Source organism: Zootoca vivipara, chromosome 11 (genome assembly GCF_963506605.1).
Source record: "Zootoca vivipara chromosome 11, rZooViv1.1, whole genome shotgun sequence".
NCBI classification, from domain to species: Eukaryota; Metazoa; Chordata; class Lepidosauria; order Squamata; family Lacertidae; genus Zootoca; species Zootoca vivipara.
This window is the reverse complement of record NC_083286.1, coordinates 5,435,275-5,723,632: the sequence shown is the minus strand read 5'-3', so window position 1 is coordinate 5,723,632 and position 288,358 is coordinate 5,435,275. Positions and strand designations below refer to the sequence as shown.

The 288,358-nt window shown below is 42.9% G+C and overlaps 1 protein-coding gene across 8 annotated transcripts; it reads right to left on the bottom strand.

Moving 5' to 3' along the window:
• Positions 1-138,279: 138,279 nt before the first annotated feature.
• Positions 138,280-271,998, bottom strand: LOC118076889 (transducin-like enhancer protein 4). Of its 8 annotated transcripts, none has more exons than XM_035100057.2 (20): positions 271,859-271,998; positions 270,784-270,881; positions 269,427-269,490; positions 267,943-267,987; positions 232,933-232,995; positions 212,414-212,488; positions 196,220-196,424; positions 194,024-194,040; positions 158,617-158,736; positions 157,870-157,923; positions 157,527-157,679; positions 155,373-155,505; positions 148,288-148,481; positions 147,812-147,888; positions 146,096-146,345; positions 143,096-143,343; positions 140,709-140,856; positions 140,103-140,253; positions 139,791-139,867; positions 138,280-138,721 (listed from the first exon to the last, which is right to left on the bottom strand). In XM_035100057.2, exons 1-20 carry the CDS (start codon positions 271,901-271,903, stop codon positions 138,614-138,616), a joined length of 2,325 nt encoding a protein of 774 aa, XP_034955948.1. In that variant the 5' UTR covers positions 271,904-271,998; the 3' UTR covers positions 138,280-138,613. The 8 variants fall into 8 exon arrangements, with proteins under 8 accessions (XP_034955948.1, XP_060136050.1, XP_060136054.1 ...); XM_060280067.1 differs by having other exon boundaries at positions 196,220-196,421; XM_060280071.1 differs by lacking the exon at positions 212,414-212,488.
• Positions 271,999-288,358: the final 16,360 nt, after the last annotated feature.

Here is a 288,358-nt window from a genome sequence, read left to right as displayed (position 1 = left end):
TTTCTTTTTTTCTTTTTTTACTGGCTACTGAAGTACAGCTGATAGTCTAAAAACTTGCTCCTCTTCTTCTTCAACGTTCTGGTATTTCGACACCCAAGAAAGTGCTGAAGCAACAGGATGAATGTCTAGCTCAATAGTACCGATCATAATGGGGTTTAGATGACCACCCCCAAGTATTAAATTTGCATGTTGCAGTGGGTGTGGCAGAATCATGCGGACTAGTCCTTCCTCCACTGGTATTCTGTTCAGCAGCCAGGACCAATCTTGCTTAATAATGATCAGATCCATCACAACTAACCTACCTCACTGGATTCTTGGGGAAATAAAATGGAAGAGGAAGGAACCATAAACTCTTGAACTCTCTGGAGAAAATGTGGGCCACAAATGCAGTAATTAAACATAATAAATGGAGAGGTCAGTACCAGAACTGGAATCATCTTGATTTGGTTAGCAGCTTCATTATTAACACTTTTTATAGGACATTTGTTATCCCTCTTCCTGCACCGAGAACATGACAAAGGTTGTCCTCACTTGGCGGCAGGCCAGGTGGGATCCTGAAGGGCATTCTTCAACATCCTTTGGGTCTTTCTTAACTCTGTGAATTGAGCTATGAGCACCTGCCTTGTTAGAAGTGAGAGGGTCTGGGGGCTAGAAGTCACCTTGTCATATATTCTGGTGTTCCGAATGACATTTTCAGGAATTATTTAGTTCAGTTTATTATTTCATTTTGACGCAGTCAATTGAATTTCTGCCATAAACTTGAGCTCTGTGAATCACACAAGCAGCCCAACTAATCTAAGTTATTGGGTATAATAATAGATTACAAAAGAACATGCTTTCAGCACATTGATTTGGGCTCGGAACGTGATTTCAGCATGGAATTGAAGTCTATCCCAATCATACTAAGGAATGGGAGAGTGAACTAATGTCAGTGAAGTCTTCTAAATAGAAATCACTTCTTTTTATTATGTCCAGTTTGAAAGGTGTTTCCCTTAGTAAAAAATGGATCTTTGTTACTTGAAGATAACACTGGTATTTCTGGATTGCTACTCTTTTCAGATGTTTTAGACATGTACTGAAGAGTGAAGGTAAAGTGATGGCCATGGAGCTAATCACTTCCTCATTCCTCCTCTTTCTGCGTTCCATTATAAATCATCTTTAGTAATTTCAAAATCTTACATAATCTCTAAATTTTACTTAATATAAACTTATTTCTATACCTTTTAATTCTTGATACCTTACATTATTTTAGTAAGATGAAGAGCATTATGTGGAAAGAGTTCCCTGTGATAGTCCATTATAGAATGTTGGAAGAGTGATAGGCAGTGTAATGTTTAGGGTCATAAAATTAATGTTAGTGACAAAAATAAAATATGTAAACAGACATCAACAGCTGCTTAAGAACATGTGGGTACCACCAGAATTGAACAGAAGCTCAAGAACTAAAATACCTTGCTCAAAACTTATCCTTCTCATGGCCATAGTGAGGGGGGGGGAAATCCATTTATTTATTAGGATCCTAGGGAGGCATATACAGCAAAGGTTAAAACTGGACACCAGCAGTACATTAAAACATATTCAAAGACCATAACAAGCATAACATTGGTTCAATAGCTGTCAATGAAAGTAAGCCCAAATTGATGTTCCTCTCCTGAATGCCAACACAAAGAGATGCATTTTTAGTTGGTGGAAATGAGTCAGTGAGAGGGGCAACTGTATTTCCAAGGTTCCATAGCCTTGGATCCACCACAAAGAAGGTTCCATCTTCAGTCACCAAACAACAGGCTGCACCTGCTTATTGGAAACCCGGTCAGGCCTCCCCTGAATAATTGGTTAGGATATAATTCAAACATTATGGGGATACTTTTTGAGCTCATTTGTCATGAAGCTTAAAACAAAGAAGTTTGCCTTTATACCTTTCTTCCTATCTGGGTTGATTCTCACAGTTGGCCCAATTCATATATATTGAGGTAAGATATGGTCCAGCTCTTTATCATCAAAAGCAGCCAGCTGGTCAGCAAGCCTGGCACAAACAGCTCTGAAGCCCCATAAAGCCCAAGCAGATTTTGCTGAATGCAAGGGAAGGAATTTCCCAGCTGCAAAGGTCTAAAGGGGTGTGATGCCTTGAAATGCTCAGTGACTGAAAACATTTCATCTTTTATTTTCAAATGTCAGAACCTCTCCAAGTCCCATGGAAGAGGTGTAGGAGCTGGCATATTTGAAAATATCTTTAATTAAACCTTGCATCAGCACACAAGTTTGGGGAGCTTAAGGGCTTTTCCTGGTGTTTAAATATTTTATTGTTTTTCAAATAGACACACAAGATAATATCATAAATACACAATATGGAAATTGCATAGCAAACAAGGCATAAGAGTCTGCTTGCCAAGTAGCATTTTCCAATCTCTCGCAGCTTTGTATAGCAATGCTGGATAAACCAATTAATGTGAGTGCAAGGTCCGCATGTTTAAAATAAATAAATAAAATAAAATACAGCATTTTTAGCTAACTTGAGTAGAATTAGCAAAGTGTTTCTATCAGACATGGGAAAAAAATGCCCCAAGGTTCTTCCTAGACAAACCTTTATTTATTTGCATCAAATCAAATTGCCTAGATTGTTTCCTTTGGAACACTTAGTATTGCAGAGGGTTGTGCAGCTGAATCGGGTTTATGTGTGCATAATCACACAGAAAAACAGACAGAGCATGTTCCACCCGCCTTTCTTACCACCACCACCACCTCTAAAACTCGTTGCAAAATGTCACTAAGAGCTCCAGTTTGGCATTAAAGCTGCCCCAAGGAAGTGATGTAGAAGAGAAAACCCCAGGGCACCCTTTGCCAACCTGGTGCCCCCCAAGTGTGTTGGACTACAACTGCCATCAGCACAGCAGTGCTGGCTGCAGCTCATGGGAACAATGGTCCAAAGCTTCTGGGGGCACCAGACTGTGGAAGGCTGGGGTAGGAAAAGAATCCTTTTGGAAGGGAAGCATAATAGTGACCTGTAGCATCGGAGGTCAGTTGTAGGCTGCCATTGAGCAGGAGCCAGGATTTATACCAGGGTTCAGACTCTGGAGGGGAGAGTCAGAACAAACCCAGTAAAGACTACCATGGCCTTGGGGAAGCCTTTATAGCCAATGACCGGCATGGGTGGGCAGCAGGGCCGGATTTAGGTTTGATGTGGCCCTCAGCTACTGAAGGTAATGGGGCCCTTTATATGTCCAGCTCTCCTTTGCCAACAACAAATTGTCACTGTTTCTTGTGTTGAATATATGCTATGATTTATGGACCTAGTAGGTATCCAAAGCCATTTGGATACCTATTAGGTCCATATTTGGATACCTATTAGGTCCAATGTATTTTATCACATTGGTTTTAATTTATTTGTTTTTTTTATCTTATATTTTGGAAATGTACATCCAGTGGTTTTTTTCCCTTTATGTTTTTTGTAAAGTGGGTCCCTAAGCTATAGCTTGTTTAGCTTATATGTAAATCCGGCACTGGTGGGCAGAGAGCAGACCCACTAGAGTCCATTGCCCAGAGTGATGCCCATTGGGCTTCAATGCTTTGATATATGTGTGTGTAGATGGTGGATGGATGGATGGATAGATGGTAGATGATAGAGAGATAGATATAGATCAGGCACGTCCAACAGGTAGATCGTGATCTACCGGTAGATCACTGGACGTCTGTGATAGATCACTGGCTCCCCTCAAAGAAGCTCAACAACTTTGACTCCCCTAAAAAAGCTCAACAACTTTGACCTGAACCCCTAAAAATGGGCTTTCCTCCCTTAAAAAAATCTCAACAACCTGAACCCCCCAAAATGGGTAGATCACTGCTTGTTTTTAACTCAGTGAGTAGATTGCAGTCTCTTGGGAGTTGGCCATCCCTGATATAGATGATAGCATACCCTCCAACATTCCTCAGAAAAAAATAGGGACGTTTCTCAGTTTCCCCCAACTGACCCTCCTCAACCCCCCCCCCATTTTACCTTCCCCCCCCCAGCATTTCCTATCGGAAGAAGGGCAAAATGCCACCACCAACAGGACACAGCACACAACCCCTCCACCGCCCCGAGAGAAAACCGCTTTTATTTTGTTCTTTGGTAGATTTACAAAAAGAAAAACATGCACCAATTAATAAATTTTAGAAAGAGGAAAAATTAGAATCATAGAGTTGGAAGAGCCCACAAGGGCCATCCAGTCCAACCCCCTGCCAAGCAGGAAACACCATCAAAGCATTCCGGACAGATGGCTGTCAAGCCTCCGCATGGATGCACACAGCGTTTTAATTTCTTTTTTCTAAAAAACAACCAAGCCTCCTTGTGCTCATCTCCCTCTTTCTTCCTGCCCGGGGCAGCCCTGCCCTCTGCCTGCCCCTCAGAGCCGGTGTGCCACACTTCGCGGTGGCAGCCTCTCTTCCTCCTCACCCGCTCTCCAGCAGCTGCTATGAGCTGCCCAAGGGAGGAGGCTAGCAGAGGCAGCCATGGAAAGGCCATGGAGAGGCAGCAGGATGCTCCCTTGCCACCACAGTCGCTTGGGACAAGCCCTGGCTCATCCTCCTCCCTGAGCGCATCACTGGCAGGGGAAATAGGGACATTCTGGGATCAATTCAGAAACCGAGATGGCTTTCATAATTCCAGGACTGCCCCTGGAAAATCAGTTCACTTGGAGGGGATAGATGATAGATAGATAGATGATAGATAGATGATAGATAGATGATAGATAGATGATAGATAGATGATAGATAGATAGATATTGCCAGCCAGCCATTTGTGTTGAGTGGGAGGGGGAATGAGTAATGTTGAATCCTGTCAACAGCTTCTGATTCAGACACCTCTGGTTCTGAGCAGAAGTCCCTTTGCGGTCACATGGGCCCAGCTTCAAGCCTGCACGAGAAGAGGGATCTTTGATTTTAAATCCTATCAGCAAAAGTCACCTCTGGCAGATTGGATTACAGCACAAGGGATAGCTCCAGATTTCACAGCCTTGTCGTTCGTACTGCTTATATGAAAAGGCTGAACTTGAGAGAGGAGGGTTTGGATAGAGCCCCTGTTAAAAAGGCTCACAATCTTGGAAATGGTTTCCACAGAATTTGCACACTCTCATACACACTCCCACATCAAACTCTTCCTGGGTATAATTTTCTTCTTCTTAAATACAAAGCATTAAGGAGACAAAAAACCCAAAAACCAATAAAAGCCCTGCTCCTGAAAGATAAAAGGGACCAGGAGAATTCCTCGCCTTGATGCCCATCTCTGTGCATTCCAATAAATTCTGGGCCTAGGACAGAGCAAAAGGCCTGAATGTGATCAGTGGTATTAAAGAACTGCTGGCTGTCGTTTTGGGTAGGGAAGGAGTTGGGATTTGGCTCCTCTTCTTGCCATCTGTTCCTTGTCCAGGGGAATGTGTCTCTCTGATCGGTTGTTTTGGAGGGCTAGTTATAAATTGTTGCCTGTGGCATGTTTTTAGACATGGAGGACATCGCTCCTCTGCTAAGCCGTCCTTTGGCCTGCTTCATGGCAAATCTACGATACTCAGCGCCAGGAATTGTTGGCTACAAGCACAGCCTTTGACAAGCAGCATTTTGGCACCGCTATTCTCCTGACTTAAGTTATCGAGTGCATGGGGGCAGGGAGGGAAGAAGGGGGAGAGAACGACTTAAACTGGCCGAGGAAAAGCATTGGATTGCAATTGAGTTTTGTACAAGCAGAGGTGAAGCAACTGCAGCCACAAGGGATGTCAGTTTGAAGACAAAACATCCTATTATGGGGGAATAATACATCACGTTTTCGTGTGTCCCAGGGCTAGGAACCCAGTAAGGCTCACACAGACCTTTGTGTGAGAGGTGCTGGCAGCTGCCTAAAATGTGACTTTGTGCTTGGAAAAGGTCACATGACGTTGCTTATGATAAATATATTTATTAAACTGAAAGTTTTATTGGTGGCTAGAGTTGGACTCATATGGGTAAGAATGCAGCAAGTTAAGAGGGGCCCCCGCCTGTACTGGGAACAGGGGGTGGGGTGCAGAGGGAGCCCACAGTCTTACCTTCCAAGTCCCGGACTGCAGAATCTGGGACCGGCAGCCGTGTGCAGTGCCGCCCCCCCCAAAGTGCCGCCCCCCCAAAAGTGCCACTGGCTGGTCCCAGCTACTGAGAAATAAGACCTTTTAAGTTTGCGGAACATAAATGATTGTATTGTTATTTTAAAGCAATGCCCTTTGGGTATCTTTTAAGTGGAAGAGTGGATAATGAGCAAACTAAATTGAATAAATGTTTTGCTTTGTACCCTCTGAGGATCTGAAAAAAAGTAAGAGTACTTATCTCTCTTTCACAACGTAAGATACTAATTTCATAATTGGTAGAAGAGGAGCTGGGACAGCAGTTCCTCCAGACTTTCAGGATTTCACCCAGGGGTCAAGTGTAATATTCATCCTCCCAGCACACCCAAAATGCATTTCCCCAAATGCTCTGGACAGCTGTCTTTTCTATCATCCGGTTTAATTTGACATTTTGTTTTTAAAGTAGAAATTTCAAAGGTTTTCCTTTCTGAGCCAAATTGGATTTAAGCAGAAGATACATGTAAGTCACTCAACTTAATAAAGGGAAAACTTAGAGGCAGATACAGGAGACTATGGCTTTTATGGAAGTAGCAGAGCCAAAACTGTTTCTCTCCCTGTCACCATTAAAATAGTCTTCATGCTGCTTTTGAACCCACAGAGAAAAGATGCAGATACTAGTATATTTTCCCCTACGGCTGTGCAGTTTAGGGAGAAGGGACAGGTGATAAATTAATTTTGGTTCACATTTTCATAGACTCATAGAATCATAGAGTTGGAAGAGACCACAAGGGCCATCCATTCCCACCTCCCGCCAAGCAGGAAACACCACCAAAGCATTCCTGACAGATGGCTGTCAAGCCTCTGCTTAAAGACCTCCAAAGAAGGAGACTCCACCACACTCCTTGGCAGCAAATTCCACTGCAGAACAGCTCTTACTGTCAGGAAGTTCTTCCTAATGTTTAGGTGGAATCTTTAATGAGAACCTTCTCTGTATTTTGCAATGCAGTTCTCTAATAAATTAATGTGTACAAGAATGTGTATGTATGGGGGCAGTGTTCGTAGAATTTATTATATTCATGAATATAACATAGTGTTTTTTTATTAGGAAAGATTGCTTGCAAAAATGTGTATATTATACAAAATACCATTAAAATGTGCATATTTATGAGAAATGTGCACTTAACTCCTGATGGGTTTTCATAAGGACTTACAACTGAATGCAACTAATGCGAACTGAATTTAAGACTTGAGAAAAGAAGAAACAGAGAAAAGCTGAAGATGATAAATTCATCCCCTTGACGAGAGGTGGATTAGAAGCACCTGATACATCTCATCTCCCAATCAAATTTCCAGTGTCCTGTAGCTGCAGGAGGAGGAGGAGGTGGAGGAGAGGAAGAGGAAGAGGAAGAGGAAGAAGAGGAAGAAGAGGAAGAAGAGGAAGAAGAGGAAGAAGAGGAAGAAGAGGAAGAGGAAGAGGAAGAGGAAGAAGAAGAAGAAGAAGAAGAAGAAGAAGAAGAAGAAGAAGAAGTCCTAAACTATAGAAATGAGAAACCTTGTTCAGCCCATGGAGCTTATTTCCTTGTGGACAGATCAGGGCTGGATCAAGACACGTCAAAGAAGCGATTTAGTTAAATGCTTTGTAAACTCATACAGGGAAGTCCAGTAGGGAAAGGCAGGACTCAACCGCGCCATCTGGTGTCACAGTGTTATATCACATACCGGTATATAATGTACAGTGGTACCTTGGCTGTCTAATGCCTTAGTTGTCGAACAAATCGGCTCCTGAACGTTGCAAACCTGGAAGTCAGTGTTCTGGTTTGCGAATGTTTTTTGGAAGCTGAACGTCCAACACAGCTTCTGCGGCTTCCGATTGAGTGCAGGAAGCTCCTGCAGCCAATTTATAAAAAACCAAGCTGCGCCTTGGTTTTCGAACTGTTCCAGGAGTCGAACGGACTCCCAGAACGGATTAAATTCAAGCACCAAGGTACCACTGTATATAAAACGCTTTTTCTTTATCAGGCTAGCTGAGTCACAGGAGTGGTTAGGACCAGGGGCAGAAGTGAGTGAAGCAAAGCATCTCTTACCTTTGTACAATAGACTTCATTCCAGTAACACGAACCCTGTGCTTTCTATACCCACACACCACATATGCACTGAGGCAAGCATGCACTTTTACCACAGTTTTACACACCTGAGCCAGGCAAAAGCACTTGCGGAGAATGTGCCCATAGCCTAGGGAGGAGGGGTAGCCTGGGGAGAGTAATGAGCGCTGGACAGGAGTCTCCTGTAATGTCTAGTTGGGTCCCCCTCTTTTCTTAGGAAAATACATGCAGACACAGTGTTTTCTCAGCCTCGTGCTTTGTACCTGAAAGCTGTCTTCTTCTCATTTCCCCACTAGCACATGATCAACGCAACTCACCGAATTACCATAACCCAACCAACAAACACCCAAATCTATTCATAGCCTTGCATATGTTGCTAGAGATACTGATAAATATAGACATAGAAATATACACATACTTTGAGAAAATATGCCTCTAGACAGAAACATATTGTGCATATGCAAATAGCTAAGTGTCTGCCACTGAAGTTTTGCTCTTTAGCATTTGCTTAACTATATCTCTTTTCTACTTCTGTGCTTCCATCTGTTTACTCCCATCTAAAAAAAAAGAGCCTTTCACTTATGAATATATCACTGCTCAATTTTTTTTTATAAAAAAGGTGCAAAAATACAACTGGCAGGTGTAACATATGATATTGCTTCTGGGGAAGAAGAAAAAATAAAGACACAAAGGAGGCTATATCCACAATTTCTTACAAAGGTTACAGGAAATAGGTTTTATTCATTTCGTCTGAACTATGTTCACTCCTGGTTAGATTTCAGGACTGGTTGCTATACTTTAAAGAAATTGTATAATCCAGGCCTTGTCATCAGCTTTCTTAATTTATTTCCCTGAAATGACAGACCTGGCAAAGGCGGGCTAGCCTCTCAGATTTCTGGATTACACTGTAGCTATGGAAACAGGTGTTAAAGTGCTATGAATTTCAAGTTATACCAATACTCTGCACATCACATTCTGTACTGATGGTATGTTGTTATTTTACACACTGACCAGTGTGGCAGCTTCGATTTGGCTTGACTTAAGAGAGGTGACAATCACGTGTAAGTTATTCTTCATGATGAACTTTGTGAGTTCCTCTTCAGAGATGGAGTTGGGCGTGCACGCTGAAAGGAGATTTGATACTCAGGTCAAAGAAATGAGAGCTTTTCGAAGAGAGGCAACTAAGGCCACAGTCACACCGTACATTTAAAGCACAATGGTATCACTTTAAACAGTTGTGGCTTCCCCTAAAAGCATTCTGGGAGCTGTAGCTTGTTCAGGGTGTGGCTAGGAGACCCCTATTCACACCTCACAGAGTTTTAGTTCCAAGAATCCCCTGTGAAGAATTGCAGCATCTCCTCACAACTCTAGGACCCTTAACAAACGACAGCTCCCAGAAAGGAATGCCTGTTTAAAGGGGTGCTAAGGTAAAGGTAAAGGGACCCCTGACCATTAGGTCCAGTCATGACTGACTCTGGGGTTGCGGCACTCATCTCGCTTTATTGGCCGAGGGAGCCGGCGTACAGCTTCCAGGTCATGTGGCCAGCATGACTAAGCCGCTTCTGGCGAACCAGAGCAGCACACGGAAACACCGTTTACCTTCCTGCCGCAGTGGTACCTATTTATCTACTTGCACTTTGACGTGCTTCCGGACTGCTAGGTGGGCAGGAGCTGGGATGGAGCAACAGGAGCTCACCCCGTCGTGGGGATTCAAACCGCCGAACTTCTGATCGGCAAGTCCTAGGCTCTGTGGTTTAACCCACAGCACCAACACTATAACTAGCAGGCAGTTCCCCAAATTCAGGAAATGGCAACCAAATTTCTTGGAAACTGTGCCACATGCAGTGGCGTAGCAAGAGGGTTGATGGGGGTGGGCCACCCCGAGTGCCACCCTGGAGGGCGGTGACACTCGGCGCCCCCCACTGGGGAACATTTTTTTAAAAAAATTCTGTTGCATGAAATTTTTCAACTGTTCTTATATGTTCTTTCAATGCTGATTTCATATCAGAAGTTGGTTTTGTTCTGTAAGCTCTAGGGTTTTTTTGCAATTCGTTTTTCACTTTTCACCAGAGCCTGAGCCGCGTGGAGGGGGGGTGACCAAAAAAAATCTGCACCAGGTACCACCTGGGCTTGCTACGCCTCTAGCCAGATGACCTGTCCCGTGCCCCACTCTCTCCTATATTCTGATGTGCTCCAACAGTAACAGAGAGAGGGAAAGAGGGGGGCTGATACTCAGCAGGGCTGGCTCCACCATTAGGCAAAATGAGGCAGCCACTTCAGGTGGCAGCTGCTGAGTGATGTAGGCCAAAACCAGAAGTTCTGTCCTGTGGCCCCTAAGCTAGCCTGCTGCCACCAAGTGCGGTGAAGGAGTCTGTCTCATTTCTGCTGTTAACAATCAACTACCAGTTTGGGTTTTGGGGGGAGGGGGGTTGTATGTGGAATTGGTGGGGTGGCACACTGTCCCTCACACCAGGCAACAAAACGTTGTGGCCTAGCCTTGATACTCAATCTTTCCCCCTACATTCTTTGTGTTCCTGCCAGTTGATGAGTAACAGTTTGCTGTTGTATTTGAACTTACAAAACTGTAGTTTGCACCAGGATCAAGGATAGGGGAGGGCTGCAGCACCTGACTCCTGGAAGAAGTTTACCTGTCAGCAGGACAGTGCAGGGACCGATGTGTGTGTGTGGCAAGCATAGCTGCCAAGTCTCCCGTTTCCCCCAGGAAATCCCCATTTTCCCAGCTGTTCCTAGCTGAAAAAAACGGATTTTTTTTCCCCCGGTTTATTCTGGCGCGGTGGCCATTTTGGAACTGGGCGGAGCATGCTCAGAAGCGACTTTTGATGCTGCTCTGCCCAGTTCCAAAATGGCTGCAGTGCGACTTCTGGCGCGGTGGCCATTTTGGAACTGGGCAAAGCAGCATCAAAAGTCACTTCTGAGCATGCTCCGCCCAGTTCCAAAATGGCGGCAGCGCTACTTCCGGTCTGCTATTTCCAGCCCGGTCCCTTATTTCTCTGACAGCAACTTGGCAGGTATGGTGGCAAGGTCAGAGCCACATGGATGCAGCCATAGGAGTGCTGTATTGGCTCTGCTGGTGTCCCCACACTACCCTGACCTCAGCATTGCCCTGCCCCATCCCTGCCCCTTTCCAGGAAGTGGCAGTCACCCCACTGCTGAGAGGCTAGCTCTTCAGCACCACCCTGCCCCTCCACCCCCCCCCCCGGTGCAAACCATAATGGTTTGCAAAAAATTCTACAAACTGGAATTGCAAACAGGCGCTCGCGGATGGTGTAGTTTGCCATGTTAGATGTAATAGCAATTTATGGCCTGTCAAATACATTTATATCAAACTGAGCACAGAAGAGGGGGAAAGAGCACACAACACTGGACCCTAGTCATCTGACCCCTTGATTTGGAGAATCAAAAACATTACATCTGGTCCAATACAAAGCATAAGTAAAAAGTGCTCTTATTAGAGTACGAGAGTGTGAAGATCCATGGGGCAGAGGCCCAGGGATTTGGGTTTACCCAGGGTTTGGGTTATCCAGGGGTGACAGAGAAAGGTCTTTCCATAATTAAAGACAATATTTTAGAGCATGGTGCTGATAACAACATGGTTGCAAGTTCGATCCCTGCATGGGGCAGCTGCATATTCAGGGTCTATTCCAACTCTCCAATTCTGTGATTCTATTTTTATTAATATTACTTCAAATGCACCATTTCTCAATCCTGCCAATGAACACAACATTCTGAGGCTTACTCAGAGTAAGCCCTTCATCGATACATATGAAGATATTTTCATGGAGATTATGAATTTGAAAACATAACTCCCAAGTGGTTCTCTTTTAAGCAACATCCTTATCAGATCCGAAAAGGTAGGAGAATTCATCTATCCCCAGAATTCATCTCTATCCTATTGCCAAATTGCTTTATCACTCATTATGTCTGGCTAGCACACTCTAATCTGAGGCAAAACTACAGGGGGAAAAGTGAGAGGGGGTTAGCAGAAAGAGATTTTCAATAAAAAGTGTGGCTTCGGGAACACAGCCTTCCTGATATTTTGAAGCAACTAAATTCAAGAAGTATGTCTTCCTTCATTTAAATTTATATAGTCTCCAGATACTGACATTGAAAAAATCTAACAACGGTCCCCAAAATGTCATTTGGGATAGAGACACTTTTCAACAGCGAACAAGATTGAGACCAGAACCGAGCAATTTGACCAGCCATTAGAAGCGAAAGACTTTCTAGCACGGGTGACCTTTTGCAGGTTTCATCCTGGAGGTCAAAGGCTCAGTACCTCATCAGCCCTCCAATACCATTTAAAAAGGTAAGGAGACCTAATTTCCTTTCTCAGCTTTGGAAAACGTGTGCTGAGAAATCACAATGAACAGTAGAAGAAGAAAAAATTATAATCTGTCACCAAGCATCAAGAGGTATGAAAGTCTAGTGAAAAGCAAGTCAAGAGAAATATAACCTAATCCGTCTGTCCCAGGTATGCTGCATCAGACAAATAAGGCGGCGGCAGCAGCAGCAGCAGAGGTAGTGGCAGAATACCAACCATATTCAGCCATGCATTTACAGAGGGAGTGAAACCGTTGGAAGAAATCTTGTTTATTTTACCACCATTGCTTTTAAACGAGTGTAATCTCCCACATATACTAAATTGGCATGCACTTTTAGCATAGCAGAGACCATAACATAGGGCTTTATTATTGGATTAACTGAAAATGAGGTACTGTAAAATGAATTTTTGAAAAATAAAAATAAAAAAATAAACCCTACAGCTTTATCATCAGATGACATCTGTGAATTCCCTAGGCTAATGATACTGTTTCTTTCTAGCTTTCCAGATTAAAATGTATTACTCACATGACACAGCAGGGCCTGCTGATTCCAGCAGGAATATAGCCTGCAAAAAGCTAGAAGGGGGGTGGGAGCTGAGGGGGGGGGGGGCGTCGGATTTCCAGGCATTAAGAACTGATGCCTAGCAATTGTTGTGAACAGACAGAATACCTCAGAGCTGCTGCCTCGCTGCCAAGCAAATGCTTTAAAAATCATGTCTTTGCTCCAGAACTCATATGAATGGCCTATTATCTTCCATTTGCGTGTCAGCCCAGACCCTCCCTAGAGGCAAACGTGATTCTGTTAGGTCCAGTTAAAAATATCCCCAGCCACATAACACATAGTTTGCTCCACTAATTCCCCATTACTCTAGCCTGCGCTGCTTTCAGGCTAGAAGTCCCACAGGCTAAAAGGATGGATCATTAAATCCACTGCTCAATCAATCCCCCTTGCCTGCGTCGTCGACTACATCACTGATTTAAGCAAGCCTGCTTAAGGGCAAAGGATGGGAGGTTCAGAAGACGCTGCACACAAATAATTTGTTCTTTTCATATCCTCTCTTGCAAGTCTTTGGCAAAGAGATAAAGGAATCAAAGAGGAGGGAAGTGAATAATTTTAGAGACTGCCTCATAAACAGGCTTAACTTTAAAGTGAGAGTGACAGCGGTTACCTGAGACCCCTCAGAAAGTTGCAGCTATCCCGTTCGGGAAATTTAAGATGCCCCCTGAACTGTCATACGCAACATGTTAAGTGTCAGGGGCTCTTCCCCATAAAATGTCACCATCTCCACCTCGTGGGCGGCCTCTTTAAATAGCTTGCTTTATTTACGGGGCGCATAGTGTTAATGTCCTTCGGTTGCTCTATTTTCAAGGATGGAAAAGCAGTTGCTAAGCATTTCTAAATGACAGCCCCCGGGTTCATTAAAAATATGGCAAACATTTGCTAAGCTCATTAAGTGCAATTTTTTGTGTGTGTATCAGATTCCTTCTCTGCATGTTCTGCATGACCAAACATCTATTAACCCTAATCCCATTGATGAGGCTGATATATTCAAACCAGCAATTAGACAAAACAAAAGGCTTATTTATTGAGAGATTCATAAATGGGCTTTTCATATTGGTCTAAGCTGTTCCCTTCCGCTAATCCCCACCTAGTAGAGTACTCCCTTTGTTTGATTATAGGTTGTCAGATTTAGGGATTCTGACTGAATCAAAATTTGAAGTAAACCAGAAATACACAGTAATTACCCTAGCCAGGCACTCTTGCCTACTCTATATAAGCAAAATAAACGCTGCACAAATGAGAAATCTCCAAGAGGCTTATGGAAATTGCTACTCAGAAAAGTACACTGTTTACCAGAATGTTCCATTTCTGGCTTCTACTTTTTCCAAATTTGGTTGTCATTACCCCCCAAACCTCCTAGCCATAGCTCATCCTTTGCCCTGTAAGCTACCACTGTTGAGTTCATTTCCAAAGACTGAACTATGATGATTCAACCAAAATCACCATTACTGAAGATGTGAGGGAACCTAAGTCACTTTCAGATTCCTTTTAATTAAAAAAAGAAGTTTGCAAAGGTAAGGTGACATCAGCTATTGAATGAGCAGCCATACTTGGCCAATAAATTATTCTATTCTATTCTATTCTATTCTATTCTATTCTATTCTATTCTGTTCTGTTCTGTTCTGTTCTGTTCTGTTCTGTTCTGTTCTGTTCTGTTCTATTCTGTTTTGTTTGCAAGATGGTTACACAATATTGTGTCAAAGACTGTAATTCCACACTTTCCAGTGCATTTTCTGTCACTTTCCTTGTTACAAAAAGTTCGGCTTGGTGGTGGTTGGGAGTGTGTTTGTTGTTCAAGAGTGCCAAATCAATTTTAATTGTGCAACCTGCATTTCTCAATAGGTGATTGAATCCCACCCCAAACTGCTGACATTCTGGAAGAGGTTCCTTGTGACAAATCTAGGTGGTAGCATCTTGCCCTTCCAGAGCATGCCACCGGGAGTGCAAGGGAACAGCCACTACTCATTTACAGAGTATATGTTCAGTCCGTCTTGTTTCCATATTAGTGAAATTAGGAAGGCGTTCCAAAGTTGCTTCAGAATTTCTCTGAATCTCTTCAGAATATTGGTGATTTGGGTGCTGAGCTTTATCGCTGTGAGGTTGCAATGGGCAGTGTATATGTTTTGCTTTCCAGTAAACATTTCTGTAGCACTGTGCAGCCTCCCAGGCTGCCAGATATGGGGGGGGGGACTTAATGGGAGGAGTTACCTCAGACACCTTCCCCTGAGCTTTAATTCAGGCACAGAAAGTCAAGGAGGTTGACTATTGAATGGCTGAGTTTGGGGCACTCGCTGATTTTGTTCTCAAGGGAAGTGCTTTCTTTTGGCTTTAGGAGAGAAAAATATTTCCACATTGATTTCTTCAAAAGTAAAATGATTTTGCTCAAAGTCATAAAATACTAACGATGAAGAGCTGTCAGCTTCACAATAAGCAACCTCTCCACTTTCTGTGCTTATAGGAAAGCCCAACTGAAGATGTCATGGGATTTCAGGAAAAGTGAACACCTAGGAAGGCTGCAGAGTCCATAGCACTGGAGAGATGAACCGTGGAATGAAAGGACTTTCACAAACACCCCTTGGCCACTTGAAATTAAAGGAAGCAGGAGAAAACTCTGCACTCCATCCACGAGAATTTCAGGTACTTGTAATCTCCCTTTTTGATAATTTTCATATGAAATTTCTTTTCCCATTAAATAGTGGGGAGTGGAAGTAAAAATAAAATGGAGAAGAAATTTTCAGCACAGCACTAGGCAGTGCTGAGCTAGAGGCATTCTGGTCAACTGAAAGCTAATCAGTCCAGGAGGCAGGGGGGAATAAATGAAAAATAAAAAGGATATGTTTGCTACTTTATGGGAGGGATGACATATGAATCTGTTAATGCCTTTTTGCGTGCAGGTTTGACATGCAAAAAAGCATGTGGTGTGTTTTTAAAGCTATATTTGCTAACAGCCATAAAAGATCTAGGAGTTATTTGGATGCCTCAGGTGCCATTATAAACAACCCCACACAATGTGATAAAACACACAGCCTCTCTCTCACACAAAATTTCTCTCACACACAAAAATTTTCCTCAACATGTCCCTCTTCTCATTTACACTCATATTCAACAGCCTAAGCTTTGTTAACACTACCTTCCTTCAAACTGTTCAGGGCCTAATTAACAGAGCATCACTAGCTCTTCCAGTCTAGTTGTCAGGGAAAAGACCTCAGGATGGTTCAGTGTGAATTCTTTGGCCTACTGCTCAGAGAATGGCTCCCAGGGAACAAGGCAGCAAAACTGTACCACCCCACATGTCTAATTCCTAAGATGATGATAACAACAACAACACACTAATAAAAAAATTCCTTCCAGCAGCATCTACTTCTAGCTCATACCAAAATAAAAAACTTAGTTGGTCTTTAAGGTGCTGCTGTAAGGAATTTTGTTTTATTTTGTTTCGACTACTTCAGACCAACACGGCTGCCTACCTGTAACAACAACACACATTCAACATAGATGATTGCATGCATTTCCTTATTTTTATTTATTAAATTTATATCCCACCCTTCCTCACAAAGGAACCCAGGGTGACAAAGAGTTCATTAACAAAAATACAATTAAAATCATATTTATAACATTTAAAAGCTGTAAAAAAAATCTAAAGCACAATAAAACACCTGGACCAAATTTAAGAACAGATACAGTGGTACCTCTACTTACGAATTTAATGTGTTCCGAACGCACATTCGTAAGTAGAAAAAAATTGTAAGTCAAATCCCATAGGAATGCCTTGGGAGAAAAAATTCGTAAGTCGAAGCAACCCTATCTAAAAATTTGTAAGTAGAAAAAATCCTATCTAAACCGCATCCAAGATGGCAGACGGAGCTCCGTTCGTAAGTAGAAACATTCATAAGTAGAGTTATTCGTATGTAGAGGTACCACTGTACAACCAAATCATGTATTTGAAGAGACTGAAACAGAAAAGTTTTCAGCAGGCCTCTAAAGGAGTACAATGATGACTCCTCATAAGCATGAAGTTCCAAAGGAATGACTCCTCACAAACACAGAATGGACGCTGTGTGGTCAGTTCTGCAGATCAACTGCTCCTCTACGAAAGATGCAAAACCTTTAAATGACAGTAGAGAAACAGCATCAGTGGACCTTGCTGCTGCTGCTGCTGCTGCTGCTGCAAGGTAAGCTCAGGAATTACACCTTGTTCTCTGAAGGTGGACCTCTCTCTCTCCCTCTCTCTCTCAACTTGCAGAGAGGCAGATTTGCACAATCCTACAGTATATCACAAAACATAAACAGAATCAACATGGAAGTCACCATCATCAGCATGCACTAGTGGCTGAAAAATATTTGCTTGTTCCTGCAGAGCATTATGCCTCAGAATGCCCGTCGTTGGGAATCCCAATCAGGCAGAGGACTGTTGTGCTCCTGTCCAGCTTGCAGGCTTCCCCCAGGCATCTGGTTGGCCACAGTGAGAACAGGACGCTGAATTAGATAGGCCATTGGCTTGATCCAGCAGGCTCATCCTATGCTACTATGAAAGTAGTTTTAAAGAGCCAAATATTGAAGCCATTAGTAAATTAGAGAATTCTCAAATAATTTCACCTGTTTGGTCATAAATGCTCCATCATACTAATCTAACTCTACTTGAAAGAGGGGCTTACATCTTCGTCACAGGAGGGGGAAAGCCTACATACTCCAAAGAGCTCAGTTATGAATTATCCAAATCCTTCTCTGCCAGATAGAAATTAATTCAGAACATAATAATAATCTATATGTGTGAGTCCACACATACCAGATTTTGAGGCTGACTTGGATATTCTTCAGCTTCTGTCATAGGAAACTTGAAACAGGAAAGAGAATTAACAATGTGCTTAGCTCTGAAAAAGCACTGTATTTTTAAACTGGAATACTTCAGAACAGCTGTGTCTCATGCATGAGGAAGTCTGAATTCTCTGTCTCATAGAAGGGAACCTCGGCATTCACTGTTCAATCCTATGCACTTTCACTTGGTCGTAAGTTCCATCATGTTCCATGGGGTTTCCTCCCAAGTAAGTGGGCATAGGTATGCAACATAAATTCTACATCATATTATGAACAACATGAATTATTAAAATCAAGTTACAGGTAGGTAGCCGTGTTGGTCTGACGTAGTCGGGGGGGGGGGATCCTTCCAGCTCATACCAAAAATAAAGCTCATGCCAAAATAAAAACTTAGTTGGTCTTTAAGGTGCTGCTGGAAGGAATTTTTTTATTCTGTATTAAAATCAAGAAACATGTTAAAAAGATAAGTTGGACAATAGATGACCCTATTCAGTGCTTTTTTCTGGGGGGGGGGCACAGGGGTACACATACCCCTAAACATTTTGTGAATCTTTGTACTTTTGTCCATTTACTGTATTTATTTTATCCGATTTGAACTATAAAATGGTGGTTTTCTTGAGTCAAAAGGAGAGTACCCCTAAACATATTTTTTTAATAGAAAAAAAACATTGACCTTATTTATATTTTGTTTTTCTATTTTGAAATACTTCAGGTTTGTTTTTCAGAATTAATACCGGGGTGGAGGTGGTTAGACTATCAAACAAGCATGTAGTGATAGTCGCAAACTGTATAGCTGTTGATGGTTAATACAAAGAAGCATATCAAGTAACACACATCCACACTGACCCATAAAGTCCCTTGCTGCTTCTTTGCTAGCCAAGGGAAGAGTGTTGCAGAATCTGAAATGAAAAGCAAATTCCACGCCTGCCTTTGCCTCGAGGGTGTCCTTGCCACACAAGACCTTACAATCTCAATTGCCTGATCTACCGGAGCATATGAAGCAGAATAACACTCAGGGTCACTTCAATCATTCATTCACCTTCAGGACATAATAAATAACAAATTGGCCTAAACTCACCTAGAGCTTTCTTTAAGATTAATCCAAATGGGGTGAGGCAGAGAGCAGAGGAAGGGGAACCACATGTATTCAAAAACAGTGAGCAGGAGATGAATGGAATGTCTCCCTAGGCTTCCTTCTGTTTTGACTATATACAAGAAAAATGGCTCTTGGTACCTGAGACACTGACAGTCCTTGTATGCAAGGGCTCAAGAACATGCTGCTTCCTGATTGAGGTACTTCGCCTAAGAGTCAGGCTAGAATTTTATCAAAAGAAATGAGTCAATGGAAATGAATAATCATGCTTTTCAACTTCACAAATCAAATTTGAGGGCTCATTTCCTTTGCGGAGACTTGGATCGGAATGCATGCCATGTGGATCTGTTAATTAGTTGCTTTCAAATTTGATCATCTATGATAAACCCTCGTAATTGCTTCTTCTGTCATCCCATTCCACCCACCCACCCTCATCAAGTATCCTTCTTGACGTGTGTGGCAGTGGGGCATGGAATTGCAGCATCGAGAGAGCTCAGGCCTGAACCTAGGGCTTCCTTGCATGCTTCTTTGTCAGAGTGAAAGCACATGCTTTCAAGGAAAATCCTGCAATTGCTTCAAGTGAAATCATTTCCCAGTTTCCTCCTTCCTCATTGTTCTCTTGCGGTCCTATGATGCTATATAACAGCAATGCATGCTTTTCACAGGATCTCTCAAAATGTGCTTTCTGTTTGAAGAGTACAGAACTTATAGGGCCAATTTATGCAACCTGTCAACGAGGACCACAAAATGTGGTCATTCTGTGCACATTCTGATAACAGACTTGCAACCTGCTTAGAATTGGGTAGAGGGAGCAACTGTATGAGCCAATACCTCCATAAGCCTAGGTAGATAAGGAAGCTGCCGTATAACATCAGACCACTGAAGCATCTAGTGCAATATTGTCCACACAGATGGGCAGCAGCTGTCTATCTACAATCACTTGTTAAACAACTCTGAAGAGAGTCCTATTGAATCTAATGGGGCTACCTCCCAGGTAAGCAGGGCCACAATTGCAGTCTGTGTCATATAGGAACCTATTCTATTCAGTATGGTGGGCTTTTTGTCTATGAAGCATTACCATGAAGACATGAGTGAACATGTGAACAGGGCCGGCTCTAGGTAGACCCCCGGTGGCGCTGTGTGCCAGGGCGCCGGGCCAGTAGGCCGGGCGCCGCGCGGCAAAGCCATGCGGAAACCATGCTGCACCCTGCAAGGGCAGGGGCGCTGGAGCGATCTCCGCCCCTCAGCACCAGGGCGCACGATCTGCTCGAGACTGCCCTGCATGTGAAGAAGGCAGGAAGGAAATGAACTAGCTCTGCCCCCCCAACACCCCCCTTGCATTCCTGTGGAGGGTGACTACTGTGGGGTGCCTCCTGTTTTTATGAAAGCTGCATGTGCATTTCAGAGCCCTGGAAATGTTAAAACATGCAGGGAGCATCTACAAGTACAGAAGGCTGCCACCTTCAGAAGGTGAGTGGAAGGGTGGCAGGAATGGTGGTGGTGGGGTAGAGCTGCCCCCCTTTCCTCTCATGTCATCTGTTCACTGAACACTTCATCATAACACATGATTAGAACGTATATATCTACTTCTTTGTCAAATGCACCCTCCTTTTATCAGTTCCCATTCATTTCTAAGAGGCTGTGTCTAGCAACCAATGAGCGAGCCTTTACTGTAACATAAATATTTGAGGGTTTTCCTTGACAGTAATCTAATCTTAGTTGTACTTGTGGAATGCCTTCCATCCATCCCCAATGCATTTGACAGTTTACTTACAGTTTCAACAAACCATGCATTCATTTTGCTCTCTAACTCCTTTTTCTAAACAGCAGTTTAACTGTTTCAAGCATTTGTTTGCAGAGGGGGGAGTGTAACATGTTTGCAGCTTTTTAATCCAAGGGTTTATCTTCACACCCTGTGCAAGCTCCAGGTTTTGGAGGGTATTCATGACCTGCTGCTGCTGCTCTTCCTCCTCGTTCTGACTACCTGCTTTTTTGGCGGGCAAAGAACCGATCAGCAAACAGACAAAATACCCTCCACTTTTCCTCAGATGTAAATAGGGACATTCTATGCTACATCAGTATCGCTGCTTGAGCATTTCCTCCTGGTCAAGTACAAAAGTTATTAAAGGAAACGCACAAATTGAATGAAAAGGTGGAGAAACATTTGAGTTTTGTTTTTGTTTTGTTTTTAGTGGGGGGGGGGGAGGAAAGGCTTGCAACTGGGAATTCAGCACTCTGCATGACAAAGTGAGAAACCGTGATGGTTTAAGGGTTTTCGTGAAGGTCCCAGCATTTTTATGGCAATTGGAGACTATGAGACAGTGGCGTCTGTTGTTCCTCAACCTGACCATCGCAGTAGTCTGGATCAAAGTGAGAGGCAGGTGAAGAAGCTGGCAAGTTGCAATGGGTGAATGGAAGGAGCAGATCCAGAGGGATCTTGTCAGTGAACCCCATGATGGGGTGTGGGCCCTCAGGAAATGGCTGGCCATGCTGAGCATTAGGGCAGACCCACAGCATGCATTTAAAGCACATCCAATGCACAGTTAAGGCACATGAACTCCCCCTGGGAGCTGTAGTTTGCTATGGGTACTCTGGCCTTAGAGAGATAGCTATATTCATTCTCCCCAATTTTGATTCCCGGGGATAGGCGTTCAGAGACATGCTGCACTAAATTACGGTATATGGAAAGCTACTTTAAAAATTGAAGCACAAAAATTAAACACCCAGGGCACCATCCAGCCAATGTTAAGTGCCCAAGTTGAGTTCCAGTGATTTCCATGAGAGAGATTAAATGCTGTGCTTAACTCTCCCTTGAAACCAATGAGACAGCAAAGTGTAGAAAATTGACTAAATTATATTGAAGTATTATTGTAAGAGCCAAATTACACTAAAAACCCTGATTTTTATTTATTATTAGAGATTACACACACACAAAGAGATTCCCAAAACACAACATTAAGACAGATGTCATTGAAGCAATGCTAAGCTTAAACCAAAAATTTGGAAATAACATCTTGGTTTGATCATATGTCTGGAAATAATAGGCTAGACAAGGGAAAAAAGAGAAAAATAACAGGATTTATATGATAAGTTTTGCCAGATATGAATCTAGCCTGTTAAAGCCCAACAAGTCAAGGAGGCTCCTGTGACCCAAGAAATCCTATGCAAATACAGTTGTCCTTTGATTTGCTGTGTCTTCTCATTTAAATGCACAAGTTTCTAGATCTTTGCCATGCTGGCATTTTGCTCCTCAGAAAGACAGAACAAAATGGCCCACAAAGGTCTCATTCATGTTAAATGAGTCTCTGCTGAAATCGCAAGTGACCTGTTAGGGGCTGAAGACACAGCAGGGGTGTTGCCACTCAACTGGTTTAGCTTTCCACCAGTTCGAGCCTGAATTATTAGTAGATAACATAGCCAGCTTTAAGAAATTTCAGTGGTTAAAAACAAAAGAAACAAAAATCGAAAAGGCGAGCCATAAAATAATTCAGAACCCATAACAATCACATCCCGAATACCAGTAGAATCATAATTCAGCTTAGAAAACAGGCACTGATGCCAAGGTTTCCCCCTCCGTCTCTTCAAAGCAAGTTCATGGGGAGTTACACATTAACAACCAGCCCCTGTTGTTGCTAATGGGATTTGTGCACCCTGCTTTGAAAACGTAGCCCTTTAGGCTGCGATACAGTTAGCATACCAAACAGCGGCTTCCAACAGCCAGTGGCGGGGGGGCGTAGAAGAGGAGGAGGAAGAGTGAACACACAATTAAAATGCCATGTCTTCTGAATCAATAAGAATTGATTCAAAAATAAACACCCAGGCTTAATCTATTAAGGTCAGAGAAAATCAACCCTTTTGTTAAAGACCACTGAGAAAATCATGCTGACCTCTTTTTGTTTCCTGTCACACAGATAAGCGTTTTCTACAAAGTTGCAGCCTGCAAAACCTCACAGCTATAAAGTGTGTAACGGATGCCTTGTTGTTTTAAAATGACATCCGCTGCCGCAGAATCTCTGGTCATCTGGCCTTTTGGGTCATCTGTGGACAAACTCACTCCACATTGGTCCATTAATTTTAGTAAGTAAGACAAAAAAACCTCACACTTTCCTCCCCATGGATTCTCAGGTAAAGAAAGCTTGTGGGCCTTGTTAGTTAGGCTCCTCAGAATCTGGAAAAGTGTCTGTCTCCCTCCCTCTCAGCATGTGCTCTGCAGGCACTTTTGCCCCTGGTCCCACCCACCACTGGAATGGGTCCCCCATAGATTTTCCCAGAAGGAAATGCAGCTCCCAAGCTAAAAAAGAAAAGAAAAAAGGTCTCCCTCCCCTGTCCAGAAATTACCCCTCACCAAAGGTACCGAGCATCCCAAAGCAGGGTTAGGCCCCATCCACCCCCATTGTTCTGCCCGGACACTGAGGTCCAGCGCCGAGGGCCTTCTGGCGGTTCCCTCACTGTGAGAAGCAAAGCTACAAGGGAACCAGGCAGAGGGCCTTCTCGGTGGTGGCGCCCGCCCTGTGAAACGCCCTCCCATCAGAGGTCAGAGAGATAAACCTAACATTTAGAAAATACCTAAAGGCAGCCTTGTTTAGGGAAGCTTTTAATCTGTGATATTTGATGTATTTTAATGTTTGTTGGAAGCCGCCCAGAGTGGCAGGGGAAGCCCAGCCAGATGGGTGGGGTATAAATAAATAAATAAATTATTATTATTATTATTATTATTATTATTATTATTATTATTATTATCTCCACCCAATATCAGGATTATTGGACAAAGTATGTAGGTGGAATACAGAATTCACACAAAGCACACCTGTTAAGAGTGGCTTGACACCACAAGCATATGCACCCCCCTATTATGCCTTAGCTCTGAACACAAACAGTTATATGCATGTAATACCACAAGCCCTGATACACTGCCCCCCCCCACTCTCATTTCACATTTCTAAAGGCCCTTTGCTGCCCAATGCATGTTCTCTTGTCTGGATCAGCAGTCACTTTAACCTTAAAACATTTGTGATTCTGTAATGAACCCCAACACTTCCTCCTCCTCCTCCTCCTCCTCCTCCTCCTCCTCCTCCTCCTCCTCTCTTGAGAGTTTTCAGCTGCTTCCACCACCCAGCCATCCTTTCCCTGTTTCACAGACGCAAACTCTGCCTGCCACTGAGGCAGAGTGAAAAAGCCACACCAGGCATCCAATTTGGGATGCGACGAAAGGGCAGGGAATTGTTGAGTTATTTAATTCATTGTTGTATCTTTACTACCAGGGAGAGGAAAAGGTGCTTGTGGGATTTGGCTGGCCTTGAATGGGGGGTGGCATTTGCTTCTCTGTGTCAGGCAGAAAATGAATTGGGCCAGCCCAGGCTCACTCTGTACTAATAATTTGACAAAACCATTATCCACCCAACTCACTGGTTTGCCAGAAAGTTCACAAAGTAAGAGCCAAAAGGTGGCATTTATTCCACCACCCAGTTTACCGTGAACTTCAGAGAACCATTTCTCTGGCACTCTGTGATAAAATGAAAAATATAAGTCTAGCCTCTACATGTTGCAAGTTGGAGAGATTCTCACTGTGAATTCATTTTGTTAAGGTTGGATAAGAGACTTCAAGCCAAGTAGAAAACTAATGGCATTTTGATTGTACTCTAATTTTTCAAATGTGCATTATTTAGCCGGTAGCCCACGATGGCTCCTTCAGCTGCTTTACTTCTCAAACCTGTTTGAACAAAGAGACCTTTAAAAACCACAATGAATGGATATTAACAAGGGTACAGATTTATTATGGAGCCATAATAGTGAATAAATGAGCAGAAAAATAATATGCAGTGAAAAGGATAACTATGCATGATGAGCTATTGCTTTTCAAACATTGTTAAGGGGTGTTCATTTATTTCTGTTAATCACAGACAGACCTAGATCACATTATAGCCTTACAGCCATCAGGCTTTCAAGTTTAAAATCAAGCTCCCCCCCTCTTTTTTGACATTCTCAAGGAGTAAAAATGCACCTGTACACTCAAATCAATCAAGGCTCATTTGTATAGCCTCATGCTGGAAAACACACTGAATTACAGAGCTATATAGGGGTGTGTGTGTGTTTTTTTGGGGGGGAGAACTATGCCCTACAAATAATAGACAAATGTATGAAAACAGATCTCACAGAAGCAATTTGTTAACAGCCACAGAACATTAAACCGCAGAGACCAACAGTTTCTTTACCCTTGAATAAAGGCATTGCAAATTGGCCTCAGCTCATTCCATACTCGTAAACTCCAGTTGTAAACAACCACAAGGCTTGTATATTCTCTATGTAAATGTCAGCACAGAGAACAGTGCTCAGGACCAGCAGATGGTCAGATGGTTTGCACTGGACAGACTAAAGGTGTGTCCACATTAGCAGCTTGAATGTCATTAAAAAGTCATCCCCCCCCCATTGCGTCACATTTGCAGTTTTGCTGACATCAGAGAGGGGGCAGGGGTGTATTCACCCGTTTGTTTGTTTGTTTGTTTGTTTGTTTTCCACCTTTTCCCTTGGCAGGGGCTTATGTGCACCATGCCCCTGAAACACCTCCCCACACTCTGGTAATTCCTATTCATGAAGTTGTTCTTGGCGCATGCACAGCAGCGCATACCATGCTGAACCACAAAGTGATGGTGCCTTCAATTTTCTAATCTGATTGAAGCTGGATTGAGGGAAAGCACATCAAACAAGCAGTATTTGCCAATAAACTGCAGCCATTTATTTATTTATATGCCACCATTTATATGCCACCCTTCATTTTTTAAAAAAAACTACCCAAAGCAGTTTGCAATACACACACAAACACACAAACGCACAGAATAAAAAAAATGTTAAAAGTCAAACAATATGGAAAGTAATTAATGTGCGAATGTGGTCTCAACAACTCATAGTGAGAGATTGCTGGGTGCAGAGTAAGCAGTAATGTGAACACAGCCTCGGTCTAAGGGTACAAATTGTATAATTATGATTATTATTTATTTATTAAAAACTGCCCTTCATCCGTAAATCTCAGGGTGGTTCACAGCATAAAAACACAAGATAAAACACAAAATACGGTACATAATAAGAACAAGAACAAAGCAATAGCCCCTCACTCACCCAGTTCCCACAAACACCTTTAAAAGGTTTTAGGATTTTAATCAGCCAAAGGGCTGGTGGAAGACAAACGTTTTTGCCTGGTGCTTAAAGATATTGAATGTGGAGAGCATTCCTCAAATGGGGAGCCACTGCGGAAATGCCCATTCTCATGTTGCCACCCTCTGGACCTCTCAGGGAGAGGGCACACAATGTTGTACTACTGATTTATGGTGTCTATGTATTTGTTGTTGGGTTTCCTTTTATCAGGCTGAACACTCAAGTAGATGGAGTTTATTAGTATGGATATATTGCTGGTTTGAAGAACATGGCCTCCCCCCGTGCTGAATCGTATTCAGGAAATAAATCTGCACCAGTCACCATAAGAAAGGGAGCATACCACCTCTAAACGTAAAGGTATGAAACTAGACCTATCTTCTATGAATTTCTTTATTCCAAGACAGTGCATTCCATGAACTGCCCATTGTAGTATATGCAGCTTCTTTTCTGTCCTGAATCTTCTTCCTCAAAAGGTGGGGCACTTTCCTTAGTGCCTAGATGACCATTTAGGAGGAACTTTCCAACTCTGATGTTGTTGTTGTTTAGTCGTTTAGTCGTGTCCGACTAAACGTGTCCGACTAAACGCCAGGTACTCCTGTCTTCCACTGCCTCCCGCAGTTTGGTCAAACTCATGTTTGTAGCTTTGAGAACACTGTCCAACCATCTCGTCCTCTGTCGTCCCCTTCTCCTAGTGCCCTCCATCTTTCCCAACATCAGGGTCTTTTCCAGGGAGTCTTCTCTTCTCTTCTCATGAGGTGGCCAAAGTATTGGAGCCTCAGCTTCATGATCTGTCCTTCCAGTGAGCACTCAGGGCTGATTTCCTTAAGAATGGATAGGTTTGATCTTCTTGCAGTCCATGGGACTCTATGGTTCTGTAAGTCCAAGACTATCTACATATCCAGCGAAGGAGAAACAATACATGTGTGAAAGGGGCTCAAATAAATGAAAACAAGATACCTACCATATTTACAGGAGCCATGACCTGCCATTTACACAATGGGTTTGCACAGAACGACAGTCCTGAGCTACTGGTTTCATAATATTTTCAAAATATGCAGATTTGGGGGCTCTGACCATCTCCAACAGGCTCTGGAAGAACCAAGCAGTTTATGGGACCCTGCCAAAGTCCCAACAATTTTGTATTTCCTTTTCTTCAATCTGTTTCCTGTGTAGTGGCTTTAAGCTTTCCAGCCAGGTCTCTACCATTGCACATTGCACATTCAGAGCTGCCCTAGCCATTCTCCTGAATCTAAGAGAATTAGGAAGGCCTGCATTTGACCTGCACCAGAACCAGGGGCGACCCCCAAACCAACCAGGGAGAGAGCTTTCTATAGTTCATAGCATGTCTCAGGTAGTGAATGTGGTTGTTGTCAAACTGGCATCTATTCAGGGCTGCCCCGAGTTGCCTGGCAACATACTGTAACAACTTCAGGGTGAGTTCCGGCACCTATTTTTCTTGAAAAGAGCACTGTCCCTTAGCATGGGGATTGTAGCATTACATGGTTGTAAGTCTTAATTCTGACTTGCTTTGCAGTAAGATGGATCACTGGCCAATGTTGTGTTAATTCAACGAAGAACAACTGGCTTGCATTCCAGTATTCTAAAGTCAGTTTTAGAACCGATACATTTAATGAATCCAAATTTCAAAGTGAACCATGTCAAAATTTCAGTATGAGGTTTAGAGAGCAATGTGACAATTTAATCAGGCTTAGCAGAGGAAACTAGCAACACACAGCAGTGGAACAATACTTCAGCTCTGGGCTATTGATGCTTCCTCTTTTATTTTAAACGTAAGCCAGAAATTAATTTGGCTTGTTTATTTCCACAGTAAATAGGCAAACATATGTATTTAAAAATAATGAACATATGTGTTTAGAATGAAATGGGAGTGGGCGGATCAAGCAAGAGTATATAAAACGGCAGTGAGAGATCTACCTCACTCTGTTTGCCAACCTTCCAAGTCTGGGAGAGTTTCCCATTCCTACACCCACTGGATATACTCCAAAACAGTCTATCTGAGCACAAAAACTCACCAGAGAATGGCAAAATGCTCCAAACTAGGAGCAGGGGATTGTGTGCCTTGGAGGGGGGGGGGGAGGTGTTTGTTACATGAATATGATTATCAGCTGCAAGCCACAACACAATACCCATGTATCACTGCTAATAAATCAGATCAGAATCAAGGCTCCCCTTCTTCACTGCTTCACAAAGCATATCTGATTATGCACAGAGGGCTTGTAAGCCAGCAAGGCGATGCTAGATTGCAAAAATATGATGTCTAAACATGACATGTAATTTCATTGCACTTTCCTGTATCTCTTCCCTCCAACTCTGATGTCAGGTGCATTTTCATCTACAACAAAGGAGGACAGTGGAGGTGAAAGTAAAAATAATAAGAATAAAGGTAGCATTTTTAAAGCCACCATTCATATGCATATGTGCTGCTCATTTGTTAAAACTTAATCGTTTAAGAAGAAGGCATCTCTGGAAAGATGATGGTGATACAGTATAAAGAAGAAGAAGAAGAAGAAGAAGAAGAAGAAGAAGAAGAAGAAGAAGAAGAAGAAGAAGAAGAAGAAGAAGAAGAAGAAGAAGCATATGTAAAAGAAAAGGGTGCCCGGTTGGTTTTCTGCCATTGTGTAGTGATTGCATGCTTAATTAAAGGTAAAGGTAAAGGGACCCCTGACCATTAGGTCCAGTTGTGACCAACTCTGGGGTTGCGTGCTCATCTCGCATTATTGGCCGAGGGAGCCGGCGTATAGCTTCCAGGTCATGTGGCCAGCATGACAAAGCCACTTCTGGCAAACCAGAGCAGCACATGGAAACGCCGCTTACCTTCCCGCTGTAGCGGTTCCTATTTATCTACTTGCATTTTGACGTGCTTTCGAACTGCTAGGTTGGCAGGAGCTGGGACCAAGCAGTGGGAGCTCACCCCGTCACAGGGATTCAAACCGCCGACCTTCTGATCAGCAAGCCCTAGGCTCAGTGGTTTAACCACAGCACCACCTGGGTCCCTGCATGCTTAATTAGCCATGTCTAAAGTGCTGGAATGGTGGATTCTGCTTATTTGTGATTCTTTAAGCTTGCTACTGGTGTGCAACGTAGTGTATATGAAGAGTATGGACCACTGAGTACCTACTGAAAGCTCAGCCTGGAAATACCTGAAGGACACATTGAGCTCTTCAGAAATCCATGTCATGATACTTCATGTGTTAACAGAATGTGTGGGCACACAGAGGCATAGCAAAGTCTCCGCCTGGGGTGGGCATCTAAAGTGTTCTGCTTCACTGCTGAATGCCAGAGTGAAGCGCTGTAATTTTATTCCAATTATACTCTTAGTGCCATGATGTCACAGCATAAATTTGTACTTGTGCATGCAGCTCATGCTGGTGTGATGACAGCTCTTAAAATATTGAGTGATTGTGGGCCCGTCAGCATAAAATTATTCTAACATGGTGCCTTTATTAGTGCTTCAATAAATGCCATTCGTTTTGTGTTCCAAGGTGGCATTTGCAAATGAGCTAATTTCTCCACAGTAAAATAATTATGTTGCACTTATTTTGCAGGAATGTGGAAGGGAAGCAGGGGGTGGGGGGAGGGGAAAGTGCTATTACATAAAAGAGGCTATTTTGCCATCAAAACTACATTCACTGTAGTTAAGCATGTTGGAAAAAAGAGCATGCTAGCTAAATGACTGTACAATTATTCAAATGAGTTTATAAAGACATAGAGGGGAATCAACAAACAGATTTTTTTTAAAAAAAATAGGAAAAAATCCAAATAAAAGTGGCAGACCTCTCTTAGGAAAGCAGGCCCTGAAATTCAAACAGAAACTGTTTGATGATTGATGACATATATTTTGATGATCAGAATTCATCTCTTTAAGCACAGTGCTAAATTCTAATCTGATGGAGCAAATTAAGCCAAGGGTGAAAACATTTATTTCACTTTTGCATGCTGTGTTAATTTTTTGTGTTGCATATTACTCCTATGACAAAAGAATGTGAAATTTTAAAAGGTTAATTTAATGACTACAACATCAACACAAAGCTTATCCCAAGACACACAAACAGGGGCGTGCACATACACACACACACATAGGGCTGGATTTAGGTTTGATGAGGCCCTAAGCTACTGAAGGTAATGGGGCCCTTTATATGTCCAGCTGTCCTTTGTCAACAACAAATTGTCACTATATGGTAATATATGGAGCTAATAGGTATCTAAAGTCATTTGCACACAACAAAATATGTATTTTATCAAAGAACTTCTACACCACATTAACAGTCATGCCTTGCCACAAATGATCCTAGGAACTGTGGTTTGTTAAGGGTGCTGAGGGAATCCAGTCCCCCTCACAGAGCTACAGTCCCCAGACTTCCCTGGGAAAGATTTGTTGTTAAACTACTCGGAGAATTGTAGCTCAGTGAGTGGAATTTGGTTCTCCTAACAACTCTCAGCACCCTTAATAAGCTACAGCTCCCAGGATTCTGTGGAGGAAGCCATGACTATTCAAGTGGCATAATAATGCGGTGCAGTTGTGGCCTAAGTGCTTTAATATATAACAGGAATGAGAAACCTGGAGATCCCCAGATGTTCTTGAACTCCAGCTCCCATCAGACCAAACCAGCATGTCCCAGGCATGCTGGGAGTTGGCTGGAGTCCAACAATGTTTGGAGGGCCACAAGTTACCTGTTCCTGACATAGATTATCAAGATGTCCACCTCCATGACAGAAGAGGGATCTAATTCAATGTTCAATCAAAAGTTTATTGCATTAGCCATATAGCCATAGCACATATAAAAGATCAAACAGGCAACTGTCGCACAACAACATAGAATACAACAAATACGATGATAACATTAAATATAAAATCCAGCTGAGTGCGGCTGGTGAGGTAAAAGACAAAGTGAGGCGTGTCGACTGTGAGTATAACAGGAATTTATATAGGACTAGGGCTGGGCAAGTTAGCTGAAAAGGTGGCCCTGAGTTTCAGGGCCTGTAAGATGTAGATGGCCACATCACGTGAAACCAAGGGGTTGGCGTCCACCAATAAGTACTTCATGCGGTCGATGTTGTTCCACTGCAGCAGCCTAGAGCTACTCCTGTCATGTTTGGGAGGCTTAAACAGCACCTCCACATGCAGCTGCTGGGTGACCTTGGGCTAGTCACACTTCTCTGAAGTCTCTCAGCCCCACTCAGCTCACAGAGTGTTTGTTGTGGGGGAGGAAGGGAAAGGAGAATGTTAGCCGCTTTGAGACTCCATAGGGTAGTGATAAAGTGGAATATCAAATCCAAACTCTTCTTCTACTCTTCTTCTCCCTCCTGAATTGTCATTTGCCCCACTTGGATTCCCCTTCCCTTGATTTTGGAAATGGAAAGGAGGATGTTAGAACACCAAGTCGCTCCTCTGAGTTAGCCTTATCTTCTACCAGTGGAACCAAGATGCATTGCCAAAAAAGGAGATAAAATGTGTAATCTAAAAATAGAGTGCACAGCTTTGCACAAAATTTGCATATACGTATAAATGCAAATTTAGAAATAATTGGTATAATTTAAATAGCAATGCAACACATTTAATAACAGTAGGGAAGAGTGTGATCTGTGTGTCTACTCTATCTCGATGCTAACTATTTATGGACAACTTCAAGGTCCCTAACTCCCTTTTTATGGTGCTTTTATGTTTGACTGAACAATGTATTTCCCGTATTACAAAAGCCCATTGTTATCTCAAGGAGATATGGGTGATGTTCAAGAGTCAGCTCTACTCCTTTTATTAAGTATTAGTTTCTCACAGTCAGTAATACCGGTATATCGATAGGGCACCATGTGGGGATTTTTATTTTTAAGATAAGGCTCCAGGACCAGCAGGCATCTGAAGTAGGGTGTATTGGTTATCCTTGAGAGTTATTGATGTTGACTTCTTACCAAGTATTAGTTAGCCTTTCACTGATGTGTCACCCAAACACACTGCTGTGGCAAATGTAGTTCATTTTGCCACTTTCTGGCATCTCTGTAGGATTGCACAGCTCTTTAACAGAATTGTGTGTATACGTATTTCTCTCACTACCTGAGATGGCAGGACAGAAATGTTGTGGATTGGAGGGGGAACCTTGTCCCAAGCCAGGACATAATTCCACAGCTTCACAGCATCAGTGGGATGTTCCTCTGGGTTCTCAGCAGGTTTACAATGCAATGGTGTGAGGTTGGTCATGATATGCAAACTAGAAATCTTTGTTACTTCCTACTCAAAGTGATCCTGCAAAGATGCCCCAAAACCTAAAGGCAGCCACTGCAGTTGCCTCAGTGCTGCTGTTATAATACTTGCTTTGGCCATCTCTGGACAAACAACCACTTTGCAGCATTCTTGATCAGCTATAGCACCCAGACAGTTATCAAGGCAGCTCTAAAAATACAATATGGAATGGTGACGGCATTAGGTGCAAAATTGTCATGAAGGACTGGGTGGGGTGGGGAGGGGAGGGGGAGCTCCCCTGCATGAATGCCGGCAGAGCATGCCTTAATGCTTTCTGGTACATGGGATCCACACAATGCAGTTCAGTATAGGGCTCATATCTATTTTTCCATTGACTTTTTTTGCAATCCATGAGCCATTTTAGCACAATCAATTCGCACACATCTCCAGTAACGCAAAAGCTGGATCCATGTGATTACTTCACATGCTATTGTTGTGTTGCTTGCAAAGATAGTATATGAACTGAGGCACAGGCTGGGATCCGATCACATAAGTCAGAGAAGCACATTTATTTAAAATGAGTCCCATAGATTAAACATTAAAATGTTGCACCTTTGGCTAATGCCATGAAAGGAAGCAGGAATATTACTGGTGGGCACACAGGGAGAGCAGGCTGCTTCACTGTCCCACTGACCTCTGTTTTTCTTGTATTTCCTTGATCACTGGATTATTACTATCTGTATACTGTATCTTTCTTTCTTTCTTTCTGTATACTGTCTTTCATCCAAATATGAAAGGATACAACATGAGGACACAAAATACACTATAAAACAAGAACAAAAACCAACCAACCCTTCCATATGAGCTTCTTGCCATTTGTCGCCTATTCCAGTGGCTCCTAAAGATTTTCCCCATGCACCACTTGCAAATTGCTAAAGGTCTTGGTGGACCACATAATGATTTTTCTGCCTGGTGTAACGTGCTGTCTTACACATCACTGGGGAAGACAGGCAGACTAATATCAGTGTACTGGATGAAGCAAAGATCACCAGTGTTGAAGCAATGATTCTTCGATCAGAGAGCCAGTGTAGTGTAGAGCGGTAGACTCGTAATCTGGTGAACCAGGTTCGCGTCTCTGCTCCTCCACATGCAGCTGCTGGGTGACCTTGGGCTAGTCACACTTCTTTGAAGTCTCTCAGCCCCCCTCACCTCACAGAGTGTTTGTTGTGGGGGAGGAAGGGAAAGGAGAATGTTAGCTGCTTTGAGACTCCTTAGGGTAGTGATAAAGCAGGATATCAAATCCAAACTCCTCCTCCTCCTCCTCCTCCTCCTCCTCTTCTTCTTCAACATCAACTTCGTTGGACTGGTCATGTTGTGCGGATGCCTGATTATCGTCTTCCAAAGCAACTACTCTATTCCAAACTTAAAAATGGAAAGTGTATTGCTGGTGGTCAACAAAAGAGGTTTAAAGACTGTCTCAAGGCAAATCTTAAAAAATGTAGTATAAACACCAACTACTCAGAAACACTGGCCTGCGAGCGCTCCAGTTGGAGAACAGCCATTACCAAAGGTGTCATTGACTCTGAAAACACGCAAACTCAGAACGCAAGGGAGAAACGTGCTAAGAGGAAGGCACGCTTGGCAAATCCACACCATGATCAACTCCCACCCGAGAACCAATGTTCCCACTGTGGAAGGATGTGTGGGTCCAGAATTGGCCTCCACAGTCACTTACAGACTCATTGTTAAAACCATGTTTATGGAAGACAATCTTACTCGGCTATGAGTGATCGCCAAAGAAGAAGCTAGATGCTGTATGATTTTTAACTGTTTTTTATTGCTTCTTTTATTATATACAGACTGTTGTTGTATTGCTATTTGAATTCCACAGAATGTGAATTTGCAACATTCACCTCCAAAGGTGAACTGGTTGGACTTTCTCTCCCATCCCTAACCAGAGCCCACTCAGTCCCACATATCTGAGCCCAGATGGCTCTCCAGCATCTTAATTTCATGCCAATAAAATACTGATAGTTTCTCCACCTAACAGTTTTTTTAAAAAAACAAAGCAAGATACATGATTTGCACATTTATGAGGCCACCTTGACTCAAGAGATAATTCACTTGCATTGCAACACATGCCAGAAATCTAGGCACATGCAGACACCCAAAAATGAACACGCCCAGCTCAGTTCTCAACAAGCTGCCTTTGTGCTTGATGGATTTCAGTACACATGTAAGTGTTTGGTGTATTTTGATTCAGAGGGAGGTACCCTTTTCAGCCGAAGGGCAGCACTCTCCCAGAAATAACCTTCTGGGGGCCACATACCAGTGGAGGGCAGGGACAGAGGCAAAGTGGGTGGAGTGACAGGTGTGACTTGTACCTATGTACAGTCAACTGCACTATGTGCAGGTTTCTACACCAACACACCTCTCCATCCCTTGCCCACCCAAGCTAGAAGCATCATTATAATTCAGGGACACACCCCAGCCAAGCAAAAGTATGAAGAGTACTCAGAGAAAGACCAGTGAGGAGAGTGGTCTGGGGAGAATCCTAAGGTCCAGGCAGAGAGCCCAAAAGGGCTACATCCTGCCCCCAGGCCTGAGGTTTCCAACCCCTGTTTTAGAACTCAAAACTTACAAAATACATTTGAATAACTTTTGTTCAATATAATAATAATAATAATAATAATAATAATAATAATAATAATAATAATAATTTCTTCAGGAAATCAGCCCTGAGTGCTCACTGGAAGGACAGATCGTGAAGCTGAGGCTCCAATTCTTTGGCCACCTCATGAGAAGAGAGGAGAAGAATCCTTGGAAAATACCCTGATGTTGGGAAAGATTGAGGGGACTAGGAGAAGGGGACGACAGAGGACGAGATGGTTGGACAGTGTTCTCGAAACTACGAACATGAGTTTTACCAAACTGCGGGAGGTAGTGCTATGGTAGTGCTATGGTCCATGGGGTCATGAAGAGTTGGACATGACTAAATGACTAAACAACAACAACAAATAATAATAATTTATTATTTATACCCCGCCCATCTGGCTGGGTTTCCCCAGCCACTCTGGGCGGCTTCCAACAGAAAACTAAAACACAGTAATCTATTAAACATTAAAAGCCTCCCTGAACTGGGCTGCCTTCAGATGTCTTCTAAAAGTCTGGTAGTTGTTTTCCTCTTTGACATCTGTTGGGAGGGCGTTCCACAGGGCAGGTGCCACCACCGAGAAGGCCCTCTTGCAACGAGGGAACCGCCAGAAGGCTCTCGGTGCTGGACCTCAGTGTCCGGGCAGAATGATGGAGGTGGAGACGCTCCTTCAGGTATACTGGACCGAGGCCATTTAGGGCTTTAAAGGTCAGCACCAACACTTTGAATTGTGCTTGGAAACGTACTGGGAGCCAATGTAGATCTTTCAAGACCGGTGTTGTGTGGTCTCGGCGGCCGCTCCCAGTCACCAGTCTAGCTGCCGTATTCTGGATTAAAAGACATATTGGTGTTCCCCTAGGCATCAGTAGAGTTGAGGACCTTTGTAACTTTCTTGGCTCCAGCAGGCCACTAGGAGTGTAAACAGTAGGATTGTCACTTAGGCCGCAATCCAGCTGAAAATACCCAGCAGCTCTTGAGCTGGGAAAGCTGTGGACAGCCATGCAAGCTGAGCTAAGTAAAGGACAGAACGACCTGTCAAAGAAGCCAAAATGAAATGGAGATGATCCACTTTCTGCAGCTGTGAAGTGTGAAGGTGCCAGAGGAAAAGCAAGGGAAAGAGAGGTCACACAGGGGGGAAAGTTGTGTGCCTTTCCTCCTGAAGACGAGTCCAGCCAGCTATCCAATGCACCAATCAAACTGCAGGCTGTTAGTTCACATGAAAGACATAAGATAAGCCCATCTTGTCCAATAATTTGTCTCTAAGAGTTATGCAAGCTTCAGAAAGTTCTACATGCTTGAGGACAAACGATTGTTGCAGTGTGTGGAAAATACAGGAAAATCCCACCTTGCACCATCATGAGCTGCCTTCATTTTTATTTTCTATTTTTTCGCACACCACAGCAAACCATTCTAGATGTGCTGAACTGGGAGTGAATTTATTCCACGTGACACATGCAGAACCAACTGGAAATCGGCGCAGGCTAAGCCCTTTCCCACACTTTCCACACACTGAAACAGTTAAGGAAATTGGCATCTTTTCCTGAGTCCCTGACAGCTTAGTGCTGTTCTCACTTCTTGGGTTGACAACTATGAGTGGATTGCTTTTTAATGTGGGCACTTTCATGTGTATATTTTATTTGCTTATTTCTCACCTGAAAAAAGTCTTGTGTGTAATGACCCTGAACCTGTGGAGTGCGGTTAAATGAATTAACTGGCAAACCACTCTCTTGCCAACAATGTCGTATTTCGAAGGGAAAAAAGAGGACACAAACACACCAAGCGCCCCCTTTATTTACTCGTTACTTCCTGCCCCTCCTCATTGTCAGTGGCTATTATGCTTCACAACCTTTCAGCACCCCACCCACCCACTCACGGGGGGGGGGGGGGGTTGAGACTGTGTTATTGTACATTGTGACCCAGTGTCCACCCTCTGTCACAATTCGGTCTTGCAAGTTAAAAGCAGACAGAAATTTTAACCCTGAAAAGGAGAAAATGTCTGGGGGAAACCAAACGTATGGCAAGCCTAATATTGGTTCCACTGCGTGTTAACATGCAAGGGGCTGCTGTATGAAGGGTCCTGCTTTTATGGCAACAAGAAGGCCTCCTAAATCCCACCCCCCCCCCCACACACACCCCAGTCTTACAAAGAGTATATCATTTAATTAGAAGTACTGAAACAAGAGAAAATTTATGAAAATCTTCCAGAGGCAAGATGCTGCTGGACTCATTTTGTACATTGGCATCTGTTACTGTCACAGAAATGCATTCCACGAACAAAAATATGCCTGCTCACCATCATTCGGCAGCATGAATTATGACTGCATAATTTTACAGCTGGGGAGAAATCCATCCCCATTTTTATTTGCATGTTGAACAATATCAGAATAAGAGGTTAGGAAGAAACCAAGAGAGTTAAATGCATCCTCCCCCTTTTTTCAACTCCAGCCTCACCAAAATATGCACATTTTGTGTCTCATTGAAAGTCACTGTAGCCTAATGACTTGCAATCAAGGTTTCTGCTTGAAGACGTGGAAGTTGCTCCATGTGCAACAAACTATTCTGGTGAAGAAGTTGCCCATGTGGTTCTAGCCATGTTGACCATACTATCACAAGCCCTTTGAGATTTGGGAACCCACAGTAAAATATAAACTGGAACCACATGTGGAGCTAAACACATGCATTCACATTTCCAGGTGCATAGGAATACAGAACATAGAATCATAGAGTTGGAAGAGACCACAAGGGCCATCCAGTCCAACCCCCTGCCAAGCAGGAAACGCCATCAAAGCATTCTTGACATATGCCTGTCAAGCCTCTGCTTAAAGACCTCCAAAGAAGGAGACCTCACCACACTCCTTGGTAGCAAATTCCACTGCCAAACAGCTCTTACTGTCAGGAAGTTCTTCCTAATGTTTAGGTGGAATCACATGAAGCTATTGTGTGCCTTATCAGAACATGGGTCCATTTAGCTCAGTATTTTCTGTACTGAGTGGCAACAGCTCTCCAGGCTTTCAGACAAGGAGTTTTCCAGCTCTTCCTAGAGATGTCAGGAATTTGGGCCCTTCTGCATGCAAAGCACTGAACTACAGGCAATACCCTTTAGCCATAGGTGACTATCATACCCATGGCTGAATGTGGTGTAGTGTATGACTTGAACCTGAAGAGTTCTGGACTCAGAGCACATCTCTACACTGATTCAGAGGCAGGTACCCTTTTCAGCCAAAGGGCAGCACTCTCCCAGAAACAACCTTCTGGGGGCCACATTACCAGTGGAGGGCAGGGACAGAGGCAAAGTGGGTGGAGTGACAGGTGTGACTTGTACCTATGTACAGTCAACTGCACTTTGTGCAGGTTTCTACACCAACACACCTCTCCATCCTTGCCCATCCAAGCTAGAAGCATCTTTATAATTCAGCCACCGTCATCCGCACATAGTGCTTCCCTCTTTGAGGGAGGACACGATTTGGAAGCAACTAGGGAAAAAGAAATTTCCTGTAGCTGTCATATAGGAAGCTATGTCGCTGGCCTTAATCTCATATGTTTTCTTTTTTATTCCTTCTTACTCTGCTAATAGCCTACCCTTTGGAGTAATCAAGTATCTGCCAATTGAGCTGTTTGCATTACACAGATGTATATGCTTAGAGGAATTGTGGGATCATGGAGGTTTTGTCTCTGAAACAGAACACACGCACACAAAAAGTTAAAGCAGTTTTATTCACAGTAGGATTGTAAAAACTCTCTTGCCTAAAGACCATGCTGATAATTTAGGCTAAGGAAGGCAAGAACAGTGACTCCAACCTGTAATCAATTGATTGGCAGTGCTAAGAGTTCTATATCAGGCCAGATCTGAAAAACAAAAAGGCAAGAGAGAAATATATGGAAAGGAGAGAGAGAATGAGGTTTATTATTCCCGTGCAGGCTATGGATTTATACACAAAAATCTATACAAGTCTAATGGAAATGCCAATAGGAACAACACAATGAAGGGAATGGCAAAGCACTAAGACAAAATGAAAAGGGAAAAGAGGATTAATTGTAATCTGTAGTGTGGACAAATATATATTTAATATCTCTCATTTTGCATTTCTGCTTCTAAACACTGTGGGATTTCCTACTATTTCTAAGTTGGATCCTCCTAACAGAGGGTCCATGTTGTGCACGGCCCTGGAACTCTTCCCCAACTGGATTGTGGGCAGGGCTTTGCCCCACTCCAGCCGGTGGTGCCACAATTATGTCAGGAGGTTCTTGAGATTGAGACCCCCTGGAGTTGGTCCACTCTTCATTCATCAAGATGGTTCCGCATTAACTAGGCAGCAAGTTACCCGTGTTTTGAGGAAGGCCATTTTGGCCTGTGGGTTGCCTGCAATGGAGTTTGCTGCCCATTCATTTAGAATAGGGGCAACCACAACAGCTGTTCATTGGGGTCTGTCTGTGCATAGAATAAAGAATTTCGGGCATTGGAACGTTGTGTCTGACCCCTTTTTGTTCATTTCCCTTATTCTTAGGTTCCTTGGTTTTAAAGGTTTGGATTATTGGTCACAGCATCATCCACTGGGACAGTTGAATCAGGTCTGGGTCGCCAAATGAGTATGCTGGAGAATGTCAGCCTTACCTGGGTCTCCAGACACAGGATGCGATGGGACGCCTTACTTCCGTTGGTCAAGGCTAAGGCAGTGGCTTGGGGACGGCCTTCTGCACTTGTGATCCAGTTGGGTGAGAAGGACCTGCCTTCTTTAAAAGGTGTGGCCCTGAAGTATCGCATAATCAAAGGCATGGATGAGCTGTTGGCTAATTTTACCCAATTTTACCCAATTGACTGTTATTTGGTCGCAAGTACTCATGCGATGTTGTTGGCGAGATAGTCACCACAAATAGGACCAGGAAGTTGGTGGACCATGCGGTGGCCAAAAAAGTGTTGGCGCTGGGTTGTGGGGTGATATGCCACCCAGGCATTTCTTATCACAGGAATGTTCTATTTAGAGCAGATGGTCAATAGACCTGGGACTTGAGTCCTATGTCCAACCTGAAGTCTTTAGCAACAGCTACCTTAATCTTCAATATACAACACTGAGTAACTGATTCAAAGGTAGAAAAGTGGAAACCGTGGGACCAAGACTTCTAAAAGCAGAGGGTAACTCACTTATTTTACTTTAAATACCAACAACGTGAATTATAAATGCCAAATCCATAATGCACTCTGAAGACAAGAGAGACAATAAATAATGCTAAAACAGTTAGCAGAAAAAACTATATATCCTGAAATCTTTGACTCAGTGTTTTCAGAGAATGGCCGCTGGCCACTATCCCAAGTTCAAATTGAGGTGTGGATAAAGTTGAGGCAAGTTGAGGTGTGGATAAAGGTCAACTGCTCGTGACCAGGGTAACCGCACCCCATGATATTGTTGGACTAAGTCCAAGCATGGGCAGTTATCAAGGATGATGGGAGTTGCAGTTTAACAACTGCTTTTTAAACATCTAAAGGGCCACGGGTTCCCCAACTGCTTTTTAAACAAATGCAAGTGAAGCATTTATGAACCTTCCCACAAGAGTGGGAAGAACATTCTTGGAGCTGCGGGCAGGAAACTAACCACATATTTTCTCTTAACATCCACAGGAGTTATGGAAGGCTTAGCAATTTGTTATCAGTTCTTACACCAGATTCTTCTGCAGCATCTATTTCCCTATTCAGGAGACCACAGGATAAACCAGTTCCTTTTAAAATATACCCAGCTGGGAGCACAGATGTCTTTTGACCTTTTTCATGTGGGAAGCCTCTTGCATTAAGTTGTTCAAAGGTGATGTTTTCTCTGCCTTGCACTTTTTCCCTCAAATGAGAAGAATTAAATCAGTATAACCTCTTACATGGCCTAGAAACCACAGTTTGAAACTGACTTTTCAACATTAATCCATCCTAGAGCAGGTTCAGCAACTGTACATCCTCTTAACCACATAAATTTAAGATTAGCTAATATGTTTTTGAAAGTGAGTTACACTCATGTTGGCACATTCACAGGGAGAAAATGTAGGCCTTGATTCTTATGACTGATGAAAATCCTCTGCAATCCCATTCAGCAAATTTTGCCTGGTGACCTATCACAGAGAGGTGTACGCTTTGATCTAACATATGCTGTGGCGAGGGAAAGCAAATGGAAAGACATGTGTGCGTGTCTGTTTGCATACTTTTCTATCTTCAGTAGAAAAATTCTAGGTAACAGCAAGAAGAAAAAAGTACCTTACATACAAACAAAAGAGTGTCCTGGCCAGAGGTGAAAGCCAGTCAGGCCCGGCTCTAGGTGTAGGCCCGGTGGCGCCGGGCGCTGCACGACGAAGCCACGCAGAAACCATGCTGCGTGTTGCGAGGGCGGGGGCGCCGGAGCGATCTCCGCGCCTCAGCGCCAGGGCGCCCGACCTGCTTGAGATGGCCCTGAAGCCAGTAGTGACTAACTCCTGATGTTGCATGAAGAAGCTACCAGAAATCCCCCTTAAATAACACACAACACACACGTTATTTTAGGTTTGGGTTTTTTGGCATTATTTTGGCCACAACTTTATTTAAAAACAATTTAATTTTGAGTGTTGGCTTAGGCTTTTGGTTAATCCATCTGTCCCCTTCTTGGGACAGGACCATTTCCATCTGTCCCGCTTGGGACAGGACCAGCTCTGACTTCCCTATGCGTATAGGGAAGTCAAGTAAACACCCCATGGGAGAGGAGGTAGCTGTGCCCAGGCATTCCCCCCCTCGACAAGGAATGTTCCCCAAGACTTGTGCTCTGTAATGGCCCCTCAGCCCTGCCTATGGTGAGAATGTATGGACTAGAGCCCCTGAGCCCCAGGATTCCTTTAACGGAATACTTCCCTATGAGGAGCAATATTAAGTAAGGGGAGCACCTCAATGCCATACCCCTCCTCCAACCAAATTTATTAACCAAAGCCTAACAGCCAACCTAACAAGTTGTGACGATTTGCTAAGCAGTAGGCAAAAACCAAATGGCAACAGGCAATCAGCCAAATGGCAAAATTCCTACTGGGCCCCTGAATACAGGCGACCCCATGGAAGGCAAAGCAATGTCAGGCTAAAACCTTCAGAAACCGCAGCGGGTGGGAGGGAGATTCAAACACTTGCAAGAGTGAGGCAAAACCGGAAGACACTGAATAGATAAAGGGGCCAACCTGTCAATCAAATGATGCAACATGCTTTTCTGCCCGACAACAACCACGCCCCCTATCATTCAGCTCTGGCTTAGCCAACCCCCACCCAAACCCTTATGAATTTCTTCCTAGCCCTTCCGCAATCCTCATTATCTCTTATTAGATAACGAGCTTTATCACAAATCCTATATTCTAACAGAAAGTAAGGATGGGGCTGAGCTAAAATCGGGACATGCAGGCGCTGCCAGTTATCAACAAAATCCTGTGCATAGTAGTGCTGTGCAGGACTCTCCGAAAGCACCAAAATCAGCTGATCACTAGCGCTTGCAGCGCTGTGTGTGACTCTTTGAAGCTCTGTCAGCTGATCATTGGCGCATCAAAGAGCCACATGCCACACAAGGTAAAAACAGGTCACATGTGATGTCAGGTGTCCCAGCCAACATGATGGTCAGGGAGATGGAAGCTGTAGTTAGACAGCTGGAGGAGTACTGGTTATATACTCCTGATCTATGGCCATCTTTTTATTTAAAATTTCCAAACCCATACGCAAAGTTTGGACTCAAAGAACTAGAAGCTAATAATTAAGAAGGGAGAATAATGTAGAGACCCAGGTTATGATGGAATGAGAAATGGTAGGTAAATCTCAGCAGGAAGCTCCCTAGCCAAAGCCTGGTGGTTGTCTGCATCAGCGAAGGCAAACACCAATCCGGCTTGATCCTCAATCTAGACATAACTACCACATTTAAACTACATTGGGCTTTTCCGTTTTTTAACAGGAAGGTTGTTGTGGACCCACCAAAGTCCAGGGGGAGGGGTGTCTGAATAATATATATTAACTGATTCCAGGGGACTTTTAAATGACTGATTTGATGACTGATTATGAGAGGAGGAGATGGCTAAATTGCCAAGATCAGCATTTGAATCTGTGCCAAATGGTTTGGGTTATCTTTGATTTGATTATCAATAATCGTGCCAGGTCTACTCCTACGTACCTCCCCTGACTTGATCCTCTACACCTTGATAGCTGACAGAGAAGATACCTAAACACACTTTTTATCTCAAATAGCCCTTTAGCAGAAAACTGTTTTGCCCCTTTTATTGAACAAAGAATTGACCTTTAACCAACAGATGCAACACCATTTGCTTTTGTTCCAAAAGTATTTCCGCTGATGCTGGAACAAAAGCTCGGTTAATAATTCATAAGATCAGACATCCTGATTCTTGTAATTTCTTCTGACTCATCATGCTAAAAGAACTCATGCATATACATCTGGTGCGACACAACAAGCGTATTGATATCAGACAGAGTATAAAAGTTATGCCTCAGAGATTCACAGCTATAGGCTTTCACAGTTGTTTGCACCCATTGGCTTTTAACAAGCATGAAAAGCAAGTTAATGCAAGTGTCAAATAGGGGCCCAAGTCTGCTGCAATTACAGTAAGCTGGGTGCAAAGCTCCTTAAAGGAGCAAAGTAGAAGAAAATGGGGGGTTTGTTGATAGTTCCCCTCATTGTTCCTGCAAATATTTTACAATTTCCATTAATTTATGGATGGGTTTCAAAAGAACACCAACTATTTCCGAGGCTTACATAATGATCCTATAATTCCGTAATTCTAATTCATACTTATAGAATATTGACATTTCCTCTTCAACATGATATGAATTTCTCCATCCAGACTTTCGTAACACCGAGCAAGCTTTGCTGTTGCATAAGCAACATATTATTTGCTTGTTCTGAAGCATCATTTGCATTATCTTCTTAGATTGTGTCTCAGAATCCAGGAAATAAGGCAGGCAGGGTGTCTTTTTAGGGAGTCTAATAAGAAAGAGTAAGGGAGAACTCCTCTTTAAATGCAATAGCAGATACTGTAGTAGAACTTCCAGTCTCCTCAAATCTTCTGATAGCATAATTTAAATTCCAGTTATCTCATTCCACATCCTATGTAACTCTTGGTCAATGTCATCGTGATGATTTTGACTGGCAAAGTGTGTGTTAAGTAAATGCATTACAGTCGTACCTTGGCTCTTGGACAGCTTGGCTCCCGAACAAATTGGCTCCCAAACGTTTGAAACCCAGAAGTGACTGTTCCGGTTTTCTAATGGTTTTGGAAGCCAAACGTCCAATGGGGCTCCCTGCAGCCAAATAGAACCCGCGCTTCAGTTTTTGAATGTTTTGGAAGTCGAACAGACTTCCGGAATGGATTCCATTCGACTTCCAAGGTACAACTGTATTACATTTAATGTAAATGACTTTTTAAGCTAAAATAGCAAAGAGCTTTGACTCTCTCCTACCTGCTCCAGCCAGATGAAAACGACATCCTCAAAGCTGCTACTTGCATTGGAAGAAAAGCTCTCATTGATGCTAATGGGAATTAATAATAATAATCAACTTTTATTGGCATCAAACAAACACACAAACAAAACAATATCAGATTAATACTATCACTGTGGCAGACGCTGTGCTAAGAGAGAGAAGGGAGTATTCCGCTATCCGCTTTCACGACACTGGGGCTTCTAATAATTCAGACGACTGCAGAATATAACGGCGAGAAAATAGCAAATGAAGATAATGAGCCACCGTCTTGGTGAGCACCTGGTCCTTCCCCAACAATAGGAATTGTAAGATTTCCCGCTCTGGTCCCCTACTGGGGATGCAGAGCCGGTCCAGGAATTGCTGACGAAGGTCGTCGTAAAGTTTGCAATGAAGAACCATATGTAGAAGGCTTTCCTCCTGGGGGACATGACACGGACAGATCCTCTCACCCTCCGCCCTGCCGGAGAACCTTCCCCATAGGAGATTCGATGGGTTTGCGTTGAACCTGGCCAACGAAAATGCCCTTCTTTAATGGGAGTTTCATGCCCAATATAATAGCAGCTGTGAGTGAGGATGGGTTTTCACTGAGTTGATTTTGTTAAAATTATTGCTAGAGATTGTATATCATCCTTCACCCAAAGATGGTGTGGTTCACAACATAAAATCCATAATAAAAAAGAGCAAAAACAAAACAACCAGTACAACCCTACACACAAACACATTTTAAAGGAAATAAAATGTTAATCAATCAAAGGCTAAAGGTTAAAGAGAAACGTTTTCGATCGGCACCTAAAGATATGTAATGAAGGTGCCAGGCAAGCCTCCTTGGGGAGAACATTCCACAAATGGAGAAATACTGCAGAAAAGGCCCGTTCTTGTGTTGCACCCTCCAGTCCTCGTGTGGAGGAGGCACACAAAGAAGGGCTTCAGAATATGATCTCGGGGTTCTGCATTCTTAGCAGGAAGGAAACAGTACCTTCGTCCCTGCTTGCAATGATTCTCATCCATTGCCCCACATCTGGCTTTTTAAAAAGTTTCACTTAACTACAACAATCCATTTAACATAATGGATTGGCTCTGAGTTTGTTTGTCTGCCATTTTATGGTGCTCAAACTCAATTCTGAGAGAAACCAAAGTTGATAAAGTTTAGTCAACCCTACTGGGTTTATCTATGCCTGTTACTTAGCAATGCAGCCAAATATAACTAGCTTTTGAATAGTTTTTCACAATCATCTCTCTGTTTTTATGGCTAGTATGATATTGCTTGGTTCCCATCACAGAGGGTTAATTATCCTTGCATTGCATTTATATCCCAGCTTTTTTGCATCATAGAATCCAAGACAGTGAAGACGTGGTTTCCCAGGCAGTCATCTGTCAGCGTTACCAATCCCAAAAGCTTTAAGTTTTAAAAAGAGATGGGACCTTGGGATATTCTCTAGCTATCATTTGCATACCACTCATTCCAATGTTGAAATGCATCAGCCAGAAGCTGTTCCCATCTGCCCATAGCATTTACGTGCATGGATTGGAAAGAAGACTGTGTCTTTTGCCCCTGGATGTCCCCAGGTGTCTGTGCATTGATGTGGAGATTTGCAAAGGGGGTTTCTCCCTGCCTTTGTGGTTGTCAACATAAACAAGTGGCCACCAAGAGAGTACAGGGAATTAGGTGCGATGTCAAGAGTGGTTTGAATCCCTGCGATGGGGTGATCTCCCATTCCTCCATCCAGCTTGCCAATCCAGCAGTTTGAAAGCATATCAGTGCAAGTAGATTAATAAGTACCATGTGGTGGGAAAGGTAAATGGCGCTTCCATGTGCTCTGGCACTCGTCACAGTGTCCCGTTGCACCAAGAAGCAGTTTAGTCCTGCTGGCCACATGACCCAGAAAGCTGTCTGCAGACAAACACTGATTCCCTTGGCCACACCAAGATGAGCGCCACATCCAGGGGTCCTTTACCTTTTACCTTTACGTGAATTTGGTCCTACACATGAATGGAGGGCTTAAGTGATTAATAGTTTTACTTGGCATATGCCAAGTACCTCAACAACCGAAGGTTTCAACTTCCGAAGGTTTCGACTTCCGAAGTCGACAACCCTGGAAGTCTTTTTGCCGTGCGCGCCCTGCGCACGCATTCTGTGCCTGCGCAAAGCGGTCGCGCGGTCAGCGCAAGCGCAGAAGCGCAAAATTGCGCATGTGCACAAGCGACGCTTCGACAACCAAAGACTTCAACTTACGAAGACGGTCGCGGAACGGATTGTCTTCGTAAGTCGAGGTACCACTGTATATTAGTGAAAATAACAAAAAAAATGCATTCTATTAGGGGATGCTGTTTGGAAAAAATGTGTGCATTAACAAAAATGTGCACTAAAATGCACATTTTTGTGAGGATTCACCCACCCCACCCCCAAAGAACTGCAAAGTGATGCAATAATATGGTGAATGGAATTCAAGTTAGGGAAAATGTGAAGGTGAGAGAAACCAAAACTGGCAGATTCATCCATTCCTATTGTAAGCCAGGGGACTATGAAACGTCAACAGAAGTCTGGAGTAACACTGATGTACCTGTAACAACACAGGACTTAGACCACGCATAGACTTCTGCACTAAAACAGACATGCAATGCTGTAAGCATTATCTGACATCATGGTTTTCTCTCCCCTGCTTCCTTATACTGGAAATAGTTGATTTTTAAATGTTTTTCATACTGACTGCATTCTCTGGATTGAGGTGGAAGGAACAGAAAAACAGAGAGAGAGAGAGAGAGAGAGAGAGAGAGAGAGAGAGAGAGAGAGAGAGAGAGAGAGAGAGAGAGAGAGAGAGAGAGAGAGAGGAGGGGTGATATGGTTGTGCCTCTCCTTGAATGAGTAGAAATGCAGCAATGAAGAATATTTGCTTTGAAGCTGCAGAGTGAATGGGTTAGCCCCACACTATCATTTCCTCAAGTAGTATGTGCTCTGCTGGAGTACTTCTCTAAACCTTCTTAATTACTAAAGCTTGCATTTTGATCCTTCATAAATACCACCTAAAATCAATTCGTTGTCAGGCAACAGCTGCAGCATTCACCATGGCTCATTCCCTAGAAAATGGTTAATTCTAAGATATGCTAATAGCCTCAGCTTTTCAATGGAAAGATTTAATAATCAACATTTTAATTTGCCATATAGATAGATATATATTTGACTATATAATACGCCTGCGTTTAAGACAGGTTAGCCTGACAAGGGCATCACTTTTGATCCAGCTGAAGGAGCCAAGAAGATTGTATATCCTCGTTAATTCCATAATTGGCATCTGGAATCTGTTCAAAAATTCCGATTTACTTTGTAACAGAGGATTAGGGTTGCATTTGGAGTTCTTTATGGTCCACAGAAGCTTGTGAAATTCAAATGTAAAAACTGTCAGTTAAACATTGTCAAGAAAAGTCCTACCTTATGCTAATCCACAGAAACAGGAGCAAGTGCTAGAGGGTATGAATATCCCACGATGTGTTTTGGTAGCTAACAACTTATGAGAGCATTAACATTCTCAGGCAGGGGTGATTGGTGAGCTTCTGAAGTAACTTAGGAGCTATCAGGCTTCAGTTTTCAACAGACTTCCAATACAGGGTTTTTTTTTTATTTAAAAAAAATCAGAAGCCTCTAGTATTTATGAATTATTAATGCTGCCTTTCTGGGTTTTTCTTTTCTATTTTTTCTTTCTTTTTTTTTAGGTTTGGCTTTTGTGCGTGTGCTCAGCTGAGTAATTCAATAGAATGATAGAGACATGAATAGATATGCTAACTAGCGTGAGGGCTAACCTTTAAAGTTTGTTAAAGCTGCCAGAGAGCTTTCACTGAAATATTTGTAATTTTTATCTGAGCTGGAATATATAAATATTTTTTGAATGCTTGGCAAGGGAGGGACGAAGCCCCCAAGGAATCAGCGTTTTAAGATTTGAAAACAAGAAGAAGATGAAGCAGGAAAGGATAGGTTTAGGAAGGGTGTCAATTTTACAGTCTTGCGTTTACAGGCCTTGTCACCACAATATATTCATGTTGTTGCCAGTTAGCACTCTCGGTTTTCATTACAATCATTGTCATCCAAACACGGTGACGAAATTTGAATATCTCCTACACGCTCTCTATGCAATATAGTGTGATTGGAAAGCAAATAAATCTGTAGGTGGGAGGGGTGGAAATGTGGCAGCAGTGTGTGGGCCACTGATAGCACAAGAGTTATGTTCAGGCTAAAGATGGAACTTAAAGATAGCAAATGCAGTTTTGACCTATTGCAAACAGGGGAAGCACAAGTAATCACTTTTAGATCTCCTTCAAAGTTTATGCTTATGTTAACTGAAAAAAGATGATAGTATGACAGCTGGAGTCCATCCCCTCCGACATTTCTTCAATGAAAATTGGGACGTCCCATTCCATAATGGTAATTTTACTATTTATACCCCACACATCTTATTGGGTTGCTCCAACCACTCTGGGCAGCTTCCAACATATATAAAAACATAATAAAACATTATACATCTTTTTAAAAAACCTTCTCTATACAGGATTGCCTTCAGGTGGCTCAGGAGTCGGATAACTCTATACCCTCCAACGAAAATAGGGACATCATAAGGAAAAGTGGGACATTCCGGGATCAAATCGGAAACTTGGGTGGCTTCTCTAAATCAGGGATGTCCCTGGAAAATAGGGACACTTGGAGGGTCAGGGAGTCCTGTCTATATTTGATATTCCCACCCAAAACATATAGGAACATGACTTGTGCCTAAAAGAAGCCTTCTAAATGGAGATCTTTATCCGAGTTGGTATTGAATTTGAATTGATTTTTGTATGTGTTGTTGTTGTTGTTGTTTTGAACTGTGAGTGGATATGTATGTTTGTGTGCATGTCCATGCTTTTAATTATTTTGATATACACAACTGCTAGTTTTTATATAAGTAACTGTTTATATATATATATTTATTATAAAATAAAACAAAGTAATAAGAACAATAATAATGCATTCTGTTTAATACAAAATCAATGAGAGTTAGATGGAAAGTAAAGCAGCAAACATAAGTTTTATCTCTGTGCAGTAAGCTAGTTTCTCACACAACCCTATCTTCTATCCATACAATCAAAGGGCGCTATCAGAGTTTAAGGTATTAGCAGACCTTGCAGCTTGATTGAATTGAATTGAATTGAAAGGATTGCTTACAGTTGTGGCAGTTCAAAGGCTTTATTCATGCAAGATTTTTTAAAGTATGAGTGGAAATAGAAGGAGAGAAATAACAGATACTTGCTTAGAGAAAATAGCAAACAAAAATGGCTCTGCTTTTTAGTGGTGGAGTTAACTTAGGGAAGTTACAAGCAAGTGCTGTCTAGATTGCGACCAAAGCAGCGCCCTCAGGTGATTTAAAGCAACACACACATTAACTAGAAGCTTAAGTGAAGGAAATGTATTTACTTTCCTGCAAAAAAGGACACATTCCAGCCCACAAAAGGAACCACCCAAAAAGGGTATGAAGTAGATGTGGGGTGTGGCCTGCAGAGGATCCCAAGAGCTGGATCACCAAGTGAAGGTTCCCCACCACCTAAATAGGCCAAGAACAGTATGACATAGGCTCTTAAAAATATCTCCAAGAGATTCGGTTAGAGTTAGACCTAAGGCAAGTTAGAAATCTATATTCCTCATTAGCCAAGCTGGCTCCTGGTTAGGTTGAATTATTTGGGGAACTTCTTCAGATAGTAGGTAGCTTTTAGATTCGGTCAAACACTTCCAAGGATGTGTTAGTCTCAATTTTTGGATGGTCCAACCTTTTCTCCCACATTTGTTTTTGTCGGCACTGATTTCATGATCCACCAGGTGAAGCTTGGTATGGAACCAGGGTAGTTGTCTACCTCAGTATTCAACATTCTGGTGTTTCATTTATAATTGTGGAAAGCATATAATGACTGAATGTTTCATCTTCCTGATTTGGAGAATGGAATATGTTCCTCTATGAGTAAGCACTAGCACTAGCTTACTCAATTTTTTCCTGTATGAGTAAGACAATCTTCACACACACACACACACACACACACACACACACGAAAGTAACTATTATTTCATTCAGATTTGTTACATTTGTAGCAGAAGATACTTAGGTATTGCATTGTATTGTATTGTATTTCTGTTTGTTTTATGTGTATATGTCCCACTCTTCCTCCCAAAGGAGCCCAGGCACAGAAATGTACATGTGCACACATGTACACACTCATAGATACTCACACGTATACATATATTCAGGCATTCTGTACAAGTCCACAAATCAGAAGAAAATACTTTAAGAAATTAGCATCAGTTAATGTTGTATATTATCTGTTATAAGAAACACAATGGGTTCAACAACAGACACTGCCTTCTATGATGGCAATTTCTGTTAAAGAGCCATGGTAGAAGAAAACATCTCAGTAATTTATACAATTTTCAATTTCTATATTAGCTTTTTCACACTCACTTTGCATAAGGCAACAGGGAATTGAAAGTACAGAGATTAATTTAGGTAACAATTACCACAATTCACAATTGCATTAGCACCTATTAAGCTTCATTGTTCTGTGGAAATTTTAATGATATATCCCTGAGTGAATAAAAGCAGAAGATGATTAGAAGTAAAATTGTTTCTATGTATGCTGACAGGACCGCTGAGCATAATAATACATTTCTGAGACAACCTGTTTGGAGTTTACTCCATAATTTTATGTAAATTCCAAATAACTTCATTTTTTCCAGGTTAAATGCTAATGTGTTATTTTAACACATGGGGAGTACTAATGGACATGTATTGCCATTGATGGAGCTAGTGTCACATCAGAGTCCTGAATATCTCAAAATGACAGATATTTTGCTCCGTCGTTGATTTCCCCCTTTGCTCAATGTTTCAGTCTTGAGCCAGCTACAATGTTTACAGTTTTAAATAGCTGGAATCTAAAAACGGAACCAAGCCTATCTGAGACTAAAAAGCTACTCAAGATTTCACTTTTTTAAAAAAATTAATAATAAAAAAATTGAAATCCAGCACATTTAGACATGCTTAAATCTATGGATTTAAATGGAGTTAAGCATGTCTAACTCTGTGATATGTTTTGGTCTAAGATTGCACAATGGTTTACAACAGTTTGGTGTGTTTATTTTATTTATTATTAGTGATGTGCTGACATTCCTTCTGTATTTTTCCTTGAGCATTCTGTATCCAATAATGAAGACGAAGGTCGCTTTCAAAATTTATGAAAAGGAAGAGAAAAATTTGGTGACAATCTGATGGGTGGTGTCCAGGGTTCTTCTTGTGGTTACCTTGAGCAGTGGATAGCAGGATCAAGCAGTCGCATCTACCTGACCTCCTAGCCGCAGAGTCACTGCTGCTTACCAGGAGGGAGAGTGGGAGAGACAAAGTGATGGGGTTGCTGCTGCTGTGCAAACACAGTGGTGGAGCTAATACAGCGTCCCTGCTGGCACTTTTGCACAATGCTGATAATATAAATTTTAAAAAATGCTCCTTTTCCCTTATGGGGTACCCAAGAGCCCATATAGAGTCCTTTTGCAGGTTCTCTATCGGTAGGAGAAAATAACAGAGACCAACCAGAGAATATTCAGAAGCAAAGCAGCTAGTAAGCCTGATCTTTATTAAACTGTTGCAACAGGGTGCTCCCCACATGCAGGAGAAAGGAGGAGGACCCTGAGCCATGCGTGCAAGCCCTTATATAGACATTTTAAATTGCCTGCCCTGGAGTCCAAGACCACTCCCAGAAACATCATACATACATCACAGAAGGGGTGAAGCCCAAGACCACCCCCCAGATACATCATACCGATACCTACATCACAGAAAAGGAGGTCTACAACAGAAATCTGAGTGAGTTGTTTATCTCCTGTCTGGCAAGTTGCCTGATTGCATTATCTGGGTTTTGGCTACTCTTTTGTTAATATAATATAACTTAATAATATAATATAATACAACTTAATTCCTGAATCTAGGTCACAGGTCACAGGCTCACACCCTCTTCATATCTTGAATGTGCCCTTAAGACAGGATTTGTGAGGAAAGAGACAATGGGGAGGTTTCCCAGACCCAGTTTGACCTTAAAATTCTTATAACATTGATATCCCTGCCCCCTTGTCCTTCTCATTCTTCCTCCCAGTAAGCTGCAGTGACCAGGGCTAGCCTAATGCATTTTGGTACCTGAGGCAAACCACAAAATGCTGCCCATCCCCTGCCAGGTTAGAAGGGGTGTGAGTGAAGATCTACATTGGGAACAAGCAGTGGGAACATGCAGAGGGTGCTGCATACTTTGGAAGACGGGTATGCTACCCCTGTGGATCTCTCCTTGCCTCATGGATGCGCTGGCCCTGGCAGCGACTCTGCTGACGGGAGGTCAGGTAAATTCTACCTGTCCTATCAGAGACACCAAAGGAAGATAAAATTATCCTCCTGGGTGATTTTAATGCAAGAGCTGGGCGAGATTTCGATCTGTGGCCTGGGACTATTGGGAAAGAAGGGGTTGGCAACAGCAACCAGAACAGAATCTTACTTTTGACGATATGCGCAGAATACAACCTTGTTACTACCAACACACACTTTCAATAGAAAAATACATTTAAAACTTCATGGAGGCATCCTCGGTCAAACCACTGGCACCTCTTAGACTATGTTATTGTCCATGCTAAAGATTGCCGTGATGTGCTCCTTACCAGAGCTATGATGAGTGCTGACGACTGCTGGACAGATCACCGACTAATACACTCCACGGTGGCTATCAAGATTATACCTCAACGCAGGGTTCAAGGAAGGAAACCATGGCGCAAAACGAACACTCAAGCCCTTCAAGATCCCATTAAGTGGAATAGCTTCCTGTAAGGGTGACTCCCTAACGTCCACCTGGCCAAGTCATGTCCTGCTGTGGAGAATGGAGATTTAATGCTCTAACCAGAGGCTGGAGCCCATTGCTTGCAGAAGACATTGGAAATTAGGGCCATATGTGGTGTACTATAATCTTCTCCTCGCTGGACACAAGACCACAAAAAATAGGCCACTAGCAACCTGGGGTGGAACAAGCTCATGTATGTATGGCCAGGGGTTTTTTCAGCCAGAACTCACCAGAATTGTATTGCAGCACCTCTCAGCTGGGCCCCTGAAGTGGGGGAAGAGACCCTCCCCAAGGGATATCCTCTATGGACTCCAGAGAGGCATAGGCGAGCTGGAGGTGCAGCAGGGCCTTTGCTGAGGCTCTTTAGCCTCCCAGCTAACAGCTGATGTGCGAAAAAGATGCGCCTCAGCTGAGCAAGCCACCACAATGCTCTGGATCATGGGCGGGGGGGGGGAGGCAGAGCTCATTAAGTGTTACACTGAGGCATTGGTTGTCTCAGTTCTGTTGTTTGAACAAAACTTCACCTTCCTGGAATCCTCCATGTGTGGTTCTGTGCCCCTGAAATGTGCAATGTATGCATCATTCTGATCATCAGATGGTCAGGGTATATAATTTTTTTTTTTTCAGCTCAGCATTATTCCATTTTCTCCCCATCAGAGACATCTCCCACATTAAAATACACAGAAGCAGATAAATGGGATGATTCTTTTCAGCAAATAGACAAAAGATTCCTGTCCTGCTTTACCTCTCCCAGCACCCCATTTTATTCTAGAAGTTTAGATGTAGCACAAATATATAAGAAAGTGCAGGAAAATAAGTTATGAAATTAAAATAAAAGGACCTCCTTGTGATTTCAAAAATGATCTCTGAGCTAAGTACGATAAAGAAGAAGGCAGATGCTGCTGAAATGGTAGAAACCACAAATAACATTTTTGAATTATTTCCCAAATAGGTCATCACAGCAAGAAAACAGCAGCACAATTGGAGATGCATAAATTGATCACCACATGTCTAAAACCCAGTGAATTTCTCTTATTTTTCCTGTTGATCCCACTTTAGAGAGCAGTTCAGCAAATTGCTGAGCCTGAGTCCTCGTGATTTTCTTTCTCTCCAAGGTATCCCTTTCTACCAGACCTCATTTGTAAGCTTCAAATGGTCTGAAGCAGGAGTTAGTGGGCCTGAGTTAGTAAAATGTGATCAAACTTGAAATAGTCAAGCCTATTCTGTGGAAAGGCCTGAATTACAGTACACTTTCAAGTTCAATGCTGTAGACATATTTTTAACCAGAGTATCATGTTCATTATAAAAGGAATAAGACATTTGGCCCTATTTGACAGAACACAAAAAATTGTAGTCTATCATAGAATCACATAATCTTAAGAGTTGGAAGGGACCCCAAGGGTCATCAAGTTCACCCCCTGCAATGCAGGGATCTCAACTAAAGCATCCATGGCAGATGGCCACCCAACCTCTGCTTAAAACCTCTACCTCTCTTTCAAATCAGAACCAGTGAAGTCGGTGAAGGTCCTGTGTGAGTGCCTGGAGGCGGTTGGAGGATGGATGATGGCTAACAGATTGAGGTTGAATCTTGACAAGAAGTACTGTTTTGGGGTGACAGGAGGCAGGCAGGTGTGGAGGACTCCCTGGTCCTGAATGGGATAACTGTGCCCCTGAAGGACCAGGTGCGCAGCCTGGGAGTCATTTTGGACTCACGGCTGTCCATGGAGGCACAGGTCAATTCTGTGTCCAGGGCTGAGACCCTACCTGCCTGTGGACTGTCTCGCCAGAATGGTGCATGTTCTAGTTATCTCTCGCTTGGACTACTGCAATGTGCTCTATGTGGGGCTACCTCTATTTTATTTTTTTCTCAATAAATTTTTATTATTTTCTTTTTTAAAAAATGTTTACCATCATACAACACTTGATCAACAACTATACAACAAATAGCTTTGCCAAGCTCCGACTTCCCTCCTGCCCTCAACGAGTAATTTATTTCTTTCCACTCACGTATTTTCCTACTTTTACTTAAAATCAAAGATGCAGGGTTTATTTCAATCCCGCTAGTGTCTTCATATCTTGATAGTTATCTTTTACATATTCTACAAATTTACTCCATTCTTTCTGGAATCTCATGTCATCCTGATCCTGGATTCTGCAGGTCAGTTTAGCCATTTCCATATATTCTAACATTTTCGTCTGCCACTCCGTTATCAAGGGTACTTCTTGGGATTTCACCTTTTGGGCTATCAATATTCTTGCCGCCACCGTGGCGTACATAAACAACCTTTGGTCTGATTTTACAATTTTCTTGCCCATTAGCCCCAACAAGAAGGCCTCAGGTTTTTTAGGGAAAGTATACCTGAATACCTTTTTTAATTCATTATAAATCAATCCGCATTTCCCTGATCCACCAAGTTTTTAATTCCATTTTAAAAAATAGAAATCGGATTGGTCTGACAAGACTTATTTTTGAGAAACCCATGCTGGTTCTTAGTTATCACGGCATCTTTTTCTAAATGAGAACAGACCGACTGTTGAATGATCTGTTCTAGGACCTTCCCTGGTATCAATGTCAAGCTCAGTAGTTACCGTACCTGGGTCCTCCTTTCCCCCCTGTTTGAAGATGGGGACAATGTACCCATGTTTGAATAAGCATGAGATTGTAAATATATTCTTCTTAGTTATATGTTTATGAAAGTAAAGTTCTTTTGAATATATAGAATCTGGACATTGTACTGTATAGCCTTTACAAAGAAGCTATCAATCACCTAGAAGAGTTATTTAGCTTCCCAGCTGTATGCTACTCTGCTGCTTTGCATATCATCAAAATTTATTGTAATATACATAACAAATCAGTAATCAGTTATAAATAGAATATAGGTGGGAACTTGCTTGAGATGAACCATGGGTTTCTCCTGATGTACTGGAGAAGGTCCCCCCCCCCCAATAATTACACATATCAGATGAGCCTTTCTGGATAAAGCCAAGGGTTCATCTAGCCCAGCATCCTATTCTCCAGTGAAGTCAACTAGATTCCACTGGTAAGCCCACAAGTAGGGCATGAATGAAGGCAATAGCCCTCTCCCATTGGTGCTTCCTAGTGATTGGTACTCAATGGCACACTGTCTCTGAACCTGCAGCCATTGATAAACTTCATGATTGTTTCTGCTTCCCATTGAAGGTCATCTAAGCTGCAAGCCTTTTGCTACATCTTGAGGCCCTGAATTCCATAAATTAAACATGCACTGTGTGAAGATTTTTTTGGTCTGCCCTGAATCTACTACCATTCAAATTAATCTCAGTTCTAAAAGCAAACAAAACAAAACTCAAAACGGTTTCTTCTGATCATTCTGGTTGACCTTTTCTGTGGACTTTTATAGGCTGGAGCGAGTGATAGGATGACAAAGATGAGCAGGCAAGAACCACAGGTTGGGGGGGGTATGTTAAGGTCCATACAAACCTTGACACCTAGTATGACTGTGCCATATATTTACATAACACTTATATAAAATTTTGTTTTTCAGTCTCTTTCCTGATAATTCTTTGCATAGAATTTGTCTTTTTTACAGCTGATGCAAAGTGAACCACTTTTTTCACCAAACTATCCAACTAAAACAAAGGTCCTCAAGAGTAAGAAAAGCAACAGACAATGGTTCCTATGACCTTGTCAGTTGTTGTTGTTTTCATAAAATTATCCACCATAACTTCAAGATCTTTGTCTTGGTTAGCCACTAGTTCAGAGCCAAACAGTGAATATGTAAAATTAGATTATTATTTTTTGTCACAATGTTGTATTTTGTTATTTTGCTGTCAAATCACCCAGATTAGATCTCACTAGAGGTCTTCACAGTTTTTCTTGGTTTTCACTGGCAGGAAACTACAAACTTGGCTACCTTCCTTCTCACTACTTTCTCCAGTTAATAACCTGCTATGTCCTGGAAAACTATGACATAATCAGGAAATGCCTCAAGTAAGAACTCTGCTCCTCATACTGTCCATCATCTGTAATACAGTAGACAAGTGATGGCGAACCTATGACACGCGTGTCAGACGTGACACGCAGAGCCCTCACTGCTGGCACGTGCCCCATTGGCCCATTTGTGCTGTTGTTGATGGTTCCCCCCCCCATTTGTTCTCCCGCTCCTCCTCACGCTACAGCTTGACTCCGCTGTTAAAACCCATATCCTTTTGTTGTTGTTGCTGCTGGTAGCCAGAGATTGGTTTTTTAACCCTTTCTGTGCTGGTTTTTTTGGCGCTTTGGCAGACTATGTCCGTGCTGCGTGTTAGTTCCAGCGAAGGTATTATCCGTCATTTATTTCTGTTCTCTTCCCCCCCCCAAAAGCACAGCACCTTTGGGGCACCCCAAAAAAGCAAAGCAACTTTTGCACACACCCCCAAAAAACCTCCAAAAATTTGGTCAGCAGCTCCCCAAAAAAAGCTCAACAACTCTGGGCACTTTGTGATAAATAAGGGGTTTTTTTTTTGGTTTAGTTAAATAATTAGTTTTTGGTTTATTAAATACAGTTATATATTACAATTATACATTTTTGTTATTTAAACTATAAATACCGCGAAATTATGGTTTTTTTCTCGAAGTGACACACCACCCGAGTTATGCTCAGTTTTTTGGCGAATTTTGACACACCAAGCTCAAAAGGTTGCCCATCACTTAGACCAGCGTTTCTCAACCGCTGTTCCGCGGCACACTAGTGTGCCGCGAGACGCTGGCTGGTGTGCCACGACGTGCAGCAACGAGAAGGGCGATTTGCATTGTCACGTGCCTGGCGGCCGCCAATAACCACCACTGACCCGCCGGAAAGGAAGCCGGCCGGGTCACGACGCGGGGCGAGCACAGCTCTCAACAGCCACCACCACGGGAGGGTGGTTTTAGACAAACTTAAAGAAGCTGGCTGGATGAGCTCAACCTGAAACTTGCTGAGCAAAGGATTGTGCTGGCAGAGAAATCAGCGGCTTGTGAAGCCTTATTACAGGAGATTGCAACCAACACAGCAATTGGCAAGTGTTTCTTACAGTCATAATTATATAGTCAATATAGGGCGGCACAGAGTTAAATTTTTTAACTTTTTTTAATGGTGGTGTGCCTCATGATTTTTTTCATGGAACAAGTGTGCCTTGGCCCAAAAAAGGTTGAGAAACACTGACTTAGACCCACAACATTTAATTTGTGTGCATTCAGCTTTATGCACTTAGCAAAAAAAAAAAAGGGGGGGAGCAGAAAGGGTGTGGGCATTCAGGAAAAAAAATGTTTGGCAACCCCACCCACCGTTACACCCAATATGTTTTGAATGCTAACTCCCATGTAAATTGCTGGTCTACTTTATTTGAAGTATTTTTTGCCTTTGAACTCACAATCAAAAGGACTAAAAATTTACAGTGCTATCATATGCATATCTATTAAGAAGCATGTGTTTTGACACCCCAATAAGGGATATTGTCATTAGGGATGTTGGAGAATTCCGATGAAAATGGAAACAGGCAAGGAAATTGCTGGTGTTTGTTTATTCATCCCATGTCCACAACTGCTATTTGTGGTTGTTTTTGCTTTCAGTCTGTGAATGATAAATAAGTGATTACATTTCCCCCTATTTGCATTGTGTTTTCCTTTGCACTGAAATGAATGGGATGGAATAATGTAATGATACTGTAATATAATTATGATAATTACATAAATTGGATAACTTCAGCAGAGTGAACAATGAATGATTAACATAGGTCTTTAGTGGAAGATGAATTGCAGGAGAACAGAAACAGTGTTATATGTGAAGAATACAGGGTAGGACAGATAATGATGGTTTATTACACCCCTTGTCATTCACACACACACACACACACACACACACACACACACCTCTACCTCTGTTTCTCTCTCTCTCTGTGTGTGTGTGTGTGTGTCCCCTAATAACAAGGACAGGGGCAAGGAAATAGGGAGCACCCCAAGACAATAGGGAAAGATGAATCATGAATTTTCATAAGCTAAGGGTTTACATATATTTTAAGACCTACACAGGTAAGTAGACATCTGTCTCAGATAAAACAATTTTGTAAAATTTACTAAGAATCTGTAATTTCTGTTTGCACCAGCAGTGAATCTGCCAAGATAGAAAAAGCTCGGGGGGAACGGGGAGTTGTAATACATGTTTTAAACAAAAACTGTATATAAATCTCCTCAGACATTCATCATTTCTACAATGAAAACAGTGCAAAACAAAACATAATATACTGATGACTTCAGCTACCTCCTTTGCCAGGCCCTAGAGACTAGACCAAGAATAATTATAATAACAAACATTTTACAGGAAGTTGGTTCTGATAATATGGGGAAAATATATTTTGTCTTCCCCAACAAAGAAAATGTTTTGAAATTGGTTACAAGCATTATCAAGACAAAAGTGCCTAAAATGAGGCAAACAAGGGTAGAATCACTCATTTCCTTTTCAATGCACACTTATTTAATTATCATTTAACTCAGTGGGACTTACTTCTGAGTAAAGATACCTAGATCACAGGTTGTGACTCTCTTTGGACCTATTTGCACATTTGCAAACCAAATAAACTGCCATGGGCACCACCCACATACCCCAGCCAAGCACACACCACAACCTGTTCTATTAGCTACTACAGAATGCTTCTTTTAATCCTACTTCATAGGCAGGGCAGGGGTGCATATGTATCCATGGGTGCCATGTTGGCAAGCCAAGTAAGCAAGAGAGTATATTTTGGTAAAGTTTGGTTAATAATGCCACAAGGTGGTGAGAGGAGACAGTTTCCTGATATAAGCTGATTTATAATAGTGGCCTTGCCATAAGGCAGAGTAGGAAAGGGTCCTAGCTCAGTGGCAGAGAATATGCTTTGCATGCAGGAGGTCCCAAGTTCAAGCCCTGGCATTCCTAGGTGGTTCTGAGAGAGAAACCATGGAGAGCTGCTGCCAATGAAGAGAGTAGACAATACTGAGCTAGGTGAACCAATGGTCTGACTCATAGCATACCATGTTCCTTGTGAGGCAGATACAGAGGGGTGGGGAAGCCAACAGAGCTGAGTTACCAGTAGTCTTCTACCCTGTGACACAGTAGAGGATGCTGTCCTGTCCCCAGTGCTGAAATGCTGCTAACCTGGATGTCTTGAACTGGCTCTGTTGATGTAGCCGTTTCAGAAGGTTGTTGTTGTTGTTTAGTCGTTTAGTCGTGTCCGACTCTTCGTGACCCCATGGACCATAGCACGCCAGGCACTCCTGTCTTGCACTGCCTCCCGCAATTTGGTCAAACTCATGTTCGTAGCTTCGAGAACACTGTCCAACCATCTTGTCCTCTGTCGTCCCCTTCTCCTAGTGCCCTCAATCTTTCCCAACATCAGGGTCTTTTCCAAGGATTCTTCTCTTCTCATGAGGTGGCCAAAGTATTGGAGCCTCAGCTTCACGATCTGTCCTTCCAGGGAGCACTCAGGGCTGATTTCCTTAAGAATGGATAGGTTTGATCTTCTTGCAGTCCATGGGACTCTCAAGAGTCTCCTCCAGCACCATAATTCAAAAGCATCAATTCTTCGGCGATCAGCCTTCTTTATGGTCCAGCTCTCACTTCCATACATCACTACTGGGAAAACCATAGCTTTAACTATACGGACCTTTGTCGGCAAGGTGATGTCTCTGCTTTTTAAGATGCTGTCTAGGTTTGTCATTGCTTTTCTCCCAAGAAGCAGGCGTCTTTTAATTTCGTGACTGCTGTCACCATCTGCAGTGATCAAGGAGCCCAAGAAGGTAAAATCTCTCACTGCCTCCATTTCTTCCCCTTCTATTTGCCAGGAGGTGATGGGACCAGTGGCCATGATCTTGGTTTTTTTAATGTTGAGCTTCAGACCATAATTTGCGCTCTCCTCTTTCACCCTCATTAAAAGGTTCTTTAATTCCTCCTCGCTTTCTGCCATCAAGGTTGTGTCATCTGCATATCTGAGGTTGTTGATATTTCTTCCGGCAATCTTAATTCCGGCTTGGGATTCATCTAGTCCAGCCTTTCGCATGATGAATTCTGCATATAAGTTAAATAAGCAGGGAGACAATATACAACCTTGTCGTACTCCTTTCCCAATTTTGAACCACTCAGTTGTTCCATATCCAGTTCTAACTGTAGCTTCTTGTCCCACATAGAGATTTCTCAGGAGACAGATGAGGTGATCAGGCACTCCCATTTCTTTAAGAACTTGCCATAGTTTGCTGTGGTCGACACAGTCAAAGGCTTTTGCATAGTCAATGAAGCAGAAGTAGACGTTTTTCTGGAACTCTCTAGCTTTCTCCATAATCCAGCGCATGTTTGCTATTTGGTCTCTGGTTCCTCTGCCCTTTCGCAATCCAGCTTGCACTTCTGGGAGTTCTCGGTCCACATACTGCCTAAGCCTGCTTTGTAGAATTTTAAGCATAACCTTGCTAGCGTGTGAAATGAGCGCAATTGTGCGGTAGTTGGAGCATTCTTTGGCACTGCCCTTCTTTGGAATTGGGATGTAGACTGATCTTCTCCAATCCTCTGGCCATTGCTGAGTTTTCCAAACTTGCTGGCATATTGGGTGCAGCACCTTAACAGCATCATCTTTTAAAATTTTAAATAGTTCAGCTGGAATATCATCACTTCCACTGGCCTTGTTATTAGCAGTGCTTTCTAAGGCCCATTTGACTTCACTCTCCAAGATGTCTGGCTCAAGGTCAGCAACCACACTACCTGGGGTGTACGAGACATCCATATCTTTCTGGTATAATTCCTCTGTGTATTCTTGCCACCTCATCTTGATGTCTTCTGCTTCTGTTAGGTCCTTACCACTTTTGTCCTTGATTATGGTAATCTTTGTACGAAATGTTCCTTTCATATCTCCAATTTTCTTGAACAGATCTCTGGTTTTCCCCATTCTATTGTTTTCCTCTATTTCTTTGCATTGCTCATTTAAGAAGACCCTCTTGTCTCTCCTTGCTGTTTTTTGGAAATCTGCATTCAGTTTCCTGTATCTTTCCCTATCTCCCTTGCATTTTGCTTGCCTCCTCTCCTCCGCTATTTGTAAGGCCTCGTTGGACAGCCATTTTGCTTTCTTGCATTTCCTTTTCCTTGGGATGGTTTTCGTTGCTGCCTCCTGTATAATGTTACGAGCCTCCATCCATAGTTCTTCAGGCACTCTGTCCACCAAATCTAAATCCTTAAACCTGTTCCTCACTTCCACTGTGTATTCATAAGGGATTTGATTCAGATTGTATCTTACTGGCCCAGTGGTTTTTCCTACTTTCTTCAGTTTAAGCTGGAATTTTGCTATAAGAAGCTGATGATCTGAGTTACAGTCAGCTCCAGGTCTTGTTTTTGCTGACTGTATAGAGCTTCTCCATCTTTGGCTGCAGAGAATATAATCAATCTGATTTCGATGCTGTCCATTTGGTGATATCCATGTGTAGAGTCGTCTCTTGTGTTGTTGGAAGATCCACCAGTGTTATTTCCCCATTGGAGTAACAGATTGTTTTTTGAACTATTGCAAGGTCAGCTCAGAAAGTTTGTGCCTACGTTCTTGTGGTTCTTTCAGACATTATGTTGGAGAGCCTGTGCTACCAGAAATTGCTGTATGGACCTGTGTGTGAAAAGTATGGTGTCAGATTTTTGGAAGTTTCTTTCTCAGCCTATCATGTATGCAAGGATTGAACAGGATCTGTTTTGTGCCTTGGGTCAGTTGTCCATGAGAAACTGAACCAAACTAGGTGCATTGAACAATCATGATCAGGGTCTTTACTCTACCACTTCTCTCTCTCTCTCTCTCTCTCTCTCTCTCTCTCTCTCTCTCTCTCTCTCTCTCTCTCTCTCTCTCTCTCTCTCTCTCTCTCTCTCCTTCCTCTCTCTCCTCTCCTCTCTCTCCTGAAGCAGCAGGTGTATGGCTGCAGGTTCAGGTATAGCCTAAGGGTATAATTCTACTGAAAACGTATACCGCTTAACTGTCAGCTTAGTTCTCACAGCTTCTGCCATAGAACCTTGGGGGTGGTACTTGAGAACTCTGCTTTACAGTTCTCAAGACCACTCTCAAGGATGAAATAGGGTTCCTTGTAGAGATAAGTCAGTAGAGGGGAATCATTACGTACCAACATTATACACTTTAAAAATAATCAGTCTAGTCTCTTTTTCTCTTCACCTGCATATACTATGCTTCGGGGGCCACATATCACAGTACATGTTAAGGAGGCTGTAGCCTGGTGGTAACATACGTTGTCCCCCCGCCCAAAAGGCTCAACATTTAGTCCTTAGTGTTTACATTTAGAGTTGGCAGAACTGTAAAGGACCTCTATCTAAAACTAGCCTGACCATTTATGCATTACCAAAACACAGGGAATACCTCACCCCAAAGCCAACCTAAAAAAACAAGGGCAAAAGAGGGCACATATATTATTTGCTCATTTATATGTGTAGGTGCAAACTTATAAATCATAACAACACATCTCACCATAGTTGTGGGGACTGTGACATGGTGATCTGTGTGCCTGTCTGCTGATGGGCAACTTCAAGGCCCTTGCTCCCACTTCTTATAGTTCTTTATTTAACACCAGACTTGGACTAGACCGCCCTTAAGAACAGAGGATGGTCCTTTGACAACCCTCAAACAGAATTCTGTAAATTAAGACATGGGGCCACCTTTCGGAAAGCAACGATCAAGCCAGCATGGTCATTATAGGGCTTGGAACACTGGCCTTTTGACAGGGACAAGGCAGCAGGGAAGCAGTTCACTGCAGATCTGTTAATAAACAGCCACATCCTTGTGTTTTCAGCTATCAACTATACGATTTTGATAGCACTATGAAGGACCTTATATAGTTAAAATAATTTAAGCAAAGTGTGATGGACAGCAAAGCCAGACCAGACTCTGGTAATGCAGTTCCTCTGAAACTCCACCTGAGGGCTGGAGCCTCTCTCTGATTGGCTACAGTTGGCCACAGAGGGGGCGGGGCCAGCACTTTGAGGGGGATATAAAAGGAGCCGTTTCTGAGGGAGTTGGTTAGATAGGGTTTGGTTTTGAGATAGGGCTAAGGTTCAGGTTCAGAGATAGGGTTTGATTGGAGTTGGGAGATAGGGAGTGAGATAAGGAGAACTGGTTCTGAGGAGGCTATCCATGGCGAGAGGACAGAGCCCTGCAGCTTGGAGAGGGAGACCAGGTTGAGGGTCTGGGAAAGGAATACAGACAGGTGTGTCCTGGGAAGGCTGAGTCTGAGCCGGGAGAGGTAGATCCTGTGGGAATTCAGGCTCCCTGGGTCTAATTCTAAGATAAGATAAGAGATAAGGTGATCTTTGTTGTCATTGCCCCCCCTGAAGAAATTCCTGGTTCTAGCCAGGAAGGGAGAGTTCTTCTAGGTACTGAAGACTCCCGACCCAGTGACAAGGGGTGAGGGGATCCCCTGGGCCTTAAACCATTTAGAATACCTCAGGGGTGGGATGGTTAAGAGAAGGGAGAACTGCCCCTCGCTCATGAACCAAAGTATTAAGCTGTGAAGGAAGCTGTGCTGTAATAAAAGTATTTAAAGGAACCACCTGTCATAACTAAGTAACAGTTAAACTGAAGTCTAACAACTGATTTTGAGTAAAGAGAGGTTAAGAGAAGCTGTCACTGTAACACTGTGTTTAAGGCTGAGACATCCTATAGTTAAAGTAAATAAGTTAACTTTTGCATTTCTGGATCCACTTTTTTTCATAACCTTCTTTTTGTTTAATGAATTTTTCCTCCTCCTCCTCCTCCTCCTCCTCCTCCTCCACTTCTTCTTCTTCTTCTTCTTCTTCTTCTTCTTCTTCTTCTTCTTCTTCTTCTTCTTCTTCTTCGTTGTTTCTGCCTGAGACTATAATCATTAAGTCTTCCCTTACACAAGTCCCCCACTAGATAATATGTGGTAAATTGTAGAATAATGTGTAATTGCTATACTGTGAGGTGGGTACACTGTATTTAATTGGGGGCAGTTAGCAGGAGCAGATCTGCCTCATTATTAATTGGTGGTATTAAGTGGTGGGTCCACTACACAAAGGATCTGAGATGAAGGAAATAACCAAATGAAAACAAAAGAGAAGAAAGACAAGCACTTTGCTGCAGGCATCCTTTCTGCGCAGAGTGCAAACCACAGTGAGAATATCAACCAAGGCTCTCTCAGGTTGCTCTGGTTGTATGTGATGACAGACAGGCTTTGAGGAACACAGTTCAATGAGTATGTGAAAAGAGAGACTTAAAAAAAAAATCCTCCCTTCTCAAATGGTGCTATATGCTGTCTGCTGAAGGATTATGTTCCTTTTATCTTAACCTCATGCAGATGAAAAGTAACAAATGCATCATCTTCACACAGGGTTGGCAAGACGTGTGTATGTTGTAGATGAGATCAGCTTCACCTGACTGAGGCTTGAAATACACCTGCAAAATATATAAGCCATCTGAATACATATAGTAGGCCTTGTGGACTGATTCAGTTACTTTTGAGGATGATGATGAAAACCAGGAACTCCAGCCCTATGTCACCTGTTAACTAGCTCATCTTCCCAAGGTTTTCTAGAAAATCTCAGGGTCTCTGCATGCATTCTTAAAGAACATCGGGAAAGACCAAGGCTTTTTAACGTTATTGGAATGATATTAGATATATTGTTGTAAAACGTCACAGGGTATACTGGTAAAATAAAAACGTTCCTTACCTTGTTTTTGCCCATCAAAACACAGTTTTCCTACTGCTGGTTCCTGGTTGCTCTGCAGTGCTCCGGTTTCACTATTTCTTTGTCTGTCACACCTTATTATACTGTATATTGTATTCTTTATTCTTATTGCATTGTTTACAAAATAGAACTTATCCTCTCTCAACATATAAATAAGCCAAATGGCTTAAAGGCTGTTAGAATGTCTTTTTTGTGTCTATTAAGAGCTTTAAAAAATGCTACCAATCATCTGAAAGACAAGTTTCTCTATACTCATAATAAACATAAACATTATTGTGAAGCACCAATATAATGGCCACATGGATATTTTCTTTTGTTGCATAATGGATCACAGTCCTATACAAGTTTGCTTGTATTGCTCCCCCCTTTCTGTACACCACATGGTGGTACATCTTACCAGCATGAGTTTTATGAGAACTGGATCAGGCTGGATCAGGCCAAAGGCCTATCTAATCCAGAATCCCAAGACCATTGCGGTCAACCCTTTGGTGCTGTTTGCCCTCCATCAGCTGGTGTTCTGTGGTATTTTGTCTATGATCCTGGGTACAATCATCAGAGCCATTATCTAGGCTAGCCTTATTCTCCATGAGAGCCAGTGTGGTGTAGTGGTTAAGAGCGGTAGACTCATAATCTGGGGAACCGGGTTCGCGTCTCTGCTCCTCCACATACAGCTGCTGGGTGACCTTGGGCTAGTCATACTTCTCTGAAGTCTCTCAGCCCCACTCACTTCACAGGGTGTCTGTTGTGGGGGAGGAGGGGAAAGGAGATTGTTAGCCACTTTGAGACTCCTTAGGGTAGTGATAAAGTGGGATATCAAATCCAAACTACTACTACTACTCCTCCTCCTCTTCTTCTTCTAGGGGACCCAGGTAGCGCTGTGGGCTAAAACCACAGAGCCTAGGGCTTGCTGATCAGAAGGTTGGCGGTTCGAATCCCTGTGACGGGGTGAGCTCCCATTGCTTGGTCCCAGCTCCTGCCAACCTAGCAGTTCGAAAGCACATCAAAATGCAAGTAGATAAATAGGAACCACTATAGCGGGAAGGTAAACGGCGTTTCCATGTGCTGCTCTGGTTTGCCAGAAGCGGCTTTGTCATGCTGGCCACATGACCTGGAAGCTATATGCCGGCTCCCTCGGCCAATAATGCGAGACGAGCGCCGCAACCCCAGAGTTGGTCACGACTGGACCTAATGGTCAGGGGTCCCTTTACCTTTATTCTCCATGAATTTCCCTAACCCTCCTTTTAAAGCTATTTGGTAGTATTCACTACACATTGTGGTATCAAATTCCATACTTTAGCAATGAACTTTCTTTAACAGTTCTGAACCTTCCACCATTCCATTCCAACAGAGACAAATGAAGAGTAGGGAGAGTGGAGGCCTTGAAGTTGCTCATCAATAGTTTGAACCTGGACAGCAGACTGAGCAAGGAGACAAGCTTCTCTGCTATTATTTGATGTGTTGTGTTTCCTTTTAAACTGCAGCTCTTATTTCAAATGACTGAAATACATACAACACACACACACAAACAGATTATTAGTGCTTTTTAGGGTATGTGAAAAAAAACACAGGTGTGGGTACTCATATATTGAGAAAAGCTTCATTGGTGCCAGCACAAAATCGGTTGATAACAGTGCTGCAGGACTTGTATGTAAGACTGAGACAAAATATGTGTCAGATAAAAGTAACTTTGTCCCACAGCAACTTCCTCATACACTAAGATCTTCTGTTAAGGCCTTCTGTTTTCTGAGTCTCCATCTCAGGAATGGAGGAAAAGTCATTCAATTTGCCTTTTCCAGTGGACTGTCCCAATCTGACCCTCTCACATTTGCTTTCAGATCAGAACACAATTTTCAACCAGATTGCACATTTATTTGGCTTCGTGATGTATTTTTCATGCACAAGATTGTTATTTTACTTTAAAATGCACACAATTTTTTTATGGAAAATACATTGCAAAACACTGAAAAATAAGTATTTTCTACATAAAAACTGTGGATTTCATGCTAACAGTGTGTTCAATTTAAAGGTGAGCTTTCAGTGTGTTATTTTTTTAATAAAAAAATCTGCACAAAATGAGATGGAACAGACCCGTGATCGAATGTCAGTGAAACAGAAATGGAAAAGAATTAAGCAGATTAGTCGATACATACTACCAAGCAAAGTGCTATCTATTTTCCAGGGCTTTAAACACCTAGTGTATTTTTATTTTGACTATATTTCATTTTAGTGCTTTCCATTATTGTTGTCAAGTGTTATATCGATTACTGTTTCTTCATTGTTGACTTTCAGCCTGAATGGTAGAACATATGTATTTTAATTCATTAATAGTAACTCAAAACATTTTAGACCCCTCCTTTCATGACTAAGCCGCCAAGACAAGGGGTGGGGAGTTCAGGTCAAAGGAAGAGGATTCAGTCTTCCAGCCTCTCAAAACTCCCTCCATGCCTGTCTTCACCCTTCAAGTATTTCTGCCCAGCTGGTAATGTCTCTTGCAGGTGTGCATAGAGAGGAGTGTGTAGGGGGGTGAAGAAACAAGACTCCTGTACAAAGGTTAAATTTACATTTGTTGCTCCCCCAACTTTTGCTCCTAGCTCCACCCACCAATGGTGGTCCTCAGAAGGTTGCCCAGAAGGAAATGTGGCCTTCAGACTGAAAAAGTCTAAAGTATCCACGACTCAATGAATTCCAAGGCATTATGTCCATATGCCTGTTGTCTTTGTCCATGGAGTTTTCTTGGCAGGGATACTGGAGTGGCTTGCCAGTTCCTTCTCCAGGTGGATCACGTTTAGTCAAAACTCTCCACTATGACCTGTCCATCTTGGGTGGCCCTGCATGGCATAGCTCATAGCTTCTCTGAGTTATTCAAGCCCCTTTGCCATGACAAGGCATTGATCCATGAAGGGGCAGAGACATCACCTTGCCGACAAAGGTCCGTATAGTTAAAGCTATGGTTTTCCCAGTAGTGATGTATGGAAGTGAGAGCTGGACCATAAAGAAGGCTGATCGCCGAAGAATTGATGCTTTTGAATTATGGTGCTGGAGGAGACTCTTGAGAGTCCCATGGACTGCAAGAAGATCAAACCTATCCATTCTTAAGGAAATCAGCCCTGAGTGCTCCCTGGAAGGACAGGTCGTGAAGCTGAGGCTCCAATACTTTGGCCACCTCATGAGAAGAGAAGACTCCCTGGAAAAGACCCTGATGTTGGGAAAGATTGAGGGCGCAAGGAGAAGGGGACGACAGAGGACGAGATGGTTGGACAGTGTTCTCGAAGCTACGATCATGAGTGCCTGGCATGCTATGGTCCACGGGGTCACGAAGAGTCGGACACGACTAAACGACTAAACAACAACAATGTCCATATGTGGGAAAGCCAGAGGACAAGATCACTAGTCTGATTCTAGAGTTTTTTGTAACACGTTTCCCAGAAATAATGGTAGAATATGAGTTTAGAAGATTAGTTGCAAGGACTCATAATATAGCCCAAGGTGGCATCCTCCAAACCTTTCTAGAACCTGAATCGAGCTCCTCTGGTATGTACAGTAAAAATGGCATTTCCCCTCTGATCATTGTTTCTAGCTGCCATGGAATTAGCAACCTGCTTTGAGTTGCCTTTCACCAAAAGGTTCCCCAACCCTCTCATCCAAATTTGGAGGGTCTGAATACAGGAGGGGAAATAACTGAAAATTATTTCCTACCTTGTTCTTCTGACTATAGCCTTCCTCAGTGGTTTGGTTTTTTTTGGGGGGGGGGGGTTAGAGGAAAATGTGTCGGGCCTGTACTGGGTACCCTTGAGTACCCCATAAGAAAAAAGCACTGGCATTACTATAAGCTGAACAACACCAGCTGATACAACCCTCACCAATAGTTAGGGTTGGTGGTAAACAAAATATAAAAAAAATCTGAAGAATGCAATTGAAAATGAAGCAAAATCAGAACTGCAAAGTCAGTATAAACTACAGTGGAACCTCGGGTTGCGGACATAATCCATGATGGAGGCACATCCGCAACCTACAGAGTTCTCATCCTGAAGCACCGCGTCTGCACAGGCGCCAGCGCGATTTGGTGCTTCTGTGCATGCGCGAGTGGCGAAACCCAGAAGTAACCCGTTCTGGTACTTCTGGGTTTCCCGCAGTCCGCAACCCCAAAACACGTAACCTGGAGCACCTGTAACATGAGGTATGACTGTACTTTAAAATCAGAGAGAATAAAGCACCTTGATGCTACAACAACAAAAAGAGGAAACAAAAAAGCAAATATATTACAGAGCTAAACACTGCTAACCACAGCATATTAAAGGTACCTGCTAGGTACCAAGAGGACATTGTTGCAGGTGCTAGGTAGCCTTCTCTGTGCTCGGCTTTCCCATACCCTCCAACATTTCTCTGATGAAAATAGGGACGTCCCATTCCATAATTATAATATTACTATTTATACCCCACACATCTTACTGTGTTGCCCCAGCCACTCTGGGCAGCTTCCAACATATGTATATAAAAACATAATAAATCATTAAACACTTAAAAACTTCCCTATACAAGATTGCCTTCAGATGACTCGAGGGTCGGATAACTCCATACCCTTCAATATTTCTCCAATGAAAATAGGAATATCCTAAGGAAAAGTGAGACATTCCAGGATCAAATCAGAAGCTGAGGTGGCTTCTCTGAATCAGGGGCGTCCCTGGAAAATAGGGGCACTGGGGGGGTGTCCTGGTTTCCACAACCAAGGGGTCACTGCCAAAAATGTCTGTCCAGAATTTAAATGAACATTTTGTGTGTGAATCGGTTGGGAGGATAAAATAGATGAAAACAAATTAAATCTGCAGAAGTGTGCATGCACACGAAAGCTCATACCAAAATAAAAACTTAGTTGGTCTTTAAGGTGCTACTGAAGGATTTTTTTTTTAATTTTAAATCCAGAAAGTTACCTTCCCCTCTGTCTGCTTGCCTTATTTATAAAATATGTATTTCTTCCACCAACTTTCCTAAGGGGGATTTAAAGTGATACCTGAAATATTCCCTCTTCCTACATAAACCTAGGACCATAGCTGCCAAGTTATCCCCTTTTTTAAGGGATTTTCACTTATGTTGAATAGGCTTCCTCGCGAGAAAAGGGAAAACTTGGCAGCTATGCCTAGGACTCTACCTTGAGATCATTGGCTCGGGCCCTTCTCTCAGTGCCCCCACTAAATGAGACATGGCAGGTGAGAGAAAAGGTATTATCTCTCAGGAAACCCTGAATATGCATATAGTGTGATTGTGAAAAGATTCAACAGCTGATGTAAGAAAATTCACACTGCTAAATATGGGATCCTGGGGAGGAAGTATTCAAATAAAGGCCTGAAGGACAGTGCTGCCTGTCCTGGATCGAATACAATCACAATTTTCGGTTGTATAAGGCAACCTGGTCTCCAAGAGAGATTGTGAGATGTTTGTTATCTCCAGCCTGTGTGCTATTGCTACTATGTAATGCATTATTCAAAAATCATCCAAGTTACAATGTTTGTGTTAACTTCTACTTAGACTGCCCTGAGAGAATCAGAAAGAGACAAGCATACAGTATTTTGTCTCTTTGTCATTAGGAGATCCCTAATCTCCACTCAGAATTACAATTCCTAGAGTGGTTTAGCAATCAATTCCTCTGCCCAGGGGATTCTGGGAATTGTTGTTTGGAGGGGGAGGGGAATAGTGGTCTTCTAACAGCTCTGCACCCTGACCAAACTACAGAGTTCCCAAGAAACCGTGACTCTTTAAAGCAGGGGTCAGCAATTTTTTTCAGCAGGGGGCCGGTCCACTGTCCCTCAGACCTTGGGGGGGCGGATTATTTTGAAGGGGGGGAGAACAAATACCTATGCCCCACAAATAACCCAGAGATGCATTTTAAATAAAAGGACACATTCTACTCATGTAAAAACACGCTGATTCTCGGACCGTCCATGGGCCAGATTTAGAAGGCGATTGGGCAAGCCTTAGTGGTATGGTATACATGTATAAGTGAAAGACAGGAGTGTCTGGGGTCACGAAGAGTCGGACACGACTAAACGACTAAACAACAAATACATGTATAGTGCAGGGGGAGTCTATGTGAGGCCCCAGGGTTCTGTTAGGCTCCTGAAACAAATCCCACTTTTTCTTGCCTTCAGTCTATATTGTTCTGTGAGGTAAACAGGGAGATTTGCTGTGCCTGTAGGTACTATTCTACCTTAGTGCTCAAGAAACCTAAATAAATTTTTTAATAAAAAAAATCAGTCTGCTCTGATTTCTTTTCCCTTGTAAAAAAATAAATATAAGATCACACATCTTTAACAAGTCAATCCAATGTTTGTTCCAACCTAGGAGGAGTCCATTTGTCTGCAAGAGGCTTTTTTGAAACTTAAAGAAAAAGAAGAAAAAAGGTTCCAGCATTCTCAATCTGTCAGAGGCTGGAGAGCATAAAATTCATCACCCAGATAGTTTGAAATATGATAATAAAGAAATAAGCAGAAAAGGGATAAATTCATCAAAGTGCAAGAAATATTCGAGAGGAGAAAAAGGAATTTCCTGAGGTAACTGTCCTTGACCTGGCTCTTTAATCGAGTGAAATTTCATCACTTTATCTAATATCATGCTTCATGCTTCAGGCTCCTGGCAATTCTATTTTAGTGTGGTCTAATGGGCAGCTGACACATCCACTCAGCACCAGACTGCATAATATGTGCTGACACACTGTGTGGTGAGCACCCTATTGAGAGCTGTTTATTTGTGCCTGGCAAGGGAAAAATTCATCCAGTAAAAGTCTCTTCATAACAATTTCAGTTTCAGCTTCCATGGCCTCTATGGGCTTCACATTTCAAGAGGTTCTGAAACGCTTGTTGGGGAGGGAGGGAGGGAGACAGTTGCTTATTTGGGTGGCTGTTCCATTATCTGACTTTAGGTGAGAGGTTGTGAAAGCACTGGTTATGGTTGTCTGAAACCTGTATCTAGATAGGGTAATGAAGAGTGTCATCCTAACTGCTTTGCAGGCAGCTCTCCTCAGAACCCTTGATTCAATTTGATATTCTGAGGTTAACGCATTGCATTGGGACTGAAAATAGGAAGGCGCATGAAACACTTTTATATTTATTCAGTTCAGTAAGCATGGCAAACTCATCAACAGCTATTTGTACACTGTAGGCATGGTGGGACTTTGATGTACTGATTTATGCTTGCTATTTTCATCCTGCAGTATTAGTTTCGAGTAGAAATGCCCTCTTTTTTAAAAAAAAGAGAGAGAGAGTAAAAAGTAATAATAAAAAAAAACCAGTATGTGAAGGGGGAAGGGAAGGATAGGAAACAAGGCTCTCACCCTAACAGAGGACATTATCATAAGCAAAGCAACCCAAGAACATAAAGGCATGAGACAATAAATGACAAATGATTCCTGCCCTCCTGCCTTTAGGCAGCAATCAATGTTTTCCCTAAAGGGAAATAAATTATTTCTTGTACATGTATGCCCATAGCTTTATACTAACATATTTACAAATGTATTCAAAGCTCAAACAGAATAAATGTGCATATGATTAATATAAACAATAGATCTGTTCTGTATATTAATCTGTTGCAAGGTTTGTAAAGCACATCTGCAGGGTCCCTACAGGGATCCTTCCCTCCAAAGGTGTTTGCTCCTTAAGGCGTCATTTGCTAGATTTCGAAAAGCACCGAACTGAAAGTACCCGAAGCTCCCTGTGAAGGAGCCTGGCAGAAAGAAAATGTTGATCATTTTCGTTAATCAAGTCCAGGTCATTTTTTTCTAAACACTGGGGGTGATAGCCAGTGTTAATTCATCCTCAGAGCAGACCCACTTAGAATCATAGAGCTGGAAGAGACCACAAGGGCCATCCAGTCCAACCCCCTGCCAAGCAGGAAACACCATTAAAGCATTCCTGACAGATGCCTGTCGAACCTCTGCTTAAAGACCTCCAAAGAAGGAGACTCCACCACACTCCTTGGCAGCAAATTCCACTGTTGAACATCTCTTACTGTCAGGAAGTTCTTCCTAATGTTTAGGTGGAATCTTCTTTCTTGTAGCTTGAATCCATTGCTCCATGTCCGCTTTTCTGGAGCAGCAGAAAACAACCTTTCACCCTCTCCTATATGACATCCTTTTATATATTTGAACATGGCTATCATATCACCCCTTAACCTTCTCTTCTCCAGGCTAAACATACCAAGCTCCCTAAGCCGTTCCTCATAAGGCATCGTTTCCAGGCCTTTGACCATTTTGGTTGCCCTCTTCTGGACACGTTCCAGCTTGTCAGTGTCCTTCTTGAACTGTGGTGCCCAGAACTGGACACAGTATTCCAGGTGAGGTCTGACCAGAGTACAGTGGCACTATTACTTCCCTTGATCTAGATGCTATACTCCTATTGATGCAGCCCAGAATTGCATTGGCTTTTTTAGCTGCTGCATCACACTGTTGACTCATGTAAAGTTTGTGATCTACCAAGGCTCCTAGATCCTTTTCACATGTACTGCTCTCAAGCTAGGTGTCACCCATCCTGTATTTGTGCCTTTCATTTTTTTTTATTTTTTTTTTGCCCAAGTGCAGTACTTTACATTTCTCCCTGTTAAAATTCATCTTGTTTGCTTTGGCCCAGTTGTCTAATCTGTTAAAGTCATTTTGAAGTGTGATCCTGTCCTCTGGGGTATTAGCCACACCTCCCAATTTGGTGTCATCTGCAAACTTGATCAGGATGCCCTCAAGCCCATCATCCAAGTCATTGATAAAGATGTTGAATAAGACTGGGCCCAAGACAGAACCCTGTGGCACCCCACTAGTCACTTCTCTCAGGATGAAGAGGAGCCATTGATTAGCACCCTTTGGGTTCGGTCAGTCAGCCAGTTACAAATCCACTGAATGGTAGCATTGTCTGGCCCGCATTTTACCAGCTTCTTTACAAGAATATCATGGGGCACCTTGTCAAAGGCCTTGCTGAATCAAGATAGGCTATATCCACAGCATTCCCTTCATCTACCAGGCTTGTAATTCTGTCAAAAAATGAGATCAGATTAGTCTGACATGACCTATTTTTCAGAAAGCCATGCTGACCTTTAGTGATCACAGAGTTTCTTTCTAGATGCTCACAGACCGTTTGCTTAATGATCTGCTCTAGAATCTTTCCTGGTATTGATGTCAGGCTGACTGGGCGGTAATTGTTTGGGTCCTCTCTTTTCCCCTTTTTGAAAATGGGGCCAACATTTTCCCTCCTCCAGTCTGTTGGAACTTTGCCTGTTTTCCAGGAATTTTCAAAGATTTTTGCCAGTGGTTCTGAAATCACCTCTGCCATTTCTTTTAATACTCTTGGATGTAGTTCATTGGGCCCTGGAGACTTGAATACATCTAAACTAGCCAAGTATTCTTGTACTACCTCCTTACTTGTTCGGGGCTGTGTTTCCCCTGCTGAATCACTTACTGTAATTTGTTTCAGTAAGTCTACTCTATGGCTGCATTTAGTTGTGGGGTTTGTTGCATTACTTTTACTGGGTTTAGTTCCACTCCCATAGAACTTGCCCAGGCTCTGAGATCTTTGGCGGATGCTCTTCTCTCAGTCCTGCCAACCTCACATGGATGCTTGGTGGAGATGCAGGACAGGGCTTTCTTGGTGGCTGCTCCCAGACTTTGGAACTCCCTTCCTAGAGAAGCTAGACTAGGGTTGCCACCTGTCCTTTAAAATACACATTTGTTCTGTTTTGGTGGTACAGAGTCCCCTGCTCTGTTTCAGATGCCTTTTGTTACGTTTTTGAAGTCATTAAAAAAAAAGTTTGTGCACTCACCCTTGTCTTGCACAGCCTAACTTGCTAGGCCCCTCAGAAGTTGAGCCCACCCTCCAAAGCTGGCTGATGGACTCTCCAGGCTAGCCAATAGAGCTCACCAGCCAGCAGGCTCTTTGGGGTTGTGTGGATCTCAAGAGAACCAGCAAGACCTTTCCTGGAGCAGCAGCCTCTGCTTGCAAAGTTCAGTCTCACTTTGCCTCTTGCTGTATGTTTAAGGGTCCTCTTGGCTTATTTCCACCTCTAGAATGGATAGCGTGGAGGCTGCAAAAAAGGGCTTCTTACATTTAGCATTTTGTTGCTGAAATTGCCCGGATGAAGGGTGGTAGAAACATTTAATAAATAATAATCCATCCATCTCTAGGCATTAAACGTCATAGCCTTCATATATTTGAGCCTTCAGGGGGATGAGGGGTCATGTGAACCCTTTTAGGATGTTGGAGGCAAAGCTCTGTGAGGAAGAGAAGCAGAATTTCTTGCTATCTCTTCCCCCCTTTTCTTTCTTTGTTCTTTTTTTGCTAGCTTTCTACATTTACCATCCCTCTGGCAGGCAGAAATTCAGCAGGTGGGGTGCATTTCCTTTCAATGTTGTTGTTAGAATGTCTGCAGTTACTGAGAGCTTCCATTTGATCATTGTAATGGATTGCTTTGAAGTTATTTCTGCATCAGGTAAAGCCATTTTTAGCTCCCCAATTCCCTCCACCCCTGCCTGACATGTCCCTTATTTTGCCAGACCAAAGGTGGCAACCCTACACTAGACAGGCTCCCTCCTTCTTGTGCCTCCACTAACAGGTGAAAAGTGTTTTATTCCAACAGGCCTTTTGGAACTGACTGTGTTTTTAAGAAACGGACTTTAATAGTACTGTGTTGTTTTTATTATCTGCATTTTAATAGATTTGTTTTGCATTTTGTTTTCGTTGTATTAGAGTTTAATTACTTTTTAATGATTAGCTTTTATATGTTTTGCATTTTATCTGTGTTGTTTTAATTTGTGAAAGCCACCTTGAGTCCCAGTCTGGGGAAAAGGTGGGAGAATAATAATAATGGTTGTGAGGCTGACTCTTCTGTCCCAATTTATAGCATTCCATTTACACTGCAATACCTTGTTGCATTATGAAATTGGATTTTTAAATTGATATATCTCCATGTCATTCTAAGTTTTAAATAGTGGGAAAGAACTTTATACCTGGGCACCACCCCAAATTTCATCAGAAAACTACAACAGAAAATTACATCACAAAACTTCCACAATTTTCCGACTTCATGGGGTTGCAAACAGATTTTTTTTCTGAAAACACAGAAATAGCACTAAACAACTCCTAGCTGCTTTTCAGTTAGGGTCATTTAGCATACATTTAAGATTTGATTGAATTGTCACAGCCTGCACTTTTACATTCAATTGTCATTTAACTCCAGGCTTTGCATATTTTCCTCCTTACAGAATGGAGGATAGTGTCAGTGGCATTACAAGCAAAATGGTCCTTTGATTTCACTTCCCTCCATAGATGCAGACCTCTTCTGTCTCAGGAGCTCTCATCTCCTTCCATCCCCTTCCTCTCTGACTTCATGCACTTGTGCGGGTGAAGCTTTTCTGCCACAAATAGAATCAAAATTTTCTTGCTTTGCAGGGCTGAACCAAACTGCCAGAAACTATACTTTATGTAAAGAAAGCAAAATTTAGAGGAGGACACACATTCGTATTCCTATTCGTATTCTTATTATATTATTCTTTTTCTACTTCGCCCATCTGGCTGGGTTTCCCAAACCACTCTGGCCTGCTTACAATACATATAAAAACATAGTAAAACCACAAACATTGAAACACAGGACCAATCTTCATTTTCTGCAATTCACATATTTGTCTTAGCAACTCACACATACATTGTATACATTTTCGTTTCGGGGTCAATTCCATGCATTATTGAGCTACACATTATTAATAGATAGGGCCCAAGTTTTTCTATAGAGAACCAACAACTGTCTTTTAAGGCGAAGGTCCTCAATTAAATAATTAACTGAGATTTTTTTTAAAGGGCTTGTTGACTTAATAAATACCAAATGAACATTAAAGACTTCTATGATCTAAGAGATTAACTGTTGTGTGTGGAACATCTGTTTGGCAGTTTTTAATTCTCTCTGCCTAATTAGAGATATTGAATATAACTTGCAGCAGTTTTTGCTACCCAAACAATTATGATCTTGCATGTAGTGGCTTCCATTTATCAAATGAATATGAATTAGTTTTATTTTTAAAGAACTTTCCAACCATCTGGTATGTGTGCTGAAAGACCGACAGTTTTTAAGTTGATCTCCCAAGATCACACAAGAACTTTTAATTTTATATCTTATTTTTCAATGCAGCCACTCGGAAGTTGAACTCCATCTGGTCATTTTCAACACTTGGTAATATAAATTGGCAAGGCTGGCAATAGAAAACAGAATTCTTTAAGACATCCCTCCTCCCTGCCCTGAAATGGCTCTCATTGGGAAAAGCCACCAACCAATTGAATGATGTTACATATGATGACCAGGCAGCAATGGTGTCTTTGACCTCAGAATGCCTCCCGGGGGGGGGGACAGGGCCAGGATCAGGGAAGCCATTGGACATCTCCTATCATACCTGACCACTGGCTATGCTAGCTAGGGCAGGTGACAGTTGGAGTCCATCAACACTTGGATGGTCACAGGTTCCCATCCATGAAACAACCATGCTTGACAGTTGTCTGAATTCCCTTTCTGGTGTCTCTTCACAAATACTCACTGCAAAAAGACAAGCCAGCTGCCAGTTTTGTGGGTATCTGTTCATGTGGCCATTCATGTAGTTGTGGGGGCTAACCAGTTTTTTTGTCCCAAGTGAAGCCTCCAGATGGGCGCCATTTAGGCTCCCGGCTGTGTGTGTGCGTGTGCGTTCATGTGTGCAAGTGTGTGTGCCACACTGCGTCTTTGACCTGGGTGAAATAAAGCCTAGTTTCACCCATGCATTAAGGGTGCTTCCAGATGGGAGTTTATTGTAGATCTGGCACACCTTGTGACCCCATGGTTCTTGCAGCATCCATATGATGCTGTGATCATCAAAGTGGCAGCTCATAACTTCTTTTGCATGTTGAATCCAGTTGCAAAGCAAAATATTCCCTAATTTTAGGCAAACCTAAACGGTGTGCTTGTGACTGAATGGTGTGTAATGGAAACTGGTGCTATATACTGCTGAGAAGAGGGTGCCTAATTTCTGCCATATGTGTGTGACAGCCTGGTGCATAAACTGCATGTGTAATTCAGAGCTTTAAAATATAATAGATTCTATAGAAATAAGTGCCCTTGATTGTTCATGAGAGTGAATGCCAAGGTGAAAAATCAATGGGCAGTAGATTTTTTTTAAAAAAGAAAAAGATCAGTGGGAGCTCTCAGATCTGTTGTGAGAGGATATATTCAGCACCTGATAGTATCAGCCCCACTATTTGCAAAGGACAATTAAACAAAATAGTCAAGTTGTATTTGTTCATCAAAGAAATAAGAAGAAAAAGAGGGAGTGGAGGAAGGCCCGGGCAGTTCCCACTTAATGCAGGATAACACTGTTGTTCCACTATGCTCAGAATAATAAGAGTAAATCTATTTAGCAGATTTTTGAGTAGCAGTTAGAAATGATGGCATTAATAGAATCAGGACAACGTGGCTGATTTGGCAGCTACAAGAGCAGAGCAATTTTAAAATATGGAGAGTGGATTGACGAACCTGTCTCCAGCTTCTCAAGCAGATAAGTGCTTATGCGATTCAGACAACACAAGAATGAAGCTGTCGATATCCAGGGCACATTTAACTTTTGTCCTTTGCAAAATTGATTACTAAAGATGTGGAAGCAATTTGTGTCGAATGAAAGCATTTGGACATGGGTCATGGATCTGAGTGTCCTAGTCAAGTAGTTATTTCCTGAGTGTCCGTGATGGAATTTCTCATCCTTTCTTTTGTTGAAGCATCGAAGACTGTGGAATGTGGATGGTTAGTTGCAGGAGTCTACTGGAGACCCGATGAATTGATCCTACTAACAATTCTTGCCTCTGTGCATAAGTGTCCATTTAAATAGCATTCTGGCCTCTGCTCATATAAAAGGTTGATACTGCTGTGGTCAAAGCTGGGGTGAGAAGGTCCATCATAATGCATTGGCTCAGGCATCCAGATCATGTTTTGATTTGCCATTCTGCCTTACCTCACTCGTGATACGCTTTGTTATCTGCACTTTGCATTCCTGTGTAATACGGTGTATCTACATCTGCTTGGTGATTCTGACCCAATGTGGGTGTCCCCTGAAACAAATGTGTGTGTCCAATAAGCAAATATGCTTCCATCATAGTACTGATTTCACCTGTATCTGTTCCATCCACGTATTGTAGTTACTAGAAATTCTATTATTTTCCATCAGCACTCTCTCCTCTCTCTCTCTCTCTCTCTCTCTCTCTCTCTCTCTCTCTCTCTCTCTCTCTCTCTCTCTCTCTCTCTCTCTCCTCAATTTATGCTGGGGCTTGTCTCATAGTCCCATTGCATTAAGAAGGAGGACTTTGGAAGATACTGCTTTTAATAAATGCTCTAGCAAACTATTTCTGGCCTTCTGGAACCATCTGCAATGTCCCTTCGATGCTTGTTGCATCTAGACAATTTGAGCTACTGCTGTATCTTCCAGGCATGCCTAAAATCTGATTTAACCTCAAAATGCTACTGATAAAAAATGTGAATCCTCGTGAACAAGGAAATTGCAGTTATTGTCCTTTCAATAAAGCACCAGTAAAATCTGAGTGAAGACATGACCCTAAGAATGGGATTTCGAAAAGCTATGAAACAATTTAAGTGTTCTACTCTACTGTTCCTTTGATAGCAGCTAAGTCCAATTAGACATATTGAAAATCTCATCCCACATATTGCTGTGTTGGATTGTTAAGAGGGTTATAGGAAACTATGCCTGCTTCCCAGAGACTTCATGGCTTAATTAATGGCTGCTTTCAAAGCATACCAAGAACCTTTAATAAAAATGCTAGAGAAGTAAAAAGTTATTACTTCCCATTTGTATTGTAAATGAATACAAATGCTATTGTGGAAGCTGACATTTTCACTGATACTTTCTGAATTGCTCCAAAAACCAATCCTTTGCTGTATTAAATATTTAGCAGAGCTGTGTCTCCCCACCCCCTAGTATATACACAAAAATGTAAAGATCCTATGGCTGAATCTTATTCATTTGTGTTGTGCCTTTATCACACAAACAGAAACATAGGCCTCAATGTGCAGAAATGAACCCTTGCTCTTCCCTAAATTGACATTATTGTGGTTTATTTGAGGAGGTTAATCCACCCTCTTTGATGAAAGTTTGCATCAGTTAAAAATTACTTTGCATGCCAAAACCACTTTGACTACACTCTCTGATCTCAAAAACTCGATTTAAATGGCTTGGTGCAGTAAATATAGTTCAGTAGTGTCTTAGTTTATAAGACCAGTTCTCAGAAGACAGGGCATCTGTGTCTCTCTGTTGTTCTCAGCAGGTGCCTCTACAGGTCAGAAAGGAGAATGTCATTGGGCTGGAATAGCTCAACCCTAACTTGCTGCACTTCTGAGCGATGCAAGACCAGCCGACCACAGCCAAGTAGTGCCAGCCAAATCTCCCAGTTGATCATTTTGCAGACTCTACCTATCAGTCTGGGGGCCCCCTTCACCATATCACACCCTCCAAGGAAAGATGTCAGACCAGACCAACTGGATGGCAGGCAAACGGCTTCCTGGTGATTTGGAAGTCATGTCAGGCCTGCAGAAGTAGGGCCTTCCTCTTCAGTAAATGAAGGTCACTGGCCTCTCCTCCCCAGCCTAATACTATGTGAGGTGTGACAGTACAAACACAAACAGACAACTATCTGGGTTAAAAATGGCCACAATTTTATTGACTACAGGTGTAGGTGGAACATTGGCTCAAGCATTGAGTGTATATCAATTCCAGCCTCCTGTCAGGGGGCTGGAACTGCTTCAGGGCCATGCCACAGTTTATGCCCCCCCCCAAAAGATGTTGATATACTGAGGTGGCCATCTTAAGGCCATTGGTGGAAACTATTGCCTATCTATCCCACGCTTGTCTCCTGGACAGGGACTTCCACCGTGAATATGCCGCTGACACAGTACTGGGTGATGCACACTTGAAGACTAGGATTCTACCCAACGTGACTGAGGTAACATATCAGCCACAGGGCTGATGGGAATTGCAGTCCAAAACATCTGGAGGGGACCAGGCTGGGGAAGGCTGGTTTAAATGGTCCAATCACACAAATGAGGGCTAATCATAGGGATCGTTTCTAAAGAACTGTTGCCCAAGAGGAGGGAAATGGCAATTCCATGTGAAATACTCATTGACCATCCCTCACTTTTGTGGTTGGGTTATTTAAATGTTACCTTTACCGTGCTCGAGTCATATAAAGCTCTTCCAACCACAAATCAGGATTGTGTGCATGAACACAGGATACACATGCATGCACATGTCACACAGATGACTTTTACAGCATTTTGAGGGAAAGTCTAAGTCAATCAGACAGTTCATTTTTTAAATGTTCATGAAAAAAATTCTGCCTCTCACCCTAGGGAAGGAATTATTACTGCAATCTACCATCTGAGCAAGAACATACTTCCCTAGCCAATTAACCTCAACTCAATTCTATTATTAATTTCCAGATCCACATACATTATTTTTCACTGAAAGATTTTGATAAGACTTATGTCCAAGTTTCTGTGATCCCATCTATGGTAAATATTCCCAGGAGGCCTTTCCTTCTTCAAACTACTTATGTTTTAATTTTATTTCTGATTGTCACAAAGATAATCTTAATCCTGGCCAATTCATTAAAGATAATTTTGTACAATCTCCTCTGATTTTATACACCTATTCGTAGTCAAAAGTGCTGGAGTGGGATTCAGAAATCACTATGGCATGAATTAAAGATAAAACAGATTCCTTCTCTCTTATCAGCAAGACAATACATATAAAACTGAATAAGAGAGTGGCAGATTACGCTAAAGTATACGAGCCAACGTGGCGCTGTAGATGTGGATATATATGTGTTAGATCTGGACCAGAGTGCCTCGGATTCAAATCTCTGCTTGGCCATAAAGCTCACTAGAATTTGTCAAGTAACTACCGGTATGTCCCAGCCTATCCTATCTCACTGTTGTCAAGATAAAATGAGATCATTGTGTATGGGTCACCCTGAGCTCTTCCTAGAAAAACTGGGGTGCAATATTGATAAATAAGTTGTTGGCACTGCTGAAGTGGACCACGGAGCTTCTCTGTTAGGACTCATTTTTTATTAGCTGTATGGCAAGTTTCCTTCAGGAATCGGTGGAGACCCATTTCCAAAAAAGGATTATTTATTTGTAACAATTAGTGGCACCAACTTCCAGATCTCATACCAACCTGCAGGTATCTATACTAATGGAACTACAAATCTGTGGAATCAGGGCACATCCAGATGTTTATATATATATATATATATATATATATATATATATATATATATATTTCCTAAAACAGAATGGTCCTGCTGCTGTAACACCCAGACCCAGAGCAGCTTTTGCTATTGCAAATAGCAGAGTACTGGCTCCTACTTTTGTTTTCACTACATCTGTGCTGAAAGTACTTTGTTTTTCATGAACGTTTTCAGTAAGCATGAAAAAGTCTCCACGTTTCAATATTTTGTTCTCACTGGGGAAATTTGATTGGCTGCATTACCTTGTGGCAGTGTTCCTTTTCTTGTGTTGCCCCTGTTTGGGTAGGAGCATTTGTGTGAACAATCTCAGAAGGAAAAAGAAGCAGTAAAAGGAAGTGAAATGTGATAAAGAGCAATAATTGGGATAAACCAGTGGGTTTTTTTCGGGGGGGGGGGACGATGCATACCCCTAAACATTTATTTATCTTTAGCTTTCTTTCTATACTGCCAGTTCATTGGGGGGGGGGAATACCATGCTGGCGTACAATAAAATAATTAAAACATCATAAAAATATAAAATTATAAAATACAGAACAAATGACCTACACATAGCTCCAACTGAAAACAACAAAACTTCATAGAACCATAGAATCTTAGAGATGGAAGGGACCCCAAGGGTCATCTAGTGCAGCCCCCTGCAATGCAGGACTCTCAGCTAGAGCATCCATGACAGGTGTCCATCAACCTCTGCTTTGAAACCTTCAAAGAAGTAGAGTCCAACTTAAGGGATGGATAACTGGTCCCATTGACTTCAGTGAGACTTAAGGGCAACTGAGTCTGGGTCTCATCCAATGTACAATGCATTCCTCATGGGATAAAACCTTTGGGATGGGCCCTCCAAATCAGTGGAAATGGTGTTGGATCCTCTTAAGTTAGCACTCCAGAATCTGGTAATTACTTCCAGCTGACTCACATATTGGGAAACTTCAAGCAAACAGATGTTTTCCCTAACCATCATAGTTAACATCTGTTGGCAACACTATTTTCCATGAATTTGGGCTTAAGTGTGCCTAACTCTGTGTGGGGATTGTGGCCTGGCAACACCAGCAACTTGCATTTGTTGTCCCTCCCTGTAGCATAGAAAGCCAACCACAGCCTATAGAGTTTATCCATGTTGTAGCAATTTAGGGGAAGACTTTAATTGTAAAGCCACGCACTTCCCCTCCACAGTGCACATAAGTCAGTTAAGCGACAGAAAACGTAACTGAACTGGCAGGGAGGTCTGTGCCCCCTTCCATCAGAAAATACGTACTGTATTGATGCAGTGGGGGAATGTGTAGCTTAGAAAAAGCAGTTGCATGTGTGTGTTTTCCAAAGAAAAGGTAGACAACTGCCTTATACTAGGTGAGGCAGTTTGCCCATCTAGTCCAGTTTTGCCTGCTTTTACCTGGAGAAGATTTACAGACAAAGGTAAGAACATATGAAGCTGCCTTACACTGGGTACTATTTCTGTGATTATAAGCTGCTTTAAACTGTTTTTAAGATTGTGTTTTAATGTTGTAATCTGTCCTGGGACTTTAGAAGGTAAAGGGCAGGTAATCAATAACAAGCAATACCAATGGTCCAGCTAGTTCAGTATTGTCTACAATGGCCTGGCAGCAGTTCTCCTGGGTTTCAAGCAAGAGCCTTTCACAGCCCTACCCGGAAATGCTGAGAAGTGAACTTGGGACCTTCAAGGTCTCTTTCCCACCCCCACCCCCTGCAATCTAACCCAGAGAGTGGGAGGACACCCCCCCCCCCCCGAACAGATTTGGGGAGGCTGCAGAGGCTGCGAGGGGAAAGGAAAATGCTACTTGGGCAACATGGTGGCTCACCCTCAGAGTTTAGATATTTTTTAAAAAATATATGATAAAATTCTCACTGAATGTATAAAGCCTAAAAGGAAGGACACACAGTTTGGAAGAGTTTCATTTAAAAGCCAAGAACCTTCTTACATTGACAGATTATTCTACCTTGTCTAAACACTCAGTCCTCATTTGGTCTCTTCCATGATAATATAATAACAATAAACACAGAGTGCAATCAGCAGCAGTGGCATTTCACACCACACATTAGTTAAGAGGCTTGAAAGAGGAAGCTCCCTTTTCCAAATTGCAAATGTTTGGATGGGCTGTCAAAAAGCCTCTCGGTAAATGCGCTTCCATCCAACAAAAACAAACCCTGTGCAAACAAATCAAGTGGTGCAGAAATCCTTTGCACAAGATGATAGGCGAGGCCTCCATGCTGACACTGTACGCAAGCCAAGTTTTCATGTAGTTGGATGGCTGACCTCCAACTCCTGACATATTCATTATATTCCAGCATGTTGGGCGCAGATTGCATTGAAGTGATGACAGCTACAAGACAGCCAACGAGGAATATGGGCATTCTGGCAACAGGTGCCCTTTCGCTTGTACTGGGGAAAGTTAATCTAGTTTATCATCAAAGTATATTACGTTCAAGGAGTGTCATGTTTTGAAAATTTTAGTGACAGATCAAATGGAGGGAGCACATTTCCACAGAATGTGACTTTCTCCCCCACATTTGAAACCTTTCAGACTACTCTAGTGTTTACGCTTGATCTAGGTCATTTAAGAAGTTGTCCTGCTGTTTCAAGTCATACATTGCCAGTTCCAAATTTCAGGTTGTGTCTTTTGTCAAAGAGAAAGAGTTGTATGTTTATAAGACGTTCCATGAGGGGAAACTTCTGTCTGGCTGTACAGTGAGTCAGTTATGAACTATTGAGATTGCATAGTGCCCTGTATGCATGAATCCCCAAGTACATTCCTCAGGATACCAAGTTTGAAAGGATCTTGCACCTCCTCAAAATTTCGCTTGGCACCTCTGAAAATGTTTCCTAGGAATAGGTCATCAATGGAGGTGACCAATGTTTACCTGGGAGTCCAGGCTCAGCACATGAGATCAGTGAAGGAGTGTGTGTATGCAACTGGAGCTGGAAAAAAATTGAACGCACCTTCCCAGTTATTCTTCAGGTAATGGTAGGAAATAATTGAATGGCTTTTTATTACCCTGATTAGTGGCAAAGAAGCAGTCTGAATATCTTCCTTAAGAGACAGAGAGAAATGGATTGCAAGATAAAATGATGCAAGGGACTGAACAATAGCATGAATATCAGTTGCAAAAATTCATGAAGGGAAGTTCTTAATTATACTGAAATTGATGTAAATTGGAATTATATTGAATTTTCATATGCAGCCTGTTTAGCATGTGATATATTTCTATCTGGCACAAGACTCTTGCTGACTGGAACACCACCACGCCACAACTTCTCAGCACACTAGTTGGATAACTCCACTCCATGCCAGGTCTTGCATTACCATCTGCCCAACCAAGAACAAAATGGGGCCAGCCATAATAACAGATTGCTGGCACACTCAAGGAGTTCTGTTTGGGTGGATCATTGTGTCAAGGCAGAAGAGTAAATCAAGCTCAATCCAATTTGAACTGAGTACATCTGAAAACACTCTTACTACCTCCCTCATAATTTTTTTTTGTAAGTCTAATGTGGATTAGGAAAATGGTGCAATTGCAGCTGACGATTCAGCAAAGCACTTATTAAGAAAGCTAACGGTATTCATGCACATCCCCTGCCCAACTGACTACAGTGGCAATAATGTTTTGCTGAGAATTAGAGAGATGTTTAAATACGTAGCTTGCTGGACCTGGTCTTCCTTAAGAATTCAACTGTGTTAAGTGGGAGAGTGCAACTCATTACAAAGCACACATTAATGAAGAAACAGTAGGAAGCTTTTACTTGGCTTAGTTTCATAGGCATTAACAGGGCCTTCTATTTGAAAGATGCTGATAATGAATCACCAGAAGGGAAAGCAGCATTCACCACCAATCTTCAAGCTTTCCAAGGAACAATTTTGCTGGCATACTTTTGAAGCTAAAGCATATTCAGGGGAACTAACTTTTCTACTAACAATGCCTTTAAGATATTTTCAACAAGATTGAAAAACTTTCTCACCCCACCCTAAACTGATCAGAGAAATTTGCTTATTTGGCAGTACTGCATATAAATATTGTAAAGAAATAAGTAAGATTGTGGTGGCATGAAGAATAGGGTAGCCACCTGTGCCGATTTAAAAGGGTCTTTCCTTAACATGTATATTTTTCTTCTTACAGTATATTGTTCTGGCTAGAAATTTATCTTTTGAATAGCTCTACACACATTTCTGTTCCGAGAAAGAAAATATATATTTCCAACCCTCGCATTTTAAAAAAGTGGCTTTAATAAAGAAAAAGATACATTTCAGGCTTCAGGAAATTGAATAGCAATGAATGTCATCAAAGGCAAAGCTGAGAAACAAACTTAAAAAATTGGGAGGAAGAGAAGATGAAGCCAATCAAAACAAGCAACTTGAAGGAAATGTCTTATTTGAGCACTTAGCATGTTTGAGTAAAATGAAACAGAGGATTCTCTAAATTGAAGGCAAGTTCACTCGGGGACTGACTCCAAAAGCAGCTGATTGGTAACCTATGAAACTCACTGTTCAATTACACTGCTAGTTTGCAACATGACTTCCATTCTTACCATGCTTTCAGAGATGTTCCTAGATTTGAGGGGAGATGCGGACCAGGTGCCTTCCAAGGGAACTTCCACCTCTGATTGCTCTGAGGGCCCCTTTCTCTGGCCACTCTCCTCATCTCTCACCTTAAATGCAGATCATCACCATCTTTATGGTGCCGTCTTCGTCTTCCTCCCAAAGAAGTCCAGGGCAGCAAACACATGTGATGAAACAATTAAAACATTTCAGAGCAATTCAGATTCAGAAACACAGGCTGGGAAAGACCTCTATTTAAAAGGCTTGTTGAAAGAAGAATGTCTTCAGTAGGTGCTTAAAAGGCAACAGATGATGTCTGTATGCCGTTTTATGGGAAGGAATTCCAAAGGGTAGGTGCCATGACAATAAAGGCCCCCTTCCTCTATATTATGTGGAATGGACCTCCTGGTGGACCTCTTTGGAGGTCTTTAAGCAGAGGCTTGACAGGCATATGTCAAGAATGCTTTGATGGCGTTTCCTGCTTGGCAGGGGGTTGGACTGGATGGCCCTTGTGGTCTCTTCCAACTCTATGATTCTATGATCAGTGATCAGGTAGAGAGTCTGTGTTTTTACACATGGCCCCTAAACTCTATAGTAAGTACCTCCCTAGGTCTCATTGCAGGAAGTAGTCAACTACAAGCAGAGCAACAAACTGTTTACACTCAGCAGAGTGGCAGCTTTACCACATTAGAAGCTGAGAGAGTTCTTGAGAATGGACTGCAGAGCATGAACAACATTAGAACTCTTTTTCACACAGTCTTAGAACTGCCCAAGGAAAATGAATAATGCTTCAGTTTAGGCTTAAAATAAAAACCATGGGCATATGCTATTTTTGTCAGACACTGTTGTAAAATGGTTGTAGCTGTTTCTGGTGCTGCTATAGTTCCCCTGACATTGACAGAAGTTTGTCACAGTAAGACAACTGGAGCAGACGATATATAATCTAGCACTGTTTGCAATAGGAGAACAAAACAAAAGAAGTTGAAACTTGTGCAGGCTGAAGCTATGCCTTGCTCAGGAGACTATTTGCTTTAAGATCCTGTTGAGAATTCAGGCAAAGGATGCATATAGTTGCTTATTTTGTAATAGCCATTGGTTTAAGTACATAAACTGAATTGTAGAGTATTCAGTGAAATAATGCCATAGTTCTCATACTACTATTTCTAGAAGTGTATGAACTGCAGAACTGGTGTACAATAACTCATTAGATACAGCATGTCCCTGCTTAATTTACTTCCTGCTGGTAATTGCCCATCTAGTGAGATTTAAATGATGCCACATCGAATAATCTCTGTCTCACTATGTACATGATCACATACAGTTGGAAGATGTTAATGTTCGGGGACACAACTTTCTGTTGTAAGTGGAATGGGGTTTGATAACAAAATACAATGTGAGTATAAAGGTAAAGGTAAAGGGACCCCTGACCATTAGGTCCAGTCGTGACCGACTCTGGGGTTGCGCGCTCATCTCGCATTATTGGCCGAGGAAGCCGGCGTATAGCTTCCAGGTCATGTGGCCAGCATGACAAAGCCGCTTCTGGCAAACCAGAGCAGCACATGGAAACGCTGTTTACCTTCCCGCTATAGCGGTTCCTATTTATCTACTTGCATTTTGATGTGCTTTCGAACTGCTAGGTTGGCATGTGAGTATACTTCATTACAAAAATTGGGACAATTCATGTGGATCTTACAAAATTGCTATCAAGAGGGAGCAGGCACACAAGGGGAAGAAGAAATGGCAATTCAAATGTGACCACAATCCTCATGCCACCAGTGAACTTGGACCCATTTATTTTTACTTGTGGAAAGTGCATAATACTATGGAGATCAGGTGTGGGGAACCTTTTTTTCTCAAGGACCTGACTGAGAACCTTCCAGGGCCCACATTCCAATGGAAGGTAGGGCCAGAGGCATGTGTGTATGGAGCAACGGATATGATTTTTACCTTTGTGTATTAGCAAAGCAAAAGCCCGATATTTCTATATATTCCCCACACATACCGGTATTTCTCCACTCGCCATCCTGGCAAGCTAGAGGCGTCATCACAATTTAAGGACACATTTCAGGCAGGCAAAAGCTCCCTGGGAGGTGAGCAGCAGGCCAGTTGGGGGTATGGCCAAGAGAGGGTCGCGAGGGCCAGATAACTGGGCCTGAGGTTTCCCATTCCTGATGCCGGTGCTCTTATGACTGTTAAATTATATATGATTTAACATAATGTATTCATCAGCAAAACCCAAGCTAAGGAAGCTATGCATCATAATACCATTTTTATTGGGTTGAAGAGAAACAAAGAAATGTGGTTACTTGCAGAGAAGTATTACTAGGTTTGCACAGAGGTATTTGTCAGCCAAGAAACTTCTGTTCAGGGCTTAAAGCTTGCCTTTCCTATTGCACTACACATTTGTTACAGCACTAGGGTTTCAACAGATAGGAAGTTTGCTGGTTGTCACTGGCAATGTGCATCCATCTTAGACAAATACCCAACTGAAGCAGGCTGATTAGGAAGTATGCAAACCTCCTCCAAAGCAAAAAGGGTCTTTTTCTGAATTGGTCCAAAGATGGGTGGGTTGCTCTCAGACTAGAGAGGAAAATGGGAGGGTGTTGAAAACACCAGAAGTTCTGGTGTTTTTAGTTCTCGTTTGCTTGTGTGAGCGCTCCTCTTATTCTATTCCAGATGAATCATTTCCAAAAACCCAGTGCCTTGCATCCTAATTATTATATACTCTTACCATTTGTTTATGCCTTTAACTGTTATTTAGTTCACTTCCCTCTAACTTCAGTGTTCAGAATTTGAAGGTCTGCGTAAATGTCAAGTTCTGTCTGTGTTCTTTGGTGTGACGATGCTGAGTGAAACTGTTGTGCACAGAGGTAGAGGAAGAGCATGCACAATGTTTTAGTGTGCACATTCACTACATCAGTGTACACTTTCAGATTTCAATTAAATATCCATTAAGGTTGAAGCAGAAGTATGCCTAAGCTTGTGTTACCCAAGGCAGTTTCTGGACCCTAGGGATACAGAGATCAGTCCCTGCCTTTGCATGTATTCATTCATAAATCTGTTCTATCTTGTTTCTGCTTTAGTTTACAATTTTTTAAAAATAGAAAGTGCACAAAAATAGGTTTAAGTACTTATTTTATCAGAAAACACACATTTTCATCAATATTTTATCTCAAAGTAGTTATTTCTAAACATATTTTATCCTAAAATACTTATCTTGCAATTACTTTGTGTTACAGTTTTTGAGTCATGAACCATATCACACATTTTGGAAAACTGAGAGATTCAAAGGATGAGTATATTCTAATCCATACATTAATCTGGGAGATGTGGATCGGGTCTGTTGACATTGAAATTCACAGGCATCAAATTAGAAATTATCCCTGCTTCCTTTTGTCCCGCTGCTTTTCCCTGGGGAAACTGTTCTTCAGTGTTCAACTGGAGCAAATGGCAATTCTAGTTTTTTCTGGATTGAAGTTTGCTCCAATTTGGCAGAGGTAGGGACACGGGTGGCACTGTGGTCTAAACCACAGAGCCTAGGGCTTGCCGATCAGAAGGTTGGCGGTTTGAATCCCCGCGACAGGGTGAGCTCCTGTTGCTTGGTCCCTGCTCCTGCCAACCTACCAGTTCGAAAGCACATCAAAGTGCAAGTAGATAAATAGTTACCGCTCTGGCAGGAAGGTAAACGGCGTTTCCGTGCACTGCTCTGGTTCGCCAGAAGCAGCTTAGTCATGCTGGCCACATGACCCGGAAGCTGTACACCAGTTCCCTCGGCCTATACAGCGAGAAGAGCGCCACAACCCCAAAGTCATTCGCGACTGGACCTAATGGTCAGGGGTCCCTTTACCTTTTACAAGGCAGAGGTGACTTCCCTCCACAAGACACCAAGCACAGAACCCAATTGGTGTCACATTTGGTAGGCTTCATCGCCTCATGTAGGTTGCCGTATCTACAAATTTCTACAAAAAGAGAGAGTTATACCTCTTTGTTGATTTCCCAATATAGTGTAGTGAGCAGACAAAAGAAGTTTCATAAGTGAGGTTCCACTTTGGATCTTGTCCAATGCAGCCTGAAATGAAGTTGGCCCCTATCCAAAGAAGAACAAACCTCTGACACCACTACTTGCCCCCATCTGTACTGGTAAGACCACCACCAGCATTTTATCTATTTTGGATGGTCAGAGGTGAGCAGTATTTCTTATGTAGATAAAATGGCACCATCTACATTCCGGAGGGAGAACACAAGGAGATCCCTGATGAATTAGGCCAGTGGCCCATTTAAATGCAGCATCTTGTTCTCACAGTGGCCAGCCAGATGCCTATGGGAAGCTCACAAGCAGGACTTGACCACAACAGCATCCCCACTCCTGAGGTTCTCAGCGACTAGTATTCAGAAGCATACTGTCTGACAGCGGAGATAGGTCAAAGCCATTAAGGTTAATAGCCATTGTAATGTCAGCAAGCTTGAAGGAAACCTGAGGTTTCCAAAAGCAAAAAAAAAAAATCAATGGGGGAGGACCTAAAAATACACCTGTGAGGACTGAGCCTATTCAGTGGCCAAAGAATGCCGACTGACTGACTGGGTGGGTGAATGGAAATCCTGGTGGGAAGAGGGCTCTCCACGTTGCACTTTGCTGCAGGTTCCACTTGTTTTCTTCTGTTATTTTGGCTACAGTCCTGGGTTAACAATGGAGGCATCAGATATACTTGAGCTACCGCGTCCTCCTTCTCCTTGAAGGTACCAATCAGAAAAAAAGTTTCAAATCTGAATTAGAGTGCCCGAATAATGTAGTCAAAGAATACAATAATAATCAATGAGCTAACACATTTTGTGTCAGAAAACTGACTGTTTTAATTATTGAAGTACACAACAGTATTCACCATGGAATTTCAGATCTAGCTTATTATTTTCATTGCTATTGTTTGCTGTGAACTTTAGAACGAATTAAGATCATGAACGAAAAGCTTGTTATTGCCATAATATTTAACTGCATCATAAAGTATTTGCTATTATACTTCCAAACTAAAAGCGATGTTGATGATGTGGCAAGCTTTCATATTTTCCTGTGGACATGAATGGGCACAATGCTATTTTTGTTCCATTAGGATTAATGGCTCTGTGTCTTTGGGATAGGATTTTCTGTTAAAGGAATGTACTTCTGCTTCATGAAGTCTACCCATCTATTGTCTGTAACAGCTTTGTTTACATTACAGTTGGCTCAAAATCCACATTTTATTATAGCCCAAAGTCCAGTGCTTGACCTCCCCAGGTGGAGTGGCATAGCCTTTCTGCTCCTTCGTCTGTTCAAACAGGCCTTTGAGAATGGCTGCCATTGTTCAGAATGTAATCTGTCTTGTATAGCCTCTTTCCAGGGTCTGAAATTCAATGTTACCTACTTTAGCCTTCACTTTAATTGGCCTGTTTACACTCTTTACTTTCTGCTTAGTGATTTGCATGTATGCAATAAAGAAAGGTTCTCTTATGTGCTACAGTATTCATCATCAAGTACTTCTTCAATTGCAAGAAGGTCAATGGTACTCCTTTTTTATTTGACAAAATGAAGGGGAGTGGGGTATTATAACAGTTTCCAAGCTAAGATGTATCTATATCGCCTTGAGTAGTTTAGCATCAGAAATCAAACCAAACCAACCTGTATCTTTTTTAAAAAGCAACAGCAAAAAGGGACCATTTTAAATATTGTGAAGTTTGGAGAGAAATTTGATTCATTTCACATTTAAAGGTAAACCTACCTTTTGAAACAACACACAAACTGGAACACAGGCACCCTTCAAAATTCACACTTTTGCAGTGCAGTTCTCCAGCCAAGTAATGTATACAAAAATGCATAAAATGGGATAAAGTGAGCACAAAAGTGCATGAAAATAACATACAAAAATGCAATGTCTTAAGGGAAATTGCTCTGTGAAAATATAAAATTCACACTAAAATGCAGATGGATTTCATGAGGACTTTTTTCTTGCAAAAAAAAAATCACAACTGCTGTGGAAATGTGGAAAACTGAAGCTAAGGTTGGAAAAATGAGAAGGGAAACAAAAAATGACAGTTTGCCCATCCCTAAAGTGAACCAAAGACACACTGTATTATCCAACATTGACAAGCGTCGTTCTCACTGTCTTGCTCTCGCTTCCACTCACCATTCACAAAAGAGTAGTTCTTAAGTTATGTGATGTATTGTGCTCTTCCAGTGTCAATTTCTTCTATGCTTGTTTAATTTCTTGATGATGCATTAACAGAATGTCCTTTTTCTGCTTCTAACTATGTGCTATCAGCAGTCATGCAACATGTACTCTTTGAAATCTGGCCTTTTCAGAGGCATTAAATGTGCCTCTTGCTCCCACCCCCACCTGAATTTTCACTCTGGGCCATACGGTATCTCTTTCTGCCCATCATTAGCAAGGGAGATCACACTCTACCATATGATAGGAACGCCATCCCAGGGACCATAGGATTGCAGGGTATGAAGAGAGGACAGGGTCTGACTACATATTATACTAAATAGATCTTAGTCCATATGCAAACAGGAATCATGGTTGGGCTTGCTTGGGACTTAAGTGGGTGAGGAAGGAGGCCTGCAGCAGTCCCATTGAAATCTCCACCCTGGTCAACTCAGTGCTGCTATTTGCTTGAGGAGGAAAGCTCCCATTAGTGGCAATTGGGGACCAACCCTCCAATGAAAAGTAGCAGGTTGGGTTGAGTGACCATTTCCATCTGGTTAGGGGAATGGTTAAACTCCCTCTGTTCACCTCTTGAAGTCCCAAGTCTAATTGACCTCCCTTCCTGGTCAACTCATTGACCGCATCTTCAGCAGTGTATTAAGCTGAATCTGTGCACAGAACCTTCCAAAATGCCACATAATTTGTATCTGTTATTTAGCCCCTCCCTTCAAATTTGGTGGCTTACAACATAAATAGACAAATAATGAAGAAAAAATGCTAAAAATCAGAAATGTGCTTGGTTGTATCCTTAGCCGATGGAAATATTATAATAAAAATATTGCTGGTAATAGAAATATCATTATTATTATTTATTACATTTATTTGTCACTTACTACTGAGCCACTATCCTGATTAGCAGCGCATGCCCAACCATGACTATTGAGAGACAAGTCCTGTTGAATTCAATGGGCCAGTGGGGTTAGGATTCCATCTTCAGTTTCCATTTATCCAACATTGCCAAGGAAGTTCCACATCTGTCAATCATTTTCACAAGAGCTTTGCTGCCTCTAACAGAAATGACAACATTCTGCCAAACTGCTTATCATTGGACAAATGTAGTTATCAAGTTCAAGAACTGCTTAGGTTGTAGAATCAGAATCCTGTGTGACAGGTACATTATGAAATATATTTTCCCTTCATGTCTCACCCCAAAGAGCAAGCTACTTTTTTCTTCCAACAGAAATATGAACACTGTCGATAAACATGGAAGCAAAGCAATGAACACTACAAATAATAATAATAATAATAATAATAATAATAATAATAATAATAATAATTTATTATTTATTCACCAGCCATTCTGGGCGGCTTCCAACAGAATATTAAAATACAATAATCTATTAAACATTAAAACCTTCCCTAAAAAGGGCTGCCTTCAGATGTCTTCTAAAAGTCTGGTAGTTGTTTTTCTCTTTGACATCTGGTGAGAGGGCGTTCCACAGGGCAGGTGCCGCTACCGACAAGGCCCTCTGCCTGGTTCCCTGTAACTTGGCTTCTCGCAGCGAGGGAACTGCCAGAAGGCCCTCAGAGCTTGACCTCGGTGTCTGGGCAGAACATTGGGGGTGGAGACGCTCCTTCAGGTATACTGGACCGAGGCCGTCCAGGGCTTTAAAGGTCAGCACCAACACTTTGAATTTTGCTCGGAAACGTACTGGGAGCCAATGTAGGTCTTTCAAGACCGGTGTTATGTGGTCCCGGCGGCCGCTCCCAGTCACCAGTCTAGCTGCCGCATTCTGGATTAGTTGTAGTTTCCGGGTCACCTTCAAAGGTTGCCCAACATAGAGCACATTGCAGCAATCCAAGCAAGAGATAACTAGAAGAATTTTAAAAGATTAAAAAGAATTTTTAAAAAAACATTTTAAGAAGAACTCTGTGTTGTTCTGGGCAGTTCTCCTGGGCAGCAGCGGCAGCAGTGGCAACCGTCCTTATGAGGCCTGTCAGGCCCCGCCCTGGGCCAGGTGGTGAGTGGCAGGGACAGGACCTGCGGGCACTCACAGCAGGGGAGTTCTCCTGGGCAGCCCTGGCACATTGCATTCTAAACAGTCAAGAGCTTGAAATAAATAAGTAAAATTTAAAAAATTGTGCAGTAGCACCTTAGAGACCAACTAAGTTTGTTCTGGGTATAAACTTTCGTGTGAAAGAAGTGTGCATGCACACAAAAGCTTCTAACCAGAACAAACTTAGTTGGTCTGTAAGCTGCTACTGGACAATTGTTTATTTTTTAAATTTATTTCAACTGTGTCAAGACCAACACGGCTACCTACCTGAATCTAGAGTCAAGGGCTTGATGGCTCATTACATTTAATAACACCAAGAATCTAAAGGCACAGCCCTCTTGGATACATGATAAGAACTGGACAGTATTGAACCCTTCTATCTATACCACTAAAGAATAAGCATGGTTGTAAGGGGGAGGGATTACAGAGAACCCCCCCCCCTCATCAGAAGCAGCCCATCTCCGAGCAGTCAGGAAAGCGAGGAGCCTGAACGGATGAGTCAGGAGACGGAGAAGGAGTGCCAGGGCTCTGGCAGCACTGGAGAGCCCCTGCTCCACAGGCAGGAAAAGAGAGAGGCGGGAAGGGTGGACAGGAACAGGGCAGACCGTAGACCCTCCCCCCCCCGACACCGGTATTGAGGAGGAGGAGAAAGGGGAGGAGATTCACTGTCCCGAGGCTTTTATGTTGGTCAAAGTCGTGAAAAGGGGCAGTGCCGGATTCTGATTCGGAATGAGGAGACATTAAACCAGCAGCTCGCTACACTGTAAATAATGTGCACTAATAAAGACTTTTGAAAGACAAGCATGTGGAAGGTCGTTACTCAGGAGTAGTCATAACAACTCTGACAATGGTAATGCATAAATTGTTTTAGAAATACTGTAGGGATTCCCACACAACACACCCTCAAACTGCTAGGGGGAAAACCTGTGAAATGTTTAGCTGTGTACATTATGAGAACTGGACTATTAGAGGTTGTGCCATTATTGAGCTCTTCTATCCAGGGACTCCTGTAAACATGTAAACCTTTAAGCAGTCAACATTTTCGCTGCCTCACAAATGTTCATGATCAAACTTTTTTTTTTTTTGCTTCCACAACAATGGGGGGGGGAGACAAATAACATGCCTGCTCTATGTTATTTAAACAGTATTTTATGTATAGATAAGTATTGTGCCAGGCTTGAGTAAATTAATTTTTATTATGAACTTTTATATCCTAGAGAACAGTAGTAAATAGAAAGGGAACCTTGCCAAAGCGTTAACGACATTGGTGTTAACATGCATTGCTATAAATACATGCTTAAAGTCTGTGGCAATTAGCAGCTGACCGGAAAGATTAATACGGGGGGGGGGAGGCTTACCCACCTTTACGGGATGTAAATTAACTCTCTTATCGATCTTGTACAAGCATGGCAATGTGTTAACTGTTTAAAATACTGTAGGGTATAGGAAATTAATTAGGGTGCTAGCCTCAGAAGTCATGCTAAGTAAGGATTTGCAAGCATTTTTAAAGTGAAACTTGTTTCCAGAGGTTTGTACTGCCAGCCATAAAAGTATGATCCTAATAAAACCTTAGGCTGACATGGTAAGGCAGAAGCAGCACCCTGCAGCTGAAAAAAATATATATTTGTTTTTAATGGCAGGCTGTGAGAAAATATGAACACTTAATGGCTTCCACCTGTCTTGGTTTAATTTTTATTTTCCTTTTTACTGTATGTGTAGTCTAATTATTAGGCTTCTAGTATTTGGGTGAATTTGAATGTCGGGAATGGCAAGCAGAAGCTGGAAACTTCTTTCTTGTCCTTGGGTGGAATTCCTGCTGCATATAAACAGCTGGCAGAGCATCTTTGCAGTTCTGATTGACAACGAAAGGCTGCATTTGAACTGGCTGCATTTGAACTGAACACAACTTAAAAGGTGAAACCAATATATGGGATAGATGCATGACATGCAAAGCAAGATACGTCAAGCCTTTACTTGTTGTAATTGTAATTATTTGTCGTTTTTGTTTTTGTTTTTGCCCAAGTGTAGTACTTTACATTTCCCCTTGTTAAAATTCATCTTATTTGCTTTGGCCCAGTTGTCTAATCTGTTAAGGTCATTTTGAAGTGTGATCCTGTCCTCTGGGGTATTAGCCATACCTCCCAATTTGGTGTCATCTGCAAACTTGCTCAGGGTGCCCTCAAGCCCATCACCCAAGTCTATGATAAAGATGTTGACTAAGACTGGGCCCAAGACAGAACCCTGTGGCACCCCACTAATCACTACTCTCTAGGACAAGTAGGAGCCATTGATGAGCACCCATTGGGTTTGGTCAGTCAGCCAGTTACAAATCCACTGAATGGTAGCATTGTCTAGCCCACATTTCACCAAAGGCCTTGCTGAAATCAAGATAGGCTACATCCACAGCTTTCCCTTCATCTACCAGGTTTGTAATTCTGTCAAAAATGAGATCAGATTAGTCTGACATGACCTATTTTTCAGAAACCCATGCTGACTTTTAGTGATCACAGCATTTCTTTCTAGGTGCTCACAGACTGTTTGCTTAATGATCTGCTCTAGAATCTTTCCTGGTATTGATGTCAGGCTGACTGGGCGGTAATTGTTTGGGTCCTCTCTTTCCCCTCTTTTGAAAATAGGGACAACATTTGCCCTCCTCTAGTCTGCTGGGACTTCGCCTGTTCTCCAGGAATTCTCAAAGATGGTTCTGAAATCACCTCTGCCAGTTCTTTTAATACTCTTGGATGTAGTTCATCTGGCCCTGGAGACTTGAATACATCTAAACTAGCCAAGTATTCTTGTACTACCTCCTTACTTATTCTGGGCTGTGTTTCCCCTGCTGAATCATCTGCTCCATATTCTTCAGGTCGGGCATTGTTTTCTTTTTTGGAGAAGACTGAGGCAAAGAATGTATTGAGGAGTTCTGCCCTTTCTCTGTCCCCTGTACGCATTTCACCATCTTCTCCTCTAAGTGACCCCACTGTTTCCTTGCTCTTCCTTTTGCTACGGACATACGCATAAAAACCCTTTTTGTTGCTTTTCACCTCTCTAGCAAGCCTGAGTTCATTCTGTGCTTTAGCTTTTCTGACTTTGTCTCTACACGTGCTGGCTATATGTTTGAATTCTTCTCTGGCGATTTCCCCCCTTTTCCATTTTTTGTACATATCCCTTTTAAATCTTAACTTAGTTAAAAGTTCTTTAGAAAGCCACCCTGGCTTCTTTAGGCACCTTCCATGTTTCCGTCTCATTGGTATTGCCTGAAGTTGTGCTTTTAATATCTCCCTTTTAACAAACTCCCAACCATCATGAACTCCTTTCCCTTTTAGTATTTCTGTCCATGGGATCTCACCCAGCGTTTCCCTAAGTTTCCTGAAGTCGGGTTTCTTAAAGTCTAGAATTTGAGTCTTAGTATGCTTGGTTGCTCCTTTCTGCTGTATAATAAACTCCAGAAGGGCATGGTCACTCCCACCTAATGATTCTGCCACTTCTACCCCACTAACCAGGTCATCACTATTGGTTAGGATCAGATCCAAAATGGCTGATCCTCTTGTTGCTTCTCCCACTTTCTGGACAATGAAATTGTCTGCAAGGCCAGTGAGGAATCTGTTCGACCTCATTCTCTTGGCATATTTTGAAACTGTGTGTGTAATATGTGGTTGGGTTAAGCTGTTCTGCTAAAACAAATGTTTTTATTTTTTGAAAAATCAGCATGTCCTATGAGTCCATGAAACTATTGAGTGAGGATTGTAATATTAGTACTCACAGGATCTAAGATGGTTAATAACTCTAAAAGGATTACTAGCATTAGTACTTATTTTTCTTGGCACACTGGAATTCCAACAGTTCACACCATGAAAGTGCTTACACATAAACTGTGGACGGTTTTTTAAAAAGAAAGGCTTATGCTAATAATATTTGTGATTACTGAGCCTATTGCTTGTAGCAACCATTGAAAAAAATGACATCATCTTTGACCCCAGCAATATGGGTGACAAATGTAAGAGGATTAGTAACTGTTTTCTACTGGGCTTTCATGCAATTTCTTAGCTTGTCAGAAATGATTGCCTTATAAGCAAAGTGGTAAATATTAAAAAGTCTTAAGACGCTGGCAATTTTAAGAACTGCTGTTAAATGTTGTGCAGCCACGTATCTGGAAGCCAGGGCCACAGAAGAACATTCCAGGGTGTTAGGGGACTATAGCGTTTATATTTTCCAAAACATTTTAAGCAGCTAAAATTGTTGCCCTAGTGCCACAACTTCTTGTTCTGTGCATTTTCACAAGGAATAGAAGCATAATAATACTCCATCATGTTACTCTGCATAATAATACTCTGGCATAGATTGAGTGTGAAAAGTGTACAAAAGACACAACCTAGATGGCGCTTCCATGTCATGTTTTCACTTCTCTCCCATAATGTGTGATTCCCTGTGGCATTTTGGCATTACCCGCCCCCTCTAAGAGCAGCCAAGGATGTGAATAGGGAATGGGGAAATGCATGATCTGAAATTGTCATAAAGTAAATATAACTGTATCTATTGCAAGAAGAGGAAGGATCACATAGCCCATAAGTAGGTGGCAACATCCTTACAATAGACTATATCCAGCCAAGTCATACACAGTGAAAACTCATAAAAATCAATGAACATAAATTACTTAAGTCTGTCCATTTAAGTAGTTCTAATGTTGGATATTGCCCTAAGTCTTAAAACTATTTCAGTGTGCTTTCTGGTATATAAAAACATTAAAAACATGCTGAAGAATATGGAGTTTGAATTTTTTTATTTTTTTATTTTAAAAAAACTTTTAACAGAGGGGGGTTTTTTAATTCAGGGAAAAAGAAACATGTACTAATAAGTTTATTTGCTTTTAGAAGAAAGAAGAAAAAGCTCAAATCATTATTTTGCTTACCACCTTGATGCTTCTTGGGACCTTGGACCCGCGGCTTTCTCAGCCCCCAGATCAACTGACTATGTGAACTGAGATACTCCTGAACTGAAATTTGTATATGGACTCTGCCTCCAGGCAAGTACCCCCCTGAGACTTGGCTGGTTGGCTGGCTTCTCCCTCCCCTGAGCTCTGGCAGCACAGGACTAGGACAACCAGAACCTTTTACAGTCTTCTAAAGCACATCCTTTGAGGAACACATTCAAATCTCTTCCCATTCAAAGCTATGTTTAGACCAGTGAAGAAATGGCAGACCAGTTCCTCAAGTCAAGTGGAAAGCTTGACTTCAAGGTGGAGGGTGGTGTGTTCTTTTTCACCAGCAGAACAAATAAAGTCCTTCACTTTAACTACACTCCCCAGAATTCCTGGAGACAAATAATGTGCTCTGTATGTGTTTTAAAGGTATAGTGTAATAATAATAATAATAATAATAATAATAATAATAATAATAATAATAATAATAATAATTTATTATTTATACCCCGCCCATCTGGCCGGGTTCCCCCAGCCACTCTGGGTGGCTTCCAACAAAACACTAAAATACAGAAATCCATCAGACATTAAAAGCTTCCCTAAACAGGGCTGCCTGTGTGTGTATGCACTCCTAGAATTCCTTGCCAATTGCCACCCTCCAACTAGCAATATTAAATTTAATTTATGTAATTATAAAAAATATTTAAATACCATCATAAAATATCATGATTGTGTACAGCAATATAAAACATGAAAACAATAGAAAAACCATTAAAAGCTGTACAGCTACAATACTGACAAATGCTGAACTCGCTCATCTTAGCGTCCATGCTTTGTATGGAGATGGTCCTCAGTACCACCGCCCGTTCAAAAGGTCTTGGGTAGCAGGGCTCTGTCCGAGATCTTGATGAGATGCTACCAGCCAGAGTAGACAACTGTAGTAATAGTAGTAGTAGTAGTAGTAGTAATTTATTATTTATACCCCACCCATCTGGCTGAGTTTCCCCAGCCACTCTGGGCGGCTTCCAACAGAAAATTAAAATGCAATAATCTGTTAAACATTAAAAGCTTCCCTACATAGGGCTGCCTTCAGATGTCTCCTAAAAGTCTGGTGGTAGTTGCTCTCTTTGACATCTGGTTGGAGGGTGTGCCACAGGGTTGGTGCCACTACCGAGAAGGCCCTCTGCCTGGTTCCCTGTAACTTGGCTTCTCGTAGTGAGGGAACCACCAGAAGGCACCCGGCGCTGGACCTCAGTGTCCGGGCAGAACGATGGGGGTGGAGACGCTCCTTCAGGTATACTGGACCGAGCCCATTTAGGGCTTTAAAGGTCAGCACCAACACTTTGAAGTGTGCTCAGAAACTACGTAGCTACATGGGCTAATGGTTGGACACAATGTGAGGAAGCTTCATGAACTGGCTGCGTGAGCATGGACAGTGGGGAAGACTGAACAGCAGAAGCATGTTTGGTCCAAGTCTGTGGCAAGTAAAGAATTGTGTTGGAAAAGTACCAGTAAATTGTTACAGAGCAAAGAATAATCTCAACACTTTTTAAGATTCAGTATAGCCAATTTAATATGATGACAGCTCCAACCTAATTTTCTTGCTCTTTCCATTTGAAAAGGATAAATTGAGGCACTTTTTCTTAGAATAGTTTTAAATAATTGATTATTGTTTACCAGTGTCAAGTTTCTTTTTTGATGTTTGTCACATTGTTTTTCAGACTGAAAGTGTTCAGTTTCATAGGAGGATTGTTTTGTCTTCCCTAAATTGACATCTTTCAGTTATTGATACAAGGCAAATCCTAACCTGACTGCAGTTGATTGGGTGGGTGGGTGTGTTGCTATTATAACCATCCACTAGGAGCTCCAAACGGGAAGTTTTCTGTAATCATGGAACTTTGTAAACATCTCTGCATGATGTCTGTAACTGTGGAGCCTCATTAACATATTCAGGACCAGTGGTAGGGAACTTCTGGCTCATGGACCTAAATAGGCCCAGCCATGACTTCCTATTTGACCTGCAAAGCCACTTGGAACAAGTCACAGCCACCTGGACTATCACCTGATGCATCTCCTACATTCCTCAAATGAAAACAGGGATATTTCTCACTCCCTTCAACTGACCCTCCTTGATCCCTCATTTTTGACTCCACCCCCCACCGCAGAGCATTTCCTATGAGAAGGGCAAGCGTCACCACCCCTCCACCAATGGGGCACAGCACACACACCCTCCACCGTCCTGAGATGAGACGGAACAATGGGTCCACTTGGAGAGATACACCATTGAAAACATCCCCACGATAGCATACGCATTTCTCCAAAACAAAACAAAGAAAATCCCCACAACACTGAACAGGTTCACACAAGGGAAAAGTAAGCAAACTATCCTCATCTCTATCCCCACTAACTGCCCTGGCCCAACACCCACTATTACAACACACAGCACAAAACCTCCAGATAACAACCTGTCAAGTCAAAGGCCTGCACTGTCTAAAAGACTTCTACAAAAACAACAAGCCCATACCAACACAAGAAATACAAGACAAACTAGGAGGCACCCAAATACCTTGGCTAGCACACCATCAACTACATGCTTTTTAAAACAATCCAATAGTAAAATCAGCAGCCACTAGGCCCTTGACCACCTTCGAAAACCTTCTCCTGACAGCAAAGGGACATGGCAAAGGGATGGTATCCACAATATACAAAATACTACTCCAAAATCCCACAAATCCCCTTGACGCAATCAAAAGAACAATGGGAGCATGACATAGGCTATGAAATTAACCCCACCCAATGGACTAGAATGTGGTCAAAACCTCCCTTTAAGTCCATATCAGCCAAAAGAAGGGAACTCACTCTGAAACACACCTACAGGTAGTATTTGGCACCATGGAAACTGGTGCCAGGAAGCTCACCAAGATGTTGGAGGGGCTGCACCTCCACAGGCACATACCTCCACATGTGGTGGAAATGCTCTAAATCCAACCCTTCTGGACAGCAGTCCTACAAGAGATATGCAAAATAACTAAACAGGTATTAGAACTCAACGCAGAACTGGCCCAACTGAACACCTTCCAAGATCATAAAGACACTCACATTATACTGAACCTATAACCCACCTACTCCCAGCAGACAGAAGCCTCATAGTCAGATGCTGGAGAGACCTGTCAGGAGTAAACATGGACCAATGGCCTCAAACTGTATGGGAAACGGCCTTACTAGAAAAGCTAACCAATGAACTGAAACTGACACGGGGGACAAACAGAAGAGGACGCCTTCACCCCAGTATGGCTCCCCTTACATACACAGCCCAATGACAAAAAGAATCCACCAACAGCATGCAAATCAATCTGGCTTACCTGACCCAAGTCCTACCCCCCTCACAAATGCAAACAAACCCCACTGCAGCCACCCACAAACAAACAACCACACCCTAGGCCCCCAATCCCTCTCACTACCAAGGAAATGTAATAAACGAATAGAAAGAGAACCAACCCAGTTGACGCTGACACAAAACCCCACACTTACACTGTAGAAAAGAATATAAGTCTCACTACCCCACCCCTCCTCTTCCTCCCCAACCTTACACTGTACTCAACACTAATGCCTCACAACAGATGTAACTGATTTGTAAAAAGGACTGAAAAAAGAGACAAGGCATGTACTTTTGTAAACCAATAAAATCTTTAATAAAAATATTTTTTTTAAGGGGGAAGACTGCTATGCTTTTACATTTCAGCTTTGCAGGGAGTTGGACTAGATGAGCCTTGTGGCCCCTTCTAGTTCTAGAGTTCTAGGATTTCTATATTTGATTTCTCCCTACACGTTCAAATAGAATTGAAGTAGATTCAGATTCTGCTGCAGATTTGATTCCCTGTGTAAGCAAAGCACCATGGCTCTAACATACATTGAGGGGCATCAACTGAATGAATTTGTACACTCTTAATTTGTTACAAAAAGTCCACTGACTACTTAATGTGTGGCTATGGTGCTATGGGTTGAATTGTAAATATTTATTTAGAAAAAAATATGTCTAGTAACCAGCAGTATATCTTCTCACTTTAGGGATGAACTTGAGTTGGTTTTTGGGAGCAGCACGAGATGTGCAGACCAGCAGCAGACTTATCTCATGGGATTGCAAAATGTGGACTCATCATACTGATTGCATTGTGATGATTGGTCCCGAGCAGGATGGCTATACTTCAGGAGAAGACCTTGCCCTACCTAAACATTTATAAAAATGAAGTTATTCCCATGATGAACAGGAAGCATGGGCACAGATGAAAAAAGGGAAGATGGGTGCTTATTCTCACCCATTCAAAATGGCCCAGCATATAGTCATCACTAAGCGAAAGTAAGCGACTTTCAAGAGATAGGCATCTGAACGGATGGAAGAAAAGCAGCTTGTACTCAATTTGTGTTAATGTCTGCCATCCGCATCTATTGTTTGGTGTCGCCATTGATTAAGTGCTGTGAAGTGGAGAACTTGCAAAGTGCTTCAGAATCAACTGGGATGAAGTACAACAGTTAATGGATCTGAAGCCTGCATATGCCACATCTGGTGAAGAGCTGTAGACGTATAAAAAATGACAGATTGCACAAAAGAAATAAAATATAGTGCAAGGGTAAAGAGCTTGAAAGAGAATGCTGACAACTCAAAGTTAAAGGAAATGTACATTGACAAGAAAAATCTCAGGTTTCTACATAGCCAAAAGGGTAAAGGGGGAGGGGCACCTCTCAACACAACACAACAAAGACTGCGGGACAAAGACTGAATAAAAAGAGGTATTTCAGCCACTATGGAAGACCAGGTGCTGCAATAGCATCAACATAAAAATGAAGATGGCTGTGGTCCAAAAGGCTGGGGCTTGCTTAAACTCCCTGGTCTGATATTCGGACATTTATTGACAGATGTCCTTTGCCAATGCTCACATAAGACTATGTTACAAAATGCAAAAGGTAAGACTCTTTTTATCCTACTGGTAACCTATCAAGACTCTCGTGTGTGTGTGTGTGTGTGTGTGTGTGTGTGTGTGTGTGTGTGTATACATATATATATACATATATTCCGTAGTTGGTCTTAGAAAGTATTTAAGGCAGACTATTAAAACCACAATACCTTGTTTTTCAAGGCCTTCCCTACTATGCAAGAAGAAGTGCACTTGATTACACCCATAAAAGACATAAACAGTCTCAGCAGTCTCTTAACCCAAATTAAACTGAGCTGAAATGCCTGATTGGAGGAGGGAGAATAAGAGGTTGTGCAGTTCAGTCCAATTAATGCCCACAATGTGCTAGAAATTGTGCACAACAGAGAAGTGCCATGGTATCAAGCCATGCTGGGACAGTGGGCAGCCCTCCTGACATGGTGCAAACTGCAGACAGAGTGCTAAAATGCAGCAGGCCATGACTCTGAACCTTTATAGCAGGGCAAAGACGAAACAAAGCTCCCTAAATTTATACCAGACTTGGCCAATCCAGAGGTCTGCTATAAGCCATCTATCATAGGCAGTGCTGTTAAAACCCTCGCCTGTCTGATTTACTGTAGGAATGTGCGTTTGGTTTGGACAAATCCTGAACCAAATCAGACAGATTCAGAGGAATTTGAGGCTCTTCTGAGATGAATTGAGTCATCCTTCAAGGTCTCTCAAACAAAACTGAGTTGTTTCTGAAATCTTGAAACTTTGGATTTCCCAGAGCATTCAAACCCCTCTCCCTTACATCATTACATTCTGCCAAGATCTCTGTATAAGTATGTCATGTCAGCTGTAGTGCCAGTGCGTGTGGCTTGTCCAAAATGGCCCCATGGGTGAAACAGGGAATCCTACCAGACCTAATTAGTCTCACAAGCTGGAGGTTCCTCACTGCTGGTTCATAGGGTTGCAGCCTAAATCTCCTTTTTAAATAGGGGCTTCTTTGAATTGAATGAGAAGCTGCTGCTATGAGCTCACTTCTCATCCAGGTACTGAGAAGACGTCAAAGGTGAAGGAATAAGGCAGGGTTTCATGGCTGGGTTGAAGGGCTGCATTGGAGAAGGGATTATAAGTAGGAAGAGAGAATGCTGGGGTGATCCAAAAAAGAAAAGAAAAAAGAAGTGGATTGGGGTGGCAAAGTAAAGTTGGAGAGAAAGTTGGCTCCCAGCATTCAAGGTAAAAATACTTTCCAGCAAAATGAGGTGCATGGAGCAATGAAGAGAACAAAGGAAATCCGGGGAACCATGCAGACACCCCAAAACTTGAATAAAAGAGTAGGAGAAAGCATGTTGCAATCAATTCATCTAAGATGGTTTGTCAAGTAATTTCATCATTAGGTCTTCCTGGAGGTACATCCAGGGGCCTTTCTCACCCTAATAGTTAAATAGTAGTGCATGCCAGTCTGATCCCCAGTTGTACAGGAAGAGATGTTAGGAAATGTAAGCATGTATAAGCTGTATTTATTAGTCATGTAGAATGCAACTGTTTTCTGCTTTGACTGCTATGCAAACGGATCACTCCACTCATTAATCAGCAGCACAAAATCATACCCAATTTGGCTTCAGTGTAACATACTGATAAATCCCTTTGGTCTAGGGATGGACAAATCTGTCAGTTTTGGTTTCTCTCAGTTGTTTGTTTTTCCAGTCCAAAATTCTTGTTTTTCCAATCCAAAATTCAGATCACAAATTTGCACTACTTTGCAAATTCATTTATTTTAAATCTTCACATTTTCCAGCATTTTAGTCTGCATTTCTCCTACTACAAAATGTTTATGCAATTATACATATTTTTGCATGCAACCTTCCCTACTGTGCTGTATTTATGTGTTATTTTCTCCAGTATATATGCATTTTTGTACACTTCCCTCTAATATGCACATTTGTATACTTTCTCATGTTGTAGAGCTGTACTGCAAAATTCAGAGAACTGCCAATTTAAAAGTATACCTGCATTTCATTTTGCACATTACTACAGAAAATGGGAATGAACTTGCTTTTCCACTTTAACAATCCAATCAAATCACTTTAAATATTCCAAATTATACATATCAAATGATCCAAATATTCTGCCAAATTATAGATTTTTGGGGGGACTTCCCATGCTTCAAAGTTCAGAGGGCTCTAATCATCATCATAGTTCTACTGCATTTTTTAATCATTTCCGGTGGTTCCTCTTTTTCTTTCTGTTGTTACCCTTCATTCTTTTGCAGCCTCTGAGTTGTCCCCATAAGCGAGTTAAAACAAACAATGATGTGTTTCTGTGTGAATTTTATGTCTATTTTTATGTTCCCTTCCATAAATTCGCAGTACAGTAGTACCTCAGGTTACGAACACGATCCGTTCCGGGTCGCAGTTCGTAACCCGAAAAGGTCGCAAACCGAGTGCCGCTTCTGCGCATGCGCAAAGCGCGGGACGCGTGCCGCCAAAAACACTTCCGGGTTTGCGGAGTTCGTAACCCGAACTGTTCGCAACCCGAGCGGTTCGTAAACCGAGGTACGACTGTATTTCCTCACAGGCTGGTATTTCTGGCAAATCAATCCAAAAGTTTTTTCACTGCTGGCAGCCGCCATCTTCACATAGTTCTAAAATCAAATCTAAGCATCCGCTCAATAATTTTCCCAAACCAGTTGCATCAAACATTAGCATTTCCAGGGGAGATTTACCAAATCAAACTGGAGGTACAAATATAATGACATATTAAAGGCTCACCTTTAATATGAAGTGAGGTGAACTTGCAGGAGATCTTGGGGTCCTCAATAGGCCCCCACGGTGAAGGTGGTTCTGTTAGATTATGAACCACCTTGAAGAGTCTCCTGGTGCTGTTTCCTGTAGATGCAATAGCAGCAGTGAAGAAGGTACTCTTCACCATTGCTATTGCCACTTGGTAGGCTCAACGTTGAGCTCTAATCCGTGTTTGGTCCTATTCAGAATGAGTTTTCCACCTGGAGTGCTCCAGCCACCTCAGAGATTGCTTATTGCCCTCAGCTCTAAGGAAACCCATGGGGCTGTCTGGGCTCCATGCAATCGGAGAGGGCACTTCAGAGCCAGATAGTCAATAGCCCTGGTTAACTCTGCATTCATGTCAGCTGAGAGGCCATCATCATGGACTAAGACATACCCTGCCACTCTCTGGAAACCATTTGGATCCATTAAATGGCAGGGGAAGACCACATGACCTGGGCTGCTGCATGTAAGAGAAACCTAACCGACAAGCAGCAGCAAGAACAGGCCCATCTGCTATGTCCAACCAAGTCTCTGTTACAAATGCCAGATCAATTCCTCCGTCCATGATCAAGTCATGGATGACAGTGGACTTGTGAATCTAAATATTATTTACTCTTGACCAGCTATAACTCTTCATAAAGGGATATGCAGTCTAATTAAAACAATTGGCAAATAAAGGAACACAAAAATATGGTACACCAAGTTCTGTTTTGTATGTGTGAAGGAATCCTTTGAACGTGTACTTCACTTTTGGGTGACCAACATATCAAAATTCAAAAGGCTCATTTCAACACACTTAACGGTTTGTTGAGATGCACGAGAAGGGTCACAAAAGAGCTGTGGGTGAAAGATGTGAGATGGTCAGGCTTGTGAATTGAAAGGAGAAGGTGCTTTACAAATATTATTAAAAGTTCCAAGCCTTTTACATGGAGTGTTATAATTTGTGTGAACTTAGTACTGCAACATCTGTTTCAAAACTTCCATTAAGTGATGTTTGCTGGCAAGCAGTAGAAGGAAAGAGTTAGCAAAGCTGCAAATATTACTGAGTTAGGAATAGGGATTTGTCTGTTTTGCTCAGGAAAATAAAATTCTGTCATTTCTGCAAATCCATACTGAAATGACATTTTTATTTTGATTGAGTGACAAATAACTTCTTATGACTTTAAAGCAGAAAATTATGTGTATTCTCCTGGGTTATAAAATGCTCTCAGTGAGCATTCAAGAATAACAAATGTGCTGCACAGTTTCATGTCACATCTAAATCTATAGCAAACAAAGAAAAGAAAGCATGGCAGGGAAGGAAATTTGAACATTTGATAATTTAAGTGAATATGGTTTATTCAGTGTAAAGAAGGGCAATTGAAAATGTAGGATTGTGAGCTTCCAGAATCACAGGGTAAAATTAAGAATGTAGGGTTAAGTATACCAAATGTTAGGGTGGAATACAGGCATAATAATACCCTCCAATAGTTGGGGAATATTCCATTTTATCTGAACAACCTTGCAAAGTAGGCTAGACTGAGATATACTGTTTGGGTAAGACCATAGTTCAGTTGCAGAGCATGTGTCAAAAGGTCCCTGTCATCACCAGATAAAAAGACTATACATCTGAAATCTTGGAGATCCACTGCCAATCAGAGTAGATAGCATTGAGATAGATGGGCACATAAGTCTGACCTGGTATAAAGTCACTTCTTGTGTCACTCAGATTGAACACAAGTCTTCTCCTTGCTCCCAAGCACGATACTCTGTCCACTGTCACCACACTAGTTCCAAATGCACACATTTCAATTGCCCATATTTAAGCATAGGAAAGATATAAGTATGAGTGCCACAAAAGAAGAAAACTGTGCACACAACTACATCTGGCTTTGGAAAGCAAAGATCTGGAAGTTCAAATTGTTCCATAACTAATAATGGTAAAGTCTCGTTGCACTGGCTGCACTCAGGCACTGAACTGTGGCCCTTCAGTCTAATCCTTTGTGCCTAGCAGTGCATGCACAGAAAGCCCTTTGTGAGGGTTAAGCTCCAAACTCAGATACCACCATCACCCTGTGCCAAGCAATGGTAACTGTTGCTCTCACAGTCACATCAACTGATGCTGCTACACTGACAAAGCAGCCTGGGTTAGCCCACAATTCACATGCCAATTTGTTTGCTTGGACTGACTATATATTTGTTGTAAATTCTGTAGTTTCTGGGAGCAAGGAAGTTGTTTTAATAAATTAATTGCAGTAGGATGTCATGAGCTGTCTCACTACAGTGGCTCTTTGTGTTAAATCCACCTGTAAGATACCGTACACAACTCTGTCCATAGGAGACAGGCAGGCAATGGTGGATTGTAACAAAAAAATGTTCAGTCTGGCAGGAGAAAATAGCATCTGTTTCACATCTCTATTTCTCATTCTTATTTTAACAGTCATAAACACTTCCTAAAGCTGAAAAAGAACAGGGCTGCAATTCAGACAAGGTAAGATTTCTTGCAAAGTGCATTTGGATACACATACCCAATCAAAACAAAACACATTTCATGCTGAACATGGCTTCTTGGTTTTCTCTCTCTTTGAAGCCCACAACGGTGCTGATGGATTTGCTAATTCTTTGGCTGTTCTAGCCCTGGAAAGTCTGATGAGAAAGTAAGTTCCAGGCTCTTCTAATAAATAGCTGTCGTCTGTGCTATGTACCTGGAAGGATCACATTAATAAGGGAATGTTTCAAGGGAAGAAAGTCAAGTCATAATAAACAAACATATGGGAACCTCTATGATCAGCAATGTAGGCAACAACTGAGCCCCAAAGGTAAGATATACAGCATGTGTATATGTGTGAATATATTGATACACACACACAAACACACACCACAAACACACACCAGGGGCTGCTGCTGCCTCTGCTTACATTGCTTGCCAACCACACCTATATCTCACCCCTTTACCAATCCATTCCCCACCCCTCATATTTTGGTCAAAACCACAGAAGGACTAGGGGATTTGGAGAAAATTGTGGGTAGTGGCAGCAACAATAATGAGTTGCTTAGCCAGGTCACCCACTCTTTCACATTCTGGGCTTCCCTGTTTTGCATGCAAGCAAGTGGGGGCGGCAGGGGGGGGCAACAGCAGCACCCAGAACATAGGACTGCCCACCTGGACCACTCACCTGCCCACTTTGCCCACTCATGGCACAGGCCTGCCTGCTTTGCTTGCTCAATCACTCTGCCTGAGGTTGTCATGCTAGTTTTGTAGCGGCTGCATGTAGATGTTAAAAAGCATGGGGAAGAGAACGGAACCCTGAGGCACAGCACAAGTGAGAGCCCAGGGGTCTGAACACTCATCTCCCAACACCACTTTCTGGACACGGCCCCGGAGAAAGGAGCGGAACCACTGTATGACAGTGCCCCCAACTCCCAGCCCCTCTAGACGGTCCAGAAGGATGTTATGATCAATGGTGTCAAAGACTGCTGAGAGATCCAGCAGAACTAGGAAACAACTCTCACCTTTGCCCCTAGCTCGCCAGAGATCATCGACCAGCGTGACCAAGGCAGTTTCAGTCCCATGATGAGGCCTGAATCCCGATTGGAGGGGATCCAAATGGTCCGCTTCTTCCAGGCATGCTTGGAGTTGTTCAGCAACCACCCGCTCAATCACCTTGCCCAATAATGGTAAATTTGAGACTGGGCGGTAGTTGGCCATATTGGCCGGGTCTAAAGATGTGGAATGAATGAGGCCTGTGACAAGCACATTTTCCTCCTCCCTCCCCATTTGTCATAGAACTATCATCCAGAAATCCCTGCCTCCTGTTTCAGGCAATGGCACCACACGTCCCCTCAAGTCACAAAGGCAGGCAAACCATGTACGTGTGTGGAAACAGGTGCACACACACACACACACACACACCTATTCCTTTGTAAGCGGAGGTGCTGCCATTATCTTCTTGTCAACAACAGTTTCACCCTGTCCAAAGAGTAAATGAGTTCTTTCATCCAATGCCTCTGTTTTTAAGCATCATCTGAGCAGGCTCATTTACCCTGTCATTCAGAGCATTGCCTTAATAGGCATTCGTATCTCTGTCATTTTCCACTAAATTAACAGTTCCCACTATCATTGGCACATTCCTATTGGAAACGAGTTCAGTATCTGACTTTCAGCATGGCAACAGCACTCCCTCGCTCTTTGCAGTGTAAAGTGCTTTAAAAGCAAATAGTTCAAAGGGGTTTATATTAGAATCACTTTCACCTTACATTGTATACCAAGTTCCCAGTTAGTACAGTCTGACATCTTGCTGTAACTTTACACTTCTCTCCGGTGTGGAGTTGAAGGCTAATGGAAGTTTAAGAGTATCATTCCAAGGCATTAGTGAGCCCACGTTCTTTTTTAAAACAGAGGGCATCGTGGTTTGCCAGGCTTAGAATGTCACCAGAACAAGCCTTGCTTCCAAAGAGAAATTCTAGGAGTGACATACCATCCGCCTCTAGCTTCGTCACTGCAAGAAATTAAACTAGACCGTGATAGACAAGATTAACTGACTTTGTAACTGAAATTCAATTCAACTGTGTGCCTCCTCTAGGTGTGTGTGTGTGTGTGTGTGTGTGTGTCCCTCTGTCTGTAACATGCATATTTTTATTGGGGGGGGTAGCATTTTAATGAACCTGTAAAAACTGAATATATGCAGTCCTACTCCCCTACCTGCAAATTGGGATGCCTGAACAAAGCTTTGATGTCACAGTCACTGAATTGTGAACATGCATGTACAAAAACACCGTTCAGTTGCATTTATTTGTCTTTGGATTGTTGGGCTATAATCTCATCAGGTATTAACCCTATTCTTGGCACAAGGATCAAACAGAATTATTCAATGACTTAAAATGTGTTTAATTTTCCATTGGATTGTGCTCCATACGTTTAGGAAAGGGTGGGCAAACTGTTTTCTGTTGCTAGCCACATTACATCAGGGTTAATAATAATAATAATAATAATAGAAATATTTTTATTTAATAACATTTTTTATTATTTATACCCTGCCCATCTAGCTGGGTTTCCCCAGTCACTCTGGGCAGCTTACAGCATATATAAAATATAATAAAACATCAAACATTAAAAACTTCCCAATACAGGACTGCCTTCAGATGTCTTCTAAAAGTTATGTAGTTCTTAATCTCCTTGACATCTGAAGGGAGGGCTTTCCACAGGGAGGGTGCCACTACAAAGAAGGCCTTCTGCCTGGCTCACTGTAAGTTTGGTTCTTGCAGTGGGTGAACCAGCAGAAGACCCTTAGAGGAGAACCTCATTGTCTGGGCTGGACGATGGGGGCCGAGACACTCCTTCAGGGTTAATGAGTTTGGGGCAGCCAGGGGCATCTCAAGGGGTGGAAATCAATGTAGCACTGATTGGGGTATGCATGGGGAGGTGGAAGGTCTGCTCACACAACAGAACTTTCCTCCTCTCCTCTGCCCCCTCTAAACTTGGTCTGTGTTTCAACCCCCACAACCTTCCAGAACAGATTTAAGGAGTGTTGGGTGCACAGGGGTGGAGAGCGAGGAAGTCCCATTGCATATGCAGCCTTTGTTCTGCACACACCTTTTGCTGAATTTCGCCTAATACATTTTGTTGCCTGAAGCAAAGGACAAGCTGGTGCCCTTTGCCTTTACATGCACAAAAGCCAACTGCAGCTGACTGACAGTTGAAGATTGCTTTTGCACTGTCATCAGGTCAACAAACACCCTAAGGTCCCAGAGTAGGTCCAAGCAATGCATTAAAATCACTTGAAAACAAAATACAATTACAAGAATAGAGATTCCTAAAATATGCAACTCAAGTGTCAAAGGCCTAGGAAAAGTGGTATGCCTTCAGCAGAAGAGGAAAGCTGCATCGTGAAGGTGCCAAACACACCTTGGGTAGTGGGGGTGGGAATTCTACAACTTAGAAGCTATGACAGAGAATGTCATCTCCTGACCTACCCACCCCCAGCAAGCTCTTGAGGGCATAGGAACACCCAAGAGGGGCCCCTCTCCTGATCTTAACACCCAAGAGGGTTTGTAGAGATATTTAGGGAAGCTTTTAATGTTTGCTGGATTTCTGTATTTTAATATTTTGTTGGAAGCCGCCCAGAGTGGCTGGGGGAACCCAGCCAGATGGGCGGGGTATAAATAATAAATTAGTATTAGTATTAGGGTCTTGAGTCATTAGGTTTTAAACCCTAACACAAGCACCTGGAATTCTGCCTGGAAAAGAACTATTGCAGCTGTTATACAAGATCTAGATGGAACTCCAGACAGTAACCTGACCATTGCATTTTCTGCCAATTGAAGTTTCCAAGTCATCTTCAACAGCAGCCCCACAAGGAGTGCATTGCAGCATTCCAGTCTGCAACTAGATCATGGAGCACATCATTTCTGTCATAAGGGTCCGTAGCTGGCAAACCAGCCCATAGCTGCCAAGTTATCCCTTTTTTTAAGGGATTTTCCCTTATGCTGAATAGGCTTCCTCGTGAGAAAAGGGAAAACTTGGCAGCTATGAAACCAGCCAGAGCTGGGAAAAGGCACTCCTGGCTCTCAAGGCCACCTGAGCCTCAGGTGACGGTGTTCCTCTAATCATGTACATAGTAAAGTCATACTCTGTTCCTCTAATCATGATAGAAAGAAAGTAACCATAATACTTTTTCTGTATGCACCCGGGATAAATTTATTTATGAATGCTCTGTGCCTTGAGATCAAATCATTACAGGTATACCAGTGGACCAAAATGGATTTGCTAAATGAGACTACGAACTGGGTATCATCAGTTAAGCTGAAAAAATGGCCTTGGTGTATCTTTACTATCTGTCACAGTTGGATACGAGGGACCATCTGACACACACTCAGGTAACTCCCGAAAGTCAAAGGAAAGAAGTTGGAATAGATTGCATGAAGTTCATGCCCTCAGACCTGAAGGTATTGTATATCTATGCAACTGAAGGAGAGCAGATCAAAGCAGACATGTTGCCTCCTGATCACTTCCTCTCAGCATCAGTTTCAGGGGTTTGTTAAGTATCCACTTTCTCTTTTTAGATTAGCTTGTCTGCACCTCTCCATTCTTCTAGTTGCATGCACTGCAACATTCATTAGAATTGGGAGGAGGTCTGTTCTCCCAGTCCCTTTGGTCTCTGTTCTGTATATATTTGGGCCTCTCTCACAACCCCCAACTTTACCACATTTTGCATCTTTTTGATTACCCCAATCTCAGCATTTTTGCTACAGCACTCCATATTATTAATAATAATGATGCCTATTGCATCAATGGTGTTCCAGGAGATTTAATCAAACTAAACTAGGATTTATTTATGTTTATTTTTTAAAAAAACAAACAAACAAACCCATGCTTACAAAGAAAGCAGCATTAGCCTTTAAGGCACCACAAGACCATTTGTTGATTTTACTTGGCAGTGGAGATGAAAGGAGGGCATCAATTCCCATCCCTTCCTGTGCTCATGGCAATCAGGGCTTTGTCTATTCCACTGCAGTTCAGCTTCTGTTGAAAACTATGTTATTTGTCTCGCTATCTGCTGGTGCTAAAACTAATACAATTCATTACATAATTAATCTCAATGTAAAGAAAACGTCAAAAACTATGGAGAATATAACATAATTTCTGTTCCTGACTTCAGACATACATGCGAAGTGTAGCAATTTCCACTCTCATTTCTATTTCCAACATTCCTAAAAGGAAGAGTAGACTTTAGTTGGGAGTGGGAAGACTGTGACTATCAAAAAGAAAGCAAAAGCTAGATTGATACAGTGCCGGGGGGGCGGGGGGGGGAGTGTGAGCTTGTGGGATTCATGTGCCTACGTCCAGGTTATTATCCTTACTTGGTCATGAAAGCAGCTTCATGTCACTGCTCGGTGTTTCAGGGCCACTTTACACAACCAAGATTCCTACGTTTTCAACCTGAAGGATGTTATCTTGTGTTAATAGGGAATTCCACTCACAATTTCCTTGGACCACCCACAGGAATGATGTTGCACTGTGGAATAGTGAACCCAGAGATATCAGTGCTGCTTTTGTTTACATGAATGCTTATTTCAAGATCAGAGAGAGCTAGCTAGGTCAAGAACCTCTAACCTTGATAGGAATTACTGCACACTTTGACCTCAGGTTCACTCATAACTGTGGAAAACGAACAAAGCTAATTGAATCCAGCTCAGAAAGATGGCACAGGGGAGAACATGAGGGCTGCTGCATCATACATCACATTTTGAGGTGTGCACAAAAACACAGTTTTATGTGTACACCTATTAATGTGAGTATGACTGCAACAAGCAACTGCAATCCTGGCTTCTTCAGGGAGCCGGGATTGCTTGCCCACCACCATACGATGCTGTTTTGTGGCCCCAAGAAAGGAATGGATTCCAGACCTTGCTGAGTTCCTCTAATGGTAGGTGAAAATATGTCATCATTGCTCATTACCTTACTTTTTTAATACAAGGCACTATATGCATGATTTGCCAGCATTTCCCAGACTGGGTGTCAAATGTGAGGAAGTGTAGGCACCCCCTCCAGTTTGAATTCCTAAAATAAATATGGCAGGAACAGTTGTTGACAACTTGCCCAGGAAACTAGAGCCTTCACATGTCATCATATAAATAGGAAAATGGTGATAGCATCATCCATACTCTGCCTAAGTCGCAGAGAACTGCTGATTCCTTGGCTGATTATGGGGACTGACTCAGCCCATACTGAAAGGTCACAGCTAATTTGCGGAAGGGACATGGGTGGTGCTGCTGTCTACACCAGTGTTTCTCAACCAGTGTGCCTCCAGATGTTTTGGGACTACAATTCCCATCATTCCTGACCACTGGTCTTGCTAGCTAGGGATGATGGGAGTTGTAGTCCCAAAACATCTGGAGGCACACTGGTTGAGAAACACTGGTCTACACCACTGAGCCTCTTGGGCTTGCTGACTGGAAAGTCGGTGGTTTGAATCCCCGCGACGGGGCGAGCTCCTGTTCCTCTGTCCCAGCTCCTGCCAACCTAGCAGTTCAAAAGCATGCCAGTGCAAATAGAGAAATGGGTACCACTGTCGTGGAAAGGTAAATGGCGTTTCCATGCGCTCTGGCACTCATCATGGTCCTCTGTGTGCCAGTGGCTGTTTAGTCCTGCTGGCCACATGACCTGGAAAGCTGTCTGTGGACAAACGCCGGCTCCCTCGGCCTAAAAAGCGAGATGAGCATCACACCCCATAGTCACCTTTGACTGGACTTAACTGCCCAGGGGTCCTTTACCTACACCTTTTTACTAATTTGCAGAGCCCCTGTTGCTAGCGGTATTTTATTTTACCACTTCTGCACTATTATACTGTGAGGGACAAGGGATACCGGGAAGTCCCTCCCATCTTAAGTTCCAGCCCATCCCCAAGCGCTGGAGAGAGTAAGGAGAGCTCTGCCTCCAGCGGAGAGTCAGGAAGTGGTGTCCGAGGCTCAGGCAAGGTTGTGGAGCCCATGCCTCAGGTGGGACAGGAAGTTGGACGCACGGGGGGGGGGGAGGCCAATCCCCCCAACTCCCGAATTGCGACGCAAATGTAGGGGGAAGAGGTTGGGTCTGCCAAAGCTTTGGTGCTGGAAGAAAACGCGCCAATCGCCATTCGGAGGTTCTGACACCTCACCTTAAGGATGCATTTTTACCGCTCTGAACACTGTAAATAATCAGCACTTAATAAAAGCCTTAAAAGACCATGCTGGAGTCGTTACTCTAGAGTAGCCATATCAGGCCCTCTGACAGCAACCTCCGAATCTTTTTTTGGCTACTTTGGAGTGCAGCGATGAGCGCTCAAGAGGCTGAGCATTGGAGGCTGGAGGCCGAAGCAGCGAAGCAGGAGCTACGGAACCTCACAGCGCAGGCACAGCAGCAATTGCATGCCGCTCAGGAGGAAGCGCGAGGGGCGCAGGAGGAGCTGAACAAGCTGGTGGACCAGGTGAGGACAAAAGAGGAGACTGAGAAACAGCTAAGGGTGATGGTATTGGACCTGCAGAAAAAGTTGGAAGAGGAGAAAGCCGCTAGAGGTGGGGGGGCGCCCCAGCCGCAGCTAGTCCAAGTGAGAAGGGGACAGAGCCTAGTCACCAAGTTTAGCGGCGACCCTAGGGAGTACCTAGGATTCGAGACAGAAATAAATTATGCGCTGGAATTGCATGCAGCAGAATTCCCAGATGACGCGCACAGAGTCTCCTTTATCATAGAGCATTTGACGGGGGCCGCCCGAGAATGGGTAAGACCGCTCATCGCGCAAAAAAATCCTTGCATGAAGAACGCAAAATTATTTCTAGAAGCTTTAAAAATAATGTACGCTAGTGACAGTGAAATGGAGGCCACTAAAGAGGAGCTTCATAACTTAACACAAGGAAAATCGACAGTTAGGGACTACTGGGCGAGATTCACCATGCTGGTGCACAAACTGGGGTGGGATCTGCAAAGTGAGCCAGTGAAATCAGCCTTCTACCTGGGTTTGCACGCAGACGTTAAGGATGAGCTGGCAAGAGGTCCTAAACCGCGAACTATGGATGAGTTAAGCAAAGCGGCGCTAGCGGTGGGGGTGAGACAGGAATCCAGATGGAATGACAAACAAGCGACGCGCGCAGCAAAACCTTGGTTCCCACGCTCCCAGGACAGACCACATCACCAAACCCCACCCCAGGGCCCGCCCCCAGACCCGCCCAGACCAAGCCCAGAGCCGGAACCGATGGAGATCGGTGGAGCGCGCGCGTGCAGGCTTTTCAAACCCCGGCGACGCCAAGACGCAAGGAGGGAAGAGGCGGGAATTGCTTTCTCTGCAACTCCCCCCGGCATCGCGTCAGAGACTGCCCTCATCGCAGAGAGTGGCAAGGAAAGGCGGGAACGGTTGTACCTTCCCCCACTGAAGCAGCACCACAGCAGGGAAACGAGACAGCCTGGCTGCAGGAGACAAGGGGCAGCAGCCAGGCACAGACAGCAGACAACAGCCCCAGCCCGCCCACCCGCACAGAGAGGAGCAGAGCCAGCCCACCCCTCCCAGAGCAGGAGTGGTTCTAGAAGTCACGCTAACGCTCCCAAATGGCTATCCCCTGACGGTCCTTGCCTTAATTGACAGTGGTGCCTCAGCCAACTTCTTCTCGAGAACCTTTGCAGAAGAGCACCAGATCCAGCTTCTGCAGCTGGATTTTCCCCTGCACGTAGCCACCATTGACGGCAGAGAGTTGCTGGGAGGGGCCATCACTCATCAAACCCCCCCCATGAGAATGACGGTGGGAAGGCACTCAGAGACACTGGCTTTCAACGTCACGACCATCTCAGACCCCCCCCCATCATTTTGGGAATGAGCTGGCTGGCGCGCCACGACCCCACCATAAGTTGGCACCAGAGATGCATCACGTTTGGGTCGGACTTTTGTCTGGAACATTGCATGCAGCACCAACCAGGGGAGGGGCCTCCAATAGCCACGGTGGCCACCATGCATGTCAAAGGGGGTGAGGCGATACCCAAGCAGTACTGGGACCTGCAGGAGGTCTTCAGCGAAGCGGAGTCCGACCACCTACCCCCACACAGGTCTTTCGACTGCCAGATCAACCTGGTGCCAGGGGCAACGATACCCCCAGCCAAGCTGTACGCCATGTCAGATCAGGAACTGGAGGATCTGCGTGCGTTTATAGACAAGAACCTCAAGAGGGGGTTCATCAGAGAAAGCAAGGCAGCAGGGGGCAGCCCGGTCTTCTGGGTGGACAAGAAAGACACGCAACAGCGCCGTCTTGTGGTGGATTTCAGACGGCTCAATTCAGTGACAGAGCCAGTGGCTTTCCCCATGCCCAGAGTGGACGATCTCCTGACAGCGGCACGCAGGGGCAAGATTTTCACCAAGCTAGACCTGAGGGGGGCGTACAACTTGATCAGGATCCGGGAAGGCGATGAGTGGAAAACCACGATGTTCACGCCTCTGGGCTCTTTTGAATATCTGGTGATGCCCTTCGGGTTGCAAGGGGGCTCAGCCTGCTTCCAGGCCTTCATGCACCACGTCCTGGGGTCCCTTCTCTTCAAGAACTGCTTGGTCTTCCTGGATGACATCCTTATCTATTCCGCTGACCCAGTGCAACATGTGAAGGATGTCAGGGAGGTGTTGCAACGCCTGAAGGAGAACCACCTGTATGTGAAGCTGGAGAAGTGCAAGTTTCACACCAGGGAAGTGGACTTCCTGGGCTACAAACTGTCAGACAAGGGACTGGCGATGGACAAGGACAAGGTGCAGGCCATCCTGGACTGGCACAGCCCCAGGACGCGCAAAGATGCCCAACGCCTCCTAGGATTCGCCAACTTCTACAGGAAATTCATCAAGAACTTCTCGCGGGTTACGGCTCCCATCACGGACTGCCTGAGAGGCAAGCAGAAGTTCAGGTGGATGCCAGAGGCGCAAGCAGCGTTCGAAAGCCTCAAGAGGGTGTTCGTGTCCGACCAGAACCTGTTCCACGTGGTGCAGCCCCTACGCGTGGAGACAGATGCTTCAGACCGGGCGTTGGGAGCGATCCTGTTGCAACTGGACGCCAACAGAGAGTGGAGACCTTGTGCCTTCTTCTCCAGGAAGCTGACACGGCCTGAACACAACTACACGGTGTTTGATAGGGAACTTCTTGCGATCCACGCTGCTTTCCAGCACTGGCGACACTTCCTGGTGGGCGCCAAGCACCCCATCCAGGTGTGCACAGACCACAAGAACCTGGAGTTCTGGAGAACGGCCAGGGTGCTCAACCAGCGACAGATACGGTGGGCAGAGTTCTTCTCGAACTTCAACTTCTCCATCCACTACATCCCGGGGGAGCAGAATGTCAGGGCGGATGCCCTCTCCCGCAAACCAGAGTACATGGAGCAGGAGTTGCCACCAGCGCCCAGGCACATTTTCCCCCCATCAGCATGGTCCTGCGGAGCAGCAGTGGTGAGCGAGGCAGAACTCACAGCACTGACGGCAGCAGATGAGTTTGCCTCCCGCATCTTCAGAGACTTGCGAGGGGGGAGGGAGCAGGCCAAAGACTTTGAGGAAAGGAGGGGTTTGCTTTTTTACAGGGGAGCCCTGTACCTGCCCACCAAACAGCTGAGAGGTAAGGTCCTCAAGCAGATGCACGACAACCCAACGGCGGGTCATTTCGGAAGGGACAAAACCACTCACCTAGTCATGAGACACTTCTGGTGGCCAGGGGTGCGGGAGGATGTTCGGGATTATGTAAGGGGATGTGACACCTGCCAGAGAGCAAAGGTGGTCAGAGCGCCACCAGCAGGTTTGCTGGAGCCATTAGCCACACCGCACAGGCCGTGGGAAGTAGTGTCCATGGACTTCATCACAGACCTGCCGTCGTCCAGGGGCAAGACCGCAGTGTTGGTGGTGGTGGACCTCATGTCCAAAATGTGCCACTTTATACCGTGTGCCAGGGCGGTCTCGGCAAGAAGAGACGGCCAAACTGTTTGTGGACCACGTATTCAGACTGCATGGATTGCCTTTAAGAGTTATTTCGGATTGTGGCCGCCAATTTGTTTCCAGGTTCTGGTGGCGGCTAATGAACCTCCTGCAGGTGGAGGTCAGTTTGTCTACGGCTCGGCACCCGCAGACCAATGGACAGGCGGAGCGGGTCAACGCCATTCTGCAGCAGTACCTGAGATGTTACGTCAGCCAGAGGCAGACGGACTGGGTGGATCGCCTGCCACTGGCAGAATTTGCCTACAACAATGCGGTGCACGTCTCCACAGGGGTGTCGCCCTTTAAGGCCAACTACGGGCGCGACCTCAGATCTTTCCCGGAGAGGGAGGGGGAGGAGGAGGAAGAGGGCCCACAGGCAGAGGATTGGGCAGAGGACCTGGAGACGGTGCACCAGCAGCTCAGAGAACACTTGGAGAGGGCCAAGGAAGCGTACAAGAAGGAGGCAGATCGCCACAGGCGACCGGGAGAGGTCATCAGGGTGGGGGACAAGGTTTGGTTATCCTCGGAAGGTCTTCCCACCAGGGGGCGATGCAAGAAGTTAGCACCCAGGAGGCTGGGCCCCTTCACGGTCACGCAACAGGTCAACCCGGTAGCCTTCAGGCTAGCACTACCTGAGGACATGAGAGTGCACCCAGTGTTTCATAGATCGCTGCTGTCGCCGTACAGAGAAAGTACCAGGTTCAGGGACAGCGATCAGCCTCCAGAGGGAGGGGGGGAGACGGGAGACGCCCGACAGCTCAATGAGGCAACTGAGATTTTAGACTCAAGGAGAGGGGTGAGAGGGCTGGAGTACCTGATAGCATGGGAGGACGCTCCGCCGTCCCACAATGAGTGGATACCGGCCACGGAAGTACCCGAGGAATTTTTAGTGGAAGAGTTCCACGCCCTGTTCCCCCACAGGCCCAAGCCCTGGCACATGGAAAGGGAGGGAGAGGGGGAGGGGCGGGAGGAAGGGATCGCAGGCAGCAGCTCTCCATGGAGATGGGAAGCGGAATTTGAGGATACGGAAGAAGAGGTGTGGGTTTCACCGAGGTCGACTACGTCAGAGACAGGAGAGGACTGGCAGAACATTTTTACTCCCACCAGCTCTGACGCCACTGACTTCTTGGGATTCCCGTCTTCTCAGGGGGAAGGGGAAAGATCACAGGATTGGGGGGAAATTTTTACACCCACAGGCTCGGATGCCACAGACTTCTTGGGGTTTCACTCGTCCCCAGCAAGCAGAGAGCCCCGAGGGAGGGGGGGAGAGGAGCCTGGGAGGGGGGTGGATGTGAGGGACAAGGGATACCGGGAAGTCCCTCCCATCTTAAGTTCCAGCCCATCCCCAAGCGCTGGAGAGAGTAAGGAGAGCTCTGCCTCCAGCGGAGAGTCAGGAAGTGGTGTCCGAGGCTCAGGCAAGGTTGTGGAGCCCATGCCTCAGGTGGGACAGGAAGTTGGACGCACGGGGGGGAGGCCAATCCCCCCAACTCCCGAATTGCGACGCAAACGTAGGGGGAAGAGGTTGGGTCTGCCAAAGCTTTGGTGCTGGAAGAAAACGCGCCAATCGCCATTCGGAGGTTCTGACACCTCACCTTAAGGATGCATTTTTACCGCTCTGAACACTGTAAATAATCAGCACTTAATAAAAGCCTTAAAAGACCATGCTGGAGTCGTTACTCTAGAGTAGCCATATCAGGCCCTCTGACATATACCAAAGAGCCTACGATCTAAAATCAGACAGAAAGGAGCATACAGACATGAAATCATAAGAGCTCTGCTTGGTCAGAACAAAGGGATATCTAGTCTAGCATCCTGTTCTCAAACAGCTGTGAGAAGATAGCTGGGATTGGTGTATTGCCTGATGGTGTCACAAAAGCTAAGCATTGAAGAACTTCTGCTCTGTAGTAGTCAGGGATAAAGGGACATTTGGGGAACTCTTTTCCAGGTGAAATACCACATTCTACAAACACGGTTTATTTTCTTCTCCTTTCTCACCTATCTCAGTGTCACCTCTCCTGGGAAGAGAAGCAAGCAACAGACTTGCAGATATGGGAAGTTTTCCAAAGGTGCTGGTGAAAGTAAAAGGGGAAAAAAACTAGACAGGCTAAAAAAAATATCAGAAGAATTATGGAAACAGGCATTTTATACAGTACCAAAACATTGGGCCATCTAGCCTAAAGTGGTTCAAAATGAATGTCAGCAGCTGTGTTCACACGGCAGTTTATTCCATTTTCACAACTTTCCCCTAACGGTTAATTCACATCCTCTAGATGCCTGAAAATCACTGATTCCCAAGGTGTCACGGTGTCCCCTCAAGTGGGGAAAGGGGTGCAGCAGGAGGAGGAGGCCCATCATCTGAGAAGGGTCAGCCGCCCCCCTCCCCCAATGAAATTCACCCCACAATTGCATACTGATGTAGATTAAAATGACCCTATTTTCATCTGATGAATGTTGGAGGGTATGTTAATTTCCACATCATACACAAGCTTTCCCATGATGTAAAGCAGGGGTCAGCAAACGTTTTCAGCAGGGGGCCACTCCACTTTCCCTCAGACCTTGTGGGGGGCCAGACTATTTCTTTTTTTAAAAAAATGAACAAATTCCTATGCCCCACAAATAACCCAGAGATGCATTTTAAATAAAAGGACACATTCTACTCATGTAAAAACATGCTGATTCCCAGACCGTCCGCGGGCCGGATTTAGAAGGCGATTGGGCCGCATCCGGCCCCCGGGCCTTAGTTTACATCAGGAACCCCTGATGTAAAGCCACTTCTGGTGCTATAGCGGAATGTAGTGCCAGTTTAGCCCTTATTTCCATATTATTTGCAAATGGATTTTTTCCCCCGAGGCAAATAGAACTAAACTTGCTCATTTGGGTGACAAGAGACTGAACCCTGCAAAACCATATTCTGCTATTGAGCTGTATCTCTTCCCTAGTACACCTGCCTTGAAAATAATATAATAGTAATCAGAATACAGCATCCCTAATGCTGCAACACCTGTGCATTCATTTCTCCAATATCCCTTCAGTATTTACAGCTTTTGAACATTTCGCACATGATGTGTTGTAGAAGAGGATTAGTTCATCCTGGCTACAATTCTTTTTTGTTTTTGTGTTACTCTTAGAAATGTTGCTAATGCAATTAATGCTTAAAAAAAAAAAAAAAGCAGACGGGATCAGTGATTGTGTTTAATTGGGTTTCCACACAGCAGGATTTATATTTCCCAAGGCTAGTCTTACGTGTCTTGTGGTAACAGACTTCCTTTTGTGGATCTCTTTTTCAGAGCTGCCAAGAAACCGTTTGTCCCCTGGCAAGCAGCCAGCACAGATATTAGGCCCATTGTGAGAGGTTGCTCTCTAATGCGGCTGCTTGCTTAGGCGGAGAGGCAAATTGAAAGGTGTTCTCCCAGCACAGCTGCAGTGAATATTACTGCACTTAGCTATTGCAAGTTTGCATAGCATGTTTTGATTAGGGACGGGATGAGCCATGGAAGGGTCTGAAGTCTGGCTCATTTGTCTATAAGCCAAATTTTATGATGCCTGGAAGTTGATGTCGCCAGAGCTCTTGGTGATACACAAAAGAGGAGATACTCTGCTTACCAGCAGATTGACAGAAGGGCGTAAGGGTGACGGGGAACATTGCCAAATTCAACATCTCTCTCTAATCCAGCTATAAAGAAAAGCGATCATGTGGTTTTGAGTTTCTCTCATGAATCATCATAGAAGCTGCCCTCTACCAAGTCAGACCTATGGTCCATAGAATCATAAAATATTAAGATCTTACTCTCAGAACATTGTATCTGATGTTTAGTCAGAATCTCCTTTCTTGTAACACAAAGGTATTGCCTCTAGTCCTACCCTCCAGACCAGGAGACAACAATCATCTTTCATGTGCCAGCCTTCCAGATATTTGAAGACGGCGATCATATCCCCTTTCAGTCTCCTCTTCCCCAGGCTAAGCATACTCAGCTCCTTCAAGCGTTCCTCGTAAGGCTTAGTTTCCAGACTCTTAATCATCTTGGTTGCCCTCCTCTGCACATGTTCCAGCTTGTCAACATCCTTCTTAAACCATGGAGCCCAGAATTAGACACAGTATTCCAGGTGTGGTCTGACAAAAGCAGAATAGAGTGGTACTATTACTTCCCTTGATCTGGACACTACACTTCTGTTGATGCAGCCTTAGAATAGCATTAGCTTTTTTTGCTGCTGCATCACACTGTTGACTCATGTTAAGCTTGTGGTCCACCAAGACCCCTAGATCCTTTTCACATGTACTGCTGGTAAGCCAGGTGTCCCCCATTTTATATTCGTGCACCTGGTTTTTCCTGCCTAAGTGCAGAACCTTACATTTGTCCCTATTGGAATTTATTTTGTTAGCCTGCGCCTACTTCTCCACCTGGTTCAGTCTTATCCACACTGACTGACAGCAGCTTTCCAGAGTCTTGCCCATCCCTACCTGTGGATTTGAACCTGGGACTTTCTGCATGCAAAGCAAGACTCTCTACTGCTGAGCTATGGCCTTTCCCCAATCATCTCCAAAACAGATTGGCTGCTCTTTCCTAACACACATGTACATTCCATTGATTTAACACGCACAGAGTGACTTCAAGACGATTTACGTGCATGAAATTGGGGGTACAATGCAAACGGACAAAACAGATCCGTCTTCAAATATGACAACTGTAGGACCGGCAGTAATTTTCTTCATTTTTCTTTCACATTTAAACACATTCCATTAGGACAGGAAGATTATGAATCACATCCTGTCCAGGCTGTAGAACAAGTAGTGTCAGTAATTAAAACCACCATTTTTCTAGCTCAAACAAGAATGCTTTATAGGAAGCATTAAATGTGATTGAATTAGTTTATAAATGTATTCATTACATTATAAGTGTCTGCACAGACGCTTCTGCTGCTGGGATTACAATTTACTTAATTGTGGCTTTGCTGAGAAAGGGGCAGTGAGGAAATGGGGGTTCCAAAATGAGGAGTCCCAAAGTAGAGAGAGCAAACATAGGGGCAAACACTTTTCAATATAAATTGTAACTGGTTGCCCTTGAATATGGCCTGGTATGGTATGGTAATTCGGACCAGGCGTTATGAACACATTCACACTGATCCTGGCCCATGTCCACTGGGCCTGATTCAAAGTGCTGGCTTTCACCATCCATGGAGGCTCTCATTCTGAATTATGCAAGGTGGCAACAAATGAGAGGCACCTTTCAATGGTAGCCCCCAATCTGGGATGCTTTGCCTAAAAAAGATAAGATATCTATATTGTCATTGTCCCCTTGCGGGAACAACGAAATTACTCGGTTGCTACATCCACTCAGATAAAGCATTCCGCATAATCCAAAATTACAAAACCTAATTAAAAACAGTAAATATAATACAAATAACAAGTAAAATAAGATGACTTCAAAGTCCAGGCTTTCCATTTAAGGCCAAAATCGCTCTAGAGAAGAAACTGTTCCTGAGACGGCTCATTCTTGCCTGCATAGTTCTATATCTCCGTCCCGATGACAGGAGCTGAAAGAAATGGTGACCAGGGTGCGTTGGATCTCTTGATATTTCTAGTGCTTTACTATGTCACCTGGTGGTATAGATTTGTTCTAAGGTGGAGAGTGAGCAGCCAATAATGCTCTCTGCTGTTTTAATAATTCTACACAGCCCTGCTCTGTCCTGAGAAGTACAGCTTCCGTACCACACACATAAACCGTACATGAGCATGCTCTGTATGGCACAGTGATAGAAGGCAAGCAGCAGCTTTGTGGAAGATGGTTTTTCCTTAAAATTCTCAAAAAAATACAGTCTCTGCTGCGCCTTCTTCACAAGCCCCCTTGTATTAACACTCCAGGACAGATCCTCCTGTAACTCAATGCCTAGAAATCTAAACGTTGTTACCCTCTCCAGCGGCTCACCCAGGGTAATGACCCTTTTCTTTTTCTAGGTCTTTGAACACCGTGTACATATTTTTAACACCAGTTAACCAGTATTAAATTCAGCATCTCTTTAAACTGGCATTAATGGATACTCGCTTAAATAGATGGGCTTTTCCATTTTGATTGGCAGCTAAGAACTGGAAACATGTCTGATGTGCCTACTTGTTGACCCTGCAGGGTGGCGAAAGGTGGCACTGGACTGTTTTAATGTTAACCTTCCCACTGGATTACAGCTGATGCCACAGTCCCTCGCTGTAACTGAAGCTTCTTGTAAGTTGTTTTGTTTTCCTCATTAATAAGCTGCGTTTGGCTGTTCAAATTCTTGAATCTGTTTCATTGTGTGTCACCTAGAGGCTTCTGCATGAGATGACAGACAATTTATCTATGAAAAGAGACAGCTGTAAATGCTTATAGGCACCACAGACTATCAGGCCTTCTTAGGGTGGAGATAGCTACATAAAGTTAAACCTGTGTACGTGTGACGAGAAATGATAAACTTTCCTTTTATCTTGGCAAGAGTACCGTACGTGATTTATGGTAAACTTTAATGTACTGACGTGACATACACAATTTGTCACAGATGAAGAGCTTGAACCACTTTCATGTAAACAAATCATAGCTTTTCTTCCTGGTGTCGCTAAAAGGCTGTTTGACACCCTTTGTAAGCAGTAGAGAATCACACAGGATCCCTTATCAAGTTAATCTCACAGCTGGCTTCCCACCGGCAAACCTGCTCCATTAGACATCGATTTCAACTTTGAAGCCTTAACTCTCTCATATTTGCCTATTTACCTAATTGACACTGTCTGAGACTCAACTCCATACATAAACAAAGCCTGCAACAAACCCTAGCATATTTCAGTGACCCACGTAAAACAAAACAAAACAAAACCAGGGGCTGGAGCAAGGCAGCTAGCCAAGGGTATAGGTTATAATAAGGAAAGCATCATCTGATACCTGGGTCTCCTGTGCCAGAATGTTTTCAGTCAAGTGCTGTTCTTACATTAATTCACTGAGCTGGAATTTTAATGGACTGCAAAAGTCATATGACCAGCAGAAATCCAGAGTTAACAAAACCCATTACTTTAAGTGATGAATGCAGACTGGACTGGAAAAAAAGACATGATTATAAATTTGCTTTACACCCACTGTCCTTGTGTTCGTACCAAGTATGAACTTCATGAACCAGAGCAGAAATACCTAAAGAGCAAATCCTTGTAATTCACAGTTGTAATGAAATTATTCTAGTGATACTCCATCTGTGACTAAGGCTGCAATCCAATGCACAATTACTTGGCAGTAAATGTGGTTGATCTCACGGAGACAGACTTAATAAGTTTTTTAGCATTTCAGTAGCACTTTTGAGTGTCCATAGCTCCACATACATTCTGCCAGTAGTTCTTACAACCACCACCACCCTATAAGGCTGGCATCCCCAAACTTTGGCCCTCCAGATGTTTAGGACCACAATTCCCATCATCCCTGACCACTGGTCCTGTTAGCTAGGGATCATGGGAGTTGTAGGCCAAAACATCTGGAGGGTCGCAGTTTGGGGATGCCTGCTATAAGGTATATCAATAGTGAGAAGCCATCCCAACAAATCAGAAAAGCCACACGGCAAAAAAAGGTAATGTCTGCAACCACCCGCTGCAGGAAACACCTCTTTACCTCAGGTGACCTGGCAGTGGGCCCTATCCATCTTATTGAGATGCAAAGCCCCATGGAAAGCTCCGTGCTTCATTATCTTTGACCTATGACCAGGTTAGGGGCCTGAACTTTGATTTGTCTAAGATTGCAATGGATTGTTTGACTCCAAGTCCAAAGCAGACTACTGTGTCAAATCATTTTTGCCTACATGAAGGATGGGACTACTGGATGCTAGTGTTTGGTTTTGTTTTTTACAGCACTCAGGGTGTTATTACGGTTTAAAGGCAGAACAACTAACAACAAAGAACGACAGCAATGTTCTTTTTGAGCTTTATTTGGCTGATGCACATATGTGCTCTTGGTAAAGCACTTCATGAAAAGGAAACAATACCAGTTCTGAAATACTTCATTCGGTTTCTGAACTCCAAAACTCTGTGGTCTTCTCACCAGGCTAGGTGGTTCACAGCCAGCTCTCTCAGCTGCTCCCAAAGAACATGCAATAGGGCCACACTGGGTCATGGCAATGATGGTATTCTATGTAATTTGTCTATGGGCAGATAGGACCTATAGGTTGCCCCTTAACTAGCATGGAAGAGTGGAATGGAAATTTCAGTTCCTTTGTTACATATATCTAAACCTGCCTAGTTCCTTTGTTACATATATCTAAACCTGCCTAGTTGCAGCAATTATGGACACTAAAATGGGGCCTTCAAGTAGTTCCATCACCATTTTTGTCTTTTGAAGGAAACCCCCATGTTTTATTCTGTTGAAATTTTGTGCTTTTAATATATTAGGAGCTGCTCTGGGAGAACTTGCTCTGAAAGGTGACATACAAACGCTGAAATAAATAAAATGGAATGAGGATAATTTTGGAATTAATTTACATGGTGAAACCTGAAGAAAACTTCTTACGGACTCACGACATGAAATCTAAGTTGACTGACATAATAAAAGAGAAATGTGTAAGATGGTGGTTGAATAAAAGTAAGATGCAAGCATTACAATTCATAATAATTGGAGCTTAAATGTATGCTAAACAGGCACATCTATAATATTTTACAGAAGCTGAATGGTAACAATTGGCCAGTGAATGGCATTTATACCTACAATGGGGCAAGGAACCACTTGCAAGGGATAGTCATAGATAGCACAGATATCCTGACATTGGTGAACTAACACAGATATTGTGATAAACAATCTTTTGTTTCAATTTAACCCAACAAGTGACATTAGATTTCTTGAATTTCAATCTAGCTGCTTCACATTGTATTTCTCTTTTTAGCTCCTTTGCACCACAGTGACAATTTTCAGGTCAGTTACACAGTGTTGCTTTGTCTCCAAAAGCTTATGCTGTTAGTCTTTAAGAACCACAAGGCTCTATGATGGTTTTTGCTGCAGAAAACCAACATTGCTACCTCTCTAGTGAAGTACCCCCCGTGAGATTTTTGTTGAAGGAAGGAACAAGACTAAAATTCAGCGCTGCAATTAGGATCGGGGCCAAAATACAGACAGCTTCAACGAGCAGTGCAATATACTTTGGAACTCCCTGCCTATTGAAATCAGGAAGATGCCTGCACCAAACTCTTTTTGACGCCTACTTGTTCAGGCAAGCCTATCCAGATGTATAGAAGATATATGCATTATTATCATTATTTTAGGCACTGTTTAATCATCATTAATATTTGTTGTTTTTAATAGTTGTTTTTAACTGTTTATAATCCATAATATTAAAACTTTATATTTCTGTAAAACTGCTTAGAGGTGGTGTGTGTGTGTTTGTTTGTTTGTTTCTTTTTTACAATTGATGAACAAATAAATAATCTGGGTAGACAAAATGCTGAGGCAAGAATAGGCAGCCATGAAAGGAAACTGGAGGGCCTTCAATTCTTGGATCTCCATGTCCTGCTCCCTTAGAAGTCTTACTGGAGTGGAGAACCTGTGGCCCTCCTGGTGTTCTTGGGACTCCCATCAGCCCCACTTGCATAGCCAGTGGTCAGGGATGATGGGAGTTGTAGTCTAGCAACAGCAGAAGGCAAGGACAGATGAGATTTGAAACAAGGAGTCAGCAACTCAGCAGACACCAATGTTCAACTCTCATAAAGTCTCCTATATTCTGAGTATCTCTGCATGCCGAGCCACACTGATGCTAAGATGAGAGTTTGGTCTCCACAACTTCACATCTTCTCAGCAGCTGAGCTCAAAGAAAGCAGCAGCCCAGCCTTTTCCTCTATTTTTCACATTCTCTTGCACTTCCAAATAACCCTTTACTTCTGCTCTAAAAGTTAGCATTGGCTGGACTTCAAACAGAGAAAAAAATGAAAATATTCCCCTTACCACCTCTTTTCCCCCCTCGTCAAGGTCTTTGGACAAAATGGGGCTGGATAAATGTCACTTTTTATTGTAGATGACGTACATGTGTGTGTGTGTGTGTGTGTGAGAGAGAGAGAGAGAGAGAGAGAGAGGAAAGAGAGAGCTGTCATAGTGATATGGTTAGTGGCTTCCTTTTACAAGTCAGGACTGTAAAGTGAAAGAGGGCAAGAAATTATAGTGCTTGTTCTGACCAAATTCATCAAGTCTGCCCAACCCCATCAAATGCGAAAGCACTGGAAGGCCACTGACATGGAGCCTAAGAGCTCTTTGGGGAAAATATAGCAGCTGCCAAACACAAGCTTGCGCCCTCTATGATCTCTACTGTTAAATGCATCTGTTGCGCATATCATGGGTAATATGCATTAAGAATTATTTGCCTGCTTCTCCACTAAGTTAAAAAAAAAATCCTTTTACCTGCCTCCACTTTCCACTTGTCCATCAGCTTGGCAAAGAGCTTTCCACTTCAGTTCCAATCACCTAAATGCAATGGCAGCCTACCCAGGAAGTCTATTTAGGATGGAGAATCATATAGTGTGGCTTGATTTTAATTATACAAAGCCCTGCTCTCCACGGGAAGGGAAGCTTGATTCTGAAGGAGTCTCTCTCAGCATATTACCCATTAGTAGAATGACTCTACATACTCCTGCACTATTGTTCAATGTATTTTAGGAGTCAAAAGTGCACTACATACCTAATTTTTCAAAAGCAACCCATGATTTGGGGTGCTCAATAGAAGAGAAGCATTAAGGCAGCCGTTTTCCAAAAGTATAGGGATCCATCCTTAGAAAAACAACAACAAGGCTTTCTTTTAGTAGCTGGGTTTAGATGTTACCCACCCCCAGAGGAGCCAATGTGAGGCAATTGAGCATACTTCAGAAGATTTATTTAGAGAATGTAAAATTACATAGTTACGCAGCACTCTCGAGACGCTGCACAGTTCTCTCAATATGCTTTTAAAACAACTACTGATTTTCATCAATGATATATTTTTAAGTCTTATTGCGTACTTTAATTTTCTTTTAAAAAACTTTCTTTTCTATTCACTGAAAAACCTTAGTTGAGCTTCACACCCAGTGCTGGAGATTCATTTACTTGACAAATTTTTAGCTTCATTTCCCCAGCTAAACACATTTGCATGAAATGCTACCACACTGCTGAGAAAGAAATACATTTTCTAAGATGAATGTAATTAATGAAATGTAATAGCGATGCTTATTTTTGTTTATTTTTGTATTATTGTAACTATTTGTTTGATTACTGTGGAATTTCCAAAAGAAAGCATTTGTAAAAATTAAAATTAAAATAAAAAATAGTAAGCTGTGTTACTGAAATAAATAGGAAGTTCTGTTACTGAAATGCACTTTTTGACGATATTCTAATTTTCCGAGTTTCACCTGTGTGCTTTAAGTGTGTGATCGTACATCCCTTGGTTGGGTGTCCAAGGGGTCATAGGATGGATTGGATTTACAGCTGTGATGTCAGAGAGGGCCAAATTTGGCATGAGGTGATTCTAGGGATCCTAAGAAACATGGTGAACTGTCTGTTCTGACACCTTAGGACTTCTGCCTTAGTTAAGATATTCTACTTCTAAAAACCCCTCCTCACATTTGCTATGCAAACCTTGTTTTCTGCACTTAAAAATTCGCTTCAAGTTCTGGACGCTATTCAGTCGTCTAGTAGAATATAAGGATATTTTAATAATATTTCTGACCCCACACATTTCTACTTTTAAGAGACAAAAAAATAAATAAATCCTGACTTCACTAAGAAGATAACTCTATTGGCCACCACAAAGCATCATAGCTGTATAAGGAATGAAAAATAGAGGCAATGTTTTTGACTGAATCCACATGAAGTCATGTGACCCACAGGCATGCTTCACTGCAGCCAACAGCAGTTTTATGGACACATTGTAAATGTCAGGCTACGCCTTTTTTAATAATAAAAAAGACACTATAATACTGTTTCCTTGTAACCAGGACAGAAAATCTTTTGGTAAAAGTAAAAACATTTATTGGTTTTGACATTAAAAAAAAAACCCTTGCTCTGCGGGGTAGTGATGTGGTACTCCAAATACCGGAAGAAACGTGAAGTCTCGAGGGTTATGTTCAGTAACTCTTGGTTCAAAAGCAGATGGGGCAGGTGCATTATTTAAGAGCTTGTCAAATACGATCTTCTACAGCACATTTCTTCAAGCTTCATCTCTCCCACTGATTGTGAAGGGGGCACATGGTGGAAAATGTGGGACATAGGACTTCGTCTCCGCTCTCTTTTCAGTACTACCACCCACTGGCCCAAACCATATCACATACATGGCCATAATTGATTACATAAATGAGCAACCCATTGGAATCTTAGTTCACACGACAACTAATCCACAACCTCCAGTCTGACTGTCTGCACCCTGTGATATGTTGCAGACTTAATGTAACATAGGGAGTGCAATCAAGGATAATATACCGTGTGCTCTCCTTGCAGAAGGCCATCAGTCACTGTTCGTTATTTGTGAATCAGATTTAACTGGATTTGGCTTTTCAAAGCATCCCAGTTAACAGAATATAAGAAATTAAGTGCACCTCAAACAAGGACATGTGTGAGCTGATACAGCAATAATCAGATCCAGCATCTGAACAATGACAAAGAATATTCCCAAGGGAAGGCCATCCAAAGCAGAGAGCAACATCATGGATGTTCGGAATAAAGCAGTTTGAAGGGGTTGCTTCATGGTCAAGGCTTTAGAATCATAGAATCATAGCATCATAGAATCATAGAGTTGGAAGAGACCACAAGGGCCATCCAGTCCAACCCCCTGCCAAGCAGGAAACACCACCAAAGCATTCTTGACATACTGTATGCCTGCCAAGCCTCTGCTTAAAGACCTCCAAAGAAGGAGACTCCACCACACTCCTTGGTAGCAAATTCCACTGCCGGACAGCTCTTACTGTCAGGAAGTTCTTCCTAATGTTTAGGTGGAATCTTCTTTCTCCATTGCTCCGTGTCCGCTTCTCTGGAGCAGCAGAAAACAACCTTTCTCCCTCCTCTATATGACATCCTTTTATATATTTGAACATGGCTATCATATCACCCCTTAACCTTCTCTTCTCCAGGCTAAACATGCCCAGCTCCCTAAGCCGTTCCTCATAAGGCATCATTTCCAGGCCTTTGACCATTTCGGTTGCCCTCCTCTGGGCACGTTCCAGCTTGTCAGTATCCTTAAAATTCAGCTGTCATTGGGATAATGGCAGCAACAGGGCAAGATGGGACAACTATCACATAACTATCATTGAGAGCTGATTAGCAAAACCCTTAAGTGTGCTTTCTGGCCACAAGTCAGCCTTGAAGAGTGCAAATGCATAGAGATGGTAAGAGCATATTATCAAGATCATCCTGCCATTGAATGTGCCACCCTAAACAGCCCTAGAACAGTCTGACCAGTTGCAAAGTGAATTAGAGCACTCATACAAATCGCTTTGCCCCAAGCAAGCTTCAATCTAGGCTGTCAACCCATTTTTTTAAAAGGTTCCCCACACACATGTGATCATGCCAATTACACATAATGCCATAGAACCAAAGGAAAGAGGATTGCATTCTGCTCAATACAAAATTATATCAGAGTTCCTGCCACCAGGGAGGAGAGAAGGCGGGAGGGATTGTTCTCTGGATGTGTGGAACATTACTTGCTTCCACACCCAATCAACAAAATTACAAGAGATAGAAAAGGGTGGATTTACATCACAAACCTCTATCTGTTTTATACAACTGGTTTTACTGTCGTGCCTTCCCCCCCAAAAGATGACAAATGTACAGAATTGTTAATTTGGTGAGAATGCTGAGAATTTTCTAATAGACACTTCTAACTCTCTCTTACAAAACTGCAATTTCTAATTTCCCCCGGGGAATGACTATCAACACTTTAAGTCTGTAGTATAGAAATTCCCTGAAAAGGGACACATAAATGGGAGCTGAATCCTGCAATGCTCATGAAGTTGGCAAAAACTGCATTCCATATCTCTCTTCTGTTCATAAATGGGAAAACAGACACACATGGATGAGAAGTTCTTTCTAACACACACATTGTTCATGGTGTAGGCTTAAAAAGCTTTTATGCCTGTCGGTTGGGGCTCATTTTTTGTCACACATAAAGGGAGGGAGATTAGAAAAACCACTTCTTACAAGTTACTTATGTTTAATGCTTAAAAGTTTGAATGCACAAACAATAATCTACCATTATAGAAGTACTTGTGGTCAATACAATGCATTAGAACTATGTACAATGACACAGTTTAGTATCAAAATCTTTCTACACTGTAGAGTATTACGAAACTGTTAATGACATCAAACACTGAGTACTTAACACAATTATTATCTTTTTTTTTGCTACCACATTTGGAACTTCAATGAACAGTCCATTTCAACTTGCAGCATTAACCAATTTCTAGTATGAAATTAAGTAAATTTCTACTTACACAATAAAGATTTATCTACACAGTTCTTTTGATTTTGATCCATAGCAGCAAAGGCACTGTACATCAGCAGATCCACAGACTTAAAAGATTTTTTTTAAGCATTCAAAAAAAAAAAGTCACAGGTCATAGTTTAACAGCAACAACAACAACATAAAAAGATAACACAATGTATCTGGCACAATGGCTCAGCCTGCGTCCATTTCAGGGACGTTCAACTAAGACTTGGGTAAAACTGGCGGTAAATAACACAAGTCCTTCTCCCGAGTGAAAATCCATTCTGTTCCGCACTTCAGAACGAGTGCTCTTCTAAATCCTACCTCTGAGGTCCTCGCTTTTATAGTTTGTACACTTGTAGAATCCTTTCCCTTCTCAGTGCCATTTCCAATGAATATATCAAATATTTTTCTGTAATCTTTGTAACTGCGGAATTGCCCAAAGACTCACATCTCCCCTTTTCAAAGAAATGTGGCAAAAATGTCCAGAAGGGATGAAGGTCATTCTTTGAGACACATTATTGTACTTCTCTCTGAAACATACAAAAGAGAAGTTATATTCATCGTTTTGGGCAACACACTGCACTTGTTTCAAAAGAACAACAACATACACAGCACTGTTACAAAAAACCCAGTAAAATGGCAGATTAATACAGTATAGCAATTCTATTTTGGGCGTATTTTTTGGATACCCTCGTCATACATCACTTGAACTTGCCATTGATAAATCAGAGTTACTGAATGAGCCCCAAAATACAGTAGGTGCAGCAGGCAAGAACCCAACTGTGTGTGGCCTCTTGAGATTAAACCAACACCCATTTGAGTTCAGAAGTGGCAATAATATGACCCAGTTTTGATATACAACTACCAATTTCTTCCTTTTTTTCCTTTCAAATTTCCAATCAGCATGTTTGTCTGTATAAAATTTCAAGACAGCAAGAAAGACTTATGCTTGATTATGTCTAGGTTGGCCTGGGTCTGGAGAAGCATCTAGTCTATGCTTGGTGGGGAGGCACCTTGATCATTTTGCATCTGCTATGCCCCCCCCCCACAGGTGCAAGGTGTGCATAAGGCCTATGCATAAAAAAATATCAAAGGAGCACAGCACCAACTATCCTACATATAGGGAAATAAGCCCGGATCATGCACCATGCTTTGAAGTTAAGCCTTATTCCCTAATCCATAGTCAACATTGATCAGTTTATCTGGATTTGGACTGAGAGGGACAACTGCAACTTGTTAAAAACAGAAGTGAAAGTTTCCAGTCTCCTCAAAGCCATGCCAGAGGTGGAGAGGGAGGGAGAACGAACAAGCCCCCAGGGCTGTAATGATAAATCCTAGTTTAGTTATTGTGCAAATTGGACCACAGTCTGGAAAATGGGGGCTGGGCCTACCATTGTTAGTTTTAACATATAGAGGACCTTTCAAATATCAAGGCCATCCTGTCTGGCAAGGCCAAAGGCGAGGCAAGTCAGGTGAGATCTTGTGTAGTCCCTGTTTTCCCAGACTGCCATCTGACCCAGTTTATCAACTCTTATAATAAATTATGCATTATTTATTAAACAATAAAATTTAATGAAGCACTCGTTTGAGATCAGAATTGGTGCAGATGTGTACACTCGGTAATAAATGGTAAATTCCCATTCTTCCCCAAATAGCCTCATCCCACACAAACAATACAAACATTGAGAATGCAACATACCTTTAAATCCAAGGCAGAAGCAGACTACTTTATTTAGTCAGTTCCTTGTTAAAAAGATTTTCTTTAAACAAAATAAATACATTACAGCTATGATACATAATTGAAAGAGTCAGTTCCCTGTTAGGTATGCTTATTTCATCTTCTTCCGAGTAGATAGCTGGAGATTTGGTATTACAAGTCCTTAATGGATGCCTGATATTAAATAGCAAGTCTGGTGGGGGAAAGTCCACAATTGTGATGAACGGTTTCCGTCCTCACTTTGGGAAGGAAAGAGAAAAAGAGAGAAGAAAAATATACAGCAAAGTGCTACAAGGAGGAGTACAGTTTTCATTCAGATTTGTCTCTAATAAATAACTTCATAGACTGTAGCCTTCTTGTCCCCAGAACCGGTAACAATGTATTTGTCATCCACAGAGATATCACAGCTGAGCACAGAAGATGACTCTTTGGACTGAAAAAAGAAAAGAGAGAGAAAGAGAGTTAACCAACAATATTGCAAAAAATTGCAATATTAAACTCTTCCCTTCAAACAAGACTTTTTTTTAGAATGGTCTAGCCATTTTTGCTTCCTTCCCAACGTCTTTTTTTGCTTGTTTCTGCACCGTTAAACTTCAGTAAACTCTGCAGACCTGAAACATTGATCATGTTATTGTTTACATGAACCGTCCTCTAGAGATTAAGATCAAGATAAATCAAGAACCTACAGGTGAAACTCGGAAAATTAGAATATTGCTGAAAAGTGCATTTATTTCAGTAATGCAACTTATTTTTTCTTTTTCTTTTAATTTTTACAAATGCTTTCTTTTGGAAATTCCACAGTAATCAAACAAATATTTACAATAACACAAAAAACCCCACAAAAATAAACCATGGATTACATAAGCTTACATCTGGCTTTCTTATTGCTTCCTCTAATTTTTTCAAAGCTTGATGGATATTTCCCACATTATTATTTTTTGGCATCAAAATCAGATTCTTAAATATTGTTATTATTAATAAGAGTATGTGTGTGTCCATGTCCCAAAAGATAGTCATCATCACCCTAAACAAAAACTGCTGGGTTAGATTTTGTAAATTTTATGAACAGGACACAGGAGAAAAGTTTAATAACTTTACTACTCTTGGCAGGTGATTTTAAAGTTAGAATGGTGAACAGATTAAATTTAAAGCTCAGTAATCAATGTACCGGGTAGTTGTCAAGTTCTTTCATAAAGATAATCAAAGGATAAATATTACAACACTGCTAATTGCAAATTCAGTCAACAGTGGCAAACAGCAGAAAAATGGACACTTCCCAACGCAAACTACAGGTATTACTTCTCACAGACCTGCTTTGCAAGCAGGAAGTCACATGTTCAATCCCTATCATCTCCAGGTAGGGCTGGGAGAGACTCGGTGGTTGAAACCCTGGAAAGCTATTGCCAATCCGTGTAGACAATACTGAACTAGACAAACCATTGGTCTGACTCAGTATAAGGCTGCTTCGTATGTGCTTAACATCCCACCTCTGTGATTTATACCTGGAATATGCTGGCTCCATAAGGTGTTCTCCAAGCATTCAGAAGGTTGTCTTTTCCAGTGCTTACAAACCATTTGCCTGAAATCAGATTTTTAAATAATTAGAAGCAGTTTTCCAAGTGATTAATCTGCACATCTCTTCTCCCCTTCCCACCCACTCTTTATCCCTGGTTGAAACTGCAGCTGAATGGCTCACCAAAACAAAAAACCCAAACATACATGTACAATTAAATATCTGCCATTTGATTCTCCCTTCTTGGTTTTTACGGGAAGCAGATTCGGAAGATGGCGCTACGGTATACTGAACTGCTTACCGCAGTGAGCGAACTTCAGGGATAACACACAACTCTCATGAAGATGTAGTTGATACTTGTCTGGTTTTGTGACATGCAGCACTTCAACATTGCTGTTCTCCATTCCTACTGCCAACCATTCTCCAGTTGGGCAATAACCCAGTGAGAAGATCTGCAATTAAAATAGTACACAGGTTGATGCTTAATGAAAGCTTTACACACCTGTCTCGGTGACTGAATTTATTGCTGTTGGAAAGATAATTTGGTCTAACACAGTTGTTTTATTTTTAAAAGAGATGCTAATCAAGCTACAGCACTAGTTCAAGAGACAGCAGCTCATATAAACAAAACTCAATTAACTGTGTAACTTACAGCACTCATCGAGACCTACGTCTTAATTCTGAGATGGGCTGAAGTAATATTTTCATACAGGGTATCTTGGAATAGGATCTACAGATAGCTGATCATCTACAGGAGCCCTGCACACACCAATTAAAGGATGCAAAAGCCAAAGGAAAAGATTCTTCTGTGGCTGTGGCTTCAAGCCTGCTTTAAGAACCTTGATTTTTAAAATATAAAAACAACACAGACTGCTTTTAACATGTCGCGAATTCTTCAGGAGAGTACCTGTGATGTGAAGTCATGCTGCTGTAGCTGCCTGCCTTCTCTTAGGTCCCAGGATCTCACTGTATTGTCCAGGCCTCCTGTCCAGAGCTTAGTGCCATCATTTGAAATATCAATACAACTGGCTCCGTCTGTGTGGCCCTGGAATTGCCTGGAAATGTGAAAATAAGGTAAAAGTGCCATCACTTTCAAAAGAAGTATGAATTGAGGCAGGAATTTCACACACACACACACACACACACACAATTTTGGATGTATCCTGAAAACAAATTACTTGATCCATGTTTTTTGCATCAAGGCACCAGATCCACAATTTGTGCTCTTTAGTCAGTGGAGATAGATGTGATCTGCAATATGATGGTGGTTGGTGAGGAACCCATTTAAAAAACTATGCAGTTTCAAGAAAATCCATTTTTAAAGATCCAACATATGTACACCTTCTCTCTCTCTCTGTCAACCCAATCACTGCATTTCCTGTACCCCCCTTCTGCTCCTTCCCCCCCTCTACCACCACTCAGCCTTTCTGACCTCATGTGCTGATCTGAGCTGTGAAAAGCACATATAGCTAAAATAAAAGAAGTGAAAAGAGTGCTGCTCTTCCAACTTCCTATTTAGCTTTCTGTACTTCTAGAAGCAGAGCAGGAGAGTAATCATCATCGCCACCTCATCACAAAGACAGTAGTAAGTTTGCAGTGGAGTGGGCTCAAAATATTTCACTGGCAGCTGGGGAAGTCCTTAAGAGCACCATTTCACCCATAGCTACCACAAAGGCGAATCCAGACTCAGAAGAACCATTTAGTTTTACTAAACTGATGGCCAATATGCTACATTAAGTCTATTTTTAAACTTTTGTTCTTACGTCTGCTTATAAGATCACACTTCTAGTATTCTGAATGTTTTTTGATCCAATAAAATGAATTACATCTGTCTCAACTCCCCCCACCCCACCCCCAAAAGATTCTCCCAAATGAGACTAACAGGACTTAATAAGACTTGGCCTACTGTGACTTTTGGGATACAACAGCTTGTCAGTATCAAGAAAGGACATTCAGCAGCTCAATATATACATGTCATGTCCCCCAATTAGGGTTGCCAGACTCAATAGAGGACAGGACTTCTGTGCCTTTAATTGCCCTGCTCTCTTTTGAGTCTGGAAACCTTAAAGAGAAACCAGCAGACCCTTTGCTTGGAAATTAAACAAAGGGTCTGCTGGTTTCTCTTTAAGGTTTCCAGACTCAAAAGAGAGCAGGGCAATTAAAGGCACAGAAGTCCTGTCCACTATTGAGTCTGGCAACCCTACCCCCAATATATACATGCCATATATATGACATTGTGCCAAAACTGACTATCTTTTCGAAGAAGACCAACATTATTAGAGTGGCTTCAACACAGAACATGATTATTAGCCGAGGACAACCCATGTTTTCCATGTATTATTACCCTTCAGATTTTGCATAGGCTATTAGTTTTTGTTCAGCCTTATTTTCCACTGGAGATAACAGCACACCAATGCATCTCAAAGAATTCCCAGCTTGGAGGTACTTAAACTCTCATCTGTATTTAATTAGGTTTACTGCCTGCCCTGCCCTCAGATCTCAGGAGCAAAATTAATTCATTTTTTTTAAAAAAAACAACAATTTTTCCACCCAAGCCCCAAAAGAGCCAATGAAGAAGAAACAAAAGAAAAAAGAAAGTATAGGAATTCACATGACTGGTACTCTCTGGCAGCCACTCAAAATCAAGTATACATGTTTGCACAATCTAATTGCAGAGGCTACAAACACCAGGGTCTTTCATTCAGCCATTAATGCATATATACATAATTTCGATAGGAAGCTGTTTTAAACAGAATCAGACCATTCCCCAATCTAGCTCAGTATGGTCTGACTGGGAGTAGTTTTCCAGGATTTCAATACAGGTCTCTTTCCTGAGCTACAGCCCTTGTTTCCATTATGTCTGCACAAAAATAACAAATTAGCAGGCCACTTGAGCCATACTGTGTATTTTAATACTAATACTCTTGTTCTTTCCAGCACCAATCAAAATCTAATTCTAAACTCTAGACTACACACACACAGAGAGAGAGAGAGAGAGAGTCTGCAATGGCTGCTGCTTCACAGGTAACAACTTCCTAGAAATGTCTCCTTTGATAGAATGGGGAAACACCTGGCAGAATGGGAAGTGGATGACTGAAATAGGCCCTAGGACTCTTCCCATCCAAATAATCCACCATAAAAAGTAATAATTCATGATTCTGGAAGCCTAATGTGCAAACAACTATTGACCTTTCACGTTTATGGCTGCTTCATTTGCTATAGCTCCAACAACATGACACCCCCAGTGCAAACACATTTAGTGTTGGCTTGACAATCCAGCTTAACCTGACCTACCTGACCAGAGTTTGATTGTGCAGATCCCAGACTGCAATATTCCCATCGCTACAGCAGGAGAAGCAGACCTTGGAATCAGGGCTGATTGCCAGAGCATAGCAGGCAGGAGCCGAGGACGTCAGCTCTGCTTTGATACGCGGAGTTGGAGCTGCCAGGTCCCAAATGGATAGCGTGCTGGCTTCCCCGCCGACAATCAGGGTGCGGCCGTCGGGGAGCAATCTGCAGGAGCGGATGTAGTTATCTCTGTTCTGTAGAGACAGAAGCCATCAAGAGATTACTCATGAGGAAAGGAAAACAGCATTAACACGAGAGCAGGAATCCATAAAAGTATTGTATTCCCTCTTGGTTTTAATGAGCCATTTATACTTATGACAATGATAAAGTGGATTAATGCCAGAAAATTACACGACATTAGGGAAGTACTTAAACTTGATCTACAAAACTCAGCAGTGAGAGATATTTAATCTTAATTAGTATCAAAACGCACATGCAGGCCTGCGCCCAGTCCCAAACAGTTCAGAGCTTGCGAGCCTTTTGAGTGCTTATGGAAGCCTTCATTTGAGGAAGTTTGTGTTCCTGTTATTTTAACCCCTTGAAGGAGACTAATGTCACTCTCAGCAGGCAGTGACTTTATAAAATCTACCACCGCTGCCAAGAAATAAGAAAAATAAAGAAACAAAGATCTGACAAGGATTTTCAGTATTGTAATGTTTCACTACCAACTGATAGTTGGTAGTAATAGTAGCAATAAAGGGGAAGAACGTATCAGGTCAAGAATGGGGAAAAGATAACAAACCAAAAGCTAGAAAAAACAATGCTTCTCAATGAATTATTTATCATCATCTTCTTCTTCTTACATTTATATTCTGGCTCTCTTCCATCATGGAGCCCAAGGTGTGTATACACACTTCCCCTGAAGGTCTACCATCTAGCTTCAGCAAGTTGATGGCCTCATGTGCCATCAGACCAAGGATTAAATCTTAACTCTGACTAGTATGGCTAAGGAAGCCATTACCCCTCAAGCCTCAGCATTCCTATCTCCAATATGGGAATAAAGACTTGCAGGTTTTTGCAAAGATTGTCGAGATAATCTAGTCCAGTTCACGCATTATGCTTAACCAAAGTGAATGGTTCACCATGAATGCAGAGATTGTTCCCACTTTACTTGTCCTCCTCTAGCCAGCAGGAGCAAGCAAGGATCCCTAACTTGGTGTTATGTCTCAACCAGGGACTGCATTTCTCTCTCTCTCTTTTGGTTCAATTAAACCATGCTTGTAATCCTAGAACAAAAGTTGCTTAACACTGTAGTTTGTTTGGAGCAAAACAAACCAAGATCTCAGTTCAGATGCAACACTGGATTGTGGTTTGTTGTTCCCACTGGTAAAAGGAAAGGAACAAATTGGAGCCTTCTGTGTGTTCATGGTAAGCTATTAACTATGGTTTATTTCAGCTTATATACAATCAATTAAAACAAGACCATTCCTGCCTACAGACTTGCAATCTAAAAGACAACTCAGAAGGAAAAAAAGACATGAAATGGAGGGGAAGCAAACTTAACTGTCAGTTAAGTATGGTAGTAGTTCTTATAAAGACCTGCTGGGATGGAAACACCTCAGGGACAGGAGGTGCCTGACAGACATTTCAAAGTGTGTAATCAGAAAAAGGAGCTTTATAAATAGTATCATAAATATCACACACAACTACACCAGTGAATGCTCATAACTAGATATGAGTATGTAGATTACTGTTGCACCTTTCCCTCCTCCCATCAGCTTAAAAAGTGGCTATATGATTATTCAGATGTCAGGATACTCTACAGAGAGAGAGAGAGAGAGAGAGAGAGAGAGAGAGAGATCACGAGGACCTTTAGTTCAGAGAAGCGTACTTCATGAGGCAGTAGTAGGTTGTCAGCTAAGTTCACCAAAACCTATGTAAAGGTAGCCTCACTAAAGTTAAGGACATAACACAAACCCGTCTGATCAGGTCAAAAACTGATCAGACGGACTGTTTAAATCATGTGTAGGCAAACTAAGGCCCAGGGGCTGGATCTGGCCCAATTGCCTTCTAAATCCAGCCCGCGGATGGTCTGGGAATCAGCGTGTTTTTACATGAGTAGAATCTGTCGTTTTATTTAAAATGCATCTCTGGGTTACTTGTGGGGCATAGGAATTCGTTCATATTTTTTTTTCAAAATATAGTCCGCCCCCCCCCACAAGGTCTGAGGGACAGTGGACCGGCACCCTGCTGAAAAAGTTTGCCGATCCCTGGTTTAAATTATCAGTTAGTTGTTTTTAAATTGACTTTTAAAAAGTCCCTATTAATCAGGCAATAAAATTTTATTTTATTTTTATTCAAGTGTTTATAAAAGCTTCAGTTTAGCAAGCATGGTCTTAAATCTGACATTTTCTCTCTTATTTATTTAAGTCTTGTAAGATTATAGGTGCCATTTTGTGCATAATCTAAAAAAATAAAATATGCTTCTTGCTTCACAATTATTGCATTTACTCAGATGCAAATTCATGTTAACTTAATAAAATGATGAACTAGGTAATCTACTAACATCATGATTAGCCAGTTAAAATTTCTTTAACTGGATTCCAGCCACAATAAATGTCACTTTTAACAAATGCAGGTAATAATTTGAAAAATATCTAATGATTATGTTATTTCTTGGTTAAGCACCCAAAACTGAAGAATTATCCTCTATAGAAAAGCATAGCCTAAATTTAGAGATACACAAACTATGTAGCTTGCACAGAAACCTCTATTAAAAGTTGACAGGTTCCTTTGAAATTCAATCAAATCCCAGAGTTTAAAATATGTGATTGATTAATTAAGCAGTTGGCAAAATTACTGGGTTCTAGTACTACTTAAACTACATAGGAATGATCAAAGTGGACGACCAATTTACAGATGCCCCAACCACCCAACAATGGTCCCTGGGGACCTCACCACCGCCAGCACCAACTCTCTCAAGACTTTTGTACTGCCATTACTCACCAGGCAATCCAGCTGAGAGACAGGGCTCTTGTTCCCGGGATGACTGATATCCCAGACCTTGACACATCCTTTCCCACCAGTGTACACATGCCTTGTGGGGTTGCTGATAGTAACTGCACATACCACTTCCCCGTGGTTCAGGGTGTTAATCTGCCGAGCATGACGCGGGATTCCTGGCCCAATGAGGGCATCAGGAGGAAAAGGCACCGGCTGCATTTGGCCATCTGCACTTACATGAAATGAGTATGCCCTGGGGAAAGAAGGAGAGAGAGGAACATGTTTCAATGAGCCACACGTGTGGTATGCACAAGACAAAAGGTTTACATAGATGCAGAACGTCTCCCTTAACGTAGAAAAAAGACACAATTTGCAAAACATAGCTTAAGATAGTTGGGCTTAACTCATTTTAGCCCCTTGCAATATATTTTATTGGGCACAAATACCGAGGCGTTTATATATTTTTTTCTTCAGAAAGAATTGCCAAAATGGCAGACCAATAAATGCTGAGCCAACATGGCAAACAGTACATCTCACCAGGAACAACATGTTATATGACTGCCAGTTATACCACCTGCGAATAACCTATCAACAACTTCATCTCAAAAGCTCTGCTAGGGAGAGCACTCCACTGCTCAAAACAGCTTTGTTCTAAGATGCGACGTGCTGGAGCGCTTCTGCCATTGCTCACAACTTTATTGAAGGCGCAGCAAGAGTACATTGTATGGAAATATATGGCTAATGGAACGGGTGGGGGAGGCTAGCAGATTCATGGAGGCAGTGCGCAAATGGAAAACTCACACAGGCCACTGAAAATGGATCACAAATCTTTCCTGAAGAAGAAATTCTGCTGCCTTATTTCCTGTAGCTTTATTATAAGACATACTGGCATGTGAAGCAGCCTAAGCTTTTTTAATGTTTTTCTTACATGTAGTATTTATGACTTAGAAAGTGCAAAAAAACAAAAACAAAACCTGATCGGTTTTTTTAAAAAAAACAAATAAACATGTGAAAAATGACTACTTATCGTCAAGAGCTCTGCCACTTCTTGCTTTTTTGCTTGCAAAAAGGGATTGTCATGCCACAAATATATGCACAAATGAAGGCCTGGGATCGCTGTGTCTATTTTCATTTCATTGAAGAGGAATACTGAGTGAAAACTCAGTATTAATGATATAATTCTTTCATGCCCAGCTCCCAGTGAACCAAGCTTGTTAGAGCAGGTCACCTTTTCTGGTCAGTTCCATCAAGGATGCATTTGTACATTACAATACCATAATTCTTTTTAGCATTCTCAATCAAACAGAACATTTCGCTGTTTCTTTCTCTGCAAAGTGCTGTTTATGGAATCCAGTAAGTCTGCAATTGATTGCAGGGCTTCTTTTGTGCACAAAGGAATTATTTCTAAAGCGGAGAGGCAGAACACTGAAGACATGCACACTAGAGAGCCCTTTGCAATTTGCATTTCTGTGCCAAGTTGAGCTACTGTGGTCCAGCACGTCCCATTGCAGAAGGATAACCCCTACCCCATGGCCTCTTTTATCCACAGCATCCGATACCCTTGGCGCGTATTCACCTATGGGTAAAACTGCCAAATAGGCTTTTAAGATTAAAAGGAGGATTAACCACCCTCTGCCACGCATCGAATTCAGTATCACAGAGGGAGCAAAAGGAACAAAAGCTTAATAATATGATTGAGTTTGTACGTTTAACACTCACGGTTTTCCTCCTGGGATGCCTGTCAGATTGGGAGGGATGCCTGGGACTCGCATATGATGATGTGGATCAAAACCAACCTGAAGTTTTCCCACAAACAGAACAAAGAAAGTTCAAAGCGTTAATGGGAAATGATAGAATTCCATCCATTAGTTTTAAATCTCAGGGGCTCACAAACATTTCTTTAAGAGAGTCCTCCCTAAGGTTTAAGAACATAAGAAGAATCCCTGCTGGATTAAGCAGAGGGCCCTTATTCCCAAACCCTGTTTCCAGCCATGGCCAGACACCTGTCATTCCCACCAGGTGATATTCAGAGGTATACTGCCTTTAAACATGGAGGGTCAGGCGTCTCCTGGTTTATTTTTGCTTCTCTAGGGCAGCCTCCCTCCCTTTTTGTGCCTCGATTGAAAACAAACCCCTTCCACTCAGGAGCACAATGAGCATTTGCTGGGATACAAACCAGGAAGAAAGAAACTTACCACTGGAGATCTCCCATATGCTGCGGCGGCAGCAGCGGCAGCTGCTGCTGCACTCATTTGAGGAGAGATGTTATGGAGACCTGCATAGGCAGCACCAGGGCTGGTCAGCTCCCCATTCATCCCAGAGTGGGGCACTATTCCAAATGGGGCAGGGTAAGGGCAAGGTACTGCCATGGGCGTTCTCAGGCCTGAAGCTATAAAACATAGAAGGGGGGGGGAGAGAGAGACAGGTGACACCATTGTTTAAACAGCCGCACTGGCTGCCGATCTGCTACTGAGCCTGAAAGTTCTTGTAGTGCTTTCCAAAGCCCTGAAGAACTTGGGTCCAAGATACCTGAACCCTTATATCCCAGCATTTTTGGTCATTCCCAGAGTTGGTGAGGCTCATGGCATCACAGAACTGTAGCGCTGGAAGGGACCCTGAAGGTCATCTAGCCCCAGTGCCCTAAAATCTTTTTGCCCAATGTGGGGCTCAAACCCATTAACCCAAGATTAAGAGTCTCTTGCTCTACCGAATGAGATACAATGAGAAATCAATTACTTTAGTGTCATTGGCCCAGTCCTGTGGAACACTGCCAATAAACTCAGTGGGAGACTTCTGTGCCCACTATTAAACACCTGCTGAAAACATTTTGTCACAGTGGCCGGAGTGGACTACTTCAGAGTAACGACGCTACGCAGCTCTGCATTTTATTCTTTTATTGGTGCTGCGTATTTACAGTGCTCAAGTCATTGCTATTTACACGGAGCGATGTTGTCAGTCGGTTTCAGAACCTCCTAATGGCTTTTGGCGCGTCTTTCTCCAACACAAAAGCTTTGGCAGACCCATCCTCTTGCCCCTCCTCTTCCTGCGTAATTCTGGAGTTGGGGGGATGGGTCTTCCCCCCTTACTTGCCCCTTCCTGTCCCACCTGGGACCCTGGCTCCTCTACCTTGCCTGAGCCTCGGACACGACTTCCTGCTTCCCCACTGGAATCGGAACTCTCCCTGCTTTCCCCTTTGCTCGGGGACGGGCTTGAACTCAGGAGGGGAGGGACTTCGCGATATCCCCTGTCCCTCACATCCACCCCCCTCCCAAGCTCTCCTTCACCCCTCCCCAGGCCCCCCCCATGTGTCGGTGACGACTGGAAGCCTAAAAACTCGGTGCTCTCCGAGCCCGTTGGTGTGAACACCTCCCCCCAGTCCTGCGAGCCCCCCCTTCCGCCTGGGAGGACGGGAATCCCAAAAAGTCCGTGGCGTCAGAGCTGGTGGGGGTAAAAATGTTTTGCCAATCTGCTCCTTCCTCTGACTGGGTGGATCTTGGCGACACCCATACCTCATCCTCTGGTTCCTCAAACTCCGCTTCCCAGCGCCATGGTGAGCTGTTCTCCCGTGCCTCCTCCTCCTCCCCCTCCCTTTCCATGTGCCAGGGCTTGGGTCTGTGGGGAAAGAGGGCGTGAAATTCTTCCACCAAGAATTCCTCCTGTATCTGAGTGGCGGGAACCCATTCATTCTGGGACGGTGGAGCATCCTCCCATGCCATGAGGTACTCCAGGCCCCCCACCCCCCACCTTGAATCCAGGATGGCCGTGGCCTCATTGAGTTGCTCCCTGCTTTCCCTCTCCCCCCCTCCCTCGGGGGTTTGTTCGCTGTCTCTGAGCCTGCTGCTTTCCCTGTACGGCGACAGCAGCGATCTATGAAACACTGGATGCACCCTCATGTCCTCTGGCAGTGCCAGCCTGTATGCCACCGGGTTGACCTGTTGCGTGACCGTGAAGGGGCCCAGCCATTTGGGTGCCAGCTTTTTGCACCTCCCTCTGGTGGGAAGGCCCTCCGAGGACAACCACACCTTGTCCCCCACCCTGATGACCTCCCCTTGTCGCCTGTGGCGATCTGCCCCCTTTTTGTACGCTTCCTTGGCCCTCTCCAAGTGTTCTCTGAGCTGCTGGTGCACCGTCTCCAGTTCCTCTGCCCAATCCTCAGCCTGTGGGCCCTCCTCCTCCTCCTCCCTCTCCCTCTCTGGGAAAGATCTGAGGTCGCGCCCGTAATTGGCCTTAAAGGGCGACACCCCTGTGGAGACGTGCACTGCATTGTTGTAGGCAAATTCTGCTAGTGGCAAGCGATCCACCCAGTCCGTTTGCCGCTGGCTGACGTAGCATCTCAGGTACTGCTGCAGAATGGCGTTGACCCTCTCCGCTTGTCCGTTGGTCTGCGGGTGTCTAGCCGTCGACAAGCTGACCTCCACCTGCAGGAGGTTCATGAGCCGCCGCCAGAACCTGGAAACAAATTGGCGGCCACGATCCGAAATAACCCTTAAAGGTAATCCATGCAGTCTGAAAATGTGATCAACAAACAGTTTGGCTGTCTCTTCTGCCGAGACTGCCCTGGCACACGGTATAAAGTGACACATTTTGGACATGAGGTCCACCACCACCAACACTGCAGTCTTACCCCTGGACGAAGGCAGATCTGTGATGAAGTCCATGGACACCACTTCCCACGGCCTGTGTGGTGTGGCTAAGGGCTCCAGCAACCCTGGTGGCGCTGCTCTGACCACCTTCGCCCGCTGGCAGGTGGTACAGCCCCTTACATAGTCTCGAACATCTTCCCTCACCCCTGGCCACCAGAAGTGTCTCATGACTAGGTGAGTGGTCTTGTCCCTTCCAAAATGCCCCGCTGTAGGGTTGTCGTGCATCTGCTTGAGGACCGTACGTCGAAGCTGGGTGGTGGGTAGGTACAGCGCACCCTTGTAGAAAAGCAGCCCTCTGCGTTCTGCAAAGTCTTTTGCCTGCTCCCTCCCCCCTCTCAGTTCTCTGAAGATGCGGTTGGCAAATTCATCCGCTGCCGTCAGTGCTGTGAGTTCTGCCTCGCTCACCACTGCTGCTCCGCAGGACCATGCCGACGGGGGGAAAATGTGCCTTGGGGCTGGTGGCGCCTCCTCCTCCATGTACTCTGGCTTGCGGGAGAGGGCATCCGCCCTGACATTCTGCTCTCCTGGGATGTAGTGTATGGAGAAGTTGAAGTTCGAGAAGAACTCCGCCCACCGTATCTGCCGCTGGTTGAGCACCCTGGCAGTTCTCCAGAACTCCAGGTTCTTGTGGTCTGTGCACACCTGGATGGGGTGCTTGGCGCCCACCAGGAAGTGTCTCCAGTGCTGGAACGCCGCGTGGATCGCAAGAAGTTCCCGATCAAAAACTGTGTAGTTTCGCTCGGGCTGGGTCAACTTCCTGGAGAAGAAGGCACAGGGTCTCCACTCTCTGTTGGCGTCCAGTTGCAACAAAATGGCGCCCACAGCCTTATCAGAAGCATCTGTTTCAATGCGTAGGGGCGCGTCCTGAACCACGTGGAACAGGTTCTGGTCTGAGGCGAACACCCTCTTGAGGCTTTCGAACGCTGCTTGCGCCTCTGGTGTCCACCTGAACTTCTGCTTGCCTCTCAGGCAGTCAGTGATGGGAGCCGTAACTCGAGAGAAGTTCTTGATGAACTTCCTGTAGAAGTTGGCAAAGCCTAGTAGGCGTTGGGCATCTTTGCGCGTCCTGGGGCTGTGCCAGTCCAGGATGGTCTGCACCTTGTCCTTGTCCATTGCCAGCCCCTTGTCTGACAGCTTGTAGCCCAGGAAGTCCACCTCCTTGGTGTGAAACTTGCACTTCTCCAGCTTCACATACAGGTGGTTCTCCTTCAGGCGCTGTAACACCTCCCTGACGTCCTTCACGTGCTGCACTGGGTCGTTGGAGTAAATAAGGATGTCATCCAGAAAGACCAAGCATTTCCTGAAGAGTAGGGACCCCAGGACGTGGTGCATGAAGGCCTGGAAGCATGCTGAGCCCCCTTGCAACCCGAAGGGCATCACCAGATATTCAAAAGAGCCCAGAGGCGTGAACATCGTGGTTTTCCACTCATCGCCTTCCCGGATCCTGATCAAGTTGTACGCCCCCCTCAGGTCTAGCTTGGTGAAAATCTTGCCTCTGCGTGCCGCTGTCAGGAGATCATCCACTCTGGGCATGGGGAAAGCCACTGGCTCTGTCACCGAATTCAGCCGTCTAAAATCCACCACAAGACGGCGCTGTTGCGTGTCTTTCTTGTCCACCCAGAAGACCGGGCTGCCCCCTGCTGCCTTGCTTTCTCTGATGAACCCCCGCTTGAGGTTCTTGTCGATAAAAGCGCGCAGATCCTCCAGTTCCTGGTCTGACATGGCGTACAGCTTGGCTGGGGGTATAGTTGCCCCAGGCACCAGGTTGATCTGGCAGTCAAAAGGCCTGTGTGGGGGCAGGTGGTCGGACTCCGCTTCACTGAAGACCTCCTGCAGGTCCCAGTATGGTTTGGGTATCGCCTCACCCCCTTTGACGTGCATGGTGGCCACCGTGGCTATCGGAGGCCCCTCCCCTGGTTGGTGCTGCATGCAATGTTCCAGGCAAAAGTCCGATCCAAAAGTGATGCATCTCTGATGCCAACTTATGGAGGGGTCGTGGCGCGCCAGCCAGCTCATGCCCAAAACGATTGGGGGGTCTGAGATGGTGGTGACGTTGAATGCCAGTGTCTCTGAGTGCCTTCCAACCGTCATTCTCATGGGGGGGGTTTGATGAGTGATGGCCCCTCCCAGCAGCTCTCTGCCGTCAATGGTTGCCACGTGCAGAGGAAAATCCAGCTGCAGAAGCTGGATCTGGTGCTCTTCTGCAAAGTTTCTCGAGAAGAAGTTGGCTGAGGCACCACTGTCAATTAGGGCGAGGACCGTCAATGGATAGCCATTTGGGAGCGTGAGCGTCACTTCTAGAACCACTCCTGCTCTGGGAGGGGTGGGCTGGCTCTGCTCCTCTCTGTGCGGGTGGGTGGGCTGGGGCTGTTGTCTGCTGACTGTGCCTGGCTGCCGCCCCTTGTCTCCTGCAGCCAGGCTTTCCCGTTTCCCTGCTGTGGTGCTGCGTCAGTGGGGGAGGGCACAACCGTTCCCGCCTTTCCTTGCCACTCCCTGCGATGTGGGCAGTCTCTGACGAGATGCTGGGGGGAGTTGCAGAGAAAGCAATTCCCACCCCTTCCCTCCTTGCGTCTTGGCGCCGCTGGGGTTTGAAAAGCCCGCGCGTGCGCGCTATCAATCTGCATGGGTTCCTGGTCCTGACTGGCCCCAGGCGTGGCTTGAAAGGGTTGTTGAGGGAGTGGCTTCTCCTGCGACCGTGGGAACCAAGCCCGCTTTGCGCGCGTTGCTTGCTTGTCGCTCCATCTGGATTCCTGCCTCACCCCCACCGCCAGAGCCGCTTTGCTCAGTTGATCCATATTACTGGGCTTTGGACCTCTCGAGAGCTCATCCTTCACCTCCTCATGCAACCCCAAGTAAAACGCCGCTTGCATTGGGGCAGACTCCAGATCCCACCCCAATCTGTGCACCAGCATGGTGAATTTCGCCCAATACGCGCGAACTGTCATATTTCCTTGGCGTAAATTATGAAGTTCCTCCTTAGTCTGGTCCATATGACTATCGGACGAATACATCGTTTTCAAACCTTCTAGAAATAGTTTGACATTCTTCATGCAAGGATTCCTTGTTGCAATTAACGGTCTTAGCCACTCCCTGGCCGCCCCTGTAAGGTGCTCCACAATAAACGCTACTCTGTGCTCATCATCAGGGAACTCATCGTGGTGCAGCTCAAGAGCATACACAATCTCAGTCTCAAAGCCCTGAAACTCCTTCGGGTCTCCATTGAACTTGCTTACTAGGGTCCCGGCTCTCCTTCCTGGCAGCACTTGGACTTGGGGTGCCCCTCCCGCCTTGTTTTTCTCTGCATCCAGCTTGTTTTGGAGGTCTACCGCCACCGCCCTTAAATGCTGCTCTTTTTCCTGGAGCTCTCTCACCTGTTCCGCAAGTTGTAGCCGGTCGTCCTGGACCTTCTTAGTCTCCTCTTTAGCTGCCTTCAATTCCCCCTGCGCCTGCAGCGACAGCTGTTGCAGTTCTAGCTGGGCTTGCTCAGCGATCTGCCGCCACTTCTCCGCCTCTGACACGCTCATCCCGGCAACTCCAAAGTAGCCCAAAAATGATTAGGAGGTTGCTGTCACAGTGGCCGGAGTGGACTACTTCAGAGTAACGACGCTACGCAGCTCTGCATTTTATTCTTTTATTGGTGCTGCGTATTTACAGTGCTCAAGTCATTGCTATTTACACGGAGCGATGTTGTCAGTCGGTTTCAGAACCTCCTAATGGCTTTTGGCGCGTCTTTCTCCAACACAAAAGCTTTGGCAGACCCATCCTCTTGCCCCTCCTCTTCCTGCGTAATTCTGGAGTTGGGGGGATGGGTCTTCCCCCCTTACTTGCCCCTTCCTGTCCCACCTGGGACCCTGGCTCCTCTACCTTGCCTGAGCCTCGGACACGACTTCCTGCTTCCCCACTGGAATCGGAACTCTCCCTGCTTTCCCCTTTGCTCGGGGACGGGCTTGAACTCAGGAGGGGAGGGACTTCGCGATATCCCCTGTCCCTCACACATTTCTATTGTGCCAGGCCTATGTAGGCAAATGAGAATACACCCCACAATGGTCTACTGATTTTTTTTTATTTCTACTTGCTTTTGACTTGTTTTTTTAAAAAAAACTTTAATAATGTCTTTTCTTGGTTTTATATTGCTGTAAACTGCTGTGATATGTTTTTATGCTACAGTGTTACATAAATGTTTTTTTATAAACAAACAAACAAATAAATGTCATTTCTGCACAGGTGAATAATCTCAAACATAAAACTGAAGGCAAATTTTGACTGATCACTTGTAAAGTCCAAAGTGCTTCACTGTCTTGACCAGGCATCTCCAAACTGCGGCCCTCCAGATGTTTTGGCCTACAACTCCCACGATCCCTAGCTAACAGGACCAGTGGTCAGGGAACATGGGAATTGTAGTCCAAAACATCTGGAGGGCCGAAGTTTGGGGGTGCCTGGCCTTGACCTTTGCTGGTATACCATGAGATGAGTTGCTTATGATGAGATGAGTTGCTTATGATCATCTAGCAAACCCAGGGCAGGTGTGGAATCTGAACCCAGATCTAAACTCAACCACTTTACCACCGAGAGTTCAAAGTAGCAATGTGATCTTTTAAAAAAGGAAGGCAGCGCCCTCCTTCAAGAGGTCTACAAACCTAATGGGTCAACTCCTGGTGGCTTCCCAGGCACAGGCCTCAATCCTGGTGTAGAATTACTGCCGGGAGTTGGAGCGTCAGACCGTGGAGTGGGGGTACTCGATTTAGACACAGGGGTGGTGGACTTCTCATTCTAATGTGGAAAGAGACAGTTACGATTATTTACATTTTCAGCAAAAGACAATCAACAAAAGCACAATCTAGAATGGGTTGACTTGTGTGGTTTCTCTTTCAGGTTTCATCTGCTCTTACTGGCATCTAAGGGTGCAATCGTCCAGCTACAGCTTGTGCAAAAACAACAGCGAATGCAACTTGCAGACGTTCATTTCAGTGGGATCTACTGGTACATAGCCAGGCTTCCCAGCAGTCTGTATTACAAAAAATGTGCATACGGTACTTGCTTGCTGTAATTAGCATTAAAAGCCAGTCTCGTTTGAATCATTAAGGTGTTTCCAGGAAAGGTAAAGGGCAGACATTAAGTGGTGTTATTTTTAGGCCCTCCTACTTATATAATCATTTATTTAGTTACAGTACATATCGCTTTGGAAGCACTAAGTCATCCCCCCACAGACAGAAATATGAAGCTGAGGAACCGTAACTTCTAAGATAGGTGCCCAGTGATGGGATGGGAAAGGATTTTAACTCAGCTTTTATATTTCCAGCCTCCACATTTATAGGATGGATCAGGCAATGGTATGTTCCTTCTCTGCCCCAAAATGTGCATAACTGAATGAAGGGATTCAACATTTAATGGATCCCACTACCAACACTCAATCAACGAAGTGTAAAAACCCCTTTGAAATAGGGGTTACCAATGGGGTGCCTGCACATTCAGATATGCCCATGGGAGCCTTCCTTGGTGCCCACAGGGTCTTGTGGATCACCCTGATAAAAGTAGGGTTGAAAGTAGCATTATATTGTAGTCAACAGACTTGGCTGCAGTGTGTCCTCTGCTTTGCCAATGTGCCAACGAACCCAAAAGGGATGGCAACCAAACTGCAAAACCTAGTTCAGTCTGTCTGAATTATTTATTTAAGAAATTTCTATCTTGCTTTTTGCCACGTCTTAATACAGCTTACAGAAAAAATAAAAATATGAAGTATAAAATGTACAACATTGGCTAAAACATCAGAGAGTAAAACATCAGAACAGCATTTCTGCAGCACTCAGACAAAAGACGTCAAGGAGTATGGGTGGAGGAGTCTGAATCTGATTGTTTGAATCTACCTTTCTACAAGGTACCAGTGACATATGCAACGTTCAATGGTTATTCAGCCCAGAATGTAATGTAACATGATGTCTGACGGAGGAGGTGAGGATGAGACATGGTGCTTGCCTAAGTCCTTCCTCCCTTGCCTTTGCACTATAACGTAGGAACAGGGGTGCAAATATGCATATACCCTGTTTCAGGCCACTAGTCACATGCCAGCTCCTTATTCTGCCTGGGATTTTGCGCAACCAAAAGGGCTACTACTAAATTTGCCTCCAATTCTCTGCACCTTCTAGACAATAGTGTGAGAAGAGCAAGAACAGTCTTTCCGAGAAAAATGTGAGCAAGGCATGACATTTTGTACTCTCTCTCTCTCTCTCTTTTACACACAGTGCACATATGTGCCTATATATGTACGAACACAGAAACACATTATTCTGGCTTTGCAAGCAGCCCTTTTCTGAATTATGACTTGTTATGCAAGTCAAGAAAGGCTCTTGTGAATGACAGATTAGTTTTTAGATAGAAAATGATTGTAGTTGAACATAGCCCAGTAATACAAATAAAGCCAAGAAGCAAATCACGTCCAAGTAGAAAGCTGAATTTACTGTAAACTGCCATAGGAAAAAAAAATATTCAAAGAACCCCTGTGTGCTCTTATTTATCCACAGAATGGCAAGCTTCCTGGCATGAAAAAAATATATCACAATAAAGGCATATACATCATTTTGAGACACTGCTAGCAGAACAAACCCTCTCTATCACCTAAAAAGAGTCTGGGTTTCCATTTGCTTTCTCTTTTTTTAAAGTAGAAATGCACTGAAGGCAGTTTTGTATCAAGATGTGCAACTGGGGCACATCTCATTATTTCCCCCCTCTCTATTTAGGCACCCAGCAGTGCACACAGGGATACGAGCATGGGCATAGATTGTATAGTCACTTACAAGGCTAAGTTCTTTGGATTTGGAGGAAGGAGTGCTGCTGGAAGATGCTATTGAGGCTGGGCTAATTGGCGCATCTTTCTTGAGTAGACGGGTCTTGTCTAAGCCATTTTCCCTTGGAGAATGTGCTGGGCTTCCTCGTGGCGATGAAGGATCCTGAAAACAAGCTGTAATTATAATCAGGGCATCCTATTTGCTGTAGGTTGGATGAGCTACATGTGTCTCTTTGGCTATTGCCTTTGGCAGAAATGGCCAAAGAATCATACATTCCAGCCCAGAGGACATGACAGTGATGATGCTTTCCCATTGGGTCTGATGAAGAGAAGAAATTTAAAGTTGCACATACCTCATTGGAAACATCGACCACTAAGTTGTCGTCACTCTTTTCACCATCACTGTCCTGCAGTGAAGAAGAATGAGTAAGTATTCTATAGCTCTGTAACTTCTTGCACAACCAATTATTTTTTTTATTAAAATACGAAGACTGGTAGGGCTGCAGTGCCAAAACGAATAGGACAACCAAAATGTAAAGGCCAACGATGAATGTCTGACATAATAGTTGGGCCATACAAAAGTGCCCATGGGTCACAGCAGAAAAAAATAGCTCTTGGCCTCTGTTTTTTCACCATAGGTCTCAAAGCAGCTTACAACAATTAAAGAGACAAAATTTAAAATATTAAACCTCCAAAATTTAAAACCCAAAGAACATAAAATCTCATTTTTTTAAAAAAATGTAGAAATCTGGTGCAAAAACCTCCCGAAACAAAACAATTTTGACCAGTTGTCTGAAATGCAGTACTTAAATTAGGGGCTCACAATTAAGGGTGTTGTCAGAATTCCATAAAGGTAAGTTTGTCTGCTCATAGCCTATGGCACCACCTGCCACCTCTGCACCTGCAGCCCATCCCCCTTCCCTCGTCCCTGAAGGGCCCTTACAGATGATCTAGGAACTTCTATGGCACAGCTGCCTTCACTGGAGAGCTGGAGCCACCTCTGCCCTGTCGCCTTTCTCGGGGTATGAAAAGGAGGCGGCAGTAGATGCAGAAGCCCCGGTGCATTGGAGAATGTTCAAAAGACAGACGGTTTTACTCACATAGCGAGTTGCTATTTCTTTTTCTTCTGTTTTCTGTTTTTTGCTTTCAGAGGAGTAGTCTGTTGAGTTTCTGTGCTTCTCAGAGGCTCTGAAACTGGCTGATGGAGACACAGATGAGCTCTGAAATCAGAGAAAAGAGGAGGAAAGGTGACGGAAAGTGTTTATATCTCATCTTTGAGAAGATCACCAACAACCAATGCTCTCTCTCCACAAACAGGGTCTCATATTTCCTTCTGCAAACTGTTCTGCTCCTGGCACAGTATTAGAGCAGCACATGAACTCATTGGAACTAATCTAGCCAGCCATGTCAAGCATCAGGCTGTGTGGAACTTATTCACAAACAGATCTCTGCCTGTCTTCCACTGTAAGCAGTGGGCTGGAGGGCTCACTTGCAAAACAACCCCATATCTACTTCATGAGACAGCAGGCCGCAACAGATCTTGTGAACAGGGTCTTGCGAATGGGGAACAGCGCCAGGCAACCTTTCCAAACACCAGGTCCCTCCCAGAGGACCTGATGTTTGATAAGCACTTTACTATCTTGATGGAAGGAAGTGGAAAACAGGGGTGATTACTCTCAAGTTGGCAAGTTTGTTGGTGGCTGCACCAGTGTGCCACTTGAAACAGCAGGCTGGGGTTAGCACTGCATGAGCAGGTCTTCTTGCTAGTACATCTGCTGTCATTTCACATTGAAAACATGGGAGAATAAGCCTTCTTGCTGTCTCAATGGTGCAGGAAAGTTAGTACCTCGTAATGAAAGGTAAAAGTGGAGTCCTAATAAAGGGAAGACAGCCTGTAATCCCAGTGTTTGCTATGACTTCAAGCAAGCAAGCAGCCCTCTAGTAAGAATTTTATTTTGTTAAGTCACACAAAATCCAGATCAGACAAAAAAGGGGGACGACGACTCTGAACTATTTTACTTAAAAAGAAAACTACACCTTCAACGTTAATGCTTCTTTTAATGTGTAAGAATGCTGGGTGTTCTTTCCTATCACACTGTAGTCTCAAATGATCGTCTTGGTACCCTGATGCTCAACACACTTGAAGAAAGCTCCACAGAAATCACTACAACTTGCTTAGCAGTTAAAGACAGACAGGATAAGGGGACACCTGAGTTTGGATGATGAAGGAAGTTGATTTTATACATGTTTTACCTAAACAGCCTCAGGGCGTTATTCATTTGTATTTTTACACACCAAGTGCTTGATTTCATTTTCCAGAGTCAAGAAGAATATCATGTGTGAACACCTATTGCATATTAAAAGCAGAAGGCTAATGTTGCACTATTTTGCCCAAGGAAAACATAAGCTGTATACAGAAGCTGTGGTTCTGATCACAAGCATTCTACAGTCATTTGTGTGTTCCTGGTATGCTACAGGAGCAATTTCTTAACTGCCCGGTCCCATGCTGCACCAGCAATGTATGCAAATAGGAAAATACGCGGGTAGGGCCAGAGAAAGTAACCACACCAGAAAGAAACACACAAAGCTGGTCTAATCTTGCAAATCAGGATCTATGCATCCCATTCTCACACTAGGTTTCTTGGCCCCACCAAAAATGCCCCTAGTTACCCTATGATGCAATACATAGGGACCTAGTTAGGGATCTAATGAAAGATTCATGGTGTGTTGGGAAGGGGGCTGGGATCAATATAAAGAAGTTACAACCTCTTATCTCTAAGCAGCAATATTTAGGGTTCAGGGGCATATCCTTTCCCCTTTGCCCTAATACTACTAGTAACCTAGAGCTTTCCCCACAGCTTTATGCAAATACCCTTATGCATGTCTTAAAAATACCCCTGCTCCGTTTATTTTCATCCCACAAATGGAGAGAAGGCAGATTATAATTTGAATTCAATTTACTATGACTCATCTCTCTCTCTCTCTCTCTCTCTCTCTCTCTCTCTCTCTCTCTCTCTCACACACACACACACACACACACACACACACACACACACACAGTAATTGGCTGCAATAAGGAGAAAACTAATTGCTGAATGACAATTAGAATGATGGCTAAAGAGGGAGGAGTAAACCATGGTACTGATTTAAACGAAAGTATTTATTTTCATAAATTTGAAACCACATGGTTTCAATTTTTCTCATTCTAGTTAGCCTCATTGCTACAAATACCCTTTTAATCTTTGATTCTGGTGCTTAATAACATTATAATTTAGAGCACTCTAGAAGCACGATGAAGCAGCTAAATTAGACTAGCTCTTTAAAGGATGATCCACACATTGGGACAATGTATACTGCCTAGCATCTGTCTAGACATGACCTTAAAAATGGTCCATACACACACTTGCAAATATTCTTCTATATGACCCCATGTTATGGAAGTCCAAACCTAATCCCAATTTTAGAGTGTAACACAAATACAGGGATTTATAGAAAGTGAACCACAGCAAACCTACAGCATAAACTACTTTAGTAGGGACTCTGTCTCCCCAGGAAAGTGCTAGTCTTGGATGGAATTGGCGGCTGGAGATCTCTTAATCATCGGCACCAACACAAAACCAGTGGCAGGTGGCATGGTGGGACACTGCCACTCACTTGGTGTCCAGCTGGTCACGTTGCTGTTGCTTATCAGGAGGTAGAGGATGAGGCAGGGATGAGGCTGCTGTGGTGCAAACACATCTGTGAAGCCAATCCAGTGCTCCGACCGGTGCATTTACACCATGTCAACCTCCACACCACCTTGCCTGCATCCCGGTAAACAGAAGCAATGTGACTGACCAGAGGTAACATGGGTGGTGATGATCCACCACAACATCAATTACTGCAAAAGACTAATTCTCAATGGGGGTGAGGGCAACTACACTGTTATCAAACTGATCTCTCTCTCTCTCTCTCTCTCTCTCTCTCTCTCACACACACACACACACACACACACACACACACACACACACATGGTTGATTCACATAAACAAGTATTATTCAATGCAGTTGGGTACAGAAGTATAAGGAGAAACTTCAGTGTGACCAAGTGGATAAAGTAGAAAGGGTATGATTAAGGGAAAATGCTAAGTCTGATAGAAGGGACACGAGTGGCGCTGTGGTTTAAACCACAGAGCCTAGGGCTTGCTGAACAGAAGGTTGGCGGTTCGAATCCCCGCGATGGGGTGAGCTCCCGTTGCTCAGTCCCTGCTCCTGCCAACCTAGCAGTTTGAAAGCACGTCAAAGTGCAAGTAGATAAATAGTTACTGCTCTGGCGGGAAGGTAAACGGCGTTTCTGTGCGTTGCTCTGGCTTCGCCAGAAGCGGCTTAGTCATGCTGGCCACATGATCTGGAAGCTGTATGCCAGCTCCCTTGGCCAGTAAAGTGAGTTGAGCGCCACAACCCCAGAGTCGTCTGCGACTGGACCTAACGGTCAGGGGTCCCTTTACCTTTAACTAAGTCTGATAATAAATACTTGTCAGTGGACAATAGAAATTTTGCCTTAGAACTATACAGAATGTTGCTTGCTTCCAATTTCAAGGAGGTGTTTTGTTTTGTTTTAAAGACAAGCTTGGGACAAGACCTTGAAATGTCAGTACGATTTGACATCTGGCTGTACACATGAACAGTTGTGCATATTTTTTGGTTGTGCCCTAGTATATGTTTTTAAAAGGTGTTGCACGCCTTTCGAAAATAATGGAGTGGGGGCAGTGCAATGGAGCTGCCCTCCCAAACTGGAATCACTGCCCCAAACAGGATGGTAGAAGGGCGAGGCAGGGCAGCAGTGAGGTTGGGGCCGTTTGTAAAATTTAAGCACCAGAAGATGAAAATGTAAATCTAATACTAAAGGGTTTTTCTTCTTCTTTCATTTATGGTGGAAATGCAAGAAAGCAAAGAAACTTCCAACACAAATTAAAAGTAAATAGAAGCAAAACAACTTTTTTTTAAAAAAAAACAGATAAATCTGTATTAATATGTGGAATACTAGACCATGTTATTCAAAACCCAAGATATTTGAAATATTGTAAAATATATACCCACTAAATGTGTGATTGTACATATTATGACTTTGCACTTATGGAATCCAGAGTAGTTATTAAGAAAAAAGATGTTTAACTTTGTTATTTGTAATTATAATTTAAGGAAAGTCAAATAAAAGTTGAAACAAAATATAAATATCAAATCAGGAGGATCTTTAGAACAAAATATGGACACCGGAAGCTAGATCAGTCTCTATATACAGATTTAGAGGTTTTTCTAATTGATTTATTTGACATGACTAAGACCTCTTTAACACATAAGTTGATAGCACAGCTCCCCACCCCTCTGTAGATATGCTGCTATGCCTGCCTGCATCCATATAACATGGTGCCTCAACCACGTGCTTAGAACGCTTGGAATATCATTCAGGTGACACAAAGCCCCCAGGCCTCAGTTGGGTGGTATGCTAAGCACACGCTTAGAATAATCATGTGGCTGGAAGCTTTTACACACAGCCCCCAGTTGCTGGAAAAAAAACCAGTAGCAACCAAATGAACATACTGCAGGGAGTTGGCACCATGTCCCTCAATGCAATTGTGGGGTGTCAGCCACTGTTGGAAGCAGATGTCACCTATGGCCTGCCTATCCTAAAATTTACTGACCACAAAGGTGGCAGAAACCCTCTTAGAAAGCCATAAATATCTCACCAGCAAGAGGGCAAACATCAGCATGCTGCCTGCCTGCAGTAATTAGTACTTCAAATTACTGCAAACCAAGAATTATTATTACCCTTCCACCCCCAATGTCCACTGAATATTACTTACATTAGCATATGTGGGTCAAAGTGCAACAAGGGAGGAGAAGGAAATACAGTGAAATAAAACTCCAGTTAAAGCAAGCTTTCCACACTGTTCAACTATTTGGCAAAACGTCCCAGACAGTTAACCTCGGGCAGACCAAGTTGGGGGGGGGAGGAATTCAGGAAAATTAGAGCTGGAAATCATGACTAAGGACAACTGAGAACCCTCCCACGCAATAAGGCTGAGGACTCAAAATGTGATCATTCCCTTACGAAACTTTACAACACCAGGACAATGATGTATTTTGCGTGCAATAATTAAAACATCAATTCCCAACAAAGTGGGGATTATGAGATAATTGACCATCCCGGGGTATTAAACCAACCATAGTAAAAGCCAAGGCTTCTCGTCGCAATGGTCAATTATAATATAATTATCTGAATGACATTATTGGTGTTATAAAGTCTGCTCAAAGTACAAATGCAACAATAAAAAATTAATAAAGTATGCATGACAGGAAAATGACCTCAGAAGAAAAGGCTACTAGGCTGACTATGCACTTGTGTGGAGTCTACTTTGCTGCCTCTCATTTTCACTCTGAAGAAATTCTAGGAAATGCCGCACAAGAGGATTCTGGGCCATTTGGGTATAACCATTCAGCATATGCAAAGCCACATGCTTAAGAGTCTAAATAGCAACAAAGAAGAAGTGCGAACTCATAATGTATACAGTCATACCTCGGATTAAGTATGCTTCAGGTTTAGTACTTTCAAGTTAATTACTCCGCGGACCCGTCTGGAACGGATTAATCCACTTTCCATTACTTTCAGTGGGAAAGTTTGCTTCAGGTTAAGTACGCTTCAGGTTAAGTACGGACTTCCAGAACCAATTAAGTACTTAACCTGAGGTACCACTGTACAGTAAAGGAGTTCAAACTGAATGTCCCTTTTATCCTGGCAGTGTGTCATCATAGAATCAGAGTTGAAAGGGATCCCAAAGGTCCTCTAGTCCAACCCCCCAAGCACTGCAGGACTCTCTGCTGGATCATACAGGACAGACCGCCATCCAACCTCTGCTTAAAAACCTCCAAGGAAGGGGACAGTCAAACAGCTCTTATTGTCAGAAAGTTCTTCCTGGTGTTTAGTCAAAATTTCCTTTCTTGTAACTTGAATCCACTGGTTTGGGTCCCCTAGCCTCCAGAGCACAATCTTCCACAAGACTTCCAGAACAAGCCTAGACCTGCTTACTCAGAAGTAAATCTCACTTTCTCCAATGGAACAGACCTCCTAGTGTGCTTAAGAGTGCAGCTTTTGGGTTTTCTCCAGAGAAAGTAGACACATTTAAGCCTCAGTTAATTCAATCAAATTTTAAAGCCCTAAATGGCCTCGGTCCAGTATTCCTGAAGGAGCGTCTCCACCCCCATCGTTCTGCCCGGACACTGAGGTCCAGTACTGAGGGCCTTCTGACGGTTCCCTCGTTGCGAGAAGCCAAGTTGCAGGGAACCAGGCAGAGGGCCTTCTTGGTGGTTGGCGCCTGCCCTGTGGAACGCCCTCCCATCAGATGTCAAAGAGAAAAACAGCTACCAGATTTTTAGAAGACATCTGAAGGCAGCCCTGTTTAGGGAGGCTTTTCATGTTTAATAGATTATTTCATTTCATTTTTCTGTTGTAAGCCGCCCAGAGTGGCTGGGGAAACCCAGCCAGATGGGTGGGGTATTAATAATAATAATAATAATAATAATAATAATAATAATAATAATAATAATAAGACTTGTATGAAAGTTCTATGCATGTTTACTTTGAAGTAACTCATATTACATTCAATTGTGCTTAATTTCAGGAAAGTGTTGCAGGACTGTAGCTTTAGGTATTACTTGTGTAGAAATCTCATTGATTTCAATGAGGCTTTAAGATTGCCTGTCTCTGGATTGCATTTGCAACTCTGGAGTTGTGCATTTTACAAAATTCAAGTACAAATCACTTTGTCTCACATTGGTCCTCTAAGGTAATTGGTTTGATATTAGTAATGCAAGGGTTCAATCATTACTTTTAATGAAAATTATGATTTAAACAGGCAGTGTTTGATGTTTATATGCCATTTTACCCGCTAATTAATTTCACTAATTGCTGATTAAATGAAGTTAATTAACAGAAAACAGTGTCCTATATAATATAGCAGAATACAAATGTTTAGTTCTGGTAGTTAACAATAGAAGTAAAATAATTTTGCAAATATATATATAAAGTTCCTTTTCCTTTTGATCGGAAGTCTACATAAAGCAAATCACTGACAAAATGGCAATATTACACAATGGAAACGGAATCCCAAGGATCCATAGTATTTCTGCTCTATCAAGAAAGGATGCTCGATGCCTAGATTAGCCCATATAACCTGGATGATTAATGGATGGATTAAATGTACACCCTGCACCCTCATCCACTGGGATCCCCATGGCTGTCCCTGTTCTGTGGAACAGCCTCCTTGGTGAGGCACAACAGGAACCCACTAGCTCTACTTCCAGAAACAGCTGAAGATATTTTTGTTTCAACAAGCTGGTCCAGTTGGATGAAATGGTCTCTGCCTTAGATGTTCATTTTGTTTTGGTTTTTAAACCAAGGAGGGGGTTGTACTGTTTTGTTTTGTTTTAACTATCTTTAGTTCTTTTTTTTGGGATGTCACTTTGAGGCATATGTAACAGGAGATTCACAAATTATTATTACTTAATATTATTTTATTAGTAATTGAATAGTTAAAGCATAGAGGGTGGAAGCATAGAGGGTCAAATCCAAGACTGTGCTGTGTTGAACGTTCCATCTGCACAAGCATATCAACTTGCCAGATGGATCAGTTCCTTCTGCCTGCATGCCGTTCTGGGGGTTCACACAACCCCTTTAGAGCCAATTGTGGGATGCAGGAAGGGAGGGAAGCCCCACTGCACAAGCAGAAGCCCTTGTACAGGTCTTCTAACAATGGGGTTTCTTAGGTGAATCTCACTCGCAGGAAAAGAGAGAAAAGGGGTGGGAGGAATCAGTAGAAGTAGAATGTAGCTTAAAGGTAAAGGGAACCGAACCCTGACCGTTAGGTCCAGTCACGGACGACCCTGGGGCTGCGGTGCTCATCTCCCTTTATTGGCCGAGGGAGCCGGCATACAGCTTCTCATGTGGCCAGCATGACTAAGCCACTTCTGGTGAACCAGAGCAGCACATGGAAATGCTGTTTACCTTCCCGCCAGAGTGGTACCTACTTATCTACTTGCACTTCGTGCTTTCGAACTGCTGGGTTGGCAGGAGCTGGGACCGAGCAATGGGAGCTCACCCCGTCGTGGGGATTCAAACCGCCGACCTTCTGATTGGCAAGCCCTAGGCTCAGTGGTTTAACCCACAGTGCCACCCGCAGCTTAGGAGACATTTAGCAGTGTGAGGGAGCCTGTGGCCCTCCAGATTTGTCCAGACTCAGATTCCAGTTCCATGAGCTGCAGCCAGCATGGCTGATAGTCAGGGGTGATGGGAGCTGGAATCCAACACCATTTGAAGAACTGCAGGTTCTGTATCACTGCCTTAAATTTAATAGAAGTATATAGTCTTATTTACTCAGTCACCCTTGGAACAAACTTGCCCTCAGAAGCACATCAGCAGCTCTCACTTAAAAAAAACCAACCCTGGCTATCAATTTATCACCAGACATTAGATACCAGGCTACGCAGACCATTTTGTTTACCCATAAATAGCAAACTGAACTAATTAGACTATTCTTACCTAAGACAAAGTAGAGTGCTGTGAAAAGGAAAACCAAAAGCGTAAATGCTTAATCATAGTTGTAAGGCTGGCGATATATAAACATTTAACTAATTTGGAGGGTCTTACTAAGCTGTCTGCAGGTTCGCGTCAATGTGTGCACTTAAACACGCACAAATGCGCACGCGCGCACACACACACACACACACACAGAACGAGAGAGAGAGAGAGAGAGAGAGAGAGAGAGAGAGAGAGAGAGAGAGAGAGAGAGAGCATTTGTACAGACAGATCAGGTTGCACAATGGAAGCCAAAACATACCAGCCAATTTTGCAGCATAATTCTGTCAGCATGGGCTGCTGATTCTCTGGCCCCTCCTGATTCACAAGTGCACAAAGGCGAGCTTAACAGGTGTTTAAAGCAACAGCAAGGGCAGCTACCTTGCGCTACACAGGTGGAAGTTTAAAATTAATCCTTTAACATACAGCTTCCTCTGCAATCATTGACTAAGGGGATCTAACACAGGTGAGGCCTAGCTGCTACTGAACCTACAAGGGTCAATGGAGGGTGAAAGTAACCAACCATGCCGAAGTACAGTCAGTGAAAGAAAATGAAGAGCACAGCAGCAACGCTTAGGGGAAAGATCACTGGAATAGCATCATGGGAAGGCTGATAAAAATAAAGGCACAGGGTATGACAAAAGGCCTTTCTTAGTAGGAAGATGAATACAGACAGAGAAAATAAATGTATATTTTGTTCAAGACAGACAATACAAAAAATTGCTTAGAATTAACAATACAGTACAATATTGCACACACAGGTGTCCATGCAAGCATGAAAGCAGCTGTGTTGCAGCAAGAGAAGTTTAGGATAAATATACAACCCATAAACCATGGTTTCTTAAAGAAGGAAGACCCTTAGAGGTGGTGGTGGTGTAAGAGTGTGACTTCTAGGAAGGAAAATGATCAAATACAAAAGAAGTTCCTGGCATTTTTGAAAGTCTTAGCAGGTACATAGAATGAACATGTTTCTGAACATAAAGTCATAGAATCATAGAATTGTAGAGCTGAAAGGTACCCCCAAGGTCATATCAATGCAGGAATCTCAGCAAAGGCATCAAAGACAGATGGCAATCCAACTTCTGCTTTAAAAGCTTCAATGAGGGAGAGTCTGCCACCTCCATGCAGATCTGCCTTCTTGTATCACATGTTCTCGAGTTGTTTCAAAGCAAGTTAGCATGAACCCACCTAGGTATATGGGTTCCATTTGCTTGTGTTGAAAGTATGTTGTGGCTACCACAAGCAAAAGCAATTTGAAGAGTTGCAAAGGGGCATGCAGAAATAGGAACATGGAAATGCCTTGTGATCACCCAATGTTGTCTGCTTTGACTGGCAGCAGTTCTCCAGGGTGCAATGAATGGCATTCCGTTATAAGCCACTTCCTGATCCTTTTAACTCTCTGTATGCAATACCTGTGCTCTTCTACCCCAAAGTTATGATCTCTCCCCCAGTTCTGTCTGCATTGGATTGGATTTTAGCAACCCATAGCAAATGGCCAGAATTCCAGCCTTTTGCATTACTGTGCTAAAAACAGGATGTGAGCAGAGTTCTCCACGCCACTTCACCCATGGGACGGGAATGCAAAGGTTCTCCACGCCACTTCACCCATGGGACGGGACTGCCTCTCTGAATACATTCAGTGGATGTACCAAGAGAGCATTTAAAGAGGTGGAAGAATGGAAAAGTTGTGGACTCACTTCTCTTTAAACATTTTTTTAAAAGGTTTGTGTTGCATTTCAAACTACTGCTCTAGGAATATAAAAAATAGTAAGCAGAATATTGATGGGGCTGGAATTTTATATCTAGTCCTGGTTTGGGTGACCAATTTTGAACTAGCTATGGGCATCTTCTTTATTTTCCGGTGGATATTGCCCCACAACTATTGAGAGAGAAAAGTTAATATTCTAGACTCACAGATGATAAACTGGAGTTGACAGAGATTGAGAGCTCACGACTGAGCTGGGATGCATCTTTATGTTTTCAGATAAACACTGAACATTTGGGCACAAGAGACACACTGGATATACACCAAAAAAAGTTATAAAATTTATGTTGGGATGGAATCAGAATTTATACTAGCATTTGAAAGGGAAAAACCAGGCAGAGTAGCTAGTCTGATTTAATTATTCCAGAAAAAAAGGACTAGGACTGTGGAGGGCATAGTAGCAATGGCACAGAAGGGAGATGGGAGTGAAGTGTTGTATCAGCAAGAACAAACAGGGACAACTACAGAACAACTCTCCTTTTTAAAAAACCTCATTGCAGAGAAGTTTGGAAACTCTTTCAGTTGTCATTTTGCAAGGTGTTTTGGCAACTGGCACCTATTTTAATGTAATGGAGGTACAGAACATATTTCAGGAGAAAAAACACAAGGTCTAAAGGTCTAAAGGTTGTGACCACCTTGAGTTTTCAAGTAATGGCTTGGTTCATTGCAACATGTATCATGATAGCTTGGTGCGTATCCTACTCATGACGTAAGAGTAACACTTATATGAAGACAGTGTAACAGTGTAATAAGAGTAACACTTATATGGGTGAAGTGGCATGGAGAACTTATATGAAGTTTACATGGTACATAGCTCAGGTAGGAGTGAACTGTCCACCAGAGCAATTTGTACAGAAGTCAGAATGGCTGTTTTTGTGGGACCAATCCAGCCCCTTTTCCCTCGATGATTTTAAAGTACTAGCATGGAGGCAGTCAGTCAGTCTACATCAACATATTTGTAAAGGGCAGACACCACACTGCTAATAATGCTAGACAGGAAATAAATCTCTGGCAGAGTTGTTTTTAAATAGCAACTATAGAATAGAATTATTTTTTTATGACACATCTCACAAGACTGTCTAGAGCAGGCATGGCCAAACTACAACTCCCATCATCCCTAGCTAACAGGACCAGTGGTCAGGGAATTGTAGTCCCAAAACATCTGGAGGGCCAAGTTTGGCCATGCCCGGTCTAGAGCAACTACCACACACGGCAATCTTACACCTCACTACTCAATGCCAGTAGTTATGTGTGGGTGTAACACAACTGAAAGCAAGACTTTAACTCCTCCCCACCAAAAACATAGTCAAGTTCCCAAGAATGTGAGAAGCGTAACATTTCGATTAGGTTTACCACCAGGGTGCTTTCATAGGATGCCCAAACCAATCCCTATAAACTGTAATGGTGTAAACTGTTGTTTGTTTACTTGGAAGTAAGTGCCTTTGTATTCCGTGGAACTTACTCCTCAAGTGTGTTTGGAATGCAGCTTAAAAAAGTAAAAGACAATAATACTAAAAAAAAAGGTGAATAAACAAAGCCAAAGCTAAATGTTTGCTACATAGGTATTTTAGTAGCCCCCTAGTGGGCCTGACTGTGAGCTGCTTAGAAGCTGCGGGGGGGGGGGGGATCAGTCAAAGCAGAAATTAAGAAAGGCTGACGTGTCTTACTAAAACATTTACTAAAGCTGCGATCTTATCTACCCTGAAGTGGGTGTAAGTCTCAATGAACTCTGTGGAACTTCCTTCCCTGTCCCCATGCACAGGATTAGGCTGTAAAAATGCCTATTCAGAACCAACTGTATTCATGCAAAGGACAATATAAACAACCATTATCTACTTCCTTGTTTCTAATTTCTTCTAATGCGGCACAAGGTCATGCCCTGTCTGTAGATCCCCGGAACACTGTGAGAGAGAAGGTCACTAGGGCTGCAGTGCAGAGGATAATGCAGCAAAATGAAGCCAAGGGAAATTCTCTTCCAGGTCAGTAATTTAAAAGGATGGGCTCAATCATGAGACCAAATATGCATTATGCAACAAAGGTCACCAAACTCTATCGGATAAGCCACACCTGAGCATAGCTGAACCCCACCACATTTTATGCTTTTCAACTGGTGGTTGTTATCATGTGTCTCATCAGAGACTGGGATAGAGAATGGTTCTGTTTACAATAGCAAATGACCCTCAGAAACCTCCTCAAGTCAAATGCTGTCTCCCAAATTCCCCTGACCCAGTTGTAGAGCCATGTTGGCTTCTTGAGATTCTGGGAAACTAAGGGTAATGAAGTGGCAGGGCCAATGACTGGAATGTAAATGGGAGAAGATTCATAATGAATATGACTCAGCACAGGTAAGAACACACTGCTGGTCTTTCCTGTGGCAGCAACAAAGAAATCTTCACCATCATTTTATCCGCTCAACTTCTTCCAACGGAGCAATTTCATGTGGTGAAAGGCATAGACTAGACTCTTGAATGCCTGCTGTGATGAGTTGGCTATACATCCTCAGAGAAGGGAGCTTTGCAGAGGGTGCAGCTTCTACCTTCAAAGAAGCAGCATATCCTTTCCCTTGTTGGGCAGGGATACAAGCCAACAGAAGCTAAGAAGAATGGTGAATTTACCTCTGGCTGGGAGGCTACAGGCCAAGGCAGAGAGAAAGACTACCAGTGTGAGGCTGCTGCACTTCCAGAACCAGTTCTGGAAACCACACTGGACCTGCCCAGAGAAAGAGAAAGACAACTCCCAGCTTTTGTTTGCATTTCTTTTGACTCACTCCTTATTAAAGCAGAGGAGCTACTCTGTGAATGGGGCAGGAAAGCATCTCCATCAGATTCTGAGGACACAGAATCTGTGTCCTATGATTCAGTCCCTACACATCATCAATGCAGGAGGAGCTTCTGGCAATACGGTCCATTTTGACTGGCCTGTAGTACATTGGTTTCCCCCTCTCCCCATTGTTGTTCAGTGTCTCTTCTAACCACTTTTAGTACATTCAGATATACATTTTAATGCTTTATTTTCCAACGTCACCTTGTATTTAACCTAACTGTTAGTTGATATCCTGTACTTTTTAACTCTAATACAACCTGTTTTCAGTATTATTATTTTTTACAATTCCACAAAATGTACAAGTAATTGGTTCTTAAAACCTGACATCACCTAAAAATTATATGTTGAATTTACAGATATTTTCTTTGAATTATGTGCAGCTGACAGAAATTTACCTGTATAGCTTGCAGTTGATACTACTGATCTTCTTTGAGGATAGTTTTCAAATCTTTCACAGGGAAGGGTAAGCTTACTTTCAAAGGGTACCAAGCCTCGTACTCACTTCAAAATATGCTAGAGATTTGCAACATAAGCCTCCTTATTTGTAAATACTGGTAATGGTGGCACTTTTAACGTAGCTTTAGAAATGTTGATTGAAAGAAAAAAGGAAGTTTATCATTTGGCATTGCCCATATGCAGAGTGTGGCAGTGGCAAGGAAATCTATTGGACCAGTTCCACCTGGAAACCACAGGTGGGGAAGGGTGCTCCATAATTTATGACCCTGCATATCCCATTTGCAAAGGAACTCAATATTAAAATATTCATTTTGCCTTTCCTACACCTTTTTTTTTTTTGCAGCTCTGTCAACAGCTCTTCCCTCTTCCTCTTTCTATTATTGGAAGGAGAAAGAGTGCTCAGTTAAATTTTTAGATGTTAAAAGCATGATCAAGCCTGTCTGGCTAGAAATGTTTTAATGTCAGCAACGAGTGGCCAATAAATTTTTAATTCAAACTAGAGCAGCTGAAAAACAGGTTTCGTTGTCTAGTGCTCTCCCACATTCTGCCAACATGTTAAGCGTGATAACTGTTATTCAAACATGCAACCTTCTGTTTTATTCTTTAGATACATTGAAAAGTCTCTATTTTGGGGGGCGGGTTAAGTACTTCCTTCATAATAGAATCCACATTTCATTTTTGTTAAAAACAGACTACTGTAATCCTTCTAAAACAGTGTTCTGGCATGCACTCCTAAATTCACCAGACTCAACTCAGCTGTTAGAATCACTTTCAGGGAAAGGGGATATAATATATTATCATTATAGCTGTATGGAATGAGCCAAGCTTTTTTTTCCTTGGCTCCATTCCTAACATTTTCATGCTGAAATTTATCTATTTTAAAAAATATCATTTGAAAGGTTTCTGAACACTATACATGTTCAAGCTCTTCATTTTAAATGGTTCAGAAATGAAATGATATAAACAGAAGGGGGGGGAGATGCTTCTGTTCTCTAATCTAACATTAAGTACCATTTTAAGGAACAACAGGCATGTTTCCAAACAAACTATTGCAGTGTACAAATTACCCAGCAGGGACCGAGATAACAATGTCTCTGGTGTGGGTTTAGATCTTTGCAAAAGCTAACATTTCATCAAGGTTGTCTAGGAAACCACATCCTTAGATATCTATCTTCAAATGCGAGCAGTATGTATCCTAGTTTGGGATGCTTCTCGAGATGCTACTACAATGGCAATTCAAGGGTGATTACTATTTACGAGGCAAGGCCCAACTCCCCCCTTTTAAATACCAGGAGACAGTGGCCTTGATCAAGAGTTCTGCTTCTTAAGAACTCACTGCTAAGACTGCCCTTGACTGTACGTCAAGAAAGAAACACTTGAACTCGAGTCCATGTGACCTTCTGCAGATAAAAAGCTATTGCAACTTGCCATTCAAATCTACCAAATTCTAGGAGTCGGAGTCCAACAACTTCCCACCCCTCTCTACACATTAGCAAGAGCACAGATAAAACCCTTGCATCTGTCTTGGGCCCGTTGTTGTTCAACACCTTTATAAATAACTTAGATGAAGGAATTGAGGGGTTACTCATCCAATTTGCAGATGACACCAAACTTGGAGGGGTAGCTAATGCCGCAAAAGACAGAATTGGGATTTCAAGATGACCTTAACAGACTGGAGAACTGGGCAAAAAGTAACAAAATGAATTTCAACAGGGACAAGTGTATGGTTCTGCACTTAGGTGGGAGGAACCAGCCGCACAAATATAAGATGGGAGACACCTGGTTTGCCAGTAGTACATGTGAAAAGGATATTGGGGTCTTGGTGGACCACAAGTTTAACATGAGTCAACAGTGTGATGCAGCAGCAAAAAAGCTAATGCTATTCTAGGCTGCATCAACAGGAGTCTAGTGTCCTGATCAAGGGAAGTCATGGTACCACTCTAGTCTGCCTTAGTCAGACCACACCTGGAGTACTGTGTCCAGTGCTGGGCACCACAATTTAAGAAGGATATTGACAAGTTGAGGCTGATGAAGATGATCAAGTGTCTGGAAACTAAGCCTTATGACGAACGGTTGAGGGAGTTGGGTATGTTTAGCTTGGTAAAGAGGAGACTGAGAGGAGATATGATGGTCATTTTCCAATATATTAAGGGCTGTCACATGGAAGAGGGAACAAGCTTGCTTTCTCTGGCTCCAGAAGGTAGGACTCAAACCAATAGATTCAAGTTAGAAGGAAGGAGATTCCAATTAAACATCAGAAAGAATGTTCTGATGGTCAGAGCTGTTCTACAGTGGAACAGATTCCCTTAGAAGGTGGTGGACTCTCCTTCACTGGACGTTTTTAGTTAAGATTCCTGCATTGTAAGGGGTTGGAGTAGATGACCCTTGGGGTCCCTTCCAACTCTACAATTCTATGGTGCTTTGATCTCAGAGAAAGACCCCCCTTTACTGGAAATATGTCTCCCTAAGAGCATTTGATCCTTTGTCACACTATTCACAACAGCACTACTGATCCACCAGGTCTACTGATTTCCCTAAGAAATTGCCACTCTGAGCTTTTTCTATAACTCCCAGAAGGAAAGCCCAACTAATCCTGCAGGGAGGTTGTACCAGTCCCCTCTGACTTTGCAAAGCATAGGAGGAAAGGAAGAGGGAGAATTAATATCCCATCCTCCTTTCAGAAGGCTAAATGAAACTGTCTTTGCAGGAGGACAGCCGCTTCCTCATGCTCAGTCATTCGCAGTCACACTATGCTGTCCAGTAACCTGCATTGATAATTCCTCATGAATAAAAATCCCAGCATTATCATCCACAGCTATGTTGTTGACATGGTTTTCTGCTATTTCACTAAAAAATACCATTAATTTTCTGGCTCCACAACAGCTGAGCTACTCCCCATTTGAATATACAAAAGAGCATTTTGTTTAAACCAAATTAAAAGCGTTCCAGTAAATGACTTCAATTTTGCTGGCTATACCATTCTGGGGGATACTAGTCTAATCCTGCACCTCCCATTTCTCTCCAATCCTCCATCTCCTGCACTTTCCCAGCTCCCCCTCCTCTCTCGTAAATACTTAACCCTTGCCTGCCACAAACCAGATTCTCTCAGTCAGAGCAGGAACTCCATCAAAGTAAAACACATATAGTTCAGAAGTGGAAGAAGCTGTTCTTCTTTGCTTTGTTAACACCTTTGTTTGCAAACAGCAATTTAAGGGGGGGGGGGGAGATAGAGAGACAGAGAGAGGGAGCAGGGAAAAGAGAAGTCAAACATCCTAGGCACCTTCTAGACACTTTCCCATCCAGATTAAGTGCCGACAGCCCTCATTTCAGTCAGCCTGTAAACCGCCATGTCTGCCAAGCCCTCCTGGCACCTCACCACTTTATTTGTTCCCATTTGTATCTAATGCTTTTGTCAACAGTTCAACACAAGGCAAAGCAAACAACCCACTACAAACACTGAGGGTAACGGCAACAAGCAGCGAATCCTTCACAATTATCCAACCCCAGCTGCTCGAGGCCTGTCCAGGCCGCTTTCATTTACAACAATGTCAACAAAAGGCTGAAACCCAATAACTAGGGGTGGGTCAATACTACCACTGTAAAACCCTCTGGAGGAGGAAATGCTCTTCTCCCGCTTTACTGCTTCAGCAAACATGCAGAATAATTCAGCCAGATAGACGAGGGCTTGTCTAATCATTTGTCGTACATGAATTATTCAAGGCTCGTCACATAAACTGCTTAAAGGAAGGCTCCTCAAATATTTCAGAGAAAGTGCCAGCTGTCCAATTTGTTAAACGGAAGGCGCATTAGGCAAATCCTGAAACAGAGGACAGAAGTATACTTAGGCCCTTACTTTTCTTTTCTTTTTTTAAAAAAGCACAACCTAATGCTATAGCTTATACTTGATTGTAACCCCCCCCCCAAAGGCTTATTGCACCATTACAAGAGAGGGTGGTGGTGGTATGCACTACTGTGATAAATAACGTTTATGACAGCCCATGCCTCTGAGGTTATATTTGCACACCAGAGTTTGATGAGAACACACACAGTGAAGTCTTTCATATCCATGTTAACCTGCAAGAGCCAATGTGATGAAGTTTGGAGGGTCTGGATGTGGGAAAGGCAGGTTCAAAGCTCCACTCCACCTGGAAGCTCACAAGGTAGCCCATCAATATTAACATAAGGGGTGGTAATCAACTACGTTCTACTCAGAGTAAAGCTAATAAAACGAATGAAGATTAATGCAGAGCATAATCAGATTGTTTCAACAAACCAGCTTTATAACTCATTGTTTGAATGTGGCATGCTTTGAAACTGATAAGTTAATGTTAAACCACAATTCCCAGTTTTCAGGAAACAACCAAGCACAGTATTCCAAAGTCTTCCTTTAAGCCAGGCATCCCCAAACTTCGGCCCTCCAGATGTTTTGGACTACAATTCCCATCATCCCTGACCACTGGTCCTCTTAGCTAGGGATCATGGGAGTTGTAGGCCAAAACATCTGGAGGGCCACAGTTTGGGGGTGCCTGCTTTAAGCCAAGTGGTGGGGGGGGGAGGAGGAAGATCACATGAGCCTGGGAGGTGTTTAGGCCCCTCCCCCGTATAATTTAACATGTAGCTGTAACACAATACCTTTTCATTTTGTTACAGGGAAAATAAACAATTGTGAATTGCAAAATAGCTTCATGTTGGGCATCACAATTTGGGTGTGAAAACAGGGATGAAGATGCTTTTTAAGAGTTCATGTCATAAAATCAGTAATGGAACCTCCAACAAAGAAGCACTGGTAACAAAGGCATTATGGATAGATGCAATTTATTTCATAATCCTCCAGCGTCCAAATGCTAATGATGGGCAAAGACTGAGGACTGGCATGGTCCACCCTATCTCCCTTCAAACAACTACAGATTTCAGCAATTGCTGGATTGCCCATGTGCCTTCTGCTCTCTTTCTTACACACACACGCACACACACACACACACACACACACACACCTAGCTAATTTTAATATATCATTTAATATATCATTTAAGAGTTAATGATGATGATGATTTATTGAATTTATATACCACTCTATACCCAGAGGTCTCAGGACATTTAACAGAACAATATATATTTTCCCCTTTCGGGATAAATCTCAAGGATGCCTCAAGGCATTACTTTGATGTCCAGCATATACTGTGATAGATCAGGATTATCATTTAGATGCCATTTTGTGGGAAAACTGAATTATACTCTGTTATTAAATATATTTATTTATTTTTATTTGCATTTTTAATTACAGAAACCTAAAACACACATCCCACACCCCCTTCCTTCCATCCACCAATTATGCAACTTTCATACTGGTTCTTAAAATATTCAATAAACATTTTCCTATCTTCCTTATATTCTTTATCATCCTTTTCTCTTATCCTATTTGTTATACCTGCCAATTCAGCATATTCAAGCATTTTAAACTGCCACACTTCCTTAGTGGGTACCGTACTCGTTCTCCATCTTTGTGTCAACTAGATTCTAGCTGCAGTGGTGGCATATAATAATAAATTATTTTGTTTTTAAGAGACTTCTATTGTTACCATTCCTAAAAAGAATGTTTCAGCCTTTTTAAGGAAGGGGTTTTTTGAATATTTTTTAAAATTCATTGTAAATTACTTCCCAGAATTCCCTGATTTACTTTACTTTCACCACATGTGGAAAAAAGATCCCTCTACTTCATTGCATTTCCAACATTTGCCTTTTTCTTTTTTAAATATTTTCACTAGTTTGGTAGGTATTAAGTACCATCTATGGGTCATTTTCATCATATTTTCTTTTAATGTGTAACACACCATAAAATTCATGTTTACTGCCTATAAATTATCCCATAGCTCATAATCAATATTATGACCCACATCCTGTGCCCACTTAATCATACTTGATTTCACAATTTCCTCTTTTGTTTACCACTCTAGCAGCAGTTTGTACATTTTTGATAATACTTTCACTTTTGTATCTAATAAATCTCTTGTAAACTGGGATTTTTGTTCTGCAAATCCAATTTTTTTATCTATCTTAAACAGTTCGTTAATCTGATGTATCTGTAACCAATCGGTTAATATATTTTTTTAATTCCTCGAGATTTTCCCACCTTGGGGCCTGTCATGTAAGATCTAGGGTTTCTTTATATGTTAAGCATTTTTTATCCATATTGGTTCTTTTCCTTTTAGTGGCTTCACATTGATGATTAGTGGCTTCACATTGATTATTTCTTTTCTAATAGATTTTTGTACTTTTCCATACTCTCTATAATTTTTTTCTGTTCACATGGTTTATAAATGTTTTATAAATTTTTACCTTCCCATATCATAGGCAGGCATGCCCCCCCCCCCAACTGTACATCATGCCCTTCCAAATTCAATACTCTGATATTTTCTAACAATATCCAGTCTTTTATCCACCATAAACATGATGCCTCAAAGTAGATTTGGAAGTCCGGTAGAGTGTTGCCTCCTCTTTCTTTTATACCTATCATGACTTTATGTTTCATTCTGGGCTTCCTTCCCTGCCAGATAAACCTTGATATATTTTTCTGCCACTGGCTGAAGCATATTCATTTTAGTAGCCGAAATCCTGCAGAGTTAACTTTTTATCGGAAGCTATCAATTATTGTCCTAGTTCCATTTATGTGAAACATTTCCATTTTGGATATCTTTTGAAAATCTTAAGGTGGCTAATTTTAAGTTAAAAACAAATAAAACTATAACTAATAATAATAATAAAACACCTTCTCCAATAATTATAAAAACAATTCCGTGCAGAGGGATAAGACACAAATCAGTGTAGGAACTTCAAAGCATTATGCCCAAAGCCCTCCAAAATAAGACACACCAATCACTTGTCTCCATGGTTTAAATTGTGGGGACAGTTGAATCAGAAGCTGCAACTACCAACTTGTGTTTGTTAACTCCTCCCACTGTGCACAATGTAATTCCACCCTGCATCGCCATGGCAGAATCACTCCCTGGTCTACAATATGGGGTTCTTTCCTCCAACTACTATAAGTGACTTATATTACCTTAGGCAGTGGTGTTGAGCTTTTTTATTATTATTGTTGAGCTTATTTATTATTATTATTTTACTCCAAAGTTGTTGAGCTCTTTTAAGGATTTTTAGGACTGAAGTTGTTGATATTTTTTTAGGATTTTACCCCAGGAAATAAACTGCCACAGGTGCAGAATTAAACCAACCGGCAGGCCAGATTAGGCCCCTGAAACGGACTTTGGACATGCCTGCCTTAGAGTCAGGGATCGAGAAAATTTGTTCAACCCCTGGTCCCCAAATATTTATTCCTTAAATGCAGCCCCTATAGTCCTTGAACTTTAGTTTTCAGACGTGAAAACCAACAATGCCTGAAAACCTAACTAGACTTCATAGGGAGCAAGCCCCATGGAAAACAATGCGCCGGACGTCTAAGTAAATTTGCCTAAGATTTCACTGCATGGGCACAAATCCTAGTGTAGCTGCAACCCCTCCCCCCTCCATTTATTAAGCAAATAAAAAGAATATTTGCGCAAATATGCTGCTAACCTCTCAAGAGATACAGAAAAGCCAGGAGGTACGGCTTCAATCAGCCAGTATTTGAAAACAAATGGTTCCGGGCTGACTGGATATAATATGCTTCACTTAAAAGCACCTCAGTATTCTTTGATAAGCTCACAGCTCAAAAAGAAGTAGAAATATGGAGCAATCTGTTGCCCTCTTAATGCAATTAGCAGATTAAAGCAGTATTTCACTTCATTAAGATACCGACTGCACGCAGCATTAACTGATTATATGACGTACACAGTGTTCCCCCTACAGTCCTCTCAGAGACACACTGGAAAACAACAAGGGTAAGCCAAGCAGTTTACAAGTGAGCATCTGGTATTGACATTAGGAGCTGAACACAAAATCTACGCTGTAGTGTGCCCAAGGGGTACAGGGAAAGAAGCACTACATATCAACACTCAGGCTCATCTGAGAAGCTAACTGCTGGCTGATGTTCGTATGCTTTGCAATAATCAAGTGCCACACTTCAAATTTCAGCAGCACCCAAATCATACCCATCTCCACTATTTTGGCTCCCAAATAAAAAAATAAAAAACACCTATGTCTGAAAAATTATAATGGTACTATAGAACTGGATCACATGTTGACATCCGGATTTGCTCTAAACCATTTTCCTTCTCTCCCTAACCCAATAAGAGCCAAGCAGGGGAGTGGTGAGGTCCAGTAAACCGCAGTATAAACACAAGCGATTATTTCAATTTTCTCCTCAGATTATGCTTCCGTGGCAGACCAATAAACCCAATAATGCCTAGATTTACTAGAAAATTTTTTATTCATTTCCCCAATGCAGCAGAAAGTAAGCTAATAACGTCCCACCGAGAGGGCTGTCAGACTAAATCCCTCAACTACTGAAAGCAGTGCCTGGATAAATCTCACTTCACTTTCCATTCTGCCAACCACTTAGGGCAGGGCCCAGGGGAACTCTTCAGCTTATCCCTCCTCACGCAATGTCACAAGCGCAAGCCAGAGTGGCCCAATCAGTGCCAAGAAAAGAACAAACTTAAAAAAAGATTAATTCACAGATGTTCATGCATTTCACATACACTGTGCCCTATGGCCCGTTGCTAGGGCAACAGGAGACCACCAGTGCGCGCTTTATTGGCTTTATGAAGTGTGTCTCGGGGACTATAGTCCGAGAATTGCTGCATGATAATAGCAAGGCTTTTCAGGAGGCTTGTTTTGTGTTTATCCACATTTAACCCTCAGAGTATTATTAAGCGCATTGCTATGCACAGCCATGGCACACACACACACACACACACACAGATATCAACAGGGTGGGAAAGATGTTCAGCTTCCAGATCTGAGATATGCATTTCCGGAGGTTAGCCTCAGATAGGCCTGTGGTAAAATTCTGCTGCAAGCTATTTTTTTTAAAAAAAACCTCTTCGGCATGTTTACAGTGAAGCAACATAGTTTCCCTACCAGTATGATATTTATATGTAGGATTGGGCACTCGCCTCCTAATTCTCTAGGAGAAAAAAGAATGCTTCTGATCTAAACCAGGTAATGATTAGTCGAAAATAAGACGACTTTTCACCAAGCTTCTTCAGCCTTTGCCGTCCTATAGCAGGGAGGAAATTTTGGTTCCTGCGACACTGAACCATTTAACCAGAGGCTTAGAGAACAAATCTACTCAACGGTCGCACAAATAACCTGGCTCAATGCATTTATTCAGAAGCTTTCTACTCTTCCTCCATCATGCTTTGAGTTCAACACCTCGGCGTTTGTTCACGCTCAACAGGCCAGCCAATGCTTAAGATAAAGAGGTTTTGTCTGTTCCCTTCTTCTTTGAGGGGCTGAGGGTTAAAATCACAAATGTCACAAATCGTAGGGTAGCAGCACATATCAAGTGTTAATCCAAGGAAAAGAGGGGGGGGGCAGAGGAAAAGGGAGGGCGAGCAGAATAGATCAATAGAAGGAACGGCTTACATTCAGATTCACAGGAGAAATAACATGCAGAGACAATCATTTCCTGGGAAAGCTAAAGCCTAATGAGAATTTACTCTGTCTCTTTTCTTCAGACAACCAGCCCTTTTGTGGCAGGGGCTTCCTGACTGACAGGAACCCAGGGCCCCTTAATAGGATTTCCATATTATTTCTAACACCTGCCTAGAAGTTATTTGTTTACATTGAAGGAGGCAAGATTCTCAAATTAGACATCTGCTTCTAGTTCAGGCATATCTTAGGAAGCCACCTAGAAAGCAGCTTTGTTACCATGGTGACATTTTTATTTTCTTCCCTTAGTTGGCCGGGGGAAAAACATTAGTATTTCCTATTTTATTTTGTTCTTCAAAAGGCCAAATGATGCTTAAGAAAACATAGAACTTCAAACATTGCTATATGCAAGGGGTCATCCAAGATGTATTTGTTTTATCTAATTAAATTAATCAGGTATGAAAAGGTGAAAAGGAAGTATCTTAAATTTATTATCAGATTTTTCCATTTCCCACTACTTCTTTTCTTTTTTAAAAACCTATTTATGATTAATATATCAATTTTCCAAAACAATACCAATATTAAAATTAAACCTTCTTACATTAATCAAAGTCAGTGTTCTACCTGTCATTATCTTAACAAACATTCGGCATTTATTTACAGAGAGCACACATACACACAAACTTTTCTGAAAGCTTAAAAGTATGGGGTATCTGCAGTATGAAATTCGACAGCATCATAAAAACATTTTTGGAATAGTGTTTGTCATAGGACTAGAAATATGCAGAAGGCTATCAAGTCCTTTCTCTTAGACACACAGATCCATCCACTCATTATCTACTTTAATGAAGTGGTAAATATTGAAAAGTCTTAAGACGGTGGCAATTTTAAGAACTACTGTTAAATGTTGTGCAGCCATGTACAGTGGTGCCTCGCAAGACGAATTTAATTCGTTCCACCAGTCAATTCTTTTTGCGAAAAATTCGTCTTGCGAATCACGGTTTCCCATAGGAATGCATTGATTTTTTTTTCCTTTTTTTTCTTTTTTTGCCCATAGTAACGCATTCATTAAATTTCAATGCATTCCTATGGGAAACCGTGATTCGCAAAAAGAATTTTTCGCAAAAAGAATTTGTCTTGTGAGTCACCATCAGATCGCAAGATGCATTTGTCTTGCGAAAAATTCATCTTGCAGGGCATTCGTCTTGCGAGGTACCACTGTATCTGAAAGCCAATGCCACAGAAGAACATTCCAGGGGGTTAGGGGACTATAACATTTATATTTACCAAAACATTTTAAGCAGCTAAAATTGTTGTCCTAGTGCCACAACTTCTTGTTCTGCACATTTTCACAAGGCATAGAAGCATAACTGGCAAATAGGTAAATACTGCAGACCCCCATTTTTCAAAAGCCAAGTAATAGGCCCCCTACTTTTGATAATTTTGTTATCTCTATGGTGGTTTTTGTTATGTGAATGGTGCCATGGACACTCTGGGTGCATTACCCCCCACCCCTGCAGATCATCAATTGGGAACCACTGGTACTTGAGTTGATCTCTGCAACACAGGTCTCCTGAATAGACAATAGAAGTGCTACATTAACGACCAGAGTTTAGTGATGGAACACATCTCAAGGCAGTGCAGGGAAACACCCTAGATTAGAGAGCCACTGCCAGTGCAAGCAACTCCCCTAAATTTACACAGGGGTTGTGTTCCAAGGCAGCTGCTAGTATTGAGATGGACCAATTACCAGTAGTATGTTTCAGTGTAAGTAGCTTCCTACATTCTTCCTAGAATATTAACAGTTTCCGGACTCATTGGGAAGATGGATGACCAAGCCTATTTTCAGCTACTGCAGCACCATTTATAAGAGTAGAGTGATAGTTACAGTAGGGACCAGGAAGACAGTTTAAATATATATTCAAGCACGAAGCAAGCCAGGTTTGCTTGAGCAAGTCACAATACCTCATCTAACCTATTTCACATGATAGTTGTGCTTTCTTAAATAAAATTTAAAAAATAAACTTGTATATGTAATTTTGAACTCCTTAGTTATGCAGCTATACAACTGTGATAAATACATGCATAAATTAGTAGCATAAGGCCCTTTGTTTAAATACATTATCATAGAGTTCCTTAAATATGTAGGTTTCAGACTGCATAAATGTGTTACAGATTTCAAAACTATTTATAATTAAATTCAAGCAAATATTTACCAGAAAATGCATGCAAGACCACGAAGCTTTTTTTGAGGTTCAGCTTTGGTGACGTTTGATTAGCACCCATTTCCGCTTGCAATAATACTAGAACTTATTTGAACTTTAAATACAAGTCTGCTAGTTTTGAGCCATTGCTGTTAACTATGAATAAAGTGTAGAACTTCTTAATATCATCATATAAAAGCTAATTGTGAGAGTAAAACTATATGATAGCTTGGGAAATCTCACAGCACATAATTCAGTAATTTATTATTCTCCATTTTCTCTGAACTGTATTAGGGATTGATAGGACTGAATTGCAGGTTAAGTGGACTGGACAAAACCTTGTCCATTTTTACAAACACAACCAACACTTGGACTTCACTCAACAAATTATCTAGTTTTCACTAATTTAGTAAACCTATGTCTGGGTCATATTACTTCAAAATGCAGATAAGGGATCACATGACTGAATGCTTCTCCATAAAGAACAACAACACATTTTTATGCACATAGAAAGCTAGCATGTCAGGGAGTTGATCAGACTAGATCTATTACATCCAACATCCAACTGTCGAGTCACATTCTCTTTCCAGTAACTCATTAAACATTGGAACCTATTACCCATGTTGCTAATTTTACCTTGATTTTATTCTGCTTTGGATTTTTTGTTTTTTGCCTCATCTTATATTTAGACTTTAAAGGTGGTATCAAGCTAATTAAGTCCACTGCTTTCAGTGGCTTGAGTATCACTTAGTTGTATATCACCCTAGAATTAAATCATTTTATTTGTAAACCACCTAGATAACTTCCTAATATTGGGTGGTATATAAATAGTTAAAAATAAACAAGTCCATAAGATTTTTGCCTTCTGGGAGACTAGAACATCTGGAGAAAGAAAATACATGTTTCTCTAAATCATTAATCAGTCAGAGATTTAGTAAAGTAGGCATCAGAGGATTTTGTCTGAAGTGTCTTTATAGGGGCTCTCCTTACAAGCATAAAGCAATTCTTCAGCAGGCAAAGCTGGGAGAAGGTACTAGATAAGACTGCTTCTAGCACTGAAATATGGACACACACATCTATATCTACCATGTATCCACACACACAGGACACTGAGAGATGGAAAATCTAATTTTTTGCAACAAGAATACATGCTGTTATTCTCAAATGACTGTTCTATGCTGAATTAAAAAGCACAAGATGACTTCATTAGAAAGAAAAGTGAGCGTGGGAGAAAAATGCAGAAATCTAAAAAGAGTTTAGTGCATCAGGCAGGGAGAAGACCCCTTCTGAAGACATTTACCAGAATATCAGGTTAATGATGCAATTTAAATATGTATATGTATAGTCGCAATGACCTGGAAGCTGTACGCCCGCTCCCTCGGCCAATAACGCGAGACGAGCTCTGCAACCCCAGAGTCGGTCACGATTGGACCTAATGGTCAGGGGTCCCTTTACCTTTATAGTTGCAAAATGTTCAGGACCCAACAACAATATAGGGTATTATAAAGAACAATGCAAAATTAGCCACTTAAGACAGACCAATACAACAAACAGGGCCTTGCTAATTAATATTTGCTTTGCTTCAGCAGTCACTGGCTGAGATTGCAAACAAGCAAGCCTGTCTCACCCAATCGCATCATTAATCCACTCATGTTTCACCACCTGAGGACTGGGCTCTGCCCCACAGATATTTATTCATCTGCTCCACAATTGCAACACATTTTCTGGAATTACAGCACCTGTTACATTCCCCACAGCTCACACATCCAAAGCCAGGTATCAATTAATACGGCACAAATTGCTGTACTGCCAGACCAACCAAAATTTTCTCATCATGCTACAATGCGGTGACCTTCCTCCCTTTCCCCAAAAAATAATAGAAAATAAAATAAAATACCAAGCGTCTCCAGGGTATACACCCTTGTGAAACAAAGGAAAACTCACACTGCATCTCTTTATAAATGTTATCCTGGAAAAGCTAATCGAAACTCATGTCAACCTCTTGGAGTGGAAATAGGTACTGTAGTTGCTGCTTTCAAAGTCCTACTGTTGAGATTCAGAAGATTCCCTCTGCCTCAACCCCACGTGAGTCTTGGCAGCAAGGAAGGTGGGGTGACCCACAACTCACCATGCCAACGAGTCTACAGCTCCAGAGATTGGGGAGAGGGAAGAGTTGTGAAGCGCTGGCCTTGTAATAAATCATCACTCTCAAGGCTTGCTCACACATTCAGTAAGTCAGAGCTTCGCATGAGCTTAGCATTTTTTTTTTTTAAAAAAATCCTGATAAAATGAGTGGCATTCAATGTACATCTCCTTTGGCAACCTGTTGTGCTTTTTTATGAAAGGAAACTGGGTGCTCTCTCAATACAAAAGTGCTACAATGCTATAGTATATATAAAGGTAAAGGTAAAGGGACCCCTGACCATTAGGTCCAGTCGTGACCGACTCTGGGGTTGCGGTGCTCATCTCGTGTTATTGGCCGAGGGAGCCGGCATACAGCTTCCAGGTCATGTGGCCAGCATGACAAAGCCGCTTATGGCAAACCAGAGCAGCACATGGAAACGCCGTTTACCTTCCCGCTGTAGCGGTTCCTATTTATCTACTTGCATTTTGACGTGCTTTCGAACTGCTGCTATAGTAATTGAAAAAATCAACACACATCAACAAAGAACTAAATGTGTACATGTATACACATGTTACATGCTACGGAGAACCTTGCTAGTTATTACGTAAACATCTGAAAGGTATATACATGTGTCTCTCCTTATTCTTTTGTATCTACAGTGGCCTTAAAAATGCTGCTTTCAAAAGTAATTTTTCTATTACAACGTAACATTATATTGCCAAATAAGTCCACAGAAACTTTACTAAAACTGCTGAATTTGTTACAATTTATTCCCTCGCTACAAAGCTACCACAACTCACAGTGCAGGGAGAAGTATTAAGAGGAGGTATATTCCCACCTCACTATGAGACTTGCCAGTGAGCAAGCAAAAGGCATCTACTGTATAAGCAAAATTCCCCATTTTCACTGGCATAAGAAGTCACTATTACAGGAAACTAAAGACAGACTGCCTGCACCTCTCTGTCTGGTAAATTCCTCCTTACTTCCCTTATTTTGATCCTCACCACTGCAAATGGTTTCTATCATTAAAAAAACAAAAACAGAACAGAACTATTCCTATGTTGCAAAATGCAACTCAGAACTACCCATTGTTAGCAAAGTCACTTAAATAACGCAGACGGAGTTGAGGAGTGAGAAAAGAAATTCTGATAGCATTTTAGTGAGCAAGATGAACCAGTGTATAGTTTGAGGGGAAAGGAACAGAGAACTTTTGTCTTCCTTCCTTCAGGCCTTGTACACATTCAACCAAACATACAGAGGAAAAAGTCACTGAAAACTACACAGCCAATCAGCGCATGTGTTACTTCAGCAAAGATCATGCCATTCTGGCCTGCTGCTAAGCAATATCTCCACCTATCCCCATTTATTAGACTTTAATACTAACAGAATTAACCGTTAAGCTGTACACAGAATGATCTCTGGGGTTTCATGTCAAACATTCAGCCCAGCATACCTGAAGGCGTATCTCTGCTGCTACATTTCAAACAGCCTCGGCCCTGTGGAATGCCCTCCCATCAGATGTCAAGGAGATAAAGAACTACACAACTTTTAGAAGACATCTGAAGACAGCCCTGTATTGGGAAGTTTTTAATGTTTGGCATTTTATTATGTTTTTATAGTCTTTTGGAAGGTGCCCGGAGTGGCTGGAGAAACCCCGTCAGATGAGCAGGGCATAAATAATAACATTATTATTATTGATGACATTAAAGGTCTGGGAAGCACAGCAAAACAGTCCCTACTTGTGGCATGTCAGTACAGTGGAACCTCGGGTTGCGGACGTAATCTGTGATGGAGGCACGTCCGCAACCCGCAGCGTTCGTAACCGTCTGCGCACGCACATGATGCGATTTAGTGCTTCTGCGCATGCGCCAGTGGTGAAACCCGGAAGTAACCCTTTCCGGTACTTCTAGGTTTCCCACGGTCCGTAACCTGAAATCGCATAACCCGAAGTGTTTGTAACCCGAGGTACCACTGTATAGAAGTGGCAGACTGCACATTTGCTATCAACCACAATGTTGTGAATGGTACCATATTATCTACACTAAACTTTAAAAAGTATAAAGAATACAGAAAAATAAAGATTTTCCATAGTTGCACTCATAATCATATGAAAGGGGCTCTAGGCATTCAAAGGCTAGTAGGACCAACTAAGGCCACACAGCTTCTTGGCTTTCCAACCATGTGTTAGTTTCTGATTTGAAAAAAAAAAACCAAACCAAAATCATTATGCTTAGCTCCCTGTAATAATTCATGGGGTTCAAAAACACATAGGTTTCAAGGCCTACACATAAAGCATGGATGTGGGGAGTTGAGTTGAGAAGTTGTGGGAGTCTGAGTGATATATGCCTGAAGGGGGCTGCTCCAACAGTGAATTCTGTGCATATGTATTCAGAATTAGGGTTCCCATATTTTGAAGGGCAAAAAAGAGGACACATTTGCCGACTTCTACTTTTAATTATGGGTCGCTATGATGCCTCTTATTTTACATATTCATGAAAAAGAGGACATATGGCAACCTCCTGTTCGCAGTGTCCAAAGGGCTTACATCCCTAGTTCAGTGTGCTTGGGATTCCAGCCTAAATTACTATTACTCATTTGGTTAGCTAGCACTTTAAAAGAAACATGTAATTTCACCGAACAATTATTTTTCTTCTACACATCTGTGCAAAGAAATGTTGTACCCCTTTCTCACTGGTGCTCTTTCCTTCTGGCCTAAGGATCCACCTCCATGCATTGATCTAGTTATCTACATTTTGTGAACCTTTTACGGAATGGTCGCCACATCTTTTCAAAAAATATGGGAATAAAAATACAATTGGACATATTTCTTTCCTGTTCACACCAGCGAGTAGGCTACCTTAATTATCTCATTCTTACAGCAACACCTAAATTTACATTTTATGAGCTATTCTAAAATCTGCCCTGCTTAATAATCTGTATCTTCAAGAAAACACTTGAAAGCGTCTCTCACAATTAAACCCAGCCACAACCTTGTATAAATCAAACTTTTGCTACCATATCAAAACGTTACACTGGGGCTGCATAACATTGCCCACATCCTCATTACATGCTACACTAATTACTACCAGCAGATTCAGAATTTTCTGCACATTAGAGGCTTTTAGAGGAGCTATAAAAAATTTCAGGCACCATTAATTTAAATTTGTATTGAAATTTCCTTTTGACAGATGGCCAAAAATTACTTATTATTTAGAGCGCCAGAGCTGCCTGTTTGCACATTAGAAGAGGAAAGGGAAAAATTAAAAGCAAGGAGGAAATTTATGTCACGTTCATTACCTGTTAAATGTTAAGGAGCATTATCTTGCATGAATAAATTATTTCATACAAGCACACAGTCTCCAGCTGCTGGCAACTGGCACGTTCTGGCTGATAAAAACCATCTCAAGTCACACAGTAGACAATCATAAAAAGCCTCTCTTAACCAGGAGCCACTTAAGAGAGGGCAGATCAATAGAACAAGCAACTAACTGCTACTGTGGGCATCACAGATCACATTAAGGAAATTAGCAAACTATTTCACCTTGCAAAGCTGGCAAGAAGCCCTAGATGCTGACACAATCCAACTTGCAATTTGATGGGTGTACAAGACAAACATTTATTAATAGCTATCACTGCCTAATAAATCAGTGCAAAAGGAGCTGCACCCTTGCATGCTGTCATTCCAGATGTCTACCTAATGGCTTAGGGAAAAAAGTAACCCCGCATTAATTGCAGGTGAATTAGTCGCATCTACTGAACAATGACACACCTCATTGGTTAATCTCTATTGCCCTTTCTTCAGTTTTGAGCAACGCTGGCCATCCTGCAATATCGTTTACACACATTCATGGTTCACACAGGATTTGTTAACATGCCATTCATCAGTTTACGATTCCGATCCAAATCCCTCTCTAACCATAAATTCTCAGTGTTAAATTGCTGGAAGAGTTTGTTATAAAGAGATGAATAACATAAAAGCAACCAACAAACAATGAAGTGTTCATATGAAGGGGTAAATTAAAAGCAGTAACATTTTTTTAAAAAAAATTGCTCAAAAGTTTTGGGTAATAATGCAATCTTTCACAAATTATGGAAAAAACTCGTGGAGATAGCCATGACTATGGACACTCTAAACCACTAGTATACAGGCCCAATTTACTTTTATTTTCCTAAATCACATGCAGCCTTCCAGCCAAAAGCTGTATCATAAACCGCCTGATATTTGCTTGGGCAACCCTTTTGGTTTTGCAGTTCCAAGAAAGCAGCAGAAATGGGAGGTTTGCTCCTGCAAGGCCACCATACATGGCTGAAGACTGTGACGCTTGGAAAGGTCACAAGTTGCTCCCATGCATTCTTGTTTAGGTTCATGCAGAGAGAAAAACTAGCAGAGCCATACTGCTAGTTGAATGAAAATTGGCTGCAAATACTACTGGAGAAACACCTATAGTCTTTGTATATTTCTGCTTTTCAGCTTATGCCTCGCCTTTCCCCCCACCGAAGCAGATCTGAAAATCAGTGTCCAATCATATTAAAACCAACTTAAAAACATAAGGAACACACACACACACAAAGATCACAACAGAAATATGCAAAGCAGAAACAGTAATGCAAGCATAGAAAGCCTTCAGCCATGACACCTCACCACTACATCTCTCGAGTGGAGCTGATCCCTGCTTGCATTCTTCCTTTGCATCCCCTGTTTGAATCCAAGCCACGCCTTCAAAGGAAGAAGGGGGAAGCGTCAGGAGTGCACTCTAAGGGTGTGCTCCTGATTCGTTCCTTTCATGTTAAGTCATCTGGCATCATATAGGGATGTCAGGTTGGTGACTGACGGGGGGGGGATGACCTTGCCTACCTGCAACAATGACATGAAGCTGAGGGTGGGGGCCATCAGGGATGGGAGCAGCTTAGGATGCAGCCCACCAGTTGGATCTTATTCCCAACCCATGATTTACAGAGACTCTGTTGGAGACCTAAATTTAAAGGGAACCCAGGGTTTTATGAGAAAGGGCAAAATCAAATTCATTATGGACCAACTGTTCTGGATTACATTTTTTTATTGTACTGTTATAGTTCAAATAAGAAAAATAACAAAATGGATTGTTTTATTGGGGACTGGGTTTTTTGGGATGAACTTATTTTAACTGTTAACAAGGACAGTAAATTGGTTGGGTATTTTAGGGCAGAAAGGTGGGGTACATATATGGCTTCCTTCCTTTCTTTTTGAGGACTTATTATTTGGGAAACTGGACCATTTGTAAACTGATTTAATGCTGGCTCCTTCAGTCTGCAGAAAGACCGTTATTCTGCCACTGCTGCACACACTGGAAATTATTGCAGATGGAAAACTGACAGTTCTTGTCAGTTTGCAGCTGTTAAGAACCCTGAGGGTAACTGTGAAAGTGACAAGAACAAGGTCAAATCCACTCTGTTGCAACATGACAAAGCTGTGAACAGCACCAGCAGAGGACTGGGATAGGGTTCAGACTGCAGACCTCTCCCATTTCAGGAAAGAGAGAAGAATAGTTGTTAACATGAAGCCATTTCCTCCACTCTCCATGGTGGACTTCATACATGCAGGTTTATACTTTCCTGTTATTTTCATGCTAAATTGCATTTGTACCAATGATCCATATCTGGATATCGCATCTAAGAACACATCAAGATCAACTCTGTTTTTAGTAGCGCCTTATGCATGTATTGTTAGAAACATTGTACCTGGGAGTGTATCACTGTGGCACGTCAGAACAACACTTACTATGAAATGCACATAGGAAAAAGTTTCAGGTGTCATTAACTGCAAACCTGAAGTCACTCTGGCACTTCACTGGAGACAAAAGGCTTTGAGTATGAATCTCTTCCAACTGCTCAAGATTGTTTTTGCATAAAACCTTAAGTCCTATATACTGTAGATCAGAGGTGAGGGACCTGTGGTCTTCAAAAATGCCGTTGGATTACAACACCCGCTGTCTCTCGCCACTGGCTATGTTGGCTGGAGCTGATGGATATAGGAGTCCAACAATGTTTGAAGTGCCATAGGTTTCCCAGCCCTGCTTTAGAAAGTGCCTTCTTGCTTACATGCTTCATGAAAGTATGCATCAACTGCAAACAATGTGCAAAAAAGCACCCAACTGCTTCCAGGTTTGAGCCACCTTTTCTCTTGAACAGGGTAGGTGAGTGGGAATTTAATGAAGCCTGAGCATCTTCAGAAAGCACTGCGAGATCTTTTTTGTAGAATGAACACTGCGTATCTTTAGTGCCGTGCTGATTTTCCTTATCTTACTTCCATGTGAGGTGAGTGGGAACAGAGAGCATGGGGAAGCTTGTTTTATCTTCTCTGTGATGCTGCTGTCCCTGTGGAACTCCTCTCCACAGAAGGGATGGAGAAAAGTAGCACTTCAACCTGGAACCACAGCCTTCTATTTGGGGTGTGAAAACATTCCTGAACCCAGGTATGGTTTCTTTTCAGCAGGTTCTGAGTCAGGAGCCAGCTAATTTTGGATGGCTAGCCAAAACCCTATGGTTGTCAGGACATACTCCTACCCCATGCCATCTTCGTCCAGCTTGAAGCCATTGCGAAGTGGAGCTTTTCTGCCTTTCACTATAAGCACCTGCCAAGCTCTTGGAGCTTCAACTGATTAGCCATTGGCTAATCCTGCACTAGAGGATGGCAGAGCAGTTTCTGTGGTGAAGATGCCAGCCTTGTTCCAACCCCCTTCTAAAAATACATGAGAAGCTCATGAATAGCAAAAATCCATTCAGGATATGTGTCTATTCCAGAGTTTTGGCAGCGGTGAATAAATGAATTTCATGCGCATCCAGAAATGTTCTAGAGTGGAATCATGAGGTACTGACCAACCTTATGATGTGGGAGTTGGCTGGTTCACGGATGACTTTTAGAAAATTAATTTATACACTTTTTTGTTTAGAGTAGCTTGTAATTTACTTTCTGGCTGAGGTTATTTTATTGTGTTATGTTGTTGTTGTTATTGTTGTTGTTTAGTCATTTAGTCGTGTCCAACTCTTCGTGACCCCATGGACCATAGCATTCCAGGCACTCCTGTCTTCCACTGCCTCCCGCAGTTTGGTCAAACTCATGTTGGTGGCATGTAATAGACAAGGCTATTATTTTAATTTGGTTTTTCAACTATCATCAATTGAATCTGTTTAGTACTGTGTCATACAAGCAGCCATTAAACTGTTTTTGGCTAGTTGGCTTTATTTTTTTACACAAAAATACAAAGCATATTCTATTCTGGGCTATTAGATCAGCTCTAATGTTCTATTTTACATAGCATACCAGCTTAGAATCTGGGTTGGAGAATGTTATTAGAAAGACAGCTGTCTTAGTTTCTGCTTGACAACAGATTAGCGCTCACATTTAGGACGCTTTTCATACCCAAAGATCTGAAAGGCCATGCTTCGGTACAGCTAATTTGTGTTAAAATATCAAAAAGCCTCCAGGCACCAACACTAATTCCAGTGAAAATATTCATTACTAGGCTCAAAATTATGGGAGTCACTCCAGACAACCGTTTAACAGATGGGAGACAAGCCCAGAGTGAATTCTCTCTCTGCTACAGAGCTGCACATTGGAATGAAGGTCCTCTTGGGATTTAGGAGTTGGGGAAGCAGGAAGGATCCCTTGTGTGTTGTCTCCCCTGCAACTCAAAACCTCTCAAAACAGCCAGCATGCATCAATTCATTCATCCTGAAAACTTCCTGATAAGAAGAGTAGGGTGTATTGCTCAGGAATCAGCCAAGAAGCAAAGCACACATAAATAGTTCTCACAGCAGCTACTGATCGTTATCGTGTGACCGTTTGAGGTTTTCTTTATATGTAGCACCTTTGGAATAGCTGACCCAAGACTCTGATAATCAATACAGATTATATCTAGCTACAATCGCAACACCTCCTATGCTTTCTTTCAACTACAATAAAAAAGTACTGCATTTCTTTTAAGCTAATCCTCCCAATTGTGAAATGGAGTCTTACCTTTATGGAGTCTCTATCTTCATGCACAACAGCAGCACCAACATGGCAGAGAGAGAGAGAGAGAGAGAGAGAGAGAGAGAGAGAGAGAGAGAGAGAGAGAGATGTTAGCTTACATAAAAATATGCATTTCTTTACCCTCCCCCCCAACCTAATCCCTGCTAAAATAAATAAATAAATAAATAAATAAATAAATAAATAAATAACACACACATATAATCTAATCTGTGCAGTCTCTTATTGACACCTGTATTGTACAACTAATTTTATAAATTGAATTTATCATCTGAATATATTGGCTTACTGACACTTTCTAGCAACAAATATTATAGCAATAATGTAGGAATCTACAGTACAAGATATAGCTAAGTATTTGCTTTTCAAAGAGAATAAATAGGAGCAAAGTACACTGCATCCAATCCTTATCTCTTAACATTATGGCCCACAGCAAATTTCTTGTCCCAACAAGAGTATACTTCCAACATTGCCATCCTTACACCATCCAAATCAAGGGTTATACACAGCATCATTATTTTTATTTACCCAAACATAATGCTTAACCTCTGGCTTTATAGCCCCCCCCTCCCTCCTACTATGTACACACAATGAGACTGAATATTTCCACTTTAGAACTATCCACTATTTCCTGTGATATTCAAACTCATGGAGCTGTGGCTTGTTGTTTTATTAGTTAACACCAAAGAGAATCAAGTTAACTCTTCTAACAAGAATCAGAACTAATAGTTGATATAGACAGTTCTAAATCAAATGCTGAAGCCTTTAACCTCCTTGTGCAAAGGAGATGTGTGCAAACCCAAGGCTGATGCAGGCTTGTTCTTGCAATGCTATACCATGGTTTAGCAATATAACTGAACCAGGCCAGTGGCTATCAGCAGATCACAAAATCAAAGTGTTGGAAGGGAACTTGGAGGTCATGTGCTCAGATGCAGAATTTGCGATGCAGGATGCAACTACAGCATCCTGGAGAATGACAGTCCAGCCTCTCCTTAAATATATCCTGCAAACGCGAACCTTACACTACCCCCTGAGGGAATCCCTTCCCCTGCCGAACAGCTCTTATTGGGCGGTTTCACCTAATATTTATCGGAAATCTGCTTCCCTGCAATTTCCACCCACTGGTTCTAGTTGCTCCCTGTTTTTCTAGAGGACAGAATTCTGCTCCATCGTCTGTGGGACAGCCCTTTGAAATTTGAAAGCCACCTGACTCATGGTGCCTTACAGAATTACTGGTATCCGCCTGTCTTGAGAAACAATGGAATGCACCTCCGGGGGTGAAGTCAAACTGCTGTGTTAGCAGCACTGAAGTGACCTCCCTGGGGTGCAAAATAAATTGATCCCTGCCCCCAAGAAGCTGAGATTATGAAAATAATAGAGAGATGGGCAAAAGAAGGGTAGGGAGGGAATAATGTGGGCAGATGCAGTTACAGTGTTACCTCTGGTTACGAACTTAGTTCATTCCGGAGGTCCGTTCTTAACCTGAGGTACCACTTTAACTAATGAGGCCTCCTGCTGCCACCGCCGGCGCGTGATTTCCGTTCTCATCCTGGGGCAAAGTTCTTAACCCGAGGTACTACTTCCGGGTTAGTGGAGTCTGTAACCCGAAGCGTTGTAACCCGAGGTACCACTGTACATGTCTTTCAGGATTGGTTACAGTAGGGAATAAATTTTATGAGACAAGCCAAAGGGCATATGGAAAATGTGGATTCTGAGCAAGGCTTTCAAGGAAAGGAGAAAAGAGGCATGCCACCATGTACAGTGGTACCTCTACTTATGAATTTAATGTGTTCCGAACACAGATTTGTAAGTCGAAAAATTTTGTACGTCGAATTCCATAGGAATGCATTGGGAGAAAAAATTCGTAAGTCGAAGCAACCCTAGCTAAAAATTCGTAAGTAGAAAAAATCCTATCTAAACCGCATCCAAGATGGCGGACGGAGCTCCATTTGTAAGTAGAAAAATTCGTAAGTAGAGTTATTTGTAAGTAGAGGTACCACTGTACATGTTCCATGGAGGGGATTCTATGAATAGGTGACGGGAAAAGAGAATGAGTTCAATTCTTTAAGGCGACCGAACCTTCCATGAGTTCCAAGATGACTCTTGCCCTTGCATGCTCACCAAATCTTTTGTTACCCACTCCTCCCTCTCCACGAAGAGGAAGGCCAGTGAAACATCTCCTACCTCTTTGGTGGTCGTTATCATGATGCTTCTTTTCATCTTTGATCGGGAGATGGGACTGGCCCCCAAGGGCACTCGACAAGGCTAAAAGACCAGCGCTGCTGCCAATGGGTGGGATGGCCGGTGGTTGCAATCCTGAAGGGTGCGGAGTGAGAGGCACTGGGAGACCATGTCCATGCGACAAATGCTGGGCCTGGAGTTGCTGCTGCTGTGAAAAATTAAACACAGATATTGAATTTGTTCCAGGGAAGAAAGATTTAAATGCAGTTAACTGTGTCCTGGACTGCACTCGTGTATCTTCAAGGGCTGTCAACCAGTCAATGGCCTTGCTTCACAAAAAATAATTAAAGACAGTACAGCATCTTGGTGCAGGTGGAGACATTTGATAAATGAAATTGGCTGAAATGCACAATTGTTTACTGCAAGAGTAGCCAACGCACCGTCCTCCAATATGCTGTTGGGACTCCCAATTACTATCATCTCCAGCCAGCACATCCAATGGCCAGGGATGATGGGAAATGTAGTCCATTAAACATCTAGATTGGCACTACATCCTATAATGTCTGGAAAATTAGGGGGTAGGGCAGTGAGGAAGGCTGCACACCATCAACTTTATTAGGATATTTTAAAACTGCAGTGTTGGAAAGAACAAAACCAACATGATAAGCCTGGCCTTTCAAGAGCAGCTCTTCCAGGAGCAGTAACACACATATATACACATGTATAATCAAAACACACAAGTTAACAATGAAAGCAGCAATAAAGTTTTGCGCACGCACCAAAAAAAAGGAGAAAATTGAGAAAATTAGTGTTAAACAGTTCTCCTAGAGCTGCTGCGCAGCGTGCAGTGAGAGTTAATTTGAAAGAGGAAACCTGAATTAACAATCCAGAAAAGGAAACTGGTTGCAGCCACCGTTTTAAGTCCTTTAAGTGTCCTCAGCGGTACTTGAGCAAATTACTAAAGAAAATCTAATGTAGCAAAGCTTGGGTCCTCCTGTAGGCTTGCTCAATAATGCTGAAATAATTGGGCACTCTGCGCACGTTTAGTGATGCTCGAATGAAAAGCTAGAGGCCTGCCCTTGTACTCTTCTCTAGCTGCTGACTCTGTGTTGTGACAGGTTTATTTGAGTGGGACCGTGATGCATGCACCAGTAACTGCGCTGACAAGAGTTTAAAGTCATTTTTACCAGTACACTGGCAACACATAGAGAAAGCCCTTGAGAGGTTAGAATTGGAGTGCTTGACCTCAGCCAAGGCTGCATCAAGCTTTCTACTATACTAACCATTGTGGGGTAGATGGTTTGTTGATGCTGCCGAGTGAGAATCGTGGGGGGGGCGGGGGTGGGGGGGATACAGTGGTAGAAGGAAGAAATGTGTCATGCTCAATCTATCCTAACAGGGAACAGCTTCAGTTCACACTTGCCCAGACAATAGCCCCCCCCCGCCCCCCCTTTACTTACGATTCACAAAATGACTCTGAAATCAGCTTTCACTTTCACAAACCATGCTCTTTAAGCAAACTCACTCACTCTCTTTCTCTCTGTGTGTGTGTATCCAAGCTTTTAAGAAAGTTTAAAAAGGGGCAGGAACAACTTGCATTACCACCCCCAAATAACAGAAACAAAACACCCCATCAAAACTCCAAGACTTACCCCTGCCTATTATGTAAATGGGCAACACTGTACTGTGTTCAAATCTTAATACCTTTCAATCAAATTTATCATTTGAAAAAGGTAGCTAGATAGATAAATCTTTATTACGGTCACCGACCAGCACAGTAATTTACATTATACCATCAATGTTTAAAATATTTTTTTTTTAAAAAAAACTTTTTAAAATAAACTAAAACAACTTATCTAAAAGGATCAATCAACCTTTGATCCTTATTTTTATACTGATTATTTACTTTGCGCTATAAATTAGGATGGAATCTGCTTGGCTCTATTCAGTAGTTAATTTAAGAACTGTACTTCCTGAATTTTGATAGCATTTGCACAGAATCTTGCCACCATAGCAGTGACCTTTGGATTAGAGTCTGAAAGGAGCCATTTAATTTACAATTCTTCAGATCGTCCAGGTAACTCGTCAAATATCTTTAGGGTAGATTCGTTTCAGAGGTCTCTGTAAAAGGAGCAACGAAAAGATACATGGTGGTGGTCTCTATTTCTCCAGAACTGCACGGACAGAGACTGTCTTCTTGGGGAACTTGTCTAAACTTCCCATATAGAACCGCTGACGGCAGTATATGAAACCTGGCCAGAGTAAACGCCTTTCTGTGTGATGGTACAGTATCTCTAAATGGGTTAGATAATCAGCTGGAAGCGACAGATATCTTCGGTCTTCTGATATCAGGAAAGATGGAACTTTATTTAAATCATTCTGCCTCTCAATGTCAATTATTCTCTGTTTGACTATATTTTTGGCTATATTGTAATTACAGGAGAAGAGGTGAGTTTGTTGAAGGCCTATAATTTGTAACTCATTTTCAATGGCCCTAATCCATGGCGAACGATAGTTTTCTTTCAGTATCAACGGGACCAGGCCCTGAGGATTGTGATGTAATTTCAGCCATAGATTGCACACTTGTATCCAGATTTTTGCCTCCACCCGTATCATTCCTGTTTCTAACCATAAGGTGGCATTTGACACACAGGGAGGTGTTTGGAGTGCCACTCTAATAAACTTTGACTGGACTATTTCTAATTGGATTAAATTTGGGATTAAACTTGGATTAAATTTGAAAAAGATATATATTAAGCTACCATTCCCCCACCCCACCTCCACCGTTTCACCCTGGATTTAAATCAGATGCACAACCAGTTGCATCAGCTATTTTATTGTAACTTTTGGTTCTAAACCTTTGGAAAGGTTATCCTAGTTTGACTTCTGCTCAGACTAAAACTAGTACTTTAGCCGCGGAAGGAGTGCTGTGACAAAATTGCAAACCTAAGCCAACAGTTCCTGTTCAAGCTGAAATTAATGCTGAGGCCACATCAGTGTTACAGGGTGAACATTTCAAAATAAATATGTTTCATTGAGAAGTGTGATCCAATCAACTGTCCTATAAGAAATATGCAAAATAACTAAGCAAGTATTAGAAGTCACCCTAGAACTGGCCCTACTGAACATTTTCCAAGATGATAATGCCCACTCACATTATAAAGAGCTTATAACCCACCTACTTGCAGCAGCTAGAAACATCATAGCCAGACCTGTCAGGAGTGAACACGGACCACTGGCACCAAACCATATGGGAAACAGCCGTACTAGAAAAGCTAACCAATAAACTGAAACTAACACAGGGACAAATAGAAGAGGACACATTCGTCCCGGTATGGCTCCCCTTTATCACATACACAGCCCAACAAGACAACAACAAGAATCCACCGACAGCACACAAAGCAATATGGCTAACTTGACCCAACAATCTCCCCCCTCACAAATGCAAGCAAACCTCACTGCAGACAAACGCAGACAACCAACCACACTCTGCCCCGCAATCCCTCTCAATACCAAGGGAATATAATAAGCGAAGAGAAAGAGAACCTACCCAGTTGACGCTGACGCAAAACCCCACACGTACTCTATAGAAAAGAGTATGCTTCAGCACCCCACCCCACCCTTCTCTTCTTCCCCAACCTTATACTGTATACAATACTAATGTCTCATATCAAATTTAACTGATCTGTAGAAAAGACTCCACAACCTGAAAAAGAGATAATGCACATGCTTTCTAAACCAAGAAAATATACAACTTCCAATGTGTGCAGTTAAAAACAAGGCAGGACAAAGACATATTCTTTTTGACTTTATTATTTGTCTTCTCAATCTACCAAGCATATATCAGATAATCTAAGAATTGCGTTTCCCATAATGCCCAGATGCCTTGGATTCATCACATACAGGAGGAGGATCCCTGCAACCTGCACCCAGGCTCTCATCCTGTGTGTAGTAGTGTCCTCTCCCCCTGTCCTGCACATCGTGGGTTGAGATGCAGAGGCTCTAAGACAAGCATCTATTCTGAAAGGGCACCCAGTGGGTTCTAGAGGCCTCATTCTTTCTTAGAAAAATCTGGGGAAAGAACCAGATTCATTTATGATTGGATCATTAGAAATCACCAACTTTTTCAAGGAAATGCAACACTGAATTGAATTATATAATCAATGCTATCCTACCTTCCAACTATCTGGCTAGCTAATACAAATTAAGCAAATAGTGTCATCAGGGCAAATGTATTCTGTAATGGAGTGTGGCATCATATATTGGGCAGAGTCCTTTGGGCACTGCTATTTCTCCACAAACGTATACCCACCCTGTTATCTTAAAGGTATTCAAATAATATCCAGTCAATGTGAGCTCTTGAGCATGCGATACCAATATATCACCTTTATTATTTAATTGTAATTTAGAAGGCAAGTGAAATTAAGGGAGTCGTTATTTAATTATTTTTCTGGAACCAAATATCCTAATCAGGATTTCTGAGCTGAGGACCAGTTTCTCACTTCATATTTTGTAACCTGAAAGGAACGCCCAAGCTTTTCCTTAAAACAAATCGTATGAATGTAGGAGGTTTTAAAAACCTCAGAAACATGAGCCCAATCTTTCAGAATGTTTTTAAAAAGCATGTAGAGTTGCTCTCTTGACCAAAAACTCAGGTAATTTGTCTATTAATAAATATGTATGGCATTTTTTTAAAATTGGTATTAATCTCTAGGTACATAATACAAAATGAGAATCAACCTGACTTGGTGTGTTTTAAAGGGGAAGTGGGAAAACATGGAGGGAGTCAAAAAAAAGTTTACCATTGATTTCATTACCATTTCCTAACTAAGATATGAAATATTGATGGCAAGCTTAAATCTTCCAACTACATATCTAAAAAAGGATCAAATTAAAAGCACAATGTGCTTATAAACCATGGACAAATTAGCTTCTAATGTTCTCTTGTTAGAGTCAGCACATTCAGAAGTCTATTTTCCTGGAAAGGATTCAGGTTTCTACTGGATATCATCCAAGCAGTGCCATGCCAGAGTAATCTAGTGCTTTCCCCCTTATAGACCCTGAAAGCTCATTGCCATTATCCAAACAGCCCTAACATCCTCCTCCAACCCAGAGACATTTCTAATGTTAACTGACAAATTAATCTCTCGAAGACCTCACTTTATATCTCAGCCCACATGCATGCTGTACCGGTATGTATATCCTTTCAATGCTGCCTGGAAAATAGAGGCAACATCCAATTAAAATATTCTCATTAGTATTACTAGTCAAGTCACACTGCATACAAAAACAGCTACCAAGTGGAGGAAACCGAATTAGAGGAGAAAGAGGAAATAAGCAACCTAGAAAGCTACAAAACCTAGAAAGGGAAAAAAATAAATTATAAAATATCAAGCACTTTGACATAGAAATCCTTAATATTAAATTAACAGTAAACCAGCAGCCAAGATCCATTTCACTCACCCCAAAACCCTGCTTCTCTCTCTCTCTCTCTCTCTCTCTCTCTCTCTCTCTCACACACACACACACACTCACGCACACTTCAAAAATCATATTCCTTATAACATGTATGTTGAATATGCAGGGTTAGCACACATAGACTAACCACTACTCCTGCCTCCCATACTAGTATTGCCCTCCTGGACTTTATCATAGAATAAGAAATGTAAGAGGAAAAGTCAGTAGCATGTCTCCTTTCAGGGAAAAAAGTATGCTGAGAACATTAGCAAGAGGGGGGGAATCACAGGTTTAGAAGGCAGTCATTAGACATTGAACAGGACATAATGGGTTTCATATGATGGGTTTCATATGATGCTATAACCTCACCTCCCCCAATGCAGACTGGATTTTACTTGTTATCAATTAAGATTTTGTCTTCCTTAAAGAGATAACACACTTTCGGACAACTGGCCAAACTACCCAAGATATGAGAACAACACATCTATCTTCACTTCAATGGCTCTCAAGATGTGGGTTAATTAAGACAGTGTTTCTCAACCTTTTTTGGGCCAAGGCACACTTGTTCCATGAAAAAAATCACGAGGCACACCACCATTAAAAAAGTTAAAAAATTTAACTCTGTGCCGCCCTATATTGACTATATAATTATGACTGTAAGAAACACTTGCCAATTGCTGTGTTGGTTGCAATCTCCTGTAATAAGGCTTCACAAGCCGCTGATTTCTCTGCCAGCACAATCCTTTGCTCAGCAAGTTTCAGGTTGAGCTCATCCAGCCAGCTTCTTTAAGTTTGCCTAAAACCACCCTCCCGTGGTGGTGGCTGTTGAGAGCTGTGCTCGCCCCGCGTCGTGACCCGGCCGGCTTCCTTTCCGGCGGGTCAGCGCTGTTTATTGGCAGCCGCCAGGCACGGAACAATGCAAATCGCCCTTCTCGTCGCCGCACGTCGCGGCACACCAGCCAGCGTCTCGCGGCACACTAGTGTGCCGCGGAACAGCGGTTGAGAAACGCTGAATTAAGAGCTCCTGCAATGCCTACACTCACCTTAGAGTAACTAGGGTGTGCCCATATGTATTGACTAGGAAAGGAAATTAACTTATCGGATGCATCAACAAACCAACTAAGCCGTCTGCATTTTCCCCAGAGAGTTTTGCTTCCCTTCACACACCCCTTGCAAACCTTCAAAATGGCCAAGGGACTGAATAATCCTGTGCCCACTTTTTCTTTTAGTATTTCTGCATTTTAAATGTTAGGCTTTGCAATATTCATCAGAACAAAACCATCCACCCTACTGGTTCATTCCAGGATTACTTTGCCCTCCTATAACCAAGTTTAGCGTACAACAAGAATAAAAACGAATAAAGCTAATGTACACAACAAAACAAACAAACAAACAAACAAACAAAGTGTAAAATGTACAAAAGCAGCATAAGAGCAGTGGCAAAAACAAAGGAAACAAGTGAGAAAGGCCTAGAAAAATAATAAAGATATTTCCCAGTGGATGAAATTTAATCAAAGCAGGTATTATATTGTTCATTTAGACTATCTTTGAAATGCAGCAAAACACAACCCCAATATGAGAAAACCTGGAACTGTCTTGCCTGGGAAAATGGCTGATAACCAGAATTCTTCTGAATTAGCATCACTATGTGCAGAGCTATTCAGAAGTCTTATTCCCAGTAATATAACCTTAATTTTTGAACCAGATGATGAAGGGGGGAAACCCTTCATGACAAGTGCTATGATCCACCAAGAATTTATTAAGCCTATTTAGGCAGTGTACTAAGCTACTGCAAGTGAAATTTTCAAATTTTAATTTAAAATCTCCAAATAGGATAGTATAATATGCAACTGCAGACACTTTGAGCCATGCCACTGCACCTGTTTCATACTGTGATTAAATAAGATATGACATATTTCAGCGTTTCCTAAAACATGAAACAAAAGACAACATGAAACAGACACACCATTATGTCAACCCCTTCTTCTGCCTTCCCGCCATAACAATCTGTATACAGTATACAGCAGGTGGCCAATTTGTTTTACAGCCTTTAAGCTCCGAGCACAGCTTAATATAGGCAGAGCCTTTGATCAAACAATAAAAAGCCAGAAAAATAAGTGATTGCTGCACAGAGGTCACAGTCTATTACTAATTTATACAACACCCTCCCCGGCTCTCAGAGGTTGGCAGCTCCGAACACGCACACATTCGGTGGGAATTACTTTACTAAACAAACTGAAATTGTAACCATCCATAATTTACAGGGAAAATGCGACTTTCCCCTCCCTGCGCATTAAATCAAAACGTTCAGAATCAACGGGGACAGTCAAATCCTCTTCCCTGTGTAGATTCAGGAGGAGACACTCTTAGCTGGCATAAATCAAGGTACTCAGTGGAGCTGCGCCAAATTATGCCATCCCAAAGCCTAGCCCTTATTTCTTAACCTTTGTTTCAGATCAAAGACCCAAAGAGTAAACTCATTTGAAAGGCAAAAAGCAGCCCCTTCACACAGTCAGAAATTCCTCCTTGCGTTAAGCACCAGTGCAAAAATGCATTAGCATTTAGCAGCATGAGCCATGGACCAGTGGCGCCATGGGGATAATAACATGCACCGATGCTAAGTTTTTATTAGAACTTGTATGCACTTATCTGTACCACATGGCTATCCAGAGATTTCCACTTCCCTCTCAAACCCCAAACATCTCAGAAAACATAGAAAGGAGGTGGCACGTTAAATACTAATCAAAAGAAGAAACATTATATTACAAAAAGCTTTAACCAATGTGCTGCCCACTTTTAAAAAATAATAAAGAAAAATACTGGAAAATGAGGAACACAGAGACATTTCAATCTCAAACACAGAAAGGATTCTTTGTACATCAAGAGCATTGATGGGGGGGGGAATTAAATCTACTAATTATATGCAATATAAAAGCTTGCCATTCACTTTTAACACATTTTTAATTTTCCAAAGCAAGTAAATATAATTGTATTAATAAAACAAAATGCTTAAAGGTTAAACCAGACTGTTTTAAAAATTATACACATATATGTATACTATATATATATATATATGTATGAGAGAAACAGTACAGGCAAAATCATTTAAATCATTTCCTTAGTAATACAAGTAATATTTAAATAGATTTAATAGTACTGCTCCAAACCAGTGAATTATGAGTTTAAAACCTATTAAAATGTAATGTTTTTTTTCCCTGAGCTGAGGGGAGAGAGATTTAAATCCACTGAATTTTAATATTTCAGCTTGAGCTGCAGGAGGTAGAGAGAGTCCAAATGAACTATTCCATCAGCACCATTCAAGCATGAACATTTTAATCAGTTTTACTTCCTTGGAGTTCTCTAACACAGTTTACGCTGTCATTCTGAAAGCACTTAACACAGAGAGTGTGAAAAACCACCAAGGCTTGTTATTGCCTTCACAATTGATAGCAAATAATTTTGCAGGCTTCCTATCATTAAAGTGTCACTGCTAAAAATTGAGGTTCAGCACTTCTTGTGCTAAATTGTATTTTTTGGAACATCGCTGCATACCTGGTTCTTACATTTTTGCTACATTTCCCTCTGTGATAAACAAGCACAAGTGCAAGGTTCCACTTGTATGCAACATAAATAGGGGTATGTGGCAACGGTGTGTGTGTGTGTGTGTGTGTGTGTGTGTGTGTGTGTGCGCGCGCGTGTATGAGGATACACAAACACATTTAAAGACAAATGATCACTACCTCCAGAATTGACGGAGGGGGAGCACTGAACAGCCACCAATTTATTTAAGTTCCAAGTTACTACTCCACTTTTAAAAAGTGTGGCAATTACTAGTCCAGTGGATTTCTGCTAGCCCTGCACCCCCAAAGTGTTCTGTCTACATAATAAGTAAAAATGAAATCCTTATGTTAAAACAGAAATTAAAAAGGTAAAGGTAAAGGGACCCCTGACCATTAGGTCCAGTCGTGACCCTCTTATTACAAAAAATTGTTTGTACCTTTGATCGCTGACATCACAATCTATTCTACATGTCTTTATGGAGCCAACATAAAATTTATTTCCTGCTTTACATTTCAGCATCAGACTATAATTAATGGCCAGCTGCTGTTGCTCACATGCAGTAAATTAAACCTTGTACAGTATATTAAACCTCTTTCCATCTGCCATGGATGCTTTAGCTGAGATTCCTGCATTGCAGGGGGTTGGACTAGATGACCCTTGGGAGTACCTTCCAATTCTATGATTCTAAGTAAACTACAGCCAATCAGTTTCAGCCTGGGTCATCTATACTAACTGCTTATCACAGTGGTTGTGATCCAGAGAGATGTTTTATTTTGTAACACTTTCCCGCTTCCAGCAACAGATCCCAATGTCCTCTCCCAAACTGCTTTTGAAACACCCCAACTTCAAAAAGCAGTTTACCACGTGAAATAGGGAGCTGATGGACAGTTGACATTTTTGAAATACAGTTTGGTAGTTCTTTGATCCAGGTCAATATGTACAAATAGTTTCTAAATTGTTTCCCTCATACTTCCACACTTACTTCCATATTCTTCTCTGTCCCTCTCTATTACTCTAAATCAGGGGTCAGCAAACTTTTTCCGCATAGGGCCGGTCCACTGTCCCTCAGACCTTGTGGAGGGCTGGACTACCTACCTACCTACCTACCTATATATAAATTCCTATGCACACTGCGAGGGGGTCAAGTAGTCCTCCTCCCCACCCCACCCCACCCCCAACCGCCTTCTCAGTTTGCCACCTGCCTCATTCACCAAAGGGTTGGTGGCAGTGGCGCAAAACGGGCTTCCTCCCCACCTGGAGAAAGAAGGCATTGTGCTTACCTTCCCAGGGGCTTCCGCCCCCGCCACTTCTTCTTCTTCTTCTCGTGAAGCGGGTAGGCAGAGGGAGCTCATCTGCTCCGCTCTCTGGCCCACGGGAGCACCAGGGCCATGGCAACAGGAGGAAGACGCCGAGTGGCGGCAGCTCTGCCAATCAAACGCCACACCTAGTTTACCCCTGCATGGTACGGGGACGTCTCTGCCAATCCAACACTGAGGAGGTAAACCAGGCGCGGTGTTTGATTGGTAGAGCAGCCGCCGCTCAACCTCTTCCACCCATCGCCATCGCTGGGAGTCACGGGTTCCGGCTTCACGGCATGGGCCAGATTTAGCACCAGGTGGGCTTGATCCGGCCTGGGGGCTGTAGTTTGCTGACCCCCTACTCTAAATCCCTTTCTTCACCTATCCATCTCTCATTCTAATGACACATTAGTAAAGGGGCCCCTGACCATCAGGTCCAGTCATGTCCGACTCTGGGGTTGCGGCGCTCATCTCGCTCTATAGGCCGAGGGAGCCGGCGTTTGTCCGCAGACAGCTTCCAGGTCATGTGGCCAGCATGACAAAGCTGATTCTGGAGAACCAGAGCAGTGCACGGAAACGCCGTTTACCTTCCTGCCGGAGCGGTTCCTATTTATCTACTTGCACTTTGATGTGCTTTCGAACTGCTAGGTGGGCAGGAGCTGGGACTGAGCAACGGGAGCTCACCCCATTGCAGGGATTTGAACCACCGACCTTCTGATCAGCAAGCCCTAGGCTCAGTGGTTTAACCCACAGCGCCACCTGGGTCCCTAATGACACATTAATTAGGGTTTAACATTGTGTTTTTTAAGATGCTGCCCCTGCCTCCTTGAGAGGGGGCACAGCAAACAACTTCTCATCCTGTCTTCTCCTTTCCATCCCCAGTTTATATTATTATAATCATCATTAAGGTCAGTACTATCAATACTACTGATCATGATAGATACCTATCTTTTACCTCACCTTTTCCTTTTCTTCAACAACTTCTCTCTGGTCCTTTGCCCTCAGAGAAGAAAGGCCCCTTCCTTCTCTCCCCCTGCCATACTTCTCTGCCTCCTGACTACCTTTACTGGCCCTGGTCCACTGAAGAAGCCCCAGCCCTCAGGCACAAACAGAAGGAGCTCTTCCTCTTGCAGAAGGGTAACTCGGGATACTCACGGTAGACTCTAACCCATTTTATGTAAAAGCACACCAGAAAAAAGGAAAGAGTCATAGACCAATAGCATTTAGCTGCACAGACAACTCCAGCCAAAACATTTCAGTGAAGAGCAGTAGTTCTGGAGGGGGCATTAAATGTTTCTATATGTGTAGCTTGGAATAAAAACTCTGGAATGTGAACAGTGACAAAGTAGTTTTGCCTCAAATGGGTTCTGTTATAATTATAACAGTGATGTTTCCCCCAGAAATCCTTCTCCCCACCCCCTTTCATTTTCCCTGAAAAACAAATTTTAAGAAGGATGGCTAATATTTAACTTGTGACAATCTGTCAGTAATTTTCAATGGAACATGACCTGTGAAAGAAGTCATTATAAGTGTTTCATTCCATTAAACACAACTAGTTTACTGTCAAGAGAACAACCCGTCTCTCCGTGTTTCAAGTTCACTTCAGCATTCCACATTTAAATGGCATGGATCAGTGGTTTGGTTCATTTACCAATGAAGGAAGAATATTGCAAAGTTAACAAGGTGTTTCATTAGGTTTCACAAAATCCTAGCATCAAGGTATGAAGGATCTACAACGTACTACAAACACATGTTCACAAAATACTGAACTACATCACAGAATTCCTTTAGATCAATCCTTGATTACCCCATATATCTTCCATGTATTTTATTCTACAAAGAACTGCACTTTCTTTCGCTCACATTTCTATGTATGTGTATCATTTACACCCTGCCTTTTTCTACCGAGGCACCCCAAAATATGGATATTAATGAAGCACTATTATTTTGTATTATTTTGTATAGGGACCCAGGTGGCGCTGTGGGTTAAACCATAGAGCCTAGGGCTTGCTGATCAGAAGGTTGGCGGTTCGAATCCCTGTGACGGGGTGAGCTCCCGTTGCTTGGTCCCAGCTCCTGCCAACCTAGCAGTTCAAAAGCACGTCAAAGTGCAAGTAGATAAATAGGTACCACTGCGGCGGGAAGGTAAACAGCGTTTCCGTGTGCTGCTCTGGTTTTGTCATGCTGGCCACATGATCTGGAAGCTATACGCCGGCTCCCTCGGCCAATAATGTGAGATGAGCGCACAACCCCAGAGTCGGTCACGACTGAACCTAATGATCAGGGGTCCCTTTACCTTTTTATTATTTTGTATACAGAGGTTTTTTTAATTAAAAAATAAGTGATGAAAATGGCTGAGGGAGAAGAATGAGTTTCGCCCCAGCCCTGTGAATGTCCAAATTCAGTTAAAACAAAATTAAAAAATTCCTTCCAGTAGCACCTTAGAGATCAACTAAGTTTGTCATTGGTATGAGCTTTCGTGTAAGGGTCTGGTGACTTCTGTTTCAGTGTATCTGAAGAAGTGTGCATGCACACGAAAGCTCATGCCAATGACAAACTTAGTTGGTCTCTAAGGTGCTACTGGAAGGAATTTTTTATTTTGTTTCGACTACGTCAGACCAACACAGCTACCTACCTGTAACTAAAACAAATTCAGTTAAAACAGCCACCTAGCGAGGATAAACTCTCCTACGTGCTCAGTGAAATTAAACACATTTTGCAAGACCATGTTATTCTCATATTTCTTCATTTAAATACATATAACCACGTAGGGTATCTAAATTAGTTTGAAAGGCTGTAGCTCCAGCTGGTAGCAAGCAGCCAGAGGGGAAGCATTCATTTGGTGCAGTTTGGAGTTCACAGTAGCACAGTGAAATTAAAAGGAAGATTTTCACTGAAACTCCACACAAGAGTTTAAAAATGAAATTAAACAAAAACTACACACACTGGACTACAAGATGCATGTCCATCAACTAAAACAATGTTGAGTAGTTTAAAAAAAAGTCTAACAATCAGAGTAAAGCAAGGCTCACACTCTCATAATTTTACATAAAAAGCACTTACATTAAGAAAAAAATCAGACCTTTTGCAATTTATTTTATTCAAAGAATATTTAGATAGCAGTAGTTTTATTAGGTAATGAAAACTAATTGGGAAATTATTCATCTTCTAGTCTCCCCACTGGAGCGTAAAAGACATATAACAAATGTTATTCATGATTCGACACAACCTACTCTGTCTGATTCATCTCCTCCTTTCTAAGGGGCACTTCAGAGGAAATAAAGGTTACTCTTTCCCATTTATATTTTTTAATTGACTGCTGGTATTTTCTTGTGGTCAGAGGGATAGGAAAGAACACTCAAAATAGCCTATTAAGAAAAACAAGCTACAATCAGACCACGCTCTACACTACTGTCAGCCAGGATCAGAGTGCCCTTACTTCCTTGTTAAAAGATAGAAGCATAAATGAAGGAATATCTTCACTACAGATTGATTATTCCGCAACCCTTATCCACATCTTCACTCAGCAATTTGAATTTTAATGAAAGTAAATGGAATAATTAGCATTTCAAAGCGTGTTTGATACAGTGCATTTTTAAAGGGAGACTTTTATGTATATTCAATACACAAAAGGGGGGAAAGCATTTGCGAGTGGGCAAAAAAAGGAGAGGCACACTGGTAAGGTCTCCATTAGAATAACTTAAACAATTGCTTGAACTAACTGAATAATTACAGATGTGAATCATGGGGCTATTAGTGATTTTTCCTCACCTTTATTTTATATGGTACTTCTGAACAACCAACTGTTTTATCAGTCTTTAGAAGTGAATCATAAAAAGTTTCCCCCTCCTCCTTTGTTTAAAGGGAGCCCGTTAAATGTTGCTACTGTGTGCCCAATGTTTGAAATTCAGGAGGCAGCATTTAACATTTCATATTAAATTTACTGGGACAAAATCTTGTCCCAGTTGATGCCAAGGAGGAGCCCACCAGTTCTCAAGGAAATAAAAAGCCAACTGAAATGTAATGATAGATGGCCACTACAAGTCATAATTACCCAATCCCTTATTCCTAGATAATTCTGCAGGAAAAAAACCAACAACCCACCTTTGCCTTGGAATATGACTTATGGCTTTCCATAAAACTAAGTATGAATTTGGGATGGCAGAAACTTGGAACTAGCTACAAAGAAAGGCACTAGTGCGCAAGTGGAAAGTGATTCCATATGAGCAGGTTTTGCTTCTTGTGCCACATTGAATTTGATCTAAAATATCAACCTCAAGCTCTTTGGAGTACAAGGGGCTGGTGGGAAAAATATCCTCGGTGTGGGCACAGAGCCCTGCGTGTGGCACTTTGAGTCCTTGCTACAAAATACTTTACAATTATTTCGGGTCAAAACAACCCAAATGATATTTGCAAAGAGGCCCAAAAGGCATGCTGGAATTGTTAAACGGAATCAAAGCAACATGAAAAAACGAGGTGCTCTACCATGGTATAATGGCTGACCAGCCAAAGCAGCCCTTTTAGTTGTCTAACTAAAATAGGGCACATGGGGGGGGGCGCTTTGTTTCCAGGATTCAATAGCACCATTTCTTCTAGAGGCGTTTTTTAAAAAGAGGTGCGCAAAACAACAAGCAAAAAAGTCAAAGGGTTTACGCTATGCAAAGTCAAGACACAATCAGTGTGCAGTTTACTGATCATATTTGGATAGCTTTGAAATGCATCTTGAGGTTTGCACAGATGTTCCTTTAGCCTCTTTCTTCATTCACAGAAGCCATTCTCCACCCTAAGCTATGAGACGTGCATTCAGAAAACAATCAGATCTGATGGTTAATTTTGAAAAGACTTATTTCCTGTGGCTGATGGCTTCTTGTTGTTTTTATGTATTTTAATGTTTAATCAATGTTTACTAATCTTTTAGATATTAATTTTTATCTTGTAAATGACATGACTTAAAAACACACACAACCTTTTTTCCCTATTTCTTTACAACCACCTTGAGAACTCTGGCTTGAGAGGTGGGTTGCAATTTTGAAAAATAAGTAAAACCAAATGCATAGTTTGCAGGAGCACATGAGATAAAAACTACAGTCGTACCTTGGCTCCCGAATGCCTTGCAAGTCAAACGTTTTGGCTCCCAAAAGCCGCAAACCCAGAAGTGAGTGTTCCGGTCTGCAAACATTCTTTGGAACCAAATGTCCAACATGGCTTCCTATTGGCTGCAGGAGCTTCCTGCAGCCAATTGGAAGCCGCGCCTTGGTTTCCAAACGTTTGGGAAGTCGAATGAACTTCTAGAATGGATTCCGTTCGACTTCCAAGGTACCACTGTACTGCAAATCCTACTTGTTCTTCTACGATGGCAGCTTCCACATCCTCAAAAGAAGTACATTTCAGATTGTGGAACTTGCTACAGCAGATGTCTCAGTTCACACATTACATCTTGATGCCCAAAGATACTTCCAGTGAGTAAATGAGGGGCTGAAAGTAAAATATAAGGCTGGCAAAGCTCTCCACCAGATAGGAGCTTCTTCTGTCAATTTGGTTGTCAGTCTTTTGAGCTTTGACACATTTAAAAAGAAATGAGTTGGAAAAATGAAAATAAGAAATAGCTACACGGTCAGCAGAATTCTTTTGTTTACCATCTGGCTTGTTACGAAGTTTTAAAAGCACAGTGTATATGTATATATTGTTAGGTGGGCTGCTTGATCAATTTGTAGAAGCACAGATTAACCAGTGCTTGGATCCACTGCTGTCCAATTTATTTCTGACCAGCTGAGAACTAAACTTCACAACAAAAAGCAGAGTTTGGAGGGGGGGGAGGGAAGAAAGAAAGTGAACTAATTTTAAAAAAGACTATGAAAGCTAAAATGGAAAGACCACATACCCCAATGATTGCGTTCAGTTCTGCCATGGTCACTTGCTTGGCACGTTCCACAGCCTGCACCACTTGTTGCTGGTGCTATAAATGAAGATCAGAAACAGAATAAAATTATTTGCTTTCTAGTGAATCAAGCACAGAATTTCCTATTTGCTTCTCTCCTTTAAAAATAAGCTTTTTTTTAAAAAAAAAAAAAAACCTCTTTAGATTGCATGCAGGCCTGAAATAATATGTGCCTTACAGAGCAAGAATTCTGGGTGGATTTGTAAGATAGCTCGAGGTGAGGGTTTATTTTATCCAGACCAAGTAATTAACTGGAATTCAGCTTTCATCTCTCTGCCCAGAGAGAACTCTCTGCTCCAAATGGGCAACAGCAGCATACCAATCTTTTTGACTTAAGAGGACAGTGCAGTCCTCAACTGCAAGAATTGTTCTCTAGGCATAAGACAGCAAAATGTTGTGAACAAAGTGATGCATTTCAAAAACAAGGAGTGCATTTGGGCACCCACCCACCCACCAACCATGTTATTTCCTTGTCAGAAGAGCAAACGTTAGTTCTAATTCTCCCTGACTTGTGCACTTGACTGCTTACTTTGATATAAATATATCCCTTAACTTGCTTCAGCTTTAAATTTATTTATTCCAATAAAGGGGTTAATCCAGACTTGAAGCAATTAAATGAGAGGGGGGAGGGGGGAAAGAGGAGGAGAGCGAGAGAGTCAGCTTAAAACACCCTGGCCTTTCATCTGTATGTAAACAAGGCAAAGACAAGCTTGCTAATTTAGGATTACAAGTCTGGAGACAAGAAGACACAGGCCTTGGCACATTTAAAGAAGCTTTGCTATAGGGAAAAATACATGTTGAATCTTTGTTCATATTTCAATCAAAATGTGAAAGCCTTTGGCTGTTTCGATCACCAGAGCCGTGATTAAGGCTAAGGCTGAGATTCTAAACATGCTTACACTAGAAAAAAAAGCCATCATGGAACTCTCTGAGACTTGAACTGAGGTGGGCTGGCTTACCTGCACTATATCATCACACAGCTTTAACTATCATGGCTCCCCCGAGGCTCCAAGAAGTCACAAATGGGTAGTTTTGGGTGAGGGTGCTGAAATGTTTTGGGTTTTTTTAAAGATCTCTCTGGCCCCTCCCAAAGAACCGTAATTCTCAGCAGCCCTTGGCTTAGAGCCATGGTAGTTTCAATGCAATTAGTTTCATAAAGATCAGGTAGACTGAACGTATTGTTAAAGTCTCAATGCTGTTCAGCTCAGCAGGTTTGAAACTTGCTTGCCCTATAGGAAAGCAGAGTGGTGCACAAAATGGAATAAAAAATGTTCTAGACTGGAGCGCCACAAAGTTTTCCCGTTTAGGGGCAATGACACTCCAATAAGTATCGTGTTTCTCCGAAAATAATCCATACCCCAAAAATAAACCATACTCCGGAAATAAGCCATAGTGATAGGCAGTTTAACTTTGTAGGTAAAACTGTACCATACTTAATATAAAAAAGATATCCCCTGAAAATAAGCCACCGTGTGTTTTTTTTGAGGAAAAATAAATATAAGACAGTGTCTTATTTTTGGAGAAACATGGTAAGATGGAGCTCTAAGGAAAGACAAAGGGCAGGATACTCTAACTGTAGGAACACTGGGCAATGAATTGCCAAATAGACGGTTGGTGAATTGATGCAAGAATCAAGGTTTTCCTACTCTAGACCAGAGGTTCTCAACCTTTTTGAGTCCACGGTTCCCTTGACCAACTACGTTCTTTCTGCCTCACTCCCGAGTCTCAGGAGCTCAGTTATGTTTCCCCTTCCCTGCTGAGCCGGCAGCCTCTCACCCCTTTTCGGACACCTTCCCTTGTGGAGGGTTCCCTCAGCCTCCTCTCCTCTCCCCTCTCCTTGGGCTCCCTTCCCTCACTTGCTTGCTTACTCCGAAGCCACCTCAGTTCCTGGCAACCAGCACCCCCTGACTGACCCCAGAGGCACCATTCACCTGGAGAGCCCACTGCAATAAACAGCTGCACAAGCCTCTGGAGACAGAGACGTGGGAGGACATCAGAGGGGGAAGGAAGGAAGGAAGGAAGGAAGGAAGGAAGGAAGGAAGGAAGGAAGGAAGGAAGGAAGGAAGGAGGCTGGTGCTGCCTGTGGCATCTCTGACCACCATTCAAGGCACCCCAGGGTGCCACGGCACACTAGCTACAAACCACAGCTCTAGACGTAATGATGGAGGACACCAGCATCATACTACCAACACCAAAGAAGTATAAACATACTCAAAACTCCCACGCACACGCCTGTCCTGTTCCTTCTGTGCACAGAGGGAATTCTTACTAGGGTTGCTGAGCATTCAGCTGCTTTAAAAGAAAAGGGGAAAGGACTACAAATATGAAGAGCTTTGTGCACTGAGTGCAAAACAGGCAAACAGGGCTGCAAAAATCCAAATAAGCAGTAGTTTTAACACTGGCACCAGGTTTGCTGGCAATGCTTCTTGTGTGCTGCTGTTTGCAGGACTTGGCTATTGCCTCCCATGTTCTCTGTTTTGTTCCTTTCCCGCCTGCCCTGACTCTCACAGCCACTTGGCTTACTCCATTCCCTAACCAAGGTGCAGGTGGATTAGCAGCAAAAGCAGAGGGGTTGGTCACTGTCTCCTCCCCTTCCCTCCTCAAGTCACTCATAAACCAGCTGAGTCCAGTGAGCAGCAGCTGCTAAGTTTGGCTCCAACGACTTGATGATGATGACGATCCAAGAGGTGACCTGGAGCATCGAAGAATATGGTGGTGCCTCAAAGGGAGAGTGCTGGTGGCCTGGGAACCCTCCTCAGATTCTTTTGTTTTCCATCTTTTACCCTTCCTTCATATCATAAATTTATTCCTGCTCCCTTCCTTTCTCATCCGTTCACCTCTTCACATTCCCCATCCCTTTCTAATCCTGGAATCCTCCTTCTCCCCTCTGCCATTTTCTTCTTCATTCTTTTCTTTCTTCACAACTATTAGAACTGTTCCCCATGTCCTTTTTAGACCCAGATCATTCTCCACCCCAATCCTCTTCCCCACTCGACTGCTTTCCCCCCAGGTGTGCAGTGGGGCCTTAATTTATTTCTTCATCTTTTCCAACTTTGCCTTTTTACCTGAACTACAATGGAACCAACTGGTGGCACCCAAGATCACAAAGGCTGTATGTGCAGCATCTAAATCAACTTCTGGGGAAAGTAGACCAGGATTACCAGGGCCTGACTACCAATGCCTGATCTCACTCACACTCACCAGGGGACCAAGGGTTTCACAGAGGATAGGGAACGAACCCCGCCTTCTCCCCAGTCCAAAACTTTGGTTAAACCTGGAGTTGCTTTTGACCAGACATCCCCAGACCTCGGCCCTCCAGATGTTTTGGACTACAATTCCCATCATCCCTGACCACTGGTCCTCTTAGCTAGGAATCATAGGAGTTGTAGGCCAAAACATCTGGAGGGCCGCAGTTGGGGGGTGCCTGCTTTTGACTCTTCATTGCCTCCCTGCTCCCAACTCCAAGCTCTGAGCTACAAACGAAGGGCAGAGGCAGTCAAAAAGCTGCCTAAAGTCATTGGCACCATCTAACCCACTACTGCCTACTGTGGTGGCAGCAGCTCTCTAGGGTGATCTACGTGTGTGCTCATGTGCACCTTCAGCTACCTGAGTGCAGTACTTAACTGGCATAACAGAATCAACAAAATAGAAGGAGGCAACAAATACAACAGGGATCACTTGCTGGCTGGGATGAACATGAAAGACCAAAGTTGCTCCTCCAGTACAAATTCAAATACATGTGGTTGTGGACTTCTCCAGTCTAATTTGAATTTTTTTTGGGGGGGGGGAATAGAGTGACAGCTAAGTAATTATCAAATGTGGACAATCTGAGGGGGGCGGGAAACAGAATCAGAAGCCTAGAAGAGCAGTAAACATCAATAGGATACTGTTACCCCTGGATACAAAATCTGTGGGTCATATTAGAGTACCACTATGTCAAAGGAAGCACAGTTCCAGCTCTTGCAGGAAACAAGTTTATTCACAGAATCACTATGGGTAGAAGTTCAAGCCAAAAAAAGCAATACATATTATGCTACCTGACCAAAATTTTGATGAAGATTTTGAAATGCGGGGAGGCATCAGGAAGGTGGAAGAAGGTAGAAATATAATAATGAATGTCATAAATATATGAGGGTTAAATGTAATTTTGGGCCTTACAAAACTAGACAAATTTCCCCGATGTAGTTATTCATAAGTCTACTCTACAAGGAAAGAGGCAACTGTTGATTTAATCACCAGCGGTGCCAAGGAACTGATTCAAGACAAACAATGTTGAGCTACTTAGAAACAGTGACCATAACATTGAAAATGAAATATGTTTAAGTGGAAAATTACTCCAACCCCTCTTCCACAAAAAAGATAAACCCCAAATATGCTTTTCCAGCATCACATTTTGCAGAAGAGCGAAAAGGGAAGTTGAAGAATGAAGCTAGAGGGTCACATACCTTCAACAAGCATGAAGCCTAATTTTCAAAACATACACATACACTTGTAATAGAGGCTTAAATACAGTGTCTATCACAGACTGTATGTGAGTCAAGGAGGCTACAAAATGCAAGGCATATAACTTTAAGAAATGGAAGCTTTGTCCCTAAGAACAAAGAGCATAAACTCAGATAAATCAAACCCAAATTCACCAGAAGGCAAGACAGGAAGTCTGAAAAGCAAAATAATTAATAAGAAGGTGTGTGTCCAAGGAACACCACAACAGACAAAGATGCTGAAAGAAGTATTTGCATCAATCTCTGCTGGGAAGATCTTGTTGAGATAGCAACTTGCTGCTGGTGGTTTCTTTCTAGCAGTTTGCAGCTGGCAAATAAAAGGCCACAACAGATGAAGTTTGGATTTGATCACCTTAAAAGTTGCTAATATGGAAGTCTGCAGAGAAACCTGATGCCTTCCGGTTGTTGCTGGACCGCAACTCCCATCATCCCTGACCACTGGCCGTGCTAGAGTTCAAAATATCTGCAAGGAAGGTTCTTGGTTGAACACAAACCAGAAGGATGCCACCACTTCACCAAAGGTGCCTCCTGTGAAGGCGCTCAGATGCTTTAGATTCCTTATTGTAAGTGCTATAGCAGGATTACACATGAATGAGCTCAAGAGAATACATTTTTAAAACTTCCTTCTTAATAAAATCTCTCTCTCACACACACACACACACACACACGGCTAAAGTTTCTGAAGCCAGCTAATACCTTTAAATGTAGACTAATGTAAGAGTATGACAATTCACTCCATCATTCAGAATGAAGTACAAAGTGAAGGGATTCTGTCTGGTTCTACAAAAACGACAACTGGAGTATTATTTTTTAGGGGGGTGGGAATACAATATATTAGTCTAATGTGATAATGCTCATCAGTAATCAGTGCATAGACAATAGGAAGCTCCATGTAACGCCATTATCAACACCATCCAAATTGTTTTTTGCTAATGTAGGTCAGGCCTATTTTATTTCCCTGAGAAGAGCCGCGAAGCCTTTAAAAATCTTCTTTTCAAATAATTTCCATTTGCTATTCTGCCCAGAAAGCATAAGAAAGGAATGGAGTGCTTCAATATTAAACATTTACTCCAAGGCATTAATACGTTTCTGTGCACAGTCCTTCCTAGTAAAAAAAAAAAAAGAGGGGGGGGCATCCAGATATTCTTTGCTGTTAAATGTATCTTTATTTCAGTTAATCCTCTTTAGGATGGGCACAGAGTCTGAATTTGCAAATGCTCTGGAGATAACATTTACTTTTAAAAGATTTAGAAAAGTAGGTTTAACCAAAAAAATAAAAGTCAGTGCTACCCCACAGAGCGCAAGCAGAGCATTAAAAACTCTCTTAGCAGTACACACCAACTGAAAAGAGATTTAAGAACTGGAGGATTTTCTTTATGCTGATGGGAATTGGGGAGGAGGGGTGGGTGGGAAGAGCAGGTCTTAACTACAGTAAGAGGCTTTTTAGCCATTATAAAGGACTGGACAAAGAAAGCAAAGACATTGTATTCAAAACTGGGTGGAAGCCAGAATGTTCTTGAAGCATCTCCTTACTCTGCTGCTACATAAAATACCCAGGGCTTCTTCCTCGGTGTAGTGTACTATCACAGCACCATTTCCTTGGAGGGAAACACATTCACACACAAACACACACGAGTTCGGTGGAGGAAACACATACGGTACTTGCTTTTGAATGTCTCAAGATAGCAAGCAAAGTTTTAAATATATTCAGGCAAATACTACAAGCTCAAGTAATTCAGGTTGGGTAGTAAGAGAGAGAGTATAGTTAAATACTGTGCGGATGACCGGTGGGGGATAGCGGAGGCAATTTCTGTATGTGTGTGAACAGGCATCATAAATAAAATCTGTGTAGATACTACTTCCTATATTCCACTTTGTTAACCCAAGTTTACTGGGAATACGGTATATTCCAGTCTATTGCATTATAGCAGAAGTGGCCAATGTGGACTCCAACTTCCATCAGTCCAGCCAGCCTGAACAATGGTAAGAAATAATTGATGTTAACAACAACTGAGAGGCACCCAGGTCCGTCTTAAGCCCATCCAGGGCTGTGGCGCAAAGGTCCCTCTAGCGCCCCCTCCCTTTCCCAAAATTTAGAATTTGGGGCCCAACTTGCAGACCACCTCGTAGCCCCGGGAGCCGCTGCCCACAGAAGGCGGCAGCGGCATCCAGGCAGAGCAGGGTGGGCAGCTGGAGCAGCACCATTGGGCCCTCCCCTGCCCTATGGCTGCCCGGAGTCGGCTGGAGCTCGTGAGGAGTAGCAGCAGTAGCAGCACGTGCAGCAGCAGAGCCATAGGGCTTAGTGGCTCATTGTGCCCCGCCAATGCTGGGGCGCCCCTGAGAGGCCAGCGCCCTGGCGCAACAAGCCACTAGCCCCTATAGGAAGGGTACCACATTAGCTACATAGGCTTTGGAACAGGATGGGTTCTGTAATTGCCTATACACCACCAGAAAATCCTAAGTAGAAAGAAGGGTAGTACATACTGTAATTGTTTTTAGTGCATATTAGGGTTCCCATATTTCAAAGAGTAGAATTGCTTTTTTTAAGAAACCCACCCGAATTGTTGAACTTTTTAAAGCTTTTGGAGCTCTTTCCGCTTTTACCATTGCGTCGCCATACACCCAGGTTTACCCTGACATTTTGCTGATTCGGCAAAATTCCCCCAGCGCCATTTTTACATCCAAAAGCCAGAATTCTCCTGATGTATGGCAAGCCTAAAACACAATAGTCCATTGTTCAGATCATTCTTTTGAGAAATATCTAGTATATCTTACTAATGGTTCAGTAAGAAATTGCTGAATTGCCCGTTTCCTTTACCATAGAATCCTGGAGTTGAAAGCAACCCAAGGGTCATCTAGTCCAAACCCCTGAAATGCAGGAATCTCAGCTAAAGCATCCATGGCATAAAGCTATCCAACATCTGCTTAAATACCTCCAAGGAAGGAGAGTCCACAATCTCCAGAGGGAGACTGTTGCAGTGTCAAACAGCTCTTGCAGAAAAACTTCCTGACAGTATGTTTAGTTGAAATCTCCCTTTCTTGTAACTTGAAGCCACTGGTTCAGGTCCTACCCTGTAGAGCAGGAGAAAACAAGCTTGTTCCCTCTCTGTGTGACAGCCCTTTAGGTATTTGAAGATGGCTATCATCTTTCCTCCCAGTCTCCACTTTTCCAGGCTAAACATACCCAAATCCTTCACACCCTCCTCAGGTCTAGTTTCCGATGCTTGATCATTTTGGTTGCCCTCCTCTGCACACCTTCCAGCTTGTCAACATCCTTCTTAAATTCTGATGCCCAGAATTGGACACAGTATTCCATGTGTGGCAGAAAAGAGTTGGACCAAGGCAGAAAAGAGTTGGACAATTACTTCCCTTGATCTGGATACTCTATTTCTGTTGATGCAGCCTAGAATAGTGCTAGCCTTTTTTTTTTTTTTTGCTGCTGCTGCTGCTGCTGCTGCTGCTGCTGCTGCTGCTGCTGCATCACACTGTTGACTCATATTGAGCTTGTGGTCCACCAAGACTCCTAGATCCTTTTCACATGTACTGCTAGTAAGCCAGGTGTCCCTCATCCTATATTTGTGCAGCTGGCTCTTCCTGCCTAAGTGCAGAACCTTACATTGGTCCCTATTGAAATTCATTTTGTTAGCTTGGCCCCAGTTCTCCAATCTGCTAAGGTCATTTTGAATTCTGATTCTGTCTTCTACAGCATTAGTAACCCCTCCCAGTTTGGTGTCATCTGCAAATTTGATGAGCATCCCCTCAATTCCTTCATCCAAGTCATTTATAAATATATTGAACGACAATAGCCCAGGACAGAATCCTGCAGCACCCCACTTGTCACTTTTCCCCAGGATGATGAGGAACCATGAATGAGTACTCTTTGGGTTTGGTCCGCCCACTAGCTACAAATCCACATAACAGCGACCTTGTTCAACCCACATTTTACCAGCTTCCTTGCAAGAATATCATGGGGGACTTTGTCAAAAGCCTTACTGAAATCAAGATACACTATTTCCACAGCATTCCCCTGATCCACCAAGCTTGTACTCCATCAAAAAAGAAAGAAATTAGCATCATCTGACATAACTTATTTTAAAAAAACCTATGCTGAGTCTTAGTAATCACAGCATCCTTTTCTAAGGGCTCACAGACTTACCGTTGAATTGTCTGTTCTAGGACCTATTATATTGTTCTTGCAAGCTAAACAAGTAGTTTTACCCGATTTGCATTATAGGTCAAATAATTGCAATAACATTAGGACACAATTTTCAGAAAATATTTTTCTATTGAGATTATTGTTGAAAAGAAAAATCACTGGTGCAGAATCACTGTGAAACAGAATTGTGCACACAGGGAGTGCAGCATGAAACAGAGACCTTCTGGCATCAACAAATTAATGTACAAGTAAAATGCTAGCCTTTGCTCATCAGTGCTTATGATGTTCATTCACCTCTATGACTGTCTCAAAGACAATAATGATGACCATTTCCCAGACAGAAGATGCTAGTCCCATGGAAATTGACAGTAAGTCACATTCGAAAGTTATGGTTGGCAAAAGAACACAGCACAAATGTTCTGAACACAAAGTCTCCAGGATTTCCTTATGCCTCCCCCCAAAAAAGCAGCATGCATTTCCTTTATCGAGAGGGAAATGGCTAGTTCACATATCATATTGTTCTTCTATTGATAAGAAAACATGAGCAGAGGTGGAAAATAAAGGCAAAACGAAAGTGGGGAAATTCAGGAAGACTGAGGGTCCTCCCAGATAAATCAGTTTGCAGAGTACCAATGTACAATGTACTAATGTACCGAGTAACAAATGTGCATTTATTCTTCCTCAAGGTATAACTTCTACAAAGTGGATGTCACATTTTCCAAGCACTCAGTGTTTGGTGACTGGGAAACTTACTCCTCACCCCCAGAGCTGCATGCTTACTGCTAGAGTTGCATTGTAATAGTTGGACAAGATTCACTGGTGTCTACTGAAGTATGCCTGTAGAAGCCTCAAATGTGGAGCAACACCAATCTCCCTGCACCAAGTCTTTGGGTCATCTTGTAAAAATGTTTTATCATCTTCTAAAACTCGGCACTTTTTAAATTTAAAGCCAAAATGTGTAGAATAGGACAGTCGCCCTCCTCCTGCTCCAGGAAAGCAATAGAGCAAAGTTATTTTGCTACATCTAGCGTATGCCAATGGAGTACCATGCCATTAGCATTGGGCGATGCTAGAATGAGCATACATTATGGGGAAACTTAGTTCATTTGTCTAAACCTTGGGGAAACATACCGTACTCACAAAATAAAAAGGGGCAACCAGTAAACTAAGGAAGTAAGTCTTTCGGTACTGGTGCCATTCCACACGTTGCATAAGAAACAAGCAAGGAGTTCCTATATGCGACTACAGGAGCGAGGGTAATTCTAGCTCAGGTCTGGAAACAAGAGTTAATTCCATCAGTAGAAGACTGGAGAAGGAAAATGGTGGAATATATGGAAATTGCAAAACTAACATCGAGAATAAGACAGCAAGGCAGCGGGGTGTACATGAAAGAATGGGGAAAATTTATAGCATATATAGATAAGATAGTTGAAACAAAATAACACCTTAAATAAGAAATTACTCACAGAAGGAAACAAACCCAAAACAACAAACAACCCCTGGCATGGGCACTGGCCCCAGACCCACTGCCAAGGGCACCCTGGACCTGCTGCTGCTTTTCTCCACTGTTGCCCACCCAACTACTGGCCAGCTCAGAAGAGATGAAGAAGAGACTGGTGATAGCCCTGAGGAAAACAAGCAACGGTTGCTATAATCTGCTTGCTGACTAGTTCTCTCCTTGTCAAGCAAGCCCCAGCAGTGAAGGGCAGAAGGACCCAGGGGGACGGGCGGTGGGGGGTGGCACAGAGCGTGTCTAGTTTAAGCCCCACCCCAAACCTGCCCCCATTCCCTCTGTGGCTACACCACTCCCACAACTCACCCCCATGTGAGAAGCTGGGGGTTGACCTCTGCACCAGGGACCGTCTTTGCCTCATGATATCCTAGGGCAGGCACAGGCAAACTCGGCCCTTCAGATGTTTTGGGACTACAACTCTCATCATCCCTAGCTAGCAGGACCAGTGGCCAGGGATGATGGGAGTTGTAGTCCCAAAACATCTGGAGGGCCGAGTTTGCCTATGCCTGTCCTAGGGCTCTAAATCGTGTGGGGATTCTACATAATTGCCACGCAAGTCCAGCCCCCAACGCAAAGGATGCAGGAGCAGTAATGTTAATGCAATAGAAAGAAAGAATGGGGCCACAGAGCACCCCCTGCTCTGACACTCACACCACAATGATTACACCGCGGGAAGAATGCCTAAACAGGGCTAAACTGGTTACAGGTAGGTAGCCGTGTTGGTCTGCCGTAGTCGAAACAAAATAAAAAAAATCCTTCCAGTAGCACCTTAGAGACCAACTAAGTTTGTCACTGATTATCCCACTTAATAGCCATGATTACTAGAAATATGCAATACACCATATTAAGTATTATAAGGAAGCAAGAGTTTCCACGGTCTTTAGCTGGTTTGCTGCTGAGATCATTTATACGGCAAGGTCAGAATGTTCTTAGGCATGCTGATTAAAGTGCCCCGCATATAGTTCAGACAATGGTGGCATACCACAATGCCAGTCTTAGTAAGAAATCTCTGGTGACTTAGACGATGATCTCTTCCATCGAACCATGTTAGCGCACGCCATTGATTTCTTACGAAGTTAACAAGCAATCAGATGAGTTAGCCTAGCACGGTTTTCAGGCTCTAACACTGCCATCGGTGCATGCAGCCACTGCATTTTGTTCATTTCCCCCACAGGCACAATAAATAAATGACGGGTGACATTCTCCAGCCTTCCCCTTTCTTTTTTTTTTACATATGCGCATAAAAGGAAGGATACAGATTGGAGCATTTACAAGTGTCAATCAATTTCCTCACGTGGCCGAAACAAAAGACAACTTCTTTGGGTGCTTCTGTTTTACACTGAGAAGTAAAGTGGCACAGGGTATGAAAAAGCAGCTTCTGGGAGAACGCCAGGATCAATAGTGCATCCTGTTCACAGATACTGTTACTAGGCCGCCCTCGTATGATTATAGGCAGTTGCAACAACCCTTCCCTGGGCAAAGGTCAGAAATCAGGAAGATTGTTGCTGGTACTCGAAGACTACTCCAAGTCTACCATCTTTTGCCAAGGTTCAGATCTGTACAGCACCATTATGCTACCCCCCCCCCAAAAAAAGCTTAACAAAAGAAAACAAGAGGGGATGTAGATTGGTTTGGACCACAGAGAGGGAGTGCCATGCTCTTTCCAACTGGTTCCTAGTTTTGACTCTTCTGCTCATCAACATTGTGACGGATTGGGCTGGCTTGAGTAGAACTCCAGGGTGTTAAGTGTTAAACCCAGCCTCTTAGTTGATTGACGGCATTCCATTCCATGAGGGGCGGGAGAGCCACGGGTTTAAAGAGGATGGGTAGCCGTTAAATCGAGAGAGAGGGTTTTGGGAGCGCGAGCGTGTGGGAGGTTGTGGAGTAGGTTACTAGAGCGGTGTAGATGAGGAATTGGTTAGGTTTGTAATTATATAATTAACAAGAACAGTTCTATTGAAACCACATGCTTGTACACATGAAACTTGAATGCAACCGTTAAGATTTTAAGACATTAAATGTTAAGTTAAAGTGCCATTTAAACTACCGCTGGTGTGATCTTTCCAGCAGAGGTATCTATTGCTCATCTGGTGGGGATACTCATTAAAAGGACAAAACCCCTATCTAAAGCAGAAGGGATAGTTTGTTGCCCCTTGAGTACACCGAGAGGGGGAGGAAGAGGGAGACTGGTTCAAGGGTGACACAAAGTTTCCTCGGGAGGGAGGAAAGCTTCACAGTGGGGAAAGCTCAAGTGAGGAGAACCCCTTACTGGTGTGTACACTAAGAATAGTCTCATATTCACCCCAGAGCACCCGGCCACGTGCAGGCTGGAAAAGTACTCTCATTTTATTTGTAAAACCCACAAGGGATAGGGGGATTACAATAAGGCTATAGGGAAGAGTGGAGAGGTTTAGTGTTACCTCAGAAATCCCTATTAGTGCTTTTTATAATTTGAGAGGTTTGGAAACAAAAGGCGTAAGGTGGGGACCTCTTACATCGCAAACATCATCTCCTACAATGAGCATTGATATATGTGCTATATTTCCGGATTCTGATATTTGTGCTCCAGTCAGGGTGTACTGCTCTCTCTTTGCTACATGGTCTCAGAGAATAAAGTAATACCACAACTAGATACAAGTTGTAGAGTCTAATGCAGGCTTCCTCAACCTCGGCCCTCCAGATGTTTTGAGACTACAATTCCCATCATCCCTGACCACTGGTCCTGCTAGCTAGGGATCATGGGAGTTGTAGGCCAAAAACATCTGGAGGGCCAAGGTTGAGGAAGCCTGCTCTAATGGATTTATTTCTCAATAAAATTGAAAATGGAAAAAATCTGATGAAGTCTTCTTCTACAACTCAAGATGACTGATCACCGTAGCTGGAGTCAGAAAGGATTCTTCCCCATTGGCTAGTGACTAGGTTGCCTTTTTCACCAGCTCTTAGTGGGTCTTATTCACAGAAGTCACAAGGGAGATTTACATTCACTAAAAACGAGATGTGTGGCAGCTTAAAGAGTAACAAATGTATTACGGCATCAGCTTTCATGGACCACAATGCACTCCATTTAGTAGGCACGCTTTCATTCATTTCCTCTGCTGGCACATTATGGTCTGGGTAATGTTACAAGATCTGCTCTGGGTTCTGATGTGCAGGGAGATTTCCTGCATTGCATTATAAGGAAGAGTGCGCTTGATGGCATTTTGGTCTCATCCAAAATACATATTTTTTTCTTGGAGACATGAGGACAAAGAAAATCACAAGCACATACACAACAAGTTACTTCTTTGTAAGAAGTATATCCCATGCCCACCTGCCCTGCCAAAATATCAAGCAACCGCCAATACACTGCATAGGAGATATAACATAGCAGTTATTTCCTATCACAACATTCTTTGTGTGTGCTAGAAGATTTGATTTTTCAAAACTTTAGCATGTACTGAGTTTTCTCCAATTTCCCCAACCACAAAACTCCACAAAGGTGAAGGAATTGTACATGTAACTCCATTCTTTATCTCTACACAGAAAGAAACCCAACATTTTTTTTTAAAAAAAAATCCTTTACCTTTGTCAAAGAGGACCATAAGCACAACTCAGATTGCTCTAGTCAAGTATGATGCCTATTTCATCCCCAAGATAAATGTAGTTTATGAGATGGATTCCTTCTATCAAAGAGCTCATAAACCTGGACAAACTTTTGAGTAATCTGCCCAGTCTTGTATGTACTGGCTGAATAAAATAAATGGCTTTATTTATTTATTTATTTATTTATTTATTTATTTATTAAAAAGAGGAGCCATATATAAGTTGGTGTTTGGAATTCCAAACAAATGGCTTTCAAGAAGAATGAAGTTAAAAGAAGACCTAATGCTTCACCAAGTTATAGAAATGGCAAGCCAGTAAGCTTGGTTGATCTAAATCCAGATCAGACAACTTGGGAATGTGGTATTAATAAGTTTATCAGGTTTATAGAAAAATATGTACTTCCAGTACTAGAGGACCTTCACCAGAAAGTGGATGTCTCAGCCCCTGTCGAATTTGGTTTGCAAAGAGCAGAGAAGGAAGGAATCTTGTCCATAAGCCAGATCAGCTTCCTCAACCCAATCCATGACATATTGGAATGCAAAACAGGCTACATTTATCACAACTTTTGCAAGATTCTATTTTTAGTCCATGCCATTTGGAAACACCAGGGGCAAAGTTAGGCATTATTTAGCCTGGATCAAAGACCCAGTGTGCCACCCCCATGCACATTTGTACACACACACACACACACACACACACACAGAGAGAGAGAGAGAGAGAGAGAGAGAGAGAGAGAACTCACACATTGAGTGTGGCACCACATTTAACCAATCCTTCCTCTCTCCCTTATGAGTTTACTCTTTCTTCTGCCTCTCCCTTATAACTATTTGGCACTCCCGACCCACCCCCAAGACACACATACAATGCTGGCCCACAACATTTTGCTATCTGGAGTAGAGCGCATATAGTCCCTCATCACCACCTCAACACTTTTTAATTAGATTTTCCAATTTAAACATCTAATCCATTTTCAAATTATACAAATTATACAAATATCAATTAAACAATTAATTCAAATCTTCTGCCAAATTATACTAATTTAAATTTGACTTCCCGTGCTTCAGACTCAGAAAGCCTAGTCCTCTTACAGTCATGGCTTTCTAATCAATAAAATCCAGATCTTATCCAATAATCTGTTAAAATCCTTCTATCTTCTTTCAAGCCCCTGAGTTTTTTCGAGCAAGCAAGTTTAACCAAACCAATGTTTCTGTGTGAATTTACGCCTATTGATTCCTCTATAAATTAGCACTGTCTCTTCGCACGCTGGTATCTTGCCAAGTCCATCCAAAGATCCTTCACACAGCCAGCAGCAGCCATCTTTCGAGCAGTCCCCATAAATCAAATCTTTAAGCTCCTGTGATGTTTCTCTCCAGATCGCTCCAGATTGCTACTCAATATAGTCTTTCCAGGGGAGATTTGCCAGATCAAAACTATAAACAGGCATCTAATGTCTTATTTATGGCTCTCTCCCCCTTTGACTAATATCGTAGCCGGCTTTATTACCAACATGGCGGACTCTAAATTATAGCTGCGTCATAACTCAAAAGATTCTTGACAAGTTTCCAACCGCTAATGAGAAAGCTTCTCTTTGATGTCCATATATTGAGGAATCCCCAACCACATTCCAAGCAAATCCAAGAATACAACTTTGATTTATTTTTGTTTTCAATTCACACAGTTTATATATGTAAAAAGACCATATTAATTCAGTAAATTTCCCACTTTCCAATCTCGCTTGCTTTATAAATGTTATTTACGGTTCTTCAGGCGAGAGTTTTGTTAAGTGAATTGTAAAGCACAATAAAGCAGAATTATAAAGTTCTCGCTCTCTCCTTCAGTCCGTCACATACCATTTCTTGCTGATTGCATTCCTCTGTTATCTTTTGTTTTTTCAGTGGCTGAGCTTGGCAGTATAAATCTTCTTTCCTTGTCTGAAGCATGTCCACGGCTTATATCCAATCTTTCTTTTGTTGTTGAGCCTGTTTTCGCTTGTAGAGATGGCGTCCGGGGGATCCGGGCTCCCATGGGGGCTTACCATCCAGAGCCCCCAGCTTCTCCCTCCTTCCGAAGTCGAAGCTGGTAGTGGGCACTGCAGATGAGACTGCATCTCCCCATACCCTGGGGAGACTACAGGAGGCTGCATACTCCCCTCTACAGCCTCATAAATTTCTCCATGGGGGTCGGAGAGATGGAATTTTCAACCATCTTCTACGGCGATCCAAGCGGAAGTCCACCTCAACACTTTTTAAGGGGTTGGGGCTTTCAGACAGAAATTTCTGCCTATCACGCAGTGCCAGTTCTATTTGGTGGTTCATTATTTTTGATACCAGGTTTATAGTCTTGGGCCACAGAACTTCATTCTTGTCTCTTAATTCATGAAGGTCCACTTTTGAGAAACTGTAATCTACCATACAACAAACCCAATGTGGTGAAATAAAAATAGTATCTCATATGGACAGGGCAGACCTAGGCTCACTAGCTCAAGCACACCACTCATGCACTGGGTGGCCCTAGATGAAACATTTACAATGTACTGCATGGTATTTACTTCAGCAGTAAATAGCTGAAGTAATTAACATTACAGATACAAATGATCTGTGCTCCCCACCAAATCCTGCACATCTCAGCTGACTGCCGCACAAAATAGTGTAATCCTACATGTGATTTCAAAATATTGACAAAGAGAAATGACCTACTTAGAATCTGATACAGTTCAACAGTATTGTCCAATAATGAGCACAATTCTGGGAAGACATTGCTTAAACGAAAGTATGTGGTTACTGGCATTTAAATATTGCTTCCTGTGGCCAAGCAGATGGTAAGGTGGTGAGAAGATGAAACGTCTGTCTCAACATCTGGTATATGTGCTACTTTGTACATGGCAAGAGTGGGCAGACTTCAGGCCACTTGGATCTACTTTGGTGTTTTTTTTACTAGAACTCCAATATTTACAAGCCAGAGCCAAGTGAAGAAGACATATGCTAGGTACAAGGTGCCACTGAATACGTTCTGAGCCCAGGAAGTTGTTTTCAGTACCAAAACTGAACTGAATTTACAATCCTCAACCAATAATTCCACTCCTAGTTACTTTTTTCATGTGAGAAGCCACGTTTAGGTGGAAAAGTTGTATTGTTCATGAACAGCTGTGCCTTAGAAACCCTTGCTGATCTGACAATAGATCCTAATCTATCTTCTGTCCACCCCGATGTAAGATACAGAGGAACAGAACTAATTGGGTTTTTTTGGGGGGGAGGGAGATAAATCTCCTCTGAGCACCCATTTCTTCTAGCATTCTACTTAAACTCTATATGGAAATTCTGGCAATTACTTTTCTTTTGGAATCCTGTTGCTCCCTAGTCAGATACGAATGGCAGAGGATATGGAAGACTAGAAGCAGAACAAACAACTGTTTGTAAAATTACAACCCAAAAGGATAATCTCAAGGGTTTAGGGTACCAGGGATTTGTCTTTACACATCTGCTTATGTAACCAATGAGATGATAAAACCAGCAGCAGGATGATTCATTCCATACTGTTGATCATCTGCTCCAACCACATTTGTAATTTCAATGGGCGACTCCATTTTTAAAAAGACCATTTTCATATTTGCACTGCCAGTGAATAAAGAGAGAAACTATTTTTGTGAACTGGAATGCTATATGGAAAATGGAAAAGGAAATACTGTGACCGTGATTCAAAGGAAAACATCGAAGCCACAATCACAAAGAAAGGTAAGTATCATAGCACACCTGAAAGCAGATATTAGCCCTGCTACTAGCATTTGGACTATAAATGTCAAATACTTTCCAATTTTAGGAGCCAAGGTTTCCTACAAGAAACCCTAGAAATGCAAATTCCTGGACAGTTCTAAAAATTATCTCCAGATTCCTGAGATGGAAGTCGTGACCAGATTAGGTTTGTAACACCGACATGCTGTGTAACAGAGCGTACACTGTCTTCAGAATCCAAAAAAGTTGTTATTATTTTGCTAGTGTACATTGCAGCAACCCATCTTCTAACAGGGTTGGGGGAACTTACCCGAAGTGCAGTACTTGCTCCAATCTCTGGGGTCCACAAGAACCCTCTTAACAATGCCATCTTGCATCACATTTAGACATCAGTAGAATAGAAGGAGTGGTATTTTCAGAGGCTACTTTGCTCCAGTTACGGAATTTCCTCCCACTATAGCTCATGTGGATACCTTTGGCCTTCCAGTTGTTGCTGAACTGTAACTCCCATTATTCCTGGCCAATGGTGGTGCTTGCTGGGCTGACGGGAGTTGTAATTCATCAACATCTGGAAGGGCCAAAGTTCCTCACCTCAGCGCTAAAGACTCAAAACCCAAAACCCATGAAACAACGCTGTAAGGCCTACTCAGTTGGGCTGGCCTTAAGAGTGGGGAAATCACTGCACAATGCTATTTCATTTAATTCTGCTCCATGTGGGGCGATGTTTTCTTTTCAGGGGGTAGTCAAGGGTCTCTCTCTTTTTTCGGGGGGGGGCGGGTAAAGTGTGTGACACTATAACCATGGTGAATACCAGCACCTATTTTTCTAGGGAAAAAGCACTGATGTGGGGGTTGTTGTTTTTGGTGGGAAGGAGGGCTTTCTGCCTTTGAAAAAGTACCTTTCATTTCTAGGTCACACTCCATTTCTATCCTTGACCACACTCAAAATACGTATAAAGAGGTTTGGACCCAAAGGCAGCAAGCCTAGCTATGATAAGATGCATGGAACCATCACCCTGATTATGCTGTGAACCGAAGTCCCCCAGATCCAGATTACCTTTCTTAGGATCACTGAGAAGAAGAGAGAGAGAAATAACCATGCAAAAATAAGGAATGGGTGGGATGTGAAAGGTTCCATTATTCCAGGTCTACTCTCTCATCCCCAATCCCAATGAACATTAATTTACAATTAAGCCATATGAAATGTTTCATGACCTAAGAGTCATATTTATTTCCCCACTAGCCAAAGGTAAAAAGTTACCAGCAGCCTATTAGGAAAGCATAATTTTTCATTTCAAGGAAAGCGTGGGATTTGGAAAACTAGCTTACCAAGTCTATATGAATTTTCTCTCTCCAAGCCTAGATAGATTTCTTTTTTTTAATCCTTAGTTAATAATCAGGTTGAAGAAAGAGGAACCAAGGCCGGATGGTGGGGAGGGAGAGACCTACATTAGCCTGTTTACTCTCTAGTACATCAGCAGTTGATGGCTCTTCTTATTTTTCTGCCAAGTTTAACACCAATTGTCAAGAATGCTGCACAAATCATGCCTTTCCAGCAATTTTTCAATACATCCTATTAGATGCCAGCTTGAGAGAGAGTCATTTTTTAACACCAATGTATCAGAATGACAGGCAAACATTTTAATATAACTAGCGGCCTGGTCCTAATGCCTACTGCAGCAGGACGAAAGCAGAATAAGATGTAGACTTTCCAGCTGCTGATGCTACAAACCACAAATATGGAATTTCACTATCCCTAAAACTTGGTGATGGAGCTAACTTAGATATATACAGACTAGGTGTTGGATGTTTTGAATAGTCAAGTTACTTTAGAGCTGGTCTAATGTAAATACTGTCTGTTTAAGAGAAACAGGTGCCGGTGTTTCTGTTAATTGCTCACAGGCGTGGGCTCTGCTTCTTGTATATAAGGCTCTGCCAGAAAGCCTTCTGCATCTCCTAGTTAGATCTTTCAGTTTGATTCATCTCTTAGTAGATCACTCTCTCAGTTGTTCTCAGTTTAAGAGATTCCAAGTTGAATCTTAGTAAGAGAGACTCTCAGTTTAAGAGATTCCTTAGTTGAATCTTAGTATGAGAGTTGCTTAGTTATAATTTTGCTGTTAATTCTTGGGTAGTTTAATTGGAGTTATGTGGGAGTTTGTGGGAGGTTTGGAATGGGTTGAAGGTTGGAATGTTGCTAAGAGAGAAAGCATTTATCTTTAGTTTAAAGTCTCTTTAGAGTCGGTTTGTTTTTCAGTTAAAGAAACCCAACAGTTTGTATTTTCTTCTGTATGTTTTTACAAGCATACAGCTAGTAAGGGGTTTCATATAAGGGAGATAATTCCCTACACTCTTGGTGGTGTTTTCTTAGCCAGGTCAACTTCTGACTGCGTATACTCTGTGTGAAGCATACTTTAAAGGGCCGCTGTAAAACTGGGATATATGATTTAGATTAAGCAAGTTTCAATACCCAGTTTTCTCCAATATTATTCTTATCATATATATATTATTTTCCAATACTAGGTTTATTCATGGAGTGTTAGGACTATTAATACCTTTTACCATGACCTCTAACTAGAACCTACATGTTCAGAGACAATATGCCTCCAATTACTACATATGGGGGGGGGTGGAGGTGGGCAGCAAAGCAAAATTTGATGGCTATAATTCTCTTTCCTCTTTATAAACTTCCAGAGGCACCTGGCTGGAAGAAACAGGATGTCAGATTAAACTTAAGGTTCTCCCAATTTCACATTGGCATTGGGGCAACGATGCTGTAGGCACCAATATTTAGGACCACTGATTTAAAACTGTCTCTTGCATACATATTAAACCCAAGTGATGATGGACAAGGAATGAAGCGGCAGAAAAGTGAAATATAAACACTGAAAGCATTGCACTGCCAGAGAGACCCCTCATCTCCTTTTTTAGTTAAAGCAATTATCCTGCAATTTGAGGCCAGCACATATAAACAGCCCCCCTTACCTCCTGGGATAAGAAAGGAATGACCTGGGCACATATGGCATTCAGCCTCTTGACAATTTCTGCCTGTGGATGAGAAAGGGAAAGTTAGTGAGCAACATGTTGCAAACATATTATTGTGATCACAAATAAAGAGCAAAACACATTTTAAAGCAGCCGTTTTGACAGGCGGGCAGCTCAGTCCTCTGGACTGGCTTCAGGTGCTGCACCAAAGCAGCTAAAGCGTGAAAACAGGAACCTCTGGTGGGTTGAGACACATAGTTGCCCTTTCCCTAACAAAATAGCCTTACTACAGGAGCACAGCAGTATGTGGTTGTGCATATCCTTGAGACCAATGAGCAACTCTTAAAACATGGGCTGAAAGATCATTGCAGCTTCTATCCCCTCACCTTCACAGCCTAACACTGATGGACATGGATAGGAAGAAGCTTTTTTCCCTACCCATATAATAATAGAACCTTAGGTGACGCTGCAAGATGGGAGAGTCAGGGCAGACAAAAGTATTTTTCCATGCAGCACGTAAGACGATTAAATTCACAACCACAAGACGCAGTGACGGCTACCAACTTGGACAGCTTTAATCAAGATTAGACAAATTAATGAGCAAGGCTTTCAGCAGCCTCTAGCCAGGATGGCTGAATATCCCCCCCAGAATCAAAATAACAGTGCTTAAATACTACTACAGTGGGGGGGGGGCTGTTTTGCTTGTCTCCTGCTTGTGGGTTTTCCACAGTCACCTGACTGATCACGGTGGAACAGAATGCTGGCCTGGATGGGCCTTTTGGTCTGATTCACCAGACCTCTTCTTGTGCTTTCTGCTGCCCCAGTGTTTATGGCTGGACCTCACTGCCAACCCAAGCATAGGGGTGTACTGGTTTAGCGAACCCTGCAATTCCAGCATCTGAACTCTGGATTCCTTGGAACTCTACAATTACCCAGTTGTATTCATCCTTCCAAAAGGAAATCAAATGTAAGGAACAACAGTGGCAGACCCAGTTCAGCAATTAGGAAGCGAATAATGGTCAACAATAACCACTTGCTGCTCTGAGAGCTCCGCATAATAGCACGTGCTTGAGCTTCAATACAGAACAGAGAATTGAATTTCCATTGGTGAACCGGACTTTCTTGAAAAAATTCGGGAGCCTTTTGTAGCAAAATAAGCAGATACACACACACACACACACACACACACACACACACACACACACACACAACCTCTGAGATTGGCACACACTTTTCCCTTCTTAAATAAGATTCCTCACAACCCCTGCGACCACCCCAAAAAACAAGTGAAAAGAAAAACTTATCTTTCAACTGCATATGGGATCAAATGTACATGTTTTGCCTTTTTTTTTAAAAAAAAAGTGTAGTTTCACACTGAAGCAAGCACCTTATTTACAAACAGCTACAAGATGATTAAAAGTTTTTATTTGATTGGTCAACTAGCATCAGAACAATCCATTAAAAACAAAACGTTTGCACACCCCACAGATAAAATCTCCATATTTAAAAAACACCCCCTTACATGGGCACAGCTCCAGTTGAAAATGAACGAAGGCAGAAATTGGTATCTGAATGCCTCAGGAAGACTTTAATTAAAAGCGTTATTCCTGGTGAACCCAAAGGTTCACTTCAGGGCACAAGATGCACTGGGCCAGACATTATGATGTGTGGGTGCTTGCTTTTTGATAAACTCTAGCCTCAACCACAGGGCGAACATTAGCCCCACCACACCCTGGGCCACCCTGATTGCATAAACAACATCAAGGTTGCTAATGCCCCAAATCCAATGCCTCTGAAATGAGCCCTGTTATCAGGGCCACTCCACACAACTGCTGTGGTACTGTGGAGGAGAGATTTGCCAATTGTGTTATTGAGCTAGATCTGATCCTATAGTTTGCATTGCCTGCATTGTATAATTGTGAGTGTATGGCTTTCACACAGGACTAAAACTTTGGCACAATTACAAAGAGAGAGAGAGAGAGAGAGAGAGAGAGAGAGAGAGAGAGAGAGAGAGAGAGAGAGAGAGAGAAAGAGAAAGAGAAATAGAGAGAGAGATGTTGTGTTTGTAGTGGTGTGCAAAAGACCTCCTAAACCTTACATATGGTAGTGACCACATAGAAGCAACTGGCCATGGCAGGAAACCAAAATGCACAGGAATTTCAAGCAGTTAACATCAGCTCGAGGGTCATGTGAATTGGCAGCCCCTAGGGATCTGTAAATAGTGTGGATTTGAGCAAGGTCTTGTTCCTGCAGACTTCCAACTTCACCATTAATAAAAGCAGGCCCATGAACCTTGGTCCACATACCAGCAGCCCTAGCTGAGCAGTATTCACACCCCTAGCTCGGCAGCCCATCGAAGGATGGAGCACTCTTGACTTCAGCTGCCCAGACCAACTGAAGACAGAAAACCTTTGGTCCTACTAACATATTGTCCTGAAATAAGAGTCCCTCCAGCTTGCTTTTCGTTCAGAAGCAGCTGTGTTAGTCCAACATAGTTCAAAGAATAATGTATTGTTACATGAACTTCTCCAGGCACTACACCAGATTACAACACATTCTGATGACAGGCGTTTGTGTCTACAAAGGCTCACCCCATAGCACAGGTGCAGGGAACCTTTGGCCCTCCAGATGTTGCTGAACTACAACTCCCTTCATTCCTAGCCATTGGCCAATGAGGCTGATGAGAGTCAGTAACATCAGGAGGGCCAAAGACACCTGCCACAGCAATTGACTCGCACCTGGACACAAAGAAGTTCAAACAGAACGTTCCCACCCTCTACTCCTTGATGCAGCCTTCAAAAAAGCCACTCCTGAGGGTCAAGGGCAGTGGCGGAGAGCAGGCGCGCTGCCCCCAGTGACGTGGCGCATGTTCTGGGGCGCACCGTGCGCAGTGATGTGGCGCGCATTGCGGGACATGCAATGCGCAGGGGTGGGGCGCGCGTTTTGGGGGCAGGGTGGGTCGTGCAGTGGCGATGGAGCCCATGGGATCACGTTGCTTGGGGTGCACCGCCCCCACCGCCCCTATCTTCCTATGCCCCTGGTCAAGGGACCCTCCAGAATGAAATGGGATGTGCCACCTTTTGGGCAGGGGGAAGCATTGTTCATAAGTGGGAACATTGTACACTCATGAAAGTGTACAAAGTGATTCAATCCTTCTGACTTGGGACTGTGCCACAAGTCTCAGAGGTAGTGAGCAACTGGAACATGGCTTTAACACCCCCACCCTGACTTTTTAAAAACGAGGGCTGGTTATTCAAGACTAAGAGTTCTCTTAACCAGGAGAGTCAACACTGCTGCGTATCAGGGGGAACATGGTGAAGGGTGCTGGAGCCTCCTCTTCCATTGAGTTCTTGCATTTGTTACTGTACTTTGGAAGCATCAACAGGTTTTTGCTGAGCATAAAATGTCACCTAAGCACCACTTTTTATACTGGCAGATCTGTGAACAAAATATTTTAGCTAGTTAACACAGAATAAAAACAGAGCAGCTCAACATGAAACTGAGCGCTTTCTGTTCTCAAAATATGATCCAATAGCTCGCATGGTGCACATTCAGCCCCTTCTGTTCTGTAATCCACTCTACGTGCTTTGCTGTAATAGAGGGAAGGAAGACAGACCACCTCCAAAGGGAGATTTTAAAATTGCATTCTACTTTGGGTCAGTTTGTCATTACATTCAGTGACAAAATGCTCTTTCATGCAAAGTCATTACCCGAAGGACAGATACACTCATACTTGTCTAATTTAGGTTTCCTTCTTTCATCAGCAACCCTTTCGACCTTCTCACTATGCAATCTTTTAAAAGGCAAATACTTCAAAACCTGTCTAACACAGAAAAGAATACAGAGCGACCAAGAAGAAGCCGTTGTTCCTGAAAGATCCTCACTAAGGAAACCCCAGCTACGTTGTTGAAAACCAGGAAATGCCAAGTTGCTTTTTTCATTATTAAACTTCAGGATCAGATGATTTTTCGATTTGGAGCAGTGTTGACTACTCTGAATAGCAGCAACTCTGCAGGGCCTCAGGACAAAGATTCTTTCATATTACTTGCAACCTGAACCTTTTAACTGTAGGTGCCAAGAACTGAACCTGGGATCTTTGGCATCGAAATATGTCCTCCTCCACTGAGCTAAGATACCTCCCTATGTAGCCGTTAGTACACAGATAGGATCCTGGGAATTGCATGGCAAATTTGAATTTGCTTGGAAGGGAGCACCAAAAGTTCTATTTGCAAGCAGAATTCACATTCTTGCACACTCCAATATCACATGTGTTCAAAGTTACATACACAGAATTATACAAGTGAAACTAGAATTTTGATCACATCAGCAGCAGCAGTCTCAAGCTGAGCAATCTACATATCTGCTCGAGAACACCAGATTGTTAAGCTGTACCCTACAGCACAATTTCAAAGCATTTGCACATGGGCATGGAAGGGTCATTGTGCAACTCTCTGGATGAGCAGTAACTGTAACTGTACAGACTACAATAACACCCACGTTGCTGTGTCCTCCTGTTGCCCAACCTCCATGATCTTCAGGCTTATCTGTGTGGTTCTATCAAGGTACTATAATTATTGAAATCCAAATGTGGCAATCTCCAAATATCAAAAGTAAGGTCCATTTCAGAAATGTATCAGGCTTTATATTATACAGGTTTTATATTAAGATTGGCATTTGAATGGCAAAATAAAACACCACCAAACAAATTGACTAGTCAAGACCCTGGTCGCTAATAGTCAAGCATTCAAAGCACAATTTAAACCAGCATACATCAAGAAAGAGAGGAAAATGTTTTTTGTAAAAAAGAGAGTGGTTCTGTTGCTGTTATATAGACCAGCCTTCCCCAACCTTGGGTCCCATTGAGCCATGCTGGCTGGGGCTGATGGGAGACACCACCTAGGGAACCAAGGTAGGGTCCACATGACTCCAGGCCCCCAACAAAGTTGTATGACAGACCACATGAAATTGCAGTCGACTTTGACCAACCCTACTTCTGGTGAGCTGTGCATCTATAGCACAGAGGTTGCTACCTCTGTTTGCATCTTATTTCTTCCTGAACCTTGTGTTCCTGTTTGGAGATGGCTATATATAAATATTTGTATACCACCCCTTCAACCCAAGTTATCAGGATGGTATGGAAAGTATACAGTAAAAGTATAACATAAAACCAACACTAAAAGCATAAAATTATCCAACTCACAGTTGAATTACAAGATAGCAGTAGTACATAAGTGTACTTTTGTATACAATACAAACTGGCCAATTATCTCTTTGGTCCCCAGGTAAAACACATAAGACTTCAGCAGATGTCGAAAGCATTCTCTCTCATCCAGCAATCCTGGCTGGTGAACTATTTTCTTGAATAATAACTACTGAACTATTTTATTTTTTAAAATAGATTGCTTCTCACTCTGCTTCCTATTGCTTTCATTCTACTCCTGTATTTGCTCTACTCTCCCTCACAACCTGGCCCAAATAACTTCAGATTTTCATGATACGCTCCTTGTTTTGCTCCTCTACTTTTGTTATTATGTTTTTACATACCCTGTTTCCCCTTTTTTAATACGTAGTCAGAAAGTAAGCCATGGCAGGGTTTTTAAGCATTTGAGAAATATAAGACATACCCCCAAAATAAGCCATACTTCCGCTCCGCGGAAACCAACCCCCACAGGCACCTCCACTCACAGAGTCAGAGTGCAGGAGCGCGATCAGCTCTGAAGTGGCGCTCCAAGAGCTCCGCTTAACAGCTGATCGCGCTCCCGCCTTGCTGGCTGCATCCCCGCGCTCCGCCTTCTCGTCCATCGCCGCCCTGCCGCTTCTGTGCTTGTCGCCACCGCTGGGCTCACTGCTTCTTCCTTGCCTGGCCTGGCCAAGGAGCTTGGAGCGCCCTGCAGCGGCAGGCGGAGCGCCTGAGCCAGCGGCCTCTGCCTGGCCCGGCCTAGGATGCCTGCTGCCCCGCCACCCGGAACCAGTGGCTGCTGCAGCGCCGAGCACTCAAGAGAACCAAGCAGTGCCCTGAGCCAGCGCCCTGAGCTGTAAAAACTGTACCGGTAATAAAAAAAATAAGACATCCCACCGAAAGTAAGCCACCCTGTGTTTTTTTGAGGGAAAAAAGTTATAAGACGGTGTCTTAAAAAAGGGGAAAGACGGTATGTTGTAAGCAGCCCAGAGTGGCTGGGGAAACCCAGCCAGGTGGGTGGGTTACAAATACCGGTAATAAAATTGTTGTTGTAATTGTTGTTGTGGTTGTTGCTGCTGCTGCTGCTTGCACTTCTTTCCAGATTTTCTGTGCTGCCATCACCTACAAGGATTTTGCCTCGGTTCTTTTGCCTCTATTCAAAGCAGCTACTTGCACTCTTGACCCTATTCTTTTTTTCTTCAAAAATTCTCAGCTTTCTTAGCTTCACGCCTTCACATTTTTAACCTCCCATTGGTTCCTGACGTTTCCTTCAAACTTTAAATCTGATTTCTCTAAAAGCACTGCTGATTCTGCCTTGTTGACGAACTCTTGTCCATTTTTTCTGCTTTTGTTTCTAAATCGCTTAAACGTGTTGTTTTCTCGAAGTGTCGCCACTCCTTTTATGTAAATCCCGTGTCATCTTTATCAATCTGGTTTCATACCCAACAAACAACAGAAACAACTTTCCTTTCTTAAGTGATTTTCTTTAAGTGTCTCAACAGCAGCGTGGAGTATTCTGCCATCCTTCTTGACTGACCCTGTCCTTTTCAATAGCTGAGCATATGTGTGTGTGCGCGTTTTGGTCAGTCCTTAAGTTTACATTATCTTAAATTTCCAGCAATATTCCCTGCAAAACGTTAACCTGAAAAGGGTTAACCAGTGAAGAGAAATCAGAAGTTTGCAATCACTTTAAAATGCAAGAAAGCAAACAAAGTGTTTTAAATGTTATATTCCAATGCATTTGCAGCTTTTTGTTGTTGTTGTTTAGTCGTTTAGTCGTGTCCGACTCTTCGTGACCCCATGGACCATAGCACGCCAGGCACTCCTGTCTTATTTGCAGCTTTATTTAGACAATACTAAACATTCCTCACTATTGCATTGGCTATTCTGGCTGGGGTTCATGGCAGTCGGTGTTCAACAACAACTGGAGGACCACAGGTTCCTTATTCGTGGTACAGACTGATAGAAGGCAGCTTCATATGTTACAAGGTCACTAATTTCATTTTATAGAACAATGTGTTTTTAGAAATAGATTTTTTTCCCAGATGAGCAAATATAGTAATGGAAATTTTCTGTGCCATATAGCGTGTTCTCCTTCATGGAGAGCACGTGTTGTGGTGGGGGCAAACAAGACATCCCTCTTGTTGGGCGGGTTAGCTTGAATGGCCACGAATATTATTGGGCACCTCTTGGTTGTTGGGGAGAATTTGATGTTGCAATTTATGATTGTCAGGCCAAGGGGCTATTTATTCCCTGCGTGCAGCGTTGAGCTGCCTCTTTTCGCTGCACGCATCGGATCACCTGCCCAACCTCCCTATATTTAGGGCTGTTCGCGTTGACCTTGCTATGCCTGTCATGGGGTCATCTGCTTTGGGGCAGGGGCCCCATTTGGCTGATTGGCTGGTGCCATTTGGTTTTTTGACTGCTGCGTAGCAAAATCGTCACAACTTGAAAGGTTGCAGTTAGGCACTGGTTAAATTTGGTTGGTGGAGGGGGTATTGCTGACTGTGCCTGCCCCTCCAATGCTGCTGCTGCAAGGGTATTCCATTAAAGGAATCCAGGGGCTTGCTATACCCTTGTCCGAACCCCAGTCAAGGGACTAGGGCCACACAAGAGCCCCTGGGAGCATTTGGGGAGAGGTGAGGGCCTGGCACCCAGCTGTATTCTCTCCCCAAAAATGTTTTCCCTTATTGACTTTCACAGGCTTGCGGATGTCAGTTCTGTTCCTACCTCTAGGTGGGAACAGATAGTCACGAACCGATGCCTAAGCAACCACTCACATTCTGTAATCAATAAACTTGTGGCCAAACATTATGCCAAAAACATATTTTGATGTTCTGTTGGAAGCCGCCCAAAGTGGCAGGGTATAAATAATAAATTATTATTATTAATTATTTTTATTATACAAAAATTCTGTGTGAATTGTGTTTTATTTGAGGATTGCTTGGGGACCTCGACACGCAACACTGACTGCTGTCAGCATCTTTTTAAAATGGTAACTGCAACACCAACTGAAATCAAGATTCCAGTCATCAGGAAAACAACCAGCCCTGAGAAAACGGATTCCTTCCCCTCCCTGGTCCTGCAACCACCAAAATCTGCCCTAGAGGTTTGGGGACCCTCCAAAGCTGATTTGGGTGGAGCTGAGGAGCTACAAGAGAAAGATAGGGAGGGGGAATCTTGCCAAGGGAGGAAAAATCTGCCTGCTTGAGGTGGACATTGATCACAGAAGGCAGAGGCAAATTTAAACCATCAACATTCAGAAATATGGTCAAGAATCCTAGAAGTATCCTGGTTTTCAACAATTTCTTACAAATCCAGAAATCATTTCTGCCCTGTTGCCATAAGAGCCATTATTACTTTAGCCTCAGAAACAACATACTGAAAAAAGTGAAAACTTTCATAATATTCTGTTTGATGACAAGCAGGAGTAATGAAAACGTTTTGCGGCTTTAATTACGGTTGTCTATGCCACTCCCAAACTACCAGCTCTTTCATGATTCTAGGCTGGAAAATCCGGTTTCATGCATTTGTTAAGACGGTACCTTCCGCAAGGATAAAAGATCAGATGGAAACATGCAGAAGAAAACAAGGATTTAAGGCCATCTTCCTGGAAAACATTGAGATACGGTTTCCCTTGAGCTACAAGATGATGTGTGAAAGGAACAGAAGTTGGCCAAGGTCACAAAGAAGAAGAAATAAGAAAACAAACAGAGCATGTTGAGATAATAACATGTTTAGAGTCACTAAATGAATGTTCTTAAACACCCTTTTTAAATGCAGCCTACCAGCAGAACTGTAGGTCTCTTAATGCTCACCATTATTCCATTGTGTAGAAGTTGCAGCATCTTTAAGATCTACAACCACTAGGAGAAGATGACCACAATAATAGCAAGTTATAATCGGTACGGTAGTAGGAGTTATGTAAAGAAAACATTATTTGACTGATCCATTTTTTTAACAAAATAAAAAAATTCCCTCCAGTAGCACCTTAGAGACCAACTAAGTTTGTCATTGGTGTGAGCTTTTGTGTGCATGCACACTTCTTCAGATACACTGAAAAAGATCCCCACATATAGTGAGGGGGGGGCACCACTCAGAAGGGTGGTGGGAACCGGACTGTTTATGACTGCATTTGGTCTTACAGGAATAATTTACGACTGTTTACAACTGCAATTGGTCCCACAGGAAAAGCAAGGGGAGGATGCACTTGCTATCCACAATTTGCACTGGGCAAAACGTTTATTTATTTAATTCACAATGCTAATAGGGAACCCAACAGCATAAAGTTCTGTGGGTGGCTTACACTAAAAGCTAGATCTACCAATCAAGCAAATAAAATAATAAAGCTAGACAGCCCAGCATAGCCTAAAGCAGGCATCCCCAAACTTTGGCCGTCCAGATGTTTTGGACTACAATTCCCATCTTCCCCGACCACTGGTCCTGTTAACTAGGGATCATGGAAGTTGTAGGCCAAAACATCTGGAGGGCCACAGTTTGGGGATGCCTGGCCTAAAGGAAGTTCTATTGTGGGTAGGGCAAATTCCACAGCTTGAGTGCCACTGCTTAAAAATAAAAAACCTCTCTCCCTATTAGCCATCCAACACACCGGAGGGGGGGGGGGAAGGCTACAGAATGATTTAATGTCAGAACAGGTGTGGTGCTTCAGGTAACTTGGCCCCAAGGCACTTCAAGTTTTTAATGTTAATGCCAGCACATTGAATAGGGTCAAAAAATGAAGTTAAGGTCAGAACAGATGACAGAGCACTGGCATAATATGATCAAATCGTCCAGTCCCCATTTACAGTCTCGTTGCCCTATTTGGAGCCAACTGAAGTTCCTGGTAGCTCCAAGCAAAATGCATTTTGCCATTAAGGGCAAAAATAAAATTTAAAAATGCCCCTTTCTCATGATGGCAATAACCAAGATTATGGCTTGTTAGTGTTCACCTTGTGACACCAGAAGCTGATTTTCTTCTGCTATGCAAAGATATAAAATATCATAAAAGTAGAGACTCCAGCCCAGCAATGGAGGGTCTTCAACCTTCCAAGTGGTTGTTGTACTCCAACTCCCATCACCAGCATAGCCAATGTTAAGGGGAGATGAGAGCTGTAGTCCAACATCATCTGAAGGGCCACAGGCTTCCCAACCCTGCTGTAGATTTTAGATCACCTACAAACAGGACAGCTAAGGAGTTTGAACTAAAAGATAATGTGGTTTTTAGGAAAAAACCCAAGTGTCTCCTAGGTGAGCGGGAGAAATGTAGACAGAAGCACTACAGAACACTGAAAATTAGATAATGAAAATGGCAACTAAGCTTTATTTTATTCTCAAAATTCTTGTGATTATGCAGGGCGGCTGACTCATTGTTTTTACAATACTTAGGGCTGGCCACCCAGAAGCCTGTGTAAATCTTTCCCTCAAAGCCAAAGATTTATCTTAACCATCAAATAAAAGTTTATTGCAAATAAGCGGGTTGTTCTATGTGTTCACCCAAAACCTGCTGTAACCTGCCACCTGCTAAACCAGATAATTATGAGGAGAATCATACAAAGGGAGAACGCAAGGTACCGGTAATTTCCCCTCCCTGAAAATATGAGCCTCACCCCAGGAACAAAACCAAAAAAAACCCCTGAAACCCAGATGCTCTGGCATCCTTATACTATAAAAGTGTAGCAAAAGGATTATACAACTCTCCGGGCACATCAGAAACCTTCATTTTGTTCTGTGTGTACTACCCGTGCAAAGGTATTATTAGTGGTATACAAATTATTCTTGGTCACAGGCTTGTTGAAACCATTCCTCAATCATTTCTTCACATCCCATTAAAGCAGATGACAGAATCGCCGCGCACATCTACAGCTCTCTGGTAAGGGATGTTTGGTTGTACTGTAATCACACATAAAGGCAATTCTGAGTTGCGACATGCCTTCAACTCTCGGGCTAAAATTCCAAACAAGTCCTTTTAAATGCCAAGCGTTTGCTACGCGTTCCCCTTTGCAGCCAGTGGCAGATTCTACTGACTTGGGACTGAATTTTTTTACATCTGTTTGTATTTTAAGACAGGAAGGACAATATATCCAGAGGCACCAAGCGGTGGGGGGAGATGCACACCCTGGAGCTGCCAGCTCTTGAAATAAAACATTCTTCTTCTTTTTAACGTAAAAACACACACAAAAACAACAGTATTTAATAAAATACTGGGACACGGGCACAAAGCCAGCTGGGACAGGTGGCAGGCCCAGGGGTACAGCCAAAGGGCAGAGCCCACAGTGGGCCCAAGGATGGAGTACCAGTGGTGTTTGGCAGCACAAGCCATCTATTCATCTATGATACACACAGACACAAAAGTGGCATGGAGGAGGGAGCAGAGAAAAGGGCCTTGCTCCTTGCTTTCCTGGCAACTGGCCAGAAAGCAAGCAAAGCAAAGCAAATCCCAGGGGTTTCCTTTAGTTGGTTGGCAACTTCTACTGGGCCTCACTGTCTGCCTCCCACTACAACAACCTCCCATGTACAGTGTACGTCTTGGGTGTGCGAAGTCAGTACAGGACAGGTTTTCAAGCCACAAACGAGACAATGATGAAATGAGCTGCGAGTATTCTTACCTACGGTAGTTTACATGGCTCTCAAGTATCTCCCTATGTACAGGGACTTGCCCATGATTAAAGGCCTGTTTATCGGTTCCACCTCCTTTGTGCCAGAAATTAAATTTTGTGCGACGCCTGCACCCAGTAACACTTACTGGGAAAGTCCCTGCATCAACTGCATTAGTTGCTTTCAAGCCACCATTACAGCAAATACCATAATATGGAGCTTTAAGACCTAGAATATGTTTTTATTGTAATTAACTGTATTTAATAGTTCTTATGCATCTATATGAGAGTGCGGGTGGCGCTGTGCTCTAAACCACAGAGCCTAGGGTTTGCCAATCAGATGGCCGACGGCTCGAATCCCTGTGATGGGGTGAGCTCCCATTGTTCGGTCCCAGCTCCTGCCCACCTAGCAGTTCGAAAGCACGTCAAAGTGCAAGTAGATAAATAGGTACCGCTCCGGCGGGAAGGTAAACAGCATTTCCGTGCTCTGCTCTGGTTTCGCCAGAAGCGGCTTAGTCATGCTGGCCAGTAAAGTGAGGTGAGCGCCGCAACCCCAGAGTTGTCCGCGACTGGACCTAACGGTCAGGGGTCCCTTTACCTTTATAGACAGATATAGGTGTATAGTTTTAATTCTATTAATGTTTAGTGGTATTTCATTTCATTTTGCTGCTCCTATCTTATCTGTAAGCTACCTTGTGTCTCCGTCAGGGGAAAAGGTGGTTAAATAAATAAATGGTGATAATGGGGGTTCTTTTCATGCTATTCCTGTGATGGTATAAACAAGTATCGATGACAGATAAGGGTCATTATTATTTTCCATAGAATCTGGCATTTAAAAGGCCTGGCTCTGGCTTAGAAACTGAAAGCGTGCAAGTTTAAGAAGTTTAAATTTAAATTTATTTTGTACAAATTATTCTGGGTGAAGAATTAGCGCATGGATGCCCCATGTTGCACCTTCCAGGTTATCACTAGTCTGCCATTCATTAGGCCCAGCCAAAATGGCCTGGGACAGGAACACTGGCAGCTGCCTTTATACCAAGTCGGATCCCTGGATCATCTAGCGCAGTACTGTCCACACTGACTGGCAGTGGTTCTCCAGGGTTTCAGGAAGGAGCTTTTCCCAGCCCTAACAGGAGACAACAGGGATTGAACCTGGGACCTTCAGCTGGCAACTCAGATGCTCTACCACTGAGCTACAATCTTTCCCTCAGCTGATGGGAAAGATTGTAGCTCTATCATATGGAGGGTGGGTGTCACATTGACTACACCAGATTTAGAGTACGTATTTCTCCCTGGTGCCCAACTAGGTTAATATGAATGACATAATTTCTTGCCAGCATTTGCTCAACTCTGCATACAAAGTAGTTGCATTGATTTATTCGTTGTTGTGTTTTTTTAAAAAAAAAAATCCATATTGCAAAACATTTAAGGAAGCTACTTTCACTTAGGATGCTCTTTTTCCTCATCCAGATGCTTTTGCCAATAGAGTTTTTATGATCCCCCTAATTGGCAAGAGGAAGCAGAGAAAGAGACCAGGCGAGGGGGAGAAGCAGGATTTCACAAAATTAAGTAGCCAATTCCTCACTTTGAAAGCTAAAGTTGCCTCGGAAACACTGCTGCTTCCATGGTCTTCTAATTTTGCTTCTTTTGTCCCGTGGGGCCATGCTTTAGAGAGGCATTTATTTACAAGGCTTTCCAGTGGGCTTCAGTTATCGGCCAATAATACTGTGGACACACACTTCTAATGGCCTCTGTTTTGAAACCGAGTCTAATCTAATGGCACAGAGCCCAAACTCCTTTTTCCAGCACAGCCATTAAAGGATGTAGGTTATTGCTGTTGTCACCATTGATATTTGTCATTGTAATGTAATTAGGGCCCTAAAATGATGCATTACAGCCCTTGGCACAGCTTCTATTAAAATCTTTTCTTCTGCTCACTGAACTGCGACCTGCTTTCTGATGAACAACAGTCAGACAGCTTCAGGGTGAGGAGCAGATTCATCAAAGAAGTATTTTTCAGCACTGGAAATGAGGGGGGGGCAAGAGAAAGAAGGCAACCTATGAAGAAAAGCACAAGGGGGGGGGGGAGAGAGAAACCACACGGCACATTTGAATTTCATCTGACCACTTGAAATTCTGATTGCATCTGATGAATCTTGCTTAGACAATATATTCCCAGCCTGCGAATCACATGGTTAATCAGGGTTCTAATCTGCTATCCATCAGCCTATGCCAGCAATGTAACTTCCAATCAAATTTATAGGTTATGTGGGTCACGCATCCCTGAGCAACCACATTCACAGATCTCCCATTTAAAAACAGGCATGGATTCTAAAACGCTGATGTTAGGGTGAGCGAATGTTAGAAGACCATTCAGGGCTTTATGAAAGCCTCTGATAAACAGCTGCTAAATTATTGCCTGCGGATGCAGCATGATGTTCCGAAAGAGCATTAATGGCCCAATAAAAGGGCGATTGTTCATGCCAAAACCTAAAAAGGATAGCCTGTGCTGCCGTACTTTGTCAAAAATGTTAATAAATACTGACGTGCCTACTGCTTCCTTCCTTAACATGAAAAAGCATTCCCCTTGCATAAAAACACACCAGTGATGACCCAGAGAAGACAGGCTATTTCCATGTCTTAAAATGATACAGCCTAGTACAGAGTCCAATTCATTTTTTCGTATTTTTAAACAAAGCACATTATTGTACATTTGCATTGCTTTTTAAAAAAACATGAAAGGTCCTCCCCCTATCAGCTACATAACAGTGTACTCTAAGGTTTTGATATGTTCACTAGAAAAATAATTATTATTTATGCATTTACAGCATTTACTTGCTTACTGATTATGGAGCCAGACTACCCATGAGCAAAACTGTGTCCAGTGAAAAGGAAGTTGCTCTGGGGGCATCAGGAGGAACTAGAGAAAAGAGCCCCCCCCCTCCTTCAGTGGGAGCCTCTGCTGGATTTCAGCAAAAAGAGTCATTCCGTTTGTGAAGGGAAAAGCTGGTTCCAGCTCAACATATACAGTATATATAAGCCACTTTTGCTCCAAAGAGAACAAGAGAACATGGTTCCTCTTTCCTTCTATTTTAACTTCACTATAACCCTGGGAGGCAGGTAATACTGGGAAATATGACCTCATCCACAGTAACCCAGTGATCTACTTAACTGAGTAAGGCTATAAACCAGGGTCTCCCCAGCAGTAGCATACCGTGGGGAGGGGGGCTAGCCAAAGGAGATGAACTGGTGGCTGAATAATGGTTGTTCCTCAGCATATGCAGGATAGTATAAGCAAACATTCTTCAGTCACATGAAGTTATGCAGCAACCCCATCCCAAAACCTTGTTATCCAAGACTCTATTATTTGCTATGCTTTTCTTTCTCTTCAGTCCCAGATGGCATCGAGCAATCATAAATAAAATTAATAATCTAAAAACTAGATTTAGTTAGCAAAGTTTTGAAGTCATTCTAGGATCCTGCTGCGACAGCTCCAAAAATTAGCACACTTTGCAAGTGAACAAGGCATGCATGCAGATCTGAACTATCTAATCTGGTGCCATCATAACAAAGAGGCAATGGTCCCTTGCAAGGTCTCTTTGGAACATATGCTGAAGGATTGTGATCAACTATGGGCAGGCAGGCAGGAAGTCTCTAGATCTAGTTAATAGGTTCTGGAAACAGTCTGCATGTTTTTGTTTATTCGTGTAATTTTGGGCTACTTTCTATCTATTTGGGCTTTTACCAAACCCTGACAAGTTTGGCTGCATAGGCCTTTTGGAGGCCAAGCTGTCTGTCTTGAGCAGTTGAAAACCCCAAACCCCCACACCAAATATGCAGCTCAATAAATGAGCCAAGCACCCTGGCAGTTCACAACAGGGTGGTATTTATTATATTCCAAGTGCATTTAGTCTCGCTTTTTAGAATGCTTTCCTTTGTGTGTGTCTTTAAAAGAGTCCCTCCCATCCAGCATCAAATACTTACAAATGTAAATAAATTTATTTCAAAACTTATGCCTGCATTTTGCAGCATTATAAAGGCAATGGACAAAATGTGTAAACTCTGGCGAAAACCATCATCTTAAGAAGTAATTCATTTATTTGTTTTTTTTCAAAATATAGCCTGGCCCACCACATAGTCTGATGGACGGCGGACCGGCCCAGGGCTGAAAAAGGTTGTTGACCCCTGGGTTAGAGGGCTGATCTCCCCACTCAGCCTGAAGCTCACCTTGGGCAAGTTACTGCCTCTTGGGCTAACCTGCTTCATAGTGTTGTCATGGGGACTAAATGGGGGGGACCAGTACTCACCACGATCCTCTTCCCCCCTCTTTTCTCTCCTGTCCCACTTTGCGTGCCCCTCTCCCCTGGAGTGGAGGGCGGTGGTGTTAGCGGCAGAGGGCCCCTGCCTTCTCCCCCTTCTCTCTCTCTCCTCCCCGCAGACATGGAAACAGCAAGTAGAGATGAAAGGGAAGCCAGCTCTTGCACTTGCCCAGCCGTGAGGCAGCGGCATAGCAACTTGTCCAGGGGGAGAGAGTGCATTGCGAGGCGGAGGAGGGGGGAACGGTGCAACCCGTTGACTGAGAGCGGAAACCGCAGCCCCAAACAAGGGCCTCCTTTTCCTCACCACAGCCACCACCTCGGCTGAGCTCCTGCTTTTCACAACCCCCTTTTTAGCCACTGTTGCTTGCTTGCTCTCCCAACCCTCCATTTCCTTATCATAAGATTTTATTTGGGGGGGCAAGGGGAGTGCCAGTTCTATGTACTGTTTAGTACTGCCAGAAAAACAGCACTGCGGAGAACCAGGTACGCCACCTTGAGTTCCTTGGAGAAGGAGGTGGGATAGGAATGCAATCCACTACACTCAAGGCCATCCAGGGATCTTCCTGCTTGAATCCTGGTTTAACCGTGAACTTCCCAGTTCCGAATACTCTCACCACTGGAGCACACCAGTTCTCTTATGGCAGTGGATGACAGATTACTTCAGTCACTTACTCAGGGACAGCATAGATATGCAGAGAAGTGGTGACGGGATAGGCAAATTGCTCTGTGTTTCCACCCTGGCACAGAAAGGAGGGAAACTGGGATCTCTGCTCCACCTGCAGCAGAAATATGTGAATTCCTCCTTTGCAAGTTAAAGTACACATCGCTCACAGATCCTCTGCTACTGCCTTGTTGAAAAATTTGTTGACTGTTCTTAGAATGGGGAAGACTTCCTTCCTGTCCTAACCACTGCAGCCCCAAGAGCAGCTGCAAGTGTAACACCGAAATCTCTTTACATGTCAACTAGGCAGACACAAAAACAAATTTATCTTTATGACTTAAAAACAGATAAAAGGGAGGGGCATGTGGGGGGGTGAAGCATTATAATTCACCATAACATCAATATGCATGGAGGTATGTGAGGGGAAGAAAGAAACACTTTGGTCAGACTTTGGTCACACTAACCATGAGGCATCCATAGATGAGAAGAAGACAAACATTCAGAAAACCACATTATTGCTTGTTTAATGTTTTTAACTGCCGCTGTGATTTCTGCCACTACGCAATACTGAGGCTTACTGCAGGCCTTTCTGTGAGGCCTGCTACCTTCAGATTACCTTCAGGTGTAATGTTCTCACTTTCTCAGTTCCTTGCCGTGTTACCTGGTGGACATGCATTTGGCATTGTGTACTAGAGTTATTCCAAGCAATCTAATGCACATGTGCTTAGGAAGCAACTCCCCTGGAATTCCATGTCACGCACTCCCAACTCGGTGTACAACCTGAATTAGTCGTTTCCCTCCTCTACCTTTTAATATCCTCAATTATGCAATGGCCTCAGTATACCTTTACATTAGTATTCTTAGAGGTGTGTAGTCTACCACGTCCCCAAGGCAGAGGGTGGGAAATAATCATTCTTCCCTCACCAGTTTGTCCCCAAGAGCTCGATGTGGCAAGTCACATTATTATCCCCAACTACTAGTGCTTATTCTTAATTATATTTGCACACCGCCCATCCAACCAAGTTCACAGGGCATTTCACACAAACAATGAAGTTAAGAAATGATTTTAAAAAAATAAGATTCAGAACGAAAATAAAATACAACTTAAAATAAGCGCATAAAACCCAGCCATGAAAACTATTTAAACCACCTGAAACCATAAAAGCCAGCAAAGGGGAACTTGGTGCAAGAAATGAGGCACCTGGTGGATTGTGATTCAAAGGCCTGGGAGGACAGGAAAGGGCTCATCCAGCAGCAAAAGGACACTAGTGTGGGTGCCCAGAGAGTCACACCAGGGAGTCTCTCTCCCTCTGGGCGCTGTGACTGGAACAGGAAGGACTTGCTGAAGCCCACACACATGGCCAAGACCTATAAGTTGAACCCAACTTGCAGAGGGCCAAGGCTGACTTTTCCCGTAAGACGAGCCTGGGAATGCTGTGGAGTCATTGCCAAGTTCCCTGGAGAGACTCTTGATCATTTATTTCAAAAACATGTTGAATAAGCCACAAAATTGGGAGTCAACCACGCATACGACACCTCTCTTAATAAACATGACAAAGATGTAGGCTTAAACTTTAGACGCACACAGTCATTTTAAACTCTGCATGCGGTAGATTTGAAATAGATACATATGTGCTCGAACCGTTTTTGCCTGCCACCGCCGGCCTTGTCCAGCTCCGAGCTTTTATCTTCACAGTAGCTGTCTTACTTTGCGCCATGTCACGTGTGATCTGGATACAGTAGATAGATGTAGATATACCCCCTCTCTCTTTAAAGAAAAGAATGCAGACAGTGCCACTGCTATGGTGGACTCTCTCCCCCTTGCACTCAGTTGTCTCACATGCTAATACACTGCCATCTTTCAAAGGGAGTACTGTGAAATGGGAAGGCTGTCATACAGAGTGAATGGTACTGCAGGGAAATCGGAGACGTGTAGAGAAAACTAATTAAGTAATTTCTCCCCATTGTTCCTTGTTCTCCGCAAGCCTCCCTCAGACCACGATTCCAGTGTAGACTTTGATTGACTTAAGCCTGATGCGCACTGCCTTTTGTGCCGGCATAACTATGGGGGCGAGTTTGCCAAAACTGCTGATAGTGGCGCAAGGAAGTGCACAGACCCAAAATAAATAGAAGGTTTTATTTCTCTCTTGACCCCCCCCCCCCAACACCCCATGCTGCTTATCTCCATGGCATTCTCATGAACACAGAATGGGGTGGGAAAAGAGCGCTTTCTGGTACAGAGAAAGGGGTAGGCCTTCTTCCGCATCCGTCCGATCGCTCTCCTACTTCCTCCTGTTCTTTTAGGCTCCCTCATCCCTTGTACAATGCATGTGGCTCTCTCTCTCTCTCTTCTGTACCCAGTATCTATTCCCCTTTTCTCTTTCCCTCCCCCTCCTCTCCATTTACTCTGTCCTTACCCACAACTTATTTCACCAGCAGTAGCACAATGCAACATCGGGAGGGTGCAAATCACAGCATAAGAGTAATGCAAGGTGCGAGGGCTACAGCATTCCTGTCACAGTGACACTGTAGGCCCCATGCCTCAAAGGGCTTTGATGCATTGAATGGGAGCATGTAAGCGTGGCTGCATCATTCTCCCTGGATCTCAGAGGGCGATGAGACTCATCAGCTGCCAGATCTTGCACTGCTGATTAGAAAGACTTGAGGAGCAAGTCGTTCTCCATCAGCTCACCAGAAATTGGGGTTGGGGGTAGGCAGGGAGGTAATGCATCTTAAGCACATTGTCTCTCCCCCTCTCACAGAAATCCAAAAGTGTTCTGGTCACTCCTGTGAGATTAGAATCCTCCCACATGTCTGAGACTCCCCCCCTTTCCCCCCTGTTTAATGTCTGCATCCATTTCAACATTCACAGTTTCCTAACTTTGGGCTCTGCTTCTTTTCTGCTAGGTTCTAGTAGTTCCTAGCCAAGCTTCTTCTGACTGGCCGGTTCTGGCATGGCTGTTAAGCACAGAGGAAAAACCACTTGTCCCTAATACCGGCTCACAGAAGTCTTTGGAGGCATTTAGAAATAGCATGTTAAATTGCTACTTATGGGCCAATCATGTAGCGTTTGTGTGCAACAAAAAAGTAACATTTGAGAAACAGGTTGAAAATTATTATTTGCCAACCCATAAATTGCTGCCTTGGGCCACAGATTTTTCACTTGTGGTATTCAGTGTCCATTCTGACAGTGTCTTCTGGTCTGCATTTCACACTTGTAGACAGGCTTGTGACAAAAAACCTGTCATGGCTTAGTTAGAGAACCACCAGGGATTAGCAATTCCCCACTGGCCCCCACCCCTGCAGTCACATCCCAGGCTAGCCTCCTCCCCACTTGCCATCCACAAGTTGGGTGTGTGTCTGCAGTAAGGAAGCACAAAGCCCCCCCCCAAGCAATTGATAATTACAAGGCAGCTGTGTCAGGTAAAGGCTGATGGCGCAAGGACCAAATGGCCACCCCAGTGAGTTAACAAGGCCCATTTTGTCTTTTATCATGACTAATAAGGCATAAATATATAATAACATTGCACTAAACATAATTCACATATGCAAACACACAAAGAGACAACGCACTTAAGTACCTGCGAACGCTGTGATCTGCACAGAATCACTTATTGCAGAAAAGTCCTACACATACTATTTTAATTGTAGAGAGAAAGCAAACACTGCTTTTCACTCAGTCAAAATATTCATTTACTTGAATAAAAACTCCTAATTTATCAAAGATCTCTGCCAATATTTGTTTCAGATCTTGTTTTAAGCTTGAATAGTATCATTTAACACTTCTACTCCTCACATCAACCCAGCCTCCTCCATCCTTGTTATTTCAACTGATGGGTTATTTTTATCTTTTCATTCACAACCGTCAAACTACAATATTCTTCCCTGATCAGAATCTCCTTTCTTGCCAAACCATTCCCTCAAGTGCTTTTCTCCACATTTTCTAAATCCAGTTGCAATTTCTATGTGTTTTTTGAACCAGAATACAGTAAAAACAAGAATACCCCATGATTGTGTTCTCAGGTGTTTTGCTGGCTGCAGAAGTAGTTCCTCAAAGGATTCATACATTAGATGGGAACAATCACTTGGAGCTAGAATTCTACTATGCATCTTAAAATATTTTTACTGTGGCCAACAAGAAACATTTAAAATAAAACCACAGAAGCAGCAAAGTCTCAAGCCAGTACTCAAAAGTAGCATTGACTTACAATATTTAATGTACTTAATGCATTTCAACATATAGGGTTGGGTTCAAAAGATCCTATTTTAATTTAATAAACCAAGATATGCTAGAGTTTTTTGCCAACATGCACAGTATGTTCTCTCCGCATCTAAATGAAATGAGAAGTCTCCACTGAACCATTTCAACCGAACTTGGAAACTATGGTTACTAGCTATGAAACAAGCCAGGATCTTAAATCATAGTTTGACTTTTTTTTAAGACAGTGGACCTCCAGATGTTGTTGGACTACAACTCTCATCAACCCCAGCCAGTGTGGTCAATGGTAAGTGGCGATGGGAGTCCAGCAACATCTGTGGGATCAAGGTTCCCCTTGGTTTACGACCCTAACTGGAGACCTATTTCATTCAAGTACACTATGAAGGAAGAAGAGAAGGGGCTACATGCAAAGCAAAATGACTTGTGTCCAAACTGAAATATGGTAATCTGAACACAGCCGTTGTCTTTCACCCGAGGCAAAGAGATTGCAACTTGTTTTATGCTTGAAGAGAGCTTGTTTCTGGGCAAACTGCTGTGGTTACAGACGGGCCTATGTCTACAGAGAATGCAAGATGCTTCTGGTGAAAATTTCATGTCTGAACATTAAACAATGGAAATAAATTCCACTGTTGAGCTTTGCAGTTTTTTATTTTTTGGTGTTGCTCCTCTTATCTTCTGTGTTGAAATTACACCTTCAGTCACTTCTTAGCTAAACTCTTTTCCTACAGTGTTAGACACCGTCTCCTCACCAGTATAAAAAAGATCCTTCCAATGAAGAACAGGTACTCTAAAAAGCAATTAAGCCAAACAAACTGGGCTTCAGAAAGCTGCATTAAGTGGGGCTCATTTAAGTTCCAAATGGTTGCTAATTCATACAAACACGGGAAACTGCCTTATGTCAAATCAGGCTCCAAGGCCCAGCACAGATTACAGCCACTAGGAATGGCTCTCCAGGATTTCAGATGAGAGTCTGCCCCCGCCCTACCTAGAAATGCCAAGGATTGAACCTGGCACCTTCTGCATGCCAAACAGATCCTCTGCCACTAAGACGTGGCCCTTCCCTAATAGACACAAGCAGGGACAAGTCTGGCCACTAAATAAATATTTTTACAGACTTCCTTTCAGCTAGCCTCAGGATTTCACTCAATAGTACTGTGACGGGAGAAACTGCACTCACTGAACTTCTCACCTAAAAGAAGAAAAAAAGGGAAGAAGAGGAGGAAGAACTGAAGAACTGCTGAAGGCCAAGTTTCATCAAACTGAGTGGCTCAGACTCTCGGTGATGACATTAATCTTCTGTAGCCCATTTTATCTGTGCAACACAAAAAAACACTGACAAGGCCCAGTGGCCTTCAGCTCTATCAGCTCTCCCCTCAATAGGTAGCAATCACAACTCGTAACACCCCCCAACTGCACTTCTATCGTCAACACAGCCTCAACCTATAGCTGGTGGATTTTTTTATTACTCTTTTTTCCTTCTATTTCACCATCCCTCTGCAGTATTAAATTTCCACACAGCTTTTTTTTTCTGTCAGTGCCTACAAGTACCAAAATGTTTTATTAAGTCTTTGCAGAGAGCATATGCTGCTCTTGTTGTATTTTGATTTGTTGATTCTGGGTCCAAACTCTTGAAAAGGCAAGGAGAAACTGGTCCCTCAGCTTTCAGAAATGCTTTTCTAAGACAGTAAATCTGCATCCCCGGCCTGAGGATGCAATTGAAAGCACAGCATTACCATATGCCTTATTTACTGTTTCTATACTGGTGGTGCTGGAGGCCAGTAGTGGGTTGGTGGCTTCTCATCATCTAGTTAGCCTTTCCTTTTTGTTCAATACCTTCCTAAATAAAAGTGGCGAGGGGAACTGCAAACTAAAATGAATATGGGGATTTGCAGACTCAGGCATACAAGTTGAAAAGGGAAGCATACCACCAAGGAGAACATTTCTCTAGAAGGTTGCAGTAAAGCTTATGATATACAGGGATGCATTGCACACAGTAATATGGGGGGGGGGGTCGGTGGGGTGGAGGCTCTGGCCTCATAGCCACAAAGAGAACTGGGATGTGTGATATTTTACACTGCACACCCCAAGAGGAAACAGAACAGTCATGGTAAAAAAAAAGCCAAGGAGAATGTATGTTGGCCCATCATGCTACCCCAACAAGGCAAGTGTGGAAAGAGTTATGACCCAGAAAGTAACAGGAATGTAGTTGTGGAGTTGAAGAAATTGTCTACTTTGATTGAGTTAAGGCGCCAAGCTTTTGCACACTTACCTGTGAGTAAGTTCCATTTAAACATACATGCATACATCTGTATGAGGAGCAAGCCTGTGCATTGAGTCTTGCAGTGCTATTTTTCTAGAAAAAGAGGTGCCGGAACTCACCATGAACGCCTCCCTCGTTCTCTTAGAATGGCATTGGCGCCCACCTGAGAGGTGCCAGAACCCACCTGAGGGGTGGTGGAACTGAGTTCCTGTGAGTTCCCGACTGGAAAAAAAAGCCCTGCATAGTTGTATAATATAGTGGCAGTCCTTTATCATCCTTCTAAGAAGGGCTCCATTCTCAAATGCAGAAGCAGGCATTGAAAGCATTTTGAGATTGTTATTATCAAGTGTATTCACTGGAGTGGAGAGGAAATACTTCTTAACTTTTATTCCTATTTATTTAAAACCATTCAGGCACCACCCATTATTTGACAACAGTAAGAGCAGTTTACAGCCAACTAAAATAGAAGTTCATTAACAACGGCAATAAATACAGTCACATACATAATCAACTAAAATGCAACAAGGCATACTAATGGGCTCCAAGAGCTGAGTCAAGAAGTTGGTTTTCAACAAGTGCTGGAAACACATCACTACCCTTATCCTGGCCCAGTAGCCAACTGGCAGCCAATGCACTTCTTTTAAAAGCAGTGTTTTATCCCTGTTGTAAACGGCTGCACTTGTGGGACGTGGGTGGCACTTGCCAATCAGAAGGTCAGCGGTTCGAATCCCCATGACGGGGTGAGCTCCCGTTGCTTGGTCTCTGCTCCTGCCAACCTAGCAGTTCAAAAGCACATCAAAGTGCAAGTAGTTAAATTGGTACCGCTCCGGCAGGAAGGTAAAACGGCATTTTCGTGAGCTGCTCTGGTTCACCAGAAGCGGCTTTGTCATGCTGGCCACATGACCCGGAAGCTGTACGTCCGCTCCCTCGGCCAATAACACAAGATGAGCACCGCAACCCCAGAGTTGGTCACGACTGGACTTAATGGTCAAGGGTCCCTTTACCTTTACCTTAAATGGCTGCACTTAGCAACCCAGCCATGGCATCCTGCTCTAGTTACAACCTCCGGACTAGCCTCAAGGGCAGGTCCACATAGAGGGCTTTATAAAGTATTTCAGTTTTGAGAGTACTAATGCATGAGTTGCAAGGCTATTGCAGTTCAGGCATGGTCAGAGCTACCACATCTAAAGCTGGTGAAAGGTGTTCCGAGTGTTCACTTCAGCCCCCAGTGGTGATTTTGGAATGAAAAGCACCCCTAGATTAAGTACTTGTTCCTCCAGCCCTGTCTCAAACAAGCAAATTACCCAATTTTCAGTCCCAGGAACCCGCCACCACCCACAAGGTCTTTGTCTTAGCAGGACCCAACCTCATTCAGTTCACCACAGTGTCAAACATAAGAACAGCCTGGACCAGGATTTACATGAGCACTCCTGACACAGATGACACCAAACTGCATTTCTGGTTACATCAGCATACTTCCAAATTTTCATGTATGGAGAAAACCTGATTGCAGCAAGTCAAAGAACCCAAAATGAAACTCGTATATATATACAGTGGAACCTCGGTTTATGAACACCTCGGTTTATGAATTTTCGGTTTATGAACGCCGCGGACCCATCTGGAACGGATTAATTCACTTTCCATTACTTTTAATGGGAAAGTTCGCTTCAGTTTATGAACGCTTCAGTTTATGAACAGACTTCCGGAACCAATTACACCCATGTTTCAGTTTATGAACGCTTCAGTTTAAGTACTTCACGGACCCGTCTGGAACGGATTAATCCACTTTCCATTACTTTCAATGGAAAAGTTCGCTTCAGTTTATGAACGGTTACTCCGCGGACCGTCTGGAACGAATTAATCCACTTTCCATTACTTTCAATGGGAAAGTTCGCTTCAGTTTATGAACGCTTCAGTTTATGAACAGACTTCCGGAACCAATTGTGTTCATAAACCGAGGTACCACTGTATATCCTTCTGACCTTGACAATCAAGTTCAGTGATTACTACAGGCCAGGATGCGGGGAGCCAAACCCAGCTGACCAGGGTCCAACTCAACCTTGCCTTTGGTATAAAGCAGGAAGGGAGAACACAAGTTCAGGAAATGTGGCTTCAAAAGGAGAAGCATCACTGAAATCAGAACTAGTATCTCTATGGTTTTTTTAAAACCTACAATAAAATCCCTATTTAGAAGGAAAAAAAGTTTACATGAGAACTTCTTTTGTGGTATGTAAGCATGGGGTGTTTTCACACATCAGGTAACCACAGACAAGGAGAGACTTTTGAGCGAATAGATACACAAAACACACTCACAGTATTCATGCCTTCCGTGCTAAAGCAACTACTGAAAACAAGAATGAAATGAAGGAAGGAAGGAAGGCTCCATTTTGTTCATCATCAGAGCCCTTCAGACTAACACACAATCACCATAGGAGACCTTGAAATGAATCAAGCATTTCCAAATACATGTCAGAAATCATTTTAGAACCTGAAAAGACTTCATTTTAGCAGGCAGCACTTTCACGATTTTGAGTTATTTATTTCACCTATTTTTATCCATCCCTTTCATCCTAGGATCTCAGGGCGGCCTACAAATTAATAAAAATGCAAGAAACCGAACAGACAAACAAGAACAAATAAGAAACATGCCTAAATAAATTAAAGAACCACCATCGAAACCATCTTCTGGGACAAACCCAATGCTTTACAAACAACAAACACTAATGCCAGAAGCAACTTGGAAAGGCCTGGAAGGTGCCAAAATGTCCTGGGGTAGTGGATGGCACTGTGGTCCAAACCACTGAACCTCTTGGTCTTGCCAATCGAAAAGAGCTCCCGTTGCTCTGTCCCAGCTCCAACCTAGCAGTTCAAAAGCACGCCAACGAGAGTGGATAAATAGGTACTGCTGTGGCGGGAAGATGTTTCCATGCACTCTGGCACTCGTCACAGGGTCCCGTTGCACCATAAGCGGTTTGGTCATGCTGGCCACATGACCCAGAAAGCTCTTTGCGGACAAACACCAGCTCTCTTGGCCTGAAGCAAGATGAGCACCGCAACCCCATAATCACTTTTGACTGGACTTAACTGCCCAGGGGTCCTTTACCGTATCTCCTAGAGGAGATTCCACAACTGGGGCACCAATCAGATAATGACCAAAGATGCACAACTTTGGAACACTTGAGGAGTCAAGTGGAAGCCTGAGAAAGTGCCTGGTTAACCTCCCCAGATTTTATCTACCACAGTCTACAATTCAGATCACATCGGGCTACTTTTGCATTATCAAGATGAGTATTGTTAGTCATATTCTACCTACTTCCTAAAATCTCTCAAAATGTCAACACAGAATTGTAACTTTAGATATCGCTATGAGGAACAATCTTAGAATCAGATATGGAAGATACCCCAAGGGTCATCTAGTCCAACCCCCTGCAATGCAGGAATCTCAGCTAAAGCACCCATGACAAATGGCCATCCAACCTCTGCTTTAAAACCTCCAAGGAAGGAGAGTCCACCACTTCCCAAGGGAGTCTGTTCCACTGTTGAACAGCTCTTACTGTCAGCTTTTTCTGAATGTTTAGTCAGAATCTCCTTTCTTATAACTTGAAGCTATTGGTCTGACTCTTACCCTCCAGAGCAGAAGAAAGCAAATATGCTCCCTCTTCCATGTGACAGTCCTTAAGATATCTGAAGATGGCTATCATATCTCCACTCAATCTCCTCTTTTCCAGGCTAAACATGCCCAGCTCCTTCAAGCACTCCTCATAAGGCTTAGTTTCCCATCTTTTACCATTAACAATCAGAGCCAAAAACTGAAAGAGTCCATGCTATAAATTTGAATTATCAAGTGAATGATAAGCTGAAGGTGTTCCAAAATAGTTTAAGTTGGTAGGAATAAATGTGGAAATATTTGGAGTCTATAAAGGAAAATAAAGTAAACTTCCTACATTTATTTTAGTGATACATCAAACCCCACACATAAGGACTACAAAAGGATAACTTGAGTTTGGGTTGAAGGCAAGCACATTCTATTTGGACCAGACTAATTGAAATGAATGACCATGATGACATGACATAACCCCTAGTGGTGCAGCAATAAAACGGTTAGCACATTTGCAAAGCTAAGTAGGGTCCAGTATGGTTTCCTGTTGGATGGGAGACTAGTGTGCGCTAAGATTCCTGCATTGAAGCTGGCTGGATAAAATGACCCTCAAGAGTTCCTTCCAGTTCCAGAATTCTATGGTTCTATAAGCTAAAAGAGGGAAATGTAATGAAGTATGGTGGACACGTGCATACTGTCAAAAAACAAAATTGCTCATTGAGTTAAATAGCATGCAGTATGTTTTCTTCACCAAAAATTTCACAGGCAATGCTGAAGGGCAGATAAAAAACTGTATTGTGATCCACAAATCCCTACTTGGCCACCCTGCTCTGGAATATGACCAGCTGCTTTGGCAAACATGTCTGCAAATGAAATTAGAAAAAGAAAAAAAGTAGGGGGAGGGCCTTAACTGTTCAGAAATATTAGAAGAGAATGTATTTTCTTTTTCTTGGTTAAAAACCACAACATAGGACACCGGCTAAAGAAAATGTTCCTTAATACTGTATGGCTTTTCTAGCTGTTGATTATAAATGTAGTATCCAGAGACTTGCTACACAGTAGAATAAATGTTTAGGAGAATGGTGCTCAACAATTGTTGCAACCGTGCAATATAATAATATGACATTATGCCAGCCTCATGAGCTGTTACTCGCAGGCTGCAACACTGGCATAAATATTTAGGTCTTAACTTCAATGGACTGACAATTGGTCCAGTGTTTACACTCTTCAATTAAGAGGAATATTAGAGGCTTTGTTGATTAGAGGCTCACAAGCTGACCTATGTTTGCCAATTAGCATCAGACCTGCTGAGATCAGTTCTGCTTTGTAGTGCAAAAAAACATGGAATAAATGGCATGCACTACACGTCACAGACATCAAATTCTTCAGAGAGCCAATAGCACAACTTTCTCCCAACGTGTAGCCAAACACTTTCTGAAGCAAATGGCGCACTCAGAACTATTAAGTTCCAAATGGGCACTGAGCGCATATAGTCACACAAACTCTTCTCTCTTACTTTTCAAGTATGGAGTTTAATTGCACCAGAATAATTAGAACAAATCAAACTCAATCAGCCCTAATATTTCTATTTATGAATACGCGGCAATTAATAAGAACATGGATAAACATGATGGAAAACTCACTTGTATCATCAAGAACATCCCACACTGTACACAGCAATCACGTTTGAGAAAGATAAACATCATACTGCTGTTCCAAGGTGTGCCTCTATTCACACTCTTGTGTGTTTACTATGTAAAATGCCTTGCATGCAGCCTAAAAAGCAGCACGAGCCAACTTTTTACCAAATGGGCCCAATTGCTACTGGTACGCTGCTGCTGCTGCCCCATCAGTTTTTCCCCCTCACAGTGTGTGAAGTGCAGATAAAAGAGCGCAATCTTTAGACACCTGGATTGTGGATGTTTAAGGATGTGGCCATGCTAATCCATGGCGTACGTTTTTGCTTTGCAAAATGTCAGGGTAAGTTCATCAAGGCAAAAGAGATATCCCATTCACCATGCATACCTGCGGGGCAAGGTAACGTTATAGAAGCGGTCTTTTTCTACTATTATTTATTTATTATTTCTCAATTATAGGAAGATCTAATTATACAAATGATTCTGTTCTTTCCAGGCAGTGCAGGTAAATGAGGCTTATGCTAAACTGAGAGATACAGCACAGAAATTAGTGCCTTTAAAAAAAGGGGGGGCGACAAATTCGTATTCAGAGCATATCGGCCTCAAGCCAGCTATCCCAAGAGTAATGGATCCCTTTTTCCTCCTACAGCAATGAAAGATACCAAGGGACTACGAAGGCCCCTGCAACTGAGGTCCTGCAACAGCAAACCTCATTCTATTAAAGACGTACATTTTATTTTAAATTTGGAACAATACTTCATAAAAAAGGAAGAATATCATATTCTCCAATTCTCTGCTCCTGTTCCCAAGTATATGACTCTGTTTACAAGAATCTCCTCCTGCTGACAAACCCTTGCTTCCCCCATCCTCCCATGTCCAAAGAGCCGTGGCCATAGGAGGGCTCTGTGATCCAAATGTCACACATAGGAAGGTGTGGTCCAAAATCAGTCTCACAGTACATGCTAAATAATCTTAAACTAGGACATATGAAGTCTGGCCTTCATACTGATTTGTCAACACACATTTTATATTTTAAAATTTGATGGAAAAATCTCAAGGTTAGAACCTTAACACTGCGAGACACCACAATCTTTTACATTTTCACTTCTAGTCTATCTGATGTTAAACCTCCCAGTTCTTCTGCCAGCTCCTACTACATTGCTGGTATCTCAATTAAATCTTTCCTGCTGTATATAAATGGGGAGAAAACTCAAAGAGGTGCAATTCTAGTGGGTTCCTCAGCTTTCCTCCAGAATACAGGGCAGCATCTCTCCAGCTAAGGATCAATATAGCACACATACATTGTGCAATCTTATGCAAGCCAAAAACATTTCAGGTAATCAGAAAGATAAACAGAGAGAAATGTCATTTAAACAATTACACACCTTTTTATTAATTTCCACAGATCACCAAGTTGCTTGTCCAGAATGTAAAGAGATACACACGTCCCAACACAGATGCTCCTTGAGCGCGTGCGAGTTCCGTCCCACATAAAGGCATCCCTCTGCAGATGGGATCTGAACCCTGGGCTGTTCTCAACACTTAAGTGACTAAGGAAGCCTGTGCAGAGTATAAGTGGAGGCAGACACTACTTGCAGCAAGAGGCTGCAAACCAACAAACAGCAGCTGCTTCTGGTTGCTCGCCACTAGTGCTGCTCACCTGCTCAGGTAGACACACTCTGCCGCTCAGGGCAACAGGCCACCAAGAGTGGAAGGGAACAGCTCGTTTGCTTATCAGACAGGCACACCGAAAGTGGTGGCAGATCTCTTTTTTTCCCCTCTAGGAAAAAGAGGGAAATGTGCGTACCTGAGGATGGGGTGGTAACCATGGCATCTGGCACTGGCTTTCCACTACGGGCAGGTCAGGGGTTGACATAAGCCCTCCTTTAAGTCAGAGGCCTGAGCAACCCTCCGAGACTTCATTACATTAGAGAATATACCAGAGGTTCTCGACAATATAAGCATTCTGTGACCCCAGAGATGAAAAACAGTCCACATTCAGCTCTAAATTAAACAAATGGATTTCCATCTTTGGTCTTTTACCAAAGTAATTTACTGAAGCACCAGCAGTAAGCAGACTCCAGGCTAGGATGTCATATGAACCATATATCAACCCAGTCGGCAATAAATCTGCTCCTCCCCTCCGAGCTCTATGCTACTTTCTTAAATAGCTCACTATAAAGCCCCAACCTAATTAAAAACAGCTTCCTCTGCAAGAGTTGCCTTGATTTCACTTATTTACACATTAACTGCAGCCTCTGTTTGGCCAATCCAGCCCTATTCCCTGTACTATGCGGGGCCTTTTATCTGCCCTGGACAGCATTTTCTCCAGCAGATGAAGTAGATGCCGATTGATTTGCTGTCGAGCATGGTAAATTAATAGCAACAAATTGCTGAGGGCCCCATCTCACTGCACCACCATGCTTCGGCAGTTTTGCTTTATTTGCTCCATGATGGGCAGCAGTCAGGCCTCTTCAAGTCAATTTCTTCTTAACAACCTGCAATACTTTTCAATGGTGAAAATAGAGCTGTTCCTTGTAAGTCAGAAATCAATATCCTATTGCCCTTAGAAAATGCTAAACAAGCAGTATTGGCAATCCACTTGGTACCAGAGGGTATCAGATATAATGCAAATCCATACCGCTTCCCTCCTTGTAGTTATTACAGTTTGCTAAAAGGTTCCTAATGCCATTTATCATCATTTACCATCGACTACTGCAGCTACGATTATGATATCCTATCAGCTGGCCAGAGCCCTTTCATTTCTACTCAATTAATATTTTAGAAGCACTCACATGGTTGTTGCCTAAGACTTGTAATAAAATTTACATGGATTGCAGTGAAAGGAGGAAGGGAAGAGGGGCGTACAGAGATGGTTCTTAAAATGCACGCACAAAACCTCCAAGGTCTGATCTCCTGAAAATATCCATAGGAAAAGGAACCAGTTTATCTGAGAATGCTTTCAACTAGGAAGAGCTTTGCTGAAAAACAAAAGGACCACTGTAATCTCAACTCAGGGGGAATAAACACGCAGAGAATGATATTTGCCTCCTATTTGACTTCCCACTGGTACTATTCATAATGGTCTTATCTGCAGCCAAGGGCTAATTCTGATTTTAATAGTGAATATTGGAGTAAAAGCACTTCAATTCCCGATTGACTAAAACGATGAGATTATTATACCCTATCATTATCAACTAATTAAAATAACAAAAATACAATCCAAAGAGTCAAAGAAACAACACATCCATGTGTTTTTGAATTTATGTAGAAGTGCTAGTGTGTGCATGTGCTTTTAAGAAGGTTTGGCCCATTAAAACATTTCTCAGGACACTAATTCTTTTAACAGCACAATTGCATGCGTGCTTGATTGGAAATAAATTCCACTGAATACAAGGCACTTGCTTCTTAGTAATATTCAGGATGATAACCTTATCAATAGCATCTTGCCATAGAGAGCAATGCTTACATTTTTTTCACATCCCAAGGCAAACACAAAAGGGGGGGGCGAACACCAGATTTTAATCTGGCATCTCCCAACACACTTATCCTACTCTATTGATCTTAGCAAAGATTGCAAACAACAACAACAACAACAACAACAACAACAACAACGAGGCTTCTGTGCCACATGCCAGGGTTGTTGGTGTTGAGTGTCTGTTTTTTTTTAATAAACCTAAATAATTCAGAAAACTAATTCTATCAGTCTAATGCTATTTACTCAGTTACCAAAATCTAAATTAATTATGTTCTCAAACATAATTGTTAAAAATTGGCAACATTATGCAGGCTTAATTAAGATTAAATCCAATTTGCTAAATGTACTTTAATTGGTACTAATTACATTAGCTTTCCTTTCAGAATGACAAATTCCCCATAGGTTTCACTTTAATAGTCTCCTATCAAAATCAACACAGGATGACTGATGATCAGCCTTGCAAAGGGGGAGGAGAAAGAAAGGGGGGGGGACCTTGCCACATCCTCTTCCCCCCCCCACCCTCAAGGCACACACACACAGGGCCAGCCAGCTATGTGCATTTATCCTTTTGTCAATTTGCTAAATCACAGAGTCATGACTCCATCACAGCCGTCATTTTCTGTTCCAATGAAAAAAATTCTCTAAAAATAAATACTTGGTGGCTGGGAGCAGCCAAGAAGAACAGACGTTTTAACAGAAAAATACACAAAGGTTTCAAATACCAGGGCCACCAATTACTAGGGTACTTCTTCCAGGGGCTCCGGGGAGCCCTACTTTTGAACCCACGGAGACACAAATCTAATAAGCGAATAAGCCTAACCTGATCTTGAGAACTAGGGCCCAATTATGCTGCAGGGCAACTTCGCTCCATTATTGCCTGCTTTCCATTACAAGGGCATCCAGCAACTACATCTGGAAAAGGAGCTATGAGAAACCAAGGCTGTCTGCCTGGGAAAACAAATAAAGATAGATAGGCCCTCTGTGCTTTTTTTCTTTGTGGGGGGGGGATGAATGGAGGAGGGGCAGGAATAAAGGAAATATAATAAGTAGGTGGCTTGCAGAGCTGTCTGTATTCCATAATGTGATAAACTGCCCTCAGGATTTTCGTATGATTGAATATAAGAGCAAAATCCACAAATAACCCCCAAAGCAGATCACTCTGCCTCAATTGGTTAAAATTTGGGCGGTGGGGGGAGGGCAGGACAAAGAGGTGGAGGTCGGAAGGCTTTTTCCCCCTTTGAAGAAGGTGGCTTTAAGTAAGGGAGGCTTCCAATATTCCCATAATGTCAGATGGAGAACTTTACTGGACAGGGTTGCAGGCAGGTAGAGAAATACTATGATCAACATTACCAAGCCCACATATTACACAGCAGAGAAACAGGGCTAAGGCAGTCAGAGTCTTCAGAATGATAATTCTGCGAAGAACTTTCTTTGTTGCATTTCATTAGAGTCGGCAGCATGTGATAAAAAGTATTAAAAGAAGTGTTTTCTGCAGAGGTGGAGTGTTGATACTACTAATCTGAACAGAAATGACAGCAATGGAAAAACGATACTCTAATTAAATGCAATCCTTCAAAATCAGCACATTTTCAAATTAAATATAAAATTTACTCAGAGCACCCTGCTGCAGTTTCCAATGTGAAATATTCGAAAGCCCACTTTTCTTTATTTTAAACCGAGGCAGTGCAAACATTACAAACTTTATATCTAGGCTTTTCCACCTTCTAGGTTCCCCCTGCCCAGAAAAAAAAAATTACATACATATATTAAATTATTCTCAATGTGTTCCTGAACAAAATGTTAATGGCTCTTTTGGTACACATACCAGAAACTTCATAAGCTAATCCATGAGGATTTTGGTTACCAATTTTGCTTAGATACAAAAATACTCTATTGTCCTTTAAAAAGGTAGGTGGATGAGTTTTTACATCAAATTCAAGACAAAGTTTTTTCTGACTTCAAAAGGTTTTAACAATTCTTCCCAATAGCTCACAGCACTAATTAATATTAACCATTAATCCTATGAATACTTACACATGTCCTCAACATCTGAATTGGCGCAATTAAAATGAACTGAATTGCAGCCAAAACCTGTTATGCGACAGAATAGGAAATTTAAGCTAGTAGACACTAGACAGTGTGTTGCTATTATGCCCAATTTAGCAGCTTAACTATTGTGACAAACCCGTAGAAGTGTAAATAAAGGAACAAACTATGAAGTAGCTCCCAAAATTCTGAAGTCAAATTTTCTCACATTCTGTACAGAATTCAACACTTGATCAGAATTATGCTGCCGTGCTAGAGGACTTCCATTACCACCTTCCCATAACTTTCAGCAATACACAATTCTAAAAAAACTTTAATCACGCTTCTTCACCAGGAAAAGTTAGCCTCATTCAGCCTAAAAACAAAAATCCTCTTTACCACAGCATACTTTAACCTACCAGTCATGGCCTGATTGCTGGTGTCTACATCAGTATAAGCTTATATGTCGTGAGGAGTGTTTGGCACTGAAGCACAGGATTTCCTGAGGTGGTCCACGTAAAAGGACACAGAGGCATGCTTTCTCGTTCCGCATCAACTTCCTTTTTTCAAACTACAGATCTCAAGAAGTTCACCGACTCGCACGTCCAACACCTTTAAAAGGCGACTGGCCCCTTCACCATACACAGACTGGTCTCAGGTCCACTGCCCATCAGCTCATCTACAAGGCAGTAGGCTTCAACTCAAGACAGCTCAAACCTAAGATTCTGATTTTGTTATCAACAGGCAACAACTGGACTACTTGCAGGCAGAGATTACTTCACACAACTGTTACCAAATCCAACAGCATTTACCCAACACAAATCCACCACAGGCATTTTAGGGAATGTCCGCAAAATATTAAGACCACCTACACCTGCCTGCACAGGCTCTTATGTCACATTCAAAGAATCAGTTTGTCCCGGTGAGCAAAAACAAACAAACCAAAATCTTGTCTGCAATTGAATGAGTGCTGTAGTTTAAGTGGATTAAAAATTTAAAAATTAACAGCAACTTTACAAAAAGAGGAAATGTGTTGCCTACCTGTTTATGCATTTCTATGTTCAACCCGTAGGACATTTCATAATACTAAGAAGAAAGAGGAAAATGAACTCATTTTAGAATATGTAATCATACAAACACACACAATTTGCAATCTTTTGAAAGCATACGTAGCATAATGTAACTAAGCTGTATCTCCTCAAATCATACACATTCCTAATTTGTGTTGGTCTGCTTTTAATTCTACATTTGTTTAAACTACCACTCAAAAAAGGAGGGGGGGAAGGAAATCACACACATGCATACCAGAAAGGGAAAATGACAAATACAATTATTAAAGATCAGACAGAGCCCAAGTATACATTGTGTTCCACAGCACCAATTTAAGATGGTAAAATGTTGGAAATGCTAGAAAGCAGACAGGGTCATAAATCAGCAATGTAGAGGAGACTTTTCTTTCGATATTTTAAATTAAAAACATGAAATGACTACAAGCAAATATAGGCTTTGCAAAGAAATAAAACAGCAGAGCGTTTCAGATTCAAAGCAGACACACAATTGTGTATGTGGTAAAGAAAAAGAAAACCCTGCTTTCCTGTATTGCAGAATAGCTCGGCTTTGCCAGTTAGTATCATATGCACAAGGAACATCAGAGCAGGTGAAGGCCAGAATAGAAGGTTTGATGGATAGCTTTTGCTCTGGCTAGAAGGCGCATATCTCAAGGTTATTGTCCTCCTTAAAACAGAGTCACTCCATCACGTAAAGAAAGCAATTATTTCCTCATATAAACAGATGAGCAGATAGAAAACAGCTCTTTGGGTGTCATCACAATCCATCAGAAAATTAGGTGTTTAGAGACTTCATCAAATGCCAATCATTGCTGCAGGGAATCCACAAATACATACTGGGGAGGGGGAGAGGTCTTTTCTACAAAAATTCTGGTCACCAACGTCCTCAATTAACCATGAAGCCTTTAATTGGCAGCTCCTAAGCAACAGGTTTAAGAACTAAGACTTTTTATTAGAGTGCTGGTTCTCTTTGTCTTGCCTCTTAAAATGCAAATGTCTTTCTCTGAAATGACAAATTTATTCTGCAAATCAATGGCAGGTGGAAGTATAGACTGGAAGCTTTTGTCTTGAAGACTACATGCAAACTCGTATACGCCTCCGACCAGCTAATCATATTTTCATCAATATGCCAAAGGGTAAGGAATTCTTTATACCTAAAACACCAAGAGTCTTCAAAGACCTTCTGCCATGCAGGACCCATTGGGTGCCGGAGTGAACACACTCATTTCACACAAGAAAGTCCAAGTGGATTGTTCCACTGAGCAGAAAAAAATTATGTCAAAGCGCCGAATAACAAGCAGGCGCCAAACCTTCAGGGCCCAGGTTTTCTAATGCAACCTTCATCACAACAGTGCCTCTTATCGCTAGCTAGCTGACTGCCTCCAGCAACCTTCGCGTTCCTCTCTGTTCGTATACCACCCTAATAGACATTTTGAATTCGTTATGCCGCTTGCTTACCATGACATAATGTCGCTGCATCTCTGTCTTTTCACTGGCCAGTTTTTCACATTCTAGCTTTAAACTGTTAAAGAAAAAGAAAAGAAACAGGCACACACACATCCATGAGTACTTAATAATGCCCCTTTGCATAGCCTCTCGATATATGAATAGTCCCTGCAGGATATCCTCTGTAATATTAATAAGAAGCCAAATTCAAGTAGTTTGAGCGTATCTATGATTTCCCTTGTCGATAAGATCCACTTGTCCTTTGCTCAAAACCAAAATGCAGTAAAGTTTTCAGGCAAATGCATCTTGTGTCAGTGAGGTGGTGGTAAGGAAACAGGTCAGAAAAATGGAATTCTTAGGCAGGCGGCTTGACTGTCTTCGAAGGATAAATATCACCTGCTATTGTGGAATTCTTTCAAAAAGACCACTACTTAAGCTGCCTTTATGTGTGATCTTGCTTGCCCTTAAACGGGCAATATAACTTTGAGTAACCACTCAAGATAGAAAGGGTTGAAAGGTTTTAGGCTTTTAAAGGAAGCAGCACAACAGCATCTACAAGTGACATCTTCTGAGCAATAAAGCCTTCTTTGCACTCCCCCCCCCCAACACACACACACACACACTTAAGGTTGCAACAATCTTGAGAGTTGTTTGTCAAGAAGAGTATGAAAGTACTTCTACCCTAAGGATAATGAGAGAACACTCCAGCTCCAATTCCATTCTATCAGCACCTGACATTGCACATTGTCACGCAAGATATGAAGGAGCGGGGTCAAAAAATTTAATTTAAGCAAAGATGTGCATGGATGGGTGGGGAAGAGATTTCAAATCCTGTTAGCTTACACCCCTAGAACTGGGGCCGGGAGAGGCAGAAATCCTTGCCCAGCAGTTTCCAAACCTCTTTGCTCTTGGTGCTTTGCCCAATCCACAAGAGCACTTTTATTTGTGTTTTGTTTCTAGATCTGCCAAGACTAACCTTTTAAAGGTGTGTTTCCTCCACCTGGATTAATTCAGAAGAACTTAAAAAAATAGTAAGTACCTTTGATGGAGTGTTTATGAACATATTGAGGGATATGTTTAAAAGCACACTCCTAGTATTTGAAACCTCCCTCAGTCAAGTGGGCACAGCTCATTGCCAAGATAAAGGAGATGAAATGACACCATTCTATCAGGGCTGTGACCCGGGAATGCTTTGCTTTGTTTTGTTTGGCAGAGTGGTGGGGAAGATTGCCGTCTCTTTGTAATGAAGACAAGAGTATGATTTTTTAAAAGAAGAAGAAGAGAGACACATGCATTGCCTGGAGGGGGTAGTAGTGGGAGTGACAAGAGATAAGCAAACACAAGGATCAGGGAAAGTAAACATCATTACCTGTGGTACTGAGCCTGTAAAAACTGAAACTCCTCCTTAATCCGATCACAGGATTCGGAAATGGTGAATTTGAAGGGTTGAGCAGGCTGATGCGGTGCCTAGAAGCGGTCATCAGAATGAAATGTTTTAATTACTCCTCTGCCCAGCCTTGCCATTGGTGCACGCAACACATACAAACATGCCTGCCGAGGTCACCCATACATCAGTAATGAAAAGAGCAATTAAAACTCACTCTGGGCACGAGGGTGCGCGCGCACGGACACGCCGAGTGTTTTTGTCTTTCAATCATGCCAGTCCTGCCTGCCTTATGCACCCACCAAGTAGAGCCTTGCTTGTCCACACCTCCATAAGCCTCTAATAGAGGCGGCGGCAGCTCTGCTCAGCCGGCTCATCTTCCCTCTCCAGCATTATAACCAGCCAACACCACTAGCAAGGGCTTAAGGAAGGAGGGGGGGGATATTGTGTTACCCCACGGAGGGTCTTCATATCGGGGAAGTGAAGGAGCGGGCGGGTGGGGATGAAAGGGGGCAGAGGGCAGGGAAAGGGAATCGCAAGGTACAAATGGGCAGCAGAAACGCACTGGGCAGCTAAAACGAATTAAGATGACGGCTCCTCCGCTCCCTCTCCGCTTAATTTGCCTGTGACTCTTTCAAAGGCTAGCAAGCCGGAAAGTACTACGAAACCAATCCCTGACACCGTAAAGCCTAGAAAGCCAAAGACAACAATAAGAAAATGGCTACAACTCAATTGTTTCACCCAACTCTCCCTCCCACCTCTTCACCCTCTCCCTCCTCCCTCCCTCCCTCCCTCATTTGCCTTCTCCTAGCAGGAGGGAAAGCGGAGGGGGAGAGATTGGTCTTTATTCTCGTAGACCGTCCCCAGACCTCGCTCTCTCCCACCCCCTACCCGGACCGACCGCACAGTTCCGCCCCTCCCATTTGGTAAACAAGACTTTCGGGAGAGGGGGCCGGGGGGCCGGGGTGGGGTGGTGGGGGAGATGCTGCTGGAACCCGAGCCTCGCCCCCAGCCGCAGCCCCCAGCCAGCCCTTCCACCCTCGGGCTCGCCGCTACTCACCGGGTGTCTGCTTTGAGGGTACATCTTGCTCAGATCGCGAATCATCCAAACCGATTTAGTGGGTGCTCTGGGCCAGAAAGAAAACTCGGTTCATTGATTTTAATTGCAGCGATGCAAAGGAGATGATGGAGGAGGAGGAGGACGGGGCTGCCCGGCGCTCGCGCTTCGAGGGGGAGCGTCTCAGGCTGTGCCCGCACCTTCCCACCCCTAGGACTCGAGAGGCGAACACACAAGAGGCGGCAGAGGCGGCTGCTAAGTCCCCGGCAGAAGGGGACCCGTGAAACATTCCACAGGGGGTGTCCCTGGCCAAGGACCAGACGCGCCGGCGAGGCTGCGGCCAATGCCCGCCGCTCCCACGCCCAGGGCCCTAAGCGCAGTCCGAGGGTCCAGGTGCCTCGGCGCTCCGAAGCGGCGCTCGAACAAGTCCCTCTTGCGATGTCCCAGCGGTCGGAAGAAGGCTGCTCATTCGCGGCCCGCCAGCAGCGCTGGCTCGGCTCCTTCCTTCCTCGCTCGCTCGCTCGCTGGCTCTCCCGCGGTCCGAGGGTCGACGCTCCTCTCCCTTTCACCGCGGCTGACCCGCCTCCGCCTCCGCCTGTCCCCCTCGGTGGCAAGCAAAGCAAAAGGAAAGGAAAACTCCGCTCATACCAAACGCGATCCTCTCCCGCAGCAGATGCCTCTCGCAGCCGCCTCTTCCGTTTGAAAACTTTTATTGATCTTAGTTGTTGGCCCTTCGCAACGAGGCAGATGAGAGAGAGCGAGAGAGAGAGAAGGCGGCGGGGCGGAGGGAGGAAGAGAAGGAATCCTTTTTTCTTTAAAGCAAACAGGAACTCCCGAGATGAAAAGAATGTGTTGTTTTCACTCCCGTCTTTTTTCTCCCCACCGAGGAAATTATACGCGTCTTCAAAGGTCTAAATGCAATAACCCTTTTGTTGCGGTTTTGTTTTTCTTCTTCCCCTTTAAATGCCTCTTGTTCTCCCTCCCCTTTAATAAAAAAAATTAAAAATTAAAAAAGAAGAAATGCGATCTTGGTTGATTGAGTTGTTTATTTCCCTCTTTTTTATCCTCTCCTTTTCCTTCCAAACTCTTGCAGATAGCAAGACGGAACAATATAACACGAAACCGCAGCGGCAACCCAAACCCACCGCTCCGAGCAGCTCTAACAACACGCTCTGGCGAGGTGACTCCTTTGACCAAATTTAGCAGCACCAAATCATTAACATTCTGATACATATTCACAACAATCGGAAGACAAGGTAGCTGCAAAGCACCCTGGGAAGTGGAGTCCTTGACGGAGCCATTCTCCCCGCCTTTACGTGGCCAATGTAGTAAAAATAAACTACCACTCCCGTCGGCAAGCACGCAGCCTCTTTAGCCGCCTGTCTATTTCCCCCGCTACGACAGCTCCTCCTACGGAGGGCGTCGCCAACGACCAATCAGCGACGGCCACTCATTAATCGCCGTTCTGTATTAATGCCCATCATTTCGCCGCTGACAAATGGGCTTACGGCTCTGAGGTGGGGGGGCGGCTCCGCTCCGTCTCCCCCACGTGGGGACCAGACGCGGCTCGGCACGGCAGCCAACCGGGAGGCCCCGTCTGAAAGGCCACTCCCCCAACCCTCCCTCCTTCGCTCTGCCCGAGGTGGAGCTTTGAGATTGCTGACGTTCGATTGCGCCGGCGTTCGAACAGGGGAAACATTTGTTCAGCTGTCAATCAAAGTAACGTGGGGTGGTTGCTGCTGCCGCCGCCGTCACCACCGCCGCCGCTACTGCTGGCTCTTGTACGCTGGGTGGTGGCACAACAAGGGAGGTGTGCGGCTGGAGCGGGGGATCCGCGGAACCTCCCCGCGTCGCACCCCCCCCCCGCACCCAGTGCCACTCATCGCCGCTGTATCGCCCACACCAGGAGGAATGCGGACTAATTAGGGGCCAATGTCTCCTTAAAGAGACAAGCTCGGCCTTGTGTAACGCGCCGAAACCCCTGTTGAGACAAGAGAGGGGAGATCACGCTGATCCCACTTCTTTCAGTTCACATCAATTTTACGCGCCACTGGAGCTGGCATAATTTTCATGTGAACGGGACTGAAACGCTGCAGAGAGCGAGGGCGAGATTGGGACACAGACGCCCAGGGAAGGAGGGGGGGGGGGCGGGAGAGATTGCGATCTTTTCATTTTCTTCCATTTAGGGATATGTCAGGATTTCCCTCGGTATAAAAAAGGCTGGCTGCTAATTGGGCACAAAGACGCCTGGCACTGAGAGGGAGAGACGGCAGAAGGAAATGAAGGCTGTTCAAACGGATAATTTATCCGGAGATGATTTACTCAGCGCCCATGACCTCTGTCCAGAGTGGCGGCAGGCGAGCAGTAATTTCGGGGCGGGGGTGGAGAGTGAGAGAGATACCTAGGCTGTGCAAAACGGGCCGGGACTTCCCCTGATGCCAAAGAGGCTTTGCGCGAGGTTAATTGGGAAATCATCGCATATTGAATCGCTTTTCCTTCGCCGCCATCACCCCGAACGCGGATGCTCCTTTCGAAATCCGAGGGCGTTGCGACGGAGTCGCGTCGCACTCCCTTTCTGATAAGCGGATGAAGAGAGGGTGGTTTGCCTTGATTCCAACAGCAACCAAGCAACGCCCACCCCCCCACCCCAAAAAAATCTGGTAGTTTGCTTATATGCACAGAAAACCCAGCTGGAACACGACTGCATTCTGCAGGCTACGGTGAAAAACAAACTGTTTGGAGACTGCGGGGTAAGGGGAATATTGGCAAACGCTGTAGTTTAAGTGCTAGAGCAGTGGTTCCCAACAGGTGGTCCAGGGAACCCCAGGGGTCCGTGAGCTATGCCAGAGGGGTCCGCAAGATGCTATTAGAATAAAAAATATATTAAATATATTTCGTATGATAACAGATTTTTTGTTTTGGCCGCTTCCTGCATGAGCAGAGTCTAGCGCAAAACTAGAATTAGATAGAGGCAGTAGTTCTGCTGTATGCCGTTAGGTGGCGCTTTACAAACACTACTGTTTTGCAAAGAGGCAGCGCGCGCATTCTACTAACGCTCACCTCCCCAAGATGCTTTGCACGCATCGGCTTCATTTGTGCGCTACTGCGCAGGTACCCTGTCTTCTCCATTCCCCTCCCTCCTCCCTGGCGCGCGCTGCCTCTTTGCAAAACAGTAGTGTTTGTAAACAAAGCGTTGTTTTTCGCGGAAGCTACAGTTTGCGTAGTTAAAAATGGACCGTTGGTTTAAAAGTGGTTCGTTAAAACGACAAAGGCCTACAGATGAAGAGGAAGAACTGTAAAAAAACGTATAAATATAAAATATAAAAAGACTCTTAATTTGGCTCTCACTTTTTAATTTTAGGATTAGGAATTAATGGGGGTCCTTGTCACAATAGCGGCTCAATGAGGGGTCCTCGAGAAAATTTTGTTGGGAACCCCTGTGCTAGAGCATGGACGAGACTCCGTGTCTGAGCCGAGTGTACATCTGCAATGGACCCTGAGTTGTACTGCCGTCAAACGCATTGCTCTGAGAGCCTTAGGGTTGCAATTCTACGCGCAGCTATGGGAGGAAGCAGAACAGAGGAGCACATAATAAGGAAGTGCAAAGGAGTAGGGAATAAGTGCGGCTTCAAACTTTACACAGCGCATAGGATTGCTGCATGCATACAGCTGTTAACACCAGGGTTTCCCCACAACACATGTACATGCCTTATATACATGCCAAGTGATTCCTAAATGCATGCAGTGTTTATAATGATGCAATTACTCCCATGTGTATTACGCACAATGTCTCCATTTTAGGTAATAGCACATACAGTACCAGCAAATTCAGGTCATGCAGTTAAAGCAGATTTGGCACTCTTGTGCTGCATACATATTCTGCCTTTCTTCTGTCATTACAACTACTTTACAAGCAGTCCTCCTACCAGATACTGACCGCAGACCCAGATCTGCCTGACTTTGACAATGTGGTGGCCTCGTGTACCATCAGCCCATGCCCTCTGACCCAAGGAAGCCTTCCAGGTATGGGTGTAGCCAGGGAGGGGCAGCTGCCCCCCCATAATCAATAAAAAATACATAGTTAACTGACAGGATTGTGGGTGCCCACTGCCAAAACACATGTGTGACGTCTGTGTTGTGGCAGTTGGCAGCAGTGGCGCCTCCTCTTCCTCTCCACAGCCAGCGAGGCACCCTTTTCCATGGGGAGGGGCTCAGACGCAGAGACAGAGATACTCTGTCTTCACGTCTGAATCCCCCCCCCCCAAAAAAAGGTGTCTCGTTGGCTGCAGAGGGCAGAGCTGAACCGCTTCTCTCAAGGGCAGTGCCACTGCCACCAGCTTTTCACATTGACTTTGTGGGTGGCCAGCTCCCACAATTATATTATTATGTGTGCCCATGACCCCCTGTGCTACTGTGCTAACTGAGGTTCTCCCACACACACAAGGTGTGCCCCCACTAACAAAAATCCTGGCTACGCCCATTCTGATTTGTGCATTAAAAGTGCACTGGAAAGTGTAGGATAATAATTGATACCATGATGATACCTCACTGCAAACAGACCAGAACGAATTCTTTAAAAAAAATTCCCTCGGCCAATAATGCGAGATGAGCGCGCAACCCCAGAGTCGGTCCCTTTTCCCTTTCCCTTTACCTAAAATAAAGTTATTTTCGAAAGCAAGAAAGTATGCATTTTGAGATATTAGCATCTTTCCTTGAGTTTTATATGAAATGCACCATCCATACTCCAGTGCATATACTTTCAAAGCTTTGCAAGATTTAATCTTGGACAGTAATTGAGCTGTGTTAAGATTCCCAAATGCTCTGGTGTGATATGGCATACCAGTTCCCAGACCACCAGAAAATGGTTCTCTCTCGTGGTGTTTGCTCAAAATCCATGGAGGGTGATAATGTGGCAGGAAGAGTAAGGGGCGAGAACACCACAGTAAAATATATTGCAGACAATGTGCACCCCAGGCCACCAAGCAAATGCTATTGCAGAAGTATACATCTTGATTTGGGCCTCAGAAATCAATACAATCATAACCAAAAAAAGAAAGCATCTCTAGGTGCACTTCTTGTCGGTATCCATGTGCAGGCACACAACAGAATGTGAACAAAGAGAACATTGTAAGGCTGCGCAGCTCATGTGGAGCAGATACAAGCTGGCACCAGCACCACACGCCATGAGTAAAAAGCAAGAATGGTTTTACTACTGCACAGGGAGGAGCATGTGCACAATTAGATAGCACTGGTGATATATTTTTTCTTGCCAAGCCAACACTCCCGATTAGCTCTTTCAGCTTTTTTGGAGTACCAGTAAGCACTTGTGAATTATAGGAGGTGGCGGGAAAGATATTACCAGTAGAATAATACCCATGATGATTAAGACTGCAGTCCTAACCCCCACTTACCTGGGGGTAATCCCATTGAATTCAATAGGAGTTACTTCTGAATAGACATAGTTAGAATTGTGCTCTAAGTGGACCCAGTGGTCTTCTTTTGCTACTATGGTGTGTGAGCATTTATATAAGGGAAATGCTCTTGTGCAGAAAACTTTTTCAGCAGTCCCTCAGACCTTGTGGGGGGCCAGACTATATTTTTTTTGGGGGGGGGGTGAATTCCTATGCCCCACAAATAACCCAGAGATGCATTTTAAATAAAAGGACACATTCTACCTATATAAAAACATGCTGATTCCCGGTCCATCTGCGGGCTGGATTTAGAAGGCGATTGGGCTGGATCCGGCTCACGGGCCTTAGGTTGCCTGCCCCTGCTCTTGTGCATACTAGCCATTATTATCACCATTGTGGTTTATTTCCCTATTGCACCCCCATTGCACACGGCTAAGCACACAGCTACCCTCCTACAACTCCCATTCCTTTCCATGTGACTGTCCCATAATTTTCTTTTGGATTGTGCCCAGGATCTGGAACAGCCTTTGCATGTTTCTCCCTTTCATGATCAATCTGGAGCTTTCTGTTGTATACACACTTGGATTGCTCTGTTCAAGGGAAGCTGTTACGTAAGGTAAAGGCAGTTTGAAACTGAATTTCAAATTGACACACAAAATTCTACAGAGCTTAAATACAAGTTCATCTGGGAATCTTCCCCTTCATTGTAGCATGATAAAATTAGACTTCTGATTCTTCAGTACTGAAACGATGCCTTGTGAACAAACCTCTCCACTGCCAAAGACGCCTTCACAGCCAGGCATCATATACTTTTAATGGAAGTCATTAACCTGAGAAATCTTCCTAAGCCATGAAACTGAGCTTATCAAGCAAGTACAAAGAAAGCAATCCCACACCACTGAAAGCCTCCTGCATTATTATTTACCGACTGATCCTAATTACGGTGTCCCACAACTGGGCCTTGGCAAGTCGAGACATAAAAAGCAAGCAGTTACCTCATGCAGCACAATAATTGAGGGTGTGTTCTTGAGTCTTCTATATGAGTAATTAGTAGTTTTGGCAGCAGTAATACTCCCACAGTAAAAGCCTCTTCCCATTAATGCAAACATTAAAAACCTCCCAATGGTGACTTTGAGGAGGCAACTCCCTTCATCACCTAAATATCAGAGGAGTGTTCCCCTCCAGGTATTTCATTAGACATTCTAGAGCCAGTAGGAAGAGTATTCTACCCTTTTGTACTGGAAAACAGGGCAAATCCTTCCCCATATCAGCATAGCTGTCAACCCTCCCTTTTTTTTTGCGGGAAACTCCCTTATTCCAAGCCACAGCTGTCAACCTTCCCTTTTTTTGCTGGAAATTCCCTTATTCCAGCGCCGTTTCCCGCTGCTATCCTGGATTGTTAAATATACCGTAGACTGTCCCTGGGACAGGTGAGGCTGCTGATCCCTTATTTTCAAATCCGAAAGTTGACAGCTATGCGTATCAGGTAACTTCGTTTTCCTTATTAGTCGAAACCCATTGGTCCCAGCATTGGGGGGAAGGGTGTTCATCTTGCAGAAAAGTGTTCCATTCACAGGTGAAACAAAATAAAAAATATCCTTCCAGTAGTACCTCAGAGACCAACTAAGTTTGTCATTGGTATGAGCTTTCGTGTGCATGCACACGTATCTGAAGAAGTGTGCATGCACACGAAAGCTCATACCAAGGGCAAACTTAGTTGGTCTCTAAGGTGCTACTGGAAGGAATTGTTTTTATTTTGTTTCAACTTGAAACCATTAACGGGTGGCCAGAGAGGCCGCAACTAAGTTACCTTTAGGTATGGCCTCCATTTTTAGAACATATGAGACTTCTAACATGATGCCACATTGTAAAGCTAGCCATAAAAGTCAGTCAACCTACTCAGTCCTCATTAGGCTATTTTGAGATTCCCACTCCAAACTCTTTTTGGATTTCTATAAACCTTGGGCTTTCCCCAAACTTAATTTTCTTTGTGTAGATGGTGTCATTTTGGCTGCATAAAGATTAGAACTTAGAGAACAGAGTTTGCTATAAGACTTCTAGGAGGTTCAAAAAGCAGCCCAGGGCTGCTTGAAAGCCCTTTTGCAAGCAGCCCTGCACTGTGCTTTGAAGTACCAACAACCAGGGCTTCAAAGAACAGCATCACCTGATGTCATAATGACATGAGGTGATTGAAAGATGAACAGTCTCGCCCACTTGTCAACTTTGATCTGCCATGGTTGAGGAGATAAGGATATGGCCTGCTCCCCACCACTATTTTGAGTGTATAGGATAGGGAAAGTCATAATTTGGCTGAAACTCTGAGGAGTTTAGGGTGGCATTTGCAGAATTCATTAAGGGCACTTGATTTATAATCTGAGCATCATTACAGAATTGCCTACAAACATTTCTGCCTTTTCATGACTAATGTTGTTATGAAAATACCACAGAAGGAATCCCAAGTTGCAGAGGGGTAAAAGTAAAGGTAAAGGGGCCCCTGACCATCAGGTCCAGTCGTGTCCGACTCTGGGGTTGCGGCGGTCATCTCGCTCTATAGGCCGAGGGATCCAGCGTTTGTGGCCAGCATGACAAAGCTGATTCTGGCGAACCAGAGCAGCACACGGAAACGCCATTTACCTTCCCGCCGGAGCGGTCCCTATTTATCTACTTGCACTTTGACATGCTTTCGAACTGCTAGGTTGGCAGGAGCTGGGACCGAGCAACAGAAGCTCACCCCGTTGCAGGGATTCGAACCGCCGACCTTCTGATCAGCAAGGCCTACCGGTAGACTCTGTGGTTTAACCCACAGCGCCACCTGGGAGGGAGAAGCAGTAATTGCAAGCCAGATAACATTTGTAGTAATTAGGCAATTGTTGGGTAGTAGTCCCAGACAACAACACACATACACCATGCAAAATGTTTGCTAAACAAAAATAAACATGGTGCATGCTCAGATGTGACACCCATTTTCTCTCACTGAACATAGGTAGTAACATCCTATGAAAACATGGTAGTCATGAACAGGGGTCTGCTGGTGATGTCATGAAGTCACAGTTTAATTATTTAGTTGACATTTTGTAATTCATGACCAGCTATTTATGACATATTAGATAGTAATTTATTTCCGTATTTCAAATCCACACCATAAAGGTTAATTTGCTAAATAATAGGCCACCACATCACAATTTTTGAAGTACAAATTATGAAGTCAAGAACTGCAAACTGAGAAGCCACAAATTAATTAGTTGGGAATTAAAAGATTGCAAAGCGAAAAGCCAGAATTTGCAATTGCAAATAATAAGCAAACTATTTCAGATGATATTTAACTCTAAAGTCTACATGGGCCTGGGGGGAGGGGAGGGAAGTTGAATGTAGATCTGATCATAACTGGTAACTACAGGAGGTTGGAGGACAAGTGGAAAAGTGGTTGCTGCTGCACACCAGCTGTTAGGCGGGGAGGCTGAGCAGCGTAAACAAACCCTCACTGCACATTCTGGTCTCTTTCTCCGCCCTCACTGATGTTCTCTTTGGACTCCAGGGAGGATCTCCTTGTGAGCCATGAGGGCTCTCCAGCACTCTTCCACCATTTCCAGGTATGAATTGAATTATTTAATTATTTCCCAGCACCACGTCTATATGCGGTTGTGCATGAGTAGAACACTCATAAGCAGGGCAAATACTGTTTTCCTATTGAAACCTCTGGTACTGAAGTGCTTAACTTTGGCAGAGCTGTAGCTAGGGGGCATCTAAGCAGGGTTTCTGCCCCAGGTGAAGCCTCGGGAGGGGCACCATTGAGGCTCCCAAATGGGGAGAATGATGAAAAAGTGAATGGCAGAGGCTGCATGGCTCTCCCCAGTGAAGCGGAAGATAGGGTCCCCTGTGGGTTTGCTACTGTGTGAGAAAGACATTATGGAGGGACAGAGGGAGGGGTGGGAAGCTGAGGAAGAGAATCAGTTGGACTAGAATGATCCTTGGGGTCTCTTCCAACTCTACAATTCCATTATTCGATGATCCCTTCAGAACTTTGAATGTGTTTGAATAGCTAAGGTAGATTCATTTTACAGACCATACATGATCTACACACAGGAAAGTAAGGGGTGTGTGAGCATTTTTTCCTGCCAGTTGTATTTCTCTTTGTCATCTGGTGGGAGGGCGTTCCACAGGGCAAGTGCCACTACCAAGAAGGCCCTCTGCCTGGTTCCCTGTAACTTGGCTTCTCATAGTGAGGGAACCGCCAGAAGGCCCCTCGGTGCTGGACCTCAGTGTCCGGGCAGAATGATGGGGGTGGAGACGCTCCTTCAGGTATACTGGACCGAGGCCATTTAGTGCTTTAAAGGTCAGCACCAACACTTTGAATTGTGCTCGGAAACAGCCGCTCCCAGTCACCAGTCTAGCTGCCGCATTCTGGATTAGTTGTAGTTTCCGGGTCACCTTCAAAGGTAGCCCCACGTAGAGCGCATTGCAGCAATCCAAGCGAGAGATAACTAGAGCATGCACCACTCTCGTGAGACAGTCTGCAGGCAGGTAGGGTCTCAGCCTGTGTTCCAGATGGAGCTGGTAGACAGCTGCCCTGGACACAGAATTGACCTGCGCCTCCATGGACAGCCGTGAGTCCAAAATGACTCCCAGGCTGCGCACCTGGTCCTTCAGGGGCTGCTTGTGGAAGAGTAGCATAGAATCATAGAATCACATAATTAAAGAGTTTGAAGGGGCCCAAAGAGGCATCTAGTCCAACCCCCTGCAATGCATTGCCAACAGGATAAACACACAAACACACACACACACACACAAACATAGATGCTAGTAAAGGTAGTAAAGGTAAAGGGACCCCTGACCATTAGGTCCAGTCGTGACCGACTCTGGGGTTGTGGCGCTCATCTCACATTATTGGCCAAGGGAGCCGGTGTACAGCTTCCAGGTCATGTGACCAGCATGACAAAGCCACTTCTGGCGAACCAGAACAGCACATGGGAAAGCCGTTTACCTTCCCACTGCAGCGGTACCTATTTATCTACTTGCACTTTGACGTGCTTTCGAATGGCTAGGTTGGCAGGAGCAGGGACAGAGCAATGGGAGCTCACCCCGTCGCAGGGATTCGAACCGCCGACCTTCTGATCGGCAAGCCCTAGGCTTTGTGGTTTAACCCACAGCGCCACCCGCGTCCCATATAGATGCTAGTAGAAGCTGCCTTCGGCCAGGACACATACTGTTTGTCCATCAGCACAATACTGTTTGCTCTGGCTGGCAGTGGTTCTCCAGGTTTTCTGGCAGAGGGCTTCCATGTCCCGTTCCCCCGGCCCTTAGAAACTGAAGATGCTAGACACTGAACCTCAGACCTTCTGCATGCACTGCAAGGACTTTACCACTGAGATTTCCCAATTCTGCAAAATGAGTCATTTTATTACAGCCATTTTTATCAGCTGTGGTCTCATTTTCAGAAGAGTGAGCCTTTAATAATGAAGAGGAATGTCAGCAATTATACTAAAGTCAGAGCAGTGTGGCTGGAGGTTTTCCATACACACATTCCAGAGAAAGAGCAGCAGCGGTAGCGCCAGAATTTCTGTCTGGGAAGTGACCAGAAGCAGTATTGTTGAACAAATTGCCCACTAGCTCCCTCTTTTTATACCGGGCCAAACTTTGGAAAGAGGGGAGTGGTTCATTTTTGCAGTGAAATCTACTGGTCCAGCATCAACCTTGTACCTGGAAGATGCACACTGGGTAGAAAGCATCCTTTTATAAACTCAAATGGGGAAGACTTAGCTGTGGTTACTCAAGGGCAACAATGATGATGATGATGATGCCAGTTTCATTTGGTACACCACCTGTGGCCAGGAATAATCTAATCACTGTGGCCAATGGTCAAGGATATTGAGAGTTGCAGTCCCTTTGTCACATGAATTAAGCAAATCTATCTGACCTTTGCAGAATTGGTTTCACCCGTATTGTTCTCTCCCTATTGCTTTCTTCTGAAAGATATTATTCAGGAGGTAGGAACAGTCAGAGGAAAGGGGGAAGTGAGTCACAAGTTTAAAAAAAGAATTGAATTACCATTAAGGACCATTTAGATGAAACAACAGTATATAAATATATTCTATATAACAGTATTGTAATAGTTATATGGCCATACCCAGATTCTTCAGAAGTGCTCACCCCAACTTAGCAATATAGATCTACATGAGGACGTGAGACTCTATATACTCAGTCAATGCAGATACACAGCAGGATGTTCTCTAAAACGGGTAATGAGTCCAATGAAGTAAGTTTCTATTGTTTCACCAGGGGAGTATGCACCAAACTGACTCTGTGTAAGGACTGTATTAGTGCCACATAGAACCAAGCATCAGAATCAGTCCTAAAAAGGTTTTTTAAAACAAAAGGAATGATTCCCCCCTCCCCACTCATTTTTTGCTTTGGCTCTTTCATTCTGAAGCAAGAAGGGGAGAAAACATAAAGACACACAGACACCAAACTAGGACAAATGTTCTTTGTAAAAAAAGAAAGATATGGAACTTACTTTGAGAGTATAGATAAGATTTCAAACTTCTTTTGCTCACACCACTTGCTGCAAATTTCCTGGTTTCCTGGACTCACATGTTATTATGGGTCTGCCAACTCAGCAAGAAGTTCAAGACACTAGTTAGGAAAATGTTTGTGTTTGTTTTTTAAAGTTTTGCTCCTGTTGATAGATGCATTAGGCAAGAGGGTTTTTTTTGTCCTTGTTCCTTCCTTTGGTGAGAATATCATATATAAGTAAGAAAAAATATATTTATCTTTGTTATGGGAAAGTTATTCATGAAAAGAGTTTAGCTATGAAGGACTGATTTGAAAAAGCGGTTGCTGCACTATTATTTACTGCTCTGTGCAGAAAGAAGGTGGTGTGAATTCCAATCCATTTACGTTTTTTCATGTTCTTATGAACAATTTAATGCTTTCTCTATAAATCATATTTTTCATATCCCCCCAAAATAACCCCCCTAGTTGAAAGTGAAGCATGAAACTGAAACATGTGCACATATGGGGTAGATGCATGGAGTTTTCAGAGATAATATGAAGCCTTTTGAATTATGGTGCTGGAGGAGACTCTTGAGAGTCCCATGGACTGCAAGAAGATCAAACCTATCCATTCTGGAGGAAATCAGCCCTGAGTGCTCACTGGAAGGACAGATTGTGAAGCTGAGGCTCCAATACTTTGGCCACCTCATGAGAAGAGAAGACTCCCTGGAAAAGACCCTGATGTTGGGAAAGATTGAGGGCACAAGGAGAAGTGGACGACAGAGATGGTTGGACAGTGTTCTCGAAGCTACGAACATGAGTTTGACCAAACTGCGGGAGGCAGTGCAAGACAGGAGTGCCTGGCGTGCTATGGTCCATGGGGTCACAAAGAGTCGGACACGACTAAACGACTAAACAACAACAACAATGAAGCCCCTTCAGAAGGACTCTCAGGTTACAAGTGAGCGCCTGTTCCCAAATAGATTTCTTCACTGGACTTTTTCTTCTCCTTTGTTTTTCTTCTCACTTGTTTTATGCTGATATGCTGCATACACCTTTGGCCAGGAGTCACCACTGGCTGGTGCTTATCTAGTTTTGAATGCGTTGATTTTTGGATTACAATAGGGAGACAGGATTGAATCTGAATTATATTTGACGCTTAGTCCATTTATACAGTATACAAAAAGTATCTCTGGACCTTGCAGATGTTAGTTTATTGGGGTGAGAAGAGACTAAACAGTGATTGCTCAGATCCCATCCCATCAACAGGTGGTTTATGAGGAGTGAACTCACTATTTCCCACTGCTAAAACTGTAGTCCAGTTGCTTAGAAATGATGATTGTTGCCCAAGCAAGAAAACACAGTGATAATACATGGGGTGGTTGTTTGTTTGTTTTGGGACAGTAATAGCAGTAGTACTTGTTTTGAGCACCTGCAGGATGGTGCCAATGACATAGGCTGGCTATGTGGCCAAGTTTTAAAAGGCCTCTCTTTAAAAGACTATCAAATTACAGTCCTCTGTTTGAAGGCATCCTCTCTTGGAAGGGCTGTCTGGTCCAAATCCAGTTAAAAGAACCAGAATAAGAGAGACCAGAGCCTTGAAGTTGCCCATCAACAGTTAGCAATACTGTACTTAGTTACTCAGCCACAGTCTTTTCCACTAAGGTGAGATCAGTGCCGGCGCTAGGGCTTTTTGCGCCCTAGGCAAAATCACCTTCTGGCGCCACCCCCCGGCACATGCGTCATGACAAGTGCGCCGTGCGTCATGACGCATGCACAACGCCGCTGATGCCCCTGCGTCCCCTCCAGGGGCGGGAGGGTGCTGAGCTCTCATTTTGACTCACACGCCTCCCGCCTATGGAGGGGACGCTGTAAGCTCTTCAGCGGTGGCGGCAGCAAGCGAGCGAGCGGCGGTGGCGGCAGCAACAGCGCCCATAGCTGAAGGCTTCACTACGGGCGCTGCCACTGCCACTGCTCGCTCATTGCTCCTCCATAGGCAGGAGGAGTGTGAGCGTGCGCCGTGGGAAGGCGGCGTCGGCGTGGGGTTTTTGCGCCCCCTCCATTTACGCGCCCTAGGCAAGTGCCTAGTTCGCCTAAATGGACGCACTAGCCCTGGGTGAGATTCATTGCATATTTCTGTTTAGATTATAGTAAACATTTCTAAATTTCCATCCATACATATACATTAGGGCATGCAAAATTTGTGCAAATTCATGTCACTTGTTTTGTTGATGGAATTTCTCTTTTTTGACAGTGTGTAACTGGCATCCTATATTACAGTGACATCAAACAAGGCATAAACACAACTAACTTTCTGTCCTGTTTCATCTGGCCCTTGCAATCTTTGTCTCTCTTTGCTTGGGATGTTTTGTACTCTCTCTCTCTCTCTCTCTCTCTCTCTCTCTCTCTCTCTCTCTCTCTCTCTCTCTCTCTCTCTTAAAATAGGGAAGCAGGATAATCCTCATGCATTCACTAAAGGAAGGCTAGTCCTACTCCCTCTCATTACTTGGAAATGGCTAGTGCAAATCAAATGTATTAAGAAAGGGGCAGTCTAAAAAGGCCATCACTGGCTCTAATAGCAGCACAACAGGCTCCCCCCCCCCCACAGATGCAGAGGCAGATGCACACACAAATAAATACACACACAGTTGTGGGATTGCCAGGGAGTTGTATGTATTTGTGTTATTTTAAAATAAAAGCATTGGGGAAGTTTATTGGGCTGGATGAGAGATTACTGAAAACAAGCTGAGGAGGTTTGCTAGCCCTTCTTTCCAAGAAACAGAACTGTTCCCATCATATCAGCATCCCTATCGGGGGTGGAGGGGGGGGGGACTAAGCGCATCAATAAAACAGTATCCTCACAACCACTCACTTCCTGCAATCAAAACCGCACTAGCGTGTGGCTTTCCCAAATAAAAATCACTGAACTGAAGCCAAGGAAGCAATTGATGAGTGTGTGTGTGTTTGTTTCAGGGCTTATGACACATCCATCAAACGTGTCACTCTTTTATAGTGTTTTATCTTTGTCAGGATCTTCCTTTACATTTAAGTATGTGCATTTTTGAAAACTAAAAAAAGAGAGAAGTGCCCTTGTGTTCATTCATAATGATTCCCTGCTTGGGGCTGTCCTTTTATCGCATTCCTGTCTATTTTTTCTTTTCTAACTGCTTGGGTCATTTGCTGGAAGCCTCTGCTGCCTCTAGACAAAGTATCTCTCCTGCTGTATCAGCTTGCCTTCTCCTTGTGCTGATGATGCCGTTGCCTTTCCACTGACTTCAGCACTGCCGTATTGTAGCCAGAGCAGCGCTAAGCAGACGGCAACAAACAGAGTCACTGGGCCTTTCTTGGGGCTGCATCTTATTAACTAATCTGTGGGAAATGCTCTTTAGGCTGTTGAAGTACATGAGCTATTGCAACAATAAATTAAAGTGAACTGGAGGCAGCTCTGTGGCTCCTAACACAATAACCCATTACAAGTAACCATTGCAGGGGGGGGGGAGAGGGGATATTCTGTAACTGAACAGAGACATCTTGCTTTCAGATGGCATTTATACTTTTGCTATAGTTCATCTCTCTTACTTATCTTTGACATCAGCCCAACAGCCTTAAAACTCTAGATGCAAGGAATAATGTGTTTCCCTGATACTATCTAACAGAACAAGTAGTGGAAAATAACAGGGAGCATTCTCTGGCATTGTCAAATTTCTACATCTTCCCCTCTTCCCCCTCAGGAGGATAATAATTGACCTATCAGAGTAAGAAGTGCTTCCAGTATATGTTAGAAATCACAAATATCAGGTTGCCGAAAACACTGTAGATTTACATTGCAGGCTCATATGCTAATAATATCAAATCAAATGTCTTCTTTACAGTGAATTAACTCCTAAGAGGAACTTTAAGATTTCCACATAACACAATTGTCTCACTTTATGGTTTGATTATACACTTTAACATATAAAATCTGCCCAATATGTGAAGGCGCCCTGCAGGGCTATCAAAACACATGAGGGAAAAAAAAGGAATATCTGAACTGGTTCTCTATTCTTCATTTATCCCATGAAAAATCAGGTCCTCCCTCAAAGAGGACATGTTAAGATTGGTCAGCCACAACACCCGATTGGTAGGTCCCTTGATGTTGGGTTCTATCCAGTCAATGGCGCGCAGTCCAAACGGATCAAGGGACCTATATATACCCCTGCAAGTGACCCAGAGCTTCCTCTTTCGGTGCGTGCATCGGAACACCCGCCCACCTCTCCCTACTTTTAGGGCTTTGTTGTGCTTGACCTTGCTATGCCATCGTGTGTCGTCTGTTGTTGGGACAGGGGCATGGCAGGAATTTTCCCCACTTGGCTGATTGGCTGGTGCCATTTGGGTTTTGCCTGCCACGTAGCAAATCGTCACAACTTGTAAGGTTGCAGATAGGCACTGGTTCAAGTGATAGGGATAGGAGAACCGTCTCGTCATCCCTATGTGAAGGGCATTCCGTTAAAGGAATCCAGGGACTCAAATGGTTTGGTCAACCCCTGTGAGGGGGTTGTGCCCGTGCCTGAGTCCAGGGGGACATCTGGGGGGTGAATAGAGCATGTCTCCGGTTCTTCACCTA

Excerpts from the sequence above, each read along its gene's own strand:
- LOC118076889 (XM_035100057.2), bottom strand. The coding sequence starts at position 271,903 with ATGATTCGCGATCTGAGCAAGATGTACCCTCAAAGCAGACACCCG. Across the intron at positions 212,489-232,932 it reads TTCCTTTCTTATCCCAGGAG|CACCAGCAACAAGTGGTGCA; the intron begins GTAAGGGGGGCT and ends CTTCATTTATAG. Across the intron at positions 148,482-155,372 it reads ACCAGGAGTTGACCCATTAG|CTTCAGGCCTGAGAACGCCC; the intron begins GTTTGTAGACCT and ends TATGTTTTATAG.